Source organism: Podarcis cretensis (genome assembly GCF_951804945.1).
Source record: "Podarcis cretensis genome assembly, chromosome: 4".
NCBI classification, from domain to species: Eukaryota; Metazoa; Chordata; class Lepidosauria; order Squamata; family Lacertidae; genus Podarcis; species Podarcis cretensis.
The window spans coordinates 75273545-75537865 of record NC_137173.1 but is presented as its reverse complement, the minus strand read 5'-3'; the positions used below and the strand labels follow the sequence as shown (position 1 = coordinate 75537865).

At 44.5% G+C, this 264321-nt stretch overlaps 1 protein-coding gene and 3 long non-coding RNA genes across 4 annotated transcripts in view; 2 read left to right on the top strand and 2 right to left on the bottom strand.

Moving 5' to 3' along the window:
- LOC307214363 overlaps positions 1–5098 on the top strand; it is a 5241-nt gene extending 143 nt beyond the window's left edge. Inside the window, exons 1-4 of the long non-coding RNA XR_013837982.1 lie at positions 1–1034; positions 3219–3575; positions 4049–4153; positions 4477–5098. The exon at positions 1–1034 is cut by the window's left edge and continues 143 nt beyond it. This is a non-coding gene — a long non-coding RNA (uncharacterized lncRNA). The remainder of the gene's footprint in view (positions 1035–3218; positions 3576–4048; positions 4154–4476) is intronic.
- Positions 5099–22709: 17611 nt separating this feature from the next.
- On the top strand, positions 22710–27402 carry LOC307214448. The gene is made up of 2 exons (XR_013838102.1): positions 22710–24539; positions 26477–27402. It is a non-coding gene; the product is annotated as an uncharacterized lncRNA (long non-coding RNA).
- Positions 27403–33069: 5667 nt separating this feature from the next.
- ATP10A (ATPase phospholipid transporting 10A (putative)) lies at positions 33070–157212 on the bottom strand. The gene is made up of 22 exons (XM_079972429.1): positions 156895–157212; positions 156152–156591; positions 100967–101171; positions 84449–84534; positions 77607–77713; positions 77365–77496; positions 75663–75796; positions 73181–73433; positions 65159–65376; positions 61543–61737; positions 58589–59150; positions 56432–56535; positions 56076–56202; positions 54731–54915; positions 52894–53218; positions 49634–49710; positions 46390–46515; positions 42638–42838; positions 41255–41335; positions 39824–39928; positions 35988–36175; positions 33070–34605 (listed from the first exon to the last, which is right to left on the bottom strand). Exons 2-22 carry the CDS (start codon positions 156586–156588, stop codon positions 33912–33914), a joined length of 4542 nt encoding a protein of 1513 aa, XP_079828555.1. The 5' UTR covers positions 156589–156591; positions 156895–157212; the 3' UTR covers positions 33070–33911.
- Positions 157213–173567: 16355 nt separating this feature from the next.
- Positions 173568–174594, bottom strand: LOC307214460. The gene is made up of 3 exons (XR_013838117.1): positions 174500–174594; positions 174165–174257; positions 173568–173648 (listed from the first exon to the last, which is right to left on the bottom strand). It is a non-coding gene; the product is annotated as an uncharacterized lncRNA (long non-coding RNA).
- Between the last annotated feature and the right edge of the window lie 89727 nt (positions 174595–264321).

The following is a 264321-nucleotide window of genomic DNA, read 5'->3' as shown; positions in this document are numbered from 1 at the left end:
AGATATGGCACACCAGGCTCTAACAGGCTATGTGATGCTTAGCTGGTTAAGTTTTATCTTTCTATCTTTTTAAGTTATTACTGATGACACATTTGCAGCTCACTGCCTTTCAGCAACCGCTTTGCTGTGACCCCTGTGAAGCTCACTGGGTAACCTTAGGCCATTCATTGTCTTTCAGCCTAGCCTACCTCACAGGGTTCTTGGGAAATTAAAATGGGGAGTGAACCCATGCATGCCGCGTTGAGCTCTTTGAGGGAAATGTGAGATGTAAATCTAGTAACAAATAAAATATTAGGTGCCATTCTGGAACTCCTTAGCCGTGGTGAGACAGGCAGAAATCCAACGGGTGTGTCTCTTGGGAATTGTAGGTGTGACGAGTCATGTGTTTGGTGAAATAAGCAGTGTTTAAAGCACAAAGAGGCTTTAACAACAAAGTGGTTCTTGGTATCGTAAAGCAAATCAACGTTTATTGCAGTATATATTCCCTTGGTCTATAGCCCTCTTCATTGGCTGCATTATGTTAGCCTCATTTGGGATGTGTGCTTATGTGATACATAAAGAGGCAGCCTGTTGCAGTGGTTAGTCAGTGTATTGGACTAAGGCCGAGGAAAACCCAGTTTCAAATCCTCAGTCAGCCTAACCCATTATTTGGGAGGATAAAATGCCCTGATAAAAATGCCACTAAAAACAGAAAATCCAAAATAGGACCCAGTGGTAATGAAATACAAAAACGTACAGTTTTGGTTTCTTCATTCAGTGGTGGGGACTGCATGCTGAAGATCCCAGGTTTGGGCCCTGGTATCTCCAGATTACAAGGATCTGGTGTTAGATGATGGAAAAGATTTCTGCCTGAAATCCAGTCAAAATACTGGACTAGATCAGGGTTGGGGAACCTGTAGCCCTCCAGAAGATGTTCGTGTCCTGTTCCCATCAACTTCAGCCAGCATAGACAGGCAGTGTCAATTATGATGGGATTTGTAGTTCAATGAAATCTGGTAAGCCACAGGCTCCCCACCCCTGGGTTAGATGGTCAGGTAATCTTATCAAGTATACGGCAGCTTCCTATGTTTCTTTGTTTTTGTCTGTACACAGATGCCTCTAATTTTCACTTAACTTTCTTTATTCCGTAACATAGCATGTACTGACTGCCGACAAAAAGAGAAGTGTTTTCTATTGTGACTACAGAAACACTGCAAATTTGTTTGTTTTTTTATAGGTAAAGGTAAAGGTACCCCTGCCCGTACGGGCCAGTCTTGACAGACTCTGGGGTTGTGCGCCCATCTCACTTAAGAGGCCAGGGGCCAGCGCTGTCCGGAGACACTTCCGGGTCACGTGGCCAGCGTGACATCGCTGCTCTGGCCAGAGCCAGAGCCAGAGCCAGAGCCGCACACGGAAACGCCGTTTACCTTCCCGCTGGTAAGCGGTCCCTATTTATCTACTTGCACCCGGAGGTGCTTTCGAACTGCTAGGTTGGCAGGCGCTGGGACCGAGCAGCGGGAGCGCACCCCGCCGCAGGGATTCGAACCGCCGACCTTTCGATCGGCAAGCCCTAGGCGCTGAGGCTTTAACCCACAGCGCCACCTGCGTCCCTGTTTTTTTATAAATAATATTTATTAAGAGTTTAAAGATTACAAAAAGAAAGAAAGAAAATTAAAACAAATCAATATAATACAATACAAAAACAAAAACACTACGTAAAACATTGAATTAACAAAACAAAACAAAAACAATTAAAAACACTTCCAATATTTTCAATCTTAGCTTTCATTCACTTGTTTCATTGACTTCCTCACGCCTTCCTTTTTGTATTCCACTTCAATTAACTGTTTCAGCAATTCCTTTCCATCTTCCTCTGTTTTCTGTCCTGTAATTAATCTTAACATATTCTAACCTTATTTTTCCCCCTTTAATACATTAACAATCTATCTGTACCTAGTTCCTTATAACATTTCTGCCAAAGCCATATAACTTCATTCCACCATTTTTCTAAAGCTCATTAATTTTACAATATTTCTGTAAATAATCTTTAAATTTTTTCCAATCTTCTTCCACCAACTCTTCTCCCTGGTCTCGGATTCTGCCAGTCATTTCCGACAATTCCATATAGTCCATCAGCTTCATCTGCCATTCTTCCATCTGCCATTCTTCCAATAGTTCGCGATGAGTATTCTTGCTGTTGTTGTTAGAAACACTGCAAATTTGAAGCAAGATGTCTTGTGGGTTCTAACTGGAAACAGAGGTTAGCGCAGGCATACTTGCAAAGTATGTTCATGATGCTGAATCATGGCCAATTTGCCATACATTCCCTGCACATTGAAATCTAGCATGTCAGAAAGAACGTGCAGGTTGTTGTATAGAGCTGCACCCTCACCACAGTGCCATGAAAGTTTACTTGTCACCGAGGTGGTAAACCTGTGTCTGGACTGTACAGCAGCTAAGTGCTCACTTGGTGGGTCATTCCACGTCATTTCAACGAGGTCATGTCACCCACCATCTCGGATTTTGATGAAACTTGGTGTACACCCTTCCTTTATGGTTGAAAGAAACCCCCTTAATTCCCCCCCATCTCAAACGTTTTTAGTTTTATAGCACTTCAAAGTTTTGTTAAATTTGTGTTGTTTGTTCTTCTTGAGACCCTTGGCACAAGGTGTCCTCATCATTTATTTGAGGTCTGTGTAAAAATTCAAAGAGATCTGATTTTTGTTCATGGAGGGGGGTGGGAAATGTACACAAGGGTATCTTATGCCGAGTGTCTCAAGAGGGACAGACAACGCAGATTGAACGAAATTTTGAAGTGCTATAAAATTAAAACCATTTGAGATAGAGTGAAACAAAATTAAAGGGGGTTCTTGCAATTATAAGGGAAGGGTGTACACCAAGTTTCCTCAAAATCTGAGACGGTGGGTGACAAAACCCTTGGTTTTTTTGCATTGATTTGATGTGGAATGAGTGACAAAAAAAATTTTCTGTACCGGGTACCACCTGACCTTGCTATGCCACTGCATTGAGGTATTCCCAGATGTGTATGATGTAGCAGCACCCAGTCACTGCTGTTCTGCTTTTGGGTAGAAGCAGAAAAGCAGCTTTGCTTGCAGGCTTCTAATTATCTAAAGGGCATGTGCATGAGAATTGAGTGTGCTCAGTGGTCACAGAATACTGATGAACTATTGTGGGGAGAGCATGGTGGGAGCCCTTCATAGTGCAACATTTTGTGGCAGTTCCCACTAGTCATATAAGAGTCTTCCCATTCAAAAATGTATTTTTCATGTAGATAGTTTTGAAATAAATAAAATTCTGCTTTCTATGAATACACAGTCTGTCTTGGTAAAGTTCCCTGAAAGTTCCAGTTGCCAGATGTTCCAAACGACCAGTACCCTGGAGTTATGATTTGTGTTGTTCTGAGCATTCAACGCAAGCTGCATACTAAATGCCTCAGAACTCCAAGGGGCCGTTGCTTCAGTGACCAGCTCAGACCAGCTTCAGTCTTCTCAGGTCTTCTCTGAGGTCAGACACACATAAGAAAGACCTGGAAAAAGTCCTTGCATACCAGAGAGTGACTGAAGAACCAATATCATGTAGGTACATATATTCAATGGTCCACCAACATAGCAGTGTTTCATTAGATAAGAACGAGTTGACTTTAATTAACTTTAAATGGAGAGGGAAGGGACAAAGCCCCCCTTATCTGCATGAAGGGGGTCTGTGCAACAAAAGAGGTTGTGAAGTCATGAAGTTTTTTCTGCCTCAGGTGTCTGAGCAAAGTGTCTACATCTGCATAAACCTCTAGGCAGAAAGGGCTTTGGCCCCACATTAGTCCATGTGCATAAGCTTCACTGAAAAACTGAGGAAGTGTGATTCCTGGCACCTGTGATTGCAGATGCAGCAGACTTTCCCATTCCTACGTTTCAAGGTGGGAAATGTAGAATTTGCCCTAGAATCATGGCATTGTTTTGGCTGCGCATCACTATTTGCTCAGACGTTTGGGGATGTCCATAAGATTGTACCTGAGTAGATCTAGCTGTTGCCTTTTGTCTTTGTTTTTCTCCAGCATGCCTTCAGTTGCCCGACTTGCCTGTACTCAAGTGAAAGCACCGCCCAGGCAGATTATGGCTCCCTTCTTGTACGGTTGCTGTGCAGGGCGTCTTGCTTCCAAGTAGGTGCCTTTCTCTTGGCTCTTTTTGGCTGTGTTATGTGCATCTGCTCCACAGCCGGTGTCCAGTGGAGAATGTGGCATGTTGACAACATCATGGGCGGCGGCAGACCTGGCTTTGCAGGGATTGGGCTCTGGGTTGCTTGTTCTGCTCATAGAGTTAGCTGATGATGAGTCCCTTCCCTCTGAAATAGTTATTGCTCAGGACTTCATGCCATTAGCCTCCATTGTGAATGCGGTGACTGTGTTTTGTATGGCCTTTCCATTATATAACGTTTCCAAGTCTGGAAAACATGGAGATTTTATTTGTACCTTTTTTTCCACAGGAGTCATTCTGGACTTAGGTGCAGGAAAGTTTGTGCTCATTTTCGTTTCCTGGAATATGTATTCCATCCTAGCAAAGGAAGGAATGAAGCTCCCTGATGTTTTGGGATTGCCTCTCATTCCAAAAGAGCTGCTATTTATGTGGGGTTCATTGCTGCAGGTTCACAGCTCTTAAGTGGAATGCTTGTTCTTGGTGAAAAATATTTCTGGAGATTCAGGGAAAGAGTCATTTCCAAGGAAAAAATTGTTACTGATCCTGAAATTGTGGAAAGCAAGAGCCCAGCTTTGAGGCTAAAGTGTAGCGAGGATGACTCTACTATGAAACGTTAAGTGTGAAGATCAACCCACTACTTGGGGGAGATATAGAAGGCATATGAAAATAGACTCTATGCCAGGCTCATCAGGGATGTGGCTAAGGAATGGCTCTAATCCTGGAACTAGGTTTTTTAAAATGTTGGCATGTGGCATTGTATAGATTTATTATCAAATTTGTTGGTTTTATCTGTTCTTGTGTATATTCTGTTTGAGTTTTTGTTTTACACTGAATGTTGTCATATTCCCACCCTGGGATGATTGCAACATAGGATGAACTATAAATAGGGGAAATAAATGAAAAGTACCAAATTGCTGTATCTGGATATTGAATTTCATTCCAAGTTAGATTCTGAGACCCTTCTTCTTCTTTGGCAATCACTTGTAGCCGAGTAAGATTGTCTTCCATGAACACAGTTTTAACAGTGAGTTTGTAAGTGATTGTGGAGGCCAATTCTGGATCCACACATCCTTCCACAGTGGGGACATAGGCGGCAGTTGATCACGGCGAGGGTTTGCCAAGCTTATCTTCCTCTTAGCACATTTCTTCCGTCCTGTGTTCGAGTGTCTTCAAAGCCCATGACACCTTTGGTAAAGGCTGTTCTCCTCGCAGGCCTGTGTTTCCCTGTTGTAGGTGTTTATACTACTTTTTTTTTACATTTTAACACATCCTTAGCAGTTCATTGTTGCTTCTCAGGACCAAAAACAAGTGTGTGTGTGTGTGTGTGAGAGAGAGAGAGAGAGAGAGAGAGAGAGCGCACACACACTAAGCCCTAGCTCAGAATAGGATTGCCACAAAATGAACTCTCAAGCTTCATTCCCAATGCTGCTGCCTCGGCCCCTATCTGCTGGCCAGGGAAAATCAGGGCACCCCAGGATCAAAAAGAACCCATGGATCAAGAAGAATCATGGCTGCCCCAGACAAAACAGGCTGTTGCAGGTTATGAGTTTGGGGTGGGGGGAATGGCTTGACTGTCTCACTTCAATGTCAGCTGGATGGAATGTTTTTGTTGTTATAAATATACCTATCAGATTGTGGGAGTCAGTTTGGCATTTTCCTTTTAAATTATGTTTGAGAAAGAATAGTAACTTTTCTTCATTTTGCTTCTCTCCTGCCATGCCCTATCATGTAACCTATCTGGAATCTAAGCCTTGTTGGAGCTGCACAGCTTTGATAAATTTTCCCCCATCTTCTCTACCGAGTCTCATAAGTCTCTTTGGACTGATGTCAGTCTTATCCCACATCAAGAAAAAGAAGCTGTCAGTCTTATCCCACATCAAGAAAAAGTGTGATAAGCTACTGCAGAGTCCTCAAAATGAGAGAGGAACTGCCAACCACACCCGGCATTGTAGTTATGCACTGACATGATGGCTTGTAGAAACTTCCGCCTTGCTTTCTGCTGTGTTGCCTTCCTGGGCGAGAGTCATGAACTGCATCTCACAGGACTACTAAATCAGCCCTTCCAAGTGTCTTTATTTTTCAGGGACAGTCCCAGATTTACAGAAACCATCCTGGTATCTGACTTGATCCCAGAATGTCCTGCTTTTCCTTAGGATGTCCTATTTTTTATCAGAGAAATGTTGGAAGGCATGGAATAGGATGTTCATATTTGCATCAGAGAAATGATGGAGGGTATGAAATAGGACAGATTGTGAAGCTGAGGCTCCAATACTTTGGCCACCTCATGAGAAGAGAAGACTCCCTGGAAAAGACCCTGATGTTGGGAAAGATGGAGGGCACAAGGAGAAGGGGACGACAGAGGACGAGATGGTTGGACAGTGTTCTCGAAGCTACCAGCATGAGTTTGACCAAACTGCGGGAGGCAGTAGAAGACAGGAGTGCCTGGTGTGCTCTGGTTCATGGGGTCACGAAGAGTCGGACACGACTAAACGACTAAACAACAACAACAATGAAATAGATAGCCCCGTTTGGCCTGCACTCTGAATTCTGCATATGAAGATGGGTTGAAGAGACTTGTGTAACCCTTTGCTTGGCCACACCCTTGTCTGAGAGTCATCTCTCTCACAACAAAAGAGAAGCCCTGCACTGTGGCCACAGCATCACAGCTAGGAAATAAAACTAAAATGATTGCCAGGCTTGGCCATAATTTCACACATAGGGAACTTGATGCCACCACAGTGAGAGATATAGATCTGGCGAACATTGGACTAAACAAATGTATAAGCAAACACACCGTTATGTATCCTCCAACATTTCTCTGATGAAAACAGGGATGTTCTATTCCATCATCATCATCATCATATTAATAATAATAATAATAATATCTCACTCATCTGACTGGGTTGCCCCAGCCACTCTGGGCAGCTTCCAACATATATAAAAACATAATAAACTTAAAAAAACCTTCCCTATACAGGGCTGCCTTCAGATGTCTTCTAAAGGCTGTATAGTTATCTCTTTGGCTGGCTGGGGGCGGGTGTCACATAACTTCATAACTTCAGACCCTCCAACATTTCTCTGATGAAAACAGGAGCATCCTAAGGAAAAGTGGGACATTCCAGGATCAAATAAAAAACCAAGACGGCTTCTGGTAAATCCAGGACCATCCCTGGAAATTAGGGACACTCGGAGGGTCTCCCATGATGCATCATTACCCTCCTTTGGGGCAAGGTGGAATAATTTAGGCAAATGTCAATGAGACATAATCGTTCAGGCCTTTTGGTCTTTCAGTTCACCACCAGATGGCAGAAACTTCCTCTACTTTAGCTAGATCTCACACCACATTTCATTATCATTAAAGCAACAGCCAAGCGTTTTTCACAGTTGTCACTCTGATATGATCTGTGCATGATAGAAGTGGCAGGATGTAACAGAAAGTTCAGATGAACCAGAGCAGGAGATATTGATTGAAACCAAGCCTGTTAGCCTGATGGGGAAGACTGCTGCATCAGCACATACAGACTTGGAGTGGGTTGGATTGGCAAGCGCGCTAGTTTGATATCATGAAAGAAGGATGGATGATTTGTGACCTTCTGCCAGACCTGACTCACAAAGCAACTTTAGCCATCTCTCTCTGCGCCCTCCCCCGCCCCCAGCAGCCCTACCAGATCAACAGTGCTGTCCACTTGAAAGGAAGGGGAAATTCTTTTCAAATTATTATCCACAATACAGCACAATCACCTTATTTAGAGCTTCCTTGTTTATGGCAAAATATTTACTTCTGGCTCTCGGAACACAGATTGTGTTCACACCATGCATTTAAAGCATATTTCAGGTTGAATATTTCTGCTTGGCTATCTAAAAGATGCTATTCTTGATAGGTAAAGGTAAAGGGACCCCTGACCATTAGGTCCAGTCGTGGCCGACTCTGGAGTTGCGGCGCTCATCTCGCTTTATTGGCCGAGGGAGCCGGCGTACAGCTTCCAGGTCATGTGGCCAGCATGACTAAGCCGCTTCTGGCAAACCAGAGCAGCGCACGGAAACGCCATTTACCTTCCTGCTGGATCTGTACCTATTTATCTACTTGCACTTTGACGTGCTTTTGAACTGCTAGGTTGGCAGGAGCAGGGACCAAACAACGGGAGCTCACCCCGTTGCGGGGATTTGAAGCGCCGACCTTCTAATCAGCAAGTCCTAGGTGTTCAGCCTTATAGCTGCTGCTGTTATAATAGCTAAAAAGGAGTGGGGGTGGGGAACCATCTCTCCTTCTATAGCGGAATGGTTCAAGAAAATTTGGTCCATAGTAATTATTATCAATCTAACATTATACAAGAATACATTTAAACCAGCCTAACAGGTTTATGGGGGGAAGTGGGTAATTTTTGTAATGTTTTTGGAAAAGGTTCAGGGACAACATCTGTCCTTATGCTTCTTTCAGTCTGCTGCAACAGTATTTCTTTATGCTCTTTATCTTCGGTTTACTTTATTAATAAAATAAAATTTATTTCAAAATGGGAAGGGGAGCCTGCTCACACACAGAATGGGAGAAGCTTGTTAGCTACACAGGCCAGATCTTTATCAGGATCTGCCTTGACAGACCTGGCAATCGCTGGACAGCTGCTGAAAGAAAGGGCGGGGAAAATATCTGGACCAAAAAAATGAGGGAGAGCAAAGAATTCTGGGAACTGTGGTTTGTTTCTCACAAAGGTACTGTTTAAAGCACTCTTGACAAGGTATAGTTCCTGGGATTCTTTGGGGGAAGTTATATGCTTTCAATTTGCCTTAACTGTATGGTACATAGTATGGACCCTGCCTCAAAGCAAAACAGTATTTGGACTAAATGTCCCTTTGGTCCTTTCCAACACTATGACTATTATGTACTGAAGTTCTCACCCTGGGCCAGCAGGGGGATACTGTAGATAGTTATGCAAATAAGGGATCGAAAGTGATGTTCAGTGATTGGATAGTTTTAGAAAATTGTTACAGTTACATTGTACTGGAGCTCTATATAAGCAGGCTGACTGTGAATAAACAAGAGCTGTTTGAAGAATCGCTGTGTCGTCTGATATGTTCACCCACAACTTAACAATGACTCACCATGAATGCCTCCCTTGTTCTCTTAGAATGACAATGGTGCTCACCCAAAGGTGCTGGAACCCACCTGAGAGGTGCTGGAACTGAGTTCTGGTGAGTTCTGCCCCCCCCCCAGATGGCACTCCTGCCTTTGGGACTGAGACACATTCCTTAAATGGGATGAACTTGATCATGTCCAAGTCTGGATAATGCTACCCAAGGGTTGGTATCTGTGCAAATACAGAGATCTGGCCAAGATAGATATCTCTATGTCCATGATAGCATGTCCCTGGAGACAAGTTTCATGGTGGGATTCAGCCACAGTCCGAGAACTGTACCAAATTGTACCACGACCCTAAGTTCTTCAATATTCTTGAGGTCATAGTTGAAAACTGCACCACTCAGCTATTCAGGTTTTTGCTTTTGAAGCTTTCGTTTATTTTTTGCTGTTATCAGCTGCATGAATATGTTTGGAAGACAAACTTTCCCCTCCTCACCATTGTTATTCTGCTTACTCGGACAGTTTTGTGGAGACACTTACGAAATTGTCCCAGAAAAATTCCAGTAACCTTGCTTTTTTAATGCAGTTAAAGGATTACAAATATGTACTGATACGAACAAGCTGCAGAATTCATTTTTCAAGATGAACCCGTCAGAGTGTGCAGTTCACCGCTTTTAGCTTGAGCTCATCCCTACTTTTCAACAAATAGAGCTGGCTCAAAACATTGCAGCGATCTGGGCAGAAGCTTCTTTCCTCAATCTTCTGCTCCCTTCTGAGTCCTCGACTCAGATCCACCCAGACTCAAACCTACCATCTCCATTTATACCACTTGATATTGACCTTCAGACAATTGAGGAGAGCATCTTGCAGTTCTAGGCTAGGGAAATTGCTAAGTGTCTGATATAAGGGTTAAACCTAAGTTTGATTTGAAGCACCTGGTGGCTATTTCTTCAGAACCTTCTGCAGAGTCACTGCTAGGGATAAATGTCCAATTTGAACAATGAAAGGACAGGATCTGTAAAATTTATACCTATTTCATGAGTTTTTTGAGGTCATGATCCCAACAGTTCCTACAGTGGGGTAGCCCCACACACATAAGAATATTAGGTGTTTTTATATGGAGTTAGACCATTGATCTAATTGATCCACTGGCTCTGCTCAGTCTTCTGATATGAGATTCTTTAGCAGAAGATGCCACATACCACATGCCAACTTGAATAAAATATTCGGGGAGGGGGGCAGATAAGCCCTGCCCCGCGTAATCAATCACATGACATGGTGCATGCACACCACTTGAATGGCAATGTCCATCAACTTTGGGGGCCCTGGCCCCCTCAAATATTTTATTGGGTGGCCAAAGACCCCTCAGCCCCCATGAGTTGGCTTCTATGCCACATCCTGAACATCAGACCCATACCCTCCGACATTTCTCCAATGAAAATAGGCTTGTCCTATTTAATCATCATCATCATCATTCTGGGCAGCTTCCAACGCATATAAAAACATTTAACATTAAAAAAACTTCCCTATACAGGACTGCCTTCAGATGGCTAGGGGGTGGGATAACTCCATACCCTCCAGCATTTCTCCGATGTAGGATGTCCTACAGAAAAGGGGGACATTCTGGCATCAAATCAAAGACCAGGATGGCTTCTGTAAATCGGGGACTGTACCTGGAAAATAGGGGCACTTGGAGGGTCTGCAGAACTTTTTGTGTGCAAAACATGTCTTCTGCTACCACACGATTGCCTTTGATTTTATGTTGTCCAGTGGGGGCAACCTGAATAGGTGCTCAGAGGTTTGCACACACTAAATATGGGTTATTGTAATCCACAGATACATCTGAGCCCTAAGCGACTTTCAAAAGTCTTGGTTGAAACACTGAAAAGTGAAGTCCATGCAATTAGTAGCATCCTCAGAGAGGGTGTTCTAGTCACACATCCCAGCTAGCTTTGGAGTGCCTTCTTGAATATCTGGTGGGGTAAAGAGCAGCTGCTGATCTCCAGCAAACATCAGACAGCCCTGGATTAAAATGACTGGTGAGAAAGTCAATTACCAATTAGAAGATGAGATGATTGCGATAGCAGGAGTGAGTTTTCCCCTGGGCAATTTACAGTTGCTGAAGAGGCCTTTACTTGGTGTGAATAACATTCCTTGAGGGATTTGTATTGTATTTGCGGAAGAGCAATTGAAAATGGTTCTTTAGAAGCGTTCCTGGGGAGGTGGGGGGCAGCATTTCGATAAAATGGGATACCCAGCAGCTTCTTTGTCACAGCAACATGGAGCCTCAGGCGACTCTCTGGTCACAAGTTAACCATTAGCTCTGTCTCTGCTAAACAGTCTGCCTGCTGTTGTCTTCTGCAACTGCAGTGGACACCAGCCATCACTGCCAAGAACTTGTGCCCACCCTGCAGGAGGGATGGGAAAGTGAAAACGCTGGACAGTCTGAGGACAAGGACCCACTATACCTTTAAATCACATCCAAAGCACATTCTTTCCCCTCAGAGAATTCTGGGCACTGTAGTTTGTTAAGGGTTTCTGGGAATTGAACCACGGTGGCCAGAACTCTTGGTGTGTGTGTGTGTGTATGTGTGTGTGTGTGGAATGTGCTTTGAAAGCGCTTTAAATGTAGAGTATGTATACAGCCTGAATCTAAAGTCTCCTGAGACTTTTTATCATGTGAATGTGTGGGTGATATGACTTGTCCTCTCTCCTCCTCCCCTCTGAAGCAATGTCCTGGCTTTCTTTGGGGGAGCTGCTAAGACAGTGTGTGGCTTCATATCTTCACAAAACAGAAATTGAAAGTTTGGGGAAGGGCCATAGCTCAGTGGCAAAGCATCAATGTTGCATGTAAGAAGCTCCTGGTTCAATCCCCAGCATCTCCTGGTAGGACTGGAGAGAACCTCACCTCTCTAAACCCTGACAACCAGTGTGGTGTAGCGGTTAGAGTGATGGACTAGGACCTGGGAGACCAGGGTTCAAATCCCCATTCAGCTATGAAGCTCACTGGGTGATCTTGGGGCCAGCCACTGCCTCTCAGCCCATCTTACCTCGTAGGGTTGTTGTGGGAATTAAATGAGGAAGGGGAGAACCATGTAGGCCACTTTGAGTGCCATATAAAAAACAAGTGCAATAGAAATGCAATCAGTCCTTTTTAAACAGGCCTTTGGTTGATCTGATTGACATCCTATGCCCTTTTAAAAATATGTTTCTTTTGGGGGGGTGTTATTGGGTTGTTGTTTTTATTTTGATTACAGTGGCACCTTGGTTCTCAAACTTAATCCTTTCTGGGAGTCCATTCGACTCCCGAAACCATTTGAAAACCAAGGCACAGCTGATGATTGGCTGCAGGAGCTTCCTGCACTCAGTCCGAAGCTGTGGAAGCTGCGTCAGACATCCAGCTTCCGAAAAACGTTCACAAACCAGAACACTCACTTCTGGGTTTGCGGCATTTGGGAGCCTATTTGTTTGACAGCTAAGCCGTTCGGGAACCAAGGTATCACCGTATATATTGTGGTTTTTATGTTGATCTTTTCTGTGATTCACCCTGAGACCTCCGGGTATAGGGTGGTATATAAATTCAATAAATAAATAATAAAATGAATAATAAACAGTCAGTCAATCCTGGAGAGCCACTGCCAGTTCATGTAAACACTATTGAGTTAGATGGACCAATGGTCTAACTCAGTACAAGGCAGCCTCCTATGTCGCTTTGTGTTGTTTTTTTTAAATGAGATGATGTTCTCCAACCTACTTTCCTCTTGCTTCTCTTAGCCACCCCCTCCAGCCTTCACGGCAAAAACCTTCCATTCCCCACCCTTCTCACTGCAACATTAAACAGGGTAAGGCATTCATCTGCCCTGGGCCCTGGCCAAGAAAATCCGTGACGACAGACAGAACCGCCAGCCTCTTGAGGATGCAATGAATTCTGGAGGCCGCTTGCCTGCCTGCCAACCACATCAAGAGCTGCCACAGAGATCACATTCCCTCTTTAATTATGAGCAGCCGTGTGAAAACTCTTTGGGGACTTCTTCCAAATCTGATTACATCTTGAAATGAACCTGGCATCGCGGGGATGTTGGGGGGTGGGGGATATCTCAGCCACTGGCTTCTTCTCAGCTCCCTCCATTTCATCCTAGATAGCCATTTTATTGGAAAAAAATGATAAACTAATATTGGATAAAATAATTTCCCCAAAGTTTAAGTGGGTAGCTAAATGCCCCCCAGGCTGCGGCAGAGTTAGATAACAGTAATAGAGCCAGCAGTCAATAAATCTCAGAGAGTATAGCAAAGTGATCCTTATTTTAAAAATCCCAGCAGTGAACTAAGCAAATACCTCAAGGTGGGAAGGCCTTCTGTTGCTGTGATAATACTAGAGGATTCTGCAAAGTAGATTGTTTGTCCTGAAGTATGTATTCCTGTGCTGGTTTTCTTTTTTCTTTTCTTTTCTAGTCAATAAATTCAGCGCCCAGGAGGGTAAATGATGACGTCAAAAATTACATGTTCTGCTTTTCCATTGCAACTGGACTGAATTATGTGCTGAATTATAATAAACACTGCCATGATGAACTTTAAATATTAGGGACGCTTGCCACTGAATCTAGCTGAGAGGCTAATACTCCTTTACTAATTGGCAAGTTCTTAGAAAAGTCTGCACAGGGGACATGAGAAACTTCTGGCTCACTCTGAAGACTTGGTGTGGCAGGATCCAAGGATGTTATCATGTGAAACCAGTCCTCCACAGACATTGCCGTGGTGTCACGGGAGGGAAATGTGACCACCAATGTATGAAAGAATCTACAGGAAGTTTGAGGGGGAAAATAGACTCAAGCCAACTGACCCAATTTTTTTGTTTGTTTTTTTTGTTTACTATGGTACTGAGTACTAGAAATTGTTCTTTGGAACTTAAGGTAAATTCCAACCTTTGATTTGGAAAGTCAGTCAGCAGGAGCCTAACCCTGGGAAAACAGGTCATCCATTTTACAGAAAGAAAACTGGGACTCACAAAAAATTGGGTTCCTTTTATGTCATAACTCCTCAGGTCACTAACAAGTAATTTGATTGTATAGCACCTTTTAGATACAGATTTCCTTGTGTTTTCAGAATGAAAACACATACTCTGTTTTTTTCAGATTTGGTTTTAAAATATTTAATGCCATAATTCAGCGCATAATTATTACGAGTATTATTACTGAGTCAAAATTATTACCTAATGGTCCTTGCTATTTCCTTTTTAAAAATCAGGGTGCCCCAATCCCAGAGGCACTGGAATATGCACATTCCTTATTGTCAGATACATTGTTCAGGTGCTATGAAGAAACTGGAGTGATTCCAACTGCTGGAGCAACTGAAAGTATTTTCAGAGTCATCTCTGAAACTCTCCTGCTTACTTGCATAGGAATATTCTTGGCCATAGCTGAGCATTTGCCTTCATGATCCAAAAGAAGTGTTTCCAAAAAGTTTACAAAGATGAATGATGATAAGAATCCTGTGCTTGAAAATAGACTCCTGAGGCTAAGGATGCCAGATGTTCACATTTTAAAAATATTGTTCCTGGCTTTAAAGGATCATCTTGTATTTGCAAAACTCCAGTGGCTATGTTTTTGCAAAGCCCACCATCCCTCCTCCTTTCCTCCTTTGCAGAGATTTTGATATGGCAGCCATAAATAGGAATAGGCATAAATAAATAGGAAACCCTCTGTGTTTTGCTGCAGAGATGTGCAAGCTGCACTCCCCTTTGTCTTCTCACACTGCTGCAGTGATGTTTAGTCCAATTTAAGGGGCTGGCCCAAAACATTTCTCTGCCTAAGATAGTGCTCTCCTGCCCACTCCATGTACAGGAGCCAACCAGATGGACAACTGAATCTTCAGCCTCAAGGCTGGTGATGAGACAACCTCTACCACCACACCTGAGGGCAGCAGGTGAGCTTAGGAAGTGTACGGCAGGCACACACCTCTCTGCCCTCCAACACCTCGGTGCAACTTGCTCCCTGCTGCAGCTGGTGCCTGTTCGCTTCCCACTTACACAAATGCTGCAGGGCCAATGCGTGGCACATGAGCAGAGGAATGCATGTGCATGTGCGGGGCCTTCTGGAGTGCTGTCTTTTGCCCAGTTGCTTGGTGAAAGGGCCTTTCCTACTGCAACTGCTTGCAATGCATTGGGTCAAGGCAGCTAACCAACCAGCCAAGATCAGCATCACTGTGGCTGGGACATCTCTGAGTCTCCTCTGTGGCTGCAATAGGTGTGTGAACACTGAAGCAAGCAAAACGAACTGCTTCCTCATCCTGTGACGAACTGTATATTAAGGGAGACAAATTGAGTGTCAAGGACAGTTCCAACAAATGGGAGAGTTCTTTTCTTTGGTGTGTATTGGGGCAACGCACTCCGGGTTCAGCAGAGGCGCCACGGCTCTTATGGTCAGGGCTGGTCCTACCATGAGGCAAAGTGAGGCAGCTGCATCAGGCATCAGATGATGGGCACTGGGGAGCTGCCACAAGGTGTTGGAAGACAGAGCTGCATCCCCTAAGCTAGCCTCGCCCTCAGGTACGGTGGAACACAAGATCAAAGTAAGATTTAGCTGTCAGTGCCATTGCTTCTGTATGTGGAACTGGGACGCCATCTTGTTCTTTGCTTCAGGCATCACAGTGGGGTCCTAGGTGGTTAAAACTACACTCCATTCGTGGGGAAACAACGCAACAGGGTTTGTGCTTGAAATACTTGTGTGCAGCACAACCAGCAACAAAATCCACTCACTAGGATTGAAAGAGGCCAAGTAAAAAATATTTCCCGGGCTATTTTCACTCCCACCCTTTCTTTTACGAGTCTAATACTAAAACTGAAGAGACATTGTGACGGCGTCCTCTGCTTGGCCCAAACCCTGCCTTTCTGCTCTATTTTTGGGTCCAGCTTTAATTATTTTCACTCAGCAAGAGAACATGTTTAACTGTGTGGCGGTTTCTTTTTATTTTGATAAAAGCTCCTGAATTATTCTTACAAACCGAACAAGTCACAAAAGACACTCCTGCTGGGGTTTTAAATGAAAGCTTTCTTCTCGTTGCTGGAGGCAGCCATCTCTCTCCCCCCCCCCCCCCACTTTGCGAGGCTTGTGTAACCTCAGAGCTCTGACTCATTCGTCGCTTGTCCTCAAAGGAGTTGATTACGAAGCGCCGCTTGTTACAGCTCGCCAAGGAAGAAGTCTCAATCTCCTGAAGAAAGTTCAGGCCACAGCTGGTGGGCCTGATGCCTTTTCTATCTGCATTCATCCTCCTCCCGTCTCTTTGCTGACATATGTATGCCTTGTACTCAGGCCACTAAATGAGCACATGTTCATCGCACCGCATGTCAAATTGAGTGTCTTCCCAGCAATGTTAAAAGGTAGGCATGACACCAATGCCCCTTCTATCAGGGAGGAAAAGAGGGAAGTTTCGCCCTTCAAACTGGAGCATTTTATCTCTTTCCTACTTCCCTGGCTAGTGAGATGTGAGAGGCAATCCTACCAGCTTCAGATCCCTTGGAATGAGTGGCAACCGCAATCGCTTTCTGGCATTGGGTTTTGTTGACAAATATATAAGCGCGGGTGGCGCTGTGGGTTAAACCACAGAGCCTAGGACTTGCTGATCAGAAGGTTGACGGTTCGAATCCCTGCGACAGGGTGAGCTCCCGTTGCTCTGTCCCTGCTCCTGCCAACCTAGCAGTTCAAAAGCACGTCAAAGTGCAAGTAGATAAATAGGTACCGCTCCGGTGGGAAGGTAAAAGGCGTTTCTGTGCGCTGCTCTGGTTCGCCAGAAGCGGCTTAGTCATGCTGGCCACATGACCCAGAAGCTGTACGCCGGCTCCCTCTGCCAATAAAGCAAGATGAGCGCTGCAACCCCAGAGTTGTCCGTGACTGGACCTAATGGTCAGGGGTCCCTTTACCTTTATATAAGCAAAACAGTGCCTCTGGAAGACCTCTAAAAAGAAGCAGCTGAGTTGCAGAGTGCCCATTTGTGCAGTCTGTCCCAAGCCACCTTCCTGACTTCAGTTAGCTCCAGAAAGAAACGTTGTCTTCTCTGCCCACTCGATTTGGTTCAGATGAACCTACACCCATCCAGTGAACATGAGCAAAGCAGGGCGGGTCACAGTGGTACATCCTGCCCATTGTGCCAAGGGAATGAGTAGCGAGTCAGGAGAGGAGTCTGGGAGTGGATGAGATGGGCATGTGAGCAGGCTCAGTCTCTGTGAACTGCCCTGAGATATAAATTTAACTAATGAATAAAATCTCACCTATTGGTTTGAAACCACCAGCCAGACATGGAGCTGCAGGGCTATTAGAGTCAGATTGGCCAAACTGGTTGGTAGTGTTGGACTATCAATCCTTAGCAAGTTTTCTTACCCAGAATCTGCCGCTTTTTCTTTCTCGTTACCGGCAATTTCAGATGCTTGCGCCATCTAATTAACTGTTTTCTGGGGAGTGGAGGGGAGAGAGGAAAGGATTAGTAGCAACGAAGCTGATGTCTTGCTCTCCTCACGGGAGACAACGCTGAAATGAGCAACCCTTGGGATTTAGTACTGCTAGCCCTTTCCTGCCCTTAAATTGCGAGGGGTGGCGGGGGCAAGGAGAGAAATGTGGAGGTTGCACCCATGTGGCAGGGAAAAAGGGATGCAATTTCCCTCTGGTACTGCTGCTGCTGCTCACTTTACCCCCGATCTGATGTGAGCTGCTGCTTCGGCACAGCACATCGTAGGATGGGCTTCTTGGCTTGTCACATTGAGGAGCCACAATTAGAAATGGGAGGGATAGCGTTAAAATGATTATTATAAGGTCACTGTTTATGTGGGAGTGGGAGTGGGGGAGGGGGTGGGGTGGAAGAAGGAAGAAGCACTCGTGAAACTGGCTAGTAATTTTGTTGCCTTTCACACCAAATGTCTTTAAATGCATTTGACGGCTGGGACATATAAGGCTGCTTTTCAAAAGGGTGGCTTTCATTTGAGGGAATGAGGCCATATAGAATCCTGACAGGAGCTTATTTCTGCTCCTGTTTAAAAGCACAGTGTTCCGGGAAGAAATGCATTGTTTAAAGTAAACTTCCTATAGTAAAAATAAAAATAGCTTTTGTGCTTTCCAGGAAGAATTACACCGTAATCCTAAACACGTCTGCTTAGAAGTAAGTCCCGTTAGATGGGGCTTAGTCTCATGTACAGTAAATGGTTATAGAACTGCAGCCTTCATTATTTTCTGGGAACATTTCTTGCTTTAAATTTTATCTTTCAGCTACCAAATTTCTGACCAGCTTTTTCCCTTAGAATGAGGTTAATTCCATTAACACAATGGAGAAATTGTAAGAAAATTTTTGGGGTCTAATTTGATCTGTAGAATGTTTGGTATCTGGTGGGCGGGGCTTGTGTCTTATGCTCCAGAATCAGCCCCTCCCTTCTGGGTTTTCCATTAAGTTTCAGTTAAGAGGGACCAACTGCCTCTTGTTTCTTGCCTCAGACTTGACTCATGTTGCTGTATTTAGTTCCTCTCATTATGTTATTTTGTCACCGTTTTCTTTATTATTAAAGCTTAGTTTACATTTACTTGAGCCACTTATTTTTCTCAAAGAAGAAACTGCTGAGGAAAGGTGTGGAATATCCTAAACTGTGCCTGTGTGGGGATATTCTCAGTTTGCCAGGAAGGCTGATTTTGTTGATCATCCTCCCACCTCCACAACAGAAATAACAACCTGTAATGATGCAAAAAGGGACGCAGGTGGCGCTGTGGGTTAAAGCCTCAGCGCCTAGGGCTTGCCGATCGAAAGGTCGGCGGTTCGAATCCCTGCGGCGGGGTGCGCTCCCGCTGCTCGGTCCCAGCGCCTGCCAACCTAGCAGTTCGAAAGCACCTCCGGGTGCAAGTAGATAAATAGGGACCGCTTACCAGCGGGAAGGTAAACGGCGTTTCCGTGTGCGGCTCTGGCTCGCCAGAGCAGCGATGTCACGCTGGCCACGTGACCCGGAAGTGTCTCCGGACAGCGCTGGCCCCTGGCCTCTTAAGTGAGATGGGCGCACAACCCCAGAGTCTGTCAAGACTGGCCCGTACGGGCAGGGGTACCTTTACCTTTACCTTTTAATGATGCAAAATATAAAGGAGAGAATCCTTCATTACAGTGACTATTGGTAAATGTTTATATTCAAGAAGCACAGCTAAGGATCAGAGATAAAATTCCCATTTACCTCGCTATTGTTCTTCAGGATTTTATATAATGGATACAAAGGGTTACATCTACAATGCAAACAGAGTCCAGTTTGTTGGTGACATGGGTACTTGGAACTGGGCACATTCCTCCATATGTGGTGGGTATGCAAAATAGTACAAGGCTTTTCAGAGCGGAGGGATCTTACTGGAATGTAGTAAAATCACAAGCCATCCTATAGAACCTTCCCAGACACCTGCATTGTTAACTGCTTTTGATGTTGCTAAAAAGTTGCTATCAGCTGCAGCTAGACAGGTTACAGCAATAAATGGGAAAACTGAAGGTGGATAAACATTTCAAGAATGGAAAAATGTAATCTGGCAATATGCTTTAATGGAAAAATTGACAAAGAAAGTATAAGCAATGTGACAAATGAACATGGCAGAAAATTTCATAGGACAGTGGTAAGGAATCACCCTGTGGTTCAGAACTAATGAAGCTGTGGCTTCACAAGGACTTTCATGAATTCATGGAGAGACTGAGTTGGGAAGTTATATTGAATTCCCTTTTCCTTTGTATGTAGCATGAAAATGAAAATAATGGCATTTCCGCAGTATTGTATGCCAAAGAAACCAAACTAAACATATTCTATGGACAGTTAGATAGATAGATAATTTATTACTGTCAAAGACCAACTCGCATAACACAATAAAAACAGCGTTCATAAAGATAAAATATACAATTAGAGCAGATTGCAGCAATAGATCATGAGTAAAAATTGACAGTTCTTTTTTTGTGGTTATGAAGGAAGGAGAGTTCAAAGTAAACATCAGGAACAACTCTATAGGAACTATAATTTTGTGAGGTCACTGATAATGAAACTTAGGTTGTGACACAAAGTTCCTTTAAGCGAAATTATTAGAAAAATACAGACAACCATTTACCATTAGGGGTAAATTGGAGAAAATTGATTCACCATGCATTTAAATATGAATCTATTAAATCCACACTTTTTGCATTTCTTTGAATTTTGCAATGTAATTCTCGATCCTACCAATGTTCACAAATATGAATCTATCAGGGAAAAGTGTGCATGAAAATATTAGTGCATGAAGTATTAGTGAAAATAATATATCCTGTGAGAGGCATGCCCCCCCCCTTTGCTTCTTCTCCAGATAAAGGAGATAAAGGGTCAAGCTAGCTTCAAGGACTATACTGATTTCAGTGGGCATAAGCACACTCTTAAGATCTGTTCCATTGAAAGAAATGGGATTCTGCTTATTCCTGACCTTTGGGTAGCTCTAACCCAAAAGCTTTAATGCAGAGAGCAATGAGCTGGAGCCTGAAGTGAATCGGAAGAGTGAAGTCACACAATTTTGCTGCCTCTGCTGCTTCCGCCCTTTGTGCAGGTGGGCAGCAATTTCGTAGGACCGGTGTCAAGAGGAAAAGTGAAGGCAGTAAGAAAGGCAGCCGAGCGTGCAGCAATTGTTTGGCAAACCAACAGTTCAGCAAGAGTCTGGCAGAACCAGATCACTGAGTTGGACATTTGTCTGAGCATACCTTCCTCTGCAACAGTCAGACCTGAAGTTCACATTTTCGGATGGGACATCTGCTGCAAGAGAAGCGTAAAGAACAGGTGGTATTCTCTGCCTTCCCATCATCCCAGAGCATGATTGCCACTTCTGAAAATCCTTTTTTTAAAAAAGCCAAACATGGGGAAATTCTTGTATAACTCAGCATGAATAAGTGGCAGATGGGGGGGGGGAATCTATCGGATCTGACAGCTCTTGCTGTGCTCGTTTTGGGATGCTGAAAATGACCCTGAGACATCCTGGCTGAAATATTTCTTTTGAAGTGAATGAAGCTAGAAAGTGATATGATTGCCCTCCCCTCCTTATTTTCTTTTCCTCGTACTGATTAAAAAGGAAAAACACACACACTGAAAAGTATAGGGGATTGTGCGAGCCTCTGTGAGGAGTATCATTAGCATGTGTTAGGCAGCCTGCCCTTTCTAAGCGCTATCAATTAATTGCTATCCTAATCTGCAATATCTGGTCCTCACTATTCAAAGCGCTGGCCGTTTCTGAAATAAAGTGCTAATTGGTCTGGACCACAGGCAGGGAGCTGCAGCAACATGCTCTGTAGCTGGAGGAGGCAGGCAGAGAAAAGAAAGTTGCTGGAGACAGAGGCTTTATCCCCTACATGGAATACAAGCAGATTTCTTGGCCCCACTGTGGTCTCGACTCAAACGTGGTTTTTAGGTTTTTCAGGCCATCAAACAAGAGTGCATACTCAAGCAATGCTGAGCAGAAAAATGAAGAATCACAACTAGAGGGATTCCAGAGAGCAAAACAAAAAGGGAGCCCTTCACATATCTGCTTGGATCCAGCTTTCTACAAAAGCTAACAAAAGTGGGGATCCTCAAACAAGATACACCTGGATTTAACTCTGCTATAATAATAATAATAATAATAATAATAATAATAATAATAAAACAATATTTTTTTATTTATACCCCGCCCTTCCCGGTTCAAAAACCGGGCTCAGGGCGGCTAACAACAAATTTAAAACACTTTAAAACACTTAAGTATAAAAGCAGCATAAAATACAGTATGAAAACATGAATAACGATAATGAATAACAATGCTATGAACTATAAGCCAACCAATTTTACTTTTTAAAACCCAAGATGCATTGCATTTATATACCCCGAGTAGTAATGATGAGCCACCTATGCAGGAGAAGCCAGGTATATGTAGGGAAGGCATTGTGGCTTGAAGTCACACACTGTTCCACATACTGTTGGAAAAGACCTAGTCAGGAAACTCCTCATGAAGTTCCTGCTCAGAGTCTGTCTTGGGTGGGCTTGGGAGCTGGGAGGTTTCCATGGTAGATCCTTACAAGTGAAAACCACTATGACATAGTTCCAGGTGGTGGCAGTCTGTGCATGGCTACCTCCAAGTGTCCCTATTTTCCACAGATCCTCCAAGTGTCCCTATTTTCCAGGGACAGACCCAGATTTACAATAGCCATTCCGGTTTCTGATTTGATCCCGGAACGCCCTGCTTTTCCTTAAAAGGGGTTGCGGCACTCATCTCGCTTTATTGGCGAGAGGGAGCCTGCGTACAGCTTCTGGGTCATGTGGCCAGCATGACTAAGCCGCTTCTGGCAAACCAGAGAAGCACACGGAAATGCCATTTACCTTCCCGCTGGAGCGGTACCTATTTATCTACTTGCACTTTGACATGCTTTCGAACTGCTAGGTTGGCAGGTGCAGGGACCGAGCAACGGGAGCTCACCCCATCGCGGGGATTCGAACCGCCAACCTTCTGATCAGCAAGCCCTAGGCTCTGTGGTTTAACCCACAGCACCACCTGCATCCCATGCTTTTCCTTAGAATGTCCCTATTTCATCAGAGAAATGTTGGAGGGTATGGAAGAGGACATCCCTGTTATGTTGGAGGGACGCATCTACCCTGAACCTGATGGTTGCTGGATTCTGGAAGCACCACCCCACCTTCTCTAACAGCTTCAGCCTTCTGTTCGCACCCCCTATTAGCTGGGGTGTGAGGTCCCCTGCAGCCTTGCCCATTGCTTGTTTCTCTACCCCCTTCCTTCTTAGCCTCTGGCCTCATTGAGTTCGGGATATTGCTGTTTGGAGTCTCATTGCCTCTCCTATGGACCCTGCTTCTTATTTTGAGGCCAGAGTGGCTTTCTGGAGATGCATTATACGAACTGCACCATAAATTCTCTCCCAAAATGGGTATGATTAAAATGGACATTTTTTTAAGCTTACAGGAACGCGAGCGAAGGCAGTTTGTGCGGCAGATGAGCCATCTGCATCTCCAATATGTGATGAAAGAAGAACGAGCACGTTTTGTTAAAAGAGCTTCGTTCCATATCTGGGAGGAAAGGGCTGTTGTACTGACTGCTATGGTTTTTAAATAGCTCAGCCGCACTGGGGTGAGCTCAGAAATGTTTCTGTGCCATGAGTCCCATTGATTCTAGTAGGTTCCTCCCAACCAGCAAGTTTGTGTACGGTTGCAGCTGCATATTGTTTCTCAAGAAGAAGCAATAGCCACATAGCTCTTCATCGCTACCAAGTTTTGCTGGCTCGTGCCAATGCAAGCACAGCGAACTTCATGGTCATCCATGCCCCCGAGCAAGAAGTTAACTTGATGCTGGATAGGCCAGTTCAAAGCCTTGTTTAATATCTGCATGACTTGCTCCTTTCTGGGGAATCTCGGAGATGTCAAAAGAGCAAATAATGAAGAAGATCCACAACTGCATCCACTTAAATAATGTAGCATCTCAAGCGAATAGAGAAATAACAACAAATGAGTGAGACTGATTGATTTTAAATGCTTATTCCCTCTCTTTCCACCAAAAGGGGCTGAAGGCAGCCAGCAAGATTAATTCTGTCACCAAAGCACAGCCTCCCTCCCTCTCTAATTTTCTTCAATATTAAACAAACAAATACATAAAAAGAGAACAAGCGCATAGGTCATAAACTTAAAGAAGGGTCCTAACCCTTTAAAAACTTTAAAAACGAGGTTGTGGGCTGGATGCAGTTAGTTGGGGCTGCCATACATGCAGAATTTCCCAGACATATATGGGATTTGTTGAAAATAGTGTCTTGGAGGAATTTTCAAAAAATCGGTAAAAATGTTGTTGGGGAGGGGGGAGATTTTGCAAAAAGAAAAGTTCAACAAAAAAGAAAAAACTCAGCATTTTTGCCTCCCCCAAAAGCTGAACAACTTTGCCCACCCCACCCCCGCCAGATTAATGTCTGGATTTTCACTTTTTAAAATACGGCAACCCTAAGTTAATCATCCTTAGGTATCACTGAAATCAAGCTGAAAAGTAAGGCATGACTTACTTAAGACCCACTGATTTCAATAGGAACTAACAGAGCAACCCAAACTATAAGAATCCAGCATAGTCCACCTGAGGGTAAATTATCCTGGTGTAATTTACCACGATTCCAAACTCTCTTCAGGAATGGAGCTACTGAGAAGGCCTCAGCCTGACAGAGTGAAAACAATCCTTTACAACCGAGTTTGACTCACAGCACCCTTTTTGCAACTGAGCCTTCTGCTGACTGAACTGAACAGAGTTTGGAGAGGGGTAAGTCCGCCCTCCTGAATATTGTTTTATTTGATATAACTTGTCTACTTTAAAGTTATCTTTTTATTATGACTTTTTGTATTGGATCAGATTGCAATTAGGTGTGTGATTGTCATTGTCTATTCCGTTGTTTCTTCAGCTTGTAAACCCGCCTTGCGTATAGTAATAGAGAGAGAGGGGGATATACAAAATAAAAGTGAAATGAAAATGAAAATGAAAGAAGCCATGGTTAGCAAAAGCCTCTGCTGTCCTCCTGCATCCAAATGCTAGCCGTAGTCTCTGAGCACTTCTCAAAAGTGCTGCACATCCCCAAACAAAACATTTCCCCAAGGTTGGGTCAAACAGCTCCTGTGTTTTCTCGCTGACTAGCGCAGGCTTTGCTGGTCAGTCACAGAAAAATATTAGGCACATGAAATTCCCTGCCAAGAGATTTGGGAACATCTCCTAAACACGCAGCAGGGGGAGCCTGCAGACTACTCTGAATGACTGTTTCCGTAAGTGAAGAGCGCAGGGACTGTGTCATTTCTTTCGCTGCTTGTGAGTCACACTTTTTGGTGCAAGCGCAGCATGAACATCTCGCCCCTTTTCCAGTTTGTGGCGGACTGCCTAGGGGATTCGTCACTCAGACCGAAACGTGGCATTGACGCCCATGTGCTGAGAGTTCAGAGAGATTAGTTTTGCCCTGGGGGCGGGCAACCGCAGGGCCAGGAGGCAAGTCCATCTCTCCCAGCCTTTTTATTGGGATTTCTTCCCATGGCACAACCCCTCTTCACAATCCACAACCCATTTTTGGGCTCCCTTCCCACCTTCCTTGAGGGTTTTTGCCTGGCTGAAATGTGTCCCGGAACTCTGCTGAGGTCTCTTGCTTGCCTGGATAGAGGGCAGAAAAGGGTGTCAGTGTGAGTAGAAACCAGCTTACAATATAAAGGCCACATTTCTATTCGTTGCTCCATTTGCTTTTCTGCCCCTGGTCCCACTCACCGCTGGCATATGGCCTCCAGAAGGTTCTCACATGGCCCTCAGGCGGAAAAGGACCATTCGTCTTAGGGTAGCAGCGTATTGGTTAGCTTCTAGTCTGGCTTTTTTTGTTTTGTTTGCATAATCAAACATTTAACCAGTTCAGAGCAAACTTTCCCCAGACCATCTCTTTGGAAACCAAAACTTGTGCCCAAATCATGGATGCTTTCATTGAGATTCCTGCATCGCAGGGGGTTGGACTAGATGACCCTTGGGTCCCTTCCAACACTACAATTCTATGATTCTAAATGACTCACTGAGTCATTCCCTCACGAGGCTATCATGGCAGCTGGAGTACATGTCTGCAAGTTGGAAATTAAGACATTGTTGTCCAAAACACTCATATCAGTAGCAGTAGCAGTAGCAGTAGCAGTAATAATAATAATAATAATAATAATAATAATAATAATAATATCAGCCAGTATATGCAGACACGATAACTTCATTCTCCAGTTCCTTATTATTTTGCACTTGACTTTGCAGGGGGTTTCTGACTTAGGCCTTTCCCTCTGAAATGTCCCACTTAGAGTGTCCCTATTTTCTTCAGAGACATGTTGGGACGTCCCTATTTTCATCAGAGAAATGTTGGAGGGTACGCAACGATCAATTCAGCAGATTGTGTAACATTATAGTGATACAGAGGTCCATGTGAGATATTTGAAATGCTCCTGGAATGCAGCCCTGAGGGAACCAACCATGCAACACGAAGCAGCAAAAAACCCCCAAACCAACAAGAGCCTGCACCAAAGGCAGTGCGGTGCTCCTCTCTCTTCTACCTCAAGAGCTGGCAATTTTTCATTTACGTGCTAAATTAGTAATGAGCTTCAGTCTCCACAGTCTTGTTCCTGGTGTTCACCAATGTAATGTAGGCCTCAAGACTCGCCAAGTGAGAATAATGCAATTTGTCAACCATTTTGCAGAGGTGTAAACAAGTGTATCCGATGGAGGCCGGGAGGGAAATCTCTCCGATACCCAAGGAGGGGAGTGAAAACATCTACAACAAACATCCACATTCTGAAGTTTATGTCAATATTTTAAATGCTTACCAGAAAGAGCTTTCATTCTGGGAATAAATGCACCAAATATTTATGTTCATATAAATTGAGAAGTAACATTTGTATGCCCCCCACCTCAGCCTTAAAGAAAACCCCTGTTTTTTGGTGGTATATTTTTGAAACAAAGTAAGGACAAGCAGATATGTAGGCCGTTGAAATGCTGCCCCTGACCAGTGGAAATCCTGTTTCAGTAGACATTTCTCTCTAATAATAACAGCTAGAAACTTGCCGTCTTTTTACAAATGGAGGCTTACTAGGCCTGATACTCCGTTAGTTAGAGCATGGTGCTGATAACACCAAGGTTGCAGGTTATGGGACAACTGCATATTCCTGCATTGTGGGGGGTTGGACTAGATGAACCTCAGGGTCCCTTGTCCCTTCCAACTCTGCAATTCTATGATTCTATGAAGCCGAGACTCTCAGAAAGCTTTATTCTGCATTCAGAATCTCACACTGTGGTGTTTACATGGCACTAACCCACATGGCGATCTCTTTGTCTCCATGGTGTGCCATCCACTACTTCCCACCCATTGTCAACACATGGATTTTTTTTTTTTAAGATTAATTACCTGCCAGCTTTTGTAATTGCTGTGTAGATTTTCTTGCTAATGGCATAGCCATAAACTTAACGAAATGAAAACTCAGCATCGGGCTGAAGTCAGTGGGGGGTTTGCCACTGATTTCAACTAAGCCAGGATTTCATATGTAAGTAGTTAATCACACTGTCTACGGGATGCATATCCCAAGGAAGAGCATAACTCGTGAATTCTCAAGCCGTTCCGGGGGGGGGGGGGGGGGAGCTTGTCGCAGTCATAAAAGGGCCAATAGTAATCCAATCCTAAGTGTTTCACTTGCTATTAATGTCTGTCTGGTCTACATAACCTAAACGACACATGTGAAGTTCATCCATCAGCACAAATTAAAAGACCCTTGGTAGCCAACCTGGTGCCCTCTAGACCTTGTAGACTACAAATACGAACATCCCTAATTGTTGGCTGTGCTGGCTAGGCTTGATGGGAATTGTAGTACTCAAGCTCTGGAAGGTACTGCCTGGGCTACTATTTGATCAAGTCTTCCTTTGCAGCAATGTATATATCCTGCTGACCTCTGAGCTCAGGAGTACAGGCCTCAAAGAAGAAAACAATTATTTGGCAAAGATTTGATTCCTCCATTTTCACTCTGGAAAATTTATTCTGTTTTCTCATTTTTATTTTGACCGAAAATTTCATTTGCCTTAGTAGTTTTAATCTAGTGAAAGCAGTTTAAAGGGTCATCCTACTCCGGCACTGTTATACTGGAGATAATATAATATATTTTGCACATCACTTGGGAAGACAAGCGAACTAATGCCAGTGTATCGGAAGAAGCAAAGATCACCAGTGTCGAAGCAATGATTCTTTGACATCAACTTCGTTGGATTGGTCATGTTTTTGGATGCCTGATTATCGTCTTCCAAAGCAACTACTCTATTCTGAACTTAAAAATACAAAGTGTAATGCTACTGGTCAACAAAAGGAGTTTAAAGACTCTCAAGGCAACTCTTAAAAAAAGTAGTATAAACACGAACAACTGGAAAACACTGGCCTGTGAGCGCTCCAATTGGAGAACAGCCTTTACCAAAGGTGTCATGGGCTTTGTAGATGCTCAAACTGAGGACGGAAGGGAGAAACGTGCTGAGAGGAAGGCATACTTGGCAAACCCTCACCATGATCCACTCCCGCCTGTAAACCTATGTCCCCACTGTGGAAGGACGTGTGGGTCCAGAATTGGCCTCCACAGTCACTTACGGACTCACTGTTAAAACCATGTTTATAGAAGACAATCTTATTTGGCTACGAGTGATTGCCAAAGAAGAAGATTGGAGATAAGCAACACAGACTCCTTCCCGGAGCAAGAGGGGAGAGTCCCAATTTGTGCAATGTCGTTCTAGTAGTTTACTGGGGTTTGGCAGCATATGTCCCTGTTTTGGTATTTCAGAACCAGCAATGTGAAATGGACTGAAACCCCCTGTTTTGGGTGTATACACCTGTAAACTTCAATCTTGATACGAGATATCAGCAATGCTTGGGTGCTATTACTTGAATACAGGATGTAAAGCTATACTAGTTCATACATACTAGTTCATCTGTACATACTAGTTCATACTAGTTCATACATACTAGTTCATACATACTAGTTCATCTGTAACTAGTTCATACAGACTAAGGCCGGAATAGCACTAGACATTTAAAGCAGCACCTCACCCCTTTAAACAGTCCCGTCTTCCTCCAAAGAACCCTGGCAACTGTTTAAGGGTGGTGAGAGATCCCATTCCCCTCACAGAACTATAGTTCCCAGACTGGTTTAACAATCAGCCTCTCTTCCCAGGAGACTCTGGGAGCTGAGGGAAATAGGGGTTTCCTAGCAAATCCACTACATAGGCTTGGGGGGAAATAATCTGGAATGGATTTAGGGGTGTTGGGGTCTGCAGGGAGAAAGGGAGGGAAGGATATTTTATTGGCTGCCATGGCATCAAATTGCATTGTACCTTGGAGTTTTCAATTGCTGCCTACTCTTGTGCCGTTGCTATGGCAGATGTGTAGCTGAAGAATGTGATACCCAGATAGTATTGGGGTTCTGAAAAAAAATAAAATAGTTTAAGCCGTAAGTGCACCTTGTACCTCAGGCTTAGCAGGAAAAGTTATCCATTAGGCCTGTGAGGCAACAGTCCACTCCCTACTCGCAACTCTGGAGGCTGTAACAGGCAGACAACAATAGTTTACTGAGGTTTTGTAGGGTTTTTTGGAACATCTCATTTTGGGTAATGGATAGGACTGCTGGGCAAGAGGTTAGGAAATACTTGGCCAACCCCCCCTACCCCCCCCAGCAAATACTGTGAGTCTTTTAAAATCTGCCATGCACTAAGAATAGGACTCATATTGATGACCACCAAGAGCCACAAAAAACCCTTAATCAGTCTTGTGTAAAAGTGCTGGTGACTGTTGGAATCATTTTTAATTAAGCTAAAATCCCCACTGCCTATTGCACATCAGCGCTACATTTCCAATAGTGACTTGAAGAGCAGACAATTCAGTTACCTAATAGATTTTCAACCAGTGGGACTGCGGTTGGGGACGTGTGGGAGGAAAATTAGAGCGATAAACCATGATTAAGCCAGAGGATTTAAAAGCCTAGAAACAGGCAAGAATATGAGCAAGGTGGGTGGATGGGAGGGAGGGAGGGAGAGAAGGAGGGAAGCAGCTTTTGCTGACTTTACCCGTTTCATCCGTTCATACTCAAACAGCAACGCAGGATTTCACTGTTGGGAATTAACTTGTAAATCTCATGATAAAGATCATGATAGAAACTATGAACACAGAAATTGGTGTGTTTGTGGAGGCAAACCCATTCCCTCCAAAATCTCTCTGAAAATAGGACATCCTATTCAATAATAATAATAATAATAATAATAATAATAATAATAATTATTATTATTATTATTATTTGGGCAGCTTCCAACATATATATATATATATATATATATATATATATATAACATTAAACATTAAAAAACTTCCCTATTCAGGGCTGCCTTCAAATATCTTCTAAAGGTTGTATAGTTACTTATCTCCTTGGCTCGTGGGTTGCATAACTCCATACCCTCCAACATTTCTCTGATGAAAATAGCGACAGCTTAAGGAAAAGCAGGACATTCTGGGATCAAATCAGAAACTGGGATGGCTTCTGTAAATCTGGGACTGTCCCTGGAAAATGGGACTCTTGGAGCGTCTGCAAGCTCAGCTTTCTGGCAAATGTTTCTTCTGTATTGACACATTTACTCAGATTGAAATTCAGATCCAGCATGGAATTATGCCTCTGTTCAGGCTGGCTCTGGGCATTACATATATTCAGGCACCTAGCTTGTTTATCAGTTATAAAAATTGTCACCAGATACTTTTTTTAAAAAAAATCAATCAATTATGTTAATTTGAAAAACCTGAGGGTAGGCTAGGGAGAGGGAATAGCTTTATTATTGCCATGGGTGGGGAGCTAGCCAATTAGCACTCTTGCACAGCCAGTTTCCGCTGGAAACAGGAAGCACTGCTTGGACCTGAGCTCAGTTCTTTGAAGAAGAGTTTACATATGTCAAAAAAGAGAGAAAGCGCAGTTCCATAGGAAGCCCAGTCCTCAGGCTACAAATATCTGTATAAAGCCTATCAGAGAGAGCAGGGATGGGGAACCTGCCTTAGGCATCATTTAACCTATATGGAAATGGATGGAAGAGGTTGCATTATTCCAATGAATATGTTGCAAGATGACAAGGGTCAAAAGGGGGTTTTGATTCCTGCATTACAGGGTTTGGACTAGATAATAATGATTTTATTATTTGTACCCCACACATCTGACTGGGTTGTCCCAGCCCTTTGAGGTCCCTCCCAACACTACAACTCTATGATCTGAAGAAGAAAATGGGCTCTTTTTTAATGATTCTGGCACTTTATCTTCATGGCTGCATGTTGTTCAACCCAGGAACAATATTAATTCTAGAGCCCAGCTTGATAGCTAACTCTAGTGGAAGAGTTGCAGAATGCTCTGGCGCTGAACCAAGCCCTTGAGGCTGCAGAGTCCACATGGCTTGTCAGAGCACATCCTGCCACCGCATGTCGAATGTGCAATCCTAAACGACATGAGCAATCCTTAAAGACATCCGTGGGAATTTTGCCACGACTTTTCATGGCGCTAAGATCTGACCCAGTGGGAGCTGGTAGAAGTTACAGCCCAACAACAACAAATGTTCTGGATGAAACCAAAATCTGACAACAAATGTCCTCAACAGGCTTGATCTCCTTTGAAGTGTTTCTTTCCAAATCGCCAAGTTCTTCTTCTGAGTTCATCCAAAGCTGCAACATGACCTCTTTCAATTCTGGGAAAATTCCGAACTGTCTCCAGTTCCTCACAGATACTATGGAGAATCTACACCTTAGCACTTCTGAATCACCAATGATGTAGTCCTATGCATGCTTACTTAGGAGTAAGCCCCACTGAATATAGCGGCACTTACTTATAAGTAAGCACACATAGGATCACACTGTTAAAGTCTCTGTGCCAAATCAGACAAATAATATTATATGTCAGTCTTTTATGCTAAATCACTTATTTATTTTCATTCAGTGGTCTATTTTACTGCATTTCCCTCCTTAAAATGCCTTTACCCACTCTCAGCCCTCTAACAAGATAGGATTAAAAACAAAATAATAACCATGCATCCAAAATAAGACAGGACCTGAATTCATTTTCATCACTGAAACTTGATCTCAAGCTGCTGAGTGAGGTCATCTCAGGAGCTGGAGCGAGGAGGTGCCATCAGTATGCCAATGACATCCAAATCTGCTTCTCATTTACATCTCTATTAGGTGAGACACTGGAAGTGCTGAACTGGTGTCAGGGAGCAGTAATTGACTGGATAAGTGCCAATAACTGAAAGCTCAGTCCTAGCAAGATGGAGAGGCAGTTGGTGGGTGAGACATCCACCCAGATGTTTAGGCTGCTCAGTATGGGCTTCCACTCCCCATTAAGTCAGGTGGTGCTGTGGTCTAAACCACTGAACCTCTTGAGCTTGTCGATCAGAAGGTCGGCAGTTCGAATCCCCGCAATGGGGAAAGCTCCCGTTGCTTTGTCCCAGCTCCTGCCAAACCAGCAGTTCAAAAGCACGCTGAGGTTGGAAGGTAAACAGCTTTCCCGTGCGTTCTGGTTTCAGTTGCAGTGTTCCATTGTGCCAGAAGAGGTTTAGTCATGCTGGCCACATGACCTGGAAAGCTGTCTGTAGACAAGCGGCAACTTCCTCAGCCTGAAAGCAAGAAGAGCGCCACAACCCCATAGTTGCCTTTGACTGGACTTAACCGTCCAGGAATCCTTTACCTTTTTACCTTAGTCAGGGCTGGAGAACCTTTTAGGTTTGGGGGAGGGCAGATATTTATCTCCCCCCCACCTGTGGGCCAACTTTGACACACTCCCTGCAGGATTGAACCCTGAACCTCCACCATTCCGCTGACAGTTGGGTGTGGTTTGGGGGTGGCTGCTGTTGCTAATGATAACATTTTTTTGTATATTTTAGAACTTTATTGGTATCTTTATTTAAATATAATGCAGAAATAGTTCAATTTGGTTGTGTACTTTTTACTGTTTATTACTATTTTTGTTATATTATGTAATTTTTTTCATGTTGTAAGCCGCCTTGAGCTGGTACAAGCCTCACAATTTCCCTAGCATATTATATCTTCTTTCAAGGGTCATAGTTGGTAGAGCACGAGACTCTGAAACTCAGGGTTGTGGGTTTGAGCCCCATGTGCATCAAAAGATTTCTGCATTGCAGAGGGTTGGACTAGATGACTCTTGTGGTCCCTTCCAACTCTCACTGCAAATGGCCCAGACTTTAAACAAAGAACTGTACCTTCACCGACAGAAGAGAGGAAAACATCTTTGCAACATAGATCTTCATTTATTTCTTATTTTGTCACAATACATAAACTGCTATGGTTGAAATATTTAAAAAATGGAGGAAGGAGGGCCACACCTGTAAATTTTCAATATTGCTATGTCCTTGGCAGTGTAACATCGTACATACGGGGTTTTTGTTTCTGATGGATTTCCTAGCTCTTTGGTTCCATGCAGACATCTCTTGTTCCCTCCCCCAAAGAAACTCAATGGGGGATGCCCAGTTTTTATTAAGTCAGTGTAGGATTTCCCCTGCCCTGCATAGCTGAACCAATGGTGACCACATTCACTTGTTGGTAGAAATCCAACAGCTGCCACTTGGTACATAACAGGAGCCCATAACAGAAGAGAAGCAAATAAAAATAAAAAACACATTGCATTTGTATAAAATGAGATGAAAAATAAATACATATATGGATTCTTTTCTTTGTATATAAAGCTTTTCTTTTCAACATGTTGTGCTTAAACATCCTTTCAAAATAAAACTATGTACCTTGACTTTCTGTTCCAGCATTGGAAACAGAGCAATACTATACTCTTGTGCAAATAGAAAATACAGTCGTAACTTGGATCCCGAACACCTTGATACTCAGACGTTTTGGTTCCTGAACGCTGCAAACCCGGAAGTGAGTGTTCCGGTTTGTCAACGTTTTTTGGAACCCAAACGTCCAATGGGGCTTCTGTGGCTTCCGATTGGCCGCAGGAGCTTCTTGTAGCCAATCAGAAGTCGCACTTTGGTTTCCGAACTTTTTGGAAGTTGAACGGACTTCCGGAACAGATTCCGTTCAGCTTCCAAGGTACAACTGTATGCGCTACAACGCCTATGTCATAAACAAGTGGACTCAAGAGGTTCTGTATGGAAGAAGCCACCGGAAGCCTTTCCTCCTTCTTCCTGGAAACAGGTTGAGGCCTGCTCCACCGAGCCTTTGAGGTCCTGAGAACTGCAGCTGCCGGGAGCTGCATTGTTCCACCTTCCATTTTGTAAACTGCTCGAAAACCAAGGCAGTTCTCTCTCAATGCCGTTGAACAATGAAGTCGATGTGATCCAGTTCAACACGCTGAAGTCCGCCTGGTCTGCTGTCGAGTTCCTTTGGAATGTCTCATCTACTAAGTTCGGCTCCAGCTCCGAAGTGCCTTTGTGAAAACCCAAAGGTGTTTCCTCTTGACTGCGAGCCGACATAAAACACCCGTCCCCCTCATATAGCTGAGCACCAAGAGGGGGAGCAGGGGGGTTTAACTCCGTGGTGGGCACGGTCTTTGGTTGTTTAGCCTGTTCTTTCCCTTGCTGAGATAACCTGGAGGGACTGTTTTGGCTATAGGCTTTTAAAGAGTCGCCGACGAGGAAATGCGGGGTTTCGGGAGAGTAATGAGCGCAGGTGTATTTGTGGGGACCAGCCTCCTTCTTGGTGTGCCATCTGTTTAAAAGCTGGTTGCGAGCATCTGGGGGCATCTTGGACAACTGGCGGCCAAGCTGAAGCTGGGTGGGAAACACAGTCCCTTGAAGGGTTCGGTACAGGAACCTGCCAGGGAGATGAAAAGGACCACAAAGGACCAAATAAGTCATTGAACTGAGAAAAGAGAATGTACCAAAAGAACACTGTCCCAAGTACACTTTGTCTGAACGGTGCTGGTGGGATGCTCGGCCAGAATGCCATTTGAGGAAAGGTTTGTCCTTTGAGAATGGAGGTGGTGAGACCCTTCCTCCATCAACTACTTTCTGGTGTTCCCGTCTTTGTCATCATAATACTAGGGAGAAATGGCTGGGCACTTTTCGATGCACTCCTGGTTCTGAATGGGGTAACTGTGCCCCTGAAGGACCAGGTGCGCAGCCTGGGAGTCATTCTGGACTCACAGCTGTCCATGGAGGCGCAGGTCAATTCTGTGTCCAGGGCAGCTGTCCTACCCATGGACTGTCTTGCCAGAGTGATGCATGCTCTAGTTATCTCCTGCTTGGACTACTACAATGTGTTCTATGTGGGGCTACCTTTGAAGGTGACCTGGAAACTACATCTAATCCAGAATGCGGCAGCCAGACTGGGAATGGCCGCCTAGACGATATTACACCGGTCCTGAAAGACCTACATTGGCTCCCAGTATGTTTCCAAGCACAATTCAAAGTGTTGGTGCTGACCTTTAAAGTCCTAAACGGCCTCAGGCCAGTATACCTGAAGGAGCGTCTCCACCCCCATCGTTCAGCCCGGACACTAAGGTCCAGTGCCGAGGGCCTTCTGGCGGTTCCCTCATTGTTAGGTTACAGGGAACCAGGAAGAGGGCCTTCTCGGTATTGGAGTCAGTGGGCATGACCCAATCTCTCTCCATAGTTCATTTCTATTATACAGTGGTACCTTGGTTCTCGAACGACTTATGTGTCAAACGAATCGGCTTCTGAACACCGCAAACCCGGAAGTAAGTGTTCCGGTTTGTGAACCTTTTTCAGAAGGCGAACGTCCAATTCTGCTTCTGCTTGAGTGCAGGAAGCTCCTGCAGCCAATTGGAAGCCATGCCTTGGTTTTCAAAGTGTTTCAGGAGTCGAATAGACTCCTGGAACAGATTAAGTTTGAGAACCAAGGTACCACTGTACATAAGAATCTGCACACATCTCTTAAAACATATTAACGCATAGTGTCTTTTGTTATGTGAATTTAGGTAGGGTTTTTATTTATCTGTTCACAAATCTGCTTTGTTGTGATCTATTTGATATTCATTTCATATATTTGTTATGGCCAACAGCTAAAAACAAAACAAAACTATTGATTCATTTGGGCTTGACAGCTCTAGGACACATTTTGATTATTTCTGCATATGCACATGCCTGCAGCATAGCAATATCTTCACAAAAGAATGAAAACGAGGTCTGTCCACTAACAAATATACAGAAGAAGAAGGGGGAAAAATACTTTACCTCGGAAGCAAAGCAACAGCCGGTGTTATGAAGCAAGTCAGATAAAACATAGGATCTCCCATCAGCTTTTCCATGGTCCAGTAGGGATTGGATGGAGGGTAACATATTGGGCAAGACGCGTTGTAAAGGAGAGCAACAATGAAGAACAAAACAACGCTGAAGACACAAGATGACAAATGCAGCCAAGTCTAAAAAGAGAAACATCCTCAAAATTAATGTGCAATTCCGGAATGCCGAACAACATGGCAAAGGATTTTCACAATGGCTGCGCTCACATGTCATGATAAACCATGGTTTGCTGTACACAGGGAAATTGTGTCTGGTCCTCTCCTCCTAGCTTAGAGCAGGCATAGGCAAACTCGGCCCTCCAGATGTTTTGGGACTACAACTCCCATCATCCCTAGCTAACAGGACCAGTGGTCAGGGATGATGGGAGTTGTAGCCCCAAAACATCTGGAGGGCCGAGTTTGCCTATGCCTGACTTAGAGGAAACACACCCCGGCTTAGCATTATATCTGATCATGGTTTGTTGGAATGAAACAAACCATAACTCCTGCTCTGAATGCAACACTAAGCCATGGATTGCAATTCGTTTCCTTCATATACAGGGTGAAAAGGAGTTGGGAAGCTATAAATTTGATGCGATGGAATTAAGAACATGAGAAGCTGCTTTTTTATCTATCTCTGGGCTTTTGTTACCATTGACCATGGTATCCTCATGAAACAGTTCCAGAGAACAGAACTTGGGGATACAGTGATGCCTCAGTTCTCAAACGTAATCCGTTCTGGAACCCTGTCCGGCTTCCGAAATGTTTGAAAACTGAGGCACGGCTTTCCATTGGTTGCAAGAGTTTCTTGCACTTAGCGGAAGCCGCATCGCACGTTCAGGTTCCAAAAAATGTTTGAAAACGGAAGCATTTACTTCCGGGTTTTCAGCGTTCGGGAGCCGAAACGTATGACTCCGTTAGGGAACCGAGGTTTGATTGTACTATGTATCACTACAGATTGTAAACAATATACAATAGCTCCGCAAAACTTGATGGGAATTTGTTTTCCCAATTCCTAATTCCAATCCAGCAATGTGTTACCTGGCAATGTAGCTGCCGCAATAGCAGCACTGAAATAGCTTCAGGATGTTTTAATGGGAAGTGATTCATAAATGGAACAAATAGCACCAACACACAAAACTGTGGTCCTAGACACCAATGGCTCGCAGCAAGAGAGTTTCATGACTGCTCCATTTGGAAGGTTCTTATCCCTCAAAAATGAACAGGCAGTTAGTCCCAGAAGAGGGAAAATAATAACTGAAGGAAGGAACAGATAAGATTGGAACGAACCATAAAAGAAGACCCAAGAGGGTGTGTTTGTGTGAGTGGAGGAATACTGGTGACAAGTTTATACTACAACCTAGACAGCTGCTTCAGGCTTGGCAAGGCAAATACTAGCAAGCAACAAAGATTTTTCCTCACTGAACGGCAGAGGTTCCCTGTCTGTCTACCCTCCCATTCCACACCACAATCAGACGATAATAAAATAGCACATTCCTTCCCACATTTGGGATAATTCTGTTTTGTTTATACACACATAAATATGTACAACCGGAGCAGATTGGGTGTTGCACAATAAACTCAAATGTTTGAGATCTACCCTTAAAGGGGTAAAAGGAGAGCTCTAACAATCAATATGGCCTGTGTAAAGCAAATGAAGAAGTAGTGACATCGGTCATTAGGAAGTATGCTGATATCATCACTATTTCTCCTTAACAACTGAACAGGAGTTCAAGCATTGGTTACTGGAAGATTAAATTACTGCAGTGTGCTCTGTGGGGCTTCCCTTGATCTGGAAGCTGAAGCGAGTGCAGAATGCTGCGACACACTTGCTGGCAGGACCCGGTCGGGATATAACACCTCTTCTCAGAGACCCAGACTGATTTGCTGCTTATTTGCTACCAAATTCAAGGTGTTACTATTAGCATATACGTAAAGCCAGTTCAGTTGGGACCGGTTCACATGAAAGATTGCCATAGCCTGTGTATCACCACTTGATTGCTTTGAATTCCTTTTACAGGCACCACTTAGTACTCATTCTGCATCTCTAAGAAATGGATCTTTTAGTGTGGCAGCTCCCATACTCTGGAACTCCTTGTCTGCTGACATCATTGCAGGGGGTCAGACTAGATGGCCCCTGGGTTCCCTTCCAATTCTATGATTCTCTGACCAGGCAGGTGCCGAGCCTCTTGGGCTTGCTGATCAGAACGTGGTGGTTTGAATCCCCGTGACAAAGTGAGCTCCCATTGCTCTGTCCCAGCTCCTGCCAACCTAGCAGTTCGAAAGCACGCCATTGCAAGTAGATAAATAGGTACCACTGTGGTGAGACGGTAAATGGCGTTTCTGTGCGCTCTGGTTTCCGTCACTGTGTTCTGTTGTGTCGGAAGCGGTTTAGTCATGCTGGCCACATGACTCGGAAAGCTGTCTGTGGACAAACACCGGCTCCCTCGGCCTGAAAGCGAGATGAGCGCCGCAACCCCAGAGTCGCCTTTGACTGGACTTAACCTTCCAGGGGTCCTTTACCTTTACCTGTAGGGCACCTGCTAAAAACATTCTTATTTAGGCAAGTCCACCCAGATATGCAGAGTGCTGACCTGTGTTTTAATATAGTTTTGAGTTTATTGTTGATTCTAATTATTTCTTTTAATGTTCCAAACGGTTTTTCCACTGGTTATATTTTTTGTTTTATCCTTTTCGTAAACCGCTTTGAAGTTTCTTTACAAACAAGCAGTGCATACCTTATTTTTCGCTCTATAGGACGCACCCGACCATAGGATGCACCCTGTTTTAGAGGGGGAGAAAAAGAAAAAAAAAATCTCCCCCTCTCTGCTCAGTGCCCCTTCAGCGAAGCAGCAGGAGAAACGGAGCCCCTTCCATTTCTCCTCCCACTTCACTGAAGGGGTGCTGCGCAGCTGTCCCTCTCTGCTGAAGCCAGGAGAGTCTTGCTCTCCCGGCTTCAGCAAAAGGAACCCGAAGCCTTCGGAGCACAGCGCAAGTTCCCGTTGTGCTCCAAAGTCTTCAGGCGGCTATCCCTGAAGCCTGGAAAGCGAGAGGGGTCGGTGCGCACCGACCCCTCTCGCTCTCCAGGCTTCAGCGAAAGCAACGCGTAGCCTCCAGAGTGCGGAGGGAGCGCTCCCTCTACACTTTGGAGGCTTCGCATTGCTATAGCTGAAGCCAAGGAGCCTGCATTCGCTCCATAGGACGCACACACATTTCCCCTTAATTTTTCGAGGGGAAAAAGTACATCCTATAGAACAAAAAATATGGTAAATCTTGCAAAAACAAACAAACAAACAAACAAACAAACAAACAAGTAAATAAAAAAAACATTACATTGAGTCAGCCCCCCTCCCTCTGTTGGATAGTGGTTCTCTCCAGGGTTTCTGGCAGAAGTCATTTCCGGCCCTACCTGAAGATGCTTTCTGCCTGTAAAACTGAATGCCTCAAAAGGATGACAGTTGGATAAGCCAGCTGTTTGAACTGGGCCTGTTCTGTGTGAGATGCAGAAATATTTGCTCAAGGTCAAGAAGAAAGTCCCCAAGAAAGAACCTGGCAGCTGACCTGCTCTCCTCTTGTGAATGTACAGAAAGCATTCTAGTCAGGGGAAAATTCAATGCAGCGTTATTTAAATGGAACATATAAAACTGCTACACTACAGTCTCAAGCCGCTCTCTGTTGGAACTGCTAATAAAACCAGCGAAATAGAGAGACCCTGGAAGATGCGTAGCAAGAGTGACAGGTAAGGCAAAGAGAGCAGACTGCTATGCTGTGCTTGGGTAGGCAACTCACCCAGGTTCTGGTTTCGATAGCCAAATGCAATATTATGGTGAAGAGAGCAATGGTGGTGACTGGAGTTCCCCAGGAGAATATGTCCACATCTGAATCATAATACGTCTGAAAACATAAAATGGGGATTAGACAAATTTGGTTGTTTAAAAACATCCAACAAATAAACATGCTCAATGTATTTGAAAAGCTCATTCTATGTCAATTTTATTAAATCTCCAAAAATATTCCCAAGTGTTTATCGTCATATACCATATTTTTTAAAAAACAGTTTCTTCTTCCCCCTCCTTTCCTGATGAGTTGTTGTTGTTGTTGTTATTATTATTATTAACTGTTTTACCACACTTATGCTTTTATTATCTAAACTTCACTTTCTCTCAGGACGCTGTCAGTGGCTCTTGGCTGGTTGCCCAGGAAAGTATAAAGACAAGGAAAAGTTTCTTACAGACCTTTTTTATTTCAAACTTTACAGAGAGAGGCTATAGAACCCAGCCTCTTGGATAATGGCGTTGTCCTGAGTGAATCTCCACCCCCCCCTTCTCTCCCACTTCCTCATTCGTCATCCTCAACATCTCCTCTATGGGTGCCACTAAGTGCCCTCTGTCTTTGAGCTCTTTGCTCTCCTACTTTTAAGGCCTGCCAGGTTCTTGGAGATGGAGGGTCTGGAATGCTTTCTAATGACAATGTGTCAGCCAGGTGTTGCTCTGGCTCTCCCATGATTTCCCAACTTCGCTCCTCATCTGCCTCTGAGCTGTGACCTCCCTCAAACCCCTGTTGTAAATTTATACTGTCTTCCTCTTCCTCCTCCCTGGAAGGGTCAGGATGGGGAGGTGGTCTCCCCCACTCTTCCTCCTCCTCTGCCCAGTCCCTGACACTATCGTTAGTTCTTTCAGTAACCCACTGCTTAAATTGCAAATACTGCCCGTGACTTCATGTGTGGGTGATACTTTGATAGACAGTCCATCCATGGTCTCCATTCTTCCTTGAACGCTTTGTTATTATGTCATCTTAATTCGGCAAACTAAGAGGACAACACATTTGAAAGCTTAAGGCATTTTCACATGCTACACAGAGGCAAGCCTGAGATTGCCACCAAAGATGTGCTCCATAAAGAGCCCGACCGAAAGTCATGACTCACAACATGTTATTTGCCACATTCACACATACATTCTGTCTCTGGGCATACACTTAAAGAACCCCGTTGCTGAAGCCCTTTTCAGTGGGTATTCTTGCTGGCAACAAGAGTTTTGAACTCCACAAGTCGAGCAGAATTCCTGCTGCAGAAGTTCATCTTCTGAGCACATGGGAAGGCATTGAAGCCAGGGATGGGGGCAGAATGTGCTCTCCCAGCACGTGATGGTGAATGCAGCTGGTAGGAAGGGGGCAAGAGAACACACACACAGAGCTTCAGCATGTCTACAACTGGTAACTTACAAAGTATGGGATGAAAAAGCAAACCAGGCTTTGGTAGAGAGCATCGATCATATTCATCCAAAACATATGTGGCTGGTACTCCTGCAATGGAAAAAAAGGGGGGAAGCGAAAGCTTTGAATCCGATAAGACACAATTTGTATTTTTTCTGTTTTTAAAAAATCAACTGCAAAAAGGCACAGAGCAGCTCAAGTTGTAGATTTCTGTCCCAGTCAAGTCCATCTAGAGACGCCTGTGAAAGTCTCTGAGATCACGCCCACATACAAGTTCTGAGGGCTTCAGTTAAAAAGTGATCATTACAAGACCTCCAATTCTTCTCTGCCTCAGATTAAATTCTGAGCTTATCCCCCAACCGAGCCTAAAACCCACCTTCCCTCTTACCTTAGCTCATCAGCCCCCACCCCCAAAAGCCTCTTTTCCTTCTTACAACTTATCCCCACTCAGCCTCCAGCCTGCCCAACATTCCCCTCAAAGAGCTACTGTACTCCTTGGGAGGAAAAATGCCTTGAGTCTTCATGACAATCATGTGGCTGCACCACACAAGGAGTCATGCTGTCTCTTCTGCCCCCTGGCTGGGGTTGAAAGGGAAGTGGGGGGGGGGGAGGGGTTAGGGGAGGCTGGGTGACTGATGACAGTCTGATTGGCTCAGATGCAATCCCTCCCACTAATTCACCTTATTTTCCAAGCCAGCCTGTCATGGGATGAGCTTGAACATATTCACTTCCATCTATAGCCCTCCAGATATTCCCACAATGCACAACCTTTGAAGCTACACTCTTTACCTCTTGCCTCCTGATCTGGCCTGACCATCAGGTTCCTAAACATGACTCTACTTTTGTTCAAGACTGCATCAACTCGCCAAAGGAAGTGTTGAATCCAGACTAAGTGAACTGGAAGACAAGCCATGAGCCCCATGGATTTTAATGGGAACCAGATTTCAATGGGAACAAGGTTCAGCTGACTTAATCTGGATCCAGCTCATTATCTTTAAAGATGAAGTTTCATAGGTACTGGGGCTGGGGAATGAGGTGTTCATGACTCTTCACCTGCCTTTACGTTGTGCTTTCCTGCTCTTGTAATCTACAAACAACGTCCTGATCCCAACCTAATCTGGCTCCTTAGCATTCCTCTTCAGAGGAACCCACAAGATATTTCACTCTTGCCTGTATTCTCCAAACAGCTTTTCTTGGGAAAATGTCACACGGTGTTTTATACAGAGAATTCTCTGACAGGCTGTGCTCTTTACACAGCTCAAGCAATTTTTCAAACTTCCTTAGCAACGCTTATTATGACTTAAATGTTTAGTGAATGTCGAGCGGCCAATCTCCCACTGCGAGATCTTAGGGACATAGAGGAAAGACAAGGTCCCCCAGCCCACCCCTTACCTCCATGTTCTGACCACTTTTGTAGAGCTGAGGCACAGCAATTAAGATATCTGCTGGTACGTCTTTATCAAGCACTCCAACTATCAGTTGGGGAAGGGATGAGAATAACAAGTTGAAGAAGATCAGGTACCACTGATCTATCATCGAAGACCCGGAAAACCCGCAGTAGAACTGGAACCAGAAGAGAAGAGCTACAAACATCTTTGACAGAAAAAAAAAAGGGGGGGGAACACACACATTAACCATATGCAACCTTCGGGACTTGCAAGCATAACATCACTCTATAACTTTTTGGATATATTAACTCTCTTTGTGCCCTGTGCCTGGACTTTCTTTGAACAAAAGGAATAGAGACAGCTAAACAATGGTTTAACCTACTCAGGGAGGGAGAGAAACTGTATGCACATAGGTATCAAAAATAATTTCTCATCCCCCCCTGTAAAGTGGTAACTCTGCAGGCAGATGTCCCAGGAACCAAAATGGAAAAGGATTTAGATTAGGAAAGAGTACACAGAATTCTGCTACATTTGCAATAAAAAATAAAAATAAAACAAACAGTGGCACTTTAAAACCACCCTGCCTTCCATCCCAGCTTCTCCAAACCAGCCAATGTGTGGGTTGTGTAGAAGTTCAGAGACCGACAATGGGGCTGTGCAAAGCGCACGTCCCATGCAAATCGCACAAAGGCTGTCCAGTTCTCACCCAAACCTGACCTGATTTTAGATATCCTTGTGGTTGCTTTGGGTAACTGAGTTCAAAGACAACACAAAAGTTTTTAGAATCAGTTCTCCCTCCAGCTATGGTCATGTGGGAAGCTTCCTCCGAGACTCGTGTCTACTCTCCACCTCACCCCACCGAATCAACAGGGCAGGAAAACTGGGAACCAGATAAAGTCTTATCTGAACCCAAATCCTTCTACATCAGGGGTGAGAAACCTGGTTCCCTCCAGTATTGCAGGACTACAACTCCAGTTGTCCCTGCCCATTGGCCATACTAGCTGGGGCTGATGGGAGATGGAATCCAATGACACCCAGAGGGCCACAGGCCCTCCAACTCCTGCTCTATAACACTTGAATTGTTGCTGTGCATTTCTATTCTTCGGGTCCCCACAACGGGCTTTTGATCTTTCACGAGGCTGGCGGCTTGTGATTTAAGAGTGAGCAGCTAAACACAACTGCTCCTAACGGTTGCAAACTCAGAACCCAAGCCCCCATTCTGTTGCACACATTTAAAGGGGGATCAGGACCATGCCGGCCATCCCTGCCCCTTCAGCAAGCTTGGGGGTCAACATACTGAATATCATATGGCTTATCACATGCATAAACACCAACATGCTGATGGTGAAATTCTATGGATTATTTATTGTTGTTTTATTTACTGAATTTATATACCGTTCTATACCTGGAAGTCTTGACTAGATGGAGCCTGGATGCCCAATGTTTGGATGCTTGGCACACTAAGGGGGGGGGGTTTCCTCTGACCAGTGCAACTCCCACCCGACCCCAGTCCTGTGCAGGAAACCAGCTGCACAATTTCTACAGAAAATTGCTGATGCTACAAGTGCTTCTGCTCTTGTATTATTCCGAGATGCTTATTACAAATAATTTATAATTACAGGGCATCTCAAATGTGCATTTCTGTGAGTGCATCTGCCGTGTTTCCATTTTTACAATGCGGGCTATACAAGCAAGAAATATAAACGCTGCTCTGGTCAGATACCACTAGTGCAGTCGTCTTAACAATTTTCTCTGGAGTAGTTCTGTTGGCTTCAAAGATGCTACTCCAACGCAAACTTGTTTCAGCCTTTCTGCCTTAGGAATTCTCATTAAAAACAACAAGAAGAAGAACTATTGAAACTTGAATTGCTCTCTGAGGGATCTTCAGGACAAGACGATTCTGAAAGCTTTATGTTTAATTTATAGGCAGCCTCTGAGCAAACCGTATCAGGAACTCATACAATAAATGAAAACTGAACTGCATGATTGTTTCCCCCCTCTCTTCCTCAAATCCAAATGTGTGCAAATTTCAGAGGCACCTGCTCTCTGGGCTGAAGGACTTCATACAGGTGATGAACAGGCTGAGACAGAGCCTGCAAAATCATTCTGTCAGCCTAATCTGCTGGAGGCTCAGTGCTTTTGGTGACCCCAGTATTCCAGGAATTATGTTAAGAGCAGTTCTTTGAAAGGTCAATCTCAGAGGCCAGGAATTTCATCATATTGTAACTGACAACTGTAAACGGATTAATTATTATTTGCTAATATTTAATTTTACTGTTTACTATTATAGTCTGATGGCTTATTGAATATTGCCCTAACTTGCAACGCTGTGAATGATTCTGGCTGGTGGACCTTGAGGAGGAGATTTAGGCAAGCCTCGAGCCTGCCAAACCTGCTCCGTAACTTATCCCTAAGTAGCAAGTCTTATTCTTGTTATCAAATTTATACAGACTGATTCTTCGGCACGCGATTCCTGTCACGCAGCAGGGTCTGCTATTCCTGTAAATGCCAGCCATCTGCATTTTAACAAGTGTTGCCAGATGAAAACTCCTAAAATAAAGGGATAATGTGGAACTATGGCATCTGCTCCACAGAATGCTACCGAGTTGGGCTTCTGAAAGGGAGAACACCTACTACCCCGAAAGGCCTGCAGATGATAAATAACTACAGGATGTACACAACATCCCCTTGCCCACCAAGAGGCGTCGGGAGAATACGTTGTCTCCCATGCTGTCTGTCACTTTTTCTCTCCACCTGTCACACGACTAATTCGCAATCCGACTGCTTCAAATTTCCCATCACAAGATCCTAATCCCCAAACCCTGTTCTTTCTCTCCTCCTCTGTCTCTCCTTCTCCTTCCTCTTTTTTGATAGACATGCTGCGTCACTGTTCCTCTGTATGACTGCCTGATGCACAGATTGTTCTCCTCAAGGCTTCACCATCACAAGCAACACGGCACCTCCTTCTCATGTTAACAATATGGCAAACCATGGCTTAGTACAAAACAAAGAAATGTGCAGGCTCCTATGGAGGATACTGTGGCTGCTTTGCTAAACCATGGTCTGGGTCCAGTCCAAACCTTGGCTCATGTTTCACCTCTCTCAAGGCATCCCGCAAGCTGCAAACCATAGGACAAAATCTCCTTTCTGGGAGCCTGCATGTTTGCTGATTTGTGCAAAGTTTGGCTTAACACAAGCATTTGGGCTGCTTATATGGAGTGCGACTGAACACATCTCTCATATACTTGGGTCCAAGCCATTTCGGTGACTATAGTTCAGAACCAGCAAAGTGAATTGTTCCTAGGAAGCTCTAGGATAGAATGGAGGAAACCTGTGGTCCTCCAAGATTATCTGGACTACAATCCCCATCATTCCTGACCATCACCCATTGTGGCTGTGGCCGATGGAACTTGGAGTGCAACAATATCTGGAGGGCCATAGGTTCCCCATCCCCAGTATGTGAAGTCAACATAGATTCTGGAGCACCGGAGTAACATCCTTCTGTCCCCCCCTATTTTGGCAGGATGTTGTGCTTTGCACCCTCCCCATTCATGGCAGAATATGGCTCCATATTCTGCCTCCAAAAGAAGTTTCTGCATGTTGTGCATGCAAGGTTCTGCAAGCACGAGTCACGATTAACAGGTCAAAGCAAAAATCAAAAGCGTCACCATCTTCTCAGCACATTGCGTAAGTGAAAAGGCACTCCTAAGTACAATCCGGAAACATGTTCAGGCTACAAAGCTAACACACACTTACTGCATTTTTGTAGAAGAAATACAGCACCATGTTGGCGAGTCGTGAGTAACACCAATGGCCATGCACAAGCAAGAGTTTTTCCAAGTGCCGGAACTTTGGGATTGCGAAGTCACTTGCCATCACAGCCTTCAAGGCAAGAAGAGTTGACATTATCCTTCTGCAGATGTTATTTGAATATTTTTTTTAAAAAAAACAATTTTAGGTGGAAACAAGCCGAAATCCACAGATGCCCCTGAAATAACGCTGGGAACACAGATATTCATAAAAGGGAGGAAATGCCCTCTGATCAGCTTACTAAAGTGCTCCAAGGCTGATCTGTCAATCTTTCAATATCTTATCACTCAAAGACTTATTCTTATGCAACTGACTCCACTGAGAACTGCTACGGTGGATGTCGCTGGAACATTCATTGCTTGATATATTCTGCAGCGCTTCCCATTTCATTGGGATTTCTGGGCTCGCAGGAATTAAGGATACATGTGCTTATGTAAACGTAAGTGCAGTAGAACCCCAGAGCACCTAGTTACACCATGGAATCCGCCCCTCACAAGTGGCAGTGATGTCCACCAATAAGAGGTTTAGTTAAATTCGTGGAGGACAAGTCCACCAATGAATACTAGGCACAATGTCCATGTTCCGCCTCCACTGTCAGGACAGCGTGCTTCTGAATGTCAGTTGCTGGGAATCACAAAAGGGGAGGGCACTGTTCTGCTCAGCTCCTGCTTTTGGGCTAACCATAGACACCTGGCTTGCTAGTGGGAGAACAGATGTTGGACTAGAGGGGCCACTGGCTAGACTCAGCAGACAGCTGCTAAGTTCTTATGTTCACTGCCCCACACCAGATCCCCAGGGGGAGTTAAGTGCTCTCTAAGATGCTTCCAGATCCTCCATCCCATTTCCCCCCCTCTCTCAGTCATATTCCACTTACAGACCCTGATTGCCCCTCACCCCTACTGGAGGGGGAGATGGGGAAGATGACTGATCAGTTTCCCAAAGCTGGCGTTCACATTGGAGCAATGGTCCTTCTCTGACCCTCGGCACCTATAGGCATCAGCCAGCCAGCCACCCCAAGCAACGCGCCAGGAATCTGCCCGACAAGTCGAAGGGGTGGCCAAGAATGGCTGGCCATGAACAATGCATTTAACTGGCTGTTTATAAATATTAGAAGACTGTCCGTTAGTTTTCCCATTTCTCTGTTCTTCAATCTTTCTACATAATGGAATGAAAATGCAAACATGTTTACTTTAGTATTTCCACAAAATTGCCTGACTGCATTTCCCTCCCCACCCCACCCCCTTTAGGTCTATTTCTGATCAGGGAGAGAGAGAGGAGAGGAGAAAGCTATTTGAACGCACTGACAGACTCAGTTTCCTTCCACATTTCATAGGAACAACGGCATGTGGCACAAACCACTATTTAATAATCCCCATTCATAAAACCAACACTTATGGAAGCCAAGACGATACTTGGTGATAAAATAAATATTTAGTGAGATGATGGAAAAAGCTGCTCTTTTCTCAAGATTTCTCTGCATTTATGGCATCCGAGGCCTCTCTTGTGAGGTAAGCCTCCAAGAAAAGGTATAAACAAGCTCTTAGTTTTAGGTTCATGGATGAGAAAACATGGCCCTTTACAGAACAAAATTGCATCTCTGTGGTTAAAGGAAATAAAACCTGATGCCTATGATATAAAGACTAAGTTCTTTTTTTGCAGCCATTTTAATATCCCTTTTAGAACTTCACAACAGCCAAGTGAGGTAGATTAGGCTGGGAGTTACTGGCTGGCCAAAGGCAGAGCAGAAAATGAGCAAAAAACCCAATGGTGGATAAAGTATGTTTTTAAGGCAGAAAAATGCACATGCTCAGAGAATTTTTGTTGTTGCTTATCAAGGCTTGAGGTGTGTGTTTATTGCCAGCATCTCCTCACTTCATCTTGCCAGTGAATGTTATATGGTCACAGATGTCCATTTTCAATATTTCTCATTTCAGAATACAGTGGTACCTCGGGTTGCATACGCTTCAGGTTACATATGCTTCAGCTTACAGACTACGCTAACCCAGAAACAGTACCTCAGGCTAAGAACTTTGCTTCAGGATGAGAACAGAAATCGTGCTCCGGCGGCGCGGTAGCAGCAGGAGGCCCCATTAGCTGAAGTGGTGCTTCAGGTTAAGAACAGTTTCAGGTTAAGAACGGACCTCCGGAACGAATTAAGTACTTAACCCGAGGTACCACTGCATATTAACACATCATTTCCTAATTTTTGCTGCTGCTATTTACTCACTGAATTCTTTGCATGGCTTAGGGTTAGCAATGGAGGAGAGCAGGTCTCTTCTGCCTTTAACAGTTGTGTGGCAGGCAGAAACGCAACAGGGCAAGCCCTTTCCATGGTATAAATACAACCATGGGAAAAGCTTCTCGTTCTGTCTGTCAGACTGCTTCTTACATTTTGTGGCTCCTGTTTGCTTTTGCGGGGTGGGGGTGGGGGTGTGGCACCTGCAAGAGTCTGAAGCGCCTCTCTACTTAAGGGCTCAGGTGTCATAAAGCAGTGCTACCAATCCCCCAAAGTACCGCCATCTGGTTGTGCTCTTAGTTGTACAAAGTTAAGACAACTGTACTGAATGATGACTCTAGGAGACAGGAACAGACGTCAAGAGCAAAAGGCAGTAATTAAGGAAAAACAGAACATTCAAGGTACAGTCATACCTCGGGTTAAAGTCGCTTCAGGTTGAGCGTTTTCAGGTTACACTCCACGGTGACCCGGAAGTAACGGAATGCATTACTTCCGGGGTTCGCTGCTCGCACATGCGCAGACGCCCAAAATGACATCACGCGCATGCGCAGAAGGGGCGAACAGCGACCCGCGCAGACGCGGGTTGTGTTCTGCTCTGGATGCGAACAGGGCTCCAGATCGGATCCCGTTCGTATCCAGAGGTACCACTGTACATGGCAATTGAGGGAAAAAATTAAGAGAACTATTTTTAAAGTATTTTAGGTGTTTTACAGTTTTATAAAGGAAACTTAGCCGAAAGGTGAAGCTGCGCAACGTAAGCTCTGCTAAAGTAACTTTTGCAAAGCCCAGCTGGCCCACCTTGGGGCAGGCAGCTCACGAGACCTCGGAAATCTGCAGCAGCTGTCACAAAGCGTCTTGCTGCAGCACAATGGGGGAACGAGATGCAAGTGGACATATGGAAAACATATGGATCCGACTCTTTCCCGGGGTGGCTTCTCAGTCTGCATACGGTACCTGCATGCCTTCTGGCCCCGAGATCCCCACACCAACATCAGCTACTTGGATCATACTGACGTCGTTTGCTCCGTCACCTGGTAACAATTGGGGTTGGGGGGGAGGAGGGAGGGAGGGAGAAAGAGATGTCATTTGTTTTTAATTGAAGCAGACATGACCAGTGGCAAAAGAAGCAATGGAAAATCAAGGGAAAAGGAAAAAGGAACAGGGCCATATTTAGCAGTGAAATGGCTACGTTGCTGTGGAATTAATTGCAAAGCCCAATCTAAATTGCTTGTGCAGACTGGACTTCACTATTTACATGCATAACCATCAAATGAAGTAGTATAAAGCAGAGCAGCACACCTGTTCTCCTTAGCAAATATGCCAGACAAATGAGAAAGGGAACCCAGTTCTTGGAAACAACAGTACGGCTGAACTGAACTCCTACGTTTTAATAGTGGTGCATGAAAAACTGCACATGGTGAAATCCCCTCTTTTGCACACCTGTTAAAATGTGTTAAAATGTGTAGGGACCCTGTCCTTTTTTCACTTGGCCACCCGTACCTGTAAAGTACCTGTCTAGTTGGCCACCCGTACCTGTAAAGTACCTGTCTAGTTGGAAGTACACATGGGAAGTAGTATCAGAAAGGTGCGTGTTCTGCAAATTGATGTGCACCATACAGTAACGGATGCAGAACTGCACCTAGAATGCTGATATTTTATTTTAAAGAGAGAACAAGTTTCTTGTCCCCTTGAGTTAGTTCGGTGAGAGCGCAATGTTTGGCTCTGATAATCTGATGCACCTTCATAGAAACAAATAGGATCAACCTGCTGAACAGCAGTGGTTTTTTTGGGTGGGGGGATATAGTTTATTATTATAACTAGAATAATATATTCAGTTCCACTCTATGGTTAAATGGGGGGAAATTGGTGTCATCCAAAATGTGCCATCTCTCAGTCATCAGTGAGTTTATTCAAATCTTTGGCGTAAAGGAAGAGATGGAAAGCAGGATTGCTCCATAGGCCCTGCTGAGAAACTGATTGCTTCTCCTCCAAGTGGGTTTGCTTGTTTTCCTCTTCCTTACAGATTCCCTTTTCCTTTCGTGTCATGTCTTTCAGATTATAAGCCCAAGAAAAGCGGCTGCCTTCTTTTACTGCCTGCTGTTGCTCCCAGGCTACCCGCTTTTACTCCCAAACAGCTGTGGGAGACTTTAGCTGGTGTGTGTGTGTGTGTGTGGAATGCTAGCAATAAATACATATGTTAATTAATCGCCGGTCAGCAAAGACGATTCTAATTGTGGAGACAGAAGAAAGCCAGAAATAATAGGCAACCACAGGCTCTATCGAGCTTTATCTTTTAATAAGACTGTCAAAGCAGATGGACGTGTCCTTTTTCTCATTGTTCTGAAGCACTGCTGCTGACCTTATAGCATTATCTTTCTCAAAAATAATGCAAAACATGCTTCAGACCTTTGCTCCTCTATCTGCCCACAATAATCATACACCTAAAAGGGTATTTTTTCGGGGGCAGAAGCGCTGAAGGGAAATGCATGCAAAAACAATCTCCATTGTCTGTTTCTTCTCTAAAGCAAAAGCAATTAGATTTGCGAGGATAGTGCTCTTTCTCTCACAACCCAGGTTTCTCATTGCATTAGTCTGTGTAATTTTCAGATCTCTGCTCATGAAGTGCAATTTATGCTAGTGGGTGTTTCCAGAGAACCCTGGCCCTTGAATATATTGCTATGGGGATTGGAGGCATAGCTGGTTGGAAAGAAAGCCTTGGCGCCCTCCCCGCTTTAGTCACAGTGCTGCAAACAGATGCCAGTCGGATATACGAAGCTGGAAACACTGCCCTGTTCTGTAAAACAAACCCACTCAGGCCCAGCCCTGCCATTAGGCAGAGTGAGCCTCAGGCAGCAGATGCTTGGGGGGGGGGGGGGCAGAGTCTAGGTGTTGGGAAGATGGATGAGTGCCCTATATCCTGCACCGGCTCTCCCCCAGTCTAGGCCGCTGTTCTTAAGTGTGGTGGACAGCACTGCCCAGTCGCCAGCTTCGAAGTAAGGTTTATCTGCCAGTCTGGTTGGCTTTTGTATGTGGAATGGGAAGGAGGGCGCCATCTTGTCCTTTGCCTCAGGCAGAAAACACTCTGGGGACGCCTCATCTATGCACAAGAAATACCTCACAGTTTTCACCCTTCAAAAGGAATAACCATTCCCACAAGACTGGAGGGGAAATGCCTTCTTCCAGAACCTGCAGGATCGTGCCAAGAATAGCGATCTAACGCACTCGGCGAGTAATACATGGTGGTGAAGTAGTGGAAAAACAAAAGAGTTTTCCTCAGTTCCAGAGGCTGAGATTGATGAGAGAGCACCAAATGTTCCCAAGAAAATCTTACTTTTTTGTGGTTTCTCCCTGATGAATTACAGAGACATGCCAACAGCACCCTGGTGTGAAATGAGGACTGGGAGAGGGAGAGGGAATCTTGAATAAGCACTTTCAAAAATGTCTAATGAAACACAGTTTGGGACCCCACACTAAGGGGTGGGAGTTAAAGACTCCAATTCCTCTTGGCTAAGGAGGGAGGGGAAGGGTTGTTAGGCCTACGTGGCCCCCATCCTGCTCTGCCTTCTGCAAGATAGGAGCTAAGCACCCACCCTCCTCCTTCATCCTTCCCTGATCAGGAAGCAGTGAGATGGTAAGGGCAGGACTTTGGGTCAGGCGCCCAGTGTCCCGCCAAGCAGTGTGGGCAGCAGGATTCCCCAATACAACAGGGCTAGCTTCTTGCCATGTTTTGAACTTAGCTAAGGAAAATGCACTACCATCTCAAGTGGGGAGGGTGCCTGAGAGCAAAATGGCTCAGGAAGGTCTAAAATTCATGCAATCGATTTCAATTTTGTATGACCCACGCTCCCTCCGACCCCCAAATTGGCAAATATCATTTCCCCACAAAAGCTGCCTTCTCTGTTTTAATCTGTCTGCCATCTCCTTCATATCTTGTTGTCCTTCGCAAGTGCCCTAAAAGCTTGCGGCAGCTTATGCACTGCTCTGAACAAAGAAGTGATTTCTACTGTAAAAATTACATTCATTTCTCCACTGGTTTTTGCTTCCACCAAAGCCATGTGGCTGCTGGAAGTTTGCCCACAAGAAATGCAAGGAAGGGAAGGAAACTTTTCGCGCTAGAAAATGTTCCCCACCTCCACTTTAAATGAAAGAGGGATAGCTCTGGCTGAAAGAAAGAAAATGTGTCTGCTAATCAGTCTGAAAGACAAGGTACTTGCCTATTGCCAAAGTCATTGTTTTGAGTTTGTCTCTGACCAGTTTCACAACCATCCCCTTCTGAATTGGGGTAGAGCGGCAACACAACACAGAGCGGCACCTCCTGGCTAGCGAAAGGAATTTGTCCTGCAGGCCTTTCTCGAGGGCATAAGCCAAGGTCCTTCCGTCAACCACCAAGCCCAAGTTGGGATGCACCAAGGCTGATGGCGGCACGTAGAGAGGGGTGAACCTCACTTGCGAGTTCCCGGTAGGTTTTTCAGCCGCTTCGTTCGAACATTTAGACTCGATGCGCTTCAAGTGTTGCTCCAGCAATGTGGCACACATTTCCTAGAATAAAAGACAACAATAAGTTGAGTGTGTGGAGTTACAGTGAGAAGAAAAAAGAGGCAAGCTCTGGGTTTTGCTCCATGATCTCGATTTGCTTTACTTGAGAAATTCCTAATTTCTTTAAATCAGTGTGTAATGGTTCTAGGGGATTGCTCGTGTTTAAGTTGCCGCCACTCTTGGCTTGGTTGCCTGGTTGAACCCTTTCTGTCTGGACAGCCCTTCACTGCGTGGCTGTCTCAATCGCTGGCAGAATCCGTCAGTGGGAGTTTCTTAAACTTCTTCCAGCAAAAAAGTTCTTTGACGCCGAGTCTCCTCCTACTCTCCCTGCGCGGAAGTCTTCTGCGCAGGGAGGGTGTGGGCAGCGGAGTGCCCGTGCTCTCCCCACTAGTCTCCGTTGAAGAGTCCTGGAGCCTTTTCTCCGATTCCCCCATCTGCCCCCCTTCTTTCCTGGTGTTACGTTGATTTCCTTCCCCAGCAGCTGGGCTGCCTCTCTCCCTGCTGGGACCCTCTCCGGCATCGCTCTGGAGCCTTCCCTCCACCTCTGTCTCTGATGGCAGTTCCCTGACACAGTGTTATCCAAAGCAACATATAAATGAAAACCACCAGAATAAGGACAGCCACTCAGAAGGAGGGGAGGGGAGAGATTGGAAGATTAAAAAAGAAAACAGCATTAGAACTTTGCAGAAGAGCTTCCATATGCAATGGTCATCTTCGCTGGGAGGATTTTTAAGCAGAGGTTGGATGGCCATCTGTCCTGGGTGCTTTAGCTGAGATTCCTGCAAAGAAGGGTGGGTTAGACTAGATGACCGTCAGGGTCCCTTTCAACTCTATAATTCTGTGATTCATTATCAAGCACATCCCTTTGGGACATTTTACCTCCAGGCCAGGCTTGCACAACTTGCAAGCTGAACACAGCCGATCACACATTTAAAGGGGCCTAACAGATGGAGGGGGGACGCGGGTGCTGCTGTGGTATACACCACAGAGCCTAGGACTTGCCGATCAGAAGGTCGGCGGTTCGAATCCCCACGACGGGGTGAGCTCCCGTTGCTCAGTCACTGCAAAAAATGAGGTTTATCAAGCCTTCCCAGGGCAGGGTGGCATCCACGCATGGCTGGAAGGCTGTGCTTGGCTTGGTAGCTCACATATTACGCAGGAAAGTCTAGGTATACAGTGGTACCTCGGGTTACATACGCTTCAGGTTATATACGCTTCAGGTTACAGACTCTGCTAACCCAGAAAAAGTGCTTCAGGTTAGAACTTTGCTTCAGGATGAGAACAGAAATTGTGCTCTGGCGACACGGTGGCAGCGGGAGGCTACATTAGCTAAAGTGGTGCTTCAGGTTAAGAACAGTTTCAGGTTATGTATGGACCTCCAGAATGAATTAAGTACTTAACCTGAGGTACCACTGTACATGTTTAGTAAGCCTCGAGCCGGGCCAGACATGCTATGAAAGGCTGAGAGCCCGCTAGATTTACAAGACCCAGCACTGCATGGCAGTGTCACCATACCGGCGAATCGGCATTCAAGGTGATGATTTCTTCGTCGTGGTCCAATAGCTTGCAGGCATAAGCAATATTAACGGCTGTTTCCTGTTTGTCTCCAGTTAGAACCCAGATCTGCAGACCGGCCTTACGCAGGTTTGCAATGGTTTCTGGAACTCCGTCCTGTAAACGGTCCTCAATGCCCGTCGCACCTATGACACAAAGCAAACGGAAGCAAATATAAAACCAGGACTTTAAATAGATAACCACACACACTTAACCGTGTGCGTTCGGGGGCTGGGAGAGCGGCGGTGCCACCCCTACACCACAGTAGGGACTGCCGCTGCAGTGGATTCTTCTGGTAAGGAAAGAGGAAGCGATGAGTCCTCACCAAAGAAGACTAGATAAGTAAGATAAAGGACTATGCAGAACTGGAAAAATTAAGAGAATCTAATGATGAGTGTTTTATGGAAGAATGGATGCCTTTTTTGGACCATGTGAAGAAATATTATAGTATGATGAACTTGCGAGGTAGGATTTGAGCTATGAACAACAGAAGTAATTATATAATATTGTGGTTATGATTTAATAGATAGAAGACAGGGCAGAAGGGGAGAAACAACAACTCCATGGAAAAAGGGGTGGGAAGTCGACAAAAATAAAAGACAAAATTGTGTTTTGATTGTATATGTCAAAAATGTTGAAACTTAACAAAGTATAATTAAAAGAAAAAGAAAGAGGAGGGGATTTTTGCAGTTCCTCTCTCCCCCTGAAGCTCTCACTGACCCTTAAAAAGCATGTTGATGGATCCTACAGAACAAGGTGAAAGGTGGTCAACGGAGTTAACAGAGGCACTGACTGGCTCAAAAGCTGTTCCGTGACTGTGAGGGCTCCACTTGAATTCCCCCTTCACAGTCATACCTTGGGTTGCGAACACCTTGGGTTGCGAACGCCGTGGGTTGTGTGTTTTCGGGTAATGGGCTGTGCCGAACCCGGAAGTACTGGAATGGGTTACTTCCGGATTTCGGCGCTTGTGCGGAAGCGTTAAATTGTGCTTTGCACATAAGCGCTGAATCGCATCAGGCGTGTGTGCAGACGCGGCACTGTGGGTTGCGAACGCTGCGGGTTGCGAACGTGCCTCCCGCACGGATCATGTTCGCAACCTGAGGTATGACTGTGTTATGTGGGACTAGGGGGACTAGGAAAATCAAAAGCGCAATCAGGTGTTCCAGAATTTGCTGCATCCCTGTCAGCTGATATACCACCTGACTGCAAGTAATTCCAGAGATTAATGGCAACCACTGAGAGATTGCGCCTCAAATTCACCCTCTCAATTGCTAGGCACATGCCTTTCCTTCCTGCTTGCTGTTACCTAGAAGATGCAAATCAGTCTCTATCCGCACGGCTGACTGGAACAGCAGCTCTTCCCGGTTGTCGATGGAAGATTCTGCTTCAATGTGACTTTTCAACCAGCAGGAATAGTCTTCCTTGCTCAGGACCTGTTGAAGAAGGAAAGAAAGAGGGAGGGAGGGAGGCAAGGAGGAGGAACATTCACATCAAAGGAATATAAAAGGCCACAGACCAGCACAGAGACACCAAATGAAAAACCCCATGGTTTCAGTAGGTTTGAAAATACCTCATGCTGTGTTATATATAAAATAACAACCCCCTCCCCATATATGTGAGATACACCCCCCCAAATGAATTTAGGACGTTTCAGGCACTTACTTTCTTTGCAATGCACAAAGTTCTCAGCCCATCAGCAGCATAAAGATTAAGAAAATTCTGAGTTTTGCTTCGGATTTTCTTTTGATGTCTGTCTCGAGGGTCATCTGGAATTGTTTTTTTTTTTTTTAAAAAAAAGCAAAACACTTAAAAATTATTAAATACCAGTAATTTTGTAGTCTAAAAATGAACAATCCTTTTCTCTCCCTTGTGGCTGGAAATAAAAGCCATATATATAATAGAAACACTAATATCCCCCAGGAAACCCCAAATCTTACTGCTCAAAGACAAGTATTTTGTGTATGCCACATAGTTTTTCTCTTATTTAAAAATGTGCCAAAGAGTCTTGTATTATTATTTTTTTAATGTTTACTTTCTGTTCAGCTGCTTGCATTGATATAGCTACAGGTGTATCATTTATTCCATGAGAAGGACATGTCTGTCCTACTTTATTGGTTGCAATCCTATTTCTACAAAATGAGTTGTGCTGAGTTGCACTAATGTAGCTCACTATGGGGGGGAAAGATGGAACTAGGGGGGCACATAGACAATGGGCCTCAGATGCCACCAAGACCATGTACCTACGGAGTGTTTTGATTTTCTGGACAATACTGGAGTTTTATTAACTTTGCTTCTAAGCTTTGAGGTTTGTTTTTTTGTTAAGGAAAAGTAGGTAGAAGAGACAATAACAAGGGGAGGGACAGAAAGAAATGCACTGATATGGATTTGGAGTTTTGAGCCTTCATCGCATAGCATCAACTTTAGCCTGGTTGCTTTGCTGAATTTGTTAATACTTATGCTGGGTGGCATTTTGTTATTTTTAGATGTATTACTTAAATTATCTTTGGTGAGCCATCAGATGTCTTCACAAAATGGAGTAGAAACCATCTCTCTCTCTCTCTCTCTCTCTCTCTCTCTCTCTCTCTGTATATATATATATATATACAGTCATACCTCGGGTTAAATATGCTTTGAGTTGAGTGCGTTTGAGTTGCGCTCCGCGGCAACCCGGAAGCCGCTTGCGCATGCACTCAAAATGACGTCACACGCATGCGCGGAAGCGGCGAAAAGCGACGCGCATGCGCAGACGTACCATCGCTAGATACGTTTACCTCTAGATGCGAACGGGGCTCCGGAACAGATCCCGTTCGTATCTAGAGGTGCCACCGTATATAGAAAAAGGAGGACTAAAAACTTGTTTCTGTGACAAATAATCCTCCATTTCCCAGGATTTTCTAACCTAAGCCAATTACAATATTCAGTTCCGTATTGTTACTGAATAAATGAGCATTATAAATTGTTCATATTTTAAATTGTAATAATAAGACGTGATTGCACCACATTTCTTTAACTAGAGCTCTCTTTCAGCTAGCAAGAAACAGACATTCCGAAGCAAGTTTTTTTAGGTTGCGAGATCTAAGTAGCATATCAGAATAGGGAAGCTTACTTTCAGTGCTAGAATGACAAACAGTTCTTAATTCTGTGGTCCTAGTCTAACTTACGTATGTGAAGGACAAAAAGTCCAAGCTTGCATGTTTGTTTTATTTTATTAAACAAATAATGCAGAACGAAAACGATTTCACGGCAATTTGCTCTAGTGTTTTCCAGTATTATTAAGTTAATTATGGTAGGAAATTTATGCTGAAACCAACATTTGCTGTCAGACTAAAGGACTGAAGTTCACGGATCCACAAGTTGCAAATGTGTCAAAGAAAACAATCCAATTTGACTAGCAAATCCGAAGTACAGAGTTCATTTCAGCCTCATATTTTATTGGCGACATCAAAGCATCGACTACAGAACATCGCCAATTTTTATTGATTTCAGATCCCCCCTGCTTAAGTGCAGAACACAAATCTCTGCAAATGGACAGGAAAAACTGCTCCAAATATAAAAATTCTGGAAAAAAAACAACCCAGCACAATACATTGAATACTAGAGCGAGTGAAAGCTCATCCATTTTTAGATTTGTTCAGCCAAAGGGCCGATACCTCACTGTCAGGTTGCTGCTTCTAAAGAGATCATAAAGACCGAAGATGCTACGAACATAGTTCCTCAAAAAAAATTACAGCAGGGCACAAATCTATCTGTGTTGTGGCAGAGAAAGTCAGCCCTAAGCTGTTATGCTTTTTTCCATAACCTGAGAGGGGATGTTTGTACCTGAAGAGCAGGGCAGAAGGAGATCCATGATAGCCGAATCCGCTCCTTTAGTGTAAACATTGATCTCATCGGTGAGAGGATGCCTGACCACCACAGACATCCGTTTCCGGATGGAGTCGAAGCCCAGAATGTGCAAGAGTTCAAAGGTCAGTCTCCCCAGGTGAGGCAGCTCTACAGAGACCTGGTCAGGAAGCCTACCAACCAAAGCGCAGTCATAGGCTCTTGCCGCATAGACAAGGGCGGCTTCGTCTGGGCTCTCTGCCTCGTAGCGTAGTTCACCCTCTCTCGGCCCATTGCCCAGTGTCCATTTGGGCTGCTGGGAACCGTAGCTATTGTTATTCACCTGGGGAGAGTTAGCTAGCTTTTCTTCTTCGTTGAGTAAAGTGCTTTCCGTGGATGCGGATGAGATCATGCTGGAACCAGCTCGCTGTGTCGATTTGCTGGTGGCCAGGCTGGACGAGCTGCTGTTGTTGGAGCCGGACGTCAGGCGGCTGGGCGTGAGTCTCCGAATGAAATCCTCGATGGTCTTGACAGGAGACTTCAGCTCAAATCTGATCCGAACCTTAAGAAATGAGGACCAAAAATGATGTACAGGTGGTATTTAACTCCTAGTAAATTAGCAAAAATGTATAAAACATGCTCAAATGTATGCTGGAAATGTAAAAGAAAAGAAGGCACCTTTTATCATATGCGGTGGAATTGTAAGGTAGTAAAAGGATTTTGGGAAATGATATATAATGAATTGAAAAAAAAAATGTTTTAAATAACCTTTGTTAAAAAGCCTGAAGCCTTCCTTTTAGGAATTCTAGGTGCTGAAATCCCAAAGGAGCAGAAAAGACTATTTATGTATGCAACCATGGCTGCACAGATGTTACTTGCCCAGAAATGGAAAGAAGATAAAGTTCCTACCAGGGAGGAATGGCTGATGAAGTTAATGGACTATGCTGAAATGGCTAAAATGACCGGAAGAGTCAGAAATAAATTTCAATGAGGAATGGGGAAAATTTATAACTTATCTTAAAGACTGTAAACAGTTAAAATTGTTAGTAGGACTGGAATATCACTTGTAGTTTAAGGTTGTTTCTGGATATAAAGGAAGAGGTAAGGGTTTGGATTTTTATAAAAGATGCGGAATTGATTAATAAGATGACCCACTAAAGGGGAGGATGGAAATCCAGGAGATTCCTCGGAATCTTGTTTTTATGATTTATGTTGGATATATTTCTGTAAAATTTTAAGTTGAAAAACCAAATAAATAAATTTATAAAAAGAAAAAGAAACAAGGACCAACCACCAAGAAGGGAGACCCGGGTGAGAAATCAGCCTATGTAAATCTGACAGTGCAAATTAATAGAAGCAGAGCACAGTGGATGTTTTGCACACATTTCTGGAGCTAATAAAAAGGCTTCCGAAAGCAATAAATAAAAACAGCGCACAAGGTTATTCCACAGCAGGTGCAGGAAATTGTGGCCCTCCAGATGTTAGAATTGTAGAGCTGGAAGGGAACCTGAGGATCATCTAGTTTAACCCCCTGCAATAATAATAATAATAATAATAATAATAATAATAATAATAATAATAATTTATTATTTGTACCCCGCCCATCTGGCTGGGTTTCCCCAGCCACTCTGGGCGGCTTCCATAAAAACCAAAAATACACTAAAATATCACAGATTAAAAACTTCCCTGAACAGGGCTGCCTTCAGATGTCTTCTGAATGTCAGGTAGTTATTTATTGCTTTGACATCTGCAGGAATATGCAGCTGTCTCATACGGGGATCGAACCTGCAACGTTGGCATTATCAGCACCATGCTGTAACTAACGGCATAAACCATCACCATTGGCCATGATGGCTGGGGCTGATGGGAGTTGGAGCCCAACAACACTACTGTGATTATATTAAAAAAAACCTCAATAGTTGTCCAAGCATCTGCCCCTTTTCATCCTTTCTTGCCCTGACTTTGACGGTGCAGCCATCAGGAGCAGCCACAAGCCCTAGGCACGAATAACTGTTGTCAGCCACACGAATCCTTAAATGAGATGTACACAAATATAGCGCCTTTCTCCCAATGTAGTATTCTTTGTTTATTTAACAAAATTTATATGCTGCTAAATTGTTGGAAACAAAACCTCTAAGTGGTTTAAAATCATCCTTGTACTGCCTGAAAAGAGGAATAATCAAACATTGGTCCCCCCCCCCAATACTGCTCCAGTACAGGGTTCTTTGCAATTAAATTTAATGAGATCAACGCTGCCCTTGACAAAGTCCATGGAAACGGCAGTAAATATGCCTGGGAGGACATGCTCAGGATCAAACTATACTTTTTCAGGAGTCAGAGCCATTATCTCTGTAGGGGTTCTTTCAGAGGGAACACGCAGACACACCAAAGTCTGCAGAAGCAGAGTCGCAGCTGCCCAAAAGAATCTGGTTGGCCACTGTGAGCACAGGATCCTAAAAGCAGGCTTAAGCTTCTTTGCACGGTTTCTCCCCTGTCAGGGAGCTGCCATCAGCTCAGAGGCAAGAGGTGGAAGGGCAGCTGTGTTACAGGGAGCCTCTGAAGATCGTGGGAAGCAGCTCTTCCTCCGGTGAGGAGGGAAGCCCTGCCTCCAGTGGGGAAGGAAGGCAGGGATCAGAAGATGCTAGAGAGAGCCACAACACCGAGCCTGAGAAAGGAGGAGGGGAGGAAAATCCCCCTTTGCCAACGCCCTCTCTGTGCAGTCGGTTCACACGCAGAGAGGGAAGGAGAAGGATGGGGGTCAAATGACTGTTATGCCGGGGAAGGTTTAAGGACCGCCCACTCCCAGATTCTGCTAGCGATTGAGCAGACATGGAATTGAGACGCTCTGCACTGTAAATGTCTTGTACAGATAATAAAGCCTGGAAAAGACCGGTGGGAGTCTTGCCTGTTCGCTCTCGAGCAACCACGCCGGCACCTAACATCCCCTAACCTACCTTCTGCCGCGGCTGGTTCGGAGAGGTGACGACCACCGTATTGCAAATGGTCAGTGCTATGAAAAAGTCAAAGATGTCAGTGAGTTCGGGGGACAGCTGCGATAACGGTCGGTCGTGGCTCCTCGTGATCTCCAGGTAGCTTGCACACTCGTCGACTTTCTGCAGCAAATGAGGATCCGGCGTGATATCTTTTTCCTGGAATCGAAAGACAGGCAAAGTGAATCCCTTGCAGGCTGGTGCATTTCGAGGGCACCCTTTTCCCAAGTCTCCAGGCTGAGCTTGTTCTGCAGATGTGCTCTGTCAAGCATATCTCTGATAATCCCATCTGTGTCTTTGGAGAAACCCACTTTTTCTCGCCCCACGGAATATCGTAATCCAAGCCCTGTGCTTTACAAATACCGTTTTCCAGTATGCAAGGGGGGTGGGGGTGGGATAATCTCCCCCCACCAGCTTGCAAACACTGTGAAGCAAAGTAATGACCATTCCTTGTTTACATCGGGGTAGATAACCCTAAGAGTAATCTGAAAGCAACAATGTTTGACCGTGCACCTGCCAATCATCTTTAGAGAAGTTTTCAGCTAAGACTGTTGGCAGTATGTGTATTGATTCAAACACCAATATGTTTTCGCTTCTCAAACTGTAATACCCATTAATTCTGAAGCTTGTGCTAGTGCGTTGTATTGCAGAAAGGGTGAGCAGAAGGTAGGCTAGGGTCAGGCTTCAGGGACTCGACTTCCTCCCCCCCTTTGGCAGGAGATAAACAGAACAAAGTGAAAGGAGTCTATTACTAGTTAGAGATTTTAATGAACACAGCAAGAGAACAAAGAATCCATTCCTAGGGATGAAGGTGCTCCCAATTAAGGGTTCCACCCACTTCTCCCCTAGTCACCCCCGTCACTTATGTGTCTTGCAACCTGATCTCGCAACCACCGTGCTTTCTGTGCTGTCATCTTATCTGCTCTCTTTGAACTTGGGCTGAGCGGATGAATGCTTTCCAGAGAAATTGAGTCTGTTAACTCTCTCTCTCTCTCTCTCCCCCAGTGCTTCTTCTAGCTGTTCACCACCCAGTTCTTCCCAACTTCTGTCTTCTGAACTATGTCCCTCTGCAAACCACTGCTCCAAATCTATACTGTCCCATTGCTCCTGGGAAGATTCAGGATCCGGATTGGGAGCAGGGAGATCCTCCCACCATTCGTCCTCAGTGCAGACCTCCTCAGCACGATCCCTGACAGCTGGGATTTACTGGTAGATCAGTGGGTGAGCTGCAGTAGATCAGCAAGGGCTACCAACGCCCAGTAATTTAACAATAGTAATGGCCCTAGTGAGGAGTAAACTACAGTTCCCGGACCCTTGGGGGGCGTGTACTTTATAGGTTTGGTGTGTATGCAGTCAGTAACCATCATAAAAATCAGGAGAGGCCTGCTCCTTTATCAAATTACAGTGGTACCTCGGGTTAAGTACTTAATTCGTTCTGGAGGTCCGTTCTTAACCTGAAACTGTTCTTAACCTGAAGCACCACTTTAGCTAATGGGGCCTCCTGCTGCCACCGGACTGCCGGAGCACAATTTCTGTTCTCATCCTGAAGCAAAGTTCTTAACCTGAAGCACTATTTCTGGGTTAGCGGAGTCTGTAACCTGAAGCGTATGTAACCCGAGGTACCACTGTAGTGTCTCATGACCCTTTCAGGAATCAGTCTCCATGCCAAACACCACTGTTGCTGGCATTTTCTCTTTTATCAGATGCTCTAACCAGGCCTTCCTCCTTCAGACTTTTCTACCTTATGAAAGGACAAAACTTTGTGCATGCTTTTGCAAAGTACAATCCAAAAATTACTCTGCATGTGCCTACCACCAATTGATGCTTCTGTTCCAACTTTTCTGCCTCCTCCCTGTGTCTATCTGGAATCTACTGAGGAATTTGAGGCATTTTAATTCTGCTCCCTCAGCAAAAACCAAACATCAAAGGAGGATACATCAGTCGCTGCGCACAAACTGCATGTGATTTTCTTGCAAAAGTTAGGGATAGCCGCATGGTGTCTTTTGCAGCAAAAACAGCTGTAGAGTCTGGTGGCACTTTAAAAGACTGGATTGCGACATAAGCTTTCGTGGACTCGGGCATCTGGCAAGGCAGGTTTTCAAATCCACGAGAGCTCATGCCGTAATAAACAGTGTTTAAGGACCCACAATGCTCTTTGATTATAAAAATGACTGGCCTCAAAATTTTGGGGGGCAAGGTGGGGAGGTAACGTGCATAAAACCTGCAGAGTGCATAGCAGGAAACAACGCGTTAGAAAACCAAAACATGAAAGTTTCCAACAGAGGTATGAGCAGAGGCCTGCGCAGCTTGTTACTCACAAAGCTGAACACAGGTGTCAGGTGTCACTTTGCTTTTGCGGTTCCCCAAAGGGAACAAAACCAAGAAACGTATTGAGCCTGTGGTGGGATGCAGTGTAGATGTCTCATGGTCTGCATTGGCATTGGTAAACCACAAGTTGTACAACCCTATTCTAAGTACAGTGGTACCTCAGGTTACATACACTTCAGGTTACATATGCTTCAGGTTACAGACTCCGCTAACCCAGAAATAGTGCTTCAGGGAAAGAACTTTGCTTCAGGATGAGAACAGAAATCGGGCTCCGGCAGCGCGGCAGCAGCAGGAGGCTCCATTAGCTAAAGTGGTGCTTCAGGTTAAGAACAGTTTCAGGTTAAGTACGGACCTCCGGAACAAATTAAGTACTTAATCTGAGATACCACTGTACAACTAAGGTTCCATCAAAAGTATACATTTAAAGCAGTATCATAGTACTTTAGATTGGTCATGTATTCTCCCAAAGAATCCTGGGAAATATAATCTGGTTAGGGCAGAGGCTTTCAACCTTTTTCAGGCCACGGCTCCCTTGACCATCTACATTCCTTCTGCAGCACCCCTGTGGGGCTCAGAAGCCCAGTTATGTCACTCAGTCTTTTTCAAACAGCCTCCCTCGTGGAGCGTTCCCTTAGCCTCCTCTCCTCTCTCTTTGGGAGTCCTCTGAGCAGCCACAGCTGCCACCTCTGGTCTCTGAGCTGCCACCCGCTACCCCAAAGAGAGATGCCTCCTCACACTGCCTCACTGAGGCCTGGGAAGCACCTCCTGGCCAGCCCCAGAGGCACCATTCGCCTGGAGAGCTTGTAGGCAGGGCTGCCGCAACAAACAGCTGTGCAAGCCTTTGGGAGGCAGAGATGCAAGAGGGCATCAGAGGAGGGAGGGAAGGAAAGAGGGGCAGAGGCCAGTGTTGCCCGCAGCACCCCTGACTATCATTCAAGACACCCCAGGGTGCCACGGCACACTGGTTAAAAACCACTGGCTTAGGCTGTTGAGTGTTGTTTGGAGACCCCCATTCCTCTCACAGAGCTACGATTCCCAGAGTAGTTTAACAGGAACTCTGGGAACTGCAGCTCAGGGAGGGGAATAGAGGTCTCTCAGCAACCATTAGACTTCCCAGGATTCTTTGGGGTAAGCCACGGCTGTCTAAAGTGCTATGATACTGCTTTAAATGTATAGTGCAGATGGGGCCTAGATACGGGAAGATTAAAACAATGGTTCAGCGGGAAGACCCCAGCATAAAGGGAATACATACCATGGGGCTACTGAAAGCCGTGTGCTTTGAGAGGATGCTCGCTCTTTTGGCTTCCACTCTGCTCCCTGTGCGCCTATGAGATTTTGTACTCTGGTTCCTGTGGACAACCTTAATGCTCTGGTGACTGCTAATACTATCCCGCTGGGACAATGGCGCCGGTTTAGGGGCAGCTTCTTCATCCTCGGAATCAGCTTCCTGGTACATGGCAATACGTTTTGCTATTGACAAGAAATAATAACAACAAAATTGGCTTGTGGAAGAAATGCAAAAATGAAATAGGAGTACAGAACAGATAAAAAATGTGTTGGGTAACACTGCCAACACAACCAGTGACTAACCCCAAAGGAAAAGTAACACACAGCCTGGTTTCTCAGAGGATGTGATTTGGAGACAATAGATTGACTTAGAAGCCTGGAAGCCCTACTACTGAAATGTCTTCTGTCCTGAGGATGCCAAGTCCTCAGTATGCTGCATTCAGTTGTTGAACTCTTTTGGGAATTAGGGAGTTGGGCACAATCCCCTCTCATTTGCAGGTATAGGCAGCAGAACAGGCACAGGATTAGACACGCCTGGAAATTGTTCGGTTTGGGATGCCTGGCCGTAGCTGTAGATTTCTTACTCCACAAGTACTGGCTGCAAAGCATGCAGGTCAAATTATTTGATAATGGCATTTTAATGCCTTTCAGTAGCTTAAAATTACAAGGATGCCACTGACAGACTATATACAAGCCCTACTTCTGCTCCGGATTTGGCTCTCTAGAACCAAACTGAAATGGAAGAAGACACCCCTAAAAGAAACACACAATGTGGATAAGCGTATAGCTCGGCTGCAGAGTGTACATCTTACATGTTTAAGGTCCTTGGTTTAATCGCTAGCTTCTCCTTAGAAGGGTTGCAGCTCATTAGGAGAGCATTAGAAGCATAGGAGAGCATTGGAAGCAGAAGGTTGCTGGTTCAATTCCGGGTAGGCCAGGGACAGAGACTCTTTCCTAGCACCCTGGAGATATGCTGCCAGTTGGTGTAGACAATATGACGCTAGAGGGACCAATGGTAGGAAGTGTCATAAGGCAACTTCTTCTGTTCCAGCTGAAAACATACGGAAAACAGCTGCCAGCCAGCATCTTGGGCAACATGGACCAATGGCCTGGCGCTGAGTTGATAAAAATACTCAGTGAAATCAGTTTCTTGTACTGTATATGGTGCAGAAGCACTCTACATTCATGTGCTTCCAGATAGCCCGGCCCATGCTGCTCTAGATGTTGCTGCTAAGCTGCCATGAAAACACTTAAGAGACAATGAAAGCTTTCCCCAAGAGGCCAGAATCCTTCCTGCTGGGGATACGATACAGCAAAATCCCAAAGGAAGCCTCAACAGTCTTTATGTATGCGACTACAGAGGCAAGGATTCTCTAAGCTCAGAAATGGAAGGAGGGAAGAAGAACACCTTCAAAGGAAGAAGGACTGACGGAAATCTTGGAATATGCAGAGACGGCAAAACGGACGCCACTGATGAACGATACAAATTTAGAATCTCTCAAAGAAAAATGGAAACCATATCTAGCCTATATAAAAAGTCACTTCCTGCATGCAAAGACTACAGTGGGGCTTGAAGTGCAAGAAAACAGCAGAATACATTAAGAAACATGTTATCGATGAGACAGAACCTGAAAGGCGCAATCGTATGTAATCTGGGTTATCAACATTGGTGTTGGGTGAGTGGGAAGTCATTAGTTTTGTTGAATTGGAATACAGTTGTTGAGTAATGAATGTAACATTCTATATGGGGAAAAGAATAAAATATTATGAGAGAGACTGACTATGATAGCTTCAGTTCAGGATATAACTGGCTTGTGGGAAAATGAGCCCACCAGTATCTAACCTCACAGATGATGACACATGATCAGGAGGAGATCAGGCTTCAGCTTATGTACCACCATCTCTGGTCAGAGATGGAAGTGGAGGGAAGGTTACCTGCATCAGCTAAGGAAGTCTGCATGCACCAATAGCTGTAATACAGGACGTGGTCCTCCAGATGTTGCTGGATTCCAACTCCCATCATCCACAGCCAGCATGGCCAATCATCACGGCTAGCGAGAAACATCTGGAGGACCACAGGTCCTCCATCCCTTCTGTACCAGTTTAGATGCTCATCCCTGCTTCCTCAAAAGATTTCTTGTCTGTCTGAGGAACAAAGAGGCTGGTCATTCTTGCCTTCATTCCATCCTCAACGGTGCAGGAAGGAACCAGGACTCTCTGATAAGCTTCCCTCAAAAGTCCCATGCAAACACACCCTACTATGCACTCTGACACCCAGGTTTCGTATTATATGACACTTGCTGGAGAATGAACCATTTGGGTATTACAACGCAACACAGATGAGTCTTAATTGAACATCAACTTTTAATGACTGATATAGACAAAATAATTAGTTATTTAATGCAGTACATGGCTTCCCTCATTTTCTGGCTCAATGTGACAAGGCTATTACATTCTGAAATAGCTCATAAAATCCACCAGAGCCCATTAGAAAACTCCCTTTGCAGTACAGCTTTCCCTAAAGCCACCTACATTATCTGCAGCTCTGCTGGCAAAAGACCAAAAATAAGAATAATAAAATAAACCAGAAAGAGGCCACCAAGATGATTAAAAGCAAACAAACAAAGACAACACATCAGGGAAGATTGGGAACTTTGCCGAGAATTTTGTTCACAGGATATTAATTTAAAATCCGTGGCAAAAGAGGAAATGGGAGGTCAGAGTGTAATAAATGCAACACTGCAAATAGCTGTGAATAATGATTTTCAAAAACCTCACTGCACAAAGGCTCTTCAAAAAAACTCGTTAAGGACTAAAATAGCTTTAAGTGTGGCAGTTATCTATTTGCGGACTACAATGCCAAGTGGTCAAGAGGATTAAAAGAACTTCCTCAGTGATACATTTGAAATGTCATTTCTTTATAGGCGATGGCATAACTGCAATGCATTCCATATAACATTTATGGATCTACATTAATCTGGATCTGCAGCAAAGGCTTTATATTGGAAATCAAATATTAGGGAGACGATGGCAGCGAATTCGCATTGTTTGTACTAAATGGAACAACAATGGCATAGTACTTCTAGGAACAAGATGGATGCTAAGCCTCAACTGGCAGACTAGCTGTGCTGCCGGCGAATGAATCCTCAACAGCACAGCTACCACCATTAAGGACATGAATGGAGTTGCCAGAGAATATGCCATACGGATGGATCAAGTGCATGGTTTGTTGCTGATCCTGGCTCATTCCTTTGCGGCTGTGGTGCACTTGTAAGCCAAGGCGACCTTTCCTCAAGCCCTTCTCAAAGAATCTCCATTTTTCCAATTTCATTGCAGAAGCATCAGAGATGTCTGAACTGGGAGGTGTGCAATTGTAACAGGTGCTCTGTTCTTGTTACTGGCCTTTGAGTTCTGTTCTGGCCTTGCCAAGTTATCTTTTTACCTGAACAAGGCTCTATTTCTATGTTTAGTGAAGTATGGTTGCTGATGGGTCTCCGGAAGATTGAGCGGATGAGACCAAAAGTGCGCCCAGCAGTCCAAAAGGAGGTTTCTACATGTGCTGTAGAGGGAAGTGAGGAGCAGATAGGGTTCATCAACTTGGGAAGGTAGCTTAGGAGATGGAAAACTCTGGTCCTAAACCTCTGCTGCCTTGTGGGAGAAGAAAAACCTAGAGAACACCTACACAAATCTCAAGTAGAGTCCCTAAGATGGTTGGATGGCACCTTGTGCACCTCCTTCTGGCAACGCCGGCAGCCAAGCTGAACGTATTGCTCTGCTTTCCTTTGGATGACATCAGCAAGGCCGAGAGGGGCAGCCCAGGTACTTAATACACCCTGCCCAGGCTTGAGTCCAGGGGAGGTCACTTGCTGCTGCTAATGCAGTGGTTTGAATTCAGTGGGGGACTCCCTGGTCTTGAATGAGGTAACTGTGCCCCTGAAGGACCAGGTGCGCAGCCTGGGAGTCATTTTGGACTCATAGCTGTCCATGGAGGCGCAGTCAATTCTGTGTCCTGGGCAGCTGTCTACAAGTTCCACCTGGTAAGCAGGCTGAGACCCAACCTGCCCGCAGACTGACTTGCCAGATAGGTACATGCTCTGGTTATCTCCTGCTGCTTGGACTATTGCAAAGAGCTCTACATGGGGCTACTTTTGAAGGTGACCAGGAAACTACAACTAATCCAGAATGCGGCAGATAGACTGGTGACTGGGAGTGGCTGCTGAGACCATATAACACCGGTCCTGAAACACCTACATTGGCTCCCAGTACGTTTCCGAGCACAATCCAAAGTGTTAGTGCTGACCTTTAAAGCTCTAAACGGCCTTGGCCCAGTATACCTGAAGGAACGTCTCCACCCCCATCGCTCAGCCCGGACACTGAGGTCCAGCTCCGTGGGCCTTCTGGTGGTTCCCTCATTGTGAGAAGTGAGGTTACAGGGAACCAGGCAGAGGGCCTTCTTGGTAGTGGCACCCGCCCTGTGGAACGCTCTTCCATCAAATGTCAAGGAAATAAACAATCTTTTAGAAGATATCTGAAGGCAGCACTGTTTAGGGAAGTTTATAGTGTTTGATCATGTTTTTAATATTCTGTTGGGAGCCTCCCAGAATGGCTAGGGCAACCTAGTCAGATGGGCGGCATACAAATAATAAAATTATTATTATTATTCTTACTCATCCCCAGCTGCACACTCCATTGTCTCTCAAGATAGATGGATGCCAACCAGGTTGCCGCCTCCTCACTCATGATTCATGTCTACATCTTCCATCCACAACTGTGTGGATTGTACTGTAATCCTGATGACATATAGTCCATCATGAAGTGTGTCTTCATCAGCCCAGAAAGGTGCAGGTGCTATCCGCAGCAGGATGGGAGCAACTACAATCATGTCACTCTAGGGCCTAGAGGCATTCTGGACCGAAGAGTGCCCACTGTTTATCCTGCCCGCATCTGGTCCCCTACTAGGAATGGCTTGGCTGCCTTCTGGTTCCTAAGACTGAATCCACATCCAAATATAATTTTGCTTTCCTGTTTTCCCCTCCTGGAATGCGCATGCTTGCCGTTAACTAATAAATGCTGAATTTGCACAATCTTACCTACACACCTATATATCATACAATAGATTTTATGCACAGTGCTGAAAGAAAGAAAGAAAATAAGGAAAGAAAAGAAGAGGTCGGGCGATTCAAAGGGACTGCGATTTAATTGACTTCTAGGATAGCAGAGTTACCAAGTCCCTCTGGGTTTCCGTTGTGACCAAAATAAGCAATGTGCAAACTTTAAAATGCCCGGGTGCAAATTTAGAAAGAATAACTGTGTGTGGGGGGGGGAAGGCACTCATAATTAAAAAGGAAGGATAGATTGGGCACTGCCTAAGAAGGAAAAGGGGTACTAATTGTGTAAAATGCCCTCGTTTCATTAATGATTTGTGCCATTGGAGAATAAATAGTGACACTACAAAATGTGTTCAGGATTCCACCCCCCCCCCCAATTTCTTCATTTCATCAGTAGCAATGAATGGATGCCAATTGCAAACAAGTCTTAGGCAAGCTCGGCCAGTTCAAAGTTTACTGCTTTGTTTATGAAATATAAAGAAACATGTTACACAGGATTACTCCCACCCTGGACACAACTATTTTAAAAATGTGTTGGAAAAATCTAATTATAGCTCTTCTACATCACATATAGCTTGGCCCTAAGATAATGACTGGCCCTCCTTTTTTTTGTTGGCAATGGTGCTGCAAGTCTAAAGGATGAGACACCAGTCTCTCTCTCTCTCTCTCTCTCTCTCTCTCTCTCTGAAGCCATCACATAAACCCTTTAGTGTAGTTTTGCCTCTTGAGTACTGAGCTGGTGGCCACAGTGGAGGTAAGCAGGAATGTATGGTCCAACTGTGCCACAGCCAGACCCTGTTCAGTTTAGACATGCCAGAAAAATACTGGGCCCTGTTATACATGCAACACTAGGTGGCTGGTCACTGATATGATTAGATGTCAGAAACAGATGCTGAGTTTCCACAAGAAGACCAAAGAAAGCTAGGTCATTTGGTATGACAACTTTTTCTGCTGTTTAAGATGCAAAGGGTGTGTTTTTAAGATGCAAATGCTCCTCACATGTATTGCTAAGCTTTCGACACCATGAAAGGCCATTCGATCTGCACTATGACCAACACCACTCAGAACATTCAATTCTCTCTCTGTACCCCACCCCGCCCAACTCAAAAGAAGCAATTTCTATGAACCTTACAGTCCATAAGATGCTACGGTGGGACAACTGCCAGTGTCAATATTTTTATTCCTTGACTTCTGGTGTTCTTGGATTAGCCCCAAACAGAAGGCACTTTATTAAGGGCAAAGAGGTATGCGCTGTTCAGAAACACACACATGCAGCAACTTGCGAATAAAGCTCATTTCAATCATTCAATGTTTGTGTGTCTTCATGGATGTTTCGAGGTGGGGCAGGATGGGTGAGCTCAGCAGGTCAGAGCCTAAGATAGGTTAACCAGCTCAGTGAGACGGCATCTGTTTCTCACGCAGAAAGGTCCCGCCTGAAACCCTGGAGAAACTGTCGCTAGCCAGTGTAGACAATACTGAAGGAGATGTACCAATGGCCTGACTCGCTTTAAGACAGCTTGCTATGTTCTTAAGGAAGTTGCCCGTTTCTCCCAACCCACCAGCCCTGCAGCCGCCAGCACATGCCAAAAGCCTCTGAGTGAGCCATGATGTGAGGGGCTGTGGAAAGAACTGCCTCAAATCAGATGAGGATCTTAAGATAACTTAAGGATGATCATGGGAGGGAAAGGTTCCTCTTTCTCTCTCCCCCTGTGCTCTATCACACATTGTTTGGGGGGACCTCAAACTCTCCGGAGATGCTTTGTGAGGAGCCAAGAAAAGGACCAGAAACTTTCCTTCCATGAACTCCCTTCAGTGAATTGGGGCTTTATTGCCACCTGGCCTGGCATAAGCACCAGCGCCATGCAAGGCAGATGCTGAGGTCTACTGCTGCGAAGAAAGTTCTGCAAAGTTGTCTTCTTGTTTCAGAGAGACAGAGTAAAGAAGAATCTCAGAAACTTTCTCAGAAAAATAAATCATTTAAGAACTACTGGTTCAGCTTTGGCTTACACACCTCAAATCAAGAATCTGGATTTTAAGTGGGGATAGGTAAATCTGTCAATTTTACCCGCCCCCCTCATAGGTTCTTCTCAATTATTTTTACATTTCTTATGGTGATTCGTCAGCATTTCAGTGAAAAGTTTCCTTTAATATGCACATTTTTAAATGCAGTTTTGCCTAATATGCACATTTCCACAAATCAATGAATTTTTTTAATGTTCTTGCTACCAATATGTGCCTCTCTCCATATGAACCTACCTGGACCCTGAGATCATCATCTGAGGCCCTTCTTCATAAGAGTTCTGGAGGGTGGCAACATGAGAACGGGCCTTTTCTGCAGTGCCTCCCCATTTGTGGAACGCTCTCCCCAGGGGTGTTTGGCTGGCGCCTTCATTATATACCTTTAGGCCCCACGCAAAAATGTTCTTCTTTAACATCTTATATCCCATTTTAATGTGTTTGTGGGATGGGGGCAGGGAAGAGAGGGTTATTGGTTTGTGTTTGTTGTTTTTATCATGTATTTTAAGCTTTTTATTGTACTGAACTGCCCTGAGATCTACAGATGAAGGGCAGTATAATAATAATAATGATAATAATGATGATGATGATGATGATGATGATGTGTACACACATTTAGCTCAGCATATGCATTTCTCTACTCATTACTTGGCGGCAGAACTGCACTGTAAAATTCAAATGAGTGTGAATTTCACAACTGAAACATCTGCATTTCAGTGTGCTTATTGTTTAGGAAAGTGCAAATTAGGGTGTTCACCCTTAAATGTTAAATGCAAACTGCATTGAACCTTTCTACCACCCCACCCCATAGACGAGAGCCAATTTTATGTACATTAAATGAAATGAAAATATATCATACTTGCCATTGGCATCGTGGGAGTACTCTACGCCAGAAACAGTGCACCTTCGGAAAACCATTTTATTCTCGGTAAGAGTTCCAGTCTTGTCTGAAAATATATACTGAATCTGACCTAAATCTTCAGTGATATTCAGAGCACGACACTGTAGCTGAAGATCTGTCTCTTCATCAAATAAATCCTTGTCTTGATGAATAAAAAACACCTGACATATTTTAACGATTTCAATGGAGACGTACAAAGAAATGGGAATAAGAACCTGGAATGCATAAAAATAGAGAGGGTTTTTTATATATATATAAAATATCAAAGCTGGCTGAAAAGATGTGTAATTGAATCAACTTGTGATGAAAATTGCCATCTTGTACTGTACCTTTTTTGTTTTTTTGTTTCTAAAAAAGCATTTACATTGTCTGACTTAAAGCCAACACCGTAAAATTATTAGAGTATCTGCAAAGGTTTACTGTGACAGATTAGGAAAGCGTATGGAGCCGTTGAAGACTTGACATCCATAATTAGGGTTGGTGGCATTACTACCAAAAGGTTGGAGAAAAGCAAATGTTTTCAGGATAACAAGACGAGCTTGAAAGAAGCTACGAAAGGAAGGGGAAAGGGTGGAGGAAAAGAGAGAGTGAAGTCAGAATCGTGGCAGCATAAAAGATTTTGCAAAAGAAAAAGGTGAATTAAGTAAAAGGCACCTCCATTTTTATATATCACACACACACCAAACAGGCTTCTAAGCCAGCTCTCCGACAAAAGTTGAAGTAAGGAAACAAGAGTCTGGGTCTGTGCAAAAAAGCAAGCTTGTGCAAATGTACCTCGTGTTTTGTAACTGCTGGGCAAAGTGTTACGGGAAGAGGGTTGCCCCACCCCACCCCCGGAGATTTTTGTTAAGTAAGTTTTCCAAGGATTTCCTTTAACCTCACAAAAGACTCTATTCATAGCAGAGTATATATTTCAGTGTAGAGAACTCTTGGTACCATAACATGCTTCCTGTGCAGGGGCCCCCAGTCCTGTGAAGAAGGTACAGAGCACATTCAGCCTAGATGGGGAAATCTGTGTAAGTCCAAGAACATCTCAAGAGTGCTTTGGCTCCCATTCTTGGACACAGCACCCGGGGCTCTCCATTCAAGGAAACCTGAAATGTTTATCCAAGAAGCCCGCTCGCCCTTCTGGTGAGGCGGCATTGCAGTATGGTGGAGGCTCCTATAGGAACTGACGGGGAGATCCAGGGTCAGTATCCGACCTGGGGAGGCAGAGGAGGGGCATAATGCCACCGCAAACCTATCAGAAGACCAGTCTAAGCCTGCCTCCCAGATTGGCCAATGGTGGAGGGGCAGGCTTGGACGCTGGGCTGCGCATGGGGGCAGGCTTCACAAAACAGGAAGGCCTCCCTCAAGTCAGAATGTGGCCTGTATTCAGCGACACAGAGGGGCAGCTGCTTTTTGTGAAGCGGTTCCTTGGTTCAATCCCTGGCAGCTCCAGGTACGGCAGGGAATGTCCCCTGCCCAAAATTCTGGAAAGGTGCTGCCAGCCAGTGTAGGCAACAATGAGCTCAAAGGGAGCAGCTTTCTAGGCTCCTGCCTCCCGAGGCATAAGTAAACTTCAGCTTCTAATGGTAAAGGGAAACCCACTGGAGAGGCCTAATAATAATAATAATAATAATAATAATAATAATAATAATAATACCCCGCCCATTTGACTGGGTTTCCCCAGCCACTCTGGGCAGCTCCCAACATAATATTAATAATAATAATTTTAAAAATCATCAAAACATCAAAGATTAAAAACTTCCCTAAACAGGACTGCCTTCAGATGTTTTCTAAAAGTCAGATAGTTGTTTATTTCCTTGACATCTGATGGGAGGACGTTCCACAGGGTGGGGGCCACTACCAAGAAGGCCCTCTGCCCGTTTCCCTGTAACCTCGTCTCTCGCAGTGAGGTAACCGCCAGAAGGCCCTCAGAGCTGGATCTCAGTGTCTGGGCTGAGCGATGGGGGTGGAGACGCTCCTTCAGGTATACTGGGCTGAGGCCGTTTAGGGCTTTAAAGGTCTGTACCAACACTTTTAATTGTGCTCAGAAACGTACTGGGAGTCAATGTAGGTCTTTCAGGACCGGTGTTATATGGTCTGGGTGGCCACTTCCAGTCACCAGTCTAGCTGCCGTATTATGGGGTATCCACTTTCTGAGGGTTCGTTCACACTCTGCTTGTTCCATGCTTAGAAAGCGCAGGTCCACGCACTTTTCTCGTGCTTTCTAGGCATGGGACTCCCACTACATTCCCTGGGAAATCCCTCTCCTTACCCCTTAATCAAAGCAAATGTCAATCCACAGAAAACCCACACAGAATCACAGCATTGCGGAGTTTGAAAGGGACTGTGAGGGTCACCAAGTCCAACCCCTTGCAATTTAGTAATCTTTTGCCCCAGTGTGACTTGGCCGAAACAACAACAACAAACGGTATCTCAAGCAATATGCGTATAGTTACCTGAAACACTATAATCATAGTCAAAAATAAATAAACTGCAGCTTTAATTGGAGGCAAATAGTTTCCTCTGGGATCCGGGACAACAAAGACAGGCTTCTTTTTGTCACCATATTGCCAGACCCAGATTCCATGACCTGTAGGACAGGTGGGAGAGAAAGAAATAGAAAATTAAACATAAGAGCGACAAAGTTGGTGGGTTTGCGGAGGACACCTCCCTCCCTGCACTAAACCCTATAATTTAATAAACTGTAAGATCTGGGATGTGAAGGGAGAAATACAAGCTGCAGAGGAATTACTGGGCTAGCCTAACCAAAACGAACTGGCTAAGCTAGGGCCATTACGAAACAATTCAGGGCCATTGAGGACCATTGGCAAGGCAAGAGAACTGTCCTTCTCCCCTGCCCTGAGGTGTGAAGTACAGAGACTGGGGATTTGGAAGATTGCCAGGGTAACTGGGCGTGATGCCACAGGTAGAGTTTGGGGCCTTGAGCAAGGAGTGGTGGAAACAAGAAAGGAGACCCAAGTCAGATATCCATCTTGGGGCAGGCTGGCTGAAGGCAGGCTGGGATGCCTTGGACTCCAGCCCTCCATTGCTGTGGGGAACAAGACTCTCTTGAGATGACCATTTTGTAAGATCTGGACTCCGTCCACCTACACTCAGGTGTAAATGTGGATAAATCACATTTCTTGAAGCTGCGACAGCCTCCATCCCATCTTCAAATCTCCACAGGAGCACAGACCCTGGCTGAGGGCCAAGACCCCTGGAATCCTGTGCACAGCTTGGCAGGGATCGGGGTGGCCTGTCACAATATTTAACATATTCCTACCCCCACTCAGAGATAATAGTATTGTGCCCCTTCTTGCCTCGATCCCTTGGTGCAGAACATTTCTTTCTCGGAAACCCCAAATTTTCTGACCACGTGGCTGTTAAAGAAATGAAACCCTCTGATTTTTGAGGTTCTCAGAACTGAGGACATTGCTTACAAGAAATTGCCTTGCCTTCACACACAAACACACACACCAAAATCAGTCATAGAAGTTGCTGCCCCATACAACTGGGGTATATGTATGTATGTAATGTGTATGTTCAGTGGCAGAAAATCTACTTTGTATGCAGAAGATCTCGGGTTTAACCCCCAGAATCTCAAGGTATTTAGGTATCTATCTATCTACCTATCTAATGTGGTATACAGTGGTACCTCGGAAATTGAACGGAATCCATTCCGGAAGTCTGTTCGACTTCCAAAATGTTTGGAAACCAAGGCGCAGCTTCTGATTGGCTGCAGGAAGCTCCTGCAGCCAATCAGAAGCCACAGAAGCCATGTCGGACGTTCGGTTTCCAAAGAACATTCGCAAACTAGATTTCCAAAGAACGTTCACTTCTAGATTTGTGATATTCGGGAGCCAAAACGTTTGACCAGCAAGGCGTTCGACTTCCGAGGTACGAATGTATTTTTTATTTATTTGCAAAATTATGAGGTATATTTTACAATAACGAAATCTCTGTTCCCAAAGCATTTAATTTTAGTTGAGCAGAGCTGGGTCTCAAACACGAAGTTAGTTATGCTGGCTGTGTTTGTTCCAATACATGAATAAACAGAATTATTTATCTGTATTTATTTTCATTGTTATTCATTCCCTGCCTTTTAATTGCAGTATTTTTTTTTTTTACACCTTGTAGCTAAAAATGGTGGGGACTTACCAATGGCTGAAAACAAGCACATCACAATAAGAATGAGGACACACCAAAGGACATCGACATTCATTTGTCTTTCGAGCTTGCTTCGCTTGTAACGCGGCCCGCTGTTATTGAGAAAGGCTTTCGTCTCATGTCCTACCAAAAGGAAATTGAATGCCATGATGGTGTATCCACAATTATTTTGGGAGTGATCAAAAGGAACGAAGTTTAAAAGCACAAAGGAAAGGGTAGCAGCCGCCTCTTACCGGCATAGATGACTATTCCTGAGACTTCTTCTGTATTTCTAATCGTACATCCCCGCAACAAAAGGTTTTCTTTACTCAGTGCAACCTTTTTGCCACTTCTATGCACACTGCAAAAGCACAAGAGATATCAACTTATGTATACGTTTCATAACTGCGGCAGAGGACTTGTTTCATTCCTTACCAACCTATAGTAGGCAGGAAAATCAACTTTAGCATCTTTATAATCAATTTACAAACAATAACCGGGGATTTCCCATTTCATCTCTTGCCTGTTGTTCTTCAGTGGAATTTCACAAAGCTTTTCACATGGAAGTTTTGTCCCCCCTTCAGTAAAATTTAAAGTTTGAAAATGAAGAGTTACTGCTTTTTAACAACTTTCACCATAATTCCTACGGAAGAGTTTGCAATACAACTATATTTCTCTAGGAAGTCCTTTATATATTGCCTTTTGGCCCTTTAGAAAGCTCCCAATGTTTACAACATTAAAACAGACAACTCAAATAAGTAAAATGAACTATAAAAAGAGCAATTAAAAGAAACCCATAAAACCAACCCACAAGCAGTTGGAAATTAAAGTAAATAAAATGTAGAAGAGATGCACCTTAACCATCTACTTCAAAAGCATTAATGAAGAGGCTTATTATTCTTATTATTCTTATTCTAATTATTATTATTATTTCTTACCAGCCCTTCACCATAAAGTCCATGGGCAGGTTGGAGCAATGTAAAAATACAATATTAAGCTCAGTTAAAACAATGCACAATCAGAATAAGAGAGTGGGGCCAGCAAAGGACAAAAGCTATACAACGAAGCTGCCAAACGCATCTCAGTGGGGAGGAAATTCCACTGCTTAGAGGCCACTGCAGAGAATGCCCTGACCTGGGCCACCACCTCTCAAATTTCTGAGGGTAGCAGAGCTCCCAAAGGGGTATTTTTTGCCAATTTTAACACCCAAGACAGTCCATGGGGAAAGAAAGGATCTCTCAGATATTTCAGAGGCAGTCCCACGGTCAGGTGCCTCAACTGAGAAGGCCCTGCATGAAAAAAGGGTCTTTTTCCTTCACAAAAATGAACAACGATGTCCAACTCAATCAAGTATTCCCATTTTATAGGCAAGGGGGACTGAGGCAAAGGAACAATTATCCTGATCCAGAGATAAAAATGGAGTGGCATTAAATGCACGGAGCTAAAAACAAAATTCTCCAATTAGATTCTGCTTTTTGGCTCTGACAAAGTTAATTGTCTATTGGGGGTGGGAAAAGAAGACATTTGGAATCAGGTCTTCCTATACCTTTCTCCAACAAGGTGATAATCAGTTGAATGCACTTTTGTTGTTGTTGTTTAGTCGTTTAGTCGTGTCCGACTCTTTGTGACCCCATGGACCAGAGCACGCCAGGCACTCCTGTCTTCCACTGCCTCCTGCAGTTTGGTCAAACTCATGCTGGTAGCTTCGAAAACACTGTCCAACCATCTCGTCCTCTGCCGTCCCCTTCTCCTTGTGCCGTCCATCTTTCCCAACATCAGGGTCTTGTCCAGGGAGTCTTCTCTTCTCATGATGTGGCCAAAGTATTGGAGCCTCAGCTTCAGGATCTGTCCTTCCAGTGAGTACTCAGGGCTGATTTCCTTCAGAATGGATAGGTTTGGTCTTCTTACAGTCCATGGGACTCTCAAGAGTCTCCTCCAGCACCATAATTCAAAAGCATCAATTCTTCGGCGATCAGCCTTCTTTATGGTCCAGCTCTCACTTCCATACATCACTACTGGGAAAACCATAGCTTTAACTATACAGACCTTTGTTGGCAAGGTGATGTCTCTGCTTTTTAAGATGCTGTCTAGGTTTGCCATCACCTTTCTCCCAAGTAGCAGGCGTCTTTTAATTTCGTGACTGCTGTCACCATCTGCAGTGATCATGGAGCCCAAGAAAGTAAAGTCTCTCACTGCCTCCATTTCTTCCCCTTCTATTTGCCAGGAGGTGATGGGACCAGTGGCCAAGATCTTAGGTTTTTTTTATGTTGAGCTTCAGACTATATTTTGCACTCTCCTTTTTCACCCTCATTAAGCACTTAGTGTGCAGCAATTTCAACAACTATTACTGTGTGAGGGCCATGCCTAGGACTAAAAGGCACATTGGTGACTCTTACTGGAATGGAGAAAGTGATGTGAGTGTGTGGCTGAGAGGCTAACACCCCCCCCTGTGCAGCACTCTTCTCACTGAATCGCAAGGAGCTAGGACGTGAAATAATACAGAAATGGACTGCAGTGCATCTTATTATTATTAATCATTGCCTAGATCATGAAGCATTTATATAGCCCTTCAGGGTGCTCAAAGTCCTAGGCTGCGCAATCTCGTTGTAATCCTTCCTGTAGACGTATAGGGTAAGTCAGCTATTGTGCACTTTAATGCTTTCTGCCTGGCAATACCTTCCCGATCACCATCTCTACTAGGCAAAATGATAAAAGGCACTCTGACACTAGGGAGACTAACTCAATACATCACAGAACGGGGTTTCATGAGTCGACTCGTGTTGAATGTAGCAGTTCATAAACCTGCCGGTTGCAAAGAACCCAAAGCCCTGTGGTTGTATTTATGGTTTTTCTTTATTTATGTAACATTCTAAGTATCTGTGGAGCTTTACAGAAATAACAACAGCTAAAAGGATAGGTTCCTGTCTCCAAGTAGCTCGCAACGGAAATTGCCAAGAGTGAAACAGAAAACAGAGTGGGAGGAGACACTCGTGTGGACCGACACGGACTTCCCCTTCCTAGCTCCAGAGCACGGCATCTGCCGTGCTTTACATGGGGCAACCTTTGAAGGAAATGACAACTAATGCAGAATGCGGCTGCCAGACTGGTGACTGGGAGCGGCTGCCATAACACCGTTCTTAAAGGATCTACGTTGACTCCCAGTACGTTTCTGAGCACAGTTCATAGTGTTGGTGCTTACCTTTAAAGCCCTAAACGGCCTCGGCCCAGTATGCCTGAAGGAGCATCTCCACCCCTATCATTCAGCCTGGACACTAAGGTCCAGCTCCGAGGGCCTTCTGGTGGTTCCCTCATTGTGAGAAGTGAGGTTACAGGGAACCAGGCTGAGGGCCTTCTTGGTAGTGGCGCCCTCCCTGTGGAACGCCCTCCCATCAGCCGTCGAGGAAATAAACAACTATCTGACTTTTAGAAGACATCTGAAGGCAGCCCTGTTTAGGGAAGTTTTTAATGTTTGCTATCTTACTGAGCCGTCTTCCCCTGAGGGTTCCCCTGGAGGGGTGTCCTCAGCTGGTCCCTCCTACCATTCCTCTGCATGCAGTCAGTCTGTGAAAGACCCCACTGTCTGACTCAGTATAAGGCAGCTTCCTATGTCCCTAATAGTCTGCTATGGGTATTTGATATGACATAGTGATTACAGGGCACAAGAAAAGCCTTGAGATCATGGCAGGCATAGGAACCGCCTATGACTCAAAATGATGTTTATGGAAGTCTAAACATATCATTTCCTAAAATCTCACCGTGGCTAATGGAACAGAAGAGGCAGGCTGCTGGTTGTGACCCCTTTGTCCCGAATGCTTGACTGGCACTGTTGGCAGTTTGCCCCTATGCCTCTGCTTCTGAGTGCAGAGATGGCAGATATCACAGTACAACACACAGATGACACCTGCTATTTGCCAGGTAAGTTACACAAGCGAAAAGGAAAAAAGCAATAAAATGGGGGAACTGATCACAATCACTTTCAAACCATTCATTTGACTTTGCAATTGCCAGTTGCATTTATTATTATTATTATTATTATTATTATTATTATTATTATTATAAATAGAAGGGAACCTTACTGAGCAGTAGAGAAATTATTCCTAAGAAAGGAAACATTTCTCCCATAATGAATTGATACCCTCTCTCAAGGAGGATACAATTCTGGGCTTGGGCTCTGGAAATGAGGGATTTAATCATTGAAAAGATACGGCAGGTGAGTTTGTGATGGATGCCTTGATCATGTGGTGACAGGCCTACCAGGTTCAAAAGAAACACAGGTAGGTTGTTAAATAGCAAGTCGTGATGGAGGAGTGAGTAGTTATGATGCAGGCCAGAATTTGATGACATTGGGAAACGTAGTTGGGACACACTGGTAAAAAAATTCCAGGTTGTTAGGTGTGTTATTAAAATCCAAGCTCTTAAAGACATCCGCATGCATGAGACAATGGAGTTTCTAGGAAGAAGGATTTGCTGGGCAATGGAAACATTTTGGAACAACACAAACCTGTACTAGACAGACAATGTCACTTGAATGCAGTGGAACCAGATTGCTAGGGTTTAATATCACAAATGCTGCAAACAGGAACATTCTGTTCAGTATGACTCAGGGTGAGGGTATCAGTGTTTCAGGTCTAGAAAGCAGTAATGGTGGTAAACATGGCACAGTTCACACATCACAGTAAACCATAGCAAATGGTATCCCATGAATACACCTTTCTGGGCTGCTGTCTCCTCCCATTACTAAGGTAAGGTAAATGATCCCAGACGGTTAAGTCCGGTCAAAGGCGACTATGGGGTTGCAGTGCTCATCTCGCTTTCAGGCCGAGGGAGCCGGCATTTGTCCACAGACAGCTTTCCAGGTCATGTGGCCAGCATGACTTAACCGCTTCTGGAGCAACAGAATACCGTGATGGAAACCAGAGTTCATGGAAACGCCATTTACCTTCCCACCACAGCGGTATCTATTTATCTACTTGCACTGGTGTGCTTTTGAACTGCTAGGTTGGTAGGAGCTGGGACAGAGCAACAGGAGTGCACTCCATCACGGGGATTCAAACCGCCGACCATCCGACTGGCAACCCCTGAGGCTCAGTGGTTTAGGCCACAGCCCCACCAGTGTCCCTTTCTCACTAGTGTATGGAGGGAACAAACCATGATCTGGTAAGCCAAGAACAAACCTTGGTTTCAGACTGTGGTTTGAGGGAAACAAATCAGTATCCCTGGTTCATATATGCTGCTAAGCCAGGGATCATGCTTTCTTTTTTCCCCAGGATGACTAGAGGGGAACAAAGTGGCCGTGATAAACTTCTGTGACCATATAATGCAGTTTGTATTTTATTGGTAAACTGTTATCTGTGGTTCACTGTGACATATGAACAAGGCCAGAAACAAATGACAGCAGTTTAAAAAAACTAAGTCACAAGGAGGAAAATGCACACAAACAGAAAATGTGGAGAGGAAACAGACATACTGTTGATGTTATCAGAAAGATAGAGGAAAAGCAAAAATCTGTGGGATACAGTTATTTTGGAATATAGATTGTATAGAAATAATTGTAAAGGGCTGATTGGGGAAGATTTGCTTTTGTCTGCCGAAGAAGGAAATTAGGAAAACTGATGTAAGAATCACTGTGGGCGGAAATACTGAGTCAAAATGTAGTTTAGGAGCAGGGTCATACTATCTTCCCTGACAAAAACTGACCATGGTCTTGAGATGGGAAAAAGGAATTGGGAGAAGCAGACAAAGAAGAAAGTGTTATAATAACGGGTAACTTCTGTTTTTCGCACGTTGTGTGGGTAAAGCTATGTTTAGGCAATGACAAAGAAACAAAACTTCTAAATACAATAAATGGCTACCTCTTGGAAATATTAACTGAGCTGAGCAAAGAAGAGACAACACTTGATTTAATCCTGAATGGAGACCAAGACTTTGTGTGGGACATTCTATGGGCATGGGATACACATTTCCTGTCTTACTCCGTATTTCAATTATTCTTTTACTTATTTATTGTAAGCTGCCCAGAGAATTTTATAACGCCATAATTAAGTAACTAAAATGTTAAGTACTGATGGGAAAGTGACCAAATGCCACCGAATTCAATATGTCTTGCAAGCAGAAAGTTGCCCAGAGGGTCGAGGAGAATAAATTCCAAGGACGGAAACTTTTTATCAAAAATTGCTCCCCACAAGATCGTGCTTGAACTGACTCACAACATATCAAACATATTCAGAAAGAATGGCCATCACTTAGTGTTAGAACAACTGCTTCCCACACAAAAAGTCACAGGTTCAATCCCCAGTAACTCCTGGGAAAGATAAACCAACCTATTTAAATAAATACAAATAAACTCTGCTATCCACTTCAACAGCTCAAAACCAAGCAAGAAGCTGTCTCCTGTGGCAACTCTGGGAGCAGAGAGGATGCTAGACATGAGGGACCCTTGATTTTATCCAGCATGGCTGCTCTAATGTAAAAAATATCACAGAGGTCGGATCTTTGACACAGGATTGAAATAGTCTATGGAAAGATGGATGCTAAGCCTCACCCAAGAAATTAAACAGCTTTTCTCCATTCTCTCTGCTGATGTCAGATAAGCAGATGAACAGGAGTTGCAATCCCCTCTTAACAGGTTTTCCATGTACATTTTGTATTTTTTTAAAAAAAAATCTTCCCAAAATGGTTTTGGCTTTGCTTCATAATTTAGCACCCTCACTGTAGCTCTTGTTTAATTCATCCAGCGGCCTCAGGTTCCGTTTCCACCAACTACTGAAACACTTTCAAGTTTTAAGCCTTCCCCAAATGCGACTCGTATCCTTTTGTGCTTTTTCCTGAGCCGCTGATGGGTACGAAGATGTAGCAAAAAACACAAGTCACGCCATCAGTCACATGTTCACTACCCCCCCCGTCAAATTCATTTCCATCACAACCCTCGCCTCCCATCAACGATTCATAAGACTTGCGAACTTCACTACATGTCTACTCAGAAGTTAAGTCCTATTAAGTTTGACGGGCCTTACTCCCAGGTAAGCGTTCAGAATATTGCAGTCTAAACCTGCAGGGCAATCCTTAACCGTAGATGAAATTGCAAGGGTATACTCACATGAAGCCTCGAAACCTGCTTAAGTCGTTATTCGGCTCCTCGCATTCAATTAGGCTAGTAAACTTCAACGGGTCAAATTCAGAGTCCTGGAGCAAAGGAAATAACAGAAGCAAGCCGTTAGCAAAAAGCTTAACATGCACAATTTGTTTTAGGGACGGTGCCATCTGCCCGCCCATTGGACCTTTGGTTTGATCCAGAATAGCTGCTCTTCATTATGATCCTCTGATATTTATACCGCTTTCCCATATTCCCCATCACAATAAAGGCAAGCGACTTATCAATAAAATATCACATTGATTCTATAAACAACCTGTTTGGGATTAACCAGTAAAGATGGATGGGGTGACCTGTGACTCTTTCTGATGTTGTTGAGACTCCAACTCCCATCAACCCCCAGCCATCATGGCCAATGGTCAAGGATGATGAGAGCTGTAGTCCAGCAACATGCGGTGGGGAGAGGGGAGGAAAAGGTTGGCACACCTGCTGTAAAAGAAATTGATCTGTAAAGCACCACTTTTTACAGACAAGAAGGTACACAACTTCACCATTTATTTGCTCCTGTCCTTATAAGCGGTGATATGGCTGCATTATTTTTTTTAAGGATTCGCCATGGAAAGAGACAGGAGGAAGCTGTTCCAGTTGTAGTTCCCCTTTGCCAGCTTTGACTGAGTAAGCAAGGAAGCAAAACCTGTGTGGCTACTTTGCACATTATACAGTAGAAGCACTAACGCGTACCCACAAGTACCCAATCCTGCTCGCTCCCTGCCGTAAAGCCACATTCAAAATAAAAACAACCGCCACCATTATTTCTGGTTTCTGAAAAATGTCCAGGCAGGCTGAAAACGTTTAAGATTATCGCTGGCAGGTTTCAAGTTCAAGCAAAAAGACAAAGTGCAATCTGGGAGAATATAAATCAATACGTTGTCAATTATGGGAATGTTAATACAAGCTTTTTGAAAATATAATCAGGGTTTCTTAATTGCTTCATGCTAGCTCAGATAAATTAATCCTGTACAGTAAATTAGGCACATACAGTAGGATGCATCTTACCTAATTAACATTTAAAATTCTCCTTGATTCCTTAACTAATTAGGCTCAAGCTGGCTTTGGCACCGTCTGCATATCCCGAACACTTACCCGTTATTATAAGGTTTTATCATTGGACTTTCACAGCAGAGCAAATACCTCTTTTGTTTAAACATGGAGATTTAAATACTCCATTCTTTCGGCAGCAATCATGCTAATTAAGAGCCTTTCTGCATGATCAGGTTTCTTTCTGTGTGCTGGTGGGGCGGGCGGGCGGAAGGTTTGCCCACAGAAAATGTTCAGTTGTTTTCAACTTTGTTCCACACAGTTCTGATGGTTACTCTGAAGGTTGCACTTCTATTGAGAGAAAATTCCAAGAGGGCCAAAGCATAACATTTGGTACGTAGGGAAATGTGCTATTTCCCATAGATAAGGCATTATTTGGTCTTGCAAATGATGGTCTTGCAAAACAGCTGTCTTCTGACTCAGATTCCTTTGTATATTTGTTCACTCATGCTTCAATTCTGTTGTCTTCTGGTATTAATCAGTACATTATTATTTTTTTGGGTAAGTTTCTCATAGTTTTACATGTGATGGAGCACGATGAATATCACATGTTTTGTCTGCATAATTCTATGTATAAATAACAACACTGGTATTGTACACGGTACAAAACATATATTTTTATGGTTGTATTACATTATCATCAATTTATTAATCACTTTCTAAGCAACCATCTCAAGGTTATTACACATAGTTTTATGCACTTCCAAGACTGAATGTGTATGTGTTTTTATATGCACAAACAGCCAAGAACTACACTGTTACATTTGGAGAACTGTGAAGGCCACTGAACTACAAAAATCAAGTTCGTAAACTTAAAGTGCAGATCTGGTTAATTTGGTGTCCCTTGTAATTCCTGTGTGGGTGCAGTTATGCAAGTATCATGGGTGTCTATTTGAGAGTATTTCTTGCATCAATACCGATGGAGGGGAGGGATACAGCTTCTTCCTGAATTCCTGCATCATTTTCTGCATCTTACAAGTTACGGTTGGTTCATGGGCCTGTTTGAGTCCAAGGTTTTCTGAATGACTTGAAAAAGAGCAAGCTGTTGTCTTTTGAACTGCGCCTGGGTGGAATTTGCATGATGTCTTTGCACTTTTTGGCTAACAGCCTGAGCTCCTCAGAATCATAGAATTGTAGAGTTAGAAGGGAACTTTGAGGGTCATCTAGTCCAACCCCCACAGGAGTCCTAACTAAAGTATTCATGACAGATGGTCATCTAGCTTCTGGTTAATAACCTCCTATGAAGGAGAGTCCACTACATCCCAACCGAGTCTGTTCCACTTTCGAACAGTTCTTCCTGGCTTTAAGTTGGAATCTCCTTTCTTGTAACTTGAATTGACTGGTTTGTGCCCTACCCTTTGGAGCAGCCGGAAACAAGCGTACTTGGAGGAAGGGTGGAAATAAAAGCGATAGGTATGTGTATAGATATGCATCTGTATGTGTGTGTGTGCATGGCTATATAGATGTATAATTAGGTAAAGGTAAAGGGACCCCTGACTATTAGGTCCAGTCGTGACCGACCCTGGGGTTGCGGCGCTCATCTTGCTTTACTGGCTGAGGGAGCCGGTGTACAGCTTCCGGGTCATGTGGCCAGCATGACTAAGCCGCTTCTGGCGAACCAGAGCAGCACACGGAAACGCCGTTTACCTTCCCGCCTGAGCGGTACCTATTTATCTACTTGCACTTTGACGTGCTTTTGAACTGCTAGGTTGGCAGGAACAGGGACCGAGTAACGGGAGCTCACCCCGTCGTGGGGATTCGAACTGCCGACCTTCTGATCAGCAAGTCCTAGGCTCTGTGGTTTAACCCACAGCGCCACTCGCGTCCCTTATGTATAGTTAGGTGCTTATAATTCTCCCCCAAACATTCCTATTAGCAACGCCCCCCTTTTTTGCATGCAGTTAACGCAAGAACATTGACACGGCAAGGCTCCTTGCTGCAGTATGATGACAAACAAAGCAGAGCATCACTCTGATCAGTGTGAACTTGCATTTGTGCTTGCAAAGCAGCAAGCACTGGCTAATGTACTTGCTCACTCATTGATGAATAAGAACCCCCCTGTCAAAACAGTGTCAGCATTCTGTATCCGAATGGTAGGCAAAGAGCGCTTTCATTTCTCGAAGAAAGGTGGAAATCCAATTTCAGTCGTTTGGGATGGAGCTCCCTTCTCCCTTTCCTGGACTCCCCCTGTAATTGGATTCTCTCACCCTCAGATGGCCTCGTGGATGCATTTTAACGTAATTTATAACAGATCGCAACCACGTAATCAACAGAACTGAAGGCCTTTCGTTCCCAGATGAGCTGATGTATGACAATTACGAGGCAAAGAGAGAGAGAGAACATTTTACAATGCCGATAAGTGAACCCAATGTAATTGCTTTCCTTGGGCCCTGACAGTTTTCTTTTGCAAGGAAGACTTCGTCTCTAGATAGCACACTGATATAAATATATATGTATATAAGAGAGTTGCCCTTTGTTGGCATGTGTTCCTGGGAGAAAGGATGCGCAGCAGCTCTGAAGCTCACAAGTGGCGTCGAACATAATATATCTATCCGGCGCCGGGATCAGTCTCTTGTTTGCTGAGTTCAGCAACCGCAATGAGCCTTCTGTTTGATTAGACTGGCCTTCAGAAGGAGGACTCTCTGCTCTCTCAGGGGTTTCCTCTTAAACATTTGTCAAAAGTATTAAGACATTACTTGCCCCCCCCCTTTTACAAAAAGTGCTGAACGAAAAGCTGAGATGAGATAAAGTAGTTGCTGCTAACTCAGGCACTTCCTCGCTCTCCAAGGTAATAGAGATTAAAAAAACCTTCGCCCTTCCCTACAACTAAGATGAAGCAGGTACAAAGCTAACTTTTTCTCTTTTCACTAAGCAAATAGGATTATGTATAAATGTTAACTCAGTGGGAGGGGGAATTCCTTTAAAAAGGGAGAGAGAGAGAGAGAGAGAGAGAGAGAGAGAGAGAAAATAATCCTCTGCCACACCTGTGAAAATAAATTCTCAAATACTCCATTCCAGATGTCCTGTGCATTCAGCATTCATTCTGATCGCTTGGTTGCACCAATGTCATCTTCCCAGTACATTTCCCCAACACTTTCTTTATCGCCAAAAAAATTAAAAATAATAAAAATTCTGATCTTAAGGGGGAGTGGTTTTGGTGCACAAGACCTTCAAGTCAAGTTTGAACGTGAAACCTAAATTTGGTGGTGTGTGATTGAATCCCACCTTACAGGCAGAGGGGGGCACCCCCCAATTTTACAAGGAGGGGGTTGGGCCCCCTCAATATTGTGCAGCCTATGGTGGGCTCCACTGGGCCTACCTGCAGCTACGATAGACCCCACCAGGCCTTCCTAAGGCTGCGACAGGCTCTGGCAGGCCTTCCCATGGCCCTGGCTGGCCTACCTGTGACCACAGTGGGCTCTGTTGGGACTCCTCCCATCACATGACATCACACACGTGTTACGTGCGTGACATCACACACACTGGGCCTTCCTAAAGTTGGGTGGAACCCGGCCCGTTTGCCACCCTAAAATGGGGACAGTCTAGAAGTGCCCACAGCAGTTTGCAGAGCTGTGCAGCCAAGCAGCAAGACAGAATTTTTTTCTCTTCAAGTAACAATGCATTGAATTTAGATTTCCTGGAGATACTTTGGAATCTCAATGGAAAGATTCCTATGGTGATAGTTACGCAGTGTGGCCAAATAGTTAAAGCTGCTATGATCTAGGTCAGGCATCCCCAAACCTGGCCCTTCAGATGTGTTGGGACTACAATTCCCATCATCCCTGGTCCTGTTAGCTAGGGATGATGGGAGTTGTAGTCCAAAAACAGCTGGATGACCGAGATTGGGGATGCCTGATCTAGGTGGCAATGTGGGTTTAGTAGGAAGAATGTCAGACTTGAACTATGATGGGGAACCAAGTTCAGATTCCTCCAAACCATAATTTTTTTCCTCTTGGTTTGGGCAAGACACACCCATTGCCATCTATAAAATGGGACTATTTAACAAATTACTTCACAAGTTTATTCCAGGGATGAGCGAGAGCTGCTGTAAAGTGTCAGACACATTCCAAATCGCTATAGGAAACACAGCTAGTTGGGGGAGAAGGAAGGAGGTTCAGATGTTTCTGACAAAATCTTGAGTGAAAAGAACATTTCACATTCTTTGCTAATTTGCTTTTGAGCTTTTGGCCTCTCTGTGTAACCATGAAATGATGTTCTTGAATCTACTAGCTCATTAGTTTTCATACAGTCATAACAAGGGATGGAGCATAATTTTGATTCCGTACGTATCTAAATCTCTCAAATGTGCACATTCCAAAACATGAAAATCGAAACACAGCTATCCTTCAAAATTTGCACATATCCAAATGTTGCAATTCTACAATTAACGTTTACAAAAATGCTTATAAATGCAATATAAAAAATGGAATAAAAACACATAAAAATGAAGATGCCAGTGAAAATAATCTACAAACATGCATTGTATTATGGGAAACTGCTTGTAAAAATTGTACATTCATTCATGTTGTGTGTATGCTGCTTTTCCACACACACACAAATGCTCAAAGCAGCTTACAACAAAGACATTTCAAAACCAAAAACAAGGCATTTCAAAACCAAACAGTGCGAAAAGAATTTCCTAATAACACGGCAAAACAAAACAGCGAATATAATAACATACAAAAAGCAACATTTCAGATCTATAAATATAATAAGATTATGTAAACAACATCCAACAAAGTAACAAGAAAACTTTTCCTAGAAAAACCCCTCCCATGTTGCACACATTCCATTAGTTGCAACTGCATATGAAAATGTGTTTGTTAGGAAAAAATCTCACTATAATGCTTACAAATTTTTGTGCGGATTTCTTTTTAAAATCCAAATACTGCTGCAAAATGTGGGGAGCTGAATTTAAAACGGGGGAAATTGAGATACTATGAGAACTGAAATCGAAATATCTTTCCATCCCTAGGATTTGCAAAGTTGCCACACACACAGAATTGCATGAAGTTCACCAATCAAATCTTCAGCATTAGCATGAAAGTGGGACAGAGTGGACAAATTTTACATATGACTACCACTAACTTCAAATCCTCATTTACCCCCTTGTCAGTGTAAGCACCTTGTGCCTTCATTCTTAACAGGCAAGATGAAATAGACCAAGACTCTGTCTCTGCATTATCTTATACATGGAACCCCCTTCTGGGGGCTTCTGACCCCTACAAGTATAGTCTGCCCCTCCCCCAAGGTCTGAAGGACAGTGGACCGGCCCCCTGCTGAAAAAGTTTGCTGACCCCTGTATAATGTCATAGGAAAAAAATACTGCATTTATGGCAGTAGGTGAACGATTTGAACAGAAACATCATGGAAGTAAGGATGGGAAGTCAAAATGTTAAGGGAATATTGTACTGAAATGGAAAGGAATTTGTGAAATTGTTTGAAAATCAATAAAAAAACATGGGGGGGGGGCGGAGGAGGAAAGAAAACCGCTTGGCTTTGCCTAGCTTGCCAGTCACACTCCACCCCAATTAGTACTACAGTACAGTAGAACCTTGGTTTCCGAACAGCTTAGTTCTCGAATGTTTTGGCTCCCGAACGCTGGAAACTCGGAAGTGAGTGTTCCGGTTTGTGGACTCTTTTTGGAAGCTGAATGTCCAACAGGGCTTCCGTGGCTTCTGTTTGACTGCAGGACCTTCCTGCAGTCAATCAGAAGCCGCACTTTGGTTTGCGAACGTTTTGGAAGTCAAACGGACTTCCAGAACGGATTCCGTTTGATTCCCAAGGGACGACTGTATTTACAGCAGGCTGCCGAATCCTTAGGGCAGCAAGTCATACAGAAAATTGTGCATACGTCCTGCATTCTCTTTTCTACAGCGTGCCCTATAGATGTTGGGTTGCGACTCCCATTTGCCCTCTGCTCTTGGCCATGCAAGCTGGGAGGGAGGGCACCCTGTTGGCCACCCTTGCGCTAAACATTATCCAGCTCCTCTTGCATTCAAGTCGCAGCAAAGGTTTCCAGTTCTCTCTGCCTAAGCCCGTGAAAGATGGACCCATGTGTTTTCAGTATTACAGGGCAGCTGGCCTGGCCGCCACACCCTCAGTAATTGCTTATGGAATGTTTTATGCGAGCTGGAAATATTTTGTCAGCCACGCCAGGAAGAGCAGCAGGGCTGATCTATTCCCTGCTTGCTCCAGTCAGGTTTCATAAGAATGATTTATAGTGTTTTGAAAACTTTAACCTATACCGGTGGAAAATATTTACATCCCTAGTTCTCTGCAGTATATAAAAATAAAGATATCACAATATTTTCTTAAATACACATACACACACCCAACTGATTGTGGCAATGCTGTGCAGCTGAAACCCCACTGACTTCACTGGGATTTAAAGAGCTGACAGTGTTCAAGAACATGTGGCCTCTCTCTGAAGGCTGTTGGAGGGCCTGCCGGTGACCCAAAGCAGAGTTTTTAAAGCTAGTGGCAAGCTCTAAGTGTATATTTGGACAAATTTGATTTAGGAGAGGCTTCTGTGGGGAAAATATGTTTGAATTTGTGCCAGTTCTGTCTCTCCACAGCCGGCTAATGAGAGCAAAATGTGTACATTGTTCTAGCTCCTTCAGACTGCTGCTCCCTTGGTTCTATAAACTCATTCTCAGAGCCCCCTACCCTACCCTATAAAAAGCATTATTTGGAACAGTTATTTGCATGACCCGCAATGTAAGATACAGTGGTACCTCAGGTTAAGTACTTAATTCGTTCCAGAGGTCCGTACTTAACCTGAAACTGTTCTTAACCTGAAGCACCACTTTAGCTAAAGGGCCTCCTCCTGCTGCCGTGCCACCAGAGCACGATTTCTGTTCTCATCCTGAAGCAAAGTTCTTAACCTGAAGCACTATTTCTGGGTTAGCGGAGTCTGTAACCTGAAGTGTATGTAACCTGAAGTATATGTAACCTGGGGTACCACTGTAATAGCAGGACAGAATTCAGAACAGTAGCAATTATGTGCTTATTTACTTAAGCTAAAACGGTTTGTTAATTCATTCAACTTGATCCAGTAATACAAAATTGAGGGGGGCTGCATGCCACCAGACCCCTCTGCCTGCGGAGTCCCTAGGTACCACCCGCCACTGCCAGGTGCGCAATCATGCTCATATTTTGGCTCCACACAAACCTTATCACCTTTGCTTCAACATGGACATCAAAACTGTGGACATCTAGCCGCCTAACAGCACTAGCTTCAGAATAAGGTTGCATAGAAGCCTAGGCCAGTTGCTTGTGCTTGGGTTCTTCTTTGCAGACAACCACCATGACCCACGGGCACTTGAAGATGGGGCCAGGAGCACAGCCCCACTCCCTAGTATATCCCTTCATTGTGAGTAATATGTGAAGGGTCTCGAACAAAGCAACATTCTGATCTCACCAAAGCCCCTCCACTCAGGCAAAAGTCACATTGAACACTATTGTATTTTGGTTCTGCTCATATAACTGCTTCACAGTCTACCTTTTCCAAATGAGTGTCTTTGAACTTGTTCTACTCTATAAATATCCCGTCTGCATTCTTCAAATTTCTGCTATTCATTAGAATTTGTTCTCATGTTCCCTGAACATTCAACTGTTCATTTCACTTATTTCCACAGCCTAACGTCAGTGCTTAAGACTTTCCCTTCGCAGGGAGAACACCCCGTGGGCTGTAACTGTCTGAGTCAGACCTGAGTGTGACTCTGAAGATGAACTAGTCAGTGCAGTTCCTGAAAAGGAATAATTTCCACACATATAATATTGAGCAGATTATAATAAAACCAATTGTTTAATTAAGGAACGCTCGTCTCTTGAAGATCATGGTTCTAGCAGCCTAGTAACGAGCTTCTTCTAAGAACATACTCCTGTTAATAAATTTCTAAAATCAAAGCGGTTTGGTGAAATGGCTAGGGCAGGCACAGGAAACCAGTGGTCTTCCAGATGTTGTCGTACTCTTAACACATCTGGAGGGCCACAGGTCTTTCACAACTGGGTTAGAGTGATGAACTAGGAAGCCTGAGTTTTGATCGCCATCCAGTAGGTCAGTGTTTCCCAAACTTAGGTCTCCAGCTGTTTTGAAACTACGATTTCCATCACTCTCCTGAGCATTGGTCCTGCTAGCTAGGGACGATGGGAGTTGTAGTCCAAAAACAGCTGGAAACCCAAGTTTAGGAAATGCTGCACCATAGGCGCCAACTCCTAGGGGCCGAGGGGTCTTGGGGATCCCCCAATAAAATATTTGAGGGGGCCATCCCCCACCAAGTTGGTGGCCATTGCCATTCAAATGGTGTGAATGAATAGCATCATGTGATTAATTATGCAAGGTGGGGCTAATCTGCCCCCCATTATTTTATTCAAGTTGGCACCCCTGTACTGCACTTAGCAGTCACTATCTCTTAGCCTAACCTACCTCACAGGGTTGTTGTGAGATTAAAATGAGGGTGGAGAGAAACACCTACATTATCTCAAGCTTCTTGAAGGAAAAATGGGGTACGAATGGGGTAATTAAATAAGTAAAATACAGAAACAAGCTTTAGTAAGTTTAGTTATTCATCTCTGTCCTCTTTACCTCCCTCATTTCTCTCATATATATATATATATATATATATATATATATATGCACCTGTGTTTATTTGAATGAAAACTGGCTGCAGGTGCAGTGGTGCAGTTCAGTGCTTCCACAGAACAAGGTTCTTAAATAGCATCTCTCTTGCCTGTGTCTCTTCAGAGAACCCCTTTGGATCCAAGCACAATAATTCCCAATGCTTTCTCTCTCAGTTTTGGAACCCTCTAGTAACAGTCTGCAAATGGCTATACTTGCAGGCTACTTCACAGTTTGAGGTCCCCTGTCCCCCCACCTCGACACATGCTACATTGTTAGGAAAGCTGATTTCCCCACAACGGTGCTTTCAAACAAATGCTCCCCCCCCCATATTAATATTTTGCTGGAAGCTGCCCAGAGTGGCTAGGGAAACCCAGCCAGATGGGAGGGGTATGTATAAATAAATAAATACATAAATAAATAAATTTATATTTTATATTTTTATTTTTATTGTTATTATTATTAGCGAAGCCTAACGTTGGGTGTAGGTGATACAGGTTCAATATAGGCCAACTGTATGTGCAAATGGGCCCTAAATCCTGGGGCTTTTTTATTAGGGTTTTGTTTTTTCTTGTGGGTGTCTCCTCATATTCTTAATCTTTTTTATTATTATTATTAAAAAAACTTTTAAAACAGAGTTGATTCTGTTCATGCTAAATTAAACCATTTCTAAATATTTCCTTACATAACTAACTTGAAATAAAGGCTACTTGTTAACTATGGTTCTTTTTTGTTTTGTTTTGTTGGAACTTCGGCTCCTCGCCCCCCCCAAAAAAATATTCTTGGCGAGGTAAGGAAAGAGAGCTGTAAACTCAGCTCCCCAGCAACAGCACTTCAAAAATTGACTGGACTCCAGAACATCAGATCCTTAAACTGCAATTATGCACATAATATCTCTCTCTCCCCCTCCCCCCTCAATTTCTTTGAGTGGTCTCTTATTTGCAAACCTACCAGGCAGGCAAAGTTGTACACAATATTTATATATTCAAATGGAATTTTCTGAGAGGTTGGAGAACTGGCCAGTACAGTTTATGAAATTAAAACTGTGCCTGGCATCAGTGACTACTTTCATTGGTTGAGTATCAACAAGGGACATGTAATTACAGGCAGCAAACTTCGCTAGGAAAAAGATTAGATCTGTTTCTGACGGAGAAACTATATTTATTAGCATCCCAGCAGCGCACTGTAACAATCGCATCCGCAGGATTCCACAAATGAATCGATAAAATCAAGGCAGGCCAGAAACAAGCATGGATTCGCATTACTGAAAGAAAACTGTTTTTCCTCACGCCACTGTAGTTTTCCTCTCTGTGAGGAACTATTATGGCTTCTCTGTACTCACCAGCCCTTACAGAAAAATGAGGAATTTTTCATTAAAACACAACATTTGCTTCACAACAAACAAAGCCATCTGACCTGACTGGTTTTTAAACTGGGTTGATTATTGGCCCATCATCTTGATTTGGTTTTTGTGAATGATGATTATGATTGGCTGTATGCTAGGTTTCACAGTGTGACCAGACTGTGGCTTACCGTTCAGCAGGGTACACAACAAAAGCATTCACACACAAGCAGGGTTATAATCGGTGCTTTTTTCCTAGAAAAACAGGTTCCGGTACTCACCATGAAGTTGTTGCAGTCAGTGCCACATTTTTTAACAACAACAGAACGAGCTGCCGGTACTGTGTACCCTTGATTACCCTCTGAAAAAAAGCACTGGTTATGATGTTTTTAATTTGATGGGTCGGATCCAGACATCATCTTCTGTTGACAGGCCCCTTCCATTTGCAGACAGCTTAGGATCCAGGGGAGGGATCCCATTGTGGAAGGGGGAATGTGACTTTTGCCAATTTCCCCCTCCTCCTGCAGGTAAAGGATAAAGGTAAAGGATGCCTGGACGGTTAAGCGCTTATCTCGCTTCAGGCCAAGGGAGCTGGCGTTTGTCCACAGAAAGCTTTCCAGGTCATGACTAAACCGCTTCTGGCGCAATGGGACACAGTGACGGAAACCAGCGCACACAGAAAAAACCGTTTATCTTCACACCGCAGTGGTACCTATTTATCTACTTGCACTGGTGAGCTTTCGAACTGCTAGGTTGGCAGGAGCCACGACAGAGCAACAGGAGCTCACTCCATCATGGGGATTCAAACCACCAACCTTCTGATCGGCAAGCCCAAAAGGTTCAGTGGTTTGGACCACAGTGTCACCCACAGTTCTACCTCCGACACCTCATAATACTCAACAGTGTGGGGAGATGCTCCTACTAGCAGGACTGAAGTCTGGATCCAACCCATAAAACACATTTTGAATGTTCAAAACACTGAACTTGAATAATCTCAGTAATCCTAACAACAGTCCTTTAACTCAAGTCAGTATTACAATTTTTTAATATTACAAACAGGAGACACAAAGAGAAAGGGCTGCTTGCCTAATTCGTGCCACCAAAGAGATTTGAACCAAAGGCTTAGCTTTTAGGTTTCCCTCCCCATTGTATCTTCATTTTAATTTTTCTATTTGTGCATGCATTTATATTGGTTATACTTACTACTTTTGTTGTACTTTATATCTATATATACTCAAAGAAGGCCTATTAATATTTTTATTATGTGTTTTAACACCCTTCATCATAAGATCTCAGGGTGGTTCACAGAAAAAAACACAGTATAGAAACAAGTAAGTAATTAAAACAAAACAGCAAAACAATGACAACACACCCGCATCCCACAGACACATTTAAAAGGCTGCAGAATATTAATCAGCCAAAGGCCTAACCCAGGCATGTTCATTAATGTCAGTGGGTCTTTTAAGTAAAACTTTATTGAATACCGCTCATTCTACCCAAGACTCAGCTTTTCTATACATGTTATGACACTGGCGATTTGCAGGAAGGTTTCACACTCTCTGCTGGATCTCTCTCTCTCTTTTTAAATGCATTTATTCATTGCGTTTAGACTATGTAAGCTTGCGGAACAATAAATATCTATTTAGAAGATAGACCATAATCTCCGGTTGCCAGTAAAGGCGCTGCTGATTAGGTGATGTACTTCTTCAGATTTTGGGCTTAGTAAATCCTTAAGCTCCACACTCTTGTGTGTGTATGCGCATGTGTGAAATTGGTTTGGTGTATGAAAAATCCTTAGCCAGAGGGAGGCCAATTCTGAAAAAGACAAAACTAGCAATAAGGGTGACGTTGAAACTTGGTAGAACGACAGTGTTGAGGCAGCCCAACTACTTACTGCCAGTATGGACCCTGGTTGTTGTTTAGTCGTATTGGAGCCTCAGCTTCACGATCTGTCCTTCGAGTGAGCACTCAGGGCTGATTTCCTTCAGAATGGAGAGGTTTGATCTTCTTGCAGTCCATGGGACTCTCAAGAGTCTCCTCCAGCACCATAATTCAAAAGCATCAATTCTTCGGCGATCAGCCTTCTTTATGGTCCAGTTCTCACTTCCATACATCACTACTGGGAAAACCATAGCTTTAACTATACGGACCTTTGTTGGCAAGGCGATGTCTCTGCTTTTTAAGATGCTGTCTAGGTTTGCCACCGCCTTTCTCCCAAGGAGCAGGCGTCTTTTAATTTCGTGTCTGCTGTCACCATCTGCAGTGATCATGGAGCCCAAGAAAGTAAAATCTCTCACTGCCTCCATTTCTTCCCCTTCTATTATATGAAATAGAGCTGGGCAATGTATCGATGCCTTGTCCAAAACCGGTTTCAAGTCCACATCACAATAACGGTTTCAGAATATATGACCAGGAAATATGTAATGAACAGTGTTCACAACTCCAGGGGTCAATGAGATCGCTGTCTGCTGCCTTCCATGTGGCAGGAAGGCGAAGAGAGAGAGATGCTCCCTCTGGCTGGCTGTGTTCTTACGAATCAATCCGACTGCATTTATGTAATTCTAGATACAAGTGAAAGTTTTAATATTTATAACTGCTTGGCCAAATACGTAAATATATATTGCATTCCCTGCTCAGACCTGTATCTCCAGTGACTCTCGGAAGTGCTTATTAACCTGATTGAAGGGTCATCTCTTTCTTGAAAACATTAGAGACAAAGGCTAACGGTTTAATAGTTTTCTAAGCACTTGAGCTGGTGCCCTTCGAGTGTAATGAATGCAGCAGCCCTGTGACAAACTCTTTGATATCTTAAATGGGGGGGTTCTTCTAAAAACCACGCTGCCCCTTGACTTGTGATAGGCCATGTGACCAAACATGACTGCTATAGGACGCAGCATAATAGATTCTTTTGTTTCCTCGTGAAACAACATTCCTAGGTCTGTGATGTTCGCCAAAGCAAGTTGTGGCCACGTAAGCAGCGTAACGGCCCTTTCCCGATATTCAGCTGCTGATCTAATGTGCTCCTGTGGAAACCTTTTGACCTCTTGTTAAGAAAAAGAGGAGACTGAGAGGAGATATGATAGCCATCTTCAAGGGGCTGTCATGTGGAAGAGGGAATAAGCTTGTTTTCTCCTGCTCTGGAGCACTGTTAAAAACTGAGATACAGAAGCTAGGAGCTAAATGAAACCTTTATCCTAGGTTATGGGCGCAACAACAGAATGTCTACACACTTTTTTTTTTTTTAAATAACAAGAATTCAAAGCTGAAAATGAATGAACTGCATCTAAAACATTATGTTCATTTTTCACATGGTCTAGTCCTTCTCTTGCCCACCCTCCTAATAGTCTTAAGAGGGTCTCTTCTCCAGTCTTCAGAGAGTAGCTGGAAGTGGGGAGGCAGAAAAATCTCCTCCTTCCACTCTTCAGTTTTAATCTGAAATCTTAGGCGCTGTACTGCGCCCAGAGCTCAGAGACTGCTCACGCTGATGAAATTCCCTGTCGCAAAATGCGCCTAGAACAATGGGAGTTTCGAACGCTAGTCTGGAGCGTAAGACTACGACTAATAGCTTCAAGATACAAGAAAGGAAATTCCGACAAAACATACAGAAAAATGTTCTGACAGTAAAAGCTGATCAACAGTGGAACAGTCTGCCATGAGAGGTGGTGGACAACTCTTTCCTTGGAGGTTTTCAAGCAGAGGTTGGATGGCCATCTGTCATGGATGCTTTAGCGGAGATTCCTGCATCGCAGGGGGTTGGGCTAGATGACCCTTGGGTCCCTTCCAACTCTACAATTCTTTGAATCTGCAATTCTGTTTTCTTTGAGCTGTGGTCCTGATCCGCAAAAAAGAGAGCTGAACACGGCCACAGATATGCAGTGTCTGCATGCCTCCACGTAGATCGATGGTGGGATTTCATAATCCAGCTTCCAGGAGACCTCAGAGCCCCACAATCCGTACAAAGTGAATATTTTATCAACCAAAACAAAGAGAAACCCTAGAGGCTTTGTCACAAGAAATGGGCATAAATCCATGAAAGCAAGGTGGAGTTGTTTTTAATGCTTGGACGAGACTCTCAGGCGTTGTTTATAGGGACTGTCAAGATTTCTCAAAGCCTTAAGCCCAGGTTAATGCCATGGGTGTGTCTGTTTGTGCATGCTGCCTTGGCAGCACATGAGGACAACCTATGCACGCTAGCTTAGAAGTCCCATGCCACTCAATGAGACTTACTTCTGAATAGACATGAATAGTATTGCCCTGCAGAGCCAGTGTGGTGTAGTGGTTAAGAGAGGTGGACTCGTAATCTGGTGAACCGGGTTCGCGTCTCCGCTCCTCCACATGCAGCTGCTGGGTGGCCTTGGGCTAGTCACACTTCTCTGAAGTCTCTCAGCCTCACTCACCTCACAGAGTGTTTGTTGTGGGGGAGGAAGGGAAAAGGAGATTGTTAGCTGCTTTGAGACTCCTTAGGATAGTGATAAAGTGGGATATCAAATCCAAACTCTTCTTCTTCTTCTGCATGTCAGGATGGTCTAAATCCAGGATGGGGAATCTCTGGCTCTTTAATGGGCTGAGTGCTGTTGCGCTCAGGTCTTGCTCTCCGGCTTCTTGTGAGCATCTGGCTAGCTACTATGGCAGGCATGGGCAAACTCCAGCCCTCCAGGTGTTTGGGACTACAATTCCCATCATCCCTGACTACTGGTCCTGTTAGCTAGGGATGATGGGAATTGTAGTCCCAGACATTTGGAGGGCCGGAGTTTGCCTATGCCTGTACTGTGGGAACAGGGGGCTGGACCAAGTGGGTCATTGGCATGATCCAGCAAGCTCTTACGTTTGGGGCTGATGGGAGTTAGAACATCAAGTTTGCTGGAACAAGTAGTTCTTGCTCTGTAACACTGACAAGAACGAGAGAAGGCAAGAACGAAAGAATCGCCTGCTAGATGGGGCCAATGGCCTATCCAGTCCAACTTCCTGTGAAAACAGGAAGGCAGGATTCAAGCACACTTTCCCCTCCTGTGGTTTCCAGCAACTGACAAGCACCATTTATTTTAAGGCACTGAATGAAATTAAACATTCTTTTCATTAAAAAGCGTTTCTACACCACTTAATACAGTGGTACCTCAGGTTAAGTACTTAATTCGTTCCGGAGGTCCATTCTTAACCTGAAACTGTTCTTAACCTGAAGCACCACTTTAGCTAATGGGGCCTCCCACTGCTGCCGCGCCACCGGAGCATGATTTCTGTTCTCATCCTGAAGCAAAGTTCTTAACCCGAGGTACTATTTCTGGGTTAGCAGAGTCTGTAACCTGAAGCGTATGTAACCTGAAGCGTATGTAACCCGAGGTACCACTGTATGTCAAAAATCTCCAAGCAGCGCACAGTTTAAAAAGAACAGCAATATAACATTTTTTTAAAAAACACTACCAAAAACCAGTTAAAGAGCAATATAAAATATATGTAAACTTACCAGCTCTAAAAATCCTCTTACAACTTGTCTCTGCTTCAAGTTGGTCTCCCCATCCAGATTAGCGGTTTCAATGTGGCACAGACCGTCGGGGTCACTTGAAGAAAGCAGCAAGATATCAGCAGGGATGATTTCATTACAACGCAGCTGGATGAAATCTCCGACTTTCACTTCTTTCCAGTATCTGGTGGTGTATTTCCTTTCAATCCTGGCCAAGAAATGTTTACAAGAAATGCATTGAAATGTTTTCTAAGTACAGCCTAGCTGGCAAAAGCTCCTGAGAGACTACAACTTGTTACATGGGCAGACTTCCATCTGTGTTGCGTTGTGCTTGTGGCAGTGAAGCCTCTCACACCAATTGGTTCACAGACACACCAATACCCAAGGAACGAAGCACATCGGAAATGTTCGAAGTCCAACTTCTGTGAGGAGGGTTGCTTGTCAGTTTGGGATTAAAACTGTTATGTCTGCTACAGAAGGTAACAGAACAAGTGAAAACTTTTGTTACATTTTTTTTTAAAATGAGAATTTATATTAATAAAATATTTAAAAAAAAAAAAAATCATACAGGCACTATGGAAATAAGAAATGGGAGAAATGTAGCTACAGAGCTAGAATGATGGGACAGGACCCAGAGAGAAAGAACCTAAAGCACAGAATGCCCACAGCCAGGGTAGCAGCATGAAAGGTGGAACAAAGCAGGAAAAAGAGACGATGTAAGGAACACATTTGAAAAATGTAAACGTGGGAACCCAAGCCGCATACAGACACCAGCTCTAGACCTTGGGAGGCCTCCTGTGCTTTTGGAGAGTTGCACATAAGCAAGAACTCTGCCAGTTGAGGCATCCAGCAATTCGAAAGCACGTCAAAGTGCAAGTAGATAAATAGGTACCGCTCCAGCGGGAAGGTAAACGGCGTTTCCATGCGCTGCTCTGGTTCGCCAGAAGCGGCTTAGTCATGCTGGCCACATGACCCGGAAGCTGTACGCCGGCTCCCTTGGCCAGTAAAGCAAGATGAGCGTCGCAACCCCAGAGTCGGTCACGACTGGACCTAATGGTCAGGGGTCCCTTTACCTTTTTACATTGATACTTCAGCTTTGTGACACGGAATCCTAAACGGCCACGAGGGACAAAAGGCAGAGGAAAGGAGTTGAACACTGAAGCGCAAACCTTATTCCGAACTGACCTAGCCACTTCTTTGGCTTCAGGTTTCTAATTCTACTTTACCTGACCACATTTTCTTACTTTATGGCTGCTGCTCAGGAAGCTCCTTGGATAAGACATTTTAAGGCTTTAACCTCTCTTTCAACATCAACAAATAACAACACGAACACCCCGGTGTTGGTCCAACCTGCGATCTGTCACTTGGGTAAGTCCAAGTCCATCCATTAGCCAGTTGCACACCCCCCACGCCCCTTGAGGGTGTGCTATACTTTGTTTAGACTGCATTCACCCTGAAAGCTCCAGAACTAAAATCCAGCTCCTTCTGCACTCTTAGACAGGTGTACCAAACATGGGCTGAAGGCAAATCAGGAAGCGTTGGCAGGAAGCATATGCCAGTAGGTTTGTACCAGCTGTCTCGTTTCTGAAACGTCTGTAAGCTGAATTGTACTGGGTCAGTTCAACTACAGAGAGCTCAGAAAAGCAAATTTCCAAAGAGATATACAGCATGGGGAATACACAGCACAATGCGACCGTGCTGTTGCAAGTCCAAATATTACATGCCAGCAGTGCAGCGGGTTTCAGGAGTGAGAAACCAGTTCCCTGACTCTCCCATCTATAGTTTTATGAACTTAAAGAAAAAAGAGAAAGCTATCCATAATTTACTTGGCCACTATGCTGACTTACAACACAGCTGACACTCAGGAAGAGTCTTGGAAACCTACTGATAAAGTAGTTAAGTTGGAGGTGTAGAGTTGAGACTTTATGTCCCAGTACAAAAAAAATATCTAAGGCAAAGCACCACGACAGGCACAGCATGAAGAGGAAGAGGCATGTTTCCTGAACAGATTTATATGCATATATTTCAGCGAAAGCACACAGGAGAGAAAGATTAATAGAGGAGATGTGAGGAACCAAGGAATGTATTTCAGCCTAGCGCTTTGGCATGTTTCTAAATAAGAAGCAGCTGCCAAACATACATTCCAGTTCTGAGCATATCCTGTGGTTCTGTAGAGGTGTAGAAAAGGCATGGAATGTAAGTACTAGGCACAGCATTTTCAAATAGCACAATTCTAGCCCATACGGCTGCAGAGACAGACTTGAAAGAATCTAAACAATGCCTAGCTAATCCCAGCAACTGGAGGACTCCAGATAGTTGTGGGGTGGAGTTTCAGTGCTCCACAGAGATACTTAGCAAAAGTCCCTGCTCCAAAACTATTTGCATAATAACTGAGCATTTGCTGGTACAGAATTGATTTACGTGGGAGCAGAATTTTGAATTGTTTTCTTTTAAGCACAAAAAAGACACATATAGAAAGGAAGGCATTAATGCAAGGCACTAATGGGGAACCTGTGCACCTTCTAGGATGATACCTGGTTTTCAACACTGTGAGATACCACCAGCTAAACACTGTGATACCAATATATCACAATGTCTAGATGGAGCTACCTTGAGGCATTGATTGGTTTCACGGTTTTCCCTGCATTGCAATTTTTGCCAGTGCCTACTCTTTTGATTCACTGCCCCTTGCATGAGGAGTTGGCAGAATTAACAGGGACTAGAAAAATCAAGAAAAGCATTGGTTGGCTTCACGGTTTTTCCCACATTGTGATTTTTGCATTGCACAACCACAAACCATGATTTGTGATATATTGCCAGGTCAAAAATTATGAAAGCAACATCACGATAGGGACTTCAAACCAGTTTCGGACAATACATGGCCCAGCCCTAGTGCCTTCCAGAGGTTGTTGGCTTCCAGTTCCCATCAACCCTGGTCAGGGATGATGCTAGTCACAATTTTCAAGCCCTGTTGTAGAAGCTAGCCCTATTGTAGCTTCAAATATCTAACAAAGGAAGCTAAGAAAGGCTGAAAGACCTCACTTAACTTTTGCTCCTCCAAGACCTAAGAGAGAGAGAGAGCAGCCCAAAGCAAACAATAGCAGAGGACAGTGAGTCCCAGATTTCCCCCCCCCCATCTTTCCACCATTGTTGAGAACAGCCACAACTCAGTCAACAGAGGTGAATCTCTCTAGTATCAAATGACTGTTCCCCATCTGAGTTATGATAGAGTCTAGTTGTGGAGGCACAACTCCTGGCCTGCCGCATGGTCCAGGACAGATAAGGATCAGGGAAATTCAGAGCGACATGGCAATAAAAACAACAACATACATTTCCACCCAAATAACAAGCAAAGTGATGTGGTAACATCCTTAGGAAATACCTAAGAGAGTAGGATTTTCCTAAAAAGATATAAATAAGTTCCAGTATAAAATAGCTCCCAATTCCTCTGGTTATGAATCATTATTCCTTATAAGGACAAAATGTGAATAACTCTGTGGACGCGAAACGTAGTCGAGGTAGCCAAAAATATACCGTTACAATGTGCTGCAGCATAAATCACAAAGCCAGAGTCACTGTGGGCATTCCGCTAAAAATGCAGACACAGATCTAGTATGGGAAAATGATATTCTTAGGTCTTTTATGTTCTCGCCACATCTGCTCTGCAATCCATTCACTGCCTCCGTGCAGCTTTTGCACATTCTGTGCTTTTTTAAAAAAATAAAAAGAGTGTTAAAAGCACCACCACATGCCACTTCCTTTCTCTCAACTTTGCCTACCCAGGTTACACCTGGGTTAAAACAAGGAGCACAATTTGCCCTTGGGAACTGTAAGACTACATTTGGCTGTAGAGGAGTTTGACAGCTCCACTTATTGGCCAACCTGGCAACCTTGCTGTACCTTCTTCCTCTTCTTTGGCAATCACTTGTAGCTGAGTAAGATTGTCTTCCATAAACACGGTTTGAACAATGAGTCCATAAGTGACTGTGGAGGCCAATTCTGGATCCACACATCCTTCCACAGTGGGGACATAGGTTTCCAGACGGGAGTTGATCACGGTGTGGATTTGCCAAGCATGCCTTCCTCTTAGCACATTTCTCCCTTTCATCCTGAGTTTGAGCGTCTTCAAAGCCCATGACACCTTTGGTATAGCCTGTTCTCCAACTGAAGTGCTCGCAGACCTGTGTTTCCCAGTTGTCGGTGTTTAAACTACATTTTTAAAGATTTGCCTTGAGAGAGTCTTTGAACCTCTTTTGTTGACCACCAGGCTCACCATAGGACTTCACTGACCATACCTTTCAGAGTTACAGCTCTGTGATATCCTTCGCTGAAGGATGGGGAAGAGGATGTGCAGGAAAGTGCAGCCTTGAATGCCCATTTGTAGAAACTGAAAGGAAACTATAAAAGTGGAATGGGGCATCAGAAAGAAAGAGAAAGCAGGGGTAGTTAAGTAAAATGTTGATCTGGCGTAGCTTAGCCAGGCTGACTACAATGCAATGTTTTTCTCCCTTTCTTCTTCTGATACTAGAACTGAGGATCACCCAACAAAGCTGAATAGCACAATATGCAGACAAGACAACAAGAAGTGCTTATTCCCATAATGGTGCAGGGGCAGGACACCTCTGGGCCCTCCAGGGGCTGTCAGACTACAATTCCCATCAGCCCACCCAGGATGTCCAAACATCAGGGATGATGGGAGCTGGAGTCCAGCAACTTCTGGAGGGCTGCCGGTTCCCCATCGCCTACACGGCACACAGATAAACCTTGGAACCTGTTCCCACAGGGTCTGGCGATGTCCACCAACTCACGGCAGCTCTGAAAGCAGGTTAGAGAAATTAATGGAGGAGAAGTCTGCCAACAGCTACACGTCATGATGGCTGCATCCTACCTCCAGGATCAGTACCAGCGCGCCTCTGAACCAGTGTTAGAAACTTGGATATATGAGCTAGGCACCAAATGGCTCCTTAAACCAAGGTTACAGTCACCAAAGTTGCCCTTTGGGGCAAGACAGCTCTAAAGTCTTATTTTTCAAACGATGGACTGGCTGTGATTGATTCTCAGTTTAACATCTGGCTAACCTTGAGCTGGGTTAAGAACTCTGACAACTTAAAAGAAAAAAGGCACTTGATCCAGGGGCAGTCCACATAAATATTGGGATATGCCTAATTCTTTTTCTTAATGGATTAGGCTGCACAGAAAAAGCATTTTGGTTTCTGAAATTCATTCTGATTGTGCGGATTAGATATGAATTCTGCAGGATGGGGTATTAGTGTGTGAAAACAGTCAAGGTCCAAGGATCCCCAGACATGCACCTCCAGATGGTGGAGATGTCAGGCACCATCCTGGCACCCAAGCATCTTTACTTGGTCGCAAGTGATTGACAGCTACGTGCGAACAGTGCTCTGAACTTCAGTTGTTGGGGAACAGGAGTGGGAAAGGGCTGTTGTGCTCATGTGGTGTGTGAGCTTCCCTTTGGCATCTGGTTGGCAACTGTGGGAAATGGGCTGCTGAGCTAGCTGGGCCTTTGGTAGGATGCAGCAGAGTTCTTATGTTCTTACACTGTAGCTCTCAGTTTCCTCCCAGATTCAGGACACACCTGGCCTTGCATCCCAGCTATTGGTTCTCATTCTTGGATGCAAGAGCCAATGGGAGGAGAGAGGCACAGCGTAGTGGTCGATTTCAGAAGCAGATGCTGACAGCACCACTTAGCAAAGAGCTGTGTGCACCATATAAAATATTGTATTCATTAGATTTATATACCCGGTACAGTGGTACCTCGGGTTACATACGCTTCAGGTTACAAACTCCGCTAACCCAGAAATAGTGCCTCGGGTTAAGAACTTTGCTTCAGGATGAGAACAGAAATCGTGCTCTGGCAGCACGGCAGCAAGGGGAGGCCCCATTAGCTAAAGTGGTGCTTCAGGTTAAGAACAGACCTCCGGAACAAATTAAGTATGTAACCAGAGGTACCACTGTACTGCCCTTCATCATAGGATTTCAGGGCGGTTCACAGAATAAAATACAGGATAAAAACAAGCAAATAAGTAAAACAAAACAGCAAAACAATAATATTTTCCGCTATTCTCAGGTTAAATTAGTATGTTTGCAAATCGTGGGCCATTAAAAATTTTTTTTGCAGTAGCAGTGGCATTAAAAGGACAGCTGTAAGAGGAAATGTGGAGCACACTTTGCCAAATAAGGAAAGAAGAATACTGCACAACTGGATCCAGAGCGGGGCTGAAGATAACTAGCAAAAGTGCTCCTTGGGCTTTGATCATAAACCTGATTATCTCTCTTTTGGAGCTTCCCAGAGACATCTGGCTGGGCACTGTAGCAAACAAAACACTGGACTAGATAAACTGGCCCAGCAGGGCTTGTTTCATGTTTTGTATGAATGAAACATGGCATCTGCAGCTTTTGAAGTAAATGGCTTGTGAAGATATACTGTCCCACACACAATGGTAATCATATGTAGAGCGCATGGGCACTATTCCTTGTGCACTGGGTAATTCGTGTGAAGGGAAGTCCTTGTGAAACAGACCGCCACACAATCAATTCTGCATTAGAGGGTGTCTATTTCCACAGTCGTAACACCACTGAGAACCAATGTGGCTCAAGAGACAGGCACCAACTGGACATACAGGGATCGTGTGGAGGCCCAGTTTACATCAACTCTGAAAATCAGTAGATAGGCAGGAAGTCCAAGGATGTGGGACATAGGTTCATATACTGTGCATGCACTTGATGGCAACTATGTGCATTGGTTCAAGTTCGTTGCTAGAGCTGTGGCCTCTACTGAATGGTTGGGTTTCCTCAGTCATTTCACCCTAAGAAGTGCTTGAACTGCAGAGTGTAAATCTCTAAAATAAATAAAATTCAGAGAACAAAGAAAAGGAGGCAATTCAGAAGAATGAGTGTACTATTCCCAGACATTTAAAGATTTTTATTTTATTTTTAAATAAGAAGAGTGAGACATCACATTTTAAGGGCAAGAAAGAAGTACTTGTCCAATCTGCTCTTTGGGTGCCATTTCTTTTTTTTAAACACAATTAGCACATTTTAATACCCTTTTCACAACACCCTACACTAAAAACACTGAACGAGAGGGCATTTTTTTGGCCAAGGATGAAACGGTCTGCAAATTATGCCAATCAATTTTCACGAGTGTATCTATTGCGATACCAATTCCTGTACCCCGGAATGTTGCCGATACTCAGGGCACTTCCAGAGTGTCACTATTTTCGGGTGGGATTCAATCACAGACCGGAAAATTCAGATTGCACAATTAGCACTGATTTGGAGCTCTTGCACAACAATCCACTTCCCCCAAACAGCAGACTTTCTGCAATAAGGAAAGTGACAGAAAAATGCCCTGGAAGGGGTGGAATAACATTGGTGTTGATGCAGTGCCTCCCCACAAACAATGGATGCTCATTAAATAGAAGGAAAAAATGAGGATGAAGGCTAAATAAACAGGTTACCTGGGAGCAACCTGAGGGCGGGGGATCTGGATGACTGCAGCAGTGCCATCCTACGACCCACATAAAAATTGCATTAGCGTGAATGCAACATCTATGACAGACGCTGCCTTGAGCAGTCCATTGTTTTAAATATTACATGCTGAGCAATATTCCACACATAGCACTACGCTTCCGCCGAACTGACTTTTTAAATTCCTGCATGTTTGGTAGCTGTCACAATCAGGCACTGCTTGCAGCAGGAAGTACCCGGGGATGCCTTCACACAAGTGAAAATAGTACCGGAATCTAAAGACTCATTAAACCGACCACATGCCAAAACAAGAGGAAGGCTCAGCTATCTACTCACAGCTTCTTTGGACATTGCAGAGTAGCACGCGGTGACACATACACAAACGTTTATACTAATCAGGAAAAGTCACAGCAACCATTGGTGTACACACACACACACACACACACACACAGTGTCACTGCAAACATACTTTGGCTTGGTTTGGACTCAGGAATAAACAGCTGCTTCTTATTGGGTGCACAAAGCTTACATGTCTCCCTTCCCACATCTCTTCCGGTTTAGCTGAGAGTAGTTCAGAAGCTTGAGACAAACCACAGCTTAACATTATGTCTGAACGTGGGCAAACTGTGGTTAGTCTTCGCTATGCTTAGCTGAAGTAAGCCGGCTTCAAACCACAGGTTAGGAAGTCAGCTTGTTTCAATGGAACATAGTTCAAAGCAGAGGTGGGGAGAACATTGCCGTCCAGATGTTGCTAGACTACAACTCCCATCATCCATGGCAATTGGCTATGGTGGCTAAGGAGGATGGGAGTTGGGAGCGCAGCAACCTCTGAAAGGCCGCAGGCTACCCACCCAGCCAATATTGTTGGTACATCAATTCCCATCAGTCCTGGCCAGCATGGCCTATATGGCCAAGCATGATGGGAGTTGTAGTCCAATTCCATCTGGAGAGCACCGTGTTGGCTAACTCTGCTTTGAAGTGTGTTCTTTGTATGCTACAATTCTTTTCTCTTCATTCACCCTGAACGCTGTTAAATGAACCCGCAATCATAAAAGCAAGGGACAATAGAGACAGAAAAAGAAGTTCTAGCCATTAATTTCTGCCCTGGCTGACTGAGCTAATTGATTCTATTGTGAGGCTGTCTTGACTGGCCTTCATCACTCATTTGGAAGTGAAGATGTGCACATTCTTCAGAATTCAAGAGCTGACTAGGATTTCGCTTTTAGCACTCCTAAAGTACTTCTCTGCAGTGTTCGGGTACTATAAAAGATGAGAGCCTGATTTTAGTTTACGGTGGGCTTTGGTTTTAGGCTATGTAAATCTCAAGGTTTAAACAAGAGAGAGAGAGAGAGAGAGAGAGAGAAAGCTGACTATCCAAAGAGCTTAGCAACATATAGGAAGAACCACTCTCTTGTTATCACAGAAATCCATTGAATATAATGCGCCAGCACATTATTCAGCAGGTCCTCAGTGGCACGTAGAAGACTCTGACACCCTTCAAAATCAAAGTGCAAGTAGGTTCCTGAACCCCACCCAACCACTGCCTGTTTGATATCTTTTGAAGCAACACTGGCCTTCCTTTCAAAAGAGGGAAAATGCTTTGTTCTTTCACCCAAGGGAGGTAAATACCAGCACTGGTGGCCTTCAGAAATGAAAACTGCAGCCAGAAAAACAACCTCTGAAGAATTTAACGGTGTAATAAATAAAAATCAACAAAAGCTTTGCTTGAAACACTCCATGTCTTAAATTCAACTCATATAAATACTGTTATTTATTTAAATTTGTATACCGCCCTATGGACGCGGGTGGCGCTGTGGGTAAAAGCCTCAGCGCCTAGGGCTTGCCGATCGAAAGGTCGGCGGTTCGAATCCCCGCGGCGGGGTGCGCTCCCGTTGCTTGGTCCCAGCGCCGGCCAACCTAGCAGTTCGAAAGCACCCCTGGGTGCAAGTAGATAAATAGGGACCGCTTACCAGCGGGAAGGTAAACGGCGTTTCCGTGTGCGGCTCTGGCTCGCCAGAGCAGCGATGTCACGCTGGCCACGTGACCCGGAAGTGTCTCCGGACAGCGCTGGCCCTCGGCCTCTTGAGTGAGATGGGCGCACAACCCTAGAGTCTGTCAAGACTGGCCCGTACGGGCAGGGGTACCTTTACCTTTACCTTACCGCCCTATACCCAGAGGTCTCAGGGCAGTTCACAGGAAAGGGGTAAGAGAAAATCATTAGACTGAAATCCTAGTCACATTTATTAGGAAGTAAGTTCCACGCGAATAAATGGGGCTTACTCTTAATAAAATATCAGTACTGGGGCTTTAAATGAACTGTATCCTACAGTTCCCTACAATTAAGTTGAAATCAGCTTGGGAGCAAATAGTAATGATGATGACGATAATGCAAAGAAAAAGAACACAATTTATATTTTCACTTGCACATTAAGCCACACTTCCAGGGTCACTTTTTTAACAATCCAAAATTTTCAAACACACACACAGACACGATTCTGTAACCCCATCGCTATTCCAGAATAAAACGTTCACTCTATTATTTCAAGAGGTAGGATTGCTGAAAATAAAGGTAATTATTTACACTGGTAAAGGTGGGTGTGGGGGGGTATCTCCCTCTATTAATGTTATTCCTTTATCCTGTTTGATGCTGGGGATGAGTAATCTCCCCCTTGATTTAATCCGGTTAGCTCAGAAATAAGCCAAGCTATTTCTCCACCCAAACCAGGAAACGGATCGGCTTATTTCCGAGCCAAAATGAATTTAGACTGAGCCCATTAAACCCCTTCCTTCCCACAAACTCAGCAGTCCCCCAAACCCCTCTCACCTTGATGGCAAACGGCGGCTAGCGGGAGAGAGGTCTCTTTCCCTGCTGGTGCCAGGAAATGCAATTTCTCCAGGAGCTACTGCAATGTTTGCAAAGCCCTTTGGAAAACTTCATTTCACTAGGCACAAATTAGATGTGAGACTTCCTTCCGTTGCTTCCTGTCCCCTTGCCTCCGCCATCAAAGCAACAACAGCAATAAGATAAATGGGGTGATTGGGTAGGGGCATGGCACAGAGTTTGAGAGAGTTTGGGATCTGGTTAGGGACAGGGCGGGAAGAGTGTTTATTGAATATATACCCCACCTTTCTTCAGAGGAGCTCAAGTCAGCACACATGGTTTTCCCTCACTTCATCCTCATAAAACCCCTGCGAGGTAGGTTAGGCTGAGAGGAAGTGAGTGGTCCAAAATCCACAGTGACCTTCACAGCTGAGTGGGGGTTTGAACCCTGGCCTCCCAGGTCAATACTCTTAACAACTCCAGCACAGGATCTGTCCATTCTTTACCAACCTGGATTAAAATCTGAGGGGAGGGTCATGTGTGTTAGAGGAACTGGTCATGGAGAAAGCTCCTTCATGAGCTTAAATCACCCCATGGATGAAATAAGACAATGGGTGCTAGGTAAGCTAAGCCAGTTGCTATGGCAATGGCCCAGTGCTGACTATATATATGATTATGGCATGTCAGCTCAGTAGGTTCAAGGTCTTGTGCTGTGTCAGTCTTGAGAAGAGTCAGACTCTGCTACATCTTAAATTGCTGGAGCAACAGAAATACTTTCTACTTGTCTGTATCTATAACTGCAACGCCTACAAGCTAGCTGTATATATCAACATCCAGAACTGTATTACTGAAGCCTTATCCGCTGCAACAGTAAACTCTGTGTGGTGACTGGAACTGGGGACAACTTCCGCTGCGTGGGTAACTCACCTCAGATTCCCAACGATGTCCACAACCACAAAATCCATTTTTTTTAAAAAAACCAATGTGGCACACTAGCCAATCTATCCAAACTTGGCCGATACAAAGACTTTCAGGCGCTTCATTACCTTTAAAGAACAAAACAAAGATCATTCCCCATTGTCGCCTTCTAACTCGAGATCAGCTATTAATAAATAAAATAAACACTAGTCCCAATAGAGTTCTATGGGTGCCCCATTGTTGACTTCCCCTCATTGTGAAAACCGTCCATGGGACTTTTCTTTGATCTCCAGTGTTCTGAAACACGTCTTTAAATAGCAAAGGTCGGTGTGGCCGATATTCCTGAACTCTTACACTGCTTCCCCGGACTGGACTCCTGTAAACCAACAAATTCATCCCAGTAATGCTTGATAGGGCTCCTAGAAGTGGCCATGACATGCTCATTACATTTCCTGGCTACCATATACTAAAATAGTTCTCGACTCCAGACCTGTGGGAAAAGCTGGGGGGAAACAGGGCTGTGGCTTTTCAGGAGGAATGTGTAGAGGAAGTTATAGCTTCAGAAATTTACATCATGTCAAGTGTATTTCTCTATTCCAACACAAACTGCAACGTGCTCTGAATGCATGATTCATCGGAGAAGGCTGAATCGGTTTTCTAATCAGATAAAAGACTTGCCAGGGGGAAAAAAAAGTTTATTAAAAAGCAGGATGACTATATAAGACTAAAGTTACTGCATCCATTTCTTGTATCAGTATTAAAATGAGAGTGTTTTTAAAGAAATCCTTTTTTTTCATTGTTCAGAAATACCTGGGTATTAACCACAGGGAAAGAAGATAAGCAATTCGGTGTTAATTTACATTTAACCTATCAAGCAAACAAGGTGTGTGTAGGAATAATAAGGCTTAAACGCACTATTAAATGGCTTTCTGAGTCTCTGAAAGTACTAATTTTCCTTTTGTAAAGCCAGCTGACTTCAATTTGATCTGAGAATTCGCACCTAAGAAACCTGAGTGACTCAGTTGTTTTTTTTTTTTAGATTTATAAAGAAAATAATTTGCTGTCTTTTTGCTTGGGGTGTGGGGAGCGGGAGGTACAATTTACAAAACTAACTACCTTGTCTTGGATGAAATAACACAATTGTTCGCTTTTACAAAATGCTAGATGCCTGGAATTATTTTCTTAACGCTTTTTTCCCCTTTTGTCAGCCAAGGGACTCATTGTACAGCCCTTGAAAAAAAACTATTGGAACAGTGGAGAGAGAGAATCGGGAGGGGATAAAGCATCTGAAAAGAAAACACCTTTCACCCAGAACAATTTGCAACATTTTATATTGCTTAACATATGAAGATCATCTTGGCATTATCCTTGAACATGAAAAAAATTAAAAAGTAAAAGGTAGAGACTTTTACTGAAACACAACTACTGATTTTCTCCCTGCTTCCAGGCTCAGTGCCAGACAGTAAACAACTTCTTTTGGCGTTTTAGGAAATGTCACCTAGTCAGTTACAGATATTAGCCGTTATAGATGCTCTCTAACAAAAGAATAACCTTTGGGAAATTCAGATAATCTGAGGCATCCTCAAGCTTTATTGAGCCTTCCTGGTCATGAGCACCCTTTTTTAACAAACAAGAGACAAGTCTGTGGGCTAGGGCTGGGCGATATATGGTCCAAAACTGGTTACCCATGATATCCATATCATGGTATCGGTTTCATAATTTTTGACCTGGCAAATCACAAATCATAATATACAGTGGACGCTTGGGTTGTGAACGTGATGCGTGCGGGAGATGCACGTTCATAACCCGCAGCGTTCGCAACCCGCATCTGCGCACGTGTGGGTTGCGCTTCGGCGCTTCTGCGTATGCGCAAAGCATGATTTAGCACTTCCTCGCATGCGCGACCGCCGAAACCTGGAAGTAACCTGTTCAGGTACTTCCGGGTTTCGGGGGTCCGCAACCTGAAAAAACACAACCCGAAGTGCCTGTAACCCAGGGTATGACATGTGTGTGTGTGTTTTATGCAAAAATCACAGTGTGTGTGGGGGGGGGGGGGGAATGTAGCGCAGCCAACACTTCTCTTGATTCCTGCAGCCCCTCTTAACTCTGCTAGCTCAGCAATCCCCTGCCTCATGCAGAGGGGCAGCAAATCACAAGAGCATGCGCCAGCAAAAATCACCATGCGGGAAAAACCATGAAGCCAGCCAATGCCTCTATATAGCTTATTTCAGACACTGTAATATATTAGTATACAGTCGTACCTTGGAAGTTGAACGGAATCCGTTCCAGAAGTCCGTTAGACTTCCAAAACGTTTGGAAACCAAGGTGCAGCTTCTGATTGGCTGCAGGAAGCTTCTGCAGCCAATCGGAAGCCGCAGAAGCCCCGTTGGACGTTCAGCTTCCAAAAATAGTTCGCAAACCGAAACAGTCACATCTGGGTTTGTGGCATTTGGAAGCCAAAACGTTTGAGAACTAAGCTGTTCGAAAACCAAGGTACGACTGTATTGTGATGTTTAGCTGGCGATATATCACCAATGTTGAAAACCAGATGTTGCCCAGCCCTACTATGGGCTGTGAGTATTTAAATGTATTTAAGTCACTCACGGCTATTTCCAGAAGCTGTGATGTAGGATTACATAAACCAAGAGAAGAAATACTTTAAAAAAGTGCTTTTCAGTCCACCCAAAAATGCTAAGAAAGAAAGAAGGGGCCGAAACATTTATTCCAGACTGGTGAATCTGCAATATTTTGTTCCAAGCTTTAAATATACAGTAACCGTGATTTCTCTCTTCCAGATTTAACTGCTGTCAGAGGGTTATGGCGCCTGTCCTTAACTTTATAGATCACTGCTTGTCCCAATACCACAAGAATACTAATGTGAAGGCAACATAAATAGCCTGCAGCTACACACTGCTATCAAGAGCAGCTGAAAGTCTAAAGTTGTTTTTTTCACACTGTTTTTGTGGGGAGGGGGAGTGGAGTGGAAGGAGAAGACGAAGACTTGTTATAAGGCAGAACTACACATTACTTCAGCAACTATGCACCCCCAAATGCACATTGGGTGATGCAATATTAATATTTATTTACTTGTTATTTTTCATATCCTGCAGTTCCCCTCAATCAGGGGCACTGGGAGACAAACAACAAGAACTAGTTACAGAAGCCATTTTGTGCTGGCACCCATGGCCCTTTTATCAATGTATGAGAACTGGCACCTCATTTTTTTACTCATAAAACACAAAGTCAGTAAATAAAAACCAAACAACTAGACTCTGACAAGTATCAGTATCAAGGTTAGCTGCTGCAGCATCCTTCAGATGTAGCTGGATTATAAATCCTATAATCCCCAGGTTATTGCTTAACTCTGTTTCTCTTACAGCACAGTTCTAGCCTGTTTTAAAATCTGATATTCTTCAAAGTAGGGGAGCTGGGCGAGGGATGGGGCTTTCAGACAGAATCTTTGAAACATCTCACGCATGACAGTCCATACTTGTGGGTGGAAACAGATTTTGCAATATCAGGTTGGCTATGTGAGCACCAATTTTGCTCTCAGGCACCGATTCTCCCCCCCCCAAACAAACAAATAAACAAACAAACCCCACAACCCTGACCCCACATAGTTGAGCAGTTACTGTGTTGGTTCTGATTCATGCACAGGTCTACTGAAACAACAACAAAGCAAAACACTATTGGTCAAATGCACAAAAAGAGGGTAGTGTCTTTCAAAAACCATTTTTCTTTAACCATGCTTTAAAAGCTAAGAGCCTGGTCACTAAATATTTAATACTATGCCCATGACTTTTTATTAAGGTTTGTAATTATCATCTATCAGACGTGTTGCATTATCGAAGGCAATTATCTGCCTTAAGGAAATGCTTTGCAGGCTACGTTATGAATTTGGTATCTTATCCTGATTAAAGGTAAAGGTAAAGGTACGGGCCAGTCTTGACAGACTCTGGGGTTGTGCGCCCATCTCACTTAAGAGGCCTGGGGCCAGCGCTGTCCGGAGACACTTCCGGGTCACGTGGCCAGCGTGACATCGCTGCTCTGGCGAGCCAGAGCCGCACACGGAAACGCCGTTTACCTTCCCGCTGGTAAGCGGTCCCTATTTATCTACTTGCACCCGGAGGTGCTTTCGAACTGCTAGGTTGGCAGGCGCTGGGACCGAGCTGCGGGAGCGCACCCCGCCGCAGGGATTCGAACCGCCGACCTTCCGATCGGCAAGCCCTAGGCGCTGAGGCTTTTACCCACAGTGCCACCCGCGTTTATTTATATAGCAACATCAGTGCACAGAATCATAGGGGCATCTAGTCCAACCCACTGTAATGCAGGACTCACAGCTAAAGAAACTCTGACAGATGGCCATTCAAACTCTGTTTAGAAAGCTCCAATGATGGAGACCCCATCACCTTTTGAGGGAGTCCTTTCCACTGTTGAGTAACTCTTACCATCAGAAAGCTATTCCTAATGTTTCGTTGGAATCTCCATCCCTGATCCACATAAAGACCGATAAACACATTATGTTAACCACCTTAGTCTGGCCGTAGTTAAGTCCTTGTTAGTAGCCTGAGTGAGGAGAGACTAAAATGGCTGATTGCACAAGTATATACATGGAAGGGTTTGACTACAAGTCTAAACACTTGTCTGCCAGTAGCAAGGCAGCTCTTAGTGGTGGTAACAGCAACAGGTTCAGCATTTAAAAAACTCATAAACCCAGCCACCACAAACCACAAAGGCAAGGAAGTACTATCAATGTGTTATCTCTTCCTCATTGGTCAGATAAACATTCAGGGAGTGCTTATCTTGCTCAGCTAGATAATGATCACACGCTATACGTTAACATGTATTGCAACATCACTCCAAAAGCTCTTCATTTCTATGTCGTGCTTTCAAACTCCATGCCGTTTCCTACACAAAGGATGGAAATCGCCCACTAGGAGCATAGGAAACTGTGCCCAACTGAATGATTGGTATTAGTAATTGTATTATAATTTGGCATTGTTATAATGAGGCTATTATTGGATTACTGTAATTGAAAACTAATAAAAATTATTATCGACAGAATGCATGCGAGCCTCCACTAGTACAGACAGATTCCCCGTTGCAGAAAGCCGTCCTTTAAGATGCAGAGGGCAAAAGGGAAGGTGGAGAATCAAGAATGCTTGTGAAGCTGTATCCCCAGAACTTCCAGGTTTATGTGCTTTTCTTTCTATTATACAGTATCATTCATCTGTGATCATAACTCACTGGCTTATATCAGTACCTGAATTATATCTGAGCTGAAAACGTCAACCTTGATAAGCACCAAAAGGTGGGAAGAGGAAGTGGGAAGAGTGCATCTCTCTTTCCCACTTCTTCTTCTTCTTCTTTTCAACTTTATGAGCTTTCTCAAGGTCCACAGAGAGAGTAGGAAAGAAAAGGGAATTATCTGGAAGGTTGGGGGGATGAAAACAGGATAGCTGGGGGTAGCGTGGGGAGTAGTGTCACAAGAGAGACAGAGGGGGAAGGGATCCCACCCACGTTTGATCCAGTGAAATGACTCCTCTTGCATTTGCTCAATTTCCTCCCAAACCACCATCAAATAACAGATGACTGAACCATATACACTAATGCAGGCTTCCTCAAACTCGATCCTCCAGATGTTTTTGGCCTACAACTCCCATGATCCCTAGCTAGCAGGACCAGTGGTCAGGGAGGATGGGAATTGTAGTCTCAAAACATCTGGAGGGCCGAGGTTGAGGAAGCCTGCACTAATGGATCTGATAACATGGTGCAAAACCATGGGTCTTTATGGTTCCTCATGTTGTTCAAAACGGCTATCAAATCAAAGATGACACCTGTGTCCTCTGCTGATGGGTTTGATTGTCGCCCTGTGTAAAACTCATGACGATCCATGACATTGCATGTCTTGGGCCAATGTTTTTGTGGTGCTGGCACCAGATCTGGGACGCTTACTATGAAGTCTATCCCTCGAAGCTTCAATTTGATGGTAGGTTTTCTTTTAGGGAACCCTGTGTAAAACCATACAAAATCAAGAACATCGGTTTTAATTCCACTGGATCCAACTTGTACCAACCTTTGGAAAGTGTGTGTGCACATGTGCTCATATGCAAACTTTTATTCCGTCACGGGGGCATGGGGAGCAACCAGGGTGCTGGTGCCCATGGCACTCTCTCAAAATCCCAAATGTGGGCCCCCAAAAGTTTGAGACCCCAGATTTTAAATCAGGATTATGAATGACACCATTAAGTTATGTGTCGTGGCTTTACATAAACCACCCACCCAGCATATGTTGCTGTGAACTTTCTATTACTTGGGCAAAGGAGAGAGTAGCAATGTTTCTGCAACTGTAGATTCAAGGCAGCAATATCTGCTGACTCCCTGGCATCGCCTCGAAATTCTGTGGCAAAGCCAGAAATAATTGAGTTCAGTGTTTTTGATAATGGCATTATAATTAAGAATGCATGTAGATCAACGAAGCACACATGTGAAGGGAAAGAAAGGAGGACAGAAAAGGGCTGGCCATTCCTTTTTTGCCATTATCCATAAAAATAAAAACGTTGCGTCTTGTGGTCAGGCAACACATTTTGGGATGTTAATGACAGCAGCATTTGCCTTTGGTATCAGTTTTTCCACTGTTCGCTTTATTCCAGCTTGTGTGTTAAAGAGGAAAAAATTGCACTGGACAGAAAACCTTGGCTCTGTGTCACGAAAGAAAGAAAGAAAGAAAGAAAGAAAGAAAGAAAGAAAGAAAGAAAGAACCAGTACAGTGGTACCTCGGGTTACAGACGCTTCAGGTTACAGACTCCGCTAACCCAGAAATAGTACCTCGGGTTAAGAACTTTGCTTCAGGATGAGAACAGAAATCGCATGATGGCGGCACGGAGGCAGCGGGAGGCCCCATTAGCTAAAGTGGTACCTCAGGTTAAGAACAGTTTCAGGTTAAGAACGGACCTCCAGAAGGAATTAAGTTCTTAACCTGAGGTACCACTGTACAGGAACAGCTTAAAGCAGGGCTTGCGTATGTCAGTGCTAAAGATTTGCAGTCCTAATTTTAAAATGTGAGGTTAGCCCATGTGCTCATGAAAGCCATGCATTCAGAGTTTAGGAAACTTACGTTGTTTTATCCATGGAGAATTTGTGCGCATTCTTAACGTACCAGGCTGGTGGTCCAGCACGACAGTTGGATTAACACACTAGCCCAAAGACTGTCAAAATATTTTAGGTATTTACAGACCAGTTTGCATTTTAATAGACAGTCCGGTGAGCTGCTCAGCAGCCTTCACCCTTCATGATTACCTAGACCACTTCCTTTTTGACAGTCGATAGAACAGCATCTCTGTGGTTATATAGTACTGTGAGGCCTTGGTTATTGTTAGCAAAACACACTCAAAACAGCTCTTGCGGCAACCCTGGGGATTGCCAGGCAAGAACAAGGGCGGAGCTTCCACAGTCACGCATTGACCAAGGTTGGGAAGTACCTGAATGAGAGGTAGAATAAAAGTGATAGCGTTGTGTTGCTTTCCTCCCCCTTTATTTTTTGTCTCACTGAGAACTAGGCCACTGCCAAGTGCAGAAGCTGCTAGGCGTTTTCCCTCTCACTCACACCTTCTAAAGTAAATCTGTACAGAAGATTATCCTGCTTCCACTGAAGTGCAAACTGTAGGATGATTCCTGAAAGATACGATTTCACGTGCCAAAGTGACAACCTTGAACGCTGGCATTCTGGTCCTGCTCTGCTGGCTTTTAACTGCAGTCTGGCGCACGGAAATTAAGCAAAACAACCATAAATCTCCTCGGTTCTCCTGATGCATGTATTTTATTACACCTTCCTCGCTGCAGAAGATAGCTGCTGCTATAAGCCAACGTGCTCAGGGAGCTAGGCCTCCTTGAGCAAGAGTGCTGGAGAGGAAAAAGGGAGAACAGTCCCAGATGATAAAGAAACAGACAGGGCAAAGGCCCCATAACTGAAAAAGCTCCATCTGGCACACACAAGTTTGGGGTAAGCCTCCAAGTTCTAAGCAGACTAGTCTGGAATTATTTTTAAAATAAATTGGAAATATACAACAAATGCTGCACATCACAGCTAGCTAATTCCCAGAAATCAGGCATGATTTGTGACCTCTCTCCAATGGTTGCGATCCATCTCATCTGCACTGCTAATGTACATAGGAGCGATAGGTGTGGCAAAGTTGAAAGCAGGCAAAGGCAACTGTTTCAATACATTACAGAGCGTGAATGCAATACACCTTTCACCAAATGTATGTCATGCAGATAAAAGGTCCTTGCAGGCTTCTAAACGGGTAAACGCTTGGAGGTGGGGGGGGCGTTGTGGCATTGTGGTGGCAGGCTATACACCTGACCTACGCACATAAACGATGACATTTATGGAGAGTCCCAGGGTGAGAACGCAGAGTGCCAGGCATTACAGAGAGAATTGTACATGTGGGGGCTCCCGACCGATATTAGAATAAACATGGGCAGGAAGCAAGGCAGAGCCTGCCACTGCAATGCCACAACGCCCCCTTCCTCACATGCCCATGGGAACCATTCTGAATGCTTGCCAAGGCCATTGTAGCAACTGAACTAATCCCAAGATGTGTAGGAACTCTTGCTCCCCTTCTCTGGAAAGACACAGAGGTGCCCTTTCCACATTGCCTCCTGGACCTGTGGTGGGCGGGGCCAGAGGCAAAGCGGGCTAGGACACTTCGATTTGCACAGCAGAGTACATTCTGTGTCCAGATCTGGTACACCAGCTGAGACCCAACCTGCCCGCAGACTATCTCACCAGAGTGGAGCATGCCCTGGTTATCTCCTGCTTGGACTACTACAATGCCCTCTACATGGGGCTACCTTTCAAGGTGACTTGGAAACTACAACTAATCCAGAATGCGTCGGCTAGACTGGTAACTGGGAGCGGCCACCAGGACCATATAACACTGGTCCTAAAGGATCTACACTGGCTCCTGGTACGTTTCTGAGCACAATTCAAAGTGCTGGTGCTGACCTTTAAAGTCCTAAACTGCCTTGGCCCAGTGTATCTGAAGGAACGTCTCTGTTCCCATCGGTCAGCCCAGACACTGAGGTCCAGCTCCAAGGGTCCTCTGACAGTTCCCTCACTGCAAGAAGTAAAGGTTTGGGGCACTAGGTAGAGGAGGGCCTTCTTGGCAGTGACGCCCTCCTTGTGGAACATCCTCCCATCAGATGTCAAGGTAATAAATAACTATACAACTTTTAGAAGACACGTGAAAGCAGCCCTGTAAAGGGAAGCAAAAACTGTTTGATGTCTTATTGAGCCACCTTTCCCTGAGGGTTCACCTCTGGCATGGCGCAGCACACCTCAGGATGTGCTCAAACATTACGGCATCCCTTGAGAAAAAAATGCCTGTGTGTGGCAAGGCATCTACATCACAGCACCGATGCACCCACTGATGCATGGCACATCACCACAGCATTGGTAGCACACATGTGTGTTCACAAACACCTCAGCGGCATGGCGTTGACACAGAAGTTCACCATGTGATATTGCTGCCTAACTTGTAAACGGAACACCACTGGGATGCAAAGAGGCCTTATTCCCCATTCTTGTTCTGCGCCTGAGATCGAAGCATTCCCCCCCCCCTTTTTATTTAGGAAAAGAAACAAATCGAGCGGAGGAAGCCTACCTAAAAAGTTATGCATTCTACAGGCCACTAGCCGTGGTGACTTCTGTGAAGTAAAAGCACTCATTAAACTCATTTATCCTCCTAGCAGCTCATTCCAAAGGCACCGTGAGGCATTTGGGATGGCGCTTGATTGCCAAAAGGTCACAGTTCTCAGCGATAATAGCCGTAAGCAGTCCACACTCCTGTTGAGTTCAGACCTACCGGAGCAATTCCCTCAGGCAGTTTTCTGCAACTGAGGTCTTCAGTCAGCAGCTCCACTTTTTAATAATCTTGTTTTGAAATTATGTACAGAATAAACCTCAGGAAGGAAAGGAAGATAATATTTTTTGAAGGGCCTCACCTGATAGTTTATCTCCCATAAATGTGAAAGGCCAGGCAACTAGTGAATGCTGTTGGGCGGAAACAGGATGTTTTTCCACTTTTTAATGGAATGGCTGAAATTCAAGCCCAGCGGACAAGTACACCCAGGGCCTCGTTTTCGTTTAGGGCAACCCAAAGGCCGCAATTTGTACGACAGACAGACATTTTTTGGAGACATTTGGGTTGAAATTAAAGAAAACAACACCAACTTCACTCTTCTGGAAACAGGGAATGCTGTCCTTCCCTATGAAATTTCTAACCTTGGAGGTAGTGGGTTCAGGTTGAGAGGGGCAATCCCTTCCCATGAGGCAACCTTAAAGCAAATTCCCACAGGACCTCCAAGTTACCAATGTGTTTGGCTGCAGTTTGGGAAATTATGCTGACAACACTCCAGAACCATCAGGAAAGTGAGGAACCATTCATTTTAAAGAACTGGATCGCAGGATGAACAGTAAGCAGAAGGAAGTAGGTTTTGGATGAGGAGCCTGTGAGCCCCCAGTCAGATGTTGTTGGGCCACAGCTCCCCCCAACCCTGGCCAATGAGCATATTTGGCTGAGGCTGAAGGGAGCTGGAGACTATCAACGCTTGTCTAAATGGAAACCAAGCACCTTCTCACTCTAGGAGGACAGCTGCAGACAGAGGACAACCTCCTTCACCAACTGCTGAAGGGGTGCACTGAACTATTTTCTCTGAGGAGAACAACCTCACAAGTAAAAGGCAGCATTTCTTGCTCTCTCCTTGAAGGCCATACTCCAGCCTGACAGAGGGGGTCAAGAACCAGTGTTTATCCCAGGGCGGGGAAGAGATTTCTACCAAGAACTAGGTTTGCAGGGTGCACTGCCCAACACAGTCTCTGCTGAAGTGAGCTTCTGCAGCTCCAGGTTCTGTTATTAGGTCAACAATCTCAACTACCTGGGCAAGGACCTGGGGGGGGGGGGGGGAGACTGCGACTTTGCTGTCGTTTGTTCCACAAATCTCCACGTCCTCGAGGAGGACTCGTGGGCATGTGTACAAAACCAATGAAGATTTAGCCCAAGACATTAAGAAACGAAGCTAAAATGATGTACAATGAAGACAAAAAAGGATAAATACATGATAATTTTTAAATGCCTCTGCCACATAAACTTGAACTTTCTTTTTTTAAAAAAAAAAAAATTCCACAGAAGAAAATATTTCTTCCACTGAAGCTTATTGTGAGCATAAGCTAGCCGCAATAAAATCTGTGCTGGTTTCAATGAGAAAAAGCTAAGATAGTGTCATAGCTCAAGATGGAGGAGAACAGTAACCCCTTGTCTTGATGTCTGGTAAGAAACTCCTCACCTATGTCTGCTATTTGCAACAGGAGGGAAGCCCTCATTGGTGTGAATGGGAGATTTCCTCCCATTGCAAATAGCAATCAGTGGGAAGGGGTATAATTCTATTCGATGAAGTCCCCTTCCCCATCCATGGTCCCCATCCAGCCCCTTTGCAGAAAACACCAACCATGCAAACTAATGTCACAACTAGTGTGGCCCTAACACTTCCGCCAAACTTAATGGAATCAAAAGAGTTGCATTTTTGCTAGATTGTGCCCAATAATATTATCAAAGCTCGTATTGTCCAGCCAGCCTCAAACAAAACCAGGAAACAGATACAAGTCAGGTCAGCATCTCAATATCAGTGTTTTGTAACTAATAGGTTTCCAACAAAGCTATATTTATTTATGTACTTCAGTGTGCAGTTTTGTAAACTCGTCTGGAGGAAACACTGTTAAAAAGGAATAACTTTGGCACAACAAAGGCAGTCTTTTGCTTCGTTCCCACCCAAAGAGTTGCCTTCCAAGTACATTTGGAATTGTTGTTAGATTAGTAAATACTCTTTGCCAACAGCATCAAAGCCACTCGGCCCGTCCCTAACCAGCCTGGCCAGTCGCACAAACCAAAATAACATTTTCCCCGCTGTTAACGTGATTAACTCCAAAGCTCGATACCATAATGCTTTGTGTACACTTGCGAGTTGCTGTTTACCTGCTTAAACAAAAATGCGCACGCCCACACACTGGCTCCAAAGCCCTTTGCAATTAGGAACAAATTCCTCCTCCTTGAACGATTCGAGGCAGGGCTGCACAACTTGTGATCCATCAAGGCCAAAAGAGGCCACCAGCCACGAAGGGCAGCCTTCCAGGACCCTGATAAATGCCCTGGTTTTTCCTTTCTGCCTTGGAATGTTCCCTTTCTTTGCCTACAGATGAAGCCAGTCGGCCTGGAAAACAGGCTCTGCACATCAAAGACAGATTTATGGCCTAGAGCAAGTTTGAAGGTACCCTATTAAAATCAATATGGAAAGAGCAGGGCTTGGTAAAATATTTTTATATATTTATTTATTTTGTTCCCAACTCGGCTCTTCCCACCCAACCCCCCATTCCACCACCTCAAATGTGTATTTAACCCGAAGGCTTTCAGGACACCCTGGAAATTATTGACAGCGTTCTTTGTTTCTGGTGCAGGAGTCATCCCGGGGATAGGTTTGTTCTGTGCAAGCTGCCTACAGGTTTACGGGATTTTGACTCAAAACGAAAACACCTCGGGAAGAGAATGAGGAACGGAGGAAAAAAAGCCAGCATTCGTCTTTCTGAGGTGGGTTAAGGGTGTATCAGCAGTGGAACCGTAGCTCTGCACAATATGCTTCACCTGAATCAGGTCTGAGCTACCAAAATGGGGTTGGGTACATGTGCTTTTTGACAGAAAATCCTCCTTGTGAAAATGGGGGGGGGGGTCTTCTCTTGGGAAGGGCAAGTGTTGAAGGGTTTGCAAGACATGACCTGGGCCTGAGATCATCATCTGAGGCCCTTCTTCATGCACCTCCTTCCCGTGAGGCCCGGAGGGTGGCAACACAAGAACAGGCCTTTTCTGTGGTGGCTCCGTTTGTGGGATGCTCTCCCCAGGGAGACCCGTCTGACACCTTCATTACGTATCTTTAGATACCACCCAAAAATGTTTTTCGATAACCAGGCCTTTGGCTGATCAACATTCTATGGGCCTGTTAAATGTGCTTGTGGGAGGACGGCTACTGGTTTGGTTACTCTTTCACTATGTATTTTGTGTTCTCATTTTGTTGTGAACCACCCTGCGATCTTCGGATGAAGGGTGGTGTACAAATTTAATTAATAATAATAATAATAATAATAATAATAATAATAATAGATCACGCCTTTAGCCCTGCCCCTAACACCCTGGTCCTGCAGTCCATGCATTAGTATGGATGTCTGAAGTGGAGAAGCCTTCAAACATCTACACCTCTGGATCTGGAGGCCTCCCCAGATCCTAAAGGCCTGATCGTGCAAAGTTGGGCTTAAGCCACAAGACAATTCCCAACATAAAAGTCCCAGATCAGCCATACCACTCAGTCTCAGAGACTAACATGAAAAAAAGGCTATTTTCTGTGTTGCAATACCGTCTATTTGGCAGGCTGGTTGGCCAGTGTCTGAATACTGCATGATTGCTGCCTGCCTGTCTGCTTTGGGTTAATATTTGCTCTGGAATCCAAAGCCTGACACCTGCTTATCCTTACATTCCATGTATTCAGACAGATTCAAGAAGCTTTTAACCCTTGCAAGCTGAGTCACATTAAAGAGCCTTAAATTGCAGTCCCTGCGTGGCCTTGTTCTGACTAGGCGCTAAAACTGAGGATGGGCCACAAGGCTCCCATGATAGGAATTGTGCAAATGTGAAATGACTACTACACAGAAATTACTACTGCTTGGCCTGCCCGCTGACCAACAGTTTTCTATGAGAAGGATATGTTTTGTATTGGGGGGGGGGCACTCTACCACATGGGCTGCCCCCTGTGGTAAAGCCCAAGCAGAGGTTTACCAGTTCAGTGAGACTAAGCCTTTCTCAAATGGTAATTTCATATGTCAGAGAAGCTGGAAAGTAGGGCAGGGTAGCCATTGCCAGTTGCCTATCCCCCATGAATCTGCTACCAGTCCCTGCCCCCCCCCCCTTGTGCTACAAAGAGACAAATATTATTCTCCTTTCACAAAAGATGACACTGAGGTTTGCCTGAGCTGGCTCATACTTGTAGTCTGAGGTCAGTACCTTATGACTCAGCCATGTGCTTTGACCACTAAGAAAACTTTGCTCTCCAACGCTGAAACCCCATGCAATTACCTGGGAGTAAGCCCTGCTCAAACTCAGGTAAACACAGACAGGATTGCATTGCAAGGTGACCAAAAGACCACTAGCAGCTTAACTGGACTGGGTCATGCAATAACAAACGCAAAAGCTCAAATCACAGCAGTCCAATTTCCAGAGTTTCCTTTAAGCACAGTAAAAAAATCAAGCGGGGAAGCCACAAACCTGGTTTTTCTTAATTTCTGCTTTTTGACAGAGGCTAGAAGCCTACTTTTCTCATGGGAGTGGATAACTGGGCTAAAGAACAACAGATAATGACAGATCTAACCCTAAACACATTTGCACACTGAACACAGTGGGACTTGTAAAACAATCCTGGGTGGGGAGTGTTGGGGTGGGTCTGTTGCTATATCCAAAACCCCACTGGCTTACACTGGCTGGGGGCACAAGGAGTGTGTGTGTGTGTGTGTGTGTGTGTGTGTGTGTGTGGATTCTGCCAGGAAGGTGGCAGAGTGGCAAGGCCCCACCACAGACTGTGAGTGATGCCATAAACGGGGTGCCCTTCCCCTGTGGGGAAGCTCACAGAAGCTTTTGATGCAGATTTTCGTACTTAAGTAGGCTGCCATGGAAGATAACTTTCACAAACCTACATGGCTTGGGAATCGGCTAAGGCCACCCTTTTGGATGGTGCCTGGGAACGAAAAGGAAAACAACGAAAGCTGGAGTTGGCAAGATGCAGCCAGCAGCAGGCAATTGTCCTCAAACGCAACCCCACTAGAGGTTGAAGCAGTCTAATCTGGGTACTACAAGAGCACGAGAATTGTGCATTGTGCTGCACATGCCATTAATTCATTTCGACACCTTTTCCAGAAGAGGACCCAGGTCAAAATGGTTTGAGTCCTTCCCCCCCTCCGTCTCCCTCCCTCCCTATGTGACACAGAGGAATGCCTTTGTTTCCTTGCTAGTTCTATTTTTTTCAGATCTCAGGTGCTGGTTACCCGGCATTAAGACAAAATGGTATGCCAACCAGCCTTTGAAAAATAACACACCAGCTCATCAGGATTTGCTGGGTCAATGCCTGCATAGAATGACACCAGCAAGACATGAATGGGCAAGACTCAAAATGTTGGTTTGGTATCTTGGGCTGCAAAGCTATGCAAACTTCTATGCGTGCTGCTGATAAACTTCTTACAGTTTGTAACACATTTATCTATGTAAGGAGGACGTATACAGATATGTAAATGTAATAAACATTAAAAGCATGCACACAAACATATAAAAAATATGCTCTGCTTTTTAATTCTAGCTATCATTCCGTTCATTTCTGCTATAAAATAGGTAATGCACCCACAGGTTTTGTTAACATCTTTTACTTCTTTAACCAAAAGAAGAAGAAAAAGAGGAAGTTAAGAAAAAAGGGAGTACAGTGGTACCTCTGGTTACATACGCTTCAGGTTACAGACTCCGCTAACGCAGAAATAGTACCTCGGGTTAAGAACTTTGCTTCAGGATGAGAACAGAAATCGTGCTCCGGTGGTGTGCCAGCAGTGGGAGGCCCCATTGGCTAAAGTGGTACCTCAGGTTAAGAACAGTTTCAGGTTAAGAATGGACCTCCAGAACGAATTAAGTTCTTAACCTGAAGTACCACTGTATTGTAATTTGAACAGGAGGCTGAAAATGGGATTCATGAAGTTATTAAAAGCAGTCTAAAATGTATCAAAATAACAGCCCAATTTGCTTAATCCCAGTCAAGAAATGTCTGCCAAAAGCATTACTCCTTATGCAGCTTCATGCTCATTCTCTGGTAAACCACCAAAGAAGAGCTACAAATGCAGAACTAAAAAAAATATATATATACATTATAATGAATGTCCAACATCTGGTGAATCCTGAGAATCCCAGATAATTTTGTTGATATCTGAAAAAATATACCCAACTCTCTACTTTTCAGATATACCTCTGTAAGAGCTGACAGTCTTATTGATGTGTAGCAGAGTTTTCAGACATTCGCAATAACCTGAGGAAGTGATTACCAAAACTGATCTCTCTGTGCATTAAGATCTTCTACTGAAGCCCTTTCCCAGGTGTCTCCTTTATCAGAAGAACAGTATTCAGCGACAAAGAAGAGGACCTTCTCAGCAGTGACACCCCAGTTGCAAAATGATCTCCCCAAAGACTTTTTGCCAGGAGCTTACACTGCAGTCTTTACTTTGCTAGCTGGGGCTGACGGAAGCTGTAGTCCACACAATCTAGACGGTGTTCAAAATTCACCAGGCGCATTTTGTGTCTGGGTATCAGCCAACTGCGACGAAGTGAAGATGCCTGGGCATCAGGATGGCACCTGACGTCTCCACCATCTGGAGGTGCATGCCTGGCCATCCTTGGATCTTGACTGTTTTCACACACTAGCAACACATCCTTTAGAATTCTATTCATGATATTTGATCAGAATAAATTGCCGGAACCAAAAAGCCGTATATATGACTTTCAAGCCGTGTGGGCCCCAAATGACAACTATACATTCCGTTTTGGCGACTGAGAGATTTTACTTTCTTGGGCTCCATGATCACTGCAGATGGTGACAGCAGCCAGAAATTAAAAGACGCCTGCTTCTTGGGAGAAAAGCAATGACAAACCTAGACAGCATCTTAAAAAGTAGAGACATCACCTTGCCAACAAAGGTCCGTATAGTAAAAGCTATGGTTTTCCCAGTAGTGATGTATGGAAGTGAGAGCTGGACCATAAAGAAGGCTGATCGCTGAAGAATTGATGCTTTTGAATTATGGTGCTGGAGGAGACTCTTGAGAGTCCCATGGACTGCAAGAAGATCAAACCTATCCATTCTTAAGGAAATCAGCCCTGGGTGCTCACTGGAAGGACAAATCCTGAAGCTCCAATACTTTGGCCACCTCATGAGAAGAAAAGACTCCCTGGAAAAGACCCTGATGTTGGGAAAAATGGAGGGCACAAGGAGAAGGGGATGACAGAGGACGAGATGGTTGGACAGTGTTCTCAAAGCTACCAGCATGAGTTTGACCAAACTGTGGGAGGCAGTGGAAGACAGAAGTGCCTGGCATGCTCTGGTCCATGGGGTCACGAAGAGTCGGACACGACTAAACAACTAAACAACAACAACAACCCTGGTTTAAGGAGCCATTTGGCAGCTAGTTTATCTATCTGAGTTTCTAAAACTGCAAATGGTGGGCACCAGGTTAGTGAAGAGTGTGGTGGCAACACTAAAACAGAACCCAGTCCAGGGCTACACAATGAAGGGATAGTCAATTGTGAGCCAGAATGTTTTCTTTTTCCTCTGCAATTTCTTTAGAAGACTAAGCCACAGATATTTTCACACACCATCATGAAAACCTTCAAAGAATTCAGGTCCAGACAACCCTGGCTGCAATCAGACGCAACCCGGGGCAGGGGGAGAGAGGAGAGGACATCTAATTCATGAGTGTTTATTTCTAAGAAAGTGGGATTTAAGATGCCATTAAAAGCAACTTTTTAAAAAGCGATCCTTCTTGCAGATCTTCCAAACATAATATTTTGCCCTCTGCAGGCCTTCACAATTAAAAGCCCTGCTCTTGGAATGTACTTAAAATGAAATATACACTTGGAGGAGCCAGGGCCGGGCAGGGGGAGTCCTTCACTCTCTTCGCTCACAGATGGCTATGGAAAGTAGATTTTCATGCTTCTAAGTTGGCTTTCCCTATTTTAGGAGATAGGCCCACCCTAAACCTGCAACATAACGGTGTGGCATGGAAATGTAGACAAAGCTTCAGCACAACCTGAAACCCCATCCTTTTCACCTCTCGAGAGAACCCAGGTCTCCATTTTTTTTTTTTAAAAGATTTAAATACATTCCAACCCAAGCCACTGAAAAGCATATGAAAATATAAGGTTTTAATCAAGGTAGCACTAAGGCTAGGGTTCAATTACCACAAGGGTCACCCCCCTCCCCCTGCGACCCACCTAAATATTTTCCTTAATGCTCCAGGCGACATTTGACGATGACACAGAGCTGTGGCCTTACTGCATTAGGAGTAATCCTTGCATGAATGCAACTATTTCGTTGAAAACCATATGGTTTTGAAAGACTCACAATAACAGATCATCCAAATGTCCCTATTTTCCAGGGACAGTTCCCGATTTACAAGAGCTGTTCAGGTTTCTGACGATCCTGGAGTGACGTTCCAGTTTTTAAATGTTTCATTACGTTTTTATACATGTTGGAAGCCACCCAGTGTGGCTGGAGCAACACAGTCAGATGAGCGGGGTATATAACAACAACAACAACAACTACCACAACTACTATATATGATGCCCATATTTTCATCTGAGAAATGTTGGCGGGTATGCAATGGTCTCATGCAACACAGAGAAATGGCAGAATCCTGAGGTGCTACAACAGGTTGTAACACTTTGCAATGCAAGTGAGGGCATACTGCTTTTTTAATGCTTCCACATGTAAACAAACAAACCTCCAAGAAAGTAAATAATTAGTACAGCAAAGAGAAAATGTTCTAGCCCAATGCGGAGAGACTTTCTTTTATACGGGGAAGCATTCCAAAATAGTGTACAGTGGTACCTCGGGTTACATATGCTTCAGGTTACAGACGCTTCAAGTTACAGACTCCTCTAACCCAGAAATAGTACCTCAGGTTAAGAACTTTGCTTCAGGATAAGAACGGTGGTGCGGCGGCAGCGGGAGGCCCCATTAGCTAAAGTGGTGCTTCAGGTTAAGAACAGTTTCAGGTTAAGAATGGACCTCCAGAACGAATTAAGTTCTTAACCTGAGGTACCACTGTATCTCACCTGTGGCCTGGAGTGGTACCAAGCATTCCACCGTTCTATATGTAGGCCAAACATAAAACATGACCTTTCAAAACAGGACGAGCAATTTACACACACACCTGGGATTCTCTCCTCAAGCATTGGTAAAGGCACACACAAAAAAACAACAACCCTCAACACCCTGATTTCGTTATGACTGAAAATCAAACTTTATTTTGGAAAAAACATTGCTTGTAGCAAGCCTAATTTAAGCATCAAGTAATCTGACAGGAAATACAAAGAATACAAATGCTTCCTAACTTTCAAAGGACAAAATGTGTAGGAGGAAAGATTTAGCTGTAAGTAGCCAGGTCCATCTTCATTTAAATGAGACCTGCCACGAGAGCAGTGCTTAGTGCTGAAAATTAAGATTTGGGGGGTAATAACAACCCAACAGACAACATAGCCAAGAGGAATTTTAAAAGGAAGGTCTCCCAGCTTGAAAAGACTAACTGCCAGTGAGGAATGCATTCACCAAAGTTTAAACAACTGATTATCAGACTTCCAGATTCGGGAGAGAGGGGAGAAAAAATATATTTTCAGCTTAGAAGCAACAAAACAGGGATGCGACTGAATCTGAGAACCGAGCAAGGATAATAAACATCCTAGAAGTCCAAAAGCCAGGCGAGCAGATGAAGAAAAAACAGAATGGTAAGCTCCGAAACCAAACAAATCTTTCTAGACCTATCAAAATTATGCCCAGATGCTTCCACAAAATCCCATGTATTAGAAGGGGTAGGCATGCAAACACAGAGTGAAACATTTCCATCTCATTCTTTGCAGCATGGGCACTGGAACACTTTCAGCACCCATGTTAGACTGAAAATTAGATTGTTTGCCCTCAGGGGAGCTACATTGCAGCCAGCATTCAAAATTTGCCAGGCACAAGGCGCATTTTGCACCTGCAACCAAGTGAAGATGTCTGGACGCCAGGATAGCAACCGACACCTCCACCATCTGGAGATGCATGCCTAGAGATCCTTAGATCTCGACTGTTTTCACACACTAGGGAACTCATCCTGCAGAATTATATCTGCGATATTTTATCTGCACAACCAGAATGAATTTCAGGAACCAAAAAGTCGTACTGAAAAATGTTACTTACAAGCAGCCTGGCCCACAAATGGCAAGTAGGCATTCCATTTTGGTGACTGCAACCCTGGTTCAAGGAGCCATTTGGCGCCTAGTTTATATATCTGAGTTTCTAATACTGATTGCTGCCCACCTTGAGCCCTTGGAAAAGTGTGTGAGGAAATGGAACATACTGAGAAAGGTGTTGCAGGCCCAGACCAGAGAAAGGAGTGGCTCAACCTTATCTGTGTTGCTCATCTACTTCTCAGGGACCAGAATCATCTACAGTGGTACCATGTGTTACAGACGCTTCAGGTTACAGACTCCGCTAACCCAGAAATAGTGCTTCAGGTTAAGAACTTTGCTTCAGGATAAGAACAGAAATCGGGCTCCGGCGGCGCGGCGGCAGCAGGAGGCCCCATTAGCTAAAGTGATGCTTCAGGTTAAGAACAGTTTCAGGTTAAGAACAGACCTCTGGAATGAATTAAGTACTTAACTCGAGGTACCACTGTACAGCAGATTGAAAAGAGCCTCATCCACTGCGAGTGGCATCCCTCTGTACGGGTGGCAGAGTCAATTAACCTCCTGTGTTTGTTGTCCAACGGAGACTACAAGAACAGGAAAATCTAGCAGGCTTCAGTGCATATTAATTCTGATGGGTCACCAATTCCATGGTCTACTCTACACCAAACTCAACCCTTTATATCAAGCAGAATGAGGCAGATTCTTGATGTAGTCTTGCTAGTAACAGAGTGGGTTACTAGGGTACAAACAGATTTAGCAGCTCAGAAAGACAGCAATCGAAAGCACAAAGATTTAAGGCAAATAACTTTTGAGAGTATCTGACCCCTTCCTGCCCACAGCCCATTAACAAGAGATTTGAGTCTGAGATCTGTCGAATCTTCTCTGCAGATAAGTTTCCTCCCTCGGAACAGTTTGGTGTTGGGCAGCTTCCTGTTCCTTCATCTCTGGGTTTGTTTGTTTTAATACTGTTCCCTCTCAGTCCTTCAGGAGAAGCCATTTCTTCATGATCAGAAGCCTGCTTGCTTATGCCCTCTTCCTTGTGGGACTGCAGTGGTTGCCTTACCTACCAACACTAGGATCACTGACAGTCACCAAGAGGGAGACATAGAAAAGAGGTCAGTGCGGTGTGGGCACAGCAACAAGAACAATCTGCCACTTGGATCCCACCACCCTGACACCTCACTCCTCCATTTCTCAGTAACCAGAATCAACCCCAGCACTGGGAAGTTAGGTAAACCATGGGTAGGCAAACTAAAGCCCGGGGGCCGAATCCGGCCCATTCGACTTCTAAATTTGTGGACAGTCCAAGAATCAGTGTTTTTACATGAGTAGAATGTGTGCTTTTATTTAAAATGCATCTCTGGGTTATTTGTGGGGCATAGGAATTCGTTCATTCCCCCCCCCCCAAATATAGTCTGGCCCCCGATAAGGTCTGAGGGACAGTGGACCGGCCCTCTGCTGAAAAGGTTTGCTGACCCCTGAGGTAAACACAGAATCACAGAATTGTAGAGTTGGAAGGGACCACAAAGATCATCTAAGTCCAACTCTCTGCAGTGAAGAAATCTTTCACTCAACACGGGGCTTGAACCCATGACTCGGCGATGAACAGTCTGATACTCTACCAACTGTGCTATCCTTCTGCGCTAGCCCTGCTCTGCCCCACCAACCACCACTGCTTCCCAAATCTAGTTGGGGACTACAATTCCTTCAGCCCCAGCCCCGTGTGATGGTAGTTGTGGTTCAAAAGGTCTGGTGGGCACCAGGATGGACAAAGCTGTCCTTAAAATTTCCTCACACAAAGGAAATTCTTCTATTCAAGAGCTTTTTTGGGGAGGGGGGCCAACAGAGACACAGGAAAAGAAAGTCGAAGCAAATTTGTTGGCAGAGAAACACTCCTTCCTGCATTTTATAAACCTAAATCACATCAGTAAACGGGAAACCAGAGGGCTCTGTTGTGAAGGAGTTAAAAAATGAGTGCTAAAAATAAAAAGGCAGGGCCCCCACACCCTCCAGTACTAAAGTCGTCAGTTCTTCCCCAACCTACCTTCACCCCAGCCTTTTAGAGACGTAGCCAGGAGGAATAGAAGTTGGTAAAAATGACAAGGTGAGCAATGAAGCTGCTGAAGTAATACTGGAAGGGAAAGAAAAATAGACCATGCATGCAAAAGAGCCTTATGAAACACGGCAACCTTATGAACCACAAAATCCAGCTGAATACCTGATGAAATCTCTGCACTGTAATTATATTAATGCCTTAGCTAGCTCGATTGGAATTTTTGTACCGTTTGCTTTGGTTTCGAAAGATTTATCGTTTTGATGTGCACATTTGGGTTAGGATTCTTACACCCTCCAAGGGCGCCTGGAGGTAGATTATAAATCCCATTTGTAGAATGTGTTTATGCAAAACACATTTTCTAAGACGTCTGGGTAAACCTGCTATTCTCCCTCTACATTCCTGGAGTCACTCTTTGCTTGTGCTCACCAAAGTAAATTGCCTGCCGCTTACACCTGCTTAAAGAAAGGTTTTTGTACTGAGGAGAAATTCTGAAAAGGGGGGTGGGGGAAAGCCCATCGAGCCAGCATGCAGGTAAACATCCCTGATTCAGGGCCTGTTTCTAATTCCAATAAAAATAAGGGAAGCAACTCTTGCGTCTGCTTTCCCAGTTCCTCTTGCCATGTGTGAAGTGAGACTCGGAACTCAAACCAGTCTTCTTCCAGGTGCCGCAGGATGTTTTGGGCCACAACTCCCAAGAGCCCCAGGTAGCACGACCCAAATTCTGGGGTGATGGAAGTGGTAGACCCAAACTCCTGGAGGGCACCAGATGAGGCAGAGCTGCACTAGATCCATGAACAGATGGCTTTTGGAACTCGTCAACCCAAGAACCACAAGCAGCGCTCAAAATTCCCCAGGCACCAGGCGTGTTTTGCGACTGGCACAAGTCCAACTGCGACCATGTGGAGATCTCTGGATTCCATCTCCATCTGGCTGGCCCCTCCAGCTTTCTTAAGCAGGTTAAGCAGAAGAGCTGATTTGCTGCATTTGTATGGTTCATCTCCCTCTTCAGTTAATCCTTACAGCGACCCTGTGAGGTGTGTTAAGAGGCTGCGATTGACTCCAGGGTCACCCAGTGAGCTCCTTGACAGAGTGGGGCTTTGAACCCTGGTATCTCCCAGGTCCTAGTCCGACACTCTAACCACTGCATCACACTGGCTTCCTAGGGTAATTCTGGTATGAGGTAGCTATATAAATCAAGTAGGTTAATTAAATACAGTGCTACCTCTGGTTGCGAACGGGATCCGTTCTGGAACCCTTTTTGCAACCTGAGCAGAACGCAACCTGCGTCTGCACATCTGTACGTGCGCAGGTCGCGATTTGCCGCTTCTGCGCATGATGTCATTTTGAGCGTGTGCGCGAGCAGTGAAACCTGGAAGTAACCCTTTCCTGTACTTCCGGGTCACCGCGGGACGCAACCTGAGAACACTCAACCTGAAGCAAACGCAACACGAGGTATGACTGTATAGGGAAAGCAAAATGTCACTTAAAAATGGATCTGAAATATTTTCCTTGAAACTTGAATTTGTTCTTTTCTGGATTGTTTTATTTGATGTTGTAAATGGCTTTGAGATTTGTTTTTTAAAATACAAAGCAGTACAATTATGATGATTATGATGATATGATTATGATTATTATTATTTTCATTGCAACCCCCCCCCATTGCCTTGACATTCCATGTTGTGGTGACCATAACCTAGGTTTAAGGTGCCCTTTGGTGATTAGATTATATATCTGAGTTTCCAGCACTGATGGAAGGGAAGCCTCTTCCAGCAGGGCTCAACTTTCTAGACAAGGGGGACAAATGAGTCCAGATTTGGGTCAGTTTGCATCCATACAATACAATTCCATTTGCCAGTAGAGATGTCTAAGGTGGAGCTGCCTTAAGTGTGCATATGCACAGAGGTTTGCTCTGGGTCCAGCTTAAACACCAGGCTTGGAAGATGAAGTCCCAGGTTGTGGTGGGGATGAGATCAGGAAAGTATCGGATTCAATCCCTGTCATTTCCAGGTAGAGCTGCGAGACATCACTGTCTGAAATCCTGGAGAGCTGCTGCCAGCCCGTGTGGGCAATACAGACCAATGGTCTGACTCGGGATAAGGCCACTTCCTACGTTCCACGATAGGCAACAAGAGACAACACAAAATAGGCAGTTGTGATGGTCACCCCGTTCAGCTGCGCAGCTCCCTCCAGGGGGATACAAAGAAGAAGGAGAGGAGAACGGTACACAAAAACCACAAACACACTCAGTTGCCCCCAAGCATAACAATACAGAGGGAAAACTCGGCTGAGATTCAAAGCAAGCAATCGGATACCAATGAACTGCTCCGTAATCTCTCTCCTGCTACCGACTCTTAATGTGACTTCTACAAACTTATCTCTCAGGCCAGAGGAAAAAATCTACTAAGGCTTAGATTTGGTTGACAAAACTCTCAAGCGCAAGCAAATGATGTCTTGGAACACTAAAAATTCCTTTTTCTTTTCCAAAGCTTTTAATCTTTGATGGGGTTTGATTTCTGCTTTTAACCACTGTTTATCGTAGGTGGGATTCTTGCTGCTTTACTTACAGGCTGTAAATGGGCCAGGGGAATTTTTCTACAACTGAAGTGTGGTATAGCAATGCTTCTGAAAACAACAACGACAACAGCAACATTAAACTAACCTCGGTTTTGTTCATTTTTTTGATATCCCACCTTTCTTCCACAGATCTCAAGGTGTCTTACAATGAACTGATCCAGCGGGCTGTTCTTAAATGGATCTCCCTTTCCCCATTTTATTTTAAAAGCAACCCTGTGAGGTAAGTTAAGCTGAGAGACAGTGACTGGCCCAAGGTCACCCAGGGAGCTATATGGCTGAGTGGGGATTTGAACCCTGGTCTCCTAGGCCCTAGTCTGGCACTTTAACCACTACACCACACTAGGCTTTGGTACTTATTTTTGTGTTTCCAGAACCACCACATTGGATAAGAACTACATATCTGAATGAGATTGATGTAAAAGGTTCATGTTGATTACCACAAAGTGAGGACTTCTGCCGAGGACCCATGGGATACAGAATCCAAGGCACACGGTTTCAGAGATAGAGCGAGGTATATTGCACCCATAAACCCCAGTTCACAACCACCAATCAAGGCAATAGCCAGGCAGAGGCTCATTTCATCATTGACCTTTCCTCTCTACAAGCTTTCTCCCAAAGGTCTCCAAATCTGCTTCTATTCCCTTCCCGTTAGTGCAGCGGTATGGACTCTGGGGTCATCCAGATGTTGTCTGCATATCTATTTGGACTTATTTATACACCGCCTTTCCCCCAAGGTGGTTCAAATATTTAAACACAAACAAATGGCACCGAATATTCTCAGGCCAACTTCAGGGGCTAATGGAATTTACACCAGGTCCAAGCTTCCTTGCTATTGTAGCAAAGAATCTTCTGGCAGGTGTACGGTTTTACTGCAGCGTTAAGCTTTTGTGGACTGCAAACCACGTCATAAGGTGCATGAAGAGGTTCAGGCATTAGAGGAAATGGGACTCCCTAGCACCAGCCCAACTTTCAGGGATGGTGGGAGATGTAGTCTAGCATCATCCGATGGGCCACAGGCTTTAGTTCTCAGTGAATTGACCTTCCTTTCACCTGAGCATCATCCTGCAATGGCACCACCAGGACGATGCTTCAGACTGCACATAAAAAGTGTTTTGGTTCCTGAAATTCATTCTAATTGTGCAGATGAAATGTAACTGTAGGAATCCTACAGGATGAGGTATAAATGTGTGAAAACAGTCTAGATCAGTGGTTCTCAACCTGTGAGTCCCCAGATGTTGTTGGACTACAACTCCCATCATCCCTGACCACTGGTCATGCTGGCTAGGAATGATGGGAATTGTAAGTACTAGATTGGCTTAGGATTTAAATAAGTTAAGTGATGAATCAAAATGTTTAATGTTGAATTGGTAAGACAGAATGATGTTAAGTGTTGTAAGTTAAGCTTATAAGAACTTTGATTTGGAAAACCGTTAAAAGGACATGCATTGAAATTCAACTAGGGGGATGCGAGGAAGTCACTTAACAATGTTAATAAGATTAATTTTAATAAGGTTATGTTTTATGTTTGTTTGTTTATTTGTTTGCAATTTTGCGAAAATCAATAATTTTTTTTGAAGAAAAAAAGGAATGATGGGAGTTGTAGTCCAACAACATCTGGGGACCCACAGGTTGAGAAACACTGGTCTAGATCCAAGAATCTCCAGATGGTGGAGATTTCAGGCACTATCCTGGTGCCCAGGTATCTTCACTTGGTCGCAAGTGGCCAACAGGCAGGAGCAAAACGTGCCTGGCACCTGGCTAATTTCAAACACTGGGCAGATGAAAGGGTCTGGTTGTGTTGCTGCAGGTGCACCGTGGCATTTCTTCTCTCTAGCTCCTCCCAGTGGTCAGTCCTCCTCTGGTCACTGCTGTGGATGCATGGCTTGACTGCCTGTCTCCAGGCACTGTGGTCATCTGCAAGGGATTCCCACACAGCGGAGTTGATCTTGCCAGGCTTCAGGTCACATTTGCAGACGTCTCTGTAATGTGGAGTCAGTCTGCCAACACTAATCAGTGTCCTCACCGTTCCTTGCTGTTATGTATGCCGGCTTGGTTGCTCGAGAGCGAACAGGCAAGACTCCCACTGGTCTTTTCAAGGCTTTATTATCTGTGCAAAACATTTACACTGCAGAGCGTCTCAATTCCATGTCTGCTCAGTCGCTGGCAGAATCTGGGAGTGGGCGGTCCTTAAACTTTCCCCAGTATAGCAGCCTTTTGACCCCCATCCTACGCCTCCCCTCTCTGCGCGTAAACTGACTGTGCAGAGAGGGCGTGGGCAAAGGGGGGCTGCCTCCCCCCCATTTTGCTCTGGCTCGGTGTTGTGTCTCTTGCATCTTCCGAGCCCTGCATCCCTTCCCCACTGAAGGTCGGGCTTCCCTCCTCGCCGGAGGAAGAGCTGCTTCTCACAATCTTCAGAGGCTCCCTGTAACCTCTGAGCTGAGGGCAGCTTCCTGAATTTTACTTCAGGATGAGAACAGAAATCGTGCTACGGTGGCACGGCAGCAGCGGGAGGCCCCATTAGCTAAAGTGGTGCTTCAGGTTAAGAACAATTTCAGGTTAAGAACGGACCTACGGAACGAATTAAGTATGTAACCTGAGGTACCACTGTATATACATGGCCCGGAGCCTCGTGACCTTCCAGAACGAAACCCTTCCCTGCCACGGTTAGCCACGTGGCAAGAGAAATGAGCCAACATTAGGCTGCCACAAATAAGGTACAAACCAAAAATCTGCTGAAAATGCTATTGTTCCAAAAAGAAAATTGTAACAGAGTGCAGTGTGTGGCAGCTCTTAAAATTCCAGCACCTTGATTCATACCCTGAAACCATGGCAAGCATTTTGTAAAAGCACCCTTACGTCAAGCCTGAACCTCTTAAAACGGGGAAGTCATTGAAGATCTTTCGGCAGATAAAACTCTCAGTGTTAACTTCCTGAAACAGGATCCCTGCTACTAGGCAACCACCCCCAGAAACACATCGAAGTAAACGTAATCTATCATTACTGCAACACTCCAAGCCAGCGAGGATTTATGAAATGACTTGACGTGAGGCAAGGCCTGGCCGCTGCTCCCCTCGGCCTCGCTCAGGGGTAGCATTACTGTACAGAGAGATGGCCAAGCAGTAAAACGGTGTTATTAAAGATTCCCAGAGGAACACTGTTCTTTCCCATCTATAGTCGTTATTATGTTGACTATTTATATGATGCGCTTTTCGCATGCAAAACGTTGTACCATCTTTCTCTGCCTTGACCTCATCACAACCCCATGATATAAAAGTCGGGGATGGCGCCAGGATCCGATCAAGCTGAAAAGCCACCTGAGGCCAAAAAACCCCTGCCTCTTCCAGGAACCAGGCCAAAGGCAATTTTAAGTATTTCCATGCTAAAGTGCTACCACTAGAACTCGGTGCTATGTTCACTGTGCTCAAATCTGTGTCCCATCTGCAGCAGCAGTGGGTAGGAGGTCAATCAATCAATAATTCATCATGGTCTGGACTACCACATGATTGAAATTTGTGGCAATCCTTAAAGAGAAAGGAGTCGCAAAGAGCCAGAAAAATACTAATCCAGAACGTTAGAAAATATGGATTAAAGAAGAATTATAATGGACTCCCTGAGTGATAAACTAGGGTGGGAGGCCTGGGAGGGGGACTACAGAAGGAGGAAAAGCTGGATGCTATTTACAGCTAGAAATGTTCTGGAGTGCAGATGTCATGTATTTTGAATAATTACTTTATATGTAATTGGAAGACCGAGAAGCGGAAGTATCTTTCTTTTTCTTTTTATTCTTTCCTTCTCTTCTTTCTATCTTTTCTTTTTCTTCTTTCTTTCTTCTTTTATTTTTTCTTTGATAGACTATTTAGATTAATGTTTTAGTTTGGGGAAAACAATATTTGATAATGTTCTGTATTTTTCTTTATATTCCAATAAAATTGATTTTAAAAAAAGATTTATCAGTCTACAAACCATGGTGGGTAGGTGGTACAGGGACTCTTTGAAAGTCCTCTATCCTCCCAACATTTTGGATCTGGGCCTCTTGTATTTTTAACCTTCTGTCGGAAGCCGTCCAGAGTGGCTGGGGAAACCCAGCCAGATCGGCAGGGTAGAAATAAATCATCGTCATCTTCATCATCATCATTCTGATGTTACTGACAGGGGAATTGTTACCTGCCTATAGACACCCTAAGAGCAGGAATTTCAATCCAGACCCAAACTTGACACTTAATGGTAATGGTAAGCCACAAACTATGGCTTATTGTGAACGACCAGCATGCTGGCGATCACTGCTCAACTGCACCCTTCATTTCCCTATGCCAAGGCAGAAGGAAACACACCCAAGTGCTGCCTTAACATACCAGCACTCATGGTTTGTTTTGCTCCAAACAAACCATGAACAGAAGCCAAAGTCTGTTCCTGGCTTACAGCTTGTGGTTTGTTTGGGGGGAAGCAAGCCACAAGTGCTGGTTTTCATGGAACGCTAAGCCAGCACTCTGGTTTATTTCATTCCAGCACAGCACAGGGAGAAAAAGAACAGGCATGATTGAGCAGCATGAACTAGCACTTTGTTTATATGCAATAAGCCTAGGTTTTAGTCGCTCAGTTTTTTATTGAAGTATTTTTGTATTTTGTATAAAATATCAAGGTGGCGTATGTTACTAAAACATTAGTTGGAACATATTAAACAGAAAATCACTAAGTTGACTGGGTACTCAAAGTTAAACAGCTGCAAAGGCCTGTTGGTATAATCACTGTGTCTCCTAAGCCATGAAGATATTATGCATTCTGAAGAAATTCCAGAAAAGCATAAAAGTGCAGAAGGTCTGCAACGACAACTTCAACACTAGCTGATAAATTCTGAGGCAAGAGGTTTCCTGGTTAGTCCACTTATTCTATCCAATTCTTCTCTTTCTCCTTTATGCATATTGTGAAATAGGCTCTGTGTTGACTATGAAAGTACAAGCTGTAATGATATAGCTTAGTTGGCTTGATATCCTGGTTTATTTCAAAACTCGTAACCATAGTTTCCTGGTTTGGATGAAACAGGAAACAATGGTTAATTGGATACATCCTGGTTTAGCCACGGCTCAAGCGTGATAAGAAGACTGTGATTAGATCTTCTAACTATAAAAAATGATTATAAATTGATTAATTACATTTTATTTATATTATGCCACAACTATTTTGCTATTCATTATGCAATTATTGTTGTTATTCTGTTGAATGGCTGAATGGACGGCTCCAATGCTATCTAAGCAGCAGCAATTTGAAAGGGTTTTTTTTTTAAAAAAAAAAACAAAAACGTTCCTTTCATGCCATCTCCCCCAGGCTAAATCCATGAAAAAGCTATCCCACTAGGAAAGAATACAGGTGTTATGTACTGAAGTTCTCACCCTGGGCCAGCAGGGGGATACTGTAGATAGTTTTCACTCAGGTCCACATATGGAAATAAGGGATTGAAAGTGTCGTTCAGTGATTGGATAGTTACAGAAAATGGTTACTGTTGTGTTCTAGTGGAGCTCTATATAAGCAGGCTGGCTGAACCCTGCAGTTCAGTTCAGTTCTGGCCTGTGAATAAACAAGAGCTGTTTGAAGAATCGCTGTGTCGTCTGATATGTTCACCCACAACTTAACAACAGGTATCTTATATGCAGTGCTAGAAACTCACGATATAGAACATAATCGCCAAATGGCATCTTATACCTAGGTTACGGTTGCCACAATAGAATGTCTAGGCACCAGGGGCTTTTTGCAATAGAGATTGTTATTGTTGTTTTCATTAATATGTGGTCACAATTGGACCTGCGTCCGTCACCAAATGCACCTGGTGCCTGGCTAATTTCTAACACTGCTTTTCCAAGTAGTTTTTCCAAGAAGGGCTATTGGAAGTGTGTGTCTGTGTGCCTTAGACTGGGGAAACTACTTAGGAAGAGGTTAATTCCCCCTTTTTCCCAGCGCCACTACTCTAATAAAAAGAATAATAATCAGATGTTTCCCACCCCACATCAGATCCTATAGTATTTCTCCTGGGTTCCATCTGTTTTGACCCTCAGCCAGCAGATTCACTGCACTTGCTGATTTCAGAAAAACTCATTCATTCCTCATATTTGTATGCCGTTTTTCCACACACAAAAATCGTGCTCAAAGTGGTTTACGGCAAAGAAAACAAAACATTTCAGAACCAAACAGTGCAAAAAGAATTTCCTAACAACAGAGCAAAACAATACAGCAGCAAATATAACATACAAAAAAGCAACGTGTCAGAACTGTAACTATAACAAGATTGCATGAACAACAACCGGCAAACAACAAAAATAAACAAGGGAACTTTACAGTTTCACCCTGGTCCTAGAGACACTTCTGCCATGACGTTAAGCACCAAAACATTTTAGCGGACGCGAGATGGCAAATGCACAGACTAAAAATTGGTTGTGGATTGCAGAAGTCAGTCAGGCAAAACTCAGTTAAACACGCCAAACTGCTGACTCGGGGGAAAACTTCCTCATTACGGGAAACACGAAGCTGCAGCCCGAACATCAATCCAGCAATCTTGTGTCAAGGTCTTCCTCCTTCCATTTCTTTAATGTGTCGTCCAGCTGACACCATGTCCCAAAGTCATTAAACCATGCGTTTATCACTGGCCTCTGAACCACGTCAACTAGTCATTTCTCTGAGCTGGCCAGATGACCTGACAAGCCATAATCATCATCATCATCATCATCATCATCTATGATTTATACCCTGCTCATCTGGCTGTGTTTTCCCAGCCACTCTGGGCAGCTTCCAACAAAATATTAAAAATACAATAAAACATCAGACATTAAAAACACGATAAAAAAATCAAACATTAAAAAGTTCCTTAAACAGGGCTGCCTTCAGATGTCTTCTAAAAGTCAGATAGTTGTTTATTTCCTTGACATCTTATGGGAGGAGGTTCCACAGGGTGAACGCCACTACCGAGAAGGCCCTCTGCCTGGTTCCCTGTAACCTCACTTCTCACAGTGAGGGAACCGCCAGAAGGCCCTCAGTGCCTTGTAATCCTTGATAAGGTGGAAGAAAAGGGGGTTTCGAGATCCCACAGCAGACTGCTTTCAACTTGGTGGGCCACAAGTTGAGCAGGCCCTGCTTTAAAGGCCCTCTCAGCCTTTAGAGATCTGGTACAGCTCAGCGAACAGAAAAGCTGGAATGCTACACTGGAATGTATCATGAGTCTCTGCGCCTCTCCCCAGATGTTCCTTTGCCTCTTCTCCCTGCAGCCAATTAAGCATGCAGAATCTGCTATGTCAGCCTTTGCCAACCGGCACTGGCTGGGCCTGATGGGAACCGTAGTCCAAAATATTTGGACAGCGCCAGCTTGGCAAAAGAGGTTGCTTATGCAAACAGTTAGAAGCAGGCACCTTTCCACCTTTCTGCTTAACCCCAGACACTTAAAAATCTGCTCTGGCATATCCTGGAAGGTGAGCTCGTTTTATGACTAGCACATGTTGCATGCCGTCCTGAAACCGTATTTGATGCAGGGTGGTAGAAACCTTTTAATAATAAATAAAATATACAAAGACTGTTTCCCTTTCCAGGGAAAAAGCACACTCTTCCCCCCTCTACCCAGCCTCTGTTCTGAGGCCACGTCACAAATACTGCTGGACTCGAACCCAAAGATGTTGAGATTTTGCAGGCCTGAAACAGGCTGCATTGTCTCATTGTGCCAAAGTGGTTTGCGTTTCGGCAACCCAAGCCACTTATTTAGAATGGAAGCAGATGTAAGAATGGCTTTGCTAGATCGGACCGAGCTCTATGTAGGTTTGGCATTCCATCTCCAAAAGCATCCAAGAGAAATGCTTTTGGGATGCTCAAAAGCAGGGCATCAATTAGAATAACATACTTAGAACTCCATATTAATTCATCCACACACACACAAAAATAAAAAACATTGACAAAGCACCATATCTCACTAAGATTTAAACCTAACAGGCCTGGCATCAATACATGACCACTGGGCAACTGCCATGGGCCCAGGAGAGCCCACTGCTGAGAGTTAAGCTACGTTTTTAATTTCTTACAATCCAGAGCAATGGAAAATTTGGACAGCCTTTCCCTGTTTCCACTGCCGCAGCAAGGTAAGCCTGCTGGCAATGTAAGATGTGCCCTGATGTAAGATTCTACCAATGGCCTTCTGAAAGCTGCAGTCGGACCAGAAACCTAGCAAGCTCCACAAGGAATGAGTTTCAAAACAGCCCCCCAATTCTCCAGCTGTAAGGAACCTCAAGCAAAGCGGTTTGGTTAAAGCAAGGAATGTGTGAGGGAAGAACAGCTGCTGCCCTGATTTTCAGAGGCTATTGCTGCTGCATTGCATCATCTGTCACAGTGCTGTCACTGTGATGCTTCTGCCAAGTCCAGTCCATCGGATCCCTGGACCGGCACTGCGGCGGTACCTGCATTTTTTTTTTAAAAAAAAAAAGCAGGGGAAGGGAAAAGGAAAGGTTTGCAGGTTTGCTCCAGCTCCAACACTCTTGATTAATGCATTTTGAATGATCCAAAAAGTTATCATCAAGAGTTATCTAGTTATCCTCAAACATCCCTTACTGCAGGTGTTTCCTGTCTATACAGAACTGATGGAGTGCCACTGCAAGCAGGCACTGCGGCTGCCAGCTTTATTTATCTTCTCCCCCTTAGCCATCTTACACTTTTGAGCGAGGATTTGTGCTGTTGAAGAAACTGGCAAGTAAAGCAATCAACTTATCGGCGAATTAGCCTAACTGAGCGATCAAACTGCAACGCCCAGAGAACGGTGCCCGCGTTATTTATCGAGCGTAGAATGCGCTGCATGCTACTTTTTGAGACGGGCATCTGGAAAAGCCGAGTTCCTTCCCTTGGTATATACTGGGGATTTATGAAGGCTTGACGCTTTGGAGTTAAATGTCGTGTAGTTCAGCCCTGCACAACTAGTGGCCCACCAAGCCAAACACAGCACACCAGACACACACACTGGGATTCACCATGTGTTTAATAAGAGTTCTGTTTCTGCAGCTGCCAGGCCAGTAGCACATCAGCAATGTTATGAAGCAGAGCCTCTGCCCGCAGTGGACTATGTTCAGCTTAGTGGATGCAAAGTTTTACAGTCGTCTCAAAGCGAGAGGCAGCCCCTCCAGAGAGATATTAAATGGGAGACATGGGCAGCACTCTAACATTCCACTTTGCCACCCAATGGGCTTCATGGAACTCCATGGACAGCCAAGAGATGCACAGCAGCAGGACCTTATAACACATTATGCGTAAGCCCCACTTTCCCCAATTTTGTGCCCTCTAGACATTTAGGACTGCAATTCCCATCATCCCTGAGCACTGGCCATGCTAGCTGGGCCTGATGGGAGCCGTAGAAAACATCTGGGTTCTGCTCCAGGGGGTCGGACTTAAACCAATGGATTCAAGTTACAGGAAAGGAGATTCCGACTAAACATCAGGAAGAGCTTTCAGAACTGTGTCCAATACTGGGCATCACAATTTAAGAAGGATGTTGACAAGCTGGAATGTGTGGAGAGGAGGGCAACGTAGATGATAAAGGTTTGGAAACCAAGCAACAGTTGAGGGAGTTGGGTATGTTTAGCCTGGAAAAGAGGAGACTGAGAGGAGATACGATAGCCATCTTCAAATATCTCAAGGGCTTCCATGTGGAAGAGCGAACAAGCTTGTTTTCTCCTGCTCTGGAGGACACGAACCAATGGCTTCAAGTTACAGGAAAGGATATTCCAAAAAACATCAGGAAGAGCTTTCTGACAGGTAAGAGCTGTTCGACAGTGAAACAGACTCCCACGAGAGGTGGTGGACTCTCCTTCCATGGAGGGTTTTAAGCAGAGCTTGAATGGCCACTAGTCATGGGTGATCTAGTTGAGATTCTGGCATTGTACGGGCTTGGACTTGATGACCCTCAGGATCCCTTCCAACTCTACAATTCTATGCTTCTAGGAAGGCTAACTCTGCCTCACCCTGTAGCACTTACTGGAAAGTACAGGCAGTGTTATGGGAAAGAGCAAGTACCATCTTCCCCCCTTGGGACTCCCCCGCTTTCACAGCTGCCAACGAAAAGCCTGGGCAGGCCAGGGCAGCTTCAGAGTATTCCCACCTGCTTGAGAGCACCTGCACGATCGTTTCCTATCTTGTTTTCTGATCCTTGGTATAGTTCAGAAACTTCGCTGCCAGCAGCTTCTGCTCAAGTCAGCCACAACTGAGACTCTCAGGCCGGGTGCAACAGCATCAGATCACACCTTCCGGAACCCGAAAGCCATGAAACCCAACTGACAAGTAACGATGTGGTAGCAAGTGACTAATCCAAATAACCTGGGAGGACAGCGAAGGCTTTTGGAAATACCAGAAGTTCATTTTAAGTAAGGTGCTGTTTACACATGCGTTGTTCAAACACCGGGTTAGGTGGAGGTCACACACTGTGCTCAGATAACAAGATGTTTCAGAGAGATAAGATTAAGCTAATGGGCCCTTGTGCCAGTATCTTCAAATAAACTCCAGTGTTCTTCTTCTGGGGCTCTAGGGACTAACCACCCAAACTCCTCCTCCTCGCTGGGAGGCTCGAAATTTTCCGTTGGAAAACAAAAACAAAAATCACGGCACAGGAGTGCTATACAGATCCAAGAGAAGTAACCAAGACACACAAAGGGCTGGAATAATTACAGCAAAACTACTAATGTAGTTCAACTAACCTACCCCAGCTGCCTGAATGTGAATTTAAACAACAACAAACGCGTTATAGGTAAAAAAAATAATGGGAGAAAAGAGAAGCAGCAACACACTGCAGAATTCAGTCTAACTAAGGGGTGCCTTAACCTGTGGCTTCCTTCCAGATGTTGTTGATCTGCATCTGCCATCATCCCAGACCAGTAGCAGCATTCGAAATTCGCCAGGTGCATTTTGCACCTGGCTATCGTCCACTCGCGACCAAGTGAAGATGCCTAGGCACCAAGTATGACACCTGACATCACTTACCATCTGGAGGTGCATGCCTGGGGATAATTGGATCTGGGCTGTTCACACACACTAATATCATACCCTGTAGGAATAGCCCAATATTTACATGGACTGTCCCTGGATCAAGTGACTTTTCTTCTTCAAGTTCTCAGAGTTCTCAACCCAGCTCTAAGTTGTCCTCTGAACTAATCAGATGTTGAACGCAGAATCAGTCACAGACAGTCCATCATTTGGTAAATAAGACTCCTGCCCCAAAATGGCTACTAGACATCCTGTTCTGGTGACTGTAATCTTGGTTTAAGGAGCCGTTTGGCACCTAGATTATATATTTGAGTTTCCTTACCCTGGTCCCTTTGTCTCCTGGTTCAACTGTGCAGAGAAAAGAGCAAACTGCATAACCAAGTCAGACCACTGGCCAATCTAGCTCAGTATTGTATACACTGGCTGCAAGCAGCTCTCCAAGGTTTCAGGCAGGGATTGACCTGGATATACCAGGAACTGAGTCGAGGACCTTCCACATGCAAGGCACATGTTTCTACCAGCTGAGCAATGGTCCTTCTTTTAGTACAGCAGCATCAAGAGTGTAGATCAAGCAACACCTGACTGCTGTCTAGCCAGTATCAGAGCCCACCACGTCCAACATCACTGCTGTAGACCCTGTCCCCCCTCCAAATTCTGGAGCCCCAGTCCGCACAAGGAAGCCCCCGTTGGAATTGCCCACAATGCCATGCAGCAACGTAACATATGCTGCTGTCCAGCTACCTTTTCCTTCTGAAGTAAGTCTAACCCCACATTTAAGCAGGAACAAATATTAAAGGGGAGAGACCCATCAGAGCAGAGCACCTACAAACCTGGAGCTGGTTTCTCACAAATACATATACATATACATATGGGACGCGGCTGGCGCTGTGGGTTAAACCACAGAGCCTAGGACTTGCTGATCAGAAGGTCAGCGGTTCAAATCCTGTGACGGGATGAGCTCCCGTTGCTCAGTCCCTGCTCCTGCCAACCTAGCAGTTCGAAAGCACGTCAAAGTGCAAGTAGATAAATAGGTACCGCTCCAGCGGGAAGGTAAACGGCGTTTCCGTGTGCTGCTCTGGTTTGCCAGAAGCGGCTTAATCATGCTGGCCACATGACCCGGAAGCTGTACGCCAGCTCCCTCGGCCAATAAAGCGAGATGAGCGCCGCAACCCCAGAGTCGGTCACGACCGGACTTAATGGTCAGGGGTCCCCTTTACCCTTTTTATACATATACATATACGTATACGTATACATTCACTGGCCAAAATCAAGTCAAGTGAATAGCTCAGTTGGTCAGAGCATAGTGCTGACAACACCAAGGTTGCAGGTTCAATCCCAATACAGGACAGCTGCATATTCCTGCATTGAGGGGCTGGATTAGATAATCTTTAAGGTCCCTTCCAACTCTACAATTCTATAAGGCTTTGGAAAGTGGGTCAGGAAATGGGAGCATCTCAGGATCGACTGGTTCCTCCAATTACTCAAGCTATTAGGATATATGCCATGTAAACCACACAACACCTATCCAACTTACAATTATCCCAAAGCCTGGAACAAATTTGCTTGGCTAAGTAAGAGGACAATCATTTGTTTCGTTTATTTGTTGTTAACTACAAATTGCCCCCCTTCCTTTTAAAAAGGAAAAGGGTTGTGGCTGTTGTTACGTTGGTACTGACTCCAAGCGGCGCCCGTTCTGTAAACAGGCTGGCTAGAAAGATTTAGCATCGTGGCCTCTCTAATTACAAATGTTCAGAAACAATTTAAGTTCCAGAGCCCGAGGGCAGCCAAAGAGGCACAACTTTGGAATATCCCCTCAACTGGAGATGTGAAATCATTGCTCTTCCCCACTCCCCTCCAACACTACTGGAAAACATCCATGCGAAACCGTGAAATCAATAATGGGATTTGCTGGGAACTAAAAAACAACAACAACAAGTCTCTGCAGTTAAGTGCTTGCTCAGATTATCTCACTTTTGCATTGTTATGACTTACGAGTCTGGGAGCTGGTGTCTGGTGAGGGAGGAAAGCAATAGAGTTGTAAAGAGGGGGAAAACTGGGGTCTGTGCAAAAAGGAAGGGCAGATGGCAGGGTCCAGAGACTGAAGTTCAAAATTAGCTCAAGGTTGTTGTCTGAAGTAGCCGGATGTTGGCCCATCATTTAAAAAGCAAGACTTTAGCGCCGACTTGCCCCCAAATGGCAGCTAGATATTCCATTTTGGCGACTGCAACCTTGGTTTAAGGAGCCGTTTGGCGCCTAGATAATTATATATCTGAGTTTCTAAAGCTGTTCGGCTGTGTGCACACACTCCCATACAGTACACTGCATCCCGTGTGCTCCCACGGCTGGTTTGTGAAGCTGTGTACACACAACTCACATCTATCCTCTTGAGATATACTGAGTTTTGCTGCCCCCCCCCCAATTTGAGTTCCATTTGAAAATGTAGGCCATATGAAGGCATCCAGTGTGGTGTAGTGGTTAAGAGCGGTAGACTCGTAATCTGGTGAACCGGGTTGGCTTCTCCACTCCTCCACATGTAGCTGCTGGGTGACCTTCGGCTAGTCACACTTCTTTGAAGTCTCTCAGCCCCACTCACCTCACAGAGTGTTTGTTGTGGGGGAGGAAGGGAAAGGAGAATGTTAGCCGCTTTGAGACTCCTTTGGGTAGTGATAAAGCGGGATATCAAATCCAAACTCCTCTTCTTCTTCCACTCTATGCCCACAAGTGCCAAGCGGGCAACTTGGGAACTTGTCCAATCAATCATATTCTGCAATTTGAAACACGGGGGGGGGGGGATGACCTTGCTGCATTTTAAGGCAGTGGTGTGTACAAAGCCTCCGCTTAGGTCACAGTTTCTAAACCACCACCACTACCGACATCACCGGCCCAAAGGCCTATGCAATGCAAAATATCCCATTGCCTCCTCCTTATTTCACTGCATGTTACACACCAGGCATGACCAAAAGGAGCAGGCAAGTGTTCAAGGAAAGCATGAGCTTGTTTCTCCCAATCAAAGATGCTCCTGGCTTCCAAGTTCTTTCACTCCCACTCGTTACCACCTTCTCTCCTGTTATATCTGGCCAAAACCTCAACACAATCTGCGGTATCTGCTGGCACACCCAAGGATATGCAGCCGTAAGCTACAGAACTGCAGGTACACTTTTAAGACTCTTGGTCTGAATTAAAGACTAATGCACATCTTTATTAAGCTTGGCACATCACTTTTAAATGCTCGCCTTTTTTTTTTTTGGCTTATGCTTTTTAAAAAATTAAACTTTTTTTTTTAAAAAAAATCTATTTAGACTACCAATGACCCACAGAAAGGGAGAGCCAGCGTGGTGTTGTGGTTAAGAGCAGTGGACTCATAATCTGGTGAACTGGGTTGGCTTCCCCGCTCCTCCACATGCAGCTGCTGGGTGACCTTGGGCTAGTCACACTTCTCTGAAGTCTCTCAGCCCCACTCATCTCACAGAGTGTTTGTTGTGGGGGAGGAAGGGAAAAGGAGATTGTTAGCAGGTTTGAGATTCCTTAAGGGGAGTGAAAGGCAGGCTATCAAGTCCAAACTCCTCCTTTTCTTCTATCATCCATAGCTCTCTCTCTATCTCTCTCAATACACTGTGAAACTTGCTCTTCCATATCCCACCACTATTGGAAGGGCAGTGCATTGCTTTAGGGACACAGATCCTTCTGCACAGCCTGGGAGTTACTGCTGTCGCTGCCAAATGTCACTGCACTTTGTGCTTTTCCATACAAGAATTTTTACAAAAGGGAAATAGTACCTAAGTTCCTTATCTTGGAATACCCATTAGCCTGCTGCCTCACCAGCTAATTCTCCTAAGCTAACTGTGTTTCTGATCCTCGATTTTTAATCCATGTTCACATGACTCAAAATCCCAGTGTCTCCTGTAATTTCTTAGAGATTACTCTTTGGTGTGCCGTTTCTCAGACGAGCTTCTCTCCAGCTGGAGTCTTTAAGCCATTCATCTCTAGACAAGATCTGCATAGGGTAAAGGCATAATGCCCGCTTGGTGTATATATGCAAACAGGAGCACTAATGAAGCCATGCTGATGTGAACAGCTGGGGGGGGGGAGAGCTATGAAACACACTGGATATTTGCGGGTGGGGTGGGGTTGGCAGAACAACTTCATTGACTCTAAGGTTGTAATGTGAGCATATGCTTGTTCTCCTGCTAAACCACTTGAATTTTACAGGTAACTCACAACTAACTTACATTTAGTATTACGTGATATATAGATAGATAGATAGATAGATAGATAGATAGATAGATAGATAGTCCGGGGGGGGGGGGGGACTTTAGCAATCACACCCGCCATTGCACCCAAAGTGTTTTAACTATACAGTATATGATTTTGGCTTTATCCACTATCCCTGGAATGTAACTTTCATGTAAGTTAGGAGTCGCCTATAGTTCTGGTAGGTTTTTAAAGCATAGACAACTCTTTCTAAAGTTGGGTTCTCAAAGTAAGTTCAGGAGTGTATCTGGGAGGAGTAAGGGGGGAAATCCCATAGCCTGGTTCAAATAGCCAGATGCAATTGACAATCATTTACCAGTATTTTCCATTAATGACTTTTTGTGACTACTTGTGGACCATCGATTCTCCTTATTCTTCACTGGACTTACTTGTAACTAAGGAGAAGGCAGCTCCTATCAACCTCTAAGAATCTATTTTAATAAATAAATACCGTATTTTTCGCCCTATAGGATGCACTTTTTCCCTCCAAAAATGAAGGGGAAATGTGTGTGCATCCTATGGGGCGAATGCAGGCTTTCGCTGAAACCTGGAGAGCGAGAGGGGTCGGTGCGCACTGACCCCTCTCGCTCTCCAGGCTTCAGGAAGCTACCTGCTTCCCGCCGGGCTTCCAAGGCTTGCGGATAGCAGCCTGAAGCCTGAAGCTGGGGGAGCACAGCGCTGCGAACCCCGGGCTTTGGGCAGCTAACTGCAAGCCTTCGGAGCCCAGCAGGAGTTCCCGCCGGGCTCCAAAGGCTTACGGATAGCAGGCTGCAGCCCCAAGCCTGGGGACTGTGCGCAATCTCGCCGCCGCTCCTGGACCTGTTCTGGAGGCTGGGGTCAGGGGAAGCTCGGGCTTCTCCCAGCCCAGCACCGCGGCTAAAAACGAAGCCAAGACAGCGAGCGGGATCCACCCCACTGGCTGTCTTGGCTTCTGCCAAAGCCGCGTGCAGCTTTCTCACGGCTGGAGAGGTTGTGCTTTCTCACGGCTGGAGAGGTTGTGCGTGGCTAAAGAGGAAGCCAAGACAGCCAGTGGAATGGATCCTGCTGGCTGTCTTGGCTTCTTTGCTCTTTGGGGCTGGGGGGGGGACTCCTGCCGGGCTCCGAAGGCTTGCAGATAGCTGCCCAAAGCCTGGGGTGCGCAGCGCTGCGCTCCTCGGGATTCAGGCTGCTGCCTGCTATCCGCAAGCCTTTGGAGCCCAGCGGGAACTCCCACGAAGGCTTGCAGATAGCTTCCTGAAGCCTGGAAAGCGAGAGGGGTCGGTGCACACCGACCCTTCTCTGACTCTCCAGGCTTAAGCGAAAGCCTGCATCCACGCCATAGGACGCACACACATTTCCCCTTCATTTTTGGAGGGGGAAAAGTGTGTCCTATAGAGCGAAAAATACGGTAAGTACTTAACCCGAGGTACCACTGTATTTTCTTATATTTTAAGGCCCTCCACTGCTGCAGACATATATTGTGATATATCATGATATTTAGCTGGTGATATATTGTGATGTTGAAAACCAGATATTGCCCAGCCCTAGTACAGAGTGCCCAAACCACAGTTTCCCTAATTCAGGCACCAGAGCAAACCACAGTTTAACAAATTCAGAAGTCTTCTATTTGGCAGAGCACAAAAAGGAAAGGAGGGGAAGGGACTGCAAAGACGCATGGTGCATCAATAACTCAATAACTCATGGTTGCTTAGGCCCAGGAATGTGATGTCTGCACCGGGCCAACATTTTCCAAAGAAGTCTTCTCTGTCCACACTTTTGCCTACAAGTCATTAAGCAAAAGAGCATCAAGAGACGTACACCCATATCTGAATTGGCAGTGAGAGAGGCAAGTGCAGCAAAACTTCGCTAATTCACATTTCCCTAAGCCGTACACTCTATAATTGAAAAATAGGAATCTCTATCCTTTTCTGTCTGGTCAGCGAAGATTTAACTGCATATTGCTGTAATGAGGTTTCAAATTACTAGGGCAGAATTACTGTACTGCTATAAATATAACCATTTTCTGCAAAGAAGTAATCTCCAAGATGTATGAACGAAACAATGCATTTGCTATTCGGGAATAATGTTAATTTCATCTCGCACGAGACTGCACTGACAACAGATCTATACCGCGCCCCGCACGCCAGCAATTTAATAATATGGTAGTTGGTTAGGTAATTTAAAGTCAATCAAATAGTGCTATGAAAATCGTACATAAATAACATTAAGAGTTCATGATGGATTGAAAATTGATTTTTCCCATTTCTAAAATTAGCAGGGAAAGTATTTTAGGAGCATTAGGTATTTCACATAAAAGCAAGTCACTGGCTGAGGGTATCTAACGTAGGAGGGCAGTCAAGGACACATTTGGGGAAATGTGCAATCTAATGCTGTTTTTCTGCTTGCACATGGAGTCAGTGAGACTTAGGAACAGTGGAACCTGCCTTAAACCAAGTCAGATCCTCTGTCTGTCCAGCTCAGGATGGTCTCTATTGACTGACAGGAGCTATCAAGGGTCTCAGAAAAAATTATTAATTTTTTTTTTTTAAGGGTTTCAGATGGGGGACATTTCCAGTGTCACTTGGAAATGCTGGGGTGTTTTGACTGCAAAGCAGCTGTCCTGCAACCAGTTTTAGAAACTCAGATATATAAGCTAGGTACCAAAAGGCTCCTTAGACCACAGTTGCAGTCGCCAAAATGGGATGTCTAGTTGCCATTTGGGGGCAAGACGGTTCTAAAGTCTTATTTTTCAAACGATGGACTATGTGATTCTCAGTTCAACATCTGGCTAGTTCAGATGACAACCTTGAGCTAGGTTAAGAACTTTTGAGAACTTGAAGAAGAAAAGGCACTTGATCCAGGGACAGTCCACATAAACACTGGGCTATTCCTACATCTTTTTCTTAACAGTGACACGGACCATTCATAACATTAAGTATATTCTTCACAACTGTGGGTGGGGTAAGGCAAGTGATAACGATTAAGTATGACATTGTTCACCGCTCCTGCTCCGGCCGTGCAGAAAAAGCATTTTGGTTCCTGAAATTCATTCTGATTCTGCAGGTAAAATATAACAAATAGAATGCTACAGGATGGGGTATTAAGTGCGTGAAAACAGTCCAGATCCAATGATCCCCAAGCATGCACTTCCAGGTGGTGGAGATGTCAGGCACTATCCTGGCACCCAGGCATCTTCACTTGGTCGCAAGTAGCCGAAAGCCAGGGCCAAAATGCACCCGGCGCCTGGCTAATTTCAAACACTGCCTGCCACTGACCTGTAGGCCTTTTCCACCAGGTCAGTGAAGGCTTACACAGCGAGTTTGTGCAGACATTACATTTGACAGGATTTTTCAACCCTGGTCAAAACAGTGCGACCCAAAGCACATTCACTCAGAAGAAAGCCTCACTGGGCTTGCTGGCTAGGATAAATCCCGCCAACTCGCCCAAAACTTGCATGCATGCACACAACCACAAAAAGGAAGAACTACTCCAGCCTCCAACCAAACCCTCAAGCGGGACCACTCTTCCGCAGTAAGACGGTTTATGGAAGAAAGCCTATAATACGTCGGTTCCATAGAAAGCGGACCAAGGCACACATGTGTGCAGGAGAGGGGAATGAAACGAGAATAAAAAATAACGCAAAGAAAAGGAAATTAAGCAGACGCCAGACACCCAGGCGAGAAAAGCACTGTCATCGCAATAAATCTCTTATTTTATCACTTTTTTATTATGCCAGAGGAAATAGGAAGCCTGAAGCGGGTAAGGCCACCTGCACGTTGCAGAGAATGGTTAGTTGGGACAGCTGTAGATTCAGAACGAGAAACCTTTTCAACTATCAAAAACAATATCTAAAGCTCCATTTCCCGTAGCGGCGGAATGCCCTGTTTTCTCCTGGTGCAATTTCCCCACCAGCGGGGCCCACAAGCGCAGCCACAAACCTCCACATGTGGGGCTGGCCTTTCCACATCTACATGCCACTACTGCTACCATCAGGAACAGGCAGAGTGTCTGCCCCCCACCACAAAAAACCCCGTTCCAGTTACCTGCAGTAGACCAGGCACTCCATGTGGTTGATCTCTTGGTCGGAGCGGTACCGGCTGTAGTCTTCCCACAAGTCCTTGACTGCGGTGACCGCCAGGATGAAGAGGACGGGGGCCAAGGCCAGCTCAGGCTGGAAGGCGTTGACAGCCGGCACAAAGTTGAGCAGGGCGATGAAGACAAAGTAAACGTTGGCCAGGCGATGGAACTGCTCAAAGAGGTTTTTGGGCAGGAAGGACAGGGCCGTGTATTTGGTGGTCTTCAGCCTGTTATCGGCTGGGGGAGGAGGGGGGTTCTCCGCTTCGGGCCAAGGTGCCAGCAAGTTGGAACATACCCTCCGTGTCTTGCCTGCATCTTTCTTCTTCTTCCTTCTTCTTTTCTTCCTTTCTTTTTCCTCCTTCTGCTCTGCAAAAGACTCCCTTCCACCTCCGCCTTGTGTCATGGTCTAATCCACCCCCACCCCCCAAAAAAAACCCACAACACACAAATACACACACACACACACAGAGAGAGAGAGAGAGAGAGAGAGAGAGAAGCAAAGTTAGAACTTTTCCCGCACTTTCCACATGGAGAAAGCAGCCAGCCCTCTCTCCCTCCTTTGCAAGATGTGATCATCTTTTTGAAAACTTACTCATGCCCTTATTTTCTTTCTCCCCTCCCCTCCAAGCTAAGAGAGAGGTGAGGATCCTCCCTCCAGCTCCCTTGAACCCTCCCATCTAGAAATTTTTGTTTGGAATAGGGATCTCACTCTTTCTGCCTCTCCCCTCCGAATCTAGGAAGATGCTCTCTTTTCTTCTTCTTCTTCTTCCACTTTCCCTCTCCTTCAAACTTCCCCCCGCTGCCTTGCCAGTGACTCCCGGGCGAGGAGGAGTTGCAGGAAGAGGCGGAGGAGGACTCGCACAAAGTAGTCCTTGTCTTACTTTCCACGTCGTTTCTCACCAGCCCCAATGCTAGCTTTCGTTTCCGCTCCGCCGCAAAGAACAGGGGCTCTTGCTTACGGGAGGGAATCGGCTGGCGGGGCGCGCGGGGAGGGGAAGAGAAAGTTGCACTCATACCGCGTGGCGCGCGGGGGAGGTTCCGGGAAACTTCCTGGAAAGAGATTGGGGGGGGGGAGCGGGAGGAGGAGGAGGCTGACAAGGCCGAGGGGATAATCCCACTACTCAGCCCCCTCAAAAAAAAAAACAACCCACGGAGGCGGAAAAAGTAAATATATGAAGTTGAGGCGGGCGCAGCGTGGCTGTGCGCATGGGAACTCCGCGCACCACGTGCGATCCGATCCTACGTCGGTTCGATCCCATGGGGCTGCCGCGTAAGGCTGCTTCATGGGGCTACCCTAGAGATCTCTCTCTCTCTCTCTCTCTCTCTCTCTCTCTCTCACACACACACACACACACACAGAGTGCAGAGAAGGCTTTCCCAACTTTCGGTTTCCTGCTTTGTTTGGACTACAACTCCCATCATCCCTAGCTAGCAGAACCAGTGGTCAGGGATGATGGGAATAGTAGTCCCCAAAAAAACAGCTGGAGACCCAAGTTTGGGAAACCCTGGTAGGGTAAGTATAGAGAGAGATGGTGCGTCTAAAGCAGGGGTAGGCAAACTAAGGCTGGGGGGCTGGATGCGGCCCAATCGCCTTCTAAATCCGGGCCACGGATGGTCCAGGAATCAGCGTGTTTTTACATGAGTAGAATGTGTCCTTTTATTTAAAATGCATCTCTGGGTTATTTGTGGGGCCTGCCTGTGTTTTTACATGAGTAGAATGCATAGCTGTCAACTTTCAGATTTGAAAATAAGGGATCAGCAGCCTCACCTGTCCCTGGGACAGTCGATCGGATATCCAACAATCTGGGATAGCAGCGGTAAACGGCGCTGGAATAAGGGAATTTCCCGCAAAAAAAGGGAAGGTTGACAGCTATGAGAATGTGTGCTTTTATTTAAAATGCATCTCTGGAATATTTGTAGGGCATAGGAATTTGTTCATCTCCCCCCCCCCTAAAAAAAATATAGTCTGGCCCCCCACATGGTCTGAAGGACGGTGGACCAGCCCACGGCTGAAAAAGGTTGCTGACCCCTGGTTTAGAGACAGAAGGAAAGTGTGTGTGTCTAGAGTATATATCAAGAGTGTCTATACAGATATATTATTTCTGTGTTGCCGGGGGTTGGGCTAGATGACCCTCGGGGGTTCCTTCCAACTGTTAGCTTTGTGTCTCAATCGGTTAAAGAGGTTTCTTCTCCCATCAATACTGCATGGCAGGCAGGGGTTGCCCCAGGACTAGCCCCGGGATCCCTCGGGATGGAGGAGAAGGGATCCTGTTTAAAAGCTGTTTAAAATGGCATTTCCAGGGATGATGGCCTCTCTCTCTCTGTCCCCACCCTTGAACTCGCCACGCCACATTCCTTCCACTTACGCACAGTCATGGGGTGGCGGTTGGTTTTGGGGTTTGTTTTGTTTTAGCACTTTTTCTTTGTTGCTTTTCGGTTGCTTATATATATTGTTGCTTATATATATGAAGAGAGGCGGTAACCTGACGTCAATTGCTTGGGAGAGGCGAGGAGATCGTTTTAGATGGGCACAATCCTGCGTATGCCTCCCCTGCTAATGAGTCCCAGGGAATTTAGTGGGGTCTTCAATCCTAGGGATGTGTGCACACAAAGTGATTTTTGTTCCACAGCTTCTCTACCGCAAGCAAGTGATGTTCATGCCGCGTCAGTTTGATAGCTACCTTGCTGGCAACCTGATTCACATAATATATACTGAAAGATGAGAGAAACGAGAAAAATAAGAGCTTGAAGAGACAGCCTAGCCCATCCCTAGCTGATGAAGGAGATCCACTACTTTGTAAATCAAGCAATATCTAAATTTTAGGAAATAAATAAAATACAGTAAATATTCTCATCCCTGATATGTAGCCAGTCAATCTTTGCTTAAAAACTTCCCAACTCCACTTCTCCCAAGGGAGTCCATCCCACTGTACAACAAAGATGGTTGAAAACTGATCTGCAGGGCTGGTTTTCCTGTGAGCAGAAAGGTTCCCATAGAAAAGGGAAGTTGGGGTTTTCAACTTAGATCTGCTCCTTAAAAATAAAATTCTGGCCGAACGCTTTTGCGTGTCAGCAGAAATTAAACCACAACGTGTGAAGTGACGTTTAGCCATGATACCCAAGAGATTAGTTAGCTAACACTTTGCAAAGAGAAATCACTCGTCCATTACAAGGTTGGAATTGTGCGCAAAACAAAATACCCTGGAGACCAGTTATGCCAAATCACAAAATGTCAGCAGATCATATAATAAGTTATTCTTTAAGGCGCAAGGAGTTGGCGGCTTCCTGCATCCACGGCACCATTCTCTGGCCCACAAGCAGGAACACTGGAAGTAGCTACATCAGGTTGAAATTCACCAGGTGATGCATGGAAGATACACCAGTTGAATTTCTGCCTGGCATGCTGCTGTCAATGCCCCAAAATATAGCCCCAAATCTTTAAAATAATTTTAAAAAGTGGCAAATGTGCAAGAATCTTTCTTAACTTTTCCATGGGGGTACCTCTGCTCACAAGCAAGTTATCTTTGTCAGTATTATGGGCTGGTGGAAGAGATGATCAGAGTGTTGTGCACTGCAGGGCTGGGTTAACCATTAAGCAAATTTAAGCACATGCTTAGGGAATCAAGGGAATGGGGAGGGGGGCGCACCACAGATATTTTCCATGGCTGCATTTACCATGGCCCATATGGTGCAGCTGCACAAAAAGTAAACATTATTTATACAACTAAAGAAAAATACACACTATTTTCCATCTTACTGTAGGTTTTGTTTCATTTCAAAAAAATAAAATTTATTTTACGGCTTATTATTTGTTTATATTTTGAATTAGATATATATGCTGGCACCAAAACAGGGAGGAATTTGACAAGGTTGAATGGAGCCAAATTTGGGACAAAGCCCCATTTAAATCTGTACCCACAAGAATTCACAAAAACTCAATAAAGGTTTTCCACACCACTTGTACATGCATCCTCTTTTGCTAAGTAAAATTACTCAGATCAGTCTTGCCAATGGTTAGAGAAACTGCGGAAATTGTGGTTCTTCTATGCACATGTTGTGCTTTTTAAGTAAAGGTAAAGGTACCCCTGCCCGTACGGGCCAGTCTTGACAGACTCTAGGGTTGTGCGCTCATCTCACTCTATAGGCCGGGAGCCAGCGCTGTCTGCAGACACTTCCGGGTCACGTGGCCAGCGTGACAAGCTGCATCTGGCGAGCCAGCGCAGCACACGGAACGCTGTTTACCTTCCTGCTGGTAAGCGGTCCCTATTTATCTACTTGCACCCGGGGGTGCTTTCGAACTGCTAGGTTGGCAGGCGCTGGGACCAAACGACGGGATTCGAACCACCGACCGTTGTGCTTTTTAAACCCATATATAAATTCGTGTTCATAGTTTTTCAGGAAGAAGGCATGAGAACAAACTAAAGCATGATTGCCTGACCCTAAAATTGTACAGTGGTACCTCGGGTTAAGTACTTAATTCGTTCCGGAGGTCTGTTCTTAACCTGAAACTGTGCTTAACTTGGAGCACCACTTTAGCAAATGGGGCCTCCTGCTGCTGCCGCGCCGCCGGAGCACGATTTCTGTTCTCATCCTGAAGCAAAGTTCTTAACCCAAGGAACTATTTCTGGGTTAGCGGAGTCTGTAAACTGAAGCGTCTGTAACCTGAAGCATCTGTAACCCGAGGTACCACTGTACTTCTCTCCATTTTAAACTTGGAAGCTCAGGCCCTTAGTCACAAAGAACTTATCATTCACCTTACAACTGCCATTAAGGTTACAACAGCCAAACTCTTGAATACAGATCTCACCGCTTCCAGATCACTGGAATTTGGGTCTTATGGAAAAAATGACTGGACACGTACAAGGATGTAGAGAAGGTAAACAGTGAGACAAGTTTTATGCCCTTTGGTCAAGTTTTATTTCTTACCCTGCAGTGAAGGAACATGGATATAGACCACCTGCCACTCATGGAGTTTTATGCAAAGATGCTTCTTTGACAGATTCTGTGATCTGGCTCCGTATAGTTAAAGCCATGGTTTTCCCAGTAGTGATGTATGGAAGTGAGAGCTGGACCATAAAGAAGGCTGAGTGCCGAAGAATTGATGCTTTTGAATTATGGTGCTGGAGGAGACTCTTGAGAGTCCCATGGACTGCAAGAAGATCAAACCTATCCATTCTTAAGGAAATCAGCCCTGAGTGCTCACTGGAAGGACAGATCGTGAAGCTGAGGCTCCAATACATTGGCCACCTCATGAGAAGAGAGACTCACTGGAAAAGACCCTGATGTTGGGAAAGATGGAGGGCACAAGGAGAAGGGGACGACAGAGGACGAGATGGTTGGACAGTGTTCTTGAAGCTGCCAGCATAAGTTTGACCAAACTGTGGGAGGCAGTGGAAGACAGGAGTGCCTGGCGTGCTCTGGTCCATGGGGTCACGAAGAGTCGGACACGACTAAACAACTAAACAACAACAATGATCTGGCTTGGTTTTGCTTCCTCGCCACTCCCTCCCCCCTCCGGGAATTGAATGGTATAATCTTCCTTTTAGTTGTTATATATAGAATTGTAGAATCGTAGAATTATATCAAGCCTCTTTGGTGTTCTAAGGTAGAATCGGAGAAGGGTAGAGTTGCAAGGGACCCTGAGGGTCCTCTAGTCCAATGCAGGAATCTTTTGCCCAACAGGACTCGAACCCACAACATGAGATTACAAGAGTCTCATGCTCTACCAACTAAGCTATGTGTTCTGTTTTGTTTCTGAAAAGTAATTTAAAAAAAGAAAACAGCAGCTAGTGTTTTATAACTGGATCAGAACCACAGCACTGGAGTAGGGGCTTGACTATCCCCCCCCCCTCTACAGTTATCCCCATCTAAATGCCAAGGTGCTGGTTGCCCTGTGGAGAAAAAATTGGGTACTTTTCCTTCCTGGGACAAACTGTAAGTTGGAGGGGGCTGACAGGCAACCTGGCTCAGAGGAAAAGGTTTATTCCCCCTCCCCTAGTGTTACAATCCTGATCCAATTCGGTGGCTCCTAAGGCAGTATTTAAAAGAACTGGGCAATCTGCTGACAAATCAGCACCATTTTATCAAATATACCAGAGGCCACCGGGTGCTTAGCATGCTGGTTTGACAAAAACCAAGTATGTTCAGAATTTACCCGGAACAAAGCCCTTAGGACCCTCTCGTATTGATTTCTTTGTTTCGCTGCTTGAAAACATCTATATGTCTTTAACTCGCTGTGCTTTTTCCCCCCTTCTCAAGGTCCAGCTGAATGAAAGGAGCTCCCAAGAGGTGCATCTGGGTCCTTATGCAATGTCCATTAATTTCACCCGGCCATATGCAAGCGAATATCTTTGTGTGTTGTTTCTCTGGTTGATGGTTTGATTCTGCAGTGGTGACAAAAAGAAAAGAACTTCCCTTTCTCCACACACACACACACACACACACACACACACACAGTGCTATTTTTCTAGAAAAAAGAGGTTCTGGAACTCACCATGAATGCTTGTTCTCTTATACAGTCGTACCTCAGAAGATGAACGGAATCCATTCGACTTCCAAAACGTTTGGAAACCAAGGTGCGGCTTCCGATTGGCTGCAGGAAGCTCTTGCAGCCAATTGGAAGGCGCGAAAGGCGCATCAGACATTCGGGTTCCAAAGAACGTTTGCAAACCAGAATACTCACTTCCAGATTTGCAGCATTCGGGAGCCAAAACGTTAGACTTTCAAGGCATTCAGGATCCAAGGTACAACTGTAGTGGCACTGCACCCCACCCCCCTCCTGAGAAGTGCCATAACTGAGATGTGGTGAGTTCCAGCTGAAAAATGGCCATATATATATACCGTATTTTTCGCCCTATAGGACGCACTTTTTCCCCTCCAAAAATGAAGGGGAAATCTGGGTGCGTCCTATGGGGCGAATGCAGGCTTTCGCTGAAGCTTGGAGAGCGAGAGGGGTCGATGCGCACCGACCCCTCTCGCTCTCCAGGCTTCGGGAACACATCTGCAGCCTAGGCAGCCCTGTGGGAGTTCTCCGCAGGGCTCCCCACGCTGCGGATAGCAGCCTGCCGCCCGGGGCGCCCTGAAGCAGAGCGCCCCGCGCGCCGGGCAGACATCCGCAGCGTGGGGAGCCCTGCAGGAGTTCCCCGCAGGGCTCCCCACGCTGCGGATAGCAGCCTGCCGCCTGAGGCAGACATCGGCCAGCCCCACAAGCTTGGGGGACAGCAGGGAGGCGCAGCGCCGTTCCCCGACCTGGTTCGGTTTCCCCGACCTGCTTTTGGGGGGGGAAATAAAGGAAATTTCCCCCCCCTTTATTTCCCCCCCAAAAAACTAGGTGCGTCCTATGGGACGGAGCGTCCTATGGGATGAAAAATACGGTATATATAAAACCTTAAATGTGAGGGGGTTTTCTCCCTCTGGATACCTTTCCCTTGCTGACTTCTCAAATATAGGATTTAATGCACAATTAGGACCCTATCTTCCCAGGGTGCTTATTTTTCCTGGTCCTATTCGGGTATTTAAATTCATGCATGATACTGTATAAGATCTCCTTATCTCAGTAGCTCCTTCTGTATAAGATCTGTATAAGATCTCCTGATCTCAGTAGTTCAGTTGCCTATCTTCAGTTTCTGTTAACTCCTTTTAGAAACTCTCGGCTTTCCCCCTCTGACTTTATTTATTTATTTATTTATTATACCCAGCCCATCTGGCTGGGTTTCCCCAGCCACTCTGGGTTGCTCCCAACAGAATACTAAAAACACGATAAAAAAATCAAACATTAAAAAGTTCCTTAAACAGGGCTGCCTTCAGGTGTCTTCTAAAAGTCAATTAGTTGTTTATTTCTTTGACATCTGATGAGAAGGTGTTCCATTTATGCAAAAGACAGTAAATTCATTCTGCTAGAAGCCATGGGTATTTTGACCCAACTTAAAATGGTTGTTCTAAAGCCTGCACTTAACAGCTTCCATTGTTAACAGGCAATAATAAATCTTATGTGTAGGACGAAGGGCACACAGGAAGTGTGTGGGCAGGCAGTTTTTGGATATAAGATTGGGAAAGGGTAATATAAAACCTCATTATTCAAAATCTGAGAAGAGAACAATCTAAGGTGACATGGGTAGGTTTTCGCAAGCTTAAATGAAGATAAATAATGACATGCAATAAAACAACAACAAGGAGCTCTTCTAATTGCAATCATTATTATTCCAAAAGTCCTCAAATAACCGATTACAGAGAAACAGGTCGTTGAACTAAACACCATAGATTGATATGTGGACCGGTTGTTCATCAGTCCTAGTATAGCCTATTGTTCCTTAATAGTCCAGCATGGACAGCAGGGCCGGATTTAGATGACGAAAGGCCCTAGGCTAATCTCTTGTGAGGCCCCTCCCCATCCCCCACCCTCACAGCTAGAAGAAAATGGAAGAGTCTTATAAACAAAACTGAGTGAAGCCAAGCCAAGGATGATGACGGGTATTTAAAATTCTGCAATTCACAATTTCTCCTTTAAAGAACATAAGATATTATTGTTAAATACCATGGTGATTTTTAAAAATGCATAAAATTAACACTGAAAAACTTTTGCAATAACTGAACCTTGTAAACCTTTTGTGACCTGGGCAGGCTGGGTCTTCCTGTTATATACCTGCTGGGATTAACAAGGCATCTGATCCTCACCTGAATCTCATAGCTCTCCTGACGAGTGCTTTGGTGGAAATAAAGGATGAGATTGCCCACCAGATACCAGGCACTCTACCATGCAAATTAGGCCCCAGTGTTTTGGTTACAATCCCCTTCTCAATTACGTAATCAATTTTAATCTAGAATTTAAATTCTCAAAACTTTCTTATTTGTTAATTCGAGCAAGTAAACTACTGCTCTCACTTCATTACAAACAGCATTTCTACCTGCAACACACTTGAGCAAACCTGCTCCTCTTCCTGTCATGTGTATATATATATATATATATATATATATATGCAAAATGCCCAGCAGTGCCAGCTTTCTTGAGCACACCTTGGGTTCAGATATGCTTTCACATTATGATTACTATTAGTGGTAGTAGTAATAGCAGGGTTTTATTCTTTATTAAGTTTATTAATCACTTCACACAAGCAGCTCAAAGCAATAGTAAAACACAGACCCTCTAAGTGTCCCTATTTTCCAGGGGCATTCCCGGATTTACAGAGGCCGTCCTTGTTTCTGATTTGATCCCGGAATATCCCGCTTTCCCTTAGGACGTCCCTATTTTCATTGGAGAAATGAGGGAGGTTATGGAGTTATGTGGCCCCACTGAGCCAAAGTGATAAGTAACTATGCAACCTTCAGAAGGCCTTGGAAGGCAGCCCTGTATAGGGAACTTTCTTTAATGTTTAATGTTTTATTATGTTTTTATATATGTTGAAAGCCACCCAGGGTGGCTAGGGCAAACCCAGTCAGATGGTTGGGGTATTATTATTATTATTATTAAAGGCGCCCCTATTTTCACCAGATGAATGTTGGAGGTTATGAAATAATACAATGCTACAAACAAAAAACAAAATAATTAAAAGCAAAGCACAATATGAGGTGATAAAAGGATTTCCCCAGAATAAGATTAACTGCTACTGACAGTCCTCAAAGATTTGTGTGTAACCAACTACAGCAAAGAAAAACACTTAATGCTGTTAGTTAGTGAAGGGGGGGGGGGGGAGTAATGGTTTAAATCCTCTGGATTTCCCCTCCAAAATATGACTCAGAGCCAAAACAGATTTTGATGCGAGAGCTGTGATAAGATCTTCCTGTTTTTCCGCTCTATACTTCAAATGAGATGTGGGAGGGTTTGATTTTTACGAGAGTCATGGTGCTGAGGGAGGTGATGTGTAACCCTTTTCCCCACACCGTTTCCCTGATCTGAATTCCCCCAGTTGCTCTTAGACCAACTTGGGGGAGGGATATAAAGTTACCCTTTTCTCCCATAGCAGGTTTAGCAGATTTGGCGGGGAGCACTTTACAATGGGGAAAAGAACGAACCCCACCCCACCCCACTCCTCCCTCATGGCCGTTACTCCAATCAAAACCAGCAACCCTGATAAGAGGGTGAGATCTTTCTTTCAGCATCACGTCCGTTTCAGCCCTTCTGGAGAAACAGAAAATAGGATATGCTAGCTTCTTTCAGGTTAGATTAGAGAGACTGTTCTATATCGCTGCTATTTCCTCATGTGATTCAATCAGATTGCAGCAAATGCATGTTGCACAATTGCAGTCAACTGGGAGGTCTGGCGCAATAAACCCCAATACAGACTTTTGTGTTTTTTTTTAATACATATTTATTAATTTTTTTTGAATATAAATGCATAAATATTAAACAACATTACTTATATCATAACATAATTTCGTCACTTCTTTGGACTCCCTCGCGTCTCCCGCTCGCACTTGCATCGTTACAAAAAGTTTTTCCAAGCAAATTACCCACTTGTTTGCAATCTTATCTCCGCTCATTTAAATAAAATCTAGCAGTTCTCCAAAAAGTTTGTATTTTCCTTAATCTCACTTATCGTCAAATTCAGATCTAATTCAGTGGTGGGCAATTATTTATGATCTAGCATCCTTCTTAACATTCAACCAAATTACAATATTTTTGTAGATAAATCTTGAATTTCCTCCAGTCTTCCTCAACCCTCTCCTCTCCCAGGTCTCGGATTCTACCAGTCATCTCGGCCAGTTGCATATAATCCATCAGCTGCATCTGCCACTCTTCCAGTGTGGGTAGATCTTGAGTTTTCCAGCTCTTAGCGATGAGTATTTTGTCCAGACATTAAATACTGCTTTCCTGACAATATGGTTCTTAAAGACCTTATTGATCTTAACCTTGTCATACCATAAGTATGCATGCCAACCAAAAGCGTTGTTAAAACCTTCCAGGTCCAGTACATCAGTGTCTTCGAGAAGTAGCCAGTCTTTTAGCCAGCAGAAAGCTGCGGCTTCATAGTACAGCTTTAAGTCTGGCAGGGCAAAGCCCCCTCTTTCTTTCGCATCAGTCCCAATACAGACTTTTGGGCAAAAAGGAAAGCGACAAGGAACTTGCTTAACTCAGTGTCATCTAACTTCCCCGCAACCAGCCAGAATGGCTGTTCAGTGAACAGTCAGTGTTGTCTAACCTCCCTGAAAACTAGTCAGAATGAATGCTCAGTAAGTGAGTTGCCCTGAGGTCCCTGGGTGTATGTTTAAACCGGGTGCAATGTTGTAATGAAGCATGCTTACTCGGAAGTAAGTCCCTGTGTTCAGTGTGCAGTAGGTCTGCCACAGTTGGCACAAAGCTGCTCAGGCAAACTATTCATCTAACATTGGTTTGTGGTTTTTTAAACAGTAACAAATTCATATACATCTAATTTCCTTTAAACCTTTGGGCTATCAGATGCATCCTCAATCTTTCCCTTTCCCACTTATCTGCAGAGGCCTCACAGACAGCTCAATTACCATATCTGCCCCAAATCCTTTATGTACCACAGCACTGTTTGTTTCAGAGCAAAAGGACCTGCCCACTTAACCATGCTAATTTATAGCCACGCTCCCTGGAGCCACTCGAGGCAGTGGCTAGAAATTTATCACTGTAAATTAGCTTTTCAAATCCATTGGAAGTAACAGCATTAAAGGGACTGTTTCAAATTTGAAATTCCACTTAATTTTCTACACCAAAGTTACATAACAGAGCCTCTACAAAGACCCAATTTATAAAAGCTTTAGGTGTTTGAACTTGTGTAGAGGGGATAGACAGGAAGTGTGGGAAACTTACACCTCCTGCTGCTGTTTTTACATGTCTACAGAAATGTGGGCTTATGGGAGATGAGTTGACATTGCAAAGGAATGGCCTGTCTCCTTTTCCTTGTAAGTTTAAATTTGCCAGTTATTCATTGCTGCAATCTGGTTTACACTTTCCTGGAATACCCTGGAGTATTTCCAAATAAACATTCAATGAACATCTTAACTGCATATTAACACCTTTCCCAAGCACTGTATTAAATTACTATTGTTTATCAATTTCTGGAACAGATGTATGAGCTACAAGAAGAGTCTCTTAAACTTTTTCATGACTCCTTGTATGTTTTGAATGTTGAGGTCAGGGATAAATGCATTATATGGCTGCAGCTACTTAAAAAACATTATCATGCCCCACTCACCACTCCCCCAATATATTACAGTGGTACCTTGGGTTAAGTACTTAATTCGTTCCAGAGGTCCGTACTTAACCTGAAACTGTTCTTAACCTGAAGCACCACTTTAGCTAATAGGGCCTCCTGCTGCTGCCACGCTGCCGGAGCACGATTTCTGTTCTCATCCTGAAGCAAAGTTCTTAACCTGAAGCACTATTTCTGGGTTAGCGGAGTGTGTAACCTGAAGCGTATGTAACCTGAAGTGTATGTAACCCGAGGTACCACTGTATATACCCAGTATATACAGTAAGCCTGCAACTTACGCACATTTAAGTTGTGCGCATTCAGCTTTATGCGTGTAGCAAATAAATAAAATAGCATTTTTAAAGGGTCGTAAATGGGTTTTTTTTTGGGGGGGGGAATGATTTTGGCAATCCCACCCACCATGGAACCCAACGGGCTTTGACTATCTGCAGTGTTGGCTTTAGGCACGATCCCTGGAACGTAACCCCCACATAAGTTATGGACTTCCTATTTTCCTAGAAAAAGAGGTGCTGGAACTCACCACGAACGCTTCCCTTGTTCTCTTATAATGGCAATGGCACTCACCTGAGAAGTGCCGAAACCGAGTTCTGGTGAGTTTCGGCTGAAGAAAAAGCCTGGACTGTATTTGACTGGCACAACCTGCCCATTGGTACAGCAGTGTTCTTACATCCAGTCAGGGATAGCTCTGGCTCTCAGCTTCCTCCTCCCTAGTCTCAGTTGGGGGGCTGGAAAGTGAGGTCAAAATTAGCATTAGCTGGCTCTGCCTGTCATTGGCTCTGTTGGATTCTCTGCTTTCCGCCCCACTAGTTTCAATAGGCCCCAGTCACCACTGAACCCTGTTCCTTAATATTCTTTTAGACAAGACATGTCAAGAGTTGGAATTGAAGCCTTCTTTATGTGCGATGTAACATCAAAGAAGCAGTCAAATACAACATTTCCTGTTTGCCCAGAGTGGACACACAGGGGAATGTTGCCCCAGCCAGGAGGACCTCCTGTCACACCTGGTCTGGAGCATCCTCCCCCTGCGTGTGACCAGGTAGATGGGTGTGACCCTGGCAGACCCTATAAAGGGGCTAGTCACGCAGCCATCTCTCTCTTGCCTCTGTTGATGCCTTTTGCTGTGTGCTGTCTCTCAGCCAGCAGCACAGGGGCTCATCCCTCACAAGAGAATGAGCCCACACTTTTCTCTGTAACTGTAACTACCAGATAAAGCCTGCCTTCAGGATCATACTGTGAGCTGAGTGTGAGTAAACCTTATCATTACTTTTAAAAGAAGACTGCTGCGTCATTATTGTTTCTAAGAGGGAACTAAAGGGGATTTTCCAGGAACAATCCAATCTGGAAAAGCCAGGCTGGATTGTGTAACTCAAATGGTTCTAAGGAATCCATTAACTAGCTTCCAGCAACGTGCAAGGGAATGTGCTCTGCTACTAGCTCACTCGCGTGAGTGAGGAAGGATAATATTTAATCAATATATCCTCTCCTACTATTTACAACATTCCCACACTTTACACTGCTGGTTTATGTATCTTCCCCCCATCTGCAGCCCTTCCTCTTATTTAGAAAGTCGGAGAAGACATCTCAGTATCTGGATTTTCACTCATGTCTCGTCAATCCATGCTGCATGCATGGTAACTGGATAATTGTGGACCAGTAAGCAGAAAACCAGCAAATCTGCCGTACAAGGATTTCCAGAGAAAAAATAAAGAGCATTGCAAAAAACATTTCAGTGGAATTCTGTGGAATGAGCTCAAGGGACTAAAAGGGGTGGGGATAGAAGGTGGAAGCAAGGCTATCTATAAGACCTTGGCCATAATCTTTCCTCAAACATGAAGATTGCAGAGAAGGTCGTATGGACATGAAGAGGCTTCTAGGGAAAGATTGCGCAGTGTTTCCTGGAACACTCTTTTTCAACTTCTTTAGCTGTCTCTTTTGGAAGATGCACTACTTTCCCACTGAATCTTCCACACCCAAGAATTGGATACAACTCAGAGAATGTGATGAAAATGATGTATAGATGGTACATTACACCAGTGAAGTTAGCAAAAAAATTATCACATGTGGTGGGAGTGTAAAAAGGTGAAATGCTTCTGGGAGATGGTATATAATGAATTAAAAAAAATGTTGAAATATACATTTATAAAGGAACCAGAAGCATTTCTCTTAGGCATTGTGGGAAGTGATATAAATAAAAAGGAATGTAAGCTTTTTTTTATATGCAGTAACAGCAGCAAGAATACTTTTGGCTCAAAAATGGAAACAAGGAGAATTACCAACGATGGAAGAATGGAGAATGAAATTAATGGACTATGCGGAACTTGACAAATTAACAGGAAGGATCCGAAACCGGCGGGACCAGAAGTTCACTGAGGACTGGAGTAAATTTACAGACTATTTGAAAAGTATTTGCGACGACCAGACAACGTTTGTAGGTGTGCAAGAAGCTCTGTGAAGAATTAATATTAGAAATATTGTAAAAATGAAAAAGGAGATAGGATATGTTATTAATATAAGGCAATATTAAGTTAGGAAATGCGTAAGAAGTGACTAAGACGGAGGACTATCAGAGGAGCTGATGGAAGTCCAACAAGAATGTATTTGTGATAAATTGTGTGGTATGTTTTATAATTTTGTATTTTAAAATTAATATATATATATAGAGAGAGAGAGAATTGGATACAACTCCCAGCACATTTTGACACGGGCATCTTCATTTTCCACCACTGTCACTAATGGCATGAAGATGTTTACAGTCTAAACAACCCTCTGGAGAAGACAAAAGCGTTTCTTTAGGATGAAGCTTTCTAACACGGCACAGCGCTGTTCGTGAAAAATATTGCTTCATATGTCCCACTGCATTCAAGAGGAGAGGTTGTTTGCTTTCCCCGAGGAAAATATGGCTCAAAACTTTACCAGAAAAAAGACTGCAGGGACAAATCCCTCTTTCCTCTCTTTATGTAAAACGTTTTGCTCAGACATGCTTTAACTCACTCTTTCCCCTGAAGGTGATGCTATACTCCTCCTAGTTTGGCAAGGCTAAATGTGACAGCAACACTAATTAGTACATTTCCTAGCTGAATGTAAACATTAGTTGGAGCTGTACTTTTACATACCCAAGCAGAAAAACAGATGATACAACAGATATATTCCATCGCCCAAGATTTTGCTATTCTATTATGCTATTCATCTGAATCCAATGTGGTTTCATTTGAACACATTCCCACCAACATGGTTGGAAATCTGCTCCAGAGCAGTTCATTTCCAACATGTATCCTAACTATTTAACTAAAAGCACTGTACCCGAATAGGCATAAAGTTCCCCAAATAGAGCATTTTCTAGAAATTAGCTTTCCCATTTTAAATCAACCAATTAAGATAAACCACACTTTCATATAAAATATCACAAGGCGGTATACACATTAAAAAAAACAATATTAAAAAAAAACCATCCATAAGAGATGGTTGGCAAAGAATCTCAGCTTAATTGTACTAATCACACATTGTAGTTGCAATCCCATTATTTCAGCTACATACACTAAGTTAACATTTTCTCCACTTAACTTTCAGATTCAGACTGGTGCAAGATCTTATAAGTAGTAGATAGGAGACCTTCAAAATACTAGATCAGGCATAGACAAACTCCGGTCCTCCAGATATTTGGGACTACAGTTCTTATCATCCCTGACCGCTGGTCCTGTTAGCTAGGGATGATGGGAATTGTAGTCCCAAACGTCTGGAGGGCTGGAGTTTGCCTATGCCTGTACTAGATGATGCTTTCTCAAAAGAAGACCCGAGAGTTGCAAATTTGAGCAAAGGAGAGATGTGATTTGGTAAAAGACTTGGGGTTTTTTTGTGTGTGTGTTCACTGATATTTCGTCATATAAAATTATATATCACTCCTTTTGTGTGTGCCCTATTTTGTTTTTGTGTGGCATCATTTTCATTTTTTTAATTGTGCCTAGGGGGCCTCAAAAGGTAGAAGAGGCTGAGGTCACTCTGGACCTCTGAAATGGAGTGTCCCTTATCATTGAACACGCTGTTCAAGGCTGGGAGTAGCACCAGAGGCCCTCAAAGGCTTCGCCAGTATTCTCTGTGAAATTGACTGCACACACACACACACACACACACAAGCATGCCCTAGAACCTTTTGCGATTTGCACTTGTTCCATGGCATACACAAGACAATGCACAAAGAGTTCCTGAAATGCAGAAAATTTGAAATGTAAAGCACAATAGACATATAGCTTGCAGCAAAATAAGCAGTCCCGCAGAAGTGTGCAATGAGATAGCATTCTTTTTACTGCTAAAAATGATATAGCATGAAATCAATATCTAGATATAATAATTTGGTACTTTTCATTTATTTCCCCTATTTATAGTTTATCCTATGTTGCAATCATCCCAGGGTGGGATGTAACAGCATTCGGTGTAAAACAAAAATTCAAACAGAATATGCACAAGTTAAGATAAAACCAGGGTCCTCAAACTTTTTCAGCAGTGGGCTGGTCCACTGTCCCTCAAAACTTGGGGGGGGCAGACTATTTTTTTTTTGTGGGGGGATGAACGAGGGACGATGAGCGGCACGCGAAAGGGCTCCGGAGAGGGGTTGCTTTAAATGGTGGCAGCTTGAGAGGGGTGCTCAGCCAACTGCGGCTCCTGTGTCTTGCAAATGGCAGGGGCTGGTGGCGGCGGCGGAGGGACAACGAGCGGTGCGCGAAAGGGCTCTGGAAAGGGGCTGTCACCAACAAAGCCCAGCCCCCTTCCTCCTCTAGGCAGGGCGGGGAGAAGCCAGAAGGAGGGAGGGAGGGAGGAGGCGGCGGCACCGTGTGAGGGAGAGGGAGGGAGAGGGAAAGAATGCGTGCGCTGGCAGTCCACGCGCTGACAATCCACACCGCGATTCCCGGACCATCTGCAGGCCGGATTTAGAAGGCTATTGAGCCTGATCCGGCCCACGGTCCTTAGTTTGCCGACCCATGGATAAAACCAACAAATTTGATAATAAATCTATACAGTGCCACATGCCAGCATTTAAAAAAGTCAGTTCCAGGATTGGAGCCATTCCTTAGCCACATCCCTGATGAGCCTGGCATAGATTCTATTTTCATATGCCTTCTATATCTCCCCAAAGTAGTGGGTTGATCTTCACACTTACGTTTCATAGTAGAGGCATCCTCCCTACACTTTAGCCTCAGAGCTGGGCTCTCACTTTCTTCCTTGGAAGTGACTCTTTCCCTGAATCTCCAGAAATATTTTTCACCAAGAACAAGCATTCCACTTAAGAGCTGTGAACCTGCAGCAAGGAACCCCACATAAATAGCAGCTCCAACACATTGCTCTTTTGGAACGAGAGGCAATCCCAAAACGTCAGGGAGCTTCATTCCTTCCTTCGCTAGGATGGAATACATATTCCAGGAAACGAAAATGAGCACAAATGTTCCTGCAGCTAAGTCCAGAATGACTCCTGTGGAAAAAAGGTAAATCTCCATGTTTTCCAGGCTTGGAAACATTATATAATGGAAAGGCCATACAAAACACGGTCACCGCATTCACAATGGAGGCTAATGGCATGAAGTCCTTAGCAATAACTATTTCAGAGGGAAGGGACTCATCATCAGCTAATGCTGTGCACAAAACATTTATCTTCTTAATAGAAATTCTATGAGCAGAACAGGCAACCCAGAGCCCAATTCCTGCAAAGCCAGGTCTGCTCCCGCCCATGATGTTGTCAACATGCCACATTCTCCACTGGACACCGGCTGTGGAGCAGATGCACATAACAAGCCAATAAGAGCCAAGACAAAGGCACCTACTTGCACAGCCACCGTACAGGAAGGGAGTCATAATCTGCCTGGGCGGTGCTTTCGCTTGAGTACAGGCAAGGCGGGCAACTGAAGGCATGCTGGAGAAAAACAAAGACAAAAGACAACAGTTAGATACTCAGGTACAATATCTTATGGACATCCCCAAAAGTCTGAGCAAATAGTGATGCGCAGCCATAACAATGCAATCATTTTAGGACAAATTCTACATTTCCCACCTTGAGATGTAGGAATGGGAAAGTCTGCTGCATCTGCAATCACATGTGCCAGGAACACTGTGATGTTGGTGGACCATTGAGGAGCGCTGAATATATGTACCTACATGGTATTGGTTCTTCAACCGGACTCTGGTATGCAGGGGCTTTTTCCAGGTCTTTCTTCATGTGTCTGATCTCAGAGAAGACCTGAGAAGACTGAAACTCATCTGGATGAGTCACTGAAGCAACGGCCCCTTGGAGTTCTGAGGCAGCTAGAATGCAGCTTGCTTTGAATGCTCAGAACAACACAAATCATAACTCCAGGGTACTGGCTGTTTGGAACATCTAACAACTGGAAGTTTCAGGGAATTCCATTTTCTCCTTTACCAAGGCAGACTGTATATTCAGAGAAACTGGAATTTTATTTCTTTCAACAATTTATATACGGCTTGGAGGCAGTAAGCTTCTGAGTACCAATATGACTCTGGAACTTGAAAAAGACACTTCTTTGTTAGATGTAAGCTATGGGGAAGATGGGACGCGGGTGGCGCTGTGGGTTAAACCACAGAGCCTAGGGCTTGCCGATCAGAAGGTTGGTGATTCGAATCCCCACGACGGGGTGAGCTCCCGTTGCTCGGTCCCTGCTCCTGCCAACCTAGCAGTTTGAAAGCACGTCAAAATGCAAGTAGATAAATAGGTACCGCTCTGGCGGGAAGGTAAACAGCGTTTCCGTGTGCTCCTCTGGTTCGCCAGAAGTGGCTTAGTCATGCTGGCCACATGACCTGGAAGCTGTACGCCGGCTCCCTCGGCCAATAAAGCGGAATGAGAACCGCAACCCCAGAGTCGGCCACGACTGGACCTAATGGTCAGGGGTCCCTTTACCTTTTTATGGAGAAAATTGGATACAAAGTGTGGAAGTAAACATTCCAAACTGCCAATCCCAAAGGAATTAACTAGCAAGATTTTTTTAAAAAACGAATGGACAAACAAATACATTTCGTTGTTTCCTGCAGGTTTGAACACAACTTTGAATTACAGCAAATTTATTCAGTAGTACTGATGGATCACACCAAAGGTCCCATCTAGTCCAGCATCCTTTTTCTAAAAATGAAAAAGCCTTTTTTGGGGAAATAATATGCCTTAAATGTATGGTGTGTATGAAGCCTAAAAAAATAAATTGGGTTGGTTGACTGAATTCAGGAATACACTTAGGAAAGAAATGCAAGTACATCGATTTGATTTTTCTTTAATGTAACATTTGTGTAAGATGCCTAAATCCAGTACAAGCTCATCCATAGTTTAATCATCAGTTAGTCCTTGTTCATCTAAAATTCATTAGGAACCATAAGCAAGTATGGACTTTGGCGCTTATTTGTTTATTAAAATTTAATTTCCCTAATTGCTTCTGGAAGACATGCAATTCATTATAATCGTTGATTAGCCTGACCGCTTGCTCTGATTTTCATGAGACAATCCTACACATTTATAAAGGCAGGGTGCTTTATATAACATCCCCTGCAATTAGATTTGGGTTTATATTTCCAGCAGCGCTTCTTGCTTCCAATGTAATATTTTAATGCCAAATTGGATGCACAGCAAAATACTTCCCTTATAAAAGAAAGCATAATATGATGTGTGGGACAACCACCGCCATCTGTCAACATTTTGTCTTGGACTTTGACATTAGCATAGCCTCAGTCTATCCCACATTTTGTTTATTATAGATACTCTGTTCTTCTTCCAGGGAACTCATAAAGTTCCTACATATGAAGTATCTCATCCAAGCCAGTTACCCATAAAGCTTACACAAGAGTTCTTAGGAACCTTCTCATCAACCTGCCTAATTTCATCAGTAGAATGGTTTCACCATGTTTGGAACTCAATACACTTGGTACATGCGTATTTACTTCCCTAAGAAACCTAAAATAGTATGCACTCTGACTGAACTGATGACACATCCATCCAAACTTGCCACGCACTCTAACCAAAGAAACACATTTGCAGAGCAGTAGTCCTTGGTTTGTCATCACAGTGGACTGATGTCTGTAGTCATGGACTGGCTGGGTGCAGAGGAGTGGTGAGGCACCAGCTGGGGAAACCCTAAGGGAACCCTTGGGGGAAGAAGGCCCAGAGCCAGGGGATTGGTGGTGGGACGATGCTAAGTGCTCAGAGGGAGAAGAGGGAGCAGACTGGGAGGAGGAAGCTGAAAAGGACATAGGGTCTAATGAGCAGGAAGAGGCTGTGGCAGAGGGCAGTCCAGACTCAGAGGTGGAAGCAGAGGCTGGAGAGGAGTGGAGACAGGCTTCTGAAGAATCCAGGAGGTCTCCACCTCCTGCTATGACCAGCTTTTCTCCCCCACAGCCTTCCAGAACACAGAGAGGAATAAGGAAGGGGGAGGAAAGAGAGACAAGACCAAGGAGCCTCAAGTTGCTGGGGAAGGACCCAGGGGAGGAGTCATAGTGGGGGAAAGGTGGAGACCTTCAGTCCTCGTAACTGCCTCACTGGCGCAAGACCCACTGGGAAGAATTGTTGCCATCTCTAGGCTTGCGCTGTTTTGGTTCCTTTGAAAAAAGAGTTAACTACACTGGATGTTTTATTGCTGACCTGCACCTGAGGGTGAATCTACACACGGGGTGGGACGGGACCACTATAAATAAGTCAGAAATTAATTTAAGGATGAAAAAATGCATTCTGGCCTTACAGTCCATTTTCTGTAGCACACAAAAGTTTATGTCGGTACAGTTGTACCTTAGATCCCGAATGCCTTGGTACTCAGACGTTTTGGCTCCTGAATGCTGCAAACCCGGAAGTGAGTGTTCCGGTTTACGAGCGTTCTTTGGAACACGAACATCCAACAGGGCTTTTGTGGCTTCTGATTGGCTGCAGGAGCTTCTGATTGGCTGCAGGAACTCCCGCGGGCTCCCCAGGCTTGCTAATAACTTCCTGAAGCCTGGAGAGTGAGAGGGGTCGGTGCACACCGACCCCTCTCGCTCTCCAAGCTTCAGCGAAAGCCTGTATTCGCCCCATAGGACGCACACAGATTTCTCCTTCATTTTTGGAGGGGAAAAAGTGCGTCCTATAGGGCGAAAAATACGGTAGTTATGCAAATGAAGGATCGAAAGTGACGTTCAGTGATTGGATAGTTTGTATGCAAATGAAGGATCAAAAGTGACGTTCAGTGATTGGATAGTTTTAGAAAATGGCAACAGTTACATTGTTCTGGAGCTCTATATAAGCAGGCTGACTGAGCTCCGCAGGCAGTTCTGTTCCAGCTTACAAATAAAGAGCTGCTTTGGAAGATTCGCTGTGTTGCCTGTTAGGTCTACCCACAACTTAACAGTTATCCCTCTGGAAGTAATTGCAATGAAAGTGCAATGGTCATGTATAAGAGCTAACAAACAAACAAACTGGGGCACCAACTTGCCCCCCACATTGAGGGGGCCCAGTGTCGCGTGATGTCATTTGCACGATGCCATGCACTTGGTGGGGGGTGCCAGGAGGGCTGTTGCACCAGGCATGCAATCTGGGGCATACACAAGCCAGATGGCCCCAGAGAAATCCCCATGGTGCCCTGACGGCAACAGGGGCTGGAGAGCACAGAGAGTAAGGATCACCCTCCATGCCCCCCCGGCACACAAGCGTTTGCCCATCAGCAGTGGCGGGTGGGGAGCACAGAGGATGTGTTTGCAGGTGGGAGGCCAATCTGCTTGGGGGCCCCTCAATATTGGGGGGCTCGGTCCCCTGCCCACAAATACTGAGGGGGACGAAGCTCCTTCCACCCCCTATAGTTGGCGCCCCTTAAACAAACACCAAGTTGCAAGAGCCTTACAAAATTATCCAGCCTTCTGAATCCAAACATTTTATCACATGTGTATAATTATGCAGACTAACTATGCTCTGGGCCATTGCATATATTTAGGGAAAAGAGAAACAAAAGTTTGAAATGTTCCAGGAAATGTTTTACTGCTCTTCCAGCTAAGAGAGTTCTCCCAGCCTCAAAGGAGGCCTCAGATTTGTTCATAAAGCACTGAAGAAGTTAATCAAATGTGTGCTCTAGTAGACTGAGTCGGAAAGGTAGTAATCGAAAAGTGGATGTGAGTTTGGCTACCTTTTTCAATTGCAGCTGTTAGGGCATTTCTGGGGCACTGGGTCAAAAATCTTTAGACCAGCCAGGAGCTGAACTCCTAGCATTTAACTCAGGCGTGTGAAGTTCCATTACTTCCAAAAGGCACTGTAGAAATCAATAGATAACAAGCATGCGACTCACAGCACACGTTTTCCCCTCTAAGGGAGGCCTTTTAAGGGTCTTCATTAGTGAGCTCGTTCCTCAGTACAGATGTCAGAGATTTCCGACCAAATCAGAAATGGGAGCGGAAATTGCCGGTGTTTGCTTATTCACCCCATGTCCTGAGTGTAAATGAATCCAGCAAATACGATCAGTATTTGCTGCTGCTGTTGCTCTCAGTCCGCAAATAAGCTACAATTGATACCCTCCCCCAACTCATCTGTATTGTGTTTCCTTTGCACTGAAATGAGTGGGATGGAATAAAGTAATCTCAACATAATTTACGTAATGAATTATGTCCATAATGCAAGTTATGTAATTTCACCACAGCAGACAGAAAGGTGAAGAATGCCGTATTTGGCAGGAGACGAACTGCATGCGATGAATGGCAGGTGAAGTGGAAAATGGTGCCTTCTTGCATCCCAGCCTTTGATTTTTCTTCATAAGCTATACAGTGGTACCTCGGGTTAAGTACTTAATTCGTTCCAGAGATCCATTCTTAATCTGAAACTGTTCTTAACCTGAAGCACCACTTTAGCTAATGGGGCCTCCAGCTGCCGCTGCGCTGCTGCTGCACAAATTCTGTTCTCATCCTGAAGCAAAGTTCTTAACCGAGGTAATATTTCTGGGTTAGCAGAGTCTGTAACCTGAAGCGTATGTAACCCGAGGTACCACTGTATGTACATCTCCCCCACCCTCCCAAACACAACATATGGGAGCTGCTTATCATATTGATGAGGAGATCTTTGGGAAAGTCATTGGGCTGTGTCTTGGAGCCTTTTCAGATCTTGAAGATGGGAGAAGGGAACTTTGGATGTTATTAAAAGAACCGTGATTCAATGCCACTGAAGGAAGAGTCTTTCTCTCCATATTGTGCTGATGATGGAGAAGAGGGATAGCCTTGTTGCTGAGATTCCCCACCCTGTCATAGGGTGGGTTGATTTGAAAGAGAAGAGTCTTGTGATTCTTATGCGATGCAGGCAACATGCCTGTCCTTGAGAACATAAGCCATGTGTGCCCCTAAACTATGTGTGATTTCTTTTTGGTACATTGTCTCCCTTTGTGGTCTGGGCCCTTAGCCTTGACAAGTAGTCATTTTGAAACATGCTTCTCTGGGCCTTGATGCTGTGTTGTAAAAGGTTAGAAAGGGCATCACCATCATCTGAGACTACTTCTTCACCCAAGCTTTTCTCTTTTCATTGTTGTATCCTTTTCCTAGAGCCTCTCGCCTCCCATTTACTGGAAACCCTTCAGAGAAAGTCACAAAGTTGTTCAGCGAGGAGCCCTTAACTGATACTTTGGTCTTTGTGTAAAATGGGGCCTGGGATGTCTTTTGATTTGTGTGTAGAAAGAAGGGCAAAGTGATTTCAGGGGTGGCTTGCAAGGTTCCTAGCCCGGCTCAAAAGTCTGTTTTTTTATATATTCAGAATTTAAACAGCAAAACAACCACCACTACAAAGCAGTGTACAGTGGAACCTTGGTTCTCAAACTTAATCCATTCCAGGAGTCTGTTGGACTCCCAAAACCATTCAAAAACCAAGGCGTGGTTTCCAATTGGCTGCAGGAGCTTACTGAGCTCAATCAGAAGCTGAGTTGGATGTTCAGCTTCTGAAAAACGTTCAAAAACTGGAACACTTACTTCCAGGTTTGCGGCATTCGGGAGCCAAAACATCCGAGTACCAAGGCATTCGAGAAGCAAGGTATGACTGTATTTTAAAAGTTTTTTTGTGGTGAGGGTTTTTTTGCCGCCCGCAAAAAAGTCAAACTTTCCCCATCAGGCTTTGATGTCACCCTGCAGTGTTTTGTGAGATGCAGAGTGTCAGAAGCCAAGCCACCTGTTAAGTTGTGGGTGAACATATCAGACGACACAGCGATTCTTCAAACAGCCCTTCTTTATTCAGAGGCAGAACAGAACTGAACCGAGGAGCTCAGTCAGCCTGCTTATATAGAGCTCCAGAACAATGTAACTGTTGCCATTTTCTAAAACTCCCCAATCACTGAACGTCGCTTTCGATCCTACATTTGCATACAAACTATCCAATCACTGAACGTCACTTTCGATCCTTCATTTGCATAACTATCTACAGTATCCCCCTGCTGGCCCAGGGTGAGAACTTCAGTACATAGCACCGCCCTCTTCTCTTCAGACACGTTGCTTGTGGGAAAGACTCCTTTCAAATTACGCCCTGTTGTTTCCATGTGATGAACTTTGTAGGCCACACATTAAACCTGAAAGTTCAGACCTGCCTTTTCTGCCACCGGTGTTCAACAGGCTCGCTGTAGAAACAAGCCTCCCCCTTTCACTCGTGGTGCCCTCAAAGGTAGGGCTTTGGGACCGGGTTCTACAGCCCTGCTGAGAAGAATGAACTGGAGAGGCCCCTAACACCCCAGTGCTGCCTTTCCACATACCAAGAAAGTGAAGCAATGCACATTGTCATCCAATGAGAGGGCTGCCAGGGTGCCCAAATGGAGCAATCTTGTCTTCTGGTCAGAAACAGCAGGGCCAAATGGAGCAGCAAAGCTGTCATTGCATCTGGCCAGGACAGAAAGTGATAACTTCACCAATTCTCGCTTGGCCCATTGAAGATATCTGAACTGCCTTGAGATCCACTGTGTATCCTTGGCCAGCCCAGCCCAGCTCTGCCCCTCCCCAGCCCTGAAAAATCCCATGGGGTATGTCAACTATCAACTACCAGCAGTAGTCGTTCCCAACCATGCTTTCCACAGGTGCAGTGGGGGCCTTTTATAGCAGCAGAGCCCTCACCCCCACCAAATGGCAAATTCTGGCAGAGCTCAGCAGAGGGAGGCACATCTTAGCCCCTCCAGCATGGTGGATTATGGGGTTAGGAAAGCTCTGTAAAAGTGCTTCACCGCACTGCTACTGCCCACTAGACATTCTGCCTTTTGCCACCCAGTGATCACAAGAACCATCTAGTGGCAGCAAGAAGTTATCGTATTAGTGCACTAAAATATTGCGTTGCATGGTGCAGCCATTTTGGGTAGTGAGCTGGAGACATAGTTTTTGAGTGGGTTGAAGAGTGCCTTGTCTACCAGGGGTAGGGAACCCTTTTGGCCCAGCGTGGTATGGGGACAAGAAAGTATGTTGGACTTGAATGTGGGGAAACTCAGGTCCAAAGCCCTGTCCAGTTACATGACATCTGCAATGATGCTCTCGCACCATGCAGTTGCAAAATATATCGCACAGTGGCTTACAATTCCAATGCGGACTCTGCTTTCCACAACCCTACAGACAATCCCATTGATAAATGGCAACACTTGCCTCATCATTCATCCCCACGCTCCCTCCCAATGTTCTTTGTCCCTTTATTGCTCCACTTTAAAAAATAATAATAATTGTTCGGTGCATTTGCTGCAAGTCTATACCCAGCTCCTCTTTCGGTAATAGGCTATGCACCATCTCGAAAGAATGCCTCAGAGGTTATACACATAATCTATCATTTGTTCCACCTCGGCCAGCGTTGCATTGAGCAAGGCCAGCATATTCGTAAAGGTCCATTGTATAATGTATCGGAGACAGGAAAATTACAAATGAAGAAAGGGACACAGAAGGAGATCAGCAGTTTTGTGTCCTTCCCTTATTAATATTCTGTGACAACCTCTAATCTCAGGTTGGGGTTCTATAAATTCTCACATTTCCCCACTGCCAAGACTCCAAAGCCAGTTTTTTTTTGCAGATACGACACAGAAAAGAGCAGCATCTTTGCAAAGCCATGGATAGCCATTCATTTGCCATTCATTCTTGAAATGACCTGTGGTGAATTGAATTGCTAAGAAAAGAAGTCTGCCTAAAAGTCCACCAAGGCCAGTATTCTGTTTCCAGCAATAGTCTTAAGAAATGCACAAGCTTAACATAAGCTTGGCCCTGGATAGCTCAGCTGGTTGGAGCGTGGTGCTGCTGATAACTCCAAGGTTGCAGGTCAATCCCTGTATGGGACAGCTGCATATTCCTGGAGAATTGGATTTAGGTGATGCTCAGGGTCCCTTCCAGGGACGCGTGTGGCACTGTGGGTTAAACCACAGAGCCTAGGACTTGCCGATCATAAGGTGAGCTCCCGTTGCTCGGTCCCTGCTCCTGCAACCTAGCGGTTCAAAAGCACGTCAAAATGCAAGTAGATAAATAGGTACCACTCTGGCAGGAAGGTAAACGGCATTTCTGTGTGCTGCTCTGGTTCACCAGAAGCGGCTTAGTCATGCTGGCCACATGGGAGGGAGCTGTACGCCGGCTCCCTCGGCCAATAAAGCAAGATGAGCGCTGCAACCCCAGAGTCATGCATGACTGGACCTAATGGTCAGGGGGTCCTTTACAGGGTCCCTTCCAACTCTGCGATTCTATGGTTCTATAAAGTTGGTGGTCCTCTCCTGCTGTTTGTCCTTAGCATATGGTATTTAGTTCTCCCCTTCCTCATTTAATACCCAGAGCAGCTGAGTGATGTAAGTTAGGCAGAGAGGCAGTGACTGGTCCAAGGTCACCTAGTAGCTGAGTGGGAATTTGAACCATGATATCCTAGGTCCTAGCTCTATGCTCTAACCTAGTGTTTCCCTACCTTGTGCCTCCAGCTGTTTTTGAACTACAACTCCCATCATCCCTGACTAGCAAGACCAGTGGCAAGGGATGATGGGAATTGTAGTCCAAAAACAGCTGGAGGCACAAGGTTGGGAAACACTGCAGTCTAACCAGTACACCACACTGGCTCTTATACACACTGCTTCCTACATAGAAGCTCCACTTAGGCAGAACCTGTGGCCATCCAGATATCGACAAATTCCAACTCCATTCTTGGCCATTGGCCATGCTGGGTGGGATTGTTCAGAATTGGAGTCCAACAACATCTGAAACACCACGGGTTTTGCATGCCTGCACTTACCTATCAGAGCTAATACCTATCCTCCATGAATTGGTTTAAATCTGATAAATCTGGTCTGGCACTAACACTATAATTTCCTAAAAAATAAAAAAAAAGAATAACCCACTTGCTCAAGGAATGGATTGACTGATACTTCAACCCATATCTCCTAGTTCCCACTTGAGCACTCCAATCAACATTGACATCTGCACAGGGCAGGTCATGCCCAAATAGGATTTTTGACTCCTGGGGCTGAGTTCTAACACATTTTGTCAAGTCAAAACACATACACAGAACAATTGTAGGTATTTGCACACTTATTTCTGCCCACATGCCAGTTCAGATGAAGGTAAAGGGTAAAGGTAAAGGTAAAGGTAAAGGTAAAGGTAAATGTAAAGGACAGTCAAAGGTGACTATGGGGTGGGCACTCATCTTGCTTTCAGGCTGAGGAAGCTGGCATTTGTCTGCAGACAGCTTTCTGGGTCATGTGGTCAGCATGACTAAACTGCTTCTGGCACAACAGAACACCATGATGGAAACCAGAGCGCATGGAAACGCCATTTACCTTCCCACTGCAGTGGTGCCTATTTATCTACTTGCACTGGCGTGCTTTCAAACTGCTAGATTGGCAGGAGCTGGGACAGAGCAACGGGAGCTCACCCTGTCGCAGGGATTCGAACCACGAACTTCCAATTAGCAAGCCCAAGAGGCTCAGTGATTTAGACTACAGCACCACCTGCGTCCCCGATCAGATTAACCATGGGCTAGCTAGCATGAGGGTACAGTTTGGACAGGGGGATGTTGAACAAAAAACCCAATAACATGCTCTTTTTGTGAGGAATTCTTATAACACTGACTCACTCCTCTCTTCCTCTAAATCCTCTCCATTACAGCATTCTTACAGCCTTTTTAAATGTTCTTGTCCAGGTCTATATCATCACCACCCAATATATTGCCTGCCCATCACCAGCAGATCCCAGGGCAAATTGCACCAGTTTAATTTTGCATTAAAAACAGTTAAAACATATTACAATCACAAAGGAAAAGGGTATATAGGAGGCCTGCATGTCATAATGGAAATAAAGCTCCAGCAAATATCTGTCAGCTAAACTATTCCAGAAAGGCTATAAGCATCATAGCTGTTTCTGTTTGGCAATTCTATTCCTTATCCCGATATTTTCTCATCCTCCCGCTAAGTCAAGTGTATAACATCAAACACAGTGATGCATCAGTCCACGAAGTGCCACTCAGAAACTCCAGAGTGTTTTACAAAATTGCAAGCCATATACACTTCATTTATAACGAAAATTCAAGGACCTCTGGGTTGGAATCCGACAACCATGTAATAGCACTAGCAGAGCTATTCATCAGGCTTAGGAGATGGAGGGATGAAGAATACATTATCTAGGGGTTTTTAACCACTGTGGAAAGAATGTAATTGTCTGGGCTGGAAGCTGGCCAGGATAGCGGGGTTAACATCCCTACTTTGGAAAAAGAAGCGCTTTTGGACTCAAGGATGAATATGGTTAATTATGCTTCACTCAAGGAATGTTGCTTAAAGCAGCTCTCATCAACACATGATTATCCCTTTCATAGCAGCTGACTGCATTCTGAAACAGAGGGAAATAATACACTTCTAATATTAAAGACAGGCTTCTGATCTTACTATTTAGAAGCCTTGCGCCTAAAGTTGTATAATTCCTGAAGATAAGTGCATTTAGAGTTGCAGTTTAAGCATGCAAAGACAATTTTTTTTGGGGGGGGGAGGATAAACAATTTAGCCATTTATTTATTTCTGAGTGAACATGCATAGAATGAGTCTGCCCAAATGTAATCCTGAGCATGCTTACCTGGGAGTGTCTTTCTGAAAATTATGGACAGGTTTTTGTTTTTAATTTTTGTTTATGGTTGTTGTTTTTTTGGAGCAGCAACTCGGAGGAACTAAATTTCCTTACCGTTTAAAATTTAATAATAATAATTTTTTGTCTGGTGGGAGGCTGGAACAGGTATACTACACCCAATGCCTGGACCCAAAATCTATGTATATCTCTAATCAAGTTGTGGCCATGTCTAATCCAGATAATTGTCTGCTTGAGTTTATTAATCACATCTTACATTTAGCCACTGCATGTGGGATTGGGTGTGTGTGTGTGACATAATGACTGGGCCCGCAACAAACAAACAAACAAACAAACAAACAAACAAACAAACAAACAAACTTCATGGTGAGTTTCCCCACCTTTCCCCCCGAAAAGGGAGAACAGTCTGTGGAAATATAATTTAGGAGGTTCAGAGCGCAATCTATCGTGAATGTTTCCTGAAAAATTCCAACTGAAATAGATAAAAGCTTCCCCAAAGCACAACCTTGCACAGATTCCATTCATTTTTACAGTCTTGCGCTGAATCCCACAACAGTATCAAAAATACCTGCTGTCCTGCTTAAAACCGAAACCCGCTGCCTTAGAAAACTTCACTGTAAGATCTTGCTAGGCAGTTAATAGAAAGGGTCAGCAATCTTTCTGTCCCTGTGATATGATGATATGTCAGAGCTGCCCCTAGGTCCCAGCTCACAGAGGACCAACGCCAGGCTGTCGTTATGTACAAAAGTCTTTATTGAGGTTCAGTTTCCATTTCCAAGCCGCAGCGCGCAGCTCTACGTCTTAACCCTAGACCGGCGAAGTCCCGTCTGAGTCTCCTCCCCTATGACACCAGTTTAAGATCTTAGCCCTGCTCCACCTTTTACGCTGCTCTCTCCTCCTCTGGGTCCTCCTGCCCGCTGGGGCATTGCCCTTTCTGGACTCTTCCGACGCTGAGTCGCTTAGCTCCTCCCCCTGCCTCCTGCGGGCTTTAGGACCCGGTTCCCAATCCTAATTCTCTGCTGTCCCGCGCTCCTGTACATTTGAACTTGCCTCTCGCGCCAACCCAGTGACCTTCCTCCTGACCGTTACACTACTTCTGTCACTGCTTCCCTCTTCCAGGATACTGGCCGGATCTGACCTCCCCTCCGTTATCTGACTCTCCGATGGAGGTGTGGTCAGCCCTGCCTTATCTTCTCTCCCTGGTGGGGAGTGCACTGGCCCCGATCCTTGGGACTCTTCCCCCCCACTCTGCTCTCGTGGGGAAGCTGGTCCTGATTTCCAACTACTGCTCTGGGAGTCCCTGCTGCCCCCTTGCTCCTGGGGGGTTCCCCTTGGGAACCCCCTACCCCTGGCCACTGGCGCCCCCTTCTGTGAATCTTCCGATTCGCTGGAGAGGCTCATGGAATCCCTCGGTCCACTGTCCTCTTCTCCTACGCTCCCCTCGGATTCTTCCCCTTCGCTCTCCATCTCTTCTCTTCCCTGTGCCTCTGCTCCTGAACCCCTGACACCAGCGCTTTATTATTTTTTTAAAAAATGAACCACTGTTTAGTTCTGCCTTCACAGAAGAAAAGCAAGCACACTTATTGCACCCGCCTAGCTCTGGGGAAGAGCAAGGGTATAAACGCAGGAGCCCAAGGCTCATTAGCGCTTCTAAAATTCTACATCTGCAGTGGAGTTCTCTCACTCTATATGAATCATTAACCTGAAGCCTTGCACGGATGAAAAATTAAAGTGTATAGTGCAATCCCATCTTTGAAAGCTATTTACAGCACAAAACCCGTTTCGAGTCTCCAGGGTTATATTCATTATTACAAAGTGCTCAGAGAAACATGCTTCCCACCCCCAGACTACATAGCTCAGGGACAGAACCCCAGCACCCCTTCCAAAACCCGAGAGGCCACCACAAATTAAGAAATACCAGGAAATAAATTAAAAAACTGGTAAGGATCTGCCATTTTTTTTTGTTCTTTCTCTGTTTCCCCTTACCTCCAGTCACAGGTTCACTTCATCCTAGCTCTGCATCAGTTTTTGCGACTTCTTTTGAAAAACATTCCACAAGGAAACTTATATGCATTTTCATGAATATTTTTGCTTAACTTGCACATCTCTGCAAGCATTCTCTCCACACACCCCCCCCCCCCAATTTTATGTAGTTCTGGACATTACTATCACTAATTTGCACAGTTCTGTGCACTTTTCTTTACTGCACACAGCTGTAGAAAAAAATTCACAGAACTGCAGATTTCAAACGAGAGCGGCAGTTTTAGTTTGCAGGTTCATTCGGGAGGTGTCCATTGGCGTAGCTCACAAGTCAAAGATCTCTTTCCTTCTTCCCCTCTCTCCCTTTATCACCCCCCTCCCCGCAATGCAGGCATGCAGCTCCCAAAGGGTCTGGCCAAGAGTGAATGCTGCTCCTTGTTGAAAAACGGTTAGGCCATAGCTGTCAAGCGTCCCTTATTTGGCGGGACAGTCCCTTATCCCAGTGCCATGTCCCGCTGCTGTCCCTTATTGATGATTTCCCTTAAATAAGCTACTGAAGGTAATCAGGCCCTTTCTATGTCCAGCTGTCCTTTGTCAACAACAAATTGTTGCTGGTTTTTTTGTGTTGAATATATGCTATATGGTAATTTATGGACCAAATAGGTATCTAAAGCCATTTGCATGCAACAAAATATGTATTTTATCAAAGTAACTGTTGATCCCTTATTTTGGCTGCTGGTCCCTTATTTTCAAATCTGTAAGTTGACAGCTATGGGTTAGGCACATCTGGGCTAGAACTCCTTGTTCCAGCGGTTCTCAACCTGTGGGACCCCAGATGTTGTTGGACTACAACTCCCATCATCCCTGAGGTCTGGCCTTGCTAGCTAGGGGTGATGGGAGTTGTAGTCCAACAACATCTGGGGAACCACAAGTTGAGAAAGGCTGTGGGCTTGTTTTTTCCAATGTTTAGAACTTTCCAAAATCAGTTGATATAAAATTCACAGCTTGCATTAAGAGAGAAGGGCATGAAAATGATGTATAGATGGTATATCATACCAGTGAAAAGGGCAAAGATGTTTAGGAAAGAAAATAACAGACGTTGGAGGACTTCCGGGTTAACGCCATCGGCAATGGCGGAATTCCTCTGATCCAGAGGAACCCGCTCCGCTAAAATCGGGTCTTGCTGCCGCGGCGAAGGCAGAGACCCTCTAAAAATCCCAGGCAGAGGAAGCCTGGGAACGTGGGATTTGGCTCACACCAGGAGTGCCCCCCCTACTCACACGGAAACCCCTTTTCGGGGGCTCCGAAGTGACGTGGGGTGAGTGGCACGGTGTCTCGAATCGATTGCTATTTTTGCGGAGTGAAGCCGCACAGCCGTTGCCGCAGAGCGCTGACTTCTTTTTGTGGACATTCGGATTTCAAACAACAACCCGTGAGTAGTACGGAAATTGGATCTTTTAAAAGAATATTTTTAAATTCAGTACGATCGGGGAACGTCCAAACAGGAAGTCCGCCTCCCCTTTCTGTAAATAATTTAAAGCAAAGAACCTGTCAACTAAGGTCGTGGAGAGTTTTTTTTTTTTCTTAAACGACTTTAATTCTACGGATTGACACTATAAGAAATTTTATTTGGAAGCATGGGAGCCTTCAGGAAAAGAACTAAATTTGGGAATTGATGTGCCGCCACCCCCGGACCCTGGAGTAGTCCGTGAGAGCCCGTTGATGAACTATAGAACAATTTGACAGCTGTCAAGCTAGCTGTCAAGACGCAAAAAGAGGACTTTGTTTCTGTTGTCTACATTTGTTACAAGCTTGCTTTTGAAAAGAAGGAAGGACTGTTACAATTTAACTGGACTTTTGGATCTGTGCTGAATGGAGTAAAAAGAAACCTAAATTCCCCTAGAGGGAGCTTTGGGATATTGCAGAGAATGGCTGTTGGAAAGAAAATCCAGTTTGAATTGAATAGGACATTCTTTCTCTTGGGAAAGTTGCAAGGTCAAATTGGTGTTTTGACTACAAATGTTACAACTTTGGACACAAGAGTGAGTGCTATCATTGAACTTGATAAGAACTCAGCACAGGAATTTTATTCAACCGAACAAACAGGGGAATTTGAGAAGAAGAATTATGTTGTCTCTGAAGAGAAGAAAGGGGGAGCCGTAACCCTGCAGGTGCGAAAGGAGAGCTGTAATTTGAGGTCTGACATGATGGCAACAAGGGGAAATAATTTTTTGAAGATTCTGAAGATGGAAACTTGGCCTGAATTGGAAAGTGAAAGATGGAGAGATCTCCTTACGTGGAGACCAGATGACCCTAGGATTATAAACTTGATTCAGTTGGAAGTTGGAGTTTTGGGGACATTTGGATTTGAAGGGAGAATGAAACAAGATTTGGAATACCCCATAGGCCTTACTTTTAAGTATGGAGGTTTGGCTGGAAGGAATGTGGATGCTGCTGGGTTGGAGCTTCCCCGAGATTTGGTTTTCAATATTAAGGATTATCAAAAAGACTGGCAGAGGGGACATGAGAGAGACTTAAGAGCCTCAGATGTAAGATCTCCAGGCTAATGGCTTTTTGAGTTGATGGACTTATGGTGGGGACTGAAACCGGGAAGGGGGTATGGGTGGAATGGAAATGGGAAACTCAAAGGGTATACAATATAATTTGCTTTTTTGTTTTTTTTTATGAGAGTTGGGAAATTCGTGGAAGGGAATCTTTTTCGACCTTAGAGAAATGTCTTAAGAATAAGTATTGATATATAGGTTTTGATGAGAGTTAAGATTGCATAAAGTAAAAGTGGTTTTTAAAATAAATTAAATTATTTAAATGAAAATAAGGTTGTAAGGATTTGCAGAAATAACGATTTGAACTAGAATACAAAAATGGGAGATGCGAGGAAGTCAAGGAAATAAGTTAAGGAAGAAAGTTTTGTAAAGGTCTAATCTGTTTTTCTTTGCTTTTTTTTAAAGTGAGTGTATTTTCTTTTTTGATGTTGTTATATTTTTTTGTATTTTGTATTTTTCTTTTCTTCTTTTTGTAATTCTTAAACTTTGAATAAATATTATTTAAAAAGAAAAGAAAAGAAAATAACAGACGTTGGAGATGTAAGGAAAAGGAAGGAACATTTTGTCATATGTGGTGGGAATGGCAAATGCATTAAAAAATATTGGGAAATGATATACAATGAATTGAAAAAAATGTTTAAAATGAATTTTGTTAAATACCCTGAAGCCTTTTTGTTAGGTATCCTAAATCAAGAGCTACCAAAAGAAAAATGGAGATTATTTATGTGTGCTACAACAGCGGCAAGAATCTTGATTGCACAATATTGGAAGACGGAAGAAATACCATCAAAGGAACAATGGCAAGAAAAGCTGATGAACTATGCAAAATTGGCTAAGCTAACAGACAAACTATGAGAGAAGGACAAAAAGGACTCCAAAAGAGTCTGGGAACCATTTGCAGAAACAACAGAATGGACTGGATTCACTGGCAGGATTTGAATAAACTTTCACAATTTCATTTGAGTAACATATATTTCAGAGAAATGATAAGGGATATTATTTTTGTGTAGGAAAAGCAGGATACGATAAATAAAACTAAATAACTCAGCAGAGGGGGAGTTGAGGGAAGTCCAGAGGAGGGGAGGGAGAATAATTGTAAACAACAAGATGAATGAGATTTGTATCATTGTTATAAAATTAAAAAAATATTCAAAAAAGGAAAAAGGAAAAAAAAGAACTGATTCTAAGCGAGTTCTGTGCCAAGAGTGGCCAAATAGCACGAATATTATTTACAAAAGCACAGCAATCTTTCTGTGTGTTTGGGTACTGCCACTGATATTCTAGGGCAGCAATTCTCAACCTGTGGGTCCCCAGATGTTGTTGGACTACAACTCCCATCATCCCTGAGCTCTGGCCTTGCTAGCTAGGAGTGATGGGAGTTGTAGTTCAACAACATCTGGGGACCCAAGGTTGAGAAAGGCTGTTCTAGGGGGTGGCTCCATCAACCTGCCTGCTGCTGAGTGGAGCACCTGCCTCAATGAGAGAGGAGACAGGATCTACCCAGGCATCCCTGAGGAAAGTGCAACTAGGTCACTGAAGTGAAGGGATGTTTCTTACCAAGGCAATGGTGGTGTGGCCATACTTATGGAAGAGCAAGTGAGCCCTTGTACAGGAAACTCTTACATCTTCTAGGATTGCCATACATCCAGAATTCCCCAGACATATCCGGAATACTGCAGTTGGAAGCAGTGTCCAGGTGGACACCAGCAAAATCCTGACATATGGCAGCCCAATTTTCCATAAAAATAGCTCAAAAATGGCAGTTGGTTTTGTGATCTTGCTAAAAAAGCTCAACAACTTTTCTGTCTGTATTTTTACTGTTTGAAATATGGCAACCCTATCTAGTACAGTGGTACCTCAGTTTTCGAATGTAATCCATTCCGGAGGACTGTTCGAGTTCTGAAACGTTCAAAAACCGAAACTCATTAGCCAACAGCTAGGCCTCAGGGTCTCGCACTTAGAGGAAGCCGCATTTCCTGTTCGACTTCTGAGGCGCATTTGAAAACCGAAGCAGTTACTTCCAGGTTTACGTTGTTCAGAAACCAAGGTACCACTGCATAAGTGACATAGAGATGTGTGTCTTCCCATGGGAAACAAATTCCTCAAGAATTTCAAAATTCAGAGTTCCTGCAGACGATTGCTGCATACAGATGGGAGAAGTCAAAACAAAGAGATAGAAAAAACGGTTTTGATGAGGCATGACTAGAGCTAGCTCTATCAATTAGTCAAAGTCAGGTGGGTAATGTCAGCAAGATGTTGGGAGGACTAAGCTGTGTGCACCTCATAGCCTTCTCTGTGCTAGCCTATGGCTCCACAGGTCATACCACCACCACTGTACCACCACCAGGGTTGACGTTGTCCTCACCTGCTCACCAAAGAGGTGTGCTGAGGAGGCACCTGTATTATCCTGGCTAGACACCGTTAAGATATTATGAGCCTGCCTGGGCTCTCCACAGTCTCTCCAAATCCTCTCTCATTGGTTGATTGTATAAGCACCCCTTTGCCAAGCAGAGCTTCTGCTAAACCCTCTCCCTGCCCTTAAGGCACTTCTCTTTACTGTTATATTATATTATATATTATATACTGTTATATTATAAGGACCTAGGCCTCCATTTGGGGGAATAAGAACATTGTTGCCAACAGATCCAATATTTTCCACTTATAGACGCAATATTGTACAGTGCTGCAGAGGAGGAAATCGACAATGTAGGTGCTGGCTATTTAGAGGAAAAACACGTCCGTTAACTAACAGAGGCGATGATTCATATCTGGACTTAGCTACTCTGCCTTGGGAACATTTCTATAATGCTCTTTCGATGGGAAGGAAATTCAATAATTCTCCTGCAAACAGTTGGCACCAATTAGGTGACATTCCCTCCCCCCTTGCTTTCTAGGACAAAATACAGCTTGCAGGTGCAAATGCTTCTGCATCAGCCTAAGCAACTCTGGTTAGCGCTTTTCTTAAAACCTTCTATTTCCGCTGGAGACTTAATTAAGGAATGATTCCCATTAGAAATACCTGGTTCAGCCACACACACGAATGTATTTTTAGGTAATTAGCTCAGATCTCAAATCTCCACCTCGGAGTTTTCTTTCCAGCAGCCAGCAGGGTAGCTAACTCGCTCGTGGGTTTTTTTGGGTGTTTTTTTTTTTTAAATAAGCAGTTATAGAAAATGGATACTTTGTTCTCCTGTTCTTTAGCTGTGTAGTGCTTCTAATTATCACTGTGTAGCTAGGAGGAAGGTAGGTTCTGGAACGGCTCAGGTAAATTTCTCGTACTTTTCATTCCAAGCTGTATTCAGTTTTTTTTCTGCAGTGAACCTCATTTCCTAGTGTTTATTGCCAGGATATAAACCATGTGGTGCTCTTGAAGAAGCTATGGAGCCTGGCCCTTTGCCTAGCTTGTAATTGCTTGTCGGGGAGTACCATGGATAAAGGAAACTGATGTAAATTAGGCCACTGTTCCCCCAAACTTCTGATAGCTGCAGCACACTTTCTTTTTCAGGTTGCTGAATTAAAAATGAATTATCCACCCATCCCTATGCACACCCTTTTAGAGTGTGTCAAGATAAGCACTGGCGTTGCACTGGGATGGAGGAGAGATCGATCAAGTTCACAGTTCAAGGCAAATCTACCTAATTCATACTTTGTGAAACAATACACAAATCACGCTTTGGAAAACACAGTTTTCCTGCATTTTGCAATGCAAATTCTCCAGCTGAGCAATGTGTACAAAAATTCCTGTACTGGGGTGAAGTGTGCCTCAAAATACACATATTTGTGAGAATTACAGATGAGCAAAAAGCATCAGGGAAACTGCTTTGCTAAAATGCGCATATTCGGCAAAAATGCATACATTTCTGAATTTCAGAGAAATGCGCACTCAAATTTTCAAGGGATTTTCTTTTTTTAAATAGCCGTTTTCTGCAAAACACGGAGAACTGAAGACTGGAAGAACGAGAAGCCGAAAGAACCCAGATTGACTGATCTTTCCATTCCCACTGTCAGCTCTACCAGAAGATGCCAGAGACTGAATCTGGGAAAATCTGCAGGCAAAGCACAGATGTTCTAGCAGTGGAATCAACATCTTATTCTGTTTTTCCTTAGGGGAAGGAAAGCCCGTATCTTCTCTCTAAACCAAGTAGGCTAGCATTCCTCCATCCCCAGTAGTAACACTTAAAGAGAGAGAAAATTGTACTTGAGGGGAGCTCATTAGGATACTCGTCGTATCTAAGGCTGAGCCCATGGGCTGAGCCCACATCTAATAGGCCAGGTATGCACAGGTAAGCTGCCTGCTCATCATCATATTGGCATCTGTCGTGGTCCTCACAGCTACTCCCTGCCTCTTTCTTCTTCTTCCCTGACAATCTAAGCATGCCTTTTACAAAACAATTCATTTTTAGAGGCTGCCATTCTGTGTTCCGTACTTATTGTGTTTTGTATGAAACTGACAAAATTCAGCTTCATTCAAATTATGTCCACCAGCACAAAAAGCTTGAACGCACAGTGGTACCTCGGGTTAAGTACTTAATTCGTTCCGGAGGTCGGTACTTAACCTGATACTGTTCTTAACCTGAAGCACCACTTTAGCTAATGGGGTCTCCTGCTGCTGCCGCGCCGCCAGAACACAATTTCTGTTCTTATCCTGAAGCAAAGTTCTTAACCTGAAGCAATATTTCTGGGTTAGCAGAGTCTGTAACCTGAAGCGTATGTAACCTGAAGCGTATATAACCCGAGGTACCACTGTATTAGTTATGTGGTGGTTTTTAAAGAGCACGCACTGAAATGAATGCATTTGGGATGCCCTTTCCCCTTCTAACTTCCTTAATAATAAAGAGAGAGAGAGAGTCAGCAGAACAAACTCAGCCCATTGTAAGGGCCTGTGTGGGGCTTTACTCGGGTAGAGTTTCTGACAGAGAAGCATCAGGTTATGGTACCAGCTTGTTGTGACCCAACCCTGTTAACAACTAGTCTGCCAATTGACTGAATGGAGGATGGGAAGCTACTGAGGAAGACCCTTAGTCCATCAAGCTCAGCAGTGCACACTGGCAGCAGATCTCCAGGGTTTCAGACCAAGAGGCTTACCTGGAGAGGCTGGAAATTGAACCTGAGGCCTTCTGCATGCAATGCCAATGCTCATGGTCTGAGCCACAGCCCTTCCCCAAAAGTGTCTGCTGTGCTCAGGGGTACCAACTTGAATAAAATAATCGATCACCTGACGCAATGCATGCACACCATTTGAATGGCAATGCCTATCTGACTATGCAGAATTAGATAAACAGGAAGGATTCGAAACCGGCGAGACCAGAAATCCACAGAAGACTGGAGTAAATTTACGGACTATTTGGAAAGTAATTGTGAAGAACAGACGACGTTTGTAGGGTTTCAAGAAGTTTTGTGAGAAGTATTATTAGAAGTATTGTAAAAATGGACAAGGGGGAGGATGATTTGTTAAGAGATGTAAAGGCAATATAAAGTTAAGAAATGCATAAGAAGTGGTTAAAACAGTGGATCATCAGAGGTGCTGATGGAAGTCTAAAAAGATTGTATAAGTGATAAGTTTTGTGGTACATTTTATAATTTATATGTTAAAATTAATAAAAAATATTATATAAAAAAATGAATGGCAATGCCTATCAACTTGTGAGGGGGCAGCCCCTCAAATATTTTATGGGGGAGCGTGAAAACCCCTCGGCCCCTTGGAGTTGGCTCCTATGCTCTGGGTTAAGCTACACGGCGAAGAATTTGGCTTACTTCTGCCAGTCTGCTCGACAGTTTATATGATGCCTTTATTCTGGCTTTCAATTGGTTCGCTGTAAGTCTTTCGCTCCCCCCGCCACCTCTTTCCCTTAAGATCAATGTTAAATATAGATTGCCCATCTGCAGCAGGGAAGGGTGAGCACGTGACTTGCTAGGGACGCATGCAAGTATTCTTGGCAATTGACTTCCCGCTCCAGGAAAGCACACCATCTGTGGTAATGGAAAGGATCCAAAAGGGTGTGCGTGATAGGGGACCCAAAGGAGCCCATGTCCGTTTGCTTTCTGTGGTGGTGGTGGTGGTGGTGGTGGGGTTGCATGGGGAAGGTGCTCCCTCCGCGCCTCCTGCTACCTTTGTACCTCCTTTAGCACGCCAACTGCAACGACCGTTTCCCTCCTACCGCGTTAACAGTCAGCTCAGGCTCAATGTTTTCGCGCTGCCGAGGAATTTCCTACCAAATCATAAACTTTTTTTTTTTTTTGCAACCTTCTGTTCCTGCTAGATTAAAATGTCTCCAAAGTCCTTGACAAACCCTAAATCACCAGCACTGAGCTGTGAACATTTTTCTGCTGAGACTTTACTATTAATATCCCTGCTGCCTTATTGGGATGCAGCTGAAAAAGAACCCTGGCTGTATTTTACAGTTATGGTCTGCTTCTTCTCCCCTCTTTGAAACGAAGCAGATTTTGTAAAGCTTCTGACTTGAAAAACTCTTCCTGCCCAGCAGCCTTCGTGTCAATTAGCAAGCTGATTTTGGGCGTACTTCATTTGTTTTCAAATTTGTTTCTGTTAATGGTTATTTATTATATATTATTAGGAAATGAACACATAGGAGAAAATCAACAACCCTACATTTATATCCCACTTTTCTTCGCAGGAGCTCAAGGTGGTGTACATAGTTTTCCCCACCCTGTTTTATCCTCACAACTACCCTGTGGAGTAGGTAAAGAGCCAGTGATTGGCTCAAATTCACCCAGTGAATTTCATGGCTGAGTGGCAGCCGCACCAATTCTAGGGGGCTGAGTCCTCTACAGCCCACCAATGTCTTCTGGGATGGGGCACAGCCCCCCCCCCATATTGGCTCTTCTGGATAGGCTGAGAATATTTTCTCCTAAGTCATGGGGTCACCAAAATGCATGAAAAGGGACCAATTAATAGAAAGAGATCAAAGGGAAATGGCGGCAGCTTGATTCAGAATTGATCACAGCTGGACATAGGTGAAGTGATAGAAATGAGGAAGGCGTAAGGGAGCTATAGAAACCAGTATAAGGCGTAAACCAGTGGTTTTCAACCGGTGTGCCTCGGCACCCTGGGGTGCCTTGAATGATGGTCAGGGGGTGCCATGGGCAACCCTGTCCCTCTTTCCTTTCCTCTGATACCCTCTTGCACCTCTGCCTTCCAAAGACGTGCACAGCTGTTTATTGCAGCAGCTCTAGCTATTCTGCAGGCGAATGGTGCCTCTGGAATGTACCTCTATTTGGGGCAGGGGGCGCAGCTCAGAGGCCGGGGCAGAAGCAGCAGGTGCCTGGACTACTCCCAAGGAGAGGAGAGAGGAGAGGAGGGTGAGGGAACACTCCACAAGGGAGGGTGTTGGAAAAAAGGGTGAGAGGCTGCCAGCTTTGCAGGCAAGGGGTGACATAACTGGGCTCCAGAGCCCCATAGAGGTGCTGCAGAAAGAATGTAGTTGGCTAAAGGAGCCATGGACTCAAAAAGGTTGAAAACCTCTGGCATAAAGGACTGGCCAGTTTCCTAAATGACATGTTTAACACAATTTAGTCTCAATCCCCATATAGAAGGTAATTTTCATTTCCAGAATGATACGTGAATTTTGGTCTGTTCTTAACAGGCACAAACAAATTTGTTTTTTTAATATAAGTAGGTGCACACTGACCAAACTGTGGGAGGCAGTGGAAGACAGGAGTGCCTGGTGTGCTCTGGTCCATGGGGTCATAAAGAGTCGGACACGACTAAACAACTAAACAACAACAACAAAGGTGCACATGCGATAAGCTGAACAGGGATAGGGATAGGTAACATGGTACCCTTCAAATGTTGTTGTACTCCAGCTCCCATCAGCCCCAGCCAGAGATTATGGGAGCTGTAGTCCAACGGCATATGGAAGACACCACATGGGTTACCCCTGCTGTGAAAGAATGATGGCTTACCAGACTAATGCCTAGTTCAGAATTATTTCTAAGCCATTTCCTACCCCCCTTGGAAATCAAGTAACACAGGGCATTGTATCTTCCCAGGTAATAAAGACAAACCAGCCAGATTCTCCCTTGGGTGTATTGTGATCAGAGCAAAAGTGGGGGAGAACAAACCCCTCTGTGGGAACATGATCTGTGGCATGGTCCCTCCCGCCCCTGCTTAGCGACTCCATTCTGCCGAGTTTCTTAAAACCTGCATATAACCCACTCACAAAAAAAGATGCCAGTTCAACCTCTTCTTTTTAATGAACTCTTTGTTGTGGCTTAGTCTAATGCAATCAATAACAAGAAAAATGGCCATATTCCATTATAAACAAGTTATACAACATCTCCCTCACATTCTTCTTCATTGTGTTCCAAGGCCAGGCCCTGAGTAAGTTGTAGCTGCTGAAATAAACATGGTGATGGAGCACGGAAAATAGAGGAAAGAGAAATAGCTCAAGAGTGCAGGTTCTATAACATGAAATCTCACTGAAGCTCATCCTCTCTGCCTCTCCCTCCCACCGCCCAACAATGAAGTTTTTATTGAAAAGGAGAGCATTTTCACTACATACACACCAAACATTTAAAGCAGATCGAAAGCACGTAACTCAGCCCTAGCTAAGAATCGTGGGAATTGTAGCATGCTAAGAGTTAGGGTTTTTAAAACAACAGCAGCAACAACAACAACAAATTTAACTATATAAAACTGAATATGGGTAAAACCTCAGAATGGCCTAATAATAATAATAATAATAATAATAATAATAATAATAATTTATTATTTATACCCACCCATCTGGTTGAATTTCCCAACCACTCTGGGTGGCTCCCAACAGAATATTAAAAACACCAAACACTGAAAGCTTCCCTAAACAGGGCTGTCTTCAGATGTCTTCTAAAAGTCTGGTAGTTGTTCTTTTCTTTGACATCTGGTGGAAGGGTGTTCCACAGGGTGGGCACCACTACTGAGAAGGCCCTCTGCCTGGTTCCCTGTAGCCTCACTTCTTGCAGTGAGCGAACCTCCAGAAGGCCCTTGGTGCTGGACCTCAGTGTCTGGGCTGAGCGATGGGGGTGGAGACGCTCCTTCAGGTATACAGGGCTGAGGCTGTTTAGGTCTTTAAAGGTCAGCATCAACACTTTGAATTGTGCTCAGAAATGTACTGGGAGCCAATGCAGGTCTTTCAGGACCGGTGTTATATGATCTCAGTGGCCACTTCCAGGCACCAGTCTAGCTGCCGCATTCTGGATTAGTTGTACAGAGTGAGCAAGGTTTTGTGGCCATGGAGTGCTGACTAATATTGGAGGGGAAATGTAAGCCCAAGGGGGGTGGTGGAAGAGGGGTTGAAAGAGGTTTATTGACAAGGAAAGCAAAATGCAGGGAGGAGGAAGAATTGACTAGAATACTCCAGAAGGGCATCATTGGCTGGCTGGAATCCTGAACAGAAAGCACAGTCTGCACTGCAACATTTTGTTGCAATTCCTATTAATAGCATATCAAGATGTAATTAATGAAACATGCTGGGCAAGAAAAAGAGTCTGCATATCAGGGCCGATAAGAAGGCAATGGCGTCTGAATGGAGGCTACTGCAAACTTGTGATTCAAAGCCTGGGCTTTGCCAGAAGTGATCAAACTATTGGTCACAACATCCTCAGGTTCCTTAGGGCTCAAAACAATGGGGTATTTTTAAATCTCTCATATTATTGAATGGGGGAGACACAAAGCTTCATTTCTCTGAAATGAGATTCAGATTCCTACCCGAACCAAACAAGGCAGCTTACAAAGCACTCCAGACTAACTTGGGCTGCTTTCAAAATCTTGTGGCTGGTACACGCCCCTACCTTATATTATTATAAGAATTTAGATTTCCCCTCTTAGGACTTGAAAGGCAAAAATGTCTGAAAATATTAGCATTTATTCCTGGTAGCACCTGATGGAATACAAGGCACTTCTTTCATAGCATTAGAAGAGGAAATGGGAAGGCTCCCAGGGCAACTTAAATAGAGGCAGCGGAGAATGTTGCTCATTCACATATATTTATAAAACATTGTGGATCATTCAGAAAGTGGAAAGGAAAGTATAAGACCATCAGTGAGTTCCTTTCTTGCAGGGTATGCTCACTCTAAGCATTTGTTGTTTTAAAGCATTGTTATGTCATGAGCATTTATCAAAAGTATTATTTTAAAGCAGCAAAATATATGCACTAAGGGGAAAAATGGTATATGTTAGCGACTGCTGTGGAACTGACACTAAGTGTAAATGGATGCAAATGTGTTTGACATTTTAGATTTTATGCTACTGAATGGCAGCTGCCTTGGTTCTGGTTTCGAACAGTCTGGTGCACAGCCAATAGTGTGGAACATGTCTCTGTGCAAGGCTAAAACGTCACATCACTGGGCTGAACACGGGGAGCTGGCTGTGCGTTCATATCTGGTCCAGCAATTGTGTGGATGAACGTGGCACTACAACGAGCCAAGGTTTCCAATGTATGGATCAGATCTCATTCATTTTTTGAATGAATCAGGTGTGGGAACCCTTTGGCTCTCCAGATGTTGAAGAACTGCAACTCCCATCAGCCCCAGCACACATGGCCAATGATCAGGGATGATGGGAGCTTTAGTTAGGAAATATCTGGAGGGCCTGCACTTGCTCTGAATGTTTGAATTGGTTGTAATTTGGCTGCTCTTTGAAAGCTAAGACTCTGATTTGAGATTCACACAGTGCATTCTAGCCAAACAGTACATTGCCAACAGTAGTTTATTTTCAGCGAAAAAGGTTATTTTATTTTATATTTATCCCTAATAGCTTATGCGTGATTGATTACCTCAAACGTTAATGTAGCACCCTGCTTGTGGTTAACGCTTAGCTGGAATGAAATATTCAACGCAGCAATAGAGAAATTAAAATAATAATTTATTTGTCAGACAAATAAATATGAGGCACAGTGGTATATGGTTACCAAGCTCTGGCCTGGCCTCCTGCCATTCTGGCCAGCACTTATATTTCCTTAATCCAGCCCCCTTGCTCCTCCTGTGGCTGCCTCTATCCAATCAGCCTGGTTGAAATTCCTATTGGCTGTTTGCTAGAACCAATCACAAAAGATACACCCATTTCCTTTTGCCCTTTTATGGGAAATAAAAGCCATATTTATAATTGGCAAACAAGTAGCCATTAACCTCTACAAGGCACCTTAATTACCAAATCACCTTTGCCCCCTTAATTCTAAAATAGAGCAGATGGCTAAAACAGATGGTGGCTAATTCTATTTTAAACAGGTATCAAAGATCTTTTGTACGCATCATCAATGAAAGATCTCCTTCATTGGAGGTTCCTTTAAAAAACAAAAACCTGACAACCATCTGTCTAGAGTGCTCTGATGGTGTTTTCCTGGTTGGCAAAAGGGGGGGCTAGGCTAGTGGCTGATGGCCCCTGTGATCTCTTCCAACTATATGAAATAAGAATCTAGCATAAGGATTTAACATTTCTTAGCTTCTAATTCCTTTGCATAATTACATTTAAGCCAATATATTTTTAATACATAATATATAATTTTTTATAAGCAAAGACGTTTTCAAAGTAAGAAAAAACTTAAAAACACTTTCTTTCCCTATTTCCATTAGCTCTTGCCCTTAGGAAAATGTGGCTCAAGTCTCTAATGGGAGGCACAATAATTCTTACTATTTACCAACTTAATTGTAGCTTAATTGTACTCTGCAATATGTAAGGTCGGTGACCTCGCTCAGCCTTTTATGACCGCAATAAACCAGAGGGCCTCTCTGGCGAAGAGGATGAACATCTGCCAATATCTTAGCCAGCCTAGTTTCTGCCTGGCATGAATCATTTGTGAATTTGAACTCATTTTTAAGATACAACCTTGATCAAAAAATATAAGCTTGATAAAAATGCAGGCTTATGATTAGATGCCTCATTCCCCCCTTTCAAGCTCAAGGACCTTCATCCCAAGTGTCCTTGATAGCTTGACCTTCATCATATTCCTGAGGTAAAGCTCTGTATAGGGCCATGATATGAGGTAGAGTTTCATTTGAAATCATCTTGCTAATTGTACTTCTAAAACATGAAATGATACATGGCACCATACATAAAACCATTACTACTACTGTCAAGAAAAACAAGCAAGACAATAGTATCCCTTTGAGTCCCGCAACATTAGGTAACCAATTGGTGAGCCATCCCATATCCCATCCTTCCCATGTTTGTACTGGGACATGTGCTATATTCTCCATCTTTGTGGCCAACACACGGATTGCCTCACCATTATCAGAAATGTTAAAGCAACAGGCATTCCCTGTCAAGTTCAAGACTCCACATAGGCCTCCCTGCCTGGCAAGTACATAATCCATTCCCATTTTCAGCTGCAAAATGGCAGCTCTACTTTCATCCAACTGTTGTGCAATAAGTCTCAAACTCTGGGCCGTTGCATTGGTTACAAGTTCCACTACTGCTTGCAATCGAATTATTCTGTTTAGATTATAAATAGGATCCCGTGCCCCTTGTATGAGCTCACCAGGATTCCAGGAGGCAGGTTCATAATAGGCTATAATGCGCTCTGGTGGCCAATCATCAGTACCGCTCCAACTTTGGGTACTTCCTCCTGCTATATGAGAAATGTCAGCGTTTCTTCGTGTACGCTTGGCCGAACTAGTGGGCATAATCCACATTGGTGGTAATACCCATCCCAAGAAACAAGTCCCACTCCATTTGGAAGGGAGTTTCTTGTATGCCCATTCTCCACATATCCACCACAACCATCGGGTCTGAGGTTTTTGGTACGTGGAGTGCAGAAGGCGAAATATCAAAAGGGGTAGAGAATTCACAGTGCAGTATGTTAGATTGCCAACTTCTGTCACAGTTATGTTCCATACCATTTTCCATGCATGAATAAAAGGAGGTGCACAGGGCAAGGTATTCCGAGTTCGATAGGTAGTACCGTTTGCCCAGGTTTGACTATTCTTATTATAATCCCAAGTATAGCGGCAATGAGAAGAGCCTATCATGGTAGGATCAGCTGCATCTGATGATTTATGCACACAGAATTCCCCTTGCACAGGTATAACTCGTATTGGTTTAGTTGAGTTCCATCCGGGGAAATTCTGTACTTCTGTTTGGTGTGGCATTTCGCTTACCATACCAATGGCATTTAATGGTATCGGTAATAAGGGCATACCTCCCTCTGAATCATCTGGCCCAAGAGAGCAAACAAGGCAATTAGTCCTATTTGCAACATTGGCTACCATCTCAGCTAAGCCTACCCACATATTGTGGTCATGGCGGAATCCATATTTAGCAAATTTGGTCAGATTCAAGGACCCTTCCCCTTCCCAAGGGATCAGGATTAATAATAAAATCATGTTGATGTCTAGCATATGCATTCCTTCCACAAAAAATTACCTTATTGTGATAGCAAATAAATATTAGTCCCAATATAATTCCCCCAGTGACAAAAATGGGGAACCACCAAGACCAAAACATATATCCCGAGGATCCCCAATGAGTAATATCCCTTATAATTGTTCCACAAGGGGGCAGTCAATCAATTGTATAAGAGAATCTTTCCGTCCACAGTCACTGGTTCAGACGCTCCTCAAGCTTCAGGCGTGCGCAGGTCAGCCAGCTTCCAGGTTGTGGCTGCAGCAGGCCGGTCGTCTAAATGTTGCCCGTGACCTAGCCCGTTCCCGGTAGGGCTAGATACAGGGGTTTTTGGAGAGAGTCAGTTTTAAAGGATTAGAGGGGTCACCTTTGCACGTCCAACTACCTTCGGACTTCTTCAAACGAGAGTGATGAATCCAGGGGGTCACCTCAGCTACCTTCACCGCTGTTGGAGTAGAGAGCAAGACGGTGTAAGGTCCACGCCACTTAGGTGCAAGTGGATCGCGTTTCCACTCTTTCACCCATACGCTATCGCCAGCCTGGAACTGATGAATCGGCTCGGCAATGCTGCACGGCGTGCGCTCGAGGGCCCACCTGTTAAGAGAAACAAAAACACGGGAGAGAGATTGCACTTGTTCCTGTGTCACATGGTCTCCTATTTGTTTAAGGTCAGCTGGAATATCCTGAACAAAGGAGGGTGGCCTCCCATACAGGAGCTCAAAAGGTGACAACTTAAGTCTTTTTGTGGGTGCACACCGAACACGAAACAGTGTTATGGGTAACACATCTACCCATCCCAATCCCGTTTCCTGGGTTAATTTTGCCAATTGGGTTTTCAGAGTCCGATTCATTCTTTCAGTTTTCCCTGAACTCTGAGGCCTATATGCTGCATGCAGTCTCCATTTCACTTGTAGGACTCGACATACTTCTTGTACTACTTGATCAATGAATGCTGGCCCATTATCACTTCCAATGCATCTAGGTAATCCAAACCTCGGGATCAATTCAGTGAGGAGTCTCTTAGTTACCTCTCGTGCCTTTTCAGTTCGGGTGGGAAAAGCTTCAACCCATCCGGTAAGAGTATCTACAAACACAAGGAGATACTTGAATCCCTTAGAAGGGACCAGCTCTGTGAAGTCCACAATTAGGCTTTCCATGGGGACGTATCCCACATGCTGGATTCCAGGAGGTTGTACCGGTCCCTGCCTGGGATTGTTTTTAGCACAAAGAACACATTTCTGTGAAATGCAAGTTGCTAATTGTGATAGATTAATAATATACAACTTCCGACTGAGACTCTCTCTGGTTGCAGTACCGCCAAGGTGAGTAGATTCATGATAATTTCTTACAATTGTGCCTGCTAGATGATGAGGTACATAAATCCTATTGTCCGGCAGGATCATCCAACCGTCCTTCACAACCGCTCCTTCCTGTTCAGCCCACTTCCTCTCTTCTGGGGTATAGTGAGGTTTAACTTCTTCTGGAACTACCTCTGGTATGAGGGCTGCTATAAATCCTCCCACAGGCTTTTGGGCTGCCTCTCGGGCTGCTTTGTCAGCAGCATGATTTCCTCTGGTTATTGGATCCCTTCCTCGTCCATGACCTTTGCAGTGCATTACAGCAATCTGTTCTGGAGCCCATACTGCTTCCAACAGGATTTCTACTTCAGGTCCATATTTCAAGGCCTTCCCGTGGGCTCCGATTAGACCTCTTTCTTTCCATAGAGCTCCATGTGCATGCAGGGTTAAGAAGGCATATTTAGAATCAGTATAGATGTTTGCCTTACATCCAGCTGCCAATTGCAGAGCTCTAGTTAAACCTATAAGTTCAGCTTTTTGTGCTGAGGTGCCAGCAGGCAAAGCTTCAGCTTCCACAACTTCCTCATTAGTGACCACAGCATATCCTGCTCGTCTGGCACCTTCATGCAGGTAACTGCTACCATCAGTATAATATACAACATCTGGATTTTTCAATGGCTCATCTTTCAGATCGGGTCTACTGGAATAAACTTCATCCATTATTTGGAGACAATCATGTGATTCTTCATCATCTACCTCTGGTAGGGGCAGCAAAGTCGCTGGATTGAGCATATTCACTACTCGTAGATGAATCCTGGGATTTTCACACAATAGGCCTTGGTATCTAGCCATCCTTGGGTTCGTCAGCCAATAACTACCCTTATATTCCATGAGTGTCAGAACAGCATGAGGTACATTCACATACATCGTCTGGCCAAAGGTAAATTTATCAGCTTCTTTGACAAGGCTTGCAGTGGCCGCTACTGCCCTTAGGCATGGAGGCCATCCTTTTGCTACTGAGTCCAATTGTTTAGACAAATAAGCTACTGGACGGTTCCAACTTCCTAATCTCTGGGTCAGGACTGCCGCTGCAATCCCATTCTGTTCATGTACATACAGCTGAAAGGGTTTTTCCGAATTAGGCAATCCAAGGGCTGGGGCCTCCATAAGTCGTTGTTTGATAACTAAAAAGGCTTGTTTCTGCTCAGGTCCCCATACAAATGGGTCCTTTTCTGCACCTCGAGTGCTTTCATGTAAGGGCTTGGCCAGACTGCTGAAATCAGGTATCCATAGTCTACAAAACCCTGCTGTTCCCAGGAATCCTCTAAGTTGTTTTCTTGTGGTAGGTTCCTTGATAAGGCAAATAGCTTCTTTCCTCTCTGGTCTCAATGCTCGTTGTTGGTGTGAGATGTCAAAGCCCAAATATTTGACCTTTTCTAAACATAACTGTGCCTTTTTCTGGGAAACTCGGTAGCCAGCTTCCCAGAGCAAGTGGAGGAGTTCCTCCGTCCCTTCTTTACAGGTATCAAAATCCTTTGCCGCTAGTATAAGATCATCCACATATTGCAGAACCACCTTTTCTCCCGGTATTGAGGGGTAACTTGTTAGATCCTTCGCCAAGGCAGTGCCAAATAAAGTTGGGGAATTTTTGAATCCCTGGGGCAATCTTGTCCAGGTTAGCTGGCCTTTTGTTCCTGTCAAAGGGTCTTCCCACTGGAAGGCAAATATAGGTTGGCTCTGTGGTGCCAGCCGGCAACAGAAGAATGCATCTTTCAAGTCCAATACAGTAAAACATGTTGCTTCTGGTGGGATCAAACTCAGCAAGGTATATGGGTTTGGTACATTTGGGTGCAAGGTCTCGATAGCCTGGTTTACGAGCCTCAAGTCCTGTACTGGCCTGTATTCATCTGTCCCAGGTTTTCGAACAGGCAAAAGGGGTGTGTTCCATTCTGATTGGCAGGGCTTAAGCAGACCGTATTTTAATAGGCGGTCCAAATGTTTCTGGATGCCCTCTGCTGCTCGCCGGGGTAAGGGATATTGCTTTACAGATACAGGGGTAACCATAGGTTTTAGGGTTACTACAATTGGAGCTATATTCTTAGCCATTCCTGGTGGGCTATTTTCGGCCCATACTCCTGGTGGCACCTGTAGAGTTCGGAGGAGCTTGTTTAATTCTGTATCTAATGTGGGTTGGACTTGCAAGGCTGACATTAGGCGCCATGATTGTTCCTTAGGTACTGAGAGGGTAATTATTCCTGCTGCTTTTGATGGCAGTTTCATTTCTGGACCTCGAGGAGTGAAGGTGATTTGGGCCTGCAATTTGGACAGCATATCTCTGCCTAAGAGAGGTATTGGACACTCAGGTATATACAAAAACTGATGGGTTAAACGATGTCCCCCAATCTGGCATTCCAAAGGTTGGAGGAAAGATCTCTTAGCTGACTGTCCAGTGGCACTTTTAATGACTACACTTTTGGATGCCTTTTTCTGCAATAGTTCTGGGAGTACTGAGTATTCAGCCCCAGTATCAATCATAAAGTCTATTAAATGGCTCCCTAATTGAATCGTGACCGTGGGCTCCTGGAAGCCTAACTTTATGGAGTCCGGTCGTTCCTAGTCTTGGGTAAAATCCTCTTCTGCCAGTCCAATGAAATTGTCTCTACTCCGTCCTTGTCCAGGTCTCTGATATCTTCCATCTCGGATCATTCCCCGTCCCCGTCCCTGGTTCCTTGGGCCGGAGCCTGGGCCTGGGCCTGGACCTGGGCGTACTTCTTCCAACCTCAAGGGTTCAGGACACTCCCGCTTCCAGTGACCCTCCTTCTTGCAATTTGCACATTGATTCCTTCCCAGTGGTGGATTCTTTCCCCGTCCTCTCCCTCCATTTAAGGGGCGGTAGTCTTGCTTCACTGCTGTGGCTAGCATTACCATCTTTTCCTTCTGCCACTTCTTCTTCTCTTGTTTCTCAGCCTCATCCCTATTCCGATAAACTCGGCGTGCAATGGCCATAATTTGGCTCATCAGCATCCCTTCCCATCCTTCTGATTTCTGAATTTTCTTACGAATGTCAGAAGCGCACTGGGCCACAAATGTAGCAGTAATCATTCTGCTGTTTTCAGGGGCTTCAGGGTCAAAAGGAGTCCATATACGATAGGCTTCCTGCAGCCTCTCTAAAAAGTCTCCCGGACTCTCATTTGGTTTCTGTTCTACTTCTGAGACTTTAGACATATTAGTGGGCTTCTGACATGCCCTGCGGATACCTTGCACAAGTGTCTGGCGGTAGGTGGTAAGTCTGGCCAGGTGAATTGCATTGTTTGGATCCCAATTAGGATCTTCCAAGGGAAAGTTGTCCTGAAGATGACGATCAATATTAAAAATATTTCCCACTCTGGCCTGCTCACGCAAATATATCTGTGCCTTTTCAATTATGTCTCTCCTTTCCTCAGTGGTGAAAAGAGTATTTAGGAGCTGGCGACAATCTGTCCAAGTAGGACTATGAGTATTTACTATTGAAGTCACCAAGTCCATCATAGCCTGAGGTTTTTCTGCGAAAGATGGGGTGTGTGTTTTCCAATTCATCAGATCCGTAGTCGTGAATGGAATATATTGCAGGGTCGAAGTTCGAGGTGGCCGTGGTCCGGGTTGCCCGTTAACCAGCACAGGCTCCTCAAGTGCATCAAATACTCTTCTAAGAGGGGCTACTACGTGACCTTTTTCTTCACTTTGCTCTAGGGGCCTCAAATCATAGGGGATGGTATCTGTCCCAAGGCGTTCTTTTAACAGCTTTATACGCCTGGCTGTATTGCTTGCTGACCGATCAAGGTCTCCCTGTAACTTCTGTAATATTTCTCTAGGACTTGGATGTACAGGGGTTTGGGGTGGGCAATCAGTTGTTCCACTAAAGGAGACTGTAGATGGAGGTCTATTAGGAGTCACAGGTGGAATAACCACTTCTGCTTGGGCTTTATTATAGGACTCCAATGCCTCCTGAAGATATTTATCAGAATCTATCAAGGAATCAAGCTCTGTGACTCCACCCCCATTATTCATTCCAGTTTCTTGCCTTGGGGTTACAACTGGTGGAGTGTTTGGATTAGGCTCCCTTCGATGTGGAGCATAGGGTGGAGGTGGAAGCACCTCTTCCTCTGGTCCCTCAAAAATGGGTTTGAGTTTATTTGGCAAGATTCCTTTCCTAGCTTCGGCTTTTACAGCCAATAATTTGCATCGTTTGACTTTGCATTCCCTTATCCATGGAGGATTTTTATTTAATGTGCTCAGCCAAGAATCTATATATGAAAATTGTTCTGGGCACCCTCCAGTTTCTTTGGTGATGTTGGACCAAAGTTTGTTTACTAAATTTATATCAAAGGTTCCCTGAGATGGCCATTCAGTATTTTGTTTCGGCCACTCTAATTCGCATAACGTTCTCAAGCGCTCTGGCGTCATTTTGACTCCATATGCCCCTGAGAAGGCTTTCTTAAAATTATTTAACATACATTCAAGAGGTGTATTTCCCCCCTTTGAACCCCCAATTCCCATTGTATGGCCCTGTGAAGTATCCACTCAGTCACTCACACATGCGCTTTGTGAGGTTTCTCGCCTAGTGAAGTCGCCTTACTAGGAACCGGAGTACTGCCCACTCCACACTCAGGTCAGCTACAAATTGCTCTGTACTTTCTCACACATACAATGCGCTGGATATTTCACCACACTCTACCTCCCAACCTTTCCCTACACCAGATCACCATCTGATGTACCCAGCCACCTAGCGTACTCAGTTCCCCCTTACTGAGACGCAGAAGTTTGATCAAGACTTCTCTTCCTCCCAATTAATTGGAGGGCCAAAACCCCTTTGTGCACTTACCCTTGGCTGGTTCCCTGTTTATTTCTCTGGTTCCCCCCGGTCCGTCGCTGCCAGTGAGCAGGGTATCAGACAGACGAGTCTTCTGCGTTCCCCTGGAAAAATTTCCCAGTGCGCGCTGGGTAAGCAGTTTAGAGGTCCTCTCTCTTGTACCCTGCCCAGTAGGGCGAAGGGGCTGCGTTCCAGCAGACCACTTATCCGAGTCACAGAGGCACCATAAAATGTAGCACCCTGCTTGTGGTTAACGCTTAGCTGGAATGAAATATTCAACGCAGCAATAGAGAAATTAAAATAATAATTTATTTGTCAGACAAATAAATATGAGGCACAGTGGTATATGGTTACCAAGCTCTGGCCTGGCCTCCTGCCATTCTGGCCAGCACTTATATTTCCTTAATCCAGCCCCCTTGCTCCTCCTGTGGCTGCCTCTATCCAATCAGCCTGGTTGAAATTCCTATTGGCTGTTTGCTAGAACCAATCACAAAAGATACACCCATTTCCTTTTGCCCTTTTATGGGAAATAAAAGCCATATTTATAATTGGCAAACAAGTAGCCATTAACCTCTACAAGGCACCTTAATTACCAAATCACCTTTGCCCCCTTAATTCTAAAATAGAGCAGATGGCTAAAACAGATGGTGGCTAATTCTATTTTAAACAGGTATCAAAGATCTTTTGTACGCATCATCAATGAAAGATCTCCTTCATTGGAGGTTCCTTTAAAAAACAAAAACCTGACAACCATCTGTCTAGAGTGCTCTGATGGTGTTTTCCTGGTTGGCAAAAGGGGGGGCTAGGCTAGTGGCTGATGGCCCCTGTGATCTCTTCCAACTATATGAAATAAGAATCTAGCATAAGGATTTAACATTTCTTAGCTTCTAATTCCTTTGCATAATTACATTTAAGCCAATATATTTTTAATACATAATATATAATTTTTTATAAGCAAAGACGTTTTCAAAGTAAGAAAAAACTTAAAAACACTTTCTTTCCCTATTTCCATTAGCTCTTGCCCTTAGGAAAATGTGGCTCAAGTCTCTAATGGGAGGCACAATAATTCTTACTATTTACCAACTTAATTGTAGCTTAATTGTACTCTGCAATATGTAAGGTCGGTGACCTCGCTCAGCCTTTTATGACCGCAATAAACCAGAGGGCCTCTCTGGCGAAGAGGATGAACATCTGCCAATATCTTAGCCAGCCTAGTTTCTGCCTGGCATGAATCATTTGTGAATTTGAACTCATTTTTAAGATACAACCTTGATCAAAAAATATAAGCTTGATAAAAATGCAGGCTTATGATTAGATGCCTCATTAATATATCCATGGTTATCTGTTTCATCTCTCTTTTACTGATTCCAATACATAATAAACAGTGTCCAATTCTGTTGAAAGGTCTGTATTGACTGAGCCTTCCATCCCATAACTAATTCTATCTGGTGATTCTGTTTATGGCCATTATATCCCAGATCTCCATTGATTGTTGGCAAACTCCATGCCTGTGTATCAGAATTCATGCTCCAGTCAGCATATACGTGACTCAAACGATAAACACAAAAAAGTAACGGTAGCTGGTTTGGCCCACAAGAAAATTTTGAAATTCAAATTACGGCAATTCGTTTATGAGGCCAATACATATATCGCAAAAAAGTGTGCAAGCTTTTCAGTTCTCCAGAACTCCTGATCAGGCTAGATGGTAAAGCCAAGTCAGGAACCGTGGAGCCTGCTCATCCCCAGATTTTGTCTAGTATTGAAGTCCCTGAGTCTGCATCTGGTCACAATATTAGAATGGAATAGGGAGGAGGCAGTGGAATTTCAAATTAAGCCATTTAGGTGCTTTTCAGGTATCAAATTGCACCAAGGCCTGTTGGAAACAAGAATAAATGTGGCTGATTCTCTGCCTCTAGAATGGCCTGTTACCCAGGTCTTCCCTTTATGTTTCACTTAAGGATGAGGACAGACTGCAAACTATTTTGTGACATGGATTCCAGAACAACAAAACTTCTCCTTATCTGATCTTTTATTTTCTCAGGGCTGTTATCTGATATAGCTGGATATGTCTTTTATTGAGCCTGCAGCCTTCCACATGTAAGGTACATGTAAGGTACAACTAAGAGGCTCTCCTTTAGGCAGGATGAGATGAAGTTGGGCACAACATCATACCACTACCAAGGCAAGGACCAGGTCCATTTTTATGCACAAACCTTTGGAAGAAGTCACAGATTAAAAGGCACCGTGTTCAATGAGGAATGTCAGTGAAATGTTTCTCTAGACCAGCGGTTCTCAACCTGTGGGTCCCCAGATGTTGGACTACAACTCCCATCATCCCTGACCACTGGTCATGCTGGCTAGGAATGATGGCAGTTGTAGTCCAACAACATCTGGGGACCCACAGGTTGAGAACCGCTGCTCCAGACCCTACACCAGGGATCAGCAAACTTTTTCAGCAGGGGGCCTGTCCACTGTCCCTCAAACTTTGTGGGGGGCTGGACTATATTTTGAAATAAAAAACAATCAACGAATTCCTATGCCCCACAAATAACCCAGAGATGCATTTTAAATAAAAGCACACATTCTACTCATGTAAAAACACGCTGATTCCAGGACCGTCCGTGGGCCGGATTTAGAAGGCGATTGGGCCGGATCCGGCCCCCGGACCTTAGTTTGCCTACCCATGCCCTACACTATTTAGTCAGCCTTCCATATCTCAGCAACCCTCAAACTGAGAGAACATTTAGAGAGGGGCACACAGTTCCAGGAAGGAGTAGGAACCTGAGATGAATGCAGCCTGTTCTATTCATCTTCTAATACTGTAGCCCAGCCGGTAGATTCCTGCATGCAAGCACAGTCTAAAACTACAATAAGAACATTGCTGGATCAGACCAAAGATTCATCCAGCCTAGGCTTCTGTTCTCATAGCGGTCAACCAAATGCTTATAGGATGCCTACAAGCAGAACTCAAGCACAACTGTGTTGTCCCCACTTGTGATTCTGAACAAGTGGTATTCAGGGGCAGACAGCCTTTGAAAGTGGAAGGAGAACAGGGCTAGTAGTTCCCAACAGCCTTACCTTCATTGAGAAGGTTGTTGGTCACCATCACACCTTGTGGGAACGAATTCCATAGATGAACCATGAGCTGCATCAAGAAGTGCTTTCTTTTGCCTGCCCTGAATTTTCCAACATTAATCATACACAACTGTCTATATGCGACGTCTCTCAGTATGTTCTCTTGAAGAACGGATCGTTAATGCTGGGTTGGGGCCACCCAGAAAGTAAAGCCAATTTTGACACACACTCGCCCAAGTTCAAAAAAGGTTGCGAAGACTTGTTTATATCTGTTTTCACCACAAGCCAAATTCCTGCAAAAGCAATGGAAAAATGTTTCACATTGTAGCATCCTGACTGCAGCACCAGTTTCCAGAAGAGTTTAGAACTAGGTTGTCAGGCTTCATATTTCTCTCTCTCTCTCTCTCTCTCTCTCTCTGTCTCTGTGTAGCAGATGCAAAAGTTAATCGGCTTCAAAGGGTCTCACAGCAGGGATAACCTTGTAAGTAAAGATCACTTGTCCCAATTAATGGCCAGACTTCATTTTGCAGCATTTTCTTTTCTGCTTTAAGTGCAGAAAAATGCTCGTTGCTCTATCCAATGTGAAATCACACACCTGGGGGGACCCTCCTTGAAGATCCTGTTGTCGTTATGTGTTTCATGTTTTTGAACCAACCTCAGCTAAATGCCCCAATGTAATTTCCGTTCTCCAAACTGAGAAATAAGGTCATGTTATCTGAAAAGCCTCTAACATCACTGAAGCGCCACTCTCCCCATCACTGACTTCAGAGTATTCCCACTGACCTCAGTGGAAATCTTTCCAGAGTATGCTGACTTTCTTTGGAGAATGCACTCCCTAAGGCAATTCAAACAGCCGTGTCTCAGGCAAAGCTAACATGCAGCATACCTCCAGACTGTCAGGGTTTTGTGGGAGTGATTCAATCAAATTCCAGAACTTTAGATTTGCAAATTTAAAGTGGATGAAAGGGTGCTGTTATGCGGGTGCAGTCTGCAACAGTTTCTTGACACAAAAACCATGCTTTAGTGGTGGATTTCTGCTGCTTCCGGGGTGCACGGGATGTTAGGGGAGGGCTGATATTTCTGCTGGGGGACACATCATACTCCTTTTGAGGTGGTTTGTCCACCTTTGGGGCCCACCCTGCACTCAGCTTTCATCTGTGGCTCCTAGAAGCTGTTGATATGCTAGAATGGCCGCAGCCTGGGAAATGGCTTTGACTATACCCGGCGAGGTAGTGATGTATGGAAGTGAGAGCTGGACCATAAAGAAGGCTGATTGCCAAAGAATTGATGCTTTTGAATTATGGTGCTGGAGGAGACTCTTGAGATTCCCACGGACTGCAAGAAAACCAAACCTATCCATTCTTCAGGAAATCAGCCCTGAGTGCTCACTGGAAGGACAGATCCTGAAGCTGAGGCTCCAATACTTTGACCACCTCATGGGAAGAAAAGACTCCCTGGAAAAGACCCTGATGTTGGGAAAGATGGAGGGCACAAGGAGAAGGGGACGACAGAGGACGAGATGGTTGGACAGTATTCTCAAAGCCACCAACATGAGTGTGACCAAACTGCGGGAGGCAGTGGAAGACAGGAGTGCCTGGTGTGCTCTGGTCCATGGGGTCACGAAGAGTCGGACACGACTAAACGACTAAACAACAACAAATACCCGGTGAGGGTAGCCGGTGGGTCTCAAACCCCTGGTGAGTTAGGAACTTCCCCTGCGTGTGAAGACAGGCTCTGGTGAATTGAGCAGACAAGACCCGTCAAGAAGGTGGTTACTGCACGTGCTGTAGAGGGAAGTATGAGGCAGATGGGGCTTGTCAACCTAGCCCATCTAGGAGAAGGAAAATTCTTATCCTAAAGCTCTGCTGCTTTGTAGCATATCTTTGGGAGAAGAAAAGGCTAAGGAATAAACCCTACACAAATCCAGAGTGGAGTCCCTAAGATGATTGGAAGGTGCCTTGTACGCCTCCCTCTGGCAACTCCTGCAGCCAAGCTGGTGCCAAATACATTGTTCTGCTTTCCTTTGGGCAGCACTGGCAAGGCTGAGAGCGGTGGGTGGGTCTTGCAGCCCAGGACCTCCATACACACTGCCCAGGCTTGCGCCCTGGAGAGGTCACTAATGTAATGGTTTATGGTTATTATTAGTAATTGAATTTATATACCGCCCTATACCAGGAGGTCTCAGGGTGGTTAACAGAATAGAATCAAAATATAAAACCACAAAATACATAATCAAAATACAGTCATACCTCGGGTTGATTGTGCTTCAGGTTGAGCACTTTCAGGTTGCACTCCGTGGCAACCCAGAAGTAACGGAGCGCATTACTTCTGGGTTTCACCGCTTGCGCATGCACAGACGCTCAAAATGACATCATGTGCATGCGCGGAAGCGGCAAAATGTGACCTGCGCACGCACAGACGCGCCATTGCGTCTTACATTCCATTCAGGATGTGAACGGGGCTCTGGAACGGATCCCGTTTGCATCCCGAGGTACCACTGTAACAACAACCCAATAGCCCCCCACCCCAAGAAAACCCAGCACATTTTAAAAGGGCATAGGGTGTCCATCAGGCCAACCAAAGGCCTGGTTAAAAAGGAACATTTTTGCCAGGCACCTAAAGGTGTATAATGAAGGCGCCAGGCGAACTTTCCTGGGGAGAGCATTATGGGGAGCCACCGTAGAGAAGGCCCGTTCTTTTGTTTGCCTTCATCCCCAGAGACACACTCCATTGTCTCTTGAGAAAGGCAGATGCCAACAATATTCGGCTTCGGTTTGTCCTGCAATGCATCCCTAACGCTGCCACAATATAGGTGGTTGCAAGGAAACTTGCTTTCCATGAATTTCCTTAAATGAACTTTTCTTACAATTCAAACCGTAGGGATGAGAGAGATGGCACAGGTGTGATTCCAGTTCACATTCTATGCAGACAGCGCTGAGCTAGATGAATCAAGGGTCTAACTTGGTAGAAGGCAGTTTCCTGTTTTGCTAACCCTTTGGAACCAAGTTCATTCCTGCTGACACAACCCATTTCCACGGGTGGCTATCTGATGCCACAGAGCAAGTTTCATGGCTGCTTATGTCTTGAAATTCCTCTCCCCATAATTCTTCCTGTAGCGACTTGCATTTAATGGCTCATCAGACGGGGGACAGGATGTGTCCCACAGAGCACAATTTGCTGTTTTTGGAAACAGACTAACTAATCATGTGTGTCATCACCGACTTTTTTTTGCTTTTGTAAAATGCCGCCCAATTTCTTTCAATAAATAATTCTACTCCCGCGGCAATATATCACTCTGAGAGCTCAGCTGGCACAAAACCCACATGGTTTAATGGAAGGGAATATAGCTACAGAATATTAAGAGTGGACATTTTAAAGATTAATTTAATTCTTCTTTGACCACCTATTAGGGCAGTTTGCATAAAGCATAAAATACAAATATAAATAACCACATGATGCAATTCCACAATTCAGGAATAGAATATCACATTGTTGTTGTTGTTGTTGTTGTTGTTAACCCGCCCATCTGACTGGGTTGCCCCAGCCACTATGGGCAGCTTCCAACATACATAAAAACATAATAATAATAATAATAATAATAATAATAATAATAATAATAAAATTATTTATACCCCACCCATCTGTCTGGGTCCCCCCAGCCACTCTGGGCAGCTTCCAACAAAACACTAAAATACAATAACCTATTAAACATTAAAAGCTTCCCTGAACAGGGCTGCCTTTAGATGTCTTCTAAAAGTTTGGTAGTTATATTTCTCTTTGACATCTCTTGGGAGGGCGTTCCACAGAGCGGGTGCTACTACCGAGAAGGCCCTCTGCCTGGTTCCCTGTAACTTGGCTTCTCGCAGCAAGGGAACCACCAGAAGGCCCTCGGCGCTGGACCTCAGTGTCCGGGCAGAACGATGGAGGTGGATACGCTCCTTCAGGTATACTGGACTGAGGCCGTTTAGGGCTTTAAAGGTCAGCACCTTTAAAGATTAAACATTAAAAAATTCCCTATACAGGGTTGTCTTCAGAAGTCTTCAAAAAACACAATTGAAAGGGAATGGCTGGAGCAGGAAATGCTTAAGAAGTTGACCTATTGCTACCAGACACCTGATTTGTACAGCGGGCCCTCATTTCCCTTGAACCTGCCTCACACATTTCAGCGCCATCACAACTTTTTCATTTTAGAGCATGCAGGTAAGGGAGTCATGACCTATCAATGAGATGGCCCACACAAGACAGAATCAGTACTCCCAGGGTTCTGAAACAGATAGGAAGGCAAGCCATGCAAAGGTCAGGGCTGTGTGCGAGAAGGAAGGTATTGACTCAGAACCACAATCCCTCATCTGAGTCAGGAAATACATGGTGTCTCAGCAGTGTCTTACAGCAACTGGCAGAATTTCATAATTTGGGCTTGGTAGTCAAGATGGAAGCCCCACCCCATGGGGGTTGCATGTGGAGAGTTAAAGGACCTGTGCCTTTTTTTTAAATAAAAGCCATGGGACTTTTCTAAGCAGTGATGTTTCGGGATTTTAGGGAAGCTCTTCGGGGCTTTCTTGAACTTCTGAGTAGTCTCTGGTCATGTGGCAGGACTCCTGTGGCAGTTAAATCTCTTGGGGGTTCAGGAGACAAGATACAAGTTCTGTGCCGGTAGCTCTACCTAAGAAGGACTGGGGGATGTGGTGTTGAAAGGGTTGTTTGTGGGTGGTAGGGGCCAGGGCTAGCTCAAGACACTTTGCTGCCTGAGGCAAAGGGCAAGATGGCAATCCCACATGCAGAGGGTGGCTACAGTTAGTTCAGCACTAGCAGTAGGAGAGTAACTCCACAGCACCTCATGTGAGCAGGCTAGTTTAGGGGAAATGCTGCACCTCACAACTTCTGCCACCTGAGCTTGTTGCCCAATGATAGGGCCTGCTCTCTTAGGAGCTGGTCTGCTGGAATTTCCAGGGTAACTGAAAGGGAAGGGAAAGAGTGACTTTCAAAACATTAACAGCTATGAAAATATAAATCAGGAACAAACAACTTTCATGTTGTTGGGGCCTGCTCTACGCTGTAGCTAATGGTGCAGTGGTGGAAATCTATTTTGCCACACATGCTGATATCTGAGCTAGGGTTTGCCCACGCTAGATATGTTACAGTCATCCTCTGTTCCCCAATAGTTCTGAGATTCTTATGGGCTAACTATATTTAGCTTGCATTTTTTTCTTTTTAAAGAATGGACACTGTTTGAGCCAGAGCCAGTGCTATTTTAATTTACTTAAAGTCCATCACTCGTTGACAGAGACTCTCTCTTTTTTTTGCATTACTGGGATATAATCAGCTGACATGCTATAAATAAAGGTTTACCAGTGACGTGAAATGATGTTCTGGTGTTGTTTCTTCAAGGGGAATATTTATCATGGCATTTGTAAAAGGAAAAAAAGTGAGCAAGAGAGAGAGAGAGAGAGAGAGACTCTCTTAAGGTCTTACTTTCCACCCACCCACCCCGCCTTTATTTTATGTGCCACAAATAGGTCTAGGAGAATTATAGAAGCACATGGAGGACTGGAATGTCTTTAAATAGAAATACTTGTGTTCTACAACATACAGCCTTCCTCACTATTTTTTAAACCTCCTTCTGGGTTCATCTGTTTAACAGACGTTTCCTTTGGTATTGCTGAGGCATTGATTTCCTGCCATCAGCTGGAATTAAAATGTTGGTTCTTCACATGCACTTTATAAAACAAAATATTCTCCATCAACCCCTTTCCCTGTGACAAAGAAGTTTCTATAATATCTACCCACAAGTCAGTTCGATTCTGCAAAGTCCTCTCTAATGTTAACTGAAAGCTTCCTGCTCAGCCCATGTTATTGCTTTCCTGCTCAGCACAATTAGCGCTAACTGAATTGTCTCTTAATTGTTGCCTGTCAGATTTTGTTACCATGGATTACAACTATTTTGTTATCAGGGAAAGAAGCCAGCATTTAACATCTCCAGCCCCCCCCCCCCCCCCCGGAGAAGAATTTGACTTTTTCTAAGCAGCAGTTCAGCCCTGATCCAACAACTACGCCGATAAGGAAAATGGGCTGAACCTCTGAACAGGAAGCTTTCAGTTTAAAGGAACATTTACTCAGGATATAGCCTCAACTGCATTTTACCCATCCACATCGAACAGGCCGGTGTTGCAACTCCATTATTCGGCAAAGCCATTGCCACAAATGAGGTCTTAAAATAATATTGGAAGACAGCACTGAAAAATTAACAGCACAACAGTTTGTCAATGACCTTGGGTGGGATTCCCATAAAAGTGAACAAAGGATGGGAATTCCAGAGCAACATGGGTGTTATGTACTGAAGTTCTCACCCTGGGCCAGCAGGGGGATACTGTAGATTGTTTTCACTCAGGTGCACATATGCAAATAAGGGACTGAAAGTGACATTCAGTGATTGGATAGTTACAGAAAATGGTTACTGTTGCTTTCTAGTGGAGCTCTATATAAGCAGGCTGGCTGAACCCTTTAGTTCAGTTCTGTTCTGGCCTGTGAATAAACAAGAGCTGTTTGAAGAATCGCTGTGTCGTCTGATATGTTCACCCACAACTTAACAATGGGTATTACCTGAAGTAAGGCTGGCATATGTCAGGGTTTCCCCAGACGTTACCAGGATTTCAAAGGTGGAATTGATGTCCGGCGGGGCAGGGCGGGGCAGGGGGAGATTTCTGAAAGGCGGTGCTTTGCCTTGGATCCTAGGCAAGTCAATCGAAAAATGAATTGTACTTTTTGAAATATGGCAACCCTACCTGAAGTACCATGGCATTCTCCTGGCATCACCCAACCTGACCACCTAGTAACATGCATGCAACACACATACAGCCATTTCCTATTGCTAACCGCAGGCAGTGGTGAAAGGACTCACTTTAGGAGCTTCCAGCGCTTCTGTTTCTAGGGTACAAATAGCAAAGTTATGGCATAGACAGGTATGTTCAGGGACACGGCTTTCTTATTCTATAGCACTGGATCCTCAAGACAAAGCATTTCCCCAACTTCAGCTTAAAAATGTTTTGCAGTCTTCGTCCCCCTCCCCACTGCAGTAGGCAAATACATTTGTTGCTGTGTAAACAAGTTATGTATGACTACAGTCCCATAGTGGTTACAACCATGCAATGTAAATCCATCATCAAGGCAACACAAGCCTAATGGCTTACAATCCTCTCTCATTTCCGGTATGGTATTGGTTTCATATTTCACTATTTTGCATAGCTTAAGAGTGTTGGATTATAGGGTTGCCCACTAGAAGCAGCCAAATGATTTGTTGTTTTTAATTAAATCCTCTTACATTTATCATCACTTTATTTTAATCTGGAATATTGTCGTGTTTGAGAAATGATGGATTTGACTTCATAAAGGAACAAGTGAAGGCCTCTTTAATATTAAAATTGAATCAGCTGGAGTGTTCAAACATTAGTGGCACCCGGAATGAGATAAAAACCTCAAAGTGCTATCAAATTAATACCCCCCCCAACTTGTGATGGAAATAGAGATCCCCTTATACCTAAGCTATTTAAAACCTTTTATGGTGGTTCCCTTTTGGGAAATGAAATACAGTATTACTAATGGCATGAAGCAGAAAAGACAATCCCTTACCTCTATCATACTAAACCTTCTTGCTGTATTGAATGTCATGTAGGCATAAATAACTATTAAAGCTATTCTACATTGCTTCACACACGCTAATTGTTTGCACCTATTTCTACTACTACAGTGGTACCTCGGGTTACATACGCTTCAGGTTACAGACTCCGCTAACCCAGAAATAGTACCTCGGGTTAAGAACTTTGCTTCAGGATGAGAACAGAAATCGTGCTCCAGCGGCGCGGCAGCAGCAGGAGGCCCCATTAGCTAAAGTGGTGCTTCAGGTTAAGAACAGTTTCAGGTTAAAAACGGACCTCCGGAATGAATTAAGCACTTAACCTGAGGTACCACTGTATGTGCAAAACTGTATGTATAGTAGGGGGTGTGAACAGCCCCCCAAATCCACCTTGTATCAGTATCTGCAAATTAAGAGAAGAATTCCAGTCACAATAATGAAGGGTCTAAAGATGGCTAGAACTTTCCCCCCTTTTGGACAAAGTGGATGGAATTTATGGGCACAGCAGCTGCTCCAGATTGGATAAAACCTCCTGCCAAACTGTAAGCAGATACAACCAGGGGGTTTCATTCAGAGCACGTTTGAAGTTTGATTCTTTAAAAAAAGCAAAGGAAAAGGTTATAACTTTCTGATTTTCTTATGGAATTTGATACAATTTGCAGGCATTGTCACCCCTTTATAGAAGACGAAGCCTCTCATATTTCACACTGACATCTAATCCTCTGTTAAAGCCATCCAGGTTTTGGCCCATAATTACACCCTCTGAGCATGAATTCCATTGTTGAACTATGAGCTATATCGCTTGAATGCCAGTTATTGGGAATCATAAGTGGCGAGAGTGTTGTTCTGCTCAGCTCCTGCCCGGGGGCTTCCCATAGGTCACTGAGAGAACAGGATACTGGGCTAGATGAATCTTTGGTCTTAACCCACAAGGATCTTCTTCTGTTCTTAGACCAGGCATAGGCAAACTTGGCCCTCCAGATGTTTTGGGACTACAACTCCCATCATCCCTAGCTAACAGGACCAGTGGTCAGGGATGATGGGAATTGTAGTCCCGAAATATATGGAGGGCCGAGTTTGCCTATGCCTGTCTTAGACTCACTGGGCAACAATTTTTTACTTTTTGAATGTTGTCTAGATTTCTACAACTGATTTAGGGTATTTTTGCACTGCTGAATCAGGAAATGGCATCCATTTCTCTCCATCAGGTCAGGTTTACTGTAAACTGAATGGTGGGCATTGATAAAGGTAAGTACACGTAAATTGCATGTTGCTTCACCATTTTTCAAACTTCATGGCTTGAACTTCCGTTTCTTGGAACTCCTGGAATGCTCAGCAGCAGGGAGGTCTCTCTTCAGAGTCCAACAGTAGTCAGCCATCATGACTGTGTCCCAGCGACCCTGATACCTGGTCTCCATCTCTTTCATGTCCTGATGGAATCTCTCCCCCTGCTCGTCACTCACTGAACCCAGGTTCTCAGGAAACCGGTCCATATGTGAAAATAGGTAGTGCATCTTGACGCTCATGTTGCAGCCCAGGTTTCTGAAAGCAGTCAGCATGTTGTTGACAAGTTCTGCGTAGTTTCTTGCCAAGAAAGTTCTTCACTACCAGAACAAATGCCTTCCACGCATACAGTTCCACTTCGTTCATTGACTTTCCGAACTCTGGATCTCTGATGAGCTGATGGATCTGAGAACCATCAAAGATGCCAGCTTTCAACTTCTGAAAGTCTGATGGTCTTCTGATGGTCAATCCTGGAAAAGCCTGGCACAAGTAAGTGAAGCAGTCACCATCCTTGTCCAGAGCCTTGGTGAACTGCTTGATTAAGCCGAGCTTGATGTGCAGCGGTGGGAAGAGTATTCTGTCTCTGTCCACCAGAGGGTCGTTGATGACGTTCCTTTCTTTGCAAGGCACCAATTCTCCCCGCAGAGGCCAGTCCTTCTTCGTGTAATGCTGAGCACGGTCCCTACTATCCCACTTGCACAGAAAATATGGGTACTTGGTGAAGCCAGACTGCTGTCCCAACAAAAAGTTCACCATCTTCAGGTCAACACAAATAAACCACTTATGCTGATCATAACCAATTTTCTCCAGCACATACTTCACCGCTTCATAGTTCTCCTTCCGTGTACTCGAGTGAGCCAGGGGTATAGAGGCAAACTGGTTGCCGTTGTGTAGCAGAACACATTTCAGTGATCGCTTGCTGCTGTCAATGAACAGTCTCCAATCTTTGGGTTCGTACTGTGGCACTCCAAGCTTGAGCAGAAGCTGTGCAATATCTTCTCTTCTCTTCCTTCTCTTCCAAGAAAAAATGGAGGTACTCTTGATGCCTGTTGCAGAAGAAGCTGATGCGAGCACTGTCAGAGAGGAGGTTTTTTTCCTTCAATCTGGATGCCAACAGTTCGGCAGAGTCACAAACTAGATCATTCAACTCCTTTTGGGAAAATGGATGTGAAGCATCATCTTCATGAACCACTTCTTCTTCTTCATGTCCTTCAACACTGGAGGCATCTTCGTCACTAATGTCAGGAAGTTCTCCGAAGATAGGCACTGGAATTTCATCACATTGAGCTACAGGACGACGTGCTGATTGAAGATCAGGATACTTGAGGCTGCTCCGGTTCTTTCTGTTGATCCCAGCCGCACCAATTTATGGAAGATTTCGAGGTTTTATGACTTCAAACTAATCCCTTTTCGACATAATCACCCAGAACTATCGAACCTGAATACTTCTTGTCATTAAAATAATCATTTCCAATCAAAACAATTATTCGACATGGCATTTTACCCCCACCAACTTCTTCTAAAATGCTCCACACAAGCGTACATGTGAACAAAAACGTTTAAAAAAGACATGTGGCCATAGTTCAAAAACTTGACCTGATTGAGCAAAACCAATGTGATTTTTGGATTCAGCGCATCAGATTTGTCCTAAATCAACTGAAAAAAACGCAGACAACAAATTTGTTGTTGACCAGTGTATTGTTGCATGCAAGAATCTATGGGTTGGACAATGGCATTAGAAAATGAACAGAACACGACACCTCCACATTTAAAAAAAACCCATGTTCAGGGAGAAATCATAAAAAGAACAGAACTTCTTTCTTCTCCATTCCTGCCCTCTTGAGCATTGGGTGTTACCAAAAGTAAGTCAACTTGCTTTTAGTTTGAAGGAGAGGAGGAGAAGGAAAAGTAATATGATTTTTGAAGAGCTAAAGTCACCAGGAAGCTTAGGAAGCCCCTGATGTACATCAGGATGCCTTGTTAATCTGACTTGGAAATGTGACAACCTTCCCCAAAACTCCCCGAATCACATCATAATTCAGGGTATACAAAGAGCCAATGTGTAAATCTTAGGTATGCGCTATTACTTGAGATGCATAGTGATGTTTCCCCACATGCACGTGTGTCAGGAGGATGCCCTAATTAGTGCTGACTTCCTGACATGTGATACCCATTGGAATAGTCAGCTATGTATGTGGATTCATCCTACATGTGGTTTTCTGCAAGGAAGTGACATCCATAAACGAATCAGCCCAAAATTTCAATTGCTACCCAAAAATTGATGTTTTGTGCGCAGCTGGAATACAGGGACCAGCACAAGCGATAAAAGCAATGCATCAAACTCAAATGTTGTGATCCGCCATCAACTAAAAATCATTAAGTGAAGGTTGAGAATTAAGTAATAAGGATTTGCAGGATTAATAACTTGAATTGGAATACAAGAAGGGGAGGAGTGAGGAGGTCTAAGAAAGAAGTTATATGAAAATAAGCAATTGAAATTTCATTTGTTTTTAATTGTCTTTTTTAAGTTTTTTGTATATTTTGTTATTTTCTCTTTTTTTGTGTGTCTATGTCTATTATTGAAAATGCTAATAAACATTTATAAAAAAAAAAAGGAGAAGACGAGGAAAGGCGGACGTAAATTTACAGGGAAGAGGGGAAAATACTCTCAAAATGTTATAGTTAATTGACAGATAAAGAGGCCAAAGGGTTGCTCAATCGCTCTTGAGAGCCAGGAGGCTCAATCGCTCTTGAGACCCTCGGCTGATACCAGCTAGACAGAAAAGGTTCTGTGGCCAAGAAAACCTGCCTTTTACTGAGCCAGACTACCGGCCTATTTGTGTTACTCGCTATGGTCTACCCCAGTGTACGGTGCTGCCCCCTGGGGGTGGGGCAGGGCTGGAGATGTAAATGTCTATCAGACATGGAAAAGCCATTCTCAGTTTTGCTAAACTAATCAAACTGAACATTTTTTAATGGGATTTTGAATAAATGTGCCTTCAATTATGAAAAAAACAAACAAACAAATGTTGTGATCCGCCATTGGTGACAATGAAGCTTGATATGTGGAATCTCACACAAAGTTTTTAAACACACGACATGAAGAGGAAAAGGATTGGAGCTGCGGTTGCACAATGGGCAGAATTCTTTTAAGTGGTTTCTGTTTGTGAATGGCTTCCTTCATAGGAGAAAATTTAGCAGGCTAACATTGAAATTCCGGACACATTTCAGTAATTTACACCCAGACACTGTTCCCAACTGCCGTCTTCTGGTTATGTCCGGGAAATTCCGGGCATATGGTAGCCCTAATTTAAGGTAGCTAGATCCAGTTCCTGTTCGATTCTGATTTTAATCTTTCAGGTATATTGAATAGCTCATTCATTATCTTGGAGGGTGGTGGAGAACGATTCCCTGATGCAAAAAGGAAGGCAACGCAGTTCAATTTAATCTCTTTTGTTAATTAATCACACTGATGTCGTTCGATGAACAACTGCAGGGCAAAAATATGAGCAGACACTCTCTGCAGGTGCATGAAAGGTAGTAACAAAGTCTCCTAGTCTTTTGTTGCCAGAGCAGCATCTTCTTCCACCATCTACTTCAGGTGACGGACATGTCCCACACTTCCACATAGCCTTTTCTTCAACAAAGTAGCTAATTGCAATACCGTTTTATATTATTTCCCTTTGGTAGAGAGATAGCAGAAACCGGTGGAAGCTGGAAAATATTTATCTGGGTTGTAGTTATATTTCTGTAATGATCTCAGAATTGTTAGGCATTTTGCAGCGCACTGCAGTTTCAAAAGATCTGTGTTTTGCTGTCTCCAAATTCCAGATCTTCACAGTCTGAAAAGGTTAATGGGATCTTTGCAAGATCAAGTGTTTATGCACTAGTGAATTAACCTTTGCGTTGCAACTGCTTTCCCCCCCCTCCAATCTCTCAAGTGTAAATTATGTCCAATAGCAGATGCAATATTGCAATACCGTGACGCCCACATGTCCTTTATAAAGTAAAGATTCCTACTATCTTACCTATTAGCTTGCACTCAGGAAACTGCACATTGGTCTCCTGTTTACTTCTGCTGCGACAACGAAATTTCGGATTAGAATAGCCACCTTTGACTCTAAGGGTTCCATAGATGTCAGTCTTCAAGTAAACAAACTTTCAAGAGGGGAGGATGCAGAAAGACGATTTGGAATCAGGACTCAGAAATGAAGTTGTGGAAAGGAATGAAGGATTGGTTAAGGCAGAGAAGTCCTCCCTCCACTCTCCTAGAGATTTGGGGAAGGTGGGCATGGATGAGAACCATAAAGGAACTGTATGAGCATAAGTTATGGAGTAGCAATGAGGTGGATCAGGGATGGGAAAGCCCTTTGCAGAAAATCCTTTTATTTTCCCCCCAGCTGTTTCCCTACAACCCCAACTACAGCTTTGTATACTCCACGCACAGCATGCAGACTGCAAATTGATGACCATCGCTGCCTCTTGTGGGAGCAAGTTATCTTGTTTAACCATGTGCTTTTATTGGTCCTGAATCTTCCAACATTGAGAGTCTCTGGATCTGCCCAAGAACTATTGCTCTGCAGCTCCTGAATGTTCTGGGTGAAAAACAGGCATGTGGGAACTGAAACTCTGGGTAAGAATATCTTTTCACTCAGAATAGATATATTCAGCATATTTCAGCAGCGAATTCCAACCCATCCATATGTTTTAAGTAAGCATCTTCTGTTGCAGGCATGAGGTCTCTGGGTTGTTTTTTTTTTTTTTTGGAGGGGTGGCTTTCCCCCATAATTAGGCCTTTGATGTTAGGTTGCCATGGTAACTGCTCCACAAGACAACGGAGGGTGGGGGGAATCTCTCCCAACAAGAACTTATGGAAAACAAAGGCTTGAAGATTTTGTTTCATCTCATAGAACTCAGTTTTTTGTGTTTTTTTATGCTTTTCGTTTTAAAGAAACGTTAAGTTCTTTATGCTCTTTGTGGAGCAAGGGGTAGGAGAACATGCAGGCTTCCATGTTCATTCACACTGCTATTTCTTTTATTTAGGGATTTTGTATTCTAAATTAAAAACTGCAGGCATTAAAATTTCATGATTCACTTCGCGGAAAAGTGGAATAATTAAAAGCCTGAATGATCAATGCAGCAAGAGGCCACAGAGACCTGAACGAGAAGGCAGTGAAGGAAAATATGTTTGCCTCTTCAACCATTTGGGATCTTCTCTTAGGAGACCTGGTAAAATCTGGCATCCGAAAACATTTACAATGCTGTTCCATGAAGCTATTTTGAATTTCATATGCTGGAATCAGGGTGGGGATCTCAGTTCACAAAACATCAAAAACTTGTGTGAGCAGACTTGTGAGATGGACTTTGCTTCTTCTTTTTGCTAAAACCCCAATGTCCACCACCAGGAGTCAGTTGCAAAACAGTTAACTTGGGGGTGGAGCAAGATGATGCTGAAGCCTTCCTACACCATACTCCAAGACTGCGATGCTAACCCCACTTACTTGGGAATAAGCCCCACTGAATTCAACAAGAATGATTTCCGTATACATGGTTAGGCTCACATTGTTAGTCACCATGCTGTACCAGCTCTTTAATGTCATTCCAAACCAATTTCCCTGCACAACAGCTTCATTTGCAGATGCTTTTTTGCATATCATATTTGCAGCTTGATATTTATATATCCTTCTACTTTCAAAAGAACATTTGAGGCTGAGCTATGCTTCTATAGGCTGAGGAAATCCTGCTGGTGTTAACCATTCCCAATGACAGCATTTTTTACAACTTCCATTGGGGTCCTGAAACGCCATCCTCCAAACGTCCCAACGGAGTATATCACATATTGCAACTGCAGAGGTAGTGGACTATGATTGGCTGAGCTGTTGTGATGGCACGGAATGCTCAGCTGCTCATGGAACTAAATAGCCTGCAGTCCAATTTCTGTGAGGGAGGGGGAAGTTGTCGACATGAATGACCCCTTAATCATAGTATATATAGAGTGGGTCATAAGTATGAGTAAATTATCTTATAATGTGAGTGGTTTACTTTCAGGATTTATGGTTGTTGTTTTTTAAATCAATCTGAAACCAGCAATCCCTTTGAATGACGGTAATGAAAGCTGGTTATTCATTAGGATTCTATAGGTCATGTCTGCTTTCTTGCATAATTGCAAAAGTGATGTACATGCAGTGGGAAAAACAGTTTGAACAGAGCCCTAAGCCACTTTTTTCATGCAAAATTTATCACTGACACTTGCTGTGTAATTGCTGTGGGCAGTGCACTACATAACGGAAAGGTCTGGAACTATACCTGGAATATATTGATGGAGTTTATGGGCAAGTTATTTATGCCTCGCTTAAGGGAAACGTAACTGATAGAACTATTTCCGATGCTTGAATAGGCAAGTGTCCCATTAAGCAGGTTACAATGACCCATAGAAGATGAATTCACTGACATCTTAGCAATGGCCCTCAGCACTTTTCTGAGATAATTCTTCATTTGGAGGCACCAGAAGGCCAAACCACACAATGTGGGAGGTCTGTGATGGGAACTTCTGAATATATATATATCTATATATATATGGGACGCGGGTGGCGCTGTGGGTAAAAGCCTCAGCGCCTAGGACTTGCCGATCGAAAGGTTGGCGGTTTGAATCCCCGCGGCGGGGTGCACTCCTGTCACTCGGTCCCAGCGTCTGCCAACCTAGCAGTTCGAAAGCACCCCCGGGTGCAAGTAGATAAATAGGGACCACTTACTAGCGGGAAGGTAAACGGCGTTCCATGTGCTGCGCTGGCTCGCCAGATGCAGTTTGTCACGCTGGCCACCTGACCCGGAAGTGTTTGCGGACAGCGCTGGCTCCTGGCCTATAGAGTGAGATGAGCGCACAACCCTAGAGTCTGTCAAGACTGGCCCGTACGGCCAGGGCTACCTTTACCTTTCCTTTTTTATATCTAAAGGTAAAGGTAAAGGGACCCCTGACCATTAGGTCCAGTCGTGGATGACTCTGGGGTCGCGGCGCTCATCTTGTTTTATTGGCCGAGGGAGCCGGCATACAGCTTCCAGGTCATGTGGCCAGCATGACTATGCCACTTCTGGCGAACCAGAGCAGCGCACGGAAACGGCGTTTACCTTCTCGCCAGAGTGGTACCTATTTATCTACTTGCACTTTGACATGCTTTCGAACTGCTAGGTTGGCAGGAGCAGAGACCAAGCAATGGGAGCTCACCCCGTTGCATGGATTCGAATTGCCAACCTTTTGATTGGCAAGCCCTAGGCTCTGTGGTTTAGACCACAGCTCCACCCGCATCACTATATGTATATATATATATAAAACAAAGGCAGGACATAGAATAATAGAATTGCACCACAAAGGACCACAAGGGTCATCTAGCCCAACCCCCTGCAATGCAGGAATATTTTATCCAACATGGGACTTGAACCTATGACCCTGATATTAAGAGTCTCATGGTCTACCAACTGAGCTATGTTGCAGCTGAGGTTCCTTCCCCCTGATGCTTACCTGATCTAAAATGCTCATCCAGCATTTCTACTAGATAGATTGAGTTTATTTCTATGGCACCTTTCTGCGGTAATCTAGCTGCCCAAAGTAAAAATATAAAGATATAAAACTGCAGGACAGGGGGAGAGAAATCAGCTTCTGAAGCTTATGTATACAGTGGTACCTCAGGTTACAGACGCTTCAGGTTACAGACTCCGCTAACCCAGAAATAGTACCTCGGGTTAAGAACTTTACCTCAGGTTGAGAACAGAAATCATGCAGCGGCAGTGGGAAGCCCCACTAGCTAAAGTGGTACCTCAGGTTAAGAACAGTTTCAGGTTAAGAACGGACCTCCAAAACGAATTATGTTCTTAACTCGAGGTACCACTGTACGTTAATACGGGACAAACAGAAAACAATCTAGACTTAAAAAAAAAGAAAAAGAAAGTTAATGGATTACAATTCTCAGAACCGTTTAAAAATCAATCCCTCTTCCTAGGGAACTCTGGGAATTGTAGCTCTGTGATGGGAATAGGAAGAACTTTCTGACAGTAAGTGCTGATGGATAGTGGAACAGACTCCCTCAGGAGGTTGTGGACTTTCCTTCGTTGGAGGTTTTTAAGCAGAAGTTTGGTGACCATCTCTCATGACGGATGCTTTAGTTGAGATTCCTGCATTGTGGGGGGTGGACGGGTGGACTGGATGACCCTTGAGGTACCATCCAACTCTATGATTCCATGATTCTTAGGAACACAGCATTCTAAACACCCTTAACAAGCTACAATTCCCAGACCCCCTCTCACCCTCTATCTCTTCTTCTACTTGTTGTCCAATACCAGAATCCACTGAGAACTCTGATGCATTTTCTCCTGTGGTCAGTACAAAGACAACTAGCAAGGAGAGACTGGGACAGCTTTCTCAAGCTAAGACTTTGGATTCTGTTCATTGTATGTGTATGAGGAGGATGGAGAACCTGGCTGGGAACTTGATGGGACTTTGTGGGTGTCATGGTACTCATGGGCACCAATTGATGACCAGGGACCTGACTGGATATAAGGCACAGTCTTAGATACCAAGCACAAGGCTTCAGGATTAATCCTCAGCATTGCCAGTTGAAAGGATGACAGATAGAAGGGTCCAATATGTGGGGCAAGAGAGAGAGGTAAACTGAAGGAAGACCATCTCCCCACTTTTGGCCTTTTCTTGGGAGCAGAAGTGAGATTGAAACCCAGGTATTTGCGGCTCACCTGAGCTCACATGCTGAACCCCTACACTTCACGGAGGTCCTTTCTTTTAAAAATACACATTGAATTATCCTAAAGTACCTTACTAGACCTACCATGGATAGTTCAGCTAAAAGAGAGCTTTCTCAACCCTGAGGATCCTTAGATTTTATTGGGGAAGCTGAATTCTCAGTGATAAAAACCAGTCATGACTTTTTTGGGATAGTTAAGTAGGTGAGACACTGACAGACAGCCTTGAGGGAGGGAAAGGTTACTAACTCAAGCAGGCAGGTTTCCCTTCTGTGTCTCCAACTGTCCCTGCCTCAACTTTTCCTGAACTTCCTTCCCTATGTTTCTTTTCTCCCCCTGCCCCTCCAGCCCACAAATAGCTGCCTTTCCCCACTCAGCCGCCATGTCCTTTTGTGACATCACAGGCAGTCTGTGGCCAGTGGCAACAGCTGGGGAAGCATCATCACAGCCTCCCCAGGCCTGAGAATTTTGTGAGAGCACCTCAGCAGTGATTGGTTTATTTTTTATTTGTTTCTCACCCAGCACACCTTGCATGCACAATAATACCAACTCACCATTATTTCTTTTGAAGAAAAGGCCAAAGAAAACCCTACATGTAGATGTATTGAGAAATACATCTAATTAAAAAATATAAGCTGACTTGCCTAAGCCCTGCAGTTCTCTTCGCTGGGTGGTTTTGAGAAAACCTCACCAGCTTCAGACATCCCTGGAGGAAGGTTACCATATAGGAGCAGCATCCAGGCTCTTCCTCCAGCATCGCCCTGGTGACTTCACCCGCTAACGTCAGTCATCCTGCCAAACTTCCATGGGCTTCGTCTATTCATGAATATCCATCTTTCATACATCGCATTCCTGCATATACACACACCATTTCACCTTGGCCACGTTTGAAACCTTCCATTTGCTTATCCAAACATATGCCAGCTGAGATCCACAAAGAACTCCAGGGGACACACCCATTCTCCGTTCATTCACATTTGTGCCCCAGCTTTCAGTCTGCACAAATCCATCAGCTTCAGTCAACCAGCTTCCGAAAACTGAACTTCAACCAACTTCCGAAAACTGAACTTCAACCAGCCTGTATTCACAAACATCAGCCTGCTATAGTCTTGCGGCTTTCAGGAGCTTCTGAATGTGAACTTCACTGGCTTCCACCCATCAACATCTGCCAGCTTCCGTTACCCCCATCACAAGACATCAGCCAAACTTCTGGCCATGGATATCAGCAACATTCGAGTCACAACCCTGCTCCGCAAATGAACTTGCCTTGTTTTTGCTCCATGGCATCCTGGCGCTGAACGATTATTTCCTTCCATCCACTTTCTCCAAGCAAGGGAGGGCTTTCGTCATCTTTGGTAGTACGGTGCCCTGAGCAAGCCCAAAACTTGGTGCTCCCAAATGAATCTTCTCAATGATGGATGTTCTCAAGCTTGCACCCCTTGGCTTAGTGCCCTGTGTAGGGGAACCACCCACACTGCCCTAAATCTGGAGCTGCTCCCAGTGGAGGCACTGCTGAACATCACAGTCATTGCCAGCTGTGTCCTGCTGGGGAACAGAAAGAGGCTTTCTCCTTGGCCTACCTTGATAGCCAATCAGCTGCCAAGTGCTTTTGTGACATCACAAGCTGTCTGCAGCCAATGGCAACAGCTGGGGAGGCACCATCTTCATCTCATCTGACCTCACAATTGTGGGTGCACCTCAGCAGTGATTAAATAGGTTCTTGTTTATTATGAAATCTAAATCTACTATCTATCTATCTATCTATCTATCATCTATCTATCTATCTATCCCACTCTGCATCTGTATTTATAATAGGCAGGGGGACATCATAAAACTGGTGTAGGGCACATATTTTAGTGCAAGGGCCACATTTCCTTGTAGGGAATGTTCTGGGGGCCATCTGCCAGTGTTGGGTAGGGTCAGAAGCACAGGGAAGTGGAGCAACGATAATGGCTTTTATTGTTGTACCATGGATTCCATTCCAGCTGTGCAAAAAACAGGTTTCTATATATCCCCCCACAATCTCTCAGTCCAGGTAATCACAGCTCAAAGAAACTTTCCAAACAGGCAAAAGTATTCAAGGAGAGTGCAGAGCAAAGCTGGTGAGGGACATGGCAGGGGGAACAGCCCAAGAACCAGACAGAGTGGCCTGGAGGGCTGCATTTGGCCTACAGGTTAGAGGCTCCCCACACCTGTCATAAAATAAATGATAGCTGTAGCTTGTTCATGGTCTGAGAGTCATTGGGAGACCACCTTTTCCCTTGACAGAGCTACATTTCCCAAAGTCCCTTGGGAAAAGGGATTGATTGCTAAACCACTCAGGGAATTGTAGCTCCGGGATAAGAAAAAGGGTCTCTGATCAAATCTTAAGCACCCTTAATAAACTACACTTCCCATAATTCTTGTGGCATCCGGGAGGACGGTACGACCATGACTGTTTCAAATGAGATAATATGCTTTAAATACATGGTGTAGGTGTGACCTAGGTTGGAAGGGCAAGGTTCTGTAAAGGGAATATTCCAAGAAGTGTTTTTGAGCAACTTTTCTTATTAGAATGCCTTCAAATCATCCATTTATCTCCTTTTATCACAAGGACAGCTTAGTGTGTGGTTATCTGACTCTGCTATGACTTAGAGAGGGGGGAGAGAACTAAATTCCCCAAACATCATTAAAGAGAACCATTTTCTCTTTGATCAGCAAACCATAGAAACCTGCTGACTCCTTTCAGGCATTAAAGCTCTTTTAATTAACTTACTTCTAGCTTTTCTATTATACAAAATTAAACCCCTAAAATGTATGCTAAATGATATCAAGCATAGCTCACTTCAATCCACCGAAGGGCTGAGGTCAGGAACGTGGCCAGGGCTCAAACTGCACCTTAGCAGCTAGTCACTTGTCAAGTGGGACTAGAAATACTCATGACAGCCCATCAAGGTGTCCAGGTTGTGAGTCAGAGCATATAAAGAACCATTTGGTCCAGTCGTGGACGACTCTGGGGTTGTGCGCTCATCTCACTCTATAGGCCGAGGGAACAGACGTTTGTCCAAAGACAGCTTCTGTGTCATGTGGCCAGCATGACGAAGCCGCTTCTGGCGAACCAGAGCAGCACACAGAAATGCAGTTTATCCTCCCACCGGAGCGGTACCTATTTATCTACTTGCACTTTGACGTGCTTTCGAACTGCTAGGTGGGCAGGAGCTGGGACTGAACAACGGGAGCTCACCCCATCGCGGGGATTCGAACCGCTGACCTTCCCATCGGCAAGCCCAAGGCTCTGTGGTTTAGACCACAGCGCCACCCGTGTCCCTGAGTCAGAGCATCCTTCTGCTTAAATAGAAGAGGAGGAAGGTACAGCATCTTCCACCTGGCTTCCCCCCAATTGAGGTGGGGCCCTTTGGCTTTCTGGCTGTTACTAACTACGACTCCCATCAGTCCCCACAAGCATGGCCAATGACCAGAGATGATGGGCTTCATAGTTCATTAAGATCTGGAGAGCCAGAGTTCCCCACCTCTGAGCTTGAGTCCTGCTCTCCACAACAGGGAAGGGAAACAGCTGTCTCCCAATCTCCTAATTTACAGGGCAATCCCAACTGTGTTTACCCAGGGGTAAGACCTACTGAATTCAATGGAGCTTACTCCCAGGGAAGTAGGGTTGAGCATTGTCAGGTCAGTGAGTTGTTTACAGAAACTCAGTGGCAAGTGAGACTTGACATGATTATAGTTGAGCAAAATGACACATCTAGCACAGCTTCCTGTTCTCACAGTGGCCAACCTGTGGGAAACCCACATGCCAGATTTCAGCAGAAGAGCCCTCTCTCCTCCTAGGTTTCCTGGCAGCTGGTATTCAGAAGAATTACTGCCTCCACTCTCTCCCTCTCTTCTGGGTCTATGCCCATAAGACAGAACAAAGTTATTTTAAGCCTCACAGATCCACCTTGGCTTTTCTGTTGCAACACCCCTCACCGTGAGATGGGTGAGCTCAATACGCATCTGGTTTCTTTTCAGTGAAAGATGTATAGCTTCCTCCTTTGAATATTTGCACACCAAAAGTGCAAATAGCAGATGTGCCAGCCACCGACACATCTAGTTTTAGGGTTTGAGCTTCATTTTCCAAGCCATGCTTTAACAATACTGAACTGGAACATCAACGGGTGCTGGCTTCCAGCATTAAAAGCATGATCAAAACTGGCCTGCGCAAACAGCCCATGCACACCCCTAAACTTGTGCAGGTTCCTTTTTCGGAAGTCACATCGCCAAACTTTCCTGAGTTCCAAAAGCTGTTTTGGATTTTGATGTGAAAGCAGTCCCCCAGAGAAAGTACTTCTGGCACATGTGCACAGTATTTCCCCCCTGGGTTTGTAGCAGTCACTTTGAAATGAAGGTCTCTCTTTCAGATCCCACAGAGAAATAAGGGAAGCACTGCAGCTCATTGGTAATGTGTACATTCCGCATGAGGAAGGTCCCAATCCATGGCATTTCAGGAGGACAGCTGCCAGAAACCCAGAACAGTTCTTTCTGCCTGGCAGAATCAGGGGTTCAATCTCTTTGGGGAAGTTTTCTTGAGAAAACATATTTTCTTAAGTTGCTTCCAATTTACTGAGTATTCATCCTGATTTCTTTGCAGGGAGTTTAGATGACACTGGCTATTTATGTCTGGGATTTTTGTTCAACAACACTGTCACCCCCCCAAAAAAAAGGTCAAAAACTTTGAGTTTCCTTAAAAAACCCCCACACCTCAACAACTTTTGTGTGATGAATTTTGTTGTTGTTGTTGTTTAGTCGTTTAGTCGTGTCCGACTCTTCGTGACCCCATGGACCAGAGCACGCCAGGCACTCCTGTCTTCCACTGCCTCCCGCAGTTTGGTCAGACTCATGTTTGTAGCTTCGAGAACACTGTCCAACCATCTTGTCCTCTGTCGTCCCCTTCTCCTTGTGCCCTCCATCTTTCCGAACATCAGGGTCTTTTCCAGGGAGTCTTCTCTTCTCATGAGGTGGCCAAAGTATTGAAGCCTCAGCTTCACGATCTGTCCTTCCAGTGAGCACTCAGGGCTGATTTCCTTAAGAATGGATACGTTTGATCTTCTTGCGGTCCATGGGACTCTCAAGAGTCTCCTCCAGCACCATAATTCAAAAGCATCAAATTTACTTCTGGAAAAATAGCAACCCTAGGTTAGATGACATTGCATCAAGCAAACATCACCTCAGTGCATTTTCCACTACTTTCCTGCTCACAAGAAGCCTGATTTTGAGCAGCAAGGTGGGGGCAGTGTGTTTGTTTAACAGCGGCTCCAGTTGGGGAATTTACTGGGAGGGACAAATTAAAACACTGTAAGGGTGGTGCACACTAATTTCTAAGAGAAAATGAGAAGAATGGTGTCTGTACATTTATATCTTTGTTGTTGTTGTTTAGTCGTTTAGTTGTGTCCTATCCTCTGTCGTCCCCTACTCCTTGTGCCCTCCATCTTTCCCAACATCAGGGTCTTTTCCACGGAGTCTTCTCTTCTCATGAGGTGGCCAAAGTATTGGAGCCTCAGCTTCAGGATCTGTCCTTCCAGTGAACACTCAGGGCTGATTTCCTTAAGAATGGATAGGTTTGATCTTCTTGCAGTCCATGGGACTCTCAAGAGTCTCCTCCAGCACCATAATTCAAAAGCATCAATTCTTTGGCGCTCAGCCTTCTTTATGGTCCAGCTCTCACTTGAACCAATCAGTTGTTCCATATCCAGTTCTAACTGTAGCTTCTTGTCCCACATAGAGATTTCTCAGGAGACAGATGAGGTGATCAGGCACTCCCGTTTCTTTAAGAACTTGCCATAGTTTGCTGTGGTCGACACAGTCAAAGGCTTTTGCATAGTCAATATCTTAGGTTCTACAAGTTATAGAAGATTCCTTTTTTCGTAATGAAAGATAGGGAGTTGGGGATTAAGGTTCATCCCAGATGCACCAAGAAAGGCTTTGGGAGTGCCATGGCACCCATGGGTGCTGAGTTGGTGACCCTTTTCAACGCCATTGCAAATGCTGCAATATAATGCTATATGGTGGCACACGAAATGGTCAGGATCACTGTACCAGATGCCTCAAAAGTCATCATAGACTGGATGCAGAAAACCCCAATAGCAACCGTCAGAATTTGCCATGACTCTTTGGGAAGTTCATCAAAGAAGACACACGAGGGAAATGCTTCTTTTCTGAAACAAAGGGACTCGTTCTTACGAAATGTGATGACAGTTATGTGGCTTATAAATCTAGACGCTCTATCGTATATCCAAAATGTGGCTTGTTTCAAGCCATGCTTATATGAAATAGGAGACCATAAATTAGAAGAGAATCTGAATGGGTGTTGGGCAAGGAGAATGCTTGATAGAGGCTTATGTTGAAAGAAGGGACACAGGAGCACTTACAATTACAGTCCACCTTGTTTAAAAACTAGAAGGGGTAGATTATAAAGATACCATGGGGTGGTCCTGTCATTAGAAACCACATAGAATGGGGTTTTCTGGGTCAATGGCAGATGTTTTGTCCAAGATACCCTAAACTGCAAGGTGAGGTCTAAGTCACAGCAGTCTGAGTGGCTGATATTTGGAAGTTTGTCTTATATGAATTTACTGCAGTTATGGAGGGAAAGGGGGGTGATTATAGGCTGTGAGTGCGCACAGTATGCCTCTCTTTTCAAACTATAAAAGGAAGATTGTTGTTTTCAAAATTAGATACCGCGGGCACCATCATCATTATTATTTCTGTGGCTTTGCTCAATTGAATGCATGACGGGACTGTCAAAATACTGCCAGTCTTTTGTGCTTGCGCAGACATTGTGTAATTATTAATAATATATTATAATCATAAAGCTGGGCTTTAGAAGAAGGCGCAACAAGCACTGCAACGCAAATGTCTCTTGAGCTGTTCTCTGGCGTCTGGAGCAAACTCAGGACATCACACTGGTATGCAAACTCGGGCAAGGATGCTACGTTGGTGACAATAAAAAGCTGGAGAGCAGTTTTGGACGTTATGCTACAGGGAGGAAAGTGGTTGTGGAAGGGATGCATCTCAGGAGCATCACAGGAACATACAAAGAAGCCATTCAGGCCCTTTCAGGTGAGGCTCTCTCACAGCCCTGCATGGAGATGATGAGGACGGAGCCGTGCAAAAAATTTGCTCTGCCACTGAGCTATGGCTTCTCCTATGAAGGCAGAAGGGCAGCCTTCTTGCCCGCAGTTTCATACCCTCCAACATTTCTCTGATGAAAATAGGGATGTCCTATCCAACAACAACAACAACTTTATTATTTATACCCCACCCATCTGACTGACTTGCCCCAGCCACTCTAGGTGGCTTCCAACACACCATATTTCCCCGTGTATAACACAGCCCCATGTATAAGACGACCCCTACTTTGGGGAGCCCACAATTTAGAAACCATTATTTTAAAGCTGTTAAGCTTTCTTTGGGGAGGGGGGAATTGCCCAAAATAGTTGTTTTTTTGGGCAATCCCACGCTTGATCCACTGCACCTTGGTGCGGCCTTGCCTTGCCTCTCCAGTCTGGCTTCACCTCACCTCAACTGGTGCGCTGCTGCCAAGCTCCCTCCTCACCTCAGCACCGCCTCACCTCTCCAGCCAGCTCCGCACCCTGAGTACCCTGAACTCGGTGACTCAGGAGCCATCAGAAGCTGCCAGCTAACCCAAGACTTACTGTATAAATCCGTGTAAAAGATGACCCCCAATTTTTGACCCCAAAAATTGGGGGGGGGAATGTCTTGTACATGGAAAAATACAGGATATAAAAACATAATGAAACTATAATAATAATAAAAATAAATTTTATTTATACCCTGCTCTCCTCAGCCAAGACCAGGCTCAGGGCGGCTAACACTAGATATAAAACAATTGATTAAGATAACTTAAAAACATGATTAAAATACAACATTAAAATGCAGCCTCATTTCAATAGAAACTCAAATAAAAAACTTTTTGGGGATGAAAACGTCAAATCTTCACCAAGGCCAACTATTCTGACTGGTCCTACGTGGACCAGAAAAAAGCCAGGGAAGTCCTAAAATAGGAGTTCCATCACAGAAGGAGAAAGGAAAAAGGAAAGAGGGGGAGGGGATCAAGTTACTTCCAAGCCAAAGGCCAGGTGGAACAACTCTGTCTTACAGCCCTGCGGAAAGAAATCAGATCCTGCAGGGCCCTGGTCTCATGAGACAGCGTGTTCCACCAGGCTGGAGCCAGTGTTGAAAAAGCCCTGGCTCTGGTTGAGGCTAATCTAACTTCCTTAGGACCCGGGACCTCTAGGGTGTTGCTATTTATGGACCTTAAGGTCCTCCTCGGGGCATACTGGGAGCTCATATACAGGGCTGTCTTCAGATCTCTTCAAAAGGTTGCATAGTTACTTATCTCCTTGGCTTGTGGGATCAAATAACTCCACACCCTCCAACATTTCTCCAATGAAAATAGGAATGTCCTAAGGAGAAGCAGGACATTCCAGGATTAAATCAGAAACCAGGATGGCTACTGTAAATCTGGGACTGTCCCTGGAAAACAGGGACACAGATATTTGCCCTAAGCCATGAGCCCAGATCTTGCAGGAAGACATCTGGAACTCAGTGTGGTTCATTGGGGAGAAAGCAGCATAGCCTTAGCCTTTGATAAGCCTTTTTGGGGGGTGAACTGTCCTAATAACAGCTGCCCCATTTGCTTAAGAGGAGCACGAGGTGACGATTTGCAAGAGTCTCGTTACATAAATGGTAAGATTTGTCACAACGGATGCATCATTGCTGCTACACGTTGGGCAGAATGAGGAGCGGGATGTAGGTCAGTGAACAATTAGTCTTAATTTGAGTTGAAATTAGAAGGGGAATTACAGGGCTGGAAGGAAGGAAGGAAGTAAAAGGCCATCTACTCCAAAAGGCAAGACTGGGAGGCCACCCACCACGACTCTGCCTCTCATAAGAGAATATGCTCCAGATTGCAGAGAACCATAAGCAAGGAGCAAGGTTGCTGCAAAGCGTGCAACTTCCAATGAGGCCAGCAAGGAACACCAAGCCATGTACCTCTGGTTGCGAATGGGATCCATTCCAGAGGCCCGTTCGCAACATAAAAAGAACGCAACCCGCAGCAGTGCGTCTGTGCATGCACGGGCTGCAATTTGCCACTTCTGCGCATGCGCGTGACATCATTTTGTGCTTCTGCGCATGCGCGAGCAGCGAAACCCAGAAGTAACCCTTTCTAGTACTTCTGGGTCGCCGCGGGATATAACCTGAAAGAACGTAACATGAAATGGACATAACATGAGGTATGACTGTACTCCCAGGGAACGTGTGGCCATGGTATCAGTTTTTCAGATCCAACTGGCCTGTGAGAAACCAGGAAACACCTTTCCATTGTGTTACTGCAGACAGTGGGCCTGGTTCACACATCATAGGAAGCCAAACTGTGGCTTCCTGGGACTGTAGGAACATGTAGCTTTCTAGACTGGAGCTTGCTCCTCCCAGCTCCTTTTTGCTCCTGGGCCACACTAAACCAAGGTTTGGCTTAGTGTTTGTCATCTGAATCTGGCCTCAGGGTTACGCTCCCTCCTCCTCCCAACCCACAAGCCACAGCTGAGGTTTTTTCTTGGCTACCACTTAGGGATAGCAAAGCGAGAGCTAACCCCCCCCCCAAGTCCCAGTTTGGACGACATGCTAAGTTGTTGTTGTTGTTTAGTCGTTTAGTCGTGTCCGACTCTTCGTGTCCCCATGGACCAGAGCACGCCAGGCACTCCTGTCTTCCACTGCTTCCCACAGTTTGGTCAAACTCATGCTGGTAGCTTTGAGAACACTATCCAACCATCTTGTCCTCTGTCGTCCCCCTTCTCCTTGTTCCCTCAATCTTTCCCAACATCGGGCTCTTTTCCAGGGAGTCTTCTCTTCTCATGAGGTGGCCAAAGTATTGGAGCCTCAGCTTCAGGATCTGTCCTTCCAGTGAGCACTCAGGGCTGATTTCCTTAAGAATGGATAAGTTTGATCTTCTTGCAGTCCATGGGACTCTCAAGAGTCTCCTCCAACACTATAATTCAAAAGCATCAATTCTTCGGCGATCAGCCTTCTTTATGGTCCAGCTCTCACTTCCATACATCACTACTGGGAAAACCATTTGTTTTGTTTTTTTTTTATAAAATTTTTATTAGGTTTTCACATTTTATAAAACAAAAACAAAAGCAAAAACAAAACATATATATTTTTAAACTCTTATTTTCATTACCCCCTTTCCCTGACTTCCCCCCACCCCCTCTTCATACATCCCAATTCCAAAAATTAGTTCAGCAATTTCTTATCTCCCATCTTTAACATATTATTGTTATTTTTAAACTTAATCCTTTTTACTTATCCAAATTTAATTTATCCAATTCTCTTTTAAACATTAAATCTTTTTTTTTTCTAAGGTCGACCTAATTACCCTTCCACGAATTTCTCCCTTTGTATTTTTGTTAATTATATGTCATAATGGCCAAATACAAAAATCATAAAATTTTGAAATTCTGTTCTCCCCTCCCTCCCTACCCCAGTTTCCATCCCTTCCCAAGCAATTATCCTAGCCCGGATTCCTCACATCAGAGGCCTTCAAGTCTCTGTCAGTCTCTCTCTGCCGATTTTGTTGGTAGCCCTTTTTGTTGGTCCTCAGGTCTCGAAGGAATTCTATCTCAGTCACATCATATTTTCTTCCATCCAAGATACTTAATAGCAGTTGCTGCAAAAAGTCAGTTGATCTCCCATACTCAAGGAGGAAGTCCTAATCATATTTCTTTACTCTTTTGAATTCCAATATTCCAAGTGCTCCCGGGACTTCCTCCTTCATCTTTCTCATCTTTCGCAGATTTGTAATCCAAAGATCTTCTTCTTTATTTCCTGACAATATGGGCTTCTGATTGATATTTTCCTGCACTTTTTCCATTCCTTCTTTTCTCTCCACCGGTTCCCAAAAACTTTTTTCTGGTTCAGCTGCAGATTCCTTATCAGGCAAATCCTTTATGCATTCAGCAGAGTCGTATGTTTTGGAATTCAAGGTCATAAGTTCTTTGTTCATAGCCGTACTCTGCTCTTGCAGGATTCCCACGAGAAAAAACATTCTTTCTATCTCTACCAGTAATTTTCCCTCTGCAGCCATTGTAATGTCTCTAGTTCCCCCTAGGGGGATTACAGTTGTTTGATAGTCCTTTTCCAACAGCCCGTTACTTTGTTGTTTATGACTACGTTGTTTCCAGCCATCTCAGTTCAAAAACAACACTTTTAGTTCAGAAAGTTATTAAATAACAAAGTTCTTAAATTTTAGCCGCCCGTTTGACAGCTCCTTTGACAGCTGTCAAACTCCTTGTTCTTTTTCCTCCGGCTCACACACAGGACGCTCCCGGGTTCGGGAGGGGGGGGGGTTACACAAAAGCTTCCAAAACTCCTCACTTTCTCTCCAGCACAAAGACTTCTTCTGTCAAACTCATGGAAATATTTTTTATCTAACACCAAAAACAGTACTCTCCACCTTAGTCCACCGATCCTTGCTTTAGATCGTTTGTAGATAGGGGGGTGCGGACTTCCCTTTAGCACATCCCCCGGTTGTACCGAATTCAAAGATATAGATTTTAAAGTCCAAATTCCATTCTACTCACGGGTTATTTGTTTCCAGTCCGAATTTTGGGAAAAAAGTCAGTGCTGTCCGGCCATGGCACGCGGCTTCACTCCACTGAAGTAGCGGTCTACTCTCAGCACCACGCCGCTCCCCGTACCCTCTCCGTAGCCTTTAAAAAGGCTCTTCGTGGGTCAGGGAGGGCGCTTAAAGGTGCCCACTGAGTCACCAAGTCCGCAGGCTTCCGCGCCTGCGGTTTCTGAGGGTCCCCGCGTCGCCGGCGCGGTAGGACCCGTCTTCAGCTCGGAGGGAATCCGCCATTAGCCGATCGCGCTAACCCGGAAGTCCGGAAAACCATTTGTTGTTGTTTAGTCGTTTAGTCGTGTCCGACTCTTCGTGACCCCATGGACCAGAGCACGCCAGGCACTCCTGTCTTCCTCTGCTTCCCGCAGTTTGGTCAAACTCATATTTGTAGCTTCAAGAACAGTGTCCAACCATCTCGTCCTCTGTCGTCCCCTTCTCCTTGTGCCCTCAATCTTTCCCAACATGAGGGTCTTTTCCAGGGAGTCTTCTCTTCTCATGAGGTGGCCAAAGTATTGGAGCCTCAGCTTCAGGATCTGTCCTTCCAGTGAGCACTCAGGGCTGATTTCCTTAAGAATGGAGAGGTTTGATCTTCTTGCAGTCCATGGGACTCTCAAGAGTCTCCTCCAGCACCATAATTCAAAAGCATCAATTCTTCGGCGATTAGCCTTCTTTATGGTTCAGCTCTCACTTCCATACATCACTACTGAGAAAACCATGGCTTTTACTATACGGACCTTTGTTGGCAAGGTGATGTCTCTGCTTTTTAAGACGCTGTCTAGGTTTGCCATCGCCTTTCTCCCAAGGAGCAGGCGTCTTTAAATTTCGCGACTGCTGTCACCATCTGCAGTGATCATGGAGCCCAAGAAAGTAAAATCTCTCACTGCCTCCATTTCTTCCCCTTCTATTTGCCAGGAGGTGATGGAGCCAGTGGCCATGATCTTCGTTTTTTTGATGTTGAGCTTCAGACCATATTTTGCGCTCTCCCCTTTCACCCTCATTAAAAAGTTCTTTAATTCCTCCTCACTTTCTGCCATCAAGGTTGTGTCATCTGCATATCTGAGGTTGTTGATATTTCTTCCTGTGATCTTAATTCCGGCTTGGGATTCATCCAGCCCAGCCTTTCACATGATGAATTCTGCATACAAGTTAAATAAGCAGGTAGACAATATACAGCCTTGCCGTACTCCTTTCCCAATTTTGAACCAATCAGTTGTTCCATATTCAGTTCTAACTGTAGCTTCTTGTCCCACATAGAGATTTCTCAGGAGACAGATGAGGTGATCAGGCACTCCCATTTCTTTAAGAACTTGCCATAGTTTGCTGTGGTCGACACAGTCAAAGGCTTTTGCATAGTCAATGAAGCAGAAGTAGATGTCTTTCTGGAACTCTCTAGCTTTCTCCATAATCCAGCGCATGTTTGCAATTTGGTCTCTGGTTCCTCTGCCCCTTTGAAATCCAGCTTGCACTTCTGGGAGTTCTCGGTCCACATACTGCTTAAGACTGCCTTGTAGAATTTTAAGCATAACCTTGCTAGCGTGTGAAATGAGTGCAATTGTGCGGTAGTTGGAGCATTCTTTGGCACTGCCCTTCTTTGGGATTGGGATGTAGACTGATCTTCTCCAATCCTCTGGCCACTGCTGAGTTTTCCAAATTTGCTGGCATATTGAGTGTAGCACCTTAACAGCATCATCTTTTAAAATTTTAAATAGTTCAGCTGGAATATCATCACTTCCACTGGCCTTGTTATTAGCAGTGCTTTCTAAGGCCCATTTGACTTCACTCTCCAGGATGTCTGGCTCAAGGTCAGCAACCACACTACCTGGGGTATACGAGACATCCATTTCTTTCTGGTATAGTTCCTCTGTGTATTCTTGCCACCTTTTCTTGATGTATTCTGCTTCTGTTAGGTCCTTTCCACTTTTGTCTTTTATTATGGCAATCTTTGTATGAAATGTTCCTTTCATATCTCCAATTTTCTTGAACAGATCTCTGGTTTTTCCCATTCTATTGTTTTCCTCTATTTCTTTGCATTGCTCGTTTAAGAAGGCCTTCTTGTCTCTCCTTGCTATTTTTTGGAAATCTGCATTCAATTTCCTGTATCTTTCACTATCTCCCTCACATTTTGCTTGCCTTCTCTCCTCCACTATTTGTAAGGCCTTGTTGGACAGCCACTTTGCTTTGTTGCATTTCCTTTTAAATGGGATGGTTTTAGTTGCTGCCTCCTGTATAATGTTACGAGCCTCCATCCATAGTTCTTCAGGCACTCTGTCCACCAAATCTAAATCCTTAAACCTGTTCCTCACTTCCACTGCATATTCATATGGGATTTGACTTAGATTGTATCTTACCGGCCTAGTGGTTTTTCCTACTTTCTTCATTTTAAGCTTGAATTTTGCTATAAGAAGCTGATGATCTGAGCCACAGTCAGCTCCAGGTCTTGTTTTTGCTGACTGTATAGAGCTTCTCCATCTTTGGCTGCAGAGAATATAATCAATCTGATTTTGATGCTGCCCATCTGGTGATGTCCATGTGTAGAGTCGTCTCTTGTGTTGTTGGAAAAGAGTGTTTGTGATGACCAGCTTGTTCTCTTGGCAGAACTCTATTAGCCTTTGCCCTGCTTCGTTCTGAACTCCAAGGCCAAACTTGCCAGTTGTTCCTTTTATCTCTTGACTCCCTACTTTAGCATTCCAATCCCCTATAATGAGAAGAACATCCTTCTTTGGTGTCATTTCTTATAAGGTGTTGTAAGTCTTCATAGAATTGGTCAATTTCAGTTTCTTCAGCACCAGTGGTTGGTGCATAAACTTGGATTACTGTGACGTGTTGGTGCTGACCTTTAAAGCCCTAAACGGCCTCGGTCCAGTATACCTGAAGGAGCGTCTCCACCTCCATCATTCTGCCCGGACGCTGAGGTCCAGCGCCGAGGGCCTTCTGGCGGTTCCCTCATTGCGAGAAGCAAAGCTACAGGGAACCAGGCAGAGGGCCTTCTCGGTAGTGGCCCCCGCACTGTGGAACGCCCTTCCAACAGATGTCAAAGCGATAAACAACTACCTGACATTCAGAAGACATCTTAATCAGGGAAGTTTTTAACGTGTGATATTTTACTGTATTTTTGGTTTTTATGGAAGCCGCCCAGAGTGGCTGGGGAGGCCCAGCCAGATGGGCGGGGTATAAATAATAAATTATTATTATTATTATTATTATTATTATTATTATTATTATTATTATGTTAAAAGGTCTGCCTTGGATTCGTATCGAGATCATTCTATCATTTCTGAGATTGCATCCCAGTACAGCTTTTGCCACTCTTTGGTTGACTATGAGGGCCACTCCATTTCTTTTACAGGATTCTTTCCCCACAGTAGTAGATATGATGGCCATCCAAACTAAATTCGCCCATTCCTGTCCATTTTAGTTCACTGATGCCCAGGATGTCAATATTTATTCTTGCCATCTCATTTTTTACCACATCCAACTTAACAAGGTTCGTGGTTCTTACATTCCAGGTTCCTATGCAATATTTTTCTTTACAGCATTGGACTTTCCTTTCGCTTCCAAGCATATCTGCAACTGATCGTCCTTTCGGCTTTGGCCCAGCCGCTTCATCAGCTCTGAATCTACTTGTACTTGTCCTCTGCTCTTCCTGAGTAGCATGTTGGACACCTTTCGACCTGAGGGGCTCATCTTCCAGCGTCATAACTTTTATATGCCTGTTATCTTTGTCCATGGAGTTTTCTTGGCAGGGATACTGGAGTGGCTTGCCGGTTCCTGCTCCAGGTGGATCACGTTTGGTCAAAACTCTCCACTATGACCTGGTGGCCCTGCACGGCATAGCTCATAGCTTCTCTGAGTTATTCAAGCCCCTTCACCACGGCAAGACAGTGATCCATGAAGGGGGGGGGGAACCATAGCTTTAACTATATGGACCTTTGTTGGCAAGGTGATGTCTCTGCTTTTTAAGATGCTGTCTAGGTTTGTCATTGCTTTCCTCTCAAGAATGCTAAGCTAACCCCATGCAATTCTGGGGCAGGAAAAGGAGCCTCCGAACAAACAATTAGAAGTGGGGGGAGGGGGGACACTGCTATAGTCCTGCACTTTGGGTGTGTTTATTGGGATTTGTGGCATCCCTGGGCTTTAGAGGCACTCCGCTTGCACAAAAGTTTTTTTTTTTAATGATCAAAATAAAATAGGCAAGGGAAAATGAGTTTTGTCATTCATTTTTCGAATCTCCTGGGAAGTATTCAGCTGATGAATGCTCTACTTTGCAACCACATGCTGTGTGTGTGGGAAGGAGGGAACTCACCCCCTTGCATTTTCAAGCGACAAAACGTTGCAGTCTGCAGGCTGTACTGCACATTATAAGCGGCTGAGGTGCACCTAAGAATCTCACTTGCGCAGCATAGATGTGCTTACAGACAGGGGGTTCCTCATCAGAGAACTGCGCCCGTCTTCCGTTTCCTGTTGAGCGTATCCTCTGTGCCAACCCCAAGTGTGTGAAATCACACTCAGTGCTGGGCAAATGCAATTTTGCGGCAAGAGGCATGCTATGATGCTAGTTTTGCACAGGGCAGAGAACATGTGGACGCCCCCCCCCCCCCCCCGCGCCAGCTGCTAAGTCAAGGCTGCACTTTTATTACCCAATGCCATAAAATATGAAAAGGGCCTCTGGAAAGGCACGCATGCACGCTCACACAAAACCATTTATTGTTGTTCTTTTGCTATTTTATTATGTGTCTGTGTGACTGGATGATGCCAACTAATATATGCGTTCTCTGTTAGTGATCTCAGAACAGTTTTTCCGGGGTTATGCCTGTGCTGAACTGCTGCCCACTCTCTTATTCTCAAAGTTCTGTAGGAAATTTGCCTGAGGCACAATTGCTGCAGAGAGGCAGAGAGCGCGAGCGAGCTGAGGAGCGGGAAAGGAGGAGGTGAGAGGAAGCCCTGACTGATTAAATAATGTGGCCTGAAAGAAAAGAGAGAGCGAAAGAGAGCAAGGCTCTCCTTTGTACACCTTGTTATTTTCAGCTCCTGTTCCTGCGCTCCTGGGTGTCTTCTAGGTACATAACAACATTAATAACAGCCCATTGCCACCAGCTGTTTGCAAGGAAGAGATGTCACTCGGAAGCCATTTAGTGGCTGGCTAGCCTCTTTATAGCCAGATCTACCTCAAACAGAAGAAAAGCTGCAACAAGTGTATTTATTTAGCTTCAAATCAGAAAAAGGAGACTAAGGGTGCAGTCCTTCACTGCAGTGTAACTCTTGGCCACAGAGAGGCTAACTTAGGCTGGATCTACACTGACCTGTTTAACATTATTCCCCCCATAAGAATGATATTAGAGATGACATTCTAACATGTCACAGGGCATAGGTAAAGGTAAAGGGACCCCTGACCATTAGGTTCAGTCGTGGCCGACTCTGGGGTTGGATGGGGGGATTGGAGTTTGAATTCAGTAAAAAAAAAAAAAAAGGACAACAAAAAGCTACCTTTTTAAACTCCCCTCCCCCCGATATAGCAGCATAAAACGATTACAAATTAAGTGATAAAAAGACTAGGTATTAACACATTATGAATGTTAAAAAGTAGGATGCCTTGTGTCCATCTATGTTATCAAAACCATTTATTAACCCTTCCTTAATGTTAAAAACCATGAGTGTAGATCCACACCCTACTCTCAAGATAGCAGGCACATAACTGAGCTATGCATCAGTTTGAAGGAGTCTGGGAACACACCTGTTTGCATCTGTTTGCATCTGGGATTATTGGGGGTCCTTCCTTGAGGCTAGTGGAGCTGATCTGTTAGGAAGAATGGGGCACTGCCTCAACAAGCCCAGTCTGTCCTCAGCCAGCCCCCACCCATTTACCTCCTTACTTACAGCCAGTTCAGCAGGTAGTGCTATCAGCTTCCTCATCCTTAGTGCCAATGTTGCCACGGTAGAACTCAGCAGGAAGGGGAGGGGGAAGATATTAGTTGCTCGTCATTGGCTGTGGCGCCACCTACTGGTGACCTCCTTGCCCTCCTCCTTACCAGTCTCACTGGGTATCAGTCACCCTTAACTGGCACCCACCCTAACACAGAACTCATTTGGGTTTCTTATCCAGCTTTCAGGAAGAGTAATTTCAAGACTGGAGCCAAGCCTTTCAGCCCAATTTTATTTGAAAATTTTGTAGGCTTCCAATTGGGTTGTGGTTTTTTTTTTTTTTGGGGGGGGGAGAAATTTTCAGAGGTGAAGTTGTTTGGTTTACCTTACTTTTTAAATAAGTTGATCGAAGGGTTTTTATTTTAAACACTTGCAGTTGCTGCAAGGTTCTCTGCAGCATCTGAGTCCTGGTGCAGGGAGGGATTTATTTATTTTTTGGAGCGGGGGAGGGGGGAGATCTTTCATTCACCATGTCTAAAACTACAGCAAGCCCCAACCCCCAGAATGGCTCAGTTTCCCCTACCCCTCTTAAAGCAAACCCAGATCCTCCTCTGATGTCCTTCCTCCCTGGAAGTAGCCAGGATTTCCTGCATACCTCCATTCGATTTCACATATGCCTGTTTCTCATTTAAGGAACACAACATCAAATAGTGATTTGCATGTGTGAAATAGCCATCGCAGATCAAAGAGACCAGTTAAACCTTGACTTAAGCTAGGGATTCTCTTTGGATTCCAGTAGGCAATGAGAGAAATGCCAAGCTGATATTTTTACAGAGTGTATTTGGTAAACAAGAATCCGAAGAAAGTCATTAAAAGCTCTTTGATTCACTGGGAAAGTTTCCCCAGAACAGCAGTGCATCCTCCAAGCGCCTTGCTCTATGGCTGCCACCAGGCTCTCCAGTGAAGCAAGGGCACTACTGATATTGGTGTGTGGGTAGACGTGATCACCCAACAGAGAGGGTTTTAAGCCTCAAAGTACAAAAACTAGGAGTGAAGTGGAAGGGATGCTGAAGCATGAAGAGAAGAGCTGTAGCTCAGAGGTAGTGCATCTGATTTGCATGCAGAAGGCACTGGGTTCTATCTCTGACATCTCCCCCCTTTCTGCCTGAAACCCTGGATACCTGCTTCTAGTCAGTATAGACAATACCGAACTACGTGAACAAATGGTCTGACTCAGAACAAGGTGTAGGGGAAACGCGGAAGACCATTGTAATTTCGAGGAGTTAGATGACATGTCTCTTTCCCTTTACATCCCCGGTTTAAGGGTTGCTGATTCATGATTCGTATAGTTTCCTGGGTCTCCTGTGTTCTAAGTGCTGATTGACTAGTGGGGAGGAGACCCAGTTGCAGTGAATTGGGTTGGAGACACTCAGCTGCTCTGCATTCCTGTTGAGTCACACCCCGTGTCCCGGGCTGATCAATGAGTGATGCCTGCTAACCAGGTGCAGTCAATCAAAGTTGGCTATAAGAGCTGTAGGTTGAAGGGGCTCAGAGAGCTTCTTCACAGGTCAAGGTACCCCAGATGCTGTGAGACTGTTGGCCGGGGTCTCTCTTGTGTGTGACTTCTGTCTGGTATGCTATAATTTGTGTTTTGTATGCCTGCTGCTATCTGTTAGCCTTCTGCAGATAAAGCATTACTTATTCTTCATCCACTGGTGTACTTGGCAGAACACAAGGCAGCTTCCTTTGTTCCTGGAAAGGAAGGTTTTCAGAGAGGATTGTGAGTGGGCTAAGGGAGGTTGTTGTGAAGATCATCCCGGCCAGACAATTAATTCATTAGATTTCAATGGTGTGTGTGTACATGTCCGGACAAAAGCTGGATCTATACATGTCAAAGAAGCAATTCAGTTAAATGCATTGTATAATAATATTAATAATAATATATTATTTATACCCCGCCCATCTGGCTGGGTTTCCCCAGCCACTCTGGGCGGCTCCCAACTGAATATTTAAAACACGATAAAACATCAAACATTAAAAACTTCCCTAAACGGAACTTTTTTCAGATATCTTCTAAAAGTCAGATAGTTGTTTATTTCCTTGACATCTGATGGGAGGGCGTTCCATTGTAAACTCATACAGGGAAATCCAGTCGGGAAAGACAGGATTTCACATCGCCATCTAGTGTCACAGTGCTATATCACATATATACAATGCATATAAAATGATTTTTCTTTACCAATCTAGCTGAGTCCAAATTCTCTTTTCAAAAGCTGCAAATCCATGTCTGTATCAATAATAATTACAGATTATTATAGATAAGAATTGCAACAAGCTGTTGTTGGGTTCTTGTGAAAATCATCCCAGGGGGATGAAATCATGTCTATTCATGGTGTTTTTTTAAAAGCAAACAAACAAGCAAGCATGTAAGTACCTCATATGCATTAATAAGGAATTAAATTTGGCTCCGCCCCTCCACTTTTTAGCAACGCCCACTTTGGTACTGGGGAGAAGGCCAGGGGTCAGTGCAAAAGAATCAGCCCTCCTGGACGACCCCCTATAAAACCCCTTGCTGTTTAGGAATCTCCATGTCTGCTGCTCTTGAGATCCATGGGCAAAAAGACAGAATTATATAAGCATGGTAAATAAAACCAGCCTCTCTCATTTACGTGAATGGGTCCCTTCATTCATTGCAATGCTTGATTTGGCAGGATTGTGCCCGGTGCTTCTGAATATGTACGAATCACCGGCTATGGAGAGTAACTCCAAATATCCCATAATGCCTGTGCTCCACAGTCTCATAGAACAAAGGAGCAAATAACATGGGAGCGTGGCACCCGTTTATTAGCCACAAAAGACCATTTGAGAATTGAGTCTGCATTCTCCAAGTGCGACATAATGAATACCATAAAAGCGCTGCAGACAGAAGGCAGGTTTACAGTCAGGCTGAAATTTCTAGCAATCATACATTTAGAAGAAATGCTTTCAGGTTTCCCTTTCTTTTTCATTATTAGCTTTCTCTGAAATATAAGGCTGTTCTCTTGCCCAGAAAAAAGAAATACGATTCTACAAATGCCTCTCCGAAATCATAATTGGGGAAAGAAAGATTGTGCTGCAAATGAAACCATATAGCTATCCCAAACACCCACCACAAAAATAGCTTCCGAAAATAGCTTGAATTATGCCACTGTGTAATCTTATAAGGCGGCTGCCTGACTCAGAATTTCATAAATGAACAGTGAGCATTAGATATGATGTCTATGTTTTCCACACTGGGGATAAGTTAACATGTGAAGGCAGCTTTCAACTCCCTGGCGCCTCCCCATCAATGGGAATTGTAGTCCAAAATATCTGAAGGGCACCAGGTCAGCGAAGGCAGCGTTTGAGCATAAAGGATGGTCACAACAATATTAAAGCAAAATAACGGGGCAGTTCATAAGAAAAACAGGCTGCCTGCTTTGAAGAACAATGCATCAATTCCCATGCGCTTTGAGGGTTGCCAACTTTTCAACAGACGACAGTAGCTGTACCTTTTAAGATGAGCAGCCGATAATCTCTAGCCTTTGCACGTGGATTTCTTCACATCAGGCTGGTGTCAAACGCACAAGAGCAGACTGGGCTGTTTGTCAGATAAGCTGGCAATTAGGTATCCACCTCCTGTTCTGAAGACAGCATGTGAACATAACAGCATATTAGGAAGAGCAGAGGCTAAAGAAATAGGAATCTCTGGCTGCTTAATTAGCAAGTGGTCTAGTACATTATAATCAACCCCCACTTCAACATTTCACCAGTGATGACAGGGGCATCCTATTCAATAATAGTTGTTGTTGTTGTTGTTGTTGTTGTTGTTGTTATACCCCAAACATGTGACAGGGTTGTCCCAGCCATTCTGGGCAGCTTCCAACATAAAAAAACACATTAAACATTAAAAAAACTTCCCTATACAGGACTGCCTTCAGATGTTTTCTAAAGGTTGTATAGTTACTTATCTCCTTGGCTCTGGGGTCACATAATTCAACAACAACAACAACCACAACAACAACAACAACAACATTATTTATACCCCACCCATCCGGCTGAGTTCCCCCATACCCTCCAACATTTCTCTGATGAGAAAGTTTGTGGGTGAAAGGACACCTATAGTTCCTGGAATCAGTAAACATTAGACTTAATCAAGGTTTGGTTGAAACTGTGCCAAACACTGATGGTGGATTTTTCTGTCTTTAGACCTAAGCCTGTTAAGACCATGGAAGAAGCGAGAGTGCTTATTGGGGTGTAATGCAGGAATGTCCTTCCACAGTACTCTCAGGTTGAATATATGTGTAAATAAAACTATATGCAGTGGTACCTCGGGTTAAGTACTTAATTCGTTCCACAGGTCCGTTCTTAACCTGAAACTGTTCTTAACCTGAAGCACCACTTTAGCTAATAGGGCCTCCTGCTGCCGCCGTGCCGCTGGAGCACGATTTCTGTTCTCATCCTGAAGCAAAGTTCTTAACTCGAGATACTATTTATGGGTTAATGGAGTCTGTAACCTGAAGCATATGTAACCTGAAGCATATGTAACCCGAGGTACTACTGTATCATCAAGACACCATAGTCTCCATCAGTGTTGGACCTCGAAGTCTCAAATTTCATTGATGCCCTATGCAACACCAAAATTCAGCAGCCCCTGCCTCTTGCCTTACATCGCACATCATAGCTGCAGCTTCCCCAAGGCTCTGTATCCAGTTTGACTGAATTGCCTCCGCTCCCCTAAAACTGCCAGTGTCTCTGTTGTGTTTCGTTCCAAACACGAACCCTGGTTAAGGAGCAAGGCTCCTGGAACATCGTTATGAGACCATCACATGGTCCCCACAATGGAAGCGCTGACTGAATAACACACAGGGCATGCATTGGGTGTGGGGTTGTGGGGAGGGGCTTTCCCTTTCTAATATTAGGAGATTGCTTCTTTTCATGCATTATTGAAGAGTTCCTTGCAAGGGAGGCATTCAAGTGCACCGCGGTTGTGCAAAGTAGATCCACACCACCGTTTCTGCAGAGGATGGTTAATATTCCAAAATGATATTCTTTTGTCAGGAAAATACAGCTACCTCTGACAGCACAACAGCAATGCAAGTTTCATGAGGCATAAAAAAAAGATTTAGATGCTTCCCAGGGAGACCGGCTTAATTATTTACTTTCAAGCTTACCGTCCTTAAAAAAATAAATAAATAAATGCAATGTGTTCAACAGCACCAAGACAATGCATAAATAAGAGGAATAAATCTGTAATGGAAATACTGCTTTTTCATACCCCTTTGCACCATGAATAGACATTAAAAGGTATTGTAATGAAGTGGGAGATTAAATGAAGTGCAGCGGATCCCGTAAGGTAGAGCAGCCAGACCATGCACCCTATTTTGCAGAGGATAGTCCTCTATGGGAAGAGCTGTCTGATCCAAGCTCAGTTTAAAGATGAAGGACCATAAGAACAGGGAGCAGGAGGGGCTGTGCAATCCCTCCCCCACTCCATGCATGAGCACAGTCTTGCTTCTCACCATGGTGAAACATATCACTATTTAAATTACAGTGGTACCTTAGGTTACAGACGCTTCAGGTTACAGACGCTCCTCTTCTTCTTGGATTTAATATCCCGCTTTATTACTACCTGAAGGAGTCTCAAAGCGGCTAACATTCTCCTTTCCCTTCCTCCCCCACCACAAACACTCTGTGAGGTGAGTGGGGCTGAGAGACTTCAAAGAAGTGTGACTAGCCCAAGGTCACCCAGCAGCTGCATGTGGAGGAGCGGAGACGCGAACCCAGTTCACCAGATTATGAGTCTACCGCACTTAACCACTACACCACACTGGCTCCCATGTCCTTCGATGGATCTATTTTGGACATGCCCATGCCCTTTGGTGGATCTATTTTGAGTAGCACCAGTTATGAAGACCACCCAAGGTTAAGATATGACAAATGGCTTGGGGTGTGTGTGGATTTGCTCCATTTTGGTTTCACACACTTTCTAAGACTTTAAGGTCAGTTCACCACATTTTCGCATCTTTTCATAAATTAAGAAGAGGTTATAGGGAAAAGTCACCAGCATCGTAACACGTGACTCCTAATATATTCTTCCTTCCTTTTTGCAAGCAACCACCCCATATAATGTCTGTCTGGATGTCGTTTTTACTTATGTAGACATTTTAAATGCATGCTTTCCCTCAATCTGTGCATTTTCATACACATTTTTGGGTTGGAGAATTGAGTCGCAAAATTCAGTGAAGTATGAATTTTGAAGGGCCGCTGTTTTTTCAGTTATATCTTGTTTTGGGAGAGGCAACTAAGCAGATTTGTGTTAAAATGTGTGAACTGAACCAGGTCCCTCCTCCAGTGGTGGACTTTGGGCTTTCAGATTTCAGCGGTTCCCTGTGCTGTGCCAAAATTCAGGGCTCCCACCTCTTGCTTTCTGTTCTACAGCTTTGGTGCTCAGTGGGGCAGCAATGTGGCCCACCAAACTTCTCAATCTGGTCCATGGGACTCTCCCCAGGCCACTCCCCTCCCAAGGCACACCCTCTCACTTCCCAGGCCACACCCCTTGAACCCTCCTTGAGGTTTTTGTGTCAGGAAATGCTTTCTTGAATTCTGAAAGTGCCTTTTGATGGCCTGGAATGATGACCTGTCACACCAAGGTCCAATTTACATCTGCATCCCCTCCAACATGAAAAAAAGGATGTCCTATTCCATAACAACAACAGCAACAACTTTATTATTTATACTTCATTCATTTGACTGGGTTGCCTCAGACACTCTAGGCGGATTCCCACATATATAAAAGGTAAAGGGACCCCTGACCATTAGGTCCAGTCGTGACCGACTCTGGGGTTGCGGCGCTCATCTCGCTTTATTGGCCGAGGGAGCATCTGGGTCATGTGGCCAGCATGACTAAGCCGCTTCTGACGAACCAGAGCAGCACATGGAAACGCCGTTTACCTTCACGCCGGAGCGGTACCTATTTATCTACTTGCACTTTGACGTGCTTTGGGACTGCTAGGTTGGCAGGAGCAGGGACCAAGCAATGGGAGCTCACCCCGTCACGGGGATTCAAACCGCCGACCTTCTGATCAGCAAGTCCTAGGCTCTGTGGTTTAACCCACAGCACCACCTGCGTCCCATACATATATAAAAACATAATAAATAAAACATTAATTTTTTTTTAAAAAAAATCTTCTCTATACAGTGCTGCCTTCAGATGTCTTCTAAAGGTTGTGTAGTTACTTATCTCCTTGGCTTGGAGGTTGCATAACTCCATACCCTCTAATGAAAATAATAATAATAATCTGGCTGGGTTTCCCCAGCCACTCTTGGCAGCTCCCAACAAAATTAATAATGATGATGATGATGATGATGATGATAATGCGATAAAAAATCAGACATTAAAATCTTCCCTAAACAGGGCTGCCTTCAGATGTTTTCTAAAAGTCAGATAGTTGTTTATTTCCTTGACATCTGATGGGAGGTCGTTCCACAGGGTGGGCGTCACTACCAAGAAGGCCCTCTGCCTGGTTCCCTGTAACCTCACTTTTCTCAGTGAGGGAACCGCCGAAGGCACTCAGAGCTGGACCTAAGTGTCTGGGCTGAACGATGAGGTGGAGATGCTCCTTCAGGTATACTGGGCCGAGGCCGTTTAAGGCTTCAAAGGTCAGCACCAACATTTTGAATAGGGACATCCTAGCATGCCCTCCAACATTTCTCTGATGAAAGTAGAGAAGTCCTAAGGAAAAGCGGGACACTCTGGGATCAAATCAGAAACTGGGACAGCTTCTGCAAATCTAGGACTGTATCTGGAAAATAGGGACACATGGAGGGTCTGCATTTGTTGCTCTGCCCACTTCTACTGTATCTCTGTTCCTGCCCTGCCAATTTCACACAGCCTCAGGATGGATGCTCAGAAAGGAATGCAGTCCTCAGGGCAAAAAAACCAAAAAGTTCCTTCCCTCTACATTACCAGATCCATATTTCTCTTGTTAAAGCTGGAAGCATTTGAAACATCCCCCCCCCCCAAAAAAAATTAACACAGAAGCATCCCATAGTAATATGTTGCAGTTGTCAAGCATTTTTTTTGTTTTACAATTTGGAGCTTGTAGCTTTGTGTCTTGATCTGAAGATTGCATTCATTTTAAGATTGGTCCTTCCAGCAGGGGGGTGTAGAATCCCAGTTTCAGATGTTGCACGATGTACGCACAGAAGCAGAAGTAGGGGTGGGGGGAACGCAGGAATGTAACAGTCACAAAGAAAGCGGGGTGGGTGACGAGAGGGGAGAAGACAGACTGAAGAATTACGGAGCCACTGTGGCTGTAAAATGTTTTCATTGCTTGTAGCCTGAATAAATTAGGATGTTGAACGCTGTTAGGCTAAATGGCTGGTGTATGCCCAGCAAACACCCAGGGCAAGGATCCTATGAAGCTGTTTGCACAACAAGGTAATGATATGTGAAATTATGGGACAACTATTATATCAACTTCCCGTCCCCTGCCCCGACCCAAATCATCAATGAGCAAAGCCAACTGAACGTCACATTTGGTAGTGTTTGCTAACATGTCGCACAATATTTTGAAACCGACTGGCCACAGGAGCCAAGCCAGCATGCTTAACTGTGTGTGGGTCTGAGGCTAGGAGGACGCAAAGTCTGTCTGTAAAACACACAGATTTCACGTTTCCTTCTGGTTTGATATTCCTCTTACCTCTCCCCTCGCAGTAAACCAGGAAAGAATCAGTTCCGCTCACAGGGGGAACATGGCGTATCAATTCAAAGACAAATTGGGACTCAGAGCCCGCTGTTATCTCTAATTAGGATGGTTCTGGCATTGTTCTGTTTAAGCCAGCGTGAAGCCTTCCTCTCCACCATTTTTCTTCTCTCTCTCTCTCTCTCTCTCTGTCCAGTTTGACTAAATTTCATGTCAACAAAACCCAGAACTGTAATAATGTTACTGTATTATATCTGTTTATTGTGACCATTTAAAGGTAATATTTATGAGATTTTCATGATGATACATGTACTGTTATTATGTTGCGTTTTGATGTTGGAATCTGATGCATTTTATTGTTGTTTAAGCATGTTGCTTAAAATGTGGCATTATTACTATTAGTGTTTTGAAACTGAAGGTGGAATTTGTTTTATTGATTTCTTTTTCAACTGCCTAGGCAGGGGTTGGCAAGGCTTACCTTGCCTGGGCCAGTTCAGTGCCGCGGAGCCCCCTCCGTGGGCCAGACCGCAGGTGCGCATAAGTGCACGTGCCTCTCAGATGCGATTTTTGGCATCTGCGCATGCACAGACGTGATTTCTGGTGCAATGAAAGCGAGTCCCCCCCGCGCTAAGCCGGTTTAGCGCAGTGTGCGGGGATTCGCCAAGTGGGTGGCTCAGTTCGGGGGCAGCTCATGTGCCGGTAATATGACCCCCATGGGCTGCTTGTGGTCCATGGGCCTTAGGTTGCCGACCCCTGGCCTAGAGACTTCTGTTGACATGTGGAACAAGATAAAAATTAACTAAATAATGGCAGGTCAGGATAAGAGGTGCCAGTCCAGAGAAAATCAGAAATAGTCGGAAGCTCTCTAATAAAGTCAGGACATTTTCACTGCATTAGGATAGTTTTGCTTACTGGTTTCACCTAGCTTCTATCATGACCCAGATCACAGCACCATTTTTGGAGGGAAAGGATTCATTTCATTGGGAGCCTGCATATCTGGTGTCAGGGATTGAGTCAGATGCAGGTCAACAATAAAGGAAGCAGAGCTCTGTTTTCAGTGAAGTTAACTCTTTATTCAAGGAAATGAACGTACAACTTGGCTTAGTGGTCTCAGCAACACTTTCCAGTAGGTCTTGCCTCTATGGAGCAGTTGCCAGGATTGAAGACTCCTGACTTCCACCCTCTCTAACACTTCTCTCTTAGATGTTTTCCATGCAGTCTCAAACTGTGTCTATACACCTCTACTTCTGTTCTGCTCTTCTCATCACTCTACAAGTTTTGGAGACCAGGGGGAGGGGATTTTGTCACAGCAGGAGAGGGAGACACCCTGGATTCTTCAGCAGTCCATTGACACAAACACCCTCCTCGCTCTGCTTCAGCCTCAGAGCCTGAACTGCTGCCTGTCACCTGCTCCTCCTGCTCACTAAACCCTGTTGCCCCTTCAGCATTCAGACCCTCCTCCCAAATCTTCTCCCTCTGACTTCTCCTCAGTGTCCCAACACCAATCTCCTGACTCTGAGGCTTCCTCTTCTGGGGTTTCCTGGGCTGCCATCTCCCACCACACCTGTTCACCCAGCCAATCCCTGACATGTGGGTCCATTACAGGTCACCCAGACCACCATTGTAACTAAATGGTGCTTAGTTCTAACTGGCCCAGAACATAGACCTGAACCAGAGTGCAGGTGACTGTGCTACAAAAATGTAAGCCTGAACTGAATCTATCCTGTGAACTGCCCTGAGACTTGCAGTTATAGAGCAGTATATAAATTTAATAAATAATAATAACAATCCTACTAATTTAGTTCTGCAAGTGTCAAAAAGTGGAGCCTGTTTTGGAATATTTTCAGAATGATCACATTGGGTTGTTTTTTTTTAAAAAAATGCTGTTCTACATCATTCTTCTGTTGGCTTCTCCTCAGTGCTGCTTTCCTTCTCAATCTTTTAGAAGTATTCTGATATTGCTCTGATCTGGGGGAGACCAGATAGCACCATAGCATTAAGAGCCAAGACAGAGGTGTTGAGATCTTGTCCATCATAAGAACAAGTTGGAAAAGGATTTTAGCGCACACAGTTCTGAAGCCTCTTTCACTTGTTATTCAAGTGAGGGGATGAAAACTGTGAGCAGGTGTCCATAACAAGGGCAGGGGGTCAGGAGTTGACCCACAAGAGCAACAGCTCAATGCCAGCAGATCAAGTAGCTATTGACCAGCTTCCAAAACAAAGGTTCTAAAGGAATACAAGTTCTTAAGTGGTGAGATGAGAGGGCTTGTTGTGCAAGCCCAGTATTTCAACTTTGACTCATTACTAGTTAGCTCAGCTTGCTCCTTCATTCTGCCTCCTTATGCAATGGAACCAAATGTTGGAATATTCTGAAGAGACAAAAGGTAGCCCTTCTTCACACAATGCCTAGTTGCTCCCACGTGATGCAGTGGGAGCATGCAATTTGGCTCCTACCTGTGGTAGCTATGTTCTTCTTCTACGATATGTCTCTGAATACCAGTTCTTGGGAACTGCAGGTGTGTAGAGTGCTGTTGAGCCCATGCTCTGCTTACAGGATTCCCATGGGCATCTAGTTGGCGATTGTGAGAACAGGATGCTGAGATAGATGGACCTTTGACCTGATCCTGCAGGGTTCTTGTGATGGTCTTTATTGTCCCTGGGGTGTCAGCCTCTGAATCATTAGCATTTCCACTCCTCTTGTCTCCCCTTATGCGAGCTCTCATGGGTTGGTTCCTGACTTGTTGCTGCTTTTATTTACACCTGTTCACAGTCCCTATGCCTTCACTTGAATCACAAATGAAAGAGGCTTTGACACTGCAGACACCAAAGACCTTCTTCAGCTAGTTCTTACTATATCTAGTGTAGTGCAGTGGCTAGATTGTTGAGTTCAGATGTCAGAAACCAATGTTCATGTCCCTGTTCAGCTATGAAGCCTACTGGATGACTCTAGGCCATCCCAGAGTCATCATCTCTCACCACGAAGAAGAGTTTGGATTTGATATCCCGCTTTATCACTACCCGAAGGAGTCTCAAAGCGGCTAACATTCTCACTTCCTCCCCCACAACAAACACTCTGTGAGGTGAGTGGGGCTGAGAGACTTCAGAGAAGTGTGATTAGCCCAAGGTCACCCAGCAGCTGCATGTGGAAGAGCACAGATGTGAACCCGGTTCCCCAGATTACGAGACTACTGCTCTTAACCACTGCACCACACTGGCTCTCTCATGAACCTGAAGTTCTTGGAGGATGCCAATGTAATGGTCCACCTGGATTCCCCAACATCACCATGCTACTTTATGGTCCAACACACTCACTTACTCAGTCCTCCTATCATGATCCACTTAGACCAATCAAGTCCTTACCAGCTCTTGCTTATGACATTAAGAAGAATCAGCATCTATATTGAAGAATGAAATGTTCAGAGTGATTCAAACCCACAAGGCTCAGTATTGTTATCCCTACATTCCATGTTTAGGGGCAGATACTGATTGCTTATCATGCTTGGTGAGCCCATGGAGGTGAGATTCAATGTGGACACTTTCTGATTTGTAGCTCCGTTTCTTCACCACCGTACAGCAGCTGCCAAATGATTCTGTTTAGTGAATTGGAATAATGATCACCGAGACCAGCCAGTGAAATGAGTTAACTAATATTTCAGGGAAAAGCAAAATTATTCTTCAACACATCAGTGCCAGTTAGTGAGTCCAGCAATGGAGCATTTGTCCTGCTGTTTGTGGTGATGGCAATGGCAAACATTCTACTTATCTAAGGATCGAATGAGATGTTCTTTTGATCACATAGTTTACCCATGAGTACGACGTTTCTTTCACAAACAGCCAGTGCAGATGTGTTTGTGTGGTGTAGGCTTGGACACTTGTGTGGAGGGGGATAGGTTTTTTTAACCCTTTGCCTCCTGCTGTGACCCCAGTCTGCCTGCTCTTTGCATGTTCGATTTGATCCTTTTTCCTCCAGTGAGAGCTTCCCTCTGCAAATAATATGTGTGTGTGGTGCAAATCACCAAAACAAGATGTTCAGCTGGGATGGGGGGTGGGAATCACATTCTGCATGGAAAGCCATCACACAATAGGAGCCTGTGGAAACAGGCAATTAGGGAAGGCTCAGGTTTTCATTTGAGCAGCCTAGAAGCCAGTCATTGCTTAAGGAAAAGCTAAATGACAGAGGTAGTAACCCAGATCAATAACGATGGCTGTGAAGAGCAGGCTGGTTGAGAATTATGCCCTCTTTTATAAATTAAGGGGGGTCCTTAGGTGCTTAATCATGTGTTGAGTTATACCATCAGAGATTTTATTGATTTCAGGAGGGTTACCAGGAGTGCAAATCATCCATTAGGGGCCTGAGTTCTCTTGGAAGCCAAAGAACAGATGAATCCTTCCTAGCAAGGGGAAGTCTCTAGGGGCAGGGCTGGTGCCAGACGGGAGTTGGCCCTTGGCATGGTACCAACCCAGATGGCTCCCCCTGGTACTGCTGCAGCCTCGATCGCTACTCCCCCATTACTATGACAGGCCCTGTATGGTGGGGTGCAGCTGATTAGCACTGCTGCCAGTTGCTCGTGTTTCCTTCATAATTTGGTCAAGGAGAGGCATTCATCCAGCTTTGCCAAGGGGGGCTGAGCTGGTACTTTGGATCCATACTGTTTGATTCCCCCACAGTGCTGTGTCTGGTGTTAATGCAGAGCCAAAGCACAGCTGCCTCTGGGCAAATGCATCTGTGGGGAAACGGGTGAATGGCGAGGGCAAGCAATGATGCCACTTTGATGGCTGCACCAGGACACCGAGAATGGGCTCCTAATGGCAGAAGGGACAGTGATGGGCCCTTTTGAGCCCCTGTGCCCTTGGCAGGTACCTGGCATGCTGGCATGGCCCCATGACTGTGGGTGCGCAGGGATGCTCACACCGCAGGGGCACATGTGCCCAACAACAGCACACCCAGCGGCATGCGTATCTGACACTTAGCGACCTGACAGCTGAAATGTGTGGCTGCCCTACTCCTTCTTGGGCAATTTTCTGGTTGACAGGTACCCAACGCTACCTGATGTCAAGCTTTCCTGAGTGGGTAATCTAGATAAGAAATATCCATAGGGAATTTGGCTGTAGAGGAAGTTCCTACTGATATTTAAAAATACTCTTGCATTCAGCAGAGGCTGGGCAAATGGGTTCACTGCCCCACCAATCTCAGCCTGAGCTTCGCCAGTCCCTGGCTGCCTGCCTTCCTTCCTATTATCACACCAGGGGGTGGGACTATCAGCTTCCTCCTCAGTGTTGCCCTTGTGGGGAAGAGGATTGACACAGGGCTAGAAATTGCTTCTCATTGGCTATGCTCCCATCTCCTGTTGGCCTCCCTACCTTCTGCCCTACTAGTTCCAATGGCCACCAGCCCCACTGCTTGCACATGATATATATATTCCAATTGGGCTGTTGGAATAGGGTTCAGTGCAGCTTTCACTTATCTGAGAACATCTGCAGCCTGCTGAGGTGGGGAACAGGTATTGTGAGAAACAAATCTGCATAAGAGCTCTTTGGCTAGAAACAAGTGTGTTTGCACTCAGCACATGCCTACATAATTGTCACGCTGTTGTATGCCCCTTGTGCCGCTCTTTCTGAATTCCCACAGGTCCCAAAGGAGGAGCAGCCATTCTGGCCCTGGGGGCCAAATTGTGCTTCTGAATACCAGTTGTTGGAAACCATGGGAAGGAAAAGTGCTATCATGCTCAGGCTTCCCATGGGAATCTAGTTGATCACTGAGACAACAGGATGCTGGATTAGATAGGCCATTGGCCTGATCCAGCAGGCCCTTCTTACGTTCTCATGACTTGATCCTCATATTTTTGATAGCAGATTTCGCTGGCATTTTGTTGCAGCATGTGGTGCCCAAGGCAAAATATGATAATTCCCCATTCTCTGTATGCTGCGACACTTATCAGTAGACTCGATGTGGTATTTGTCACTAGAGACAGATGAGTGTGTCATTTTCAGTTTCTCTTTGGGAAAAAGAAAGAAACCATCTTAAGTTCAGTTTGCCCCCTTGCCATTCAAGACAGGAAAGATCAAAGACCAAGAGGGAGAGTGACGGATTCAAAGATGTTGCAGGTGGAGCTTGCCTGTTCATTCCTCCCCCCGTTCATACTTTAAGAGTTCACGCTCTTCAGCTGGAAATGTGTATGTATACAGGCATGAAAGTATAATACTGTTTACTGTAACCTTTCCATCTTAATTTGGTGGTAATAGCAGAAGTAAGGTAGGAACTGGGTATGCTTTCATACCTGCATCCAGAGTGAGGCTCCATTTGCATCCAGTGTGTGTGGGGGTGCAGAACATGCATCGTACGTTTGTCTTTCCTCCCCCCACAAAGATGCATTGCATTCTCTTCTTTGGTCCCTGGGGGAATGTGAAGTCACAGGACAACTTTGGTTGGAAGTGAAATGGCAAGAGCTGCTGAATAAAAGGCTGTCTCCAAATAGCAGTGGATAGTAGACAATTTGCTCTGAAATCTCCCAGCAGGGAAAGATAATTATAAATGCCCCCCTCCCTTCCAATCCTATCATCACCCATATTCGGGATAGCAGGCGTTTGCAAGTGCAATGAATGATGAATCTCAGAAGCCACTGGAGGACTGAGCAGGCTCTGAAATAGTCATCTGGCATCCTCAAGCCGTATCCCACATCGTTCTGACTCTTTCCCCATGACTAACGAGAGTGCTGCTGCAGCCATTCTGCTGTCGACTCTGCTTTAACTTGGATTGTGCATTTGTACATTAACTGGTCTTCAAGATTTAAGTGAATAATGTTCTATGTAAAATACATAATTCCTTTGTGGTTTAAACTATCATTAAGCCCGATTATTCCACTACATTATTAGCTTAGTCAGAGGCAGAAGGGAAAAACACATTGTCCTTTGACAAGAGAAAGGGAGGGAGGTGGTGAAGAGATTGCATAACTGGGGGGGGGGGGAGCCGATCCTACTTCAACTTGTCTGTATTTATCACTGTAATGCCATACACTTTTACTCCAAGTTTTGTCGCTGTTACCAAGGGCAGAATTGGGCCGCCTGCGTACGAAATCTGCATCCCTGCAGTTGTTATAGCAACCAAAGCTTTAAAAAGAGGATGCAAAGCAAAGGCGAGGCTGTTGCACACATTATTATTATTTTAAAGGTGAAGAGTTCTCTCCCGGTGGCCCATTTTCGACTGATGATGGGTTTTGTGTGAAAATTCCACTCAGCCGATTGATGCCATTAAAGCAGGACTTTGCAGCAGCTACTTTGCTGCTTTGACATTCTAATAGCCAGGGAACGAATGGGAGGACAGAGCCGGCCCCCTCTTATGCAATGAGAGGGGCGAGAGTGGATCGCTTGAAGTCATGTGATAAATGTAGAGGCTGTTGCGCTCTCATTGGTTTCTGTAGCAGCTGCCAAGTTCCAACAGAACTAATCAACATAAAGCAAAAGCTACAACGGCGACACCTCAAAAACTCTATTTTTAGTTTCCTCAGCTACATGGGATTTGGAAAGGGATGTGTTTTTCTTTTTCTTTTTTGCAATGGAAACATTCCATTGCCCAAGCTGAACGTCCTTTGGTAAGCATTTGCAATGCCGGGGGCCCTACGAACCCGCTAAGTTGCATAGGTCATTTGCTTATGATTGATTTCCTAACCTGGGCAGAACAGGCATTGGGCATCCAGTAAGTATGCTGCTGTAGGCAGGGAGGAACAGGGAAATATAAATGGAGAGTGTTTGGTTACCTCAGGGGTCAGCAAACTTTTTCAGCAGGGGGCCGGTCCACTGTCCCTCAGACCTTGTGGGGGGTCGGACTATATATTTTTTTTGGGGGGGGGGGAATGAATGAATTCCTATGCCCCACAAATAACCCAGAGATGCATTTTAAATAAATGGACACATT

Bases quoted from the DNA above. Each gene is read 5' to 3' on its own strand.
- ATP10A (XM_079972429.1), bottom strand. From the start codon at position 156,588: ATGACACAAGGCGGAGGTGGAAGGGAGTCTTTTGCAGAGCAGAAGGAG. The intron at 77,497-77,606 runs GTAAGAGGCGGC...TCCTTTTGGTAG, and splicing joins AGGAATAGTCATCTATGCCG to GACATGAGACGAAAGCCTTT. The intron at 42,839-46,389 runs GTAAGTGTGTGT...TTTCTGTCAAAG, and splicing joins ATTTCTTCTACAAAAATGCA to ATGTTTGTAGCTCTTCTCTT.